The sequence below is a fragment of the Dromiciops gliroides genome, chromosome 1 (assembly GCF_019393635.1).
Source record: "Dromiciops gliroides isolate mDroGli1 chromosome 1, mDroGli1.pri, whole genome shotgun sequence".
Taxonomy (NCBI): Eukaryota; Metazoa; Chordata; class Mammalia; order Microbiotheria; family Microbiotheriidae; genus Dromiciops; species Dromiciops gliroides.
Window position 1 is genome coordinate 9,466,517 of NC_057861.1, and position 246,679 is coordinate 9,713,195.

At 45.8% G+C, this 246,679-nt stretch overlaps 2 protein-coding genes across 10 annotated transcripts in view; both read right to left on the reverse strand.

Annotated features, from left to right (window-relative positions):
* The window catches only part of HORMAD2 (HORMA domain containing 2), a 70,849-nt gene extending 69,225 nt beyond the window's left edge, over positions 1 to 1,624 (reverse strand). Inside the window, exon 1 of the mRNA XM_043978399.1 lies at positions 1,574 to 1,624. Coding sequence (XP_043834334.1) covers positions 1,574 to 1,624 — 51 coding nt within the window. The remainder of the gene's footprint in view (positions 1 to 1,573) is intronic.
* A 33,049-nt stretch (positions 1,625 to 34,673) lies between these two features.
* MTMR3 (myotubularin related protein 3) lies at positions 34,674 to 202,556 on the reverse strand. 9 transcript variants are annotated; one of them, XM_043979574.1, is made up of 21 exons: positions 202,419 to 202,556; positions 123,974 to 124,040; positions 107,750 to 107,832; positions 101,260 to 101,349; positions 99,836 to 99,952; positions 87,476 to 87,558; positions 81,232 to 81,398; positions 71,938 to 72,034; positions 65,314 to 65,427; positions 56,484 to 56,689; positions 55,734 to 55,865; positions 54,606 to 54,717; positions 51,345 to 51,540; positions 50,376 to 50,561; positions 48,859 to 49,029; positions 43,644 to 43,789; positions 41,719 to 43,054; positions 40,557 to 40,667; positions 40,070 to 40,158; positions 38,314 to 38,444; positions 34,674 to 36,597 (listed from the first exon to the last, which is right to left on the reverse strand). In XM_043979574.1, the coding sequence occupies exons 3-21, from the start codon at positions 107,750 to 107,752 to the stop codon at positions 36,272 to 36,274; spliced, it is 3,813 nt and encodes a 1,270-aa protein (XP_043835509.1). In that variant the 5' UTR covers positions 107,753 to 107,832; positions 123,974 to 124,040; positions 202,419 to 202,556; the 3' UTR covers positions 34,674 to 36,271. The 9 variants fall into 9 exon arrangements, with proteins under 9 accessions (XP_043835509.1, XP_043835518.1, XP_043835525.1 ...); XM_043979596.1 differs by lacking the exon at positions 38,314 to 38,444 and adding an exon at positions 38,553 to 38,579 and having other exon boundaries at positions 36,287 to 36,597; XM_043979623.1 differs by lacking the exon at positions 34,674 to 36,597 and adding an exon at positions 38,553 to 38,579 and having other exon boundaries at positions 38,429 to 38,444.
* Between the last annotated feature and the right edge of the window lie 44,123 nt (positions 202,557 to 246,679).

Below are 246,679 nucleotides of genomic sequence, written 5' to 3' on the forward strand. Positions count from 1 at the left end.
CCACCTTGAGGTAGTCAGAAAGAAAAGGGCAGATAAGAGAGGTAATGAGTTGTTAAACTAATTGTAATGCCAAATCCCTAGCCTAGGTCTCCTTCCCAGAGAGTAAACTGTTACTCTAAAGGAGAAGAGGATCTTGGGATTGGTTGTCTGCAAAGTGGCCACACTGGCTGGAGGCAGGGGTCACCCGTACAAACGTTACCTCCACTGACTCCAAGGCTGGCAGACTGTCATTTAAAACACTTGGACATGGAGGTGGGAGAGGGTGGGAGGGGCCTCTTGAGGCCTCAGTACCTGAGTTTTCTGCCCTTTTAGGTAGAGGGCAGAATTCTGTTGGTCAATCGATAAGCATTTATTAAACACTTACTGTAGTACAGTGGGCATACAAAGACAAAATGGAAACAGTCCCTGCTGTCAGGGGGCTTATATTCTAAAGGGGAGACAACAGGTCCATAAATAGGGATACACAAGATACATACTGAAGAGATAAAGGGTCTTCTTAGAAAGAAGGGCACCAGCACTCTACAACTTAGGCAATGATCTTTGTGGCCAAAGATAATAATTCCTCAGCCCACAGAGAGGCTGCTGGCTGGCTTCTTCAAACTTGGCAAGGACAGTCCTCAGATGACAGACACAATCTGTCCCTGGGTCCCTCTTAGCAGGCCCTGCCAGAGCTCAGGTTTCCCTTTTGGGTCAGCCCCTAGCAGATGAAAAAGCACCAGGGGACACATTTTTAAGATTCCTTATATGAGGAATATTATTAAAAGAGGCATAGAAGCACATGCTGACCTAGAAGGATTGGTGATCTAGGGAAAAAGGACACAGCCTATGCCAATTTGTATCAAGTCTAAGGGCAATAAGTTTTAGAGGAATTTAACATGTGATTAATAAAGAACAGCTTTGGGGGGGAATTTTTACACCAACTTCATTGCTCGGCTCTAACTCCATTGTTGTTTTTCTCCATCTGATCTGCTCCTTAAGGGCAGGGGCTCTTTTTCTGATTTGTATTCCCAGTTTGGGCAGCTAGGTGACACAGTGAATAGAGGACCAGGCCTGGAGTCAGGAAGACCTGAATTCAAATCCATCCTCAGACACTTACTAGCTGTGTGACCCTGGGCAAGTCACGTCACCCTATTTCCCTCCATTCCTCATCTGTCAAGTGAGCTGCGGACGGAAATGGCAAACTACTCCAGTGTCTCTGCCAAGAAAACCCCAGAAGGGGTCCCAAAGAGTCGGACATGACTGAACAACAAATCCCAAGTTTAGCAGTGCCTGGCACACAGTAGACGTTTAATAAATGCTTATTGTATTGTAAAGGCTTTGAGGAGGAGGGGCGATCACTTAAAAGGCGAACAGCAGTTTAGAGACCTAAAGCAGAGAAAGGCTCCCCATTGGACATGGGGATTAAAGATTTAAGAGGAATGCCCTTTGGGTGACCACCTCCACTAGAGGGGCATTAGGAGATGAGGCAGGAAAGCCAGGGTCACATTTAGCCTGAGACAGCTAACTTAAAAACCCGAGGCGAGTCGGCATTCTAAACTAACCCATATTTTCATCGTCCATCTGGGAAAAATACCTTGGTGGCTTTGTAGCTTTCAATGGAGTGGGAGAGCTGAGCAGTGGCCATGAGGTCTAGGCGACAATGTGCTGCCTCCTCCTTCTACTTCTGTCCTGTAAAGACAAACCAAGCTGATGACAGTACTTGACAAACAGAAGTCAAAGTAGTCTCCATCTTACTCTGCCTGGGAACTGGACTAAAAACGGAAATTGATGAGCGCTGGGATAGGGTCAAGCCTCTGGCTCTTGTCTGAAGGCAGATTGGCTCAGGTTGTGTCCCAGCCTCTCCCAAGAGCCTCGGACCCCTAGAAACAAAAAACCTCGGGGGGGGGGGGGGCTGTTCCTGACTCACCTCACATACACACACACACACATACACACACACACACACACACACACACACACACACACCAAACACCTCAGAACCAGAGTTCACACATGAGGCCTCCACAAGGTGGTGGTAGCGGCTAAAGATGGGCAGCCTCTCGTATTTCTCGAGTTGCTTGTGGAGCTAGGGGGCACTCTTCTACCGTGTTTGCCTGTTACCATGAAAACTGAATGAAGCATCTCTCTGGCCCTTACACAGCCCAGGCCAGGCTTTGTGACTCCTGAATATCACCTTGAACTCTGACTAAACACATGACCTCCCGTGCTTTGACACCGCCTGGAAACACAGTGAGTCCACCGAGAAGTTAAGATAATGTTAAGAAAATCTGAGGGCTTGAGAGGAATTAGAGACCATTTATTAAAAGTTCATACCCAGGGCCTAGTTCATTAGTCCTTCTAAAATACCCCCTACGGGGGTAGTTATTAGTCTTAGAAGATAAATAAGAGGAATGATTTTTAAATAGCTTCCTATATTAGAATTTTCTTCATTTACTTGTGACTATAAGACACGCTGATAACATTTCTGGAGATTTAAGGCCTGATGATGACATTAACCAATTAGAACACAATGAATTATTATGTCTATAGTCTTTGAAATCTATGCAGGTTCTATATTAAACTTGTATTATCTGGGAAACCCACCAGACATCAAGTCATTAGTGACCCTTAGGAAAGCTAATCACTCATTTTCAGAACTTATTCATTTGCCATTTATTAAGTTTCTAGAATCCTAACTCTCTACAATGCATGTCATTGTTTTTTAAATGAGTGAAAATGACATTCTAAAAGGGGGGAGGAGGGAAACCCAGATGTCCAGAAACACTATATAGATGGGAAAGGTGACCTGGCATGCTGGATAGGGAGCCAACCTTGGAATTAGAAACTCCCCAATTCATCTTGCCTTTCATATCCAGACACAGGCTCACAGGCACGAAGTACAAGAAATGAGAAAGGAAGGACCCTATTAAAGAAGTCTAATTGAAGGGGAATAGCACAGGATCCTAGTATCATAGCTTTAGGCATCTAATTTAGGTTAACCCAGCCCCCTCCTTTTACAAATGAGGAAACTGAGGCACAGAAAGGTTAAGTGACCTATCTAAAGTCATACAGGTAGTAAGTAGAAGAGCCAAGATTAGCACCCAGGTCCTCCAATAGCCTGACATGATTCCTATGCCCGTCGGCCAATAAATAAACATTTATTAAGCACCTACTAGATGGCATGCACCATGCTACATTCTCTTCTAACCTTAGCACAATTCTATAGGAACGAGAGGATGCCTGCAGATGCATCTTGCCTTTCATCCCATCCAAAGCTAACCTCATCCAGCTACCTAGCTCCCATTGGCTCCTCAGTTCCTATATGGTTGCTCCTGCCCTAAGCAGGATGGAGTCTATTCTGGAACACGAGGACCTGGATCATAAAGCACTTAGGTTCCATTCAACCTCTAACTACCCTGTTGCTGCCGTTGTGTGTCCCTTTTGAGCAGGTGTTCTGCAGAGGTCTTCTGTTCAAGTACAAACTGCTTTGTTTTGAAAGCTCTCAAGCTGACAGCCCCAGGAGGGATAGCACTACAGTTCAGAAGCTCCAAGAGAAGAGCTCTGATGTTCTTATCACCTTGTTCTCTGACTCATTATCTAAAAACATAGGAGGGATTTCATAATTGCAGAATCCATGAGCAGAATTCTAACTTTCAAACGTCTTTCACTTACATGTTGCATGCCTAACAGACACACACATTTGGAATTTCACAGGGGCATTCATTCGGATCTCGCCTGCCACACTTCTTTTTTTTTTAGGCTACAGGGGTTAAGTGACTTGCCCATGGTCACACAGCTAGTAAATGTCAAGTGTCTGAGGCCAGATTTGAACTCAGGTACTCCTGAATCCAGGGCTGGTGCTTTAACCACTGCGCCATCTAGCTGCCCCACCTGCCACACTTCTAAACCAAAAGCAATGCGTTGTTGAGCTCTCCCCCCAGGATGCTCAGATTCTCTCTGCCACTGACAATAATCCTGAAGCAAATCTTGTCACCATTCCGTGCCTTACATTCCCTATTTGTAATGGGGTTCAAAAGCCTGCAATTTTACCCTTTTGGGGAATGGCCAGAAATGCGATAGTGGCACGGTTTGCCAAGGTTTTTTCCAGCCCTGTATGTACAAACAGTGCTTTGTAATGTTATAGAAAAGTCATGCATTCAAGATTTGAAGGTTTTCAAAGAGCTTTATATTCATTATCTCATTAGATTCTTTCAACAATTCTTCAAGGCAACCACTACAGGTTTTAACCAGGGGGGAGCTAGGTGGTGCAGTGGATAAAGCACTAGCCCTGGATTCAGGAGGACCTGAGTTCAAATCCAGCCTCAGACACTTGACACTTACTAGCTGTGTGACCCTAGGCAAGTCACTTAACCCTCATTGCCCCACACACAAAAAAAAGACAAAAACAAAAAAACCGGAGAACGTAAATAAAAAACTCCTTGAGGGGAAGAGACCGTCTCACTTTAGTATTTGTATCACCCGTATCTAATACACTCCTAGCACAAGGTAGGTGCTTAATAAATGCTTATTGATTGGTTGACTTGACTGTCCATGCATGATCAAATGGTATCAAATTCCAGCCCAGGTCTTTTTGACTAAATTCAGCCCTCTATTTCCTATGAAAATAAGGTACCCAATAATTTACATGTCAATACCACTTTATGAATCACTTTCCTCAGAACAACTCTCAATGGTGTGGTAAGAACAAGTATGATTACACCCATCTTACAGGTGAGGAAACAAGAGGCCAACTAGTATTGAAGTCAGGAGACAGAGTCAGGTGTTGTGATTCTACACTACCCCTTTTATTGTATTTTTTTGTTTGTTTTTTGGGGGGGTGGTTTTTTGCAGGGCAATGAGGGTTTAAGTGACTTGCCCAGGGTCACACAGCTAATGTGTCAAGTGTCTGAGGCTGCATTTGAACTCAGGTCCTCCTGAATCGAGGGCCGGTGCTTTATCCACTGCACCACCTAACTAGCCCCTTTTATTCTATTTTTGAAAGACTCCCATATTAGGTCAAATTCCTGACTCTCCCTCGCCCCCCTCCTCTCCCTGAAATGAGCTGCTCTTTACAAGGCAATTTGTCTCCTGAACGGTCCACACTTGACTGGCTATGGTAGTGCTACCTGGGAAGCTGGATAACCTTCCTCACAGCAATAGGACACTTTGGGGGGAAAGTAGCCTTTATCTCCTGATGTTATTCATAGAACGATGGTGCTTTTTTATACCTCTAAAGAGCAAGTTTCATTGATGCATACAATTGCCAGACTGGATGGAAACTTAAAAGCAGAGAATCAGAATGCTGGGGGAGCCTTAAGTCAGGGGTCATTGAATTCGATCCCTTCTTCCAAGGGGAACAATGAATTCTCCTTTGACTGCATGCGTCCCGAGTGGCCAAACGACCTCTCTTTAAACACCCCCAGTCACGGCCAACTCTTTACATTTTGGGAAAGCGTTCATTGTTCGCCATCTCCTTATATTAAATTGAAACATTCTGCTCTCTGTGGCCGTGCGGGGGGGGGGGGGAGACTCCTTTGTTCGCGGGTGCTCTTCAGATATTTGGGGGCAGCCATCGTTCTTCCCCAAATCTCCTCCTCAGGTTTCTCGTTTTCCGTAGGAGGAACCTGGGGCTGAGAGGGCATGAGACTTGTCCACTGCCCCATCGCACCCGTAGGTTTGAAACCCGCCTGATGATTCCTGATTCTGACTGAGCCGGGGACTCCCCTCCCCCACACCTCCCCCCCCCCCCCGGGCCCGGGCCCTCATCTGTACAATAGAGGTCGGGTCAGGCCTCTAGGCTAGGGAACCTCTAGGCCCCTTCCAGCCCCCAGTCTACCACCCTTTGACCTCTCCGTGCCTCAGTTTCCTCTCCTGTCAATCTGGGGGATGAACGAGATGGTCCTTCTAAGGCCCCTCCCAGCTCTTGAGGGCGGAGCCTGTGACCTCCTGGAGCCTCAGTTTCCTCGCCTGTAAAATGAGGGGGATGATGCTTCTAAGCCCCTGGCCCGCGGTCCTTTGACCTCCCCCTACCTCAGTTTCCTCTTCTGTAAAGGGCCCGCCCCTCCCCCTTCAGGACCCTGGGGCCTCCCGTGGGTTAGGGATTGATTTATTTCGGTAAACACACGCCCACAGCCCAAACCCAAACCCAGAAAGCGAGGAGGAAAAAACACGCCCCCCACCCCGCGGCCGGACCGCCCCACCCCCACCCCCACCCCGAGACCGCGAGCGCGAGCGCAACCTTCCCCTCCGAGCCGGCAACAGCCGCTGCTCTTCCCGCCCAAGCCGCAGCCGGCCGGACCCGGCAGCTCATGAATAATGCATGAGGAGCCGTCCGCTCATTGGGCGCGGGCCTCCGCGCGGGAGCCCTCCCCGCCCTACTCCGGAAGAATTAAACGAGCCCCTGCTCGCCGGTTGGCCGCCACCTCATGAATATGTAAATAGGAAGCTCCCTCCCCACCCTCCCTCCAGACCCCCCTGGGGCTGGCCGTTATTAACGGCTCTCTGGTCTCGCGCACAGGCCGGTAAAGGCTTCTACGGCGCGTGCGCAGGCGGCTTTCCCGCCTTTAAAGGGGCCTCCCTCTTCCCCCAACCATCAGCCACGACCTGGGTTCAAATCCCCACCTTCGCCACTTACTTTTTTTTTTTTTTTTGGTGGGGCAATGAGGGTTAAGTGACTTACTCACGGTCAAGTGGCTTGCCCAGGGTCACACAGCTAGTAAGTGTCGACTGTCTAAGGTCGAATTTGAACTCAGGTCCTCCTGAATCCAGGGCCGGTGCTTTATCCACTGCGCCATCTAGCGGCCACCTCCGCCACTTACTTTCAGTGTGACTGAGCAAGTCCCGTTATCTCTCTGGACCGCGATGTCCTGTAAAATGAGGGGACGGCACTAGACGGCGTCTTCCGTGTGCCCAGCACTTAGCACACACAGTGCCTGGCACACAGTAGGCACTATATGTGTGTTAGCTGTCATTATTGCTGTTGGGTGTTCTCTCGCTCATTAGACTGTAAGCTCCGTGAGGGCAGGACCTGCCTCTTGCCTTTCTTTGTATCCCCAGCGCTGGGCACGGTGCCCAGCACACAGTAGGTGCTTAATAAGTGCTTGCTCACTTGGCCACCCGTGAGATGGGGGACAAAACATTTCATTTCCCCGGGGCCTCAGTTTCCCCCCTGGAAAAGAAGGGTGTTGTCACTTTAAGGGGCTCGGTCTGTGATGGGATCGTGCCCTCTTTTGCTCTCTCCATTAGCCCAGACACCCCTTTTGGGTCCTGGTGCCACTAAGTCAGGGGAGAGACTAAGGGGAGAGGGATTAGGGAGGGCAGGAGGGGGAAGGGCAGAGGTGAGGAGGGTGGGGCGGGTCAGAGGGTCACAAATTTAGACCTGGACCCTACGATCCCCCTTCCTTTCCTTAAAGGTCTGTGAGCCCAGCCTTTTCATTTTTCAGATAAGGAAACTGAGGCCCAGAGGTCATACAGCTAGAACCGTCTGACTCTGCGTCCTGGGCTCTCCCAACCCAGAAGAAAGAGAAGGGGGAGTGTGGGAGAGCCCGAGGGGAGGGACTGGGGTGGGACTCTGCTTTGCTGAGGGGCTCTCTGAAGAGGCAGCTGCCCACCCAGGTGGGTTATGTGTATAAGCAGAAGGTGGCAATCACCATGGTCGGAGGGAGTGTCCCCATGATGGACTGACCAAAAAGAAATCACAGGATGGACTGCAGGCTCCGTCTTTGAGGGGAATGGCTACATGAGTGAGATCAAGGACCCAGGGATATACTAATGGTGACGATAAAGAAAAGGGGGAGGGAACCTGCTGTATGCAGCCTTCAAGGCCTTCCTTTAATGCTTGGGCAAGTTATTGGAGGGCAGGCAAGTCAACAGATGTTTATTAAGCACCTACTATGTGTGCTAAGTTCTGGAAATACAAATCAAAGACAGCCCCTGCCCTCGACGTGCTTACAATCTGAGAGAGGGAGACAACTTGCAAAACGAAGCTGAAGTGGGGCAGCTAGGTGGTGCAGTGGATAAAGCACCAGCCCTGGATTCAGGAGGACCTGAGTTCAAATCCAGCCTCAGACACTTGACACTTACTAGCTATGACCCTGGGCAAGTCACTTAACCTTCACTGACTGGTAAAAAAAAAAAAAAGCTGGAAGTGGGGGAGAGGGAAGGGAGAGAAGGGAATATGATGGAGAAGAACAAAGAAGTTCCAAAGGAGCAGAGCTGGTGAGCAGTGAGAAGAAGCTGGTGTGGAGCCCACTCCTTAAACAGAGGCCCTGGATCCCACGACCCTGCCCACAGCCAGAGGAGCCAATCAGAGGAGCAGAGGGGACTGTGGAGAAGGGAGGACCAGGCAGTCAGTCTTGTAGAATAATGAGATTCCCCAGGGATGAGTTTCTTGGGGAAGAAAGGCAGGATTCCACTTAAATGCTCGCTCTCTCCAACTATCTTTCTCTCCATCTCTTCACCTATTTCTGTCCATCTCTCCATCTATCTACCTATCTTTCCATACATCCATCTCTTTCCATCTATCTGTCTATCCACCTGTCCATCTATCCATCCGTCTCTCTATCTATATATCCATCTTTCCATCTGTCTATCCATCTGTCCATTTATCCATCCATCCATCTATCCATTTTTATATCCATCGAATCTTTTATTTCCTTTATCTCTCTGCATCCATCCATCCATTCATCCGTCCATCTGTCCATCTCTAGCCTAGGGCTGCAGGCAGCTCTCTATGTTACCTGTCCATTGGTGGAGGGTGTTCCCCACATCTATTAGGATTGAGCATAAGGTGTAACAATTCTATACAATCACACTAGTACCACGTTATACATGTGCATACCCACATATGCCATTCCCCTTTACTGTGCAGACAGGCACCTCAGAGTTGCCAGGGGGTGGGAGAGATTATGTAACTTTCCAGGGTGATGCGGCTCCCATGTGACAGCTGTTGCTGTTGTTAAAATTTTGTGATTAATATTTATGGAATGGAGGTGTCCCTTCCCCTTCCCATCAGCCTAGTGTTGTGCCACTGACTCCGTGAAGAACAATTCAGTTAGCTCTGAACGTTGGTTGGATGCATCTTGACACCTTAAGCTCACTAATGAGATATTTAGTCTTCTTGCTACCAGCTTGATCCCTTAAGAAATACTGATTATCAAGTGGTTTATGAACAGGTTTGTTTATCATTGCCCTCTCTGAATTCAAGGCACAGTTGCTGAGGTTCTCATCTGTATCTCCCTCCACAAGGTCCAGGGAGGTGCATGGTTTTAAAAAGAAAGACCATGGGAGCAGCTAGGTGTACAGTGGATAAAGCACCAGCCCTGGATTCAGGAGGACCTAGTTCAAATCTGGCCTCAGACACTTGACACTTACTAGTTGTGTGACCCTGGGCAAGTCACTTAACCTTCATTGCCCCACAAGGAAAAAAAAAGGACCAATATGAAAGTGTGCAGGTATCTGAATGTCACCATCCCATACTAGATGGCTACTGAACCACTAAACTTCTTATGGTGCCCTTGGGAGGGACAACTGTCAATTGGATGGTGACACCCAAAGCAAGCTTTATCTGAGAGCTGGGGCCCAGATGGAAGACTGAAAGCAGTGATGAGAAATCAGTCTGATAGGTATGGGTCTTTTTTTCTTTTCTTTTCTTTTTTTTCTTTCTTTTTTTTTTTTGGTGTGTGTCTTTCTAATAAAGTTCCTTCTAGGTCAGGTTCACCTGGTTTGGTTCTGAAATAATGAAAGCCTTCACATCCTATAATCACTGGGCTGCCTGCCGCCCAGCCCAGGCCCTGCTGGCATAGAATCCATAAGTCTCAGGGCCCCATTTTTCCACTCAAAGGCGTTCCCAGAAGCATTATGCCACTATGCCTTTGATTAAATCCAGCCCATGGAATTAGAGTTTAATCAATTCCATTGTTCATTTCCATACTCAGAAGCTTCCTTCCCCCACAAGGGAGCACATCCCTTTATTGTCCTTTCCACAACCAGGACATGTAAGAAACCACCCCTGACCAAACAGGAAGTACTAAGGTACAGTGGAAAGGTCACTGCCTCTGGAGCTGAGGATCTGGGTTCAAATCCCATGTCTGATGCCTTCTACTGGGCCTCCATTTTGTCCTCTGTAAAGTGAGGGAATCAGACTAGATAAGCTCTGAGGTCCCTTCTAGCTCTAGAACTAGGATTGTCTGACCCTGAGAAAAACACCAGGTTGGATACTTAGACGCTTGAGTGTCTCCATGTGCGAAGTTGGCCCAATGGGTGCAGTTCACCACCCATTAGTATGTGATTCTTGTCCCAGTTCACCTATAGCACCCAGGCAGGTGGCTTATGATATCTCATCCCTGCTCCGTGGCTGTCTCACCTTTTCCAATCAATGGATCAACAATCAACAAACATTTATTAAGTACCTACTATGTGCTGGACACAGCACTGGAGAGAAAGCTTTTATGCAGCTTCTCATGAACAAGCCAACCCAATCTACATATTGTAGCTTTATGTCAACCATGGGCATCGATTGCCTTTTTTTTTTTTTTTTTTGGTGAGGCAATTGGGGTTAAGTGACTTGCCTAGGGTGATACAGCTAGTAATTGTTAAGTGTCTGAGGTCGGATTTGAACTCAGGTCCTCCTGAATCCTGGGCCGGTGCTCTATCCACTGCACCACCTAGCTGCCCCCTCGATTGCCTTTTGAGTCACCCATTTTTGCAATCCTTCTGAGGGATATAGCAGAGAGAGGTGGAATCAGGTTCAAATCCCATGTCTTCTGACACCATCAGCAGGAACCTGGACAAGTCATAGACTCTATAAAATGGAGACTATAGAATGGGGTTGGTAATCCCTACAAGGTGGTTGTGAGATTAAAATGAGACAATACATGCAAAGTGTTTTTGTAGACTTTAAAGCCCTTATGTCAGACTCTGTTATTGTTACTGTGTCTTGATACTGTGTCCATGATTTGTAGTTATATCAAAACCGGATCTTTTGGGGGTAGCTAGGTAGCGTAGTGGACAGAGCACTGGCCCTGGAGTCAGGAGGACCTGAGTTCAAATCTGGCCTCAGACCCTTGACACGTACTAGTTGTATGACCCTGGGCAAGTCACTTAACCCCAATTACCTCATCAAAAAACAAAACAAAACAAAACAAAGAAAAAAACGGATCTTAAAAAAAAAAAACCCAATCCCTTGTATCCTGAATTTCTTGGACACCATCCTTTACCCCACTCCATTAATCCTGATTTGTAATGTGCTGCAGCCAGATCTCGCCCACCCACCATGTGTCTCTCTCTGTGGCCCTCTGGGTAATGCTCACCTTCAAGTCTTTGGAGACTGTAGGGTTCCATGACTCACAGCTATGCAAAAGTGGAAGACTGTTGGCTGGAAAAAGCAAGGCCTTGGTTTCTAGAAGAAGCTTGGGGTCATTAGAAGAACTTTAAAGTTTCCCAGAGGTCAATCCGGCCTGTGGTTCTCTTCCTGCAAAGAATGGATTTTGTCAAAAGATGGGCAACAGGGAGCAATAACCATTGGACAGTCCGTGAGCACCACTGGTATCCATTCATGGATAGATAGGTCCAGTTCATCTCCATGAAATGTCGTCATGGTAGGGATTAGTTTTGCCTTTCTTAGTATCCCAAGCAGTTAAGACAATGTCTGGCACATAGCAAGCCTTTGATAAATGCTTTTTGATTGCTTGATACTGTGGCTGGCCCCAGAACTTGTCTTCTAGGGTTGCCCTATTTTCCAGAAACGAAGCCCCGCCCCCAAACCAGCAAAGCAGTGATCCTTCACAACCGAGCTTAGAGGGGATTGCCCTTTAATCTTCCATGAGACCTCCCCTTTTTGTTGGATCAATAAGTACTCAAGGCTGAGTCTTCTGGTCGGGCTCCTTGGTGTAAGGAGTGCCCACATACCGGTGCCTTTCTCTTGTAATAGATCAAGTTGCTACCCGTGTCTTGCAGAATCATGACTTTAGGTTAACAATGTCCAACCAGCCTACATGTAGCTTCCTTATCTACCCTTTTCTCTTCCTTCTTCCTGTCTCCCATCACTCTCCAGCCACCTACAATTTAACAAAGCTGACTGTCCCCACTCGGGTACCCTCCCCCACCACAACTTACTTCTTTCCAACAATACAGGGTTGCCTGATGCCCCTCCCCCAGGCTGAAGCCCTGTGGACAAGGATCACCAACCTGAACTCATTCAATGATTAACATACATTCCACCTGACACACACACCCCCTCCAGTTACTATTGTCCAAACCCGCTCACCATCCCCTACTGAGGGTAGTACAATTTGGCAAGGAGATAGTTCCTGAGTGGAAGGAATGTGTAATTAGTCCAGAAAAACAAGTTAGAAAAAGATCTTGACAGGCTTTCAGTGCCAAACACTGAAAGGCCTTGATCTTGGAGGGAATGGGGAGCCACAGAGAGTTCTTAACCAGGAGAGTGACATGGTCTATTGCGTGGATGCAGGGGGGAGGTTCTCTGATCAATTGCCCATTTTTACCCCAATTTTATAGATCAGAAAGCTATAGCTTATCCAGAGAGATGGGATCTGGAGAAGGTCCTTTCCCCTCTTTCCTGTCACATCCTACGCTTGCCCTGTTCTTCACCCACCCAGTAAGGACATCTGAGTGGAAAGGAAGGGAGTCTCCCACTCTAGCCTTGAACTTACAGACAGGAGAGAGGGGTTCAAATCCTGCTGCTGGCGATCAAATGTTCCTTGATTTCATGCTGGAAGAGAATTTAGAAGTAGTTGGATCATAGATCCAGGACCAGCAGGAGCCTAAAAGGCCATGGAGTCCAATCTCTTCGATCAGTGGGGTCACAAGGCTAGAACATGGCAGAGAGGAGTTTAGACATCTCTGGGCCTTGCTTTCTTCATCTGTGAATTGTGAGAATTGGAATGACACCCCCTGCTGGGAGGGACATTGTGAGCTCTGGCCTGAAAAGAAACCATGTGACTTTAGCATCCAGAAGTGACCTTTCTGGGTTTTCGAAGGTCGGATCAGTATCAGGAAGTGATGTTTGCCGCCTTGTGGGTCCTGTCAATCAGAGCTACGAACCAATTAGCTTGGAGCTCTGTGTGTGTATGTATGTGTGTGTGTGTGTGTGTGTATTGCCCTGTTTCCTGTTTCACAGGAGGCTTCTGGGAGGAGCGAGCACTTTTTGTGGCCAGACAGGGGCTTGGCAGCAGAGACAGGCAGGATAGGGAGAGCAGGTAAATCTCATACTTTATCCACATGTTTCTCTTTACTAACCCCTAATATACTTTAATAAATACTTAGAAGTCTAAACTCTTGCTAAAGCTTCTAATTTAAGGTGACCACTCATTAGATTTTAGACATCATAGCTAGGATTTTAGGCCCTTACAGAATTGGGACAACACCTACAATCCCTACTTTGCCGGGATCTTTAATCCAACACTTATTTCAGAGGGGAGGAAAACAGGACCCCCAGAGAGTCATCAACGTAGGCTTGTAAGGGACCCCAAATCACTCATTTGAGGAAACAGAAACCCAGACAGAAGCAATTAGTCTGGTGTCCCCCCAAGGAGTAAATGAATAGAAATAAGAGGCAAATGTGGGTCCATGGACTCCGGACTGTTCTCTGAGGCTCTCAGTCATGCCCCTGGATAGAAGCTGACTGTGCCACTCACTGGTTGGCTTTGGGGGTTTTGGTTTTTTATTTATTAAGTTTCTATCTGTGTCTTCGTGAGTTAGTTGTTTTTCAAAGAGAAAAGGGGCAAGGTCTCCAGCTCGACTTTTAGCCTATTGGACTGCCTGAGGAAGAAAAAGAGGAAATAAGATAGTTGGCTCAATACAAAACAATTGCAGGATTCCAGAAGCTGCTACCACCCTGGCCTGTCCCAAAACATGGGGGCCACCCACCCGAGAATGACAGTTTGGCTGACCGCCCGAGGGCCGGGCGTCTCTTCACCCACAGCCACTCCGAGTTCTCATTGCCTGCATCCTTTCATTCATCTTTCTGACAGGCAGGGGAAGCTTGGCAGGTGTGGGCGTAGGAGCCGCTGGGGAAAACCTGGGTTTAATGAACTGGGCCAGGGAATGACAGGGACTGTAATTGGCAAAGCTGGTTGATTGCCCTTGTCAGGGGCCGGTCTGGAGGAGGATGCTCTGCTCCGAACACAAATGGACTGGACTGGGGAGGTGAGGCAGGGAGACCCACCAGCAGCTATTGCAGTAGCACAGATGTGAGGGGATCAGGGTCTACACTATCCGGGTGACTGTGTGAGTGGGGAGGACAGATGAATGTGAACTGTGCCATGAAGGTAGAGACTAGATTTGGCAACATTGTGGCTTCTTCCTCCTAGCCCAGTAATATTCCATTCTGCTCTCACGTCACTGAAGACTGAGGCAGAGGAGAGGTGTGACCAGCCCCACACATGCATGCATGCATAAGGAAGATTACTCTGGCAGTGAATCTGATGGATGGGATGGGGCTGGGCCAGGAGAAGGGGTAATGAGCACCTGGGTGACTGAGGGAACAGAGAGGAGGGAGCAGATGCGAGCAATGCTGCCCAAGGGGACCTCAGCATCTCCTCCCAGACACGTCAGCAGAGTCCCTTGGCCCCTGCTTCTTCCTCCCAAACCAGATTCGTCCCAAAGGATCCCAGGGAGAGTTGGAAAGGACCCTAGATTTCTCATCCAGACACCTCCTTTCACAGGTGAGGAACCCAAGGCACACAAAGGTTATGTGACTTACCCAATACCCCGCAGGTGATAAGTGGCAACTCTGGAACTTGAAGCCAGATTTTATTCCAAATGCAGCCTCAGGCTTAGTTTTATCTGTTAGTGTAAGTGATGGAAACTAGTCTTAGGAACCCACGGTGGGTCGTCTTCAACTATATGGTGCTGCCAATGGCCTTGGGCTTCTCTATGGTTGGGGCGGGGGGGGGGGGGGGGAGGGGCGCTGCTCTGGATGTTTAAAAGGAGACATTAATGCTTGTCAGGCCACCTTTGCTTTTTAATCCATAAGAAAAGCTGGAGTCCTGGCGATCAGACACCACTCCCCTCCACCTCCCTCCCTTTCTCTTCCTCCCAGGAAGGGGTTAATGGGTTGTTCTCTGTCCCTAGAGGGACTCTCCTCCTTTCGGCCTCACTTTCCTTGTTTCTCATGCAGCTCACGTCTTCAGGCCCATCCTATAATACTGCCAGGCAAGAAGGGAAGAAAAATGAGCCAGGAGATAAGCCGAGTCTCAGGTTCAATCCCAGAGGACAAAAGAAGGGTCAGGCAGCCAGCATTTATCCTCCAGGCTCCCTAACACCTTTCCCGGCTTATTCCTCTGCCTGTAATCTTCCCCTCAATACCTCTCCCCTGCCCCTCCACATTTCTTAGGTGAGAGTCCTTTGTGAGGCCAGATGGTCCATTACTTTCCCTGCGGTGTCCTTTCAACCTGCATCTCTGGACACTAGAAGCTTGTATTCTGTGTAGCCAAGGCAGGATAAGGAAATGGTACAGAGACACTCCTTGAACTTGGGCTCCAGGGCCCACGTGAGGCTTCTATTGTCAGACAGCACAGATGCTATTGAAACTGGAAACGGGCCCTTCTTAGGCTGGCTCTGTTGTGATAAGAAAGACAAAGGAAGGAAGGAAGGAAAGAAGGAAGGAAGGAAGGAAGGAAGGAAGGAAGGAAGGAAGGAAGGAAGGAAGGAAGGAAGGAAGGAAGGAAGGAAGGAAGGAAGGAAGGAAGGAAGGAAGAAAAGAGTGGGAGGGAAAGGAACGGTAAGAGAGAGGGGGGAGGGAGAGGGAGAGAGGAAGGAAGGAAGGGAAAGAGAGAGAGAGGTGGGAAGAGAGAGGAAAGAAGGAAGGAAGGAAGGAAGGAAGAAAGAAAGAAAGAAAGAAAGAAAGAAAGAAAGAAAGAAAGAAAGAAAGAAAGAAAGAAAGAAAGAAAGAAAGAAAGAAAGAAAGAAAGAAAGAAAGAAAGAAAATCACAAAGTGTTATATTAACCCGAATTTTGGCCCCTTTGTGACATGTGAACACCTTTGGTAATTAAGCCTCACAGGAAAAGCAAAAATCAGCCATATCTCTGGAGCCTTTAAATATCTAAACCCTGGGAACTTAGTGAGTCTGAAGCTTTCTGGGGAGGGGACCCTTTCATGTAGCTTTGAAAAGGAGCTACTTGACCAGTAATAGACCCTACATCCATGGGGAGCAAAGACACACTCCAGATGGACAGGAGTATAGGAAAGGAAGAAAGAAATGACCACTTATTAGGTACCTACTATGTGCCGATCACAGTGTTAAGCACTTTACATATTTCCCATTTGATCCTCACAACTTTCAAAGGTAGGTACTATTATTATTCTTCCCATTTTATAGTTAAAGAAACTGAGGCAGACAAAGGTGAAGTGAATTGCCCAGGGTCACACAGTCACACAGTATCTGAGACTGGATTTGAACCATATTTCATATCATTATAACTTTGAACAGTGCAAACTCAAATTCATTTGACTACTTTGGGGGACTTGTTCACACTGAGACCTAGCTGCAATTATGTCCATGGGCAACCTGTTAAAGGAAGGCCCAAGGTAGCAGCTGCATTCTCAAGATTCAACTCACAGGGCACCTGCAAGTTGAAGGCGCCACTAGAGGGGGCATTATCCAAATGCAAAAGTGGGACATCAATACTCCTGACTTCAAGGTGGCCAGTGGTGTGGGGGTCTGTGTGTGTGTGTGTGTGTGTGTGTGTGAGAGAGAGAGAGAGAGAGAGAGAGAGAGAGAGAGAGAGAGTGAGAGAGAGAGAGAGAGAAATGGAGGGAGGGAGGGAAGGGGAGGGAAGAGGAGGGAGGGAGGAAGCATTAAGTTCCTACTGTGTGCTAGGTACTGCGCTAAGCCCTTTGCAGATAGTAACTCAGTATCTCATTTGATGGTGAGGTGAGGAGACAGTCTCCTTCCCCCGCCCCAGCAGAACAGTCCCCTCAGGGCCTCAGTCAGGGTGGTTCCCCGCCTGACAGGCCAGCTGTTGGAGTCTGCTTCTGGAATGCTCCATTCTGATCTGGCTGGCTCTGATCTCCATGGGCCCAGGGCTGTGTCTGATCCTTTCAGATAATTCTAATGCAACTGCTGTGTGGTGTCAGCTAATTTCATCCAATGAGTAAAGTGCTTCACTCCTCCCAAATTGATAAAGAACCTGTTCAAACCTAGTATACACTTTTGATTGATTGATTGAATAGAGATGCCCAATGATTCAGTCATTACATTAATGGGTTGGAGGAGTGCGTGTTCACAGCACCCCATACAACACATCAGAAAGGATCACCAGGGATCGCTGAGTCATCTCACACTTATGTTCATTCAATTCAGCAGCTAAGGGAGTGTCAGGAAGGAAGGAAGGAAGGAAGGAGGAAGGGAGGAGGGAAGGAGGAAAGAAGGAAGGAAGGAAGGAAGGAAGGAGGGAGGGAAGGAGGGAGGGAGGGAAGTATTGTTGTAAGTGCATGCAGCCATTTATTTTTTTTTGGTGGAGCAATGAGGGTTAAGTGACTTATCCAGGGTCACACAGCTAGCACGTATCAAATGTCTGAGACTGGATTTGAACTCAGGTTCTCCTGAATCCAGGTCCCATGCTTTATCCCCTGCACCACCTAGCTGCCCCTATGCAGCCACTTTTAAGTGGGGCCATGACAGAAGCCTTCATGGAGGAGGTGCTGGCCATCTGGGATAGGCCTTGAAGGATCAGAAAGCTCCAATGGCTGGAGCTGGAAGGAAGACTGGAGGGAAGGGAGGAGAGTGTTTCTTTGCCCAAATGAAAACAAAAGAGATAAAGAGATGGCCCAGCTTGAGAATGATCCAATTGGGCAGAAGGGGAGAAGGGGAGAAAGGGGTAAGGGAGAACAGTGTGAAATCAGGCCAGAAAAGTCATCTGGGAGCCAGCTGTGGGCAAGGGGCAGCACGAATGACAAGCAGCAATGACAAGCTGGATTCAGCGGGTTCTGAGCAGGGAAGAGCAGTGAGCAGTGCCACACAGTGATCTGGGCCAGGCCCAGGTTGGATGGGGGCCAAGAGAGCCCTGGCTGCCCAATAGTCTAGGAGAGAGGCCGGCCCCATTTAGACAGCTGACTATGAGGGTGGCAAGGAGGGCTCGGCAGAGCCACTGATCCTGAGCCCTGCTCCGAACCTCCCTCCTCACTAGAGCTGTGACTTCAGCTGGCTTGGAGAACAATGGATCAGGTGATAAGGGACTGGATTCATGTGTAGAAAAGCTTCCAGCCAGGAAATTCCCTCTACCAGGGCCAGTTGACACCTTCTCAACAAGCTCAGAAAAATGCTTAGGACAGGGAGAAGCTAATCAATCTGCTCAGGATCCCACAGCCAGAATGTGTCAGAGGCAGGACCTTAACTCAGGTCTTCTAGGCCAGCTGCCTGATGATGTTCAGAATAAAAGAAATGATCATCACAATTCTATAGCTCTTGATCATTTTCTTTTTAAAAAAATTTTCAGGGGTAGCTGGATGGTACAGTGGATAAAGCACCGGCCCTGGATGCAGGAGGACCTGAGTTCAAATCTGGCCTCAAACCCTTGACGCTTTCTAGCTGTGTGACCCTGGGCAAGTCACTTAACCCTCGTTGCCCCACCAAAAAATAAAAAAAATTTAAAATTTAAATTTTTTTAATTTTAAAAAATTTTCAATATTTAGAATTTTATTTTCCCAAATTACATGTAAAATACAAATTTTGACATCAATTTTTAAAAACTTTGTGTTCCGAATTCTCTTCCTCCCTCCCTCCCCATCCCCCCCTCCCCCAAGAACTCAAGCAATTCAATATAAGCTATACATGAGCAGTCACACAAAATATCTCCACATTAGCCAGGTTGTGAAAGAAAACAGACAAAAACAAAACTTTGGATAAAGGAACTAACAAAAAAGTTAAATTTGTATTCAGATACCATCAGTTTTCAGGGCAGCTAGGTGGCACAGAGGATAGAGCACTGGCCCTGGATTCAGGAGTACCTGAGTTCAAATCCGGCCTCAGACACTTGACACTTACTAGCTGTGTGATCCTGGGCAAGTCACTTAACCCCAATTGCCTCACTAAAAAAAAAAAAAAACAAAAAACCAGATACCATCAGTTCTCTCTCTCTGGAAATGGACTGCATTTTTCATGAGACCTTCAGAGTTGTTTTGAATCATTGCATTGCTGAAAATAACCAAGTCATTCACAGCAGATCATCTTACAATATTGCTGTTATTTTGTATACAGTACATTTCACTTTGCATCAGCTCATGTAGGTCTTTCCAGGTTTTTCTGATAGCATCCTACTCATCATTTTTTTAATAGTAAACTACATTTATATGGTACTTTATTGTTGTTGTTGTTGTTTTCAGGGCAACAGGGATTAAGTGACTTGCCCAGGGTCACACAGCTAGTAAGTGTCAAGTGTCTGAGGCCAGATTTGAACTCAGGCCCTCCTGAATCCAGGGCCGGTGCTTTATCCACTGTGCCACCTAGCTGCCCCATATGGTACTTTAAAGAGAGATTTCTTTACAATAAACTCATGATGTTGATTATTGCAACAATAGTAATAGATAAGATTTATATAGTACCTTATACCTGACAAAGAATTTTCTTCACAATAGCCCAGCAAAGTAAGTACCGTACATTTTGTCATCATCATCAATCAATCTTGATCATTTTCTTTCTTTCTTTCTTTCTTTCTTTCTTTCTTTCTTTCTTTCTTTCTTTCTTTCTTTCTTTCTTTCTTTCTTTCTTTCTTTCTTTCTTTCTTTCTTTCTTTCTTTCTTTCTTTTAGTGAGACAATTGGGGTTAAGTGACTTGCCCAGGGTCACACAGCCAGTAAGTGTTAAGTGTCTGAGGCATGATTTGAACTCAGGTCCTCCTGACTCCAAGGCCGGTACTCTATCCACTGCAGCGCCACCTAGCTTCCCCCCCCCATCTTGATCATTTTCAATGTGCAAAAGGAAGAGATTAAACGAGAGGGTCAAGGTCATGTAGAAGGACCTCTGGCTTGGCAGTCACTGGACCCGGATCTGGATTCTGGCTTTGTGACTTTCTTGTGTTCTTTGCCCTCTTTGGATCTCAGTTTCCTTATCAGTAAAACTAATCATCATGAGGATGAGGATGATGAAATCATAAAGGGATTAGACTAGATCAGGGGGTTTTACATCCATGTATATATATACATATTTAGACAGATTAGGTAGATATAGATGGATGGGTAAATAGATGGATAGATAGTAGGTAGGTAGATAACTTTGAACATAATTGGTTTCCTTTGTAATCCTAAACATTTTAAGCATTTAAAATCATGATTCTGAGAAGGGGTCCTTGGGACAGCTAGGTGGCGCCATAGTGCATAGAGTGCTGGGTCTGGAGTCAGGTGTCCGAGTTCAAATCTAGCCTCAGACTCTTACTAGATGTGTGATTCCAGGCAAGTCACTGAAGCCTGTTTGCCTCGGCTTCCTCTTCTGTAACATGAACTGGAGAAGGAAATGGCAAAACCCACTCCAGTATCTCTTCCAAGAAAACCCCAAATGGGGTCACAGAGAGTCAGACACAACTGAAATATGACTGAAGAACAGCAAAAACATGATTCTGAGGGGTTCATAAGCTTCACCAGACTGCTTGCTGCCCAAGGGTCCATGATACCAACGAGATTAAGAACCTCTGACCAGGGGCAGATAGGTGGCACAATGGATAAAGCACTGGCCCTGGATTCAGGAGGACCTGAGTTCAAATCTGGCCTCAGACACTTGACACTTAACTAGCTGTGTGACCCTGGGCAAGTCACTTAACCCTCGTTGCCCCGCAAAAAAAAGAAAGAAAGAAAAAGAAAAAAAGAACCCCTGGCCTAGAGGGTCTCTTGAATCTCTTTTCCGCTCTAAACTCAATAATCCTGAGAGCAATTGAATGCTAAGATCCTTTTCAACCCAGAAACCCAGTACTTTCATCCCCACATCCCCACATGATTGTAATTCTGTGAAGGAGTCAGTCACATAGTCCCCATCTAATAGATGAGAAAATTGGGACTCCAAGATAAAGACCTAGACAAAGCAGAGCTGAGACCCCAACCCAGGCCCCCTGACTTCTAGTGTGACATTTCCCCATCCAATCCAGTTTATTCCTCTTGAGCTGCCATGACAATCTCTTCTCAGGGCTCTCCCTGTCTCCAGGCCTGCTCCTCTCTAATCCATCATCCTTAAAGCACATCTGACCATATCATTCCTCTGCTCCTTAACTTTCATTGACTCCCTATTGCCTCCAGAATAAAACACAAACTCCCCTGTTAGGCTTTCAAAGCCCTGGACTGTCTGGCTTCAGGCTTGTTCTATGATTAAATACTCTACTTTCATTCTATGGGGGTGGGGATAGGGAACAATACTTGAAGAGAAAATTCAGTACAAGTTATGTACAAAGTAATCTCTAGTGGCAAGGGGCCTGCAACGGGGAGCTCTGGACAGGCTCTTTGGTAGGAATTGGGACTTAAAAGAAGGTAGGGATTCTGAGAGGTGGAAGTGAAAAGGAAAAGCATGCCAGGTTTGGGTGACATTGGCATGTCAAAATAGTCGACTTTTACATAGCATCTTCTTTTTTTTTTTTTTTTGTGGGGCAATGAGGGTTAAGTGACTTGCCCAGGGTCACACAGCTAGTAAGTGTCAAGTGTCTGAGGGGGGACTTGAACTCAGGTCTTTCTGAATTCAGGGCCAATGCTTAATCCACTGTGCCACCTAGCTGCCCCCTACATAGCATCTTAAGGTTTGCAAAGGGATTTATGTACACTCTCTCATTTAAGTTAGGATGCTCAGGGGGCAGCTAGGTGGTGCAGTGGGTAAAGAACCAGCCTTGGATTCAGGAGGACCTGAGTTCAAATCTGACATATGACAGGACACTCACTAACTGTATGACCCTGGGCAAGTCACTTAACCCTCATTGTCCTGCAAATAAGTAAATGAATGAATGAATAAATGAATAAGTTAAGATGCTCTGTTAAGGTAGGTGGCATTTTCTTTTTCTTTTTAGTGAGGCAATTGGGGTTAAGTGACTTGCCCAGGGTCACACAGCTAGTAAGTGTTAAGTGTCTGAGGCCGCATTTGAACTCAGGTACTCCTGACTCCAGGGCCAGTGCTCTATCCACTGTGCCACCTAGCTGCCCTGGTGGCATTTTTTAAAATCTTTTTTGTTTGTTTTTGTGGGACATGCTGAGTCATGAAGTCATAGAGCCAGAGCCAGAAGGGGTCTTGCAGGTCATCTGGTCCAGCCCCCTGATGTTCTGCGTGAGACGCCGAGGCCCAGAGACTTAGGGTGACTTGGCCACTCATGGAGTAAGAGGTCTCGCACATTCCCCATTTGGAGTTAGGAGGGCATGACACCTTCACGTGAGTAGCATATGGATGGCGGACTGGCCTTGAAGTCAAGGAAACCCGAGTTCCTTTTCTGCTCCTGACATACTCCAGCTGTGTGACCTTGACCAAGAGGGAAGAAAGCAAATGCCCCCTTTGATGATGACCGCCTGTGCAACTTTGGGCAAGACACTTGCCCTCTCTGGACCTCAGTTTCCCTATCTGTAAAGTGAGCTGGCTTCAAATGTGTCTCAGGGCTCTAGATCTAGGATCTTGTAGGTTGTAGACGAGCAGCCAATCTGTGTCGGTGCAAGGAGTTCCCACACTGGGACTCCTCTACATCAGTGAAGGCGCTGGTCTAGACAAATCCAGAATGCCTACCCAACCATTCCCAAATAGAATAATGCAAGGAAGGGGCCCTGTAGCCAAGAAGTGAGCCTCTCCACCCCCTCCCCTTCTGCTGCTGCTGAAGCTGCCTTGCTCTGTACCTGTAAATGTGGCTGTCAGTTATGCCTACGTGCCAAGCCATAAAGAAATAATTAGCCCAAGCTAATGGCCCATAATCCAGCCTATCTGAATTCTATTCCCAGGGGTTTCCTCCTAAGTTATTAGACAGGCAGGGACATAAAACTTGGGCCTTGGTGTGGTGATGTGTGCTTCCTGAAAGCAAAGGTTAGTTGGTGTAGGGGGAGGAGCACTGCATAGCCTATTTCCTGGGTGACCCTGAGCAAAGCCCTTCCCTTCCCTGGGCCTCAGTTTCCCCCTCTGCAAAATAAGGTGACTATACTAGATGTTCTCTAAGATCTCTTTCCACTTTAGTCAGTTAATAAGCATTTATTAAGCACCAACTATTCGCCAGGCTCTGGGCTAAGTGCTGGGGAGACAAAGAACCAACCAACCAAAAAAAACCATTCCCTGCCACAAAGAGCTCTCTGTCTAATGGGAGAGACTACTGGCAAAAAATTATGGTGTAGGGGCAGCTAGGTGGCATAGTGGACAGAGCATCAGCCCTGGATTCAGGAGGACCTGAGTTCAAATCCAACCTCAGACACTTGATACTTGCTAGCTGTGTGACCCTGGGCAAGTCACTTAACCCTCATTGCCCTGAAAAAAAATTATGGTATATGAGCCACAGAGGCAAGGCACTGTTGGCATTCTATTGCACTCCGTTCTATTAAGGGCCTACTAAGTGCCAGGTACAAAGCTGGGGGTTGGGGGGAGGGATCCAAAGACAAAAATATAAATTGTTCTTGTCCTCAAGGGCCCAATGCTCTGATTGGCGTGGAGATAGCAGGGAGAGACACAACTGTACACGGCAAGCAGACACCTATTATGTATAGAATCATTTTCTTTTGGACAGTGGATAAAGCACAGGCTCTGAATTCAGGACCTGAGTTCAAATTTAGCCTCAGACATTTGACACTAGCTGTGTGACCCTGTGCAAGTCACTTAACCCTTATTGCCCCGCCAAAAAAAAAAAGTCATATCACTGACCTGGAAGGAGGGATTTGGGGGTGGGGGTGGGGAGAACCCAGCTCTTCCACTAACTAGCCATAGAATTCTGGGGGAAAACTACGGTCTCTCCAAGCTCAGTTTTTTCATCTGTCAAAAGAAGAGGTGAGTGCGTGTAAGGCCCCTTCCAGGACGGAAAAGAGATACTTGATGTGTTCTGTGATGGAGAAGGGCGGTGGGAGAAGGGCGAGAGTAAACCGGCAATCGGCATCCGTGGGCCGATCTTTCTCCGCCGACCCCCGACCCCCCCCCCCCAGGAGGGAACTAGTCAGTCCCACGTCGATCATACACGGAGACCGCCATCACTTGGACCAGCCCCAGACTGGGCTGGCCGTGCCCCCTCCTTGGGTCACCGGTTCTTCCCACTGCCTCCTCCCTTCTCCGTGGCCTGGCAGGTGTAGACACGAGGCGGGTTCCTCTTGCTTACGGAGCTGGGCAGGTCTCTTGGCCTGGAGGAGACCAACTTGGCGAGCGCCCGAGACTCTCACCTCCTCCGATTGTTGGCTTCTGTGGCCAAGCTTTCTTTACACAGGAAAGCAGGTGAGATACCAGGGTGATGCTGACTCGGCCTCATCTCCTCTTAGCCACGCCCGAGAGTGTGGCGCCCATCCCTTTAAGCCCCGCCTTGGGGTGTGGCACCGCCCCCTCTAAGCCCCGCCCTGGGGCGTGGCCCTCATCTCCTCTCAGGCCAGAAGCAGCGTGACTTAACGGGGTAGGGCACTGGCCTTGAAGTGAAAACACCAGGGTTCCAGTCCTGATTTGACCACGGAGCTATGTAACTGGACTAAGTCACTTAGAGGGTGCACTTTATAAACATATGATGCATGCTGTATCAAGTATGGTGAGGGAGTTGCCAAGGGAACAAGCGTATGTTAAGCCCCTACTATGTGTCAGGCATTGTTCTAAGTGCTTTACAAATCTTATCTCATCTGATCCTTACAAGACCCTGGAAGGGAGGTGCTATTATTAAATCCATTTTAGAATTGAGGAAACTGAGGCAGACAGAGATTAAGTAACTTGCCCAAGATCACACAGCCAGTAAGCATCTGAGGTCAAATTTGAATTCAGATTTTGACTCCAGGCCCAGCACTCTATCCACTGCACCGCCCGGCTGCCTCACTACTCAAGGGTGACTATTTGCTCTTCAATGACCTTATGAGGCCAGCAGACCCCACGAAAGAGAAACATTCAGACACAGAAAGTTGGCGACTTGCCTACGGAACCTCAGCTCGAGGGAGCATCTCATCCGACGGGTGCTTGACCAGCACCCACATCCTTGACAAATGGAGATGGCCCCTCTACCGCTTCTGGAGAGGAGGGACAGGCCCCTCTGGATGGCCCATTGAGCCTGGTTCACAAGGCCCTGATGCCAGAGAACAGGCCTATCCTCCCCTCATCAGGGCCCCCTCCAGAGAGTCGCACACAGAGCTCCTTGTTCACCCCACCCCGACAGCACATTTATCTCATGCTTTCTTTTGCTACTTTTCAGCTCATCAATTTCCCATAAGTCATTAGAACCGAACCCAATCTCCCAAACACAGTCTGAGCCGGCCAGGCCCAAGGCCTGCGGTCACCACCTTTCCTAGATGCTCCCTAACCATCTCTTTAATAACCTCCCCAGAAGTCCGGCAAGGTCGCTGGCCTCAAGCTGGCAGACCCCACTTCCCCACCCCCTTCTTTGGCCCTTCTCCAGTCCTGGGAGGCCCTCCTTCAATTCTCTTTCAAATATCCTTGGCAGGGACTCAATGATCCCATCTGTTGGTACTTCCAGGATCCCGATGACGTGACTTCCTCGTGGCCACCAAGGGCTCCATTTTTGTCTCCTTACTTGCCTTGGGGATCCCACCTCCCAATCACCCATTTCTCTTTTCTTCTTCCCAGTCTGAAAGTGGCAGAGCAGGGCAGGGGTGAGGTTGGGGGGTGGTTTACGAAGCCTGCCTTCTCTCCCTTATTTGTTGGTTCTCATCCCATCCACCCCTTTCCCCAAAATAGCTTCAAACCAACATCCTTCCTCTTTCCCTGGAGTTCTTCACCAGCCTAGGCTCATTCTGAGCTTCCCTAACTTTGGTGCGGTGCCATGCCCTTGGATTGGTGCCCATGGTCACACAGCTAGGGAGTGCCTGAGGCCAGATTTGAACTCCAGTGTTCCTGATTCCAGACCTCTATCCACTGAGCCACCTAACTGCCTCCTCACACAGTAGGCACTTAATAAATGTCTATTGACTGACTATGATAACTAGCTTGGTGGAGGGCATACACAGGCAGTTTTCTTCTTCCTTTTTTTTTGGTTTAAAGTTCTTTGGATTGGGATACTCCATCCATGTACACATACACATAAATGTGTATATATACATATGTATACAAATACATGTATTATATATACTATATATGCATGTATAGATATATACCTACATTATATTGTTATGTATACTACATACACATATGTATTATCTCTACTATGCACACAGTAGACACAAGTATGCGCATATATAAACATATGTATACACAGAGTTGTTATATTATTATACACACATCACGTAACACATGGCCACAGGGGCTCTCTGTTGTCTCTTGCTGTTATAGCCACATTTCATTCTCACCAGCCTGCGTTTGATTTTAATCTGTGACCCCCCACCTCCACATCCCGTCTTCAGACACCAGCTGTTCAGTCCTGCCCGCCGCCTCTCCCTTCTGAATCCTCTGGCCTCCGAGGGCAGCGGCGACGCAAACACCACCTGTGCCCCTCCAGTCTTTGCTGTCTTTCCCCAGACTTCCTAATCTCGGGCAGATGTTTTCTGTGTTCCTTCGGGCATCAGTGCCTGAGCCCGCATGACTCAGCCAAAGCGAAGTCATTCAAAGTCTTTGCTTCGATGGTGCTTAGCACGGAGCCTGGCACAGAATGAAGGCTAAGTCAATGCTTGTTGACTCGCCTCAGTGAGTAAGGACTAGGCAGCCAGCCCCCGGACTCCCAGGACCCTAGAACTTAGGTCTCTTTTGAGTGACAGGCCATCAGTTCTAAGTCTGCCCAAGTCCATCGTGAACAGATTCGAAGGTGGATGGACATCAGCCCCCAAGACCCGGCTTCTTCAGCTGCCGGGCACTTTCAAGATCTGGAGAATCTTGGGAACTTCTTTCCCTCTACCACCCTTGGGAGGTGTAGGGGCTCCTGGGAATTATTGAGCTCTGCTGCTGACTCCCTGTATAATCCTGGCTAAGTCATCTGCCCATCCTGAACCTGCTTCTTCCCCCATAAAATGAGGGAGTTAGATTTGGAATCAAGAGGACCTGGGTTCAAATCCTGCTTCTGTGGCCTACTACTCATGTTATCTTGCTTCTCTCTCTGGGTGTCTTCAGGTGTTTGAGTAGGGGACCTTTAAGGACCCTTCCAATTTCAGTTTATGACCCTGTGACCTCGGGCCAGTCACTTCTCTCTGGACCTCAGTTTCCTGTATGTGCTAAATGGGAATAATGTGGTGTAATGGAAAGGGCTGGTCCTGGAGTCAGGAAGACCCACTTCAGTTTCAAAGTTCAAATCCCACTTTGAACATCTTACTAGCTGTGGGACCTTAGGCAAGTCGCTTAACTTCTCTGGGCATGTTTCATCCACTGTAAAATGAGGGCCCTGAACTCTGTGCCCTCAAAGGTCCCTTCCAGCTTGTGACCTACCTCGTGGCATCACTGGCAACCTTCAGAGCAGTACTGATGACCCCTAGGGTATCTTTCAGCTCTGATAGTCCAGGAATTCCTGGCTCTGATCCCCCATTTCCAACCCCCTGCCTGAAGACAAGGGAGATCAAAGCAGTGACCAGAGGTACCAGGATGCACCCAGAAGCATCTCATTGGCTCCCAGAAACCTGAAGCAACCAGAGGGCAGGATGGGATGGAGAAGTCTGGCCTTTCTCCAGCCAGACCCTCTTTTCACAGGCAATGGCTATTGTCTCTGAGGGCCTGGAATGCTTTGGTGGGTAAGGCTACATGGAGGACACAAACTTGGTGGGCATTCTTCGGGACACGCAAGTGACACACAGGTAAGGGCCCCAAGACTGAGGACACCAGGCATTAACTTCCGAGGGCACCAGCCGGCTGTGTTGTGCCAAAGGTCTTCTGTGTCCCCGACACCCTAATCTCTGGCTTGGTTTTGTACTAGAAATCCCATGACTTGGCCCTTGGGCTGCACTAAGAGGCAGAAGTTGGATTTCAGTACTAGTGGGTACCAGGACGAGTGGTCCCAGGAATCGGGACTTTGAATCAGTAGGCAGTAGAGGGGCCTAATGGGGGAAACTCAGACAGGAAACCACCTGACTGCTGCAAGGCCCTAAGGCCCGAGCAAAGGGGGAAATGTTGCTGTCCTTTCTTCAGGTGCTGACCATCTGGGAGGGAACCACCAACACGCTTGCCTTAGATACTGTACATGTCCTGAGTAAAATCCAAGGGCAGGTGATGCAGGCCTTCTCAGCATCTGTCCAGGTGAGATGCCACTGGGAGCTTGTCAATAGCATCCTGCTGCCCCCTCCTCCTATTGCCTTGGACCCTGGAAATGGGAAGGTCCAGAATTCTCTGGGAAAGGGGTTATATCCCTGAAGATGATGGGTAAGCCTTTTCTTGCTTCTGTTCAACTGATGTGTTCCTTAAAGAATTGTGTGGCCTGCCTATAAGTTGAAGTCTACAGAGCTGGGGCACAGCTTGCCCTGGGGAGGCTAGGGAGGGCATCTGGATTTGGAATGAGCCTCAGGTTTGATCTCAGCCCTGCCACTTCTTGGGATCAATTCCCTTCATGGGGTTTTCTTATTTTCCCACGTAAAAGGGAGACGCCATCATTTCCCTCCCAGATCAAATGAGGAATGAAAAGCACTTGGCTTCATGGAAGGGTGAGGGTTGGCCACCTTTATAAATCACAGGAGCCTCAGGTACCATAGGGCTCCTTCACAGGAAGGAGGAGATGGTGGTGAGATGCTCAGAGGCACCGCTCCCCTGCTTGCCCCATGAGCTAGCTGCCCGTGAAGTCCATTAACCAGGTTTGTGCTTTGCCTGTCCTTCCCCTCCGGGAGAAGGTGGTCTCCGCTTCCAGCCACTCGGAGCTGGCTCCTTCCATCCGGTGCCTGCAGGATGCCCTCAGGAGGCTGACCTGGCCTGCACGCTGGCCTGGATCCACATAGATAGTTCCCTCCTCTCCTCCATGTGTCCCCATTCCCGGTTGGGGAGGGCAGTGGCAGCATGGTATCCCAGGAAGAACACTGGCCTTGAAGGCAAAAGTCTGGGTTCAAATCCCACCCCTACTCTCATAACATCAGCCAGGTCACAACCCTGCTGAACCTGTTTCTTCCTTCACAAAACAAGGTCAAACTAAATGACCTTTACAGACTGTTTCAACTCCATGATCTTATGGCCTTGCTGAGCCTGGAGGATTTGTAAATGCCCTTCCAGTTACACACCCCACAACCCCATGGAACAGAACAGGATTGTAATGTAATAGTACCGGCTCTTTCCTTGGTCTCCCATTGAAGACCTGCTCTTTGTACAGGGGCACTGTAGAGAGAGCACGCAGCCGGGCCTGAGGCTGACATCTACGCTTCACAGAGGTAAAACTCTCCATCTCCCGGGCCCAGTTGAATTCCTTCCTTAGGAAAGTCCCAGCATATTCACCTCCCGGACTTCTATTATCAGATCAAAAGGCAGTGGAGTCGAATCCAGTGATACCGCTTTCTCCCTGAGCTTTCCCTGGGTCTCATCTTGGAAGTGCTGCACAGATTCTTTGAGACAAGCCGTTTCCCTGGCCTTTCAAAATAAATAGGCTGTCCCATACCTAATAAGCACGTTATCTTGAACGCTCAGAGGAAAACCCAGGTGGGTAAAATTTGGAAACTTCCCAGAATAAATCCTGAGGACGAGGTGAAAGATAGGCCCCAGAGAGTGTAACTATTCCAAGTAAGCTTGGAACAGGAAGAGTTTCCTGTTCTTTCACACCGTGCCACTTAATTTAGGAGTGACTTGGCACTGATCAGGTAGGCCCAAGGCCCAGAGGGAAATGGACTTCAAATAGGAGTTAGAAACAATGAGAGCTTTACCACCTTGGCCATCACCTGAGAGCAGCTACAGGCATAGGAGGTCCCCTCAACTGAGGTTTCTTCCTAGGTGGTGTGAACAAGACCTGTGCCCTTGGACACTACCCAGCGAGCTGGCTGCTATGGGGCTAATGCTGTCTGTAGAGACAAAGCTCTGGTGTAGGAGGCAGGCCCTCCTTTCAAAGGGAAGGCAGGCGTCCAGGCTTCCCTGCTAAGAGAAGACTGAACATGGTGGAGGCCCCCGAACAGAAGGGAAATGCAGCTAACCTGTCTCAAACATACCATATGCCCAAGGACCAGCATGTCTCATATATGCTCAATTTCTTTTTTGTTGTTGGTGATTTTTTTTTGCGGGGCAATGGGGGTTAAGTGACTTGCCCAGGGTCACACAGCTAGTGTCAAGTGTCTGAGGCCGGATTTGAACTCAGGAACTCCTGAAACCACTGTGCCACCTAGCCGCCCCATATGCTCAATTTCTAATGTTCAATAAAAGGGTGTGTATGTGTGTGTGTGTGTGTGTGTGTATGTGTACACACATGTATCTATACAAATAAAGACAGATCTGTTTAGTTGTTTCAATTGTGTCTGGCTCTTCATGATTCCATTTGAGGTTTTCTTAACAACGATACTGGGGGCGGCTAGGTGGCGCAGTGGATAGAGCACCGGCTCTGAAGTCAGGAGTACCTGAGTTCAAATCCGGCCTCAGACACTTAACCCCCACTGCCTCACCAAAACAAACAAACAAACAGAATCTGGAGTGGTTTTGCCATTTCCTTTTCCAGCTTATTTTACAGATGAGGAAACTGAGGAAAATAGGGTGAAGTGACTTGCCCAGGGGCACCCAGCTAGTAAATATCTGAGGCTGGATTTAAACTCAGGCCTTCCTGACTCCAGGCCCAACGTTCTCTGCACTGTACCATCTAGCTGCCCTGCCCCACCCCAACACACACAGACACACACACAGACACAGACACACACACACTCTCTCTCTCTCTCTCTCTCTCTCTCTCTCAAAATGTAGCAGGGGCAGCTAGGTGGCACAGTGGATAAAGCACCGGCCTTGGATTCAGGAAGACCTGAGTTCAAATCCAGCCTCAGACACTTGACACTAGCTGTGTGACCCTGGGCAAGTCAGTTAAGCCTCATTGCCCCTAAAATAAAAAAATGTAATCACATAAGAGTGGCACTTTTTTTTTTTTGGTGAGGCAATTGGGGTTAAGTGACTTGCCCAGGATCATACAGCTAGTAAGTGTCAAGTGTCTGAGGCTGGATTTGAACTCAGGTCCTCCTAAATCCAGGACTGGTGCTTTATCCACTGCGCCACCTAGCTGCCTGGCACTGACTTTTGATGACTCCTAAGGAGACTCAACAAAACTCTTATTAACTGAGCAAAAGGTGACGGTTGAGTGCTGTCCATCAGGGGAAGTTTCCATTTTCATGTTAAACTTGGCTCTGTGGATTGAGATTTGACTCTTCGGGGAAGGATGGGATGCTGAGGGTGGTGGGGCTGGCCTTATGTTAGTTCCAGAAATGGAGCACTGACTCATGTTGACCGTTGATACTGCTGTTTCCAACATTACCATAAACAAATGTTGAATGACCACAGGGCAGAAGGAACAGAGCCTTGACCAAGGAATTCCTAGCAGCTCCCTCTCCCCATCATAATGTACAGGGCTCAGCCTGGCTTTCTGTCTCTTTCTCCTTCCTGGGGGTCTCCGAGAGAGTCTGGATGACTGCTTGTCAATGAGGACACAGAAAAGGGGCTTCTTTCTTTAGGTATGAGTTGGATCAGAAGCTAATGGCTTCTGAGAGTCCTTCCGTCCCCATTCTTTGAGAGAGGAAGCTGGGGCACAGGATGTAGAGTTGGCCTTTGAGTCAATAAGACGTGTGCCCTTTACTGAATGGGGTAGTCTCCGTTCTTTATCCCCTTTCAGTGGTGGAGGGACTTCAAAGGCTGATCTCCAGCCCCAGATTTTAGAGAATAAAAAGCCCAAAGAAAGGTCACTCTATTTGTGTGTCCAACTGTGTAACTCTGCAAGGATTAAGTGACTCCCCATGGGAAAGTGACCCCACTATTTAAATGATTCCTTCACCACAGAGCCCGAATCCCACCATAGCTAAGCAGTGTCCAGAAAGTTCACACACTCAGGGAAAGAGGGGCCCTGCTCATATACAAAAATGACAAATTTATCAGGACTTAAATAGTCACCGAGGCCACAGCTGTTATAGGTGGCAAGCACCAGGGACTACCACTACCAACATCACCTTTGCTGAACACCATCTGAGCCTCACTGGGCTGCAAAGTTGTCTTGTTAAAACCAACCAACCAACCTTCGAAGTACACTTGAAGCCATTAAACTTAACCCATAACAGCAGCATCAAACTGTACTGCATCGAATATACAAGTCCCTCTGATGCCCCTGCCCTCACCCCCACGGGCACTCCCCCACGGGAGAACAGTGGCAGCCTTGTAGATGTCTCACCACGTCCCTTCTTCCTTCCCTCCCCAGGTGCCAAACACAACAGCTCCAGGCTTGACTGAAATGTGATCAGATACATTAATGAACTGCTGGGCTGGACCAAAGTTCTCTCTGGCCACTTGAAGCATTCCCAATTCTTTCCCCACCAATGCCTCTTTCCAGGTACTGTTCCCAGGAGATGTGGCTGGCAGCCAGTAGTGTTTAGAACAAGCTCCCCGGGATAGGTAAACATATTCCACTTAGGCTTCCCAATGCATCCCAAACTGAACCCCTCCCCCCTCAAAGTCTGTAAGGCCAGGACATGGGAGAGAAGCTCTAGGGCTGTCCTGTGGGCACCACTGACTTGCAGACACTGTGACTTGGACTTTGCACATCAAAAAAACCGTTAGGTACCTGACATTGTCCAGTTTTTATTCCTCTTCTTGCAAGGTCAATAAGGGCCAGGCTTAAAGTCACTGAATCTTATTTTGTAAAGGGCTAAGCATTCCATCTGCCCTGGGAAAAGCACAGTGCCCTAGCTCAGGTCGGAGCTCTCCCTCAACTTCTACTCAATTTTTTGGTTTTTTGTTTTTGCGGGGCAGTGGGGGTTAAGTGACTTGCCTAGGGTCACACAGCTAGCAAGTGTCAAGTGTCTGAGGCCGGATTTGAACTCAGGTACTCCTGAATCCAGGGCCGGTGCTTTATCCACTGTACCACCTCTACTCAATTTTTTAGTCACAAATGGAATGCTGTGCCATTAGGCCTGCTCAGTGTTCGTTAGCCACCTCGACATTTCTCACTGCCTGATAGAAATCTCTCTGGGAAGCCCTGAGCACTTAGCCAGCTCCTGCAAAGGAGGCAGCTTAGGGGTTACTCTTTTTTTTTTTTTGGCAGGGCAATGAGGGTTAAGTGACTTGCCCAGGGCCACAAAGCTAGTAAGTGTCAAGAACTTAGGTCCTCCCGAATCCAGGGCCGGTGCTCTATCCACTGTGTCAGCTAGCTGCCCCCTAAGGGTTACTCTTCTGTGGCTGGGGGACAAAGCCTAGAAACACTCAGAACACCTTAATTGAGGGAGACATGGGGAAGAAAAGTTCCAGAAAAGTGGCTGTCCCCAAGTCCTTAAGCAGAACCTAGGGGCGCTGCCAGGTTTGGGCAACACAACCAGGAGGCACAGGCTCAGACAAATCTCCTAGGCCTTGAGTAGAGGAGTCTCCTCTTCCGTCCTTCATGACCCCTCGGCCCCAAACATCCCATCCTGCCAGCAGTGACCCACGGCTTCATAGAACTCGGACAGACAGGTACAAAAGGGAGCAGGCACCAGCCAGTAGGTTACACGTTTGCCATTTGATGAGCTCACGATGGTTTCCTCTCTGGGAACTGTGAGCCTTGGCATTCATGGCTTCTTCCCTAACAGGCCCAGCTCTTGGCTCTCAAAGATCAAAGGCCATGACCCTGACTTTCAAGCCAAAAAGTGACGGCCCTAAGCAGGTTATATGCTCTGGGCACAGGTGAAGTCCAAGTGCCTTGAGTGATCACCAATGCATTGGTGAGAGTCTGCACGTATTAGTCAGGTCCTCCCCAGGGAGAATGACAGCCTTCCAGGGGACCCTGAACCCAGGCTGCTTTCGATCACTCCTACTTAGCACAAAGGGCATCGACTGATGCCCACAGCACTGAGATCCTACAGGATAAAGGGCAACCCAACACAGGGATATTCCCATGCTCGCAATAGTGGTCACCCTCTACCAGTAATTTGGGTGTGTGTGTGTGAGGAACCTCAGACAGCAAAGCAGAGAGCTTGGATCTTGCCATTGCCTTGTGGCTTAAGGAGGCCAGTGGTCTCCTTGTTCAGCCAGGGGCTCCTCTCTTTGGGAGGGAGCAGGAGCGGAGAGCACCCTCATGCAGGGCCATGCCAAAGGGCCAAAGGATGATGGCTTCCTCACTCTCCTCAGGAGTGTCCTTCCTCATCACTGCCTGCCCCAGGGAATGCTGCTGGGTGGGAAGGACGCCTGGGCTGCCTGAACTCAGCTGACCAACCCAGTGGTCTGGCTGTGAGCTCACAAGGCCCAGAGGGCCAGAGGGCCTTTGAATGATGTAACAGCCAGCTCTTGGGGACAAGGTAGAACCGGGCTAATCGTGGTCTGTGATCCAGCTGCTCCAGGTTCTGGATGTATGGCTGGATGGGAGAACACAAGGTGAAGCCTCACGTCAGAGCTCTCTTCTAAGCCCGACCTGCACCACACCCAAGGGGGTGGATTCAGCGGTGCCTATGGAAAACTCCTTTTTGGTGGGGAGGGGAAAGGAAACTTTAGAAGTGTCAGCAAAGGCTACCATGCGGAATTCTAAACTTTATTCACTTTTATTTATATATTTAACAATTCTAAAGTATTTACTTCTTGCTTTGACAAAAAAATGAAAAATAGAGGAGCACTGCCCCCTCTGTAGGAGAGAAGGGTGATATGTACAGCTACGGAGTTATGCTTCCTCCTTTACATACAAAGAAAAATAATATTAATAAAAAAGTGCTTCATTGATCAAAAACAAGGGGAGGGCCTACGAGCTGCAAGCATTTATTCACACTGTACATCAGACCCAAGAAACCCGTATCGTAACCTCTGGCTGACTCATCCTCACTTGTGGCCCCCGCCCGGAGGGGAGGGCCACCCCCGGTTCCCCTAATTCCAGCTCCAAGGCAGTCCTGCCACAGACATGCCCCCAAGGTGGCGGGGGCGGGGGGTCCGCTGGCGCTCCTGGGCATCGTCTGGGATGAGGGCCCTGGCAGACGCCGAGTGAGGAAGGAGCAGGCCCTCAGCCCAGGCCCTGGTCTCTGAGCTCCCCCAGACATTTCTACCCTGTTACCTGTTAACAGCTTTGAGTCCTTCCCCAGAGGGAGGGAGAGCCCATGGGTGCAAAACACAGACACCAAGACAAAGCACCCCACCTCGGCCTCTCCCCACCTCTCTGTTCTGGCTTCCTGTGTCCCTTCTCCCCCCAGACCTCCTGTCCACATCCTGGCCAGTTTCCCCAGTGATACAAGGGCAGCTCTTCCAAAGGGGTTCTGCTGCTGCTGTGAAGCCCCAGCCAGGGCCCCACATGGGGCCCCTCTTTCTGATGATGGCCGAGGTCGAGCCCACTCCATTCTCCAAGGAAAAGGGGGATGGGGAGTCTGGTTTCCCTCCTTGGAGTTCTGAACTTTCAGAGGCTGATTTCACCTTGGAAGGGAGATCATGATTGTTTTGTGGGGGCAGGGGAAAGGAAAGGAAGCCGGGGCCTTTTGGAACCCTGAGTCCAGATTTCCCTGGGTTGGCGATGACTGTGTGAGTGAGCAGCCCCAGGAAGGGAGGTGGGCATTGGGAAGCTGCAGACTTGGCCACTGCCCTTCAGCTGGCCTGTGCTGTGGCCACAAGGGCGGGAGCGGGCCAGTCACTGTCAGCGAGAAGGGGGGGTCCTACATTCTGGGTCAATGTACAAACAAGCCACATGGGCACAATGGAAAGATCTGCTCACCGGCTAGGCCTCCTCACTGTGTCTGCAGGCTCAGGAGTGGCACTGAGAAAGCCAGGCCCTCTCACCTCCCTTCCCTTTCCTCGGCCAGCGGCCCAAACAGCGAGCTGCCTGGGAACAGAGCTGGGCCTCGGGAGGCTAATTCAGCCCAGGCTAACAACAGAGAAGGGGGCACGGGCTCTCATGGGACCAAAGCTCCCTGTGTCTTTAGCAGCAAAGGTTTCCCCAAACAGCACTACCTAGTTTGGTGGCATGAGGAGTGATTGAAAGCATGGGCAAGGGTACTCTGTGTACTGCTTCTGGTCTTGGCTCCTGACTCACCCCCTTTGCAACCTCCAGTTCTCTAGCAAAATCAAAGCCCAAACACAAACCAGAGGATGGAGAGACAGAGAGGGGCAGGGGAAAAGGGCAGGGACCCGCCACCCCAGCAAGACGCCCTAGAGTTGTGTCCCTCGGAGCAGGTGCTTCCCTGCCCCCCACTCCAAAGTGCGCGGGCCACAGGACCTCCTCAGGGTACCCAGTGTGTGGGGGGCTCCCCAGGGGGGGAGCCGGCCTGGCCCCCGACCCACTCGTCCCCGACGGGCAGAAGCTTCAGTTTGAAGTGGCAGCGATGGGTTTATCCAGTTCGAGGTCGAGGCTGGAACTTGTGGGGTGCAGGCTGTTATAGCAAGACTTGCAGACTCGGCTGGGCTCAAAGAGCTGCTGGCTGGGAACCGGCACCTTCTGGTTGCAGCAGCTGGAGCAGAAAACATTCCCACAGTTCCTTGAGTTGGGAAGGGGGAGACACAAGAAATAGGTGACATCATTAATGATGGCTGGGCGTGGAAGAAAGCAAAACTCGAGGGCGGCACATTCGTCTGGGGCTCTAAGGCTCTGGGGGAACTGCCGAGCTGAGGAAACAGGAGCTGCTGGCTAGGCACCAACCGCTGCTCCCAACAGCCCGAAGGGGCACAACGGATAAGCAGGAGAGGACGCTGGCTGAGGGGGTTCTGGAGGACCCCTGGACTACACCTAGAGCCAGAGTCAGCAGGCCCTGGGCCGTGAAAAATGCTGAGGCCGTCACTGCCTCAACGGGGGGACGCACACGCGCACACACACACACACACGTGCTTGCACACACATGGTTTTTTGCCCCTCTGGTACTGAGATAGACCCAAGCTGGGTGGAAGAGCCTCAGTGCTGGGAAGGCCTCCAATCCGTGTAGACTGACGAGGGCAGTGATGGGTGGGGGTCTGAAATCATGCAAAGCCCCGAGATGAGCAGCCCGTGTAGCAAGCTCAGAGGGTGAGGGTGGGGATGCACAAGGACGAGGAATGGCTAGAGGGACGCCCCCCAACACCCCCCCCCCCCATCATTAGGTGTCAGTTGGCTGAGGCGCCCAGAGCTCATGCACCTCTGGTGAAATACAGGCGTGTGGCCAGGATTTCTTTCCTCCTCTTTCAGATGTGCCTCGGGCAGCAGCCCCAGGAAGGCTCGTGGGCCTTTCTGGTCATCGACACATTAAGTTCTGAGGCCGAATCCCTTTCTCTCCCTGCCCGTGATGAGCCCTGCAGTGGAGGCCCAAGGAATTCCTGATTCCCCACTCGCTGGCCAAGTTTCCCTGACATTGGGCCTCAATTCTCCCGCTATGAAACGAGGGGGCGAGTGGGGTTAGACTTGCTCTCTGGGTTCCTCTTTCAGACCCAGCCTGTCTGGCCCTATGGCCGAGGCCAGTGCCAACAAAGCCAGCTGAGAGGTGCCCTTGGGAGTCGGTCAGTGCCCCCAAAGAAGCCTGGAACTAGCCTGGGCTAGTTCCCAGGGCTCAAAAAGTAGCCAGGAGAGGGCTGACCTCTCCCTCCAAGGGAGGACTGGCTTGCCAACTTGGCTCGCTCCCTTTTACCCCTTTCGGTCACATACTTTGGTGGGTAAATTCTCTGCCTGACAAGCTGTTCTTCTTCCTAAAGACTAGGAAGATCAACAAAGGGAAGAAATGTGATTTGGGGATGAGGGAAGAGACACAAGGACAAAGAGCCAACGCAGAGGAGTGAAGGGGAAACGCCGCCCTCTGGGAGGGAGCTGCTCTGTGTTATAGCTGCTCCCCAGAAGTGGCTTAGCAGGAGCTGCCACTAGGCCTGGCCAGCAGTTCTGCAGAGAGAGAGCCTGACTCTACTGCTAAACAGTCTTCTGTATTTTCTGTACATCCGGGAGCCTGCATTACATCGGCTTGATCTCAGCTCAGAGACCTGATGTCTACTAAAGCAGCCCCGTTGGGGCCGGGGAGAGGGTGCTCTCCATCCAGCCTGGCCTGCTCCCAGGGCCCCCTCACCAGGCAGCTCCCGGGTCACAGTGACTGCGTTTGACTTGGCCATGTCAGCTGCCATGTCGAAGTCTGACAATGCTTGAGACCCGACGGCCTAGGGGGCTATCCTGAAGCCTGTGAAGGCCCTGACAAAGTGAGCCAGGAAGTGCTCTTCCCTGATCAGAGATGTCACGGACTGACCTGTAAAGTGAATTACACAGCAACAGCCCGACTGAATCCTAAAGGCCAGTCTCCTGAGAGAGGGACGTGCTCGGGTTTTCCTCCATTTCTGCACCTGCTGACCTAAGCTACCCCAATCCCCGGGCTCACGTCTTGGTGAGTGGAGAGAGAGAGAAAGAGGGAGAATCGAAAAAGAGTTAGTTTGGAGAAGTTATCAAAGAAACGCAAGACATCACAGACAGGCTGTTGTAAATGCTCACCACATTGGATCAACACGGTCAGTGTCCCTGCAAGGAGGGGAGAAACAGCTGAATGGGGATGCTGTGGAAAGCCCCAGAGAACGGGGTACTTGAGGGGCACAACTGCCAGAGGCCTTCAGACCTGGCTTTGCTCCTGCAGGGAAGCCAACCACGGCGGCTCATGGAATTTCCCAGTTCCTAAAGTGTCGGCCTTTTGGCCACAGCGGTCACCTTCTGGGGCTGAGCTGCTTCTCCCACGCTTTTTGGATTATTCCCCAGCCAACCCCCTCAAGCCAATCACAGACCAACTTGTTCATTAGGTCTTTAGAGGACGGCAATGCCAACAGAGGAAGCTTTAGCTCCTGAGGGTGTCTCCTCTCTCAGGCTCAGAGCTAGCTGGCCAAGCTAAGTGAGAAGGAGCAGGGGCAGGGGCAGGGGCAGGTTAAGAAATCCTGAGGGGCCCCGTGGGGCATGGTGGGAAGCCTGTACTGGTGGCAGGAGACCGAGGCTGGTGTCTTGACTGCCCCTAGATGGCCATGTGACTTCAGCCATGTCACTTTCCCTCTGGGGGCTCAGGTCCCCACTCCGGACGTCCACCCCTAATGCTCTAGGTTCCAACGTCCTGCTCACCTCTGACATTCCATGCTTTGCACAGTACTTTAAATAAAGCGGGCTCTCTCAAATAGTAATGTTCGTTCACTAAGGGATGCTTGCCCCCTAACAGTCCATGTTCTAAGCTCCTTCCAGTTTTTAGTTTAGTTTTTTTTTTTTTTAGTGAGGCAATTGGGGTTAAGTGACTTGCCCAGGGTCACACAGCTAGTAAGTGTGTGTTAAGTGTCTGAGGCCGGATTTGAACTCAGGTCCTCCTGACTCCAGGGCCGGTGTTCTATCCACTGCGCCACCAAGCTGCCCCTCCTTCCAGTTTTTAATGGGCTCTATTGATGTTCTAAGGGAGCACTGAGATTTTAATCACATGTGTCTGTAACAGGAGCTGGAATGGAATAAGGAGCAGGGAATTTAGCGCCCGCCCAGGCACACTGGGGGAGGGGGTGTGTCCTGAGGTCACAGACACACTACTTCTCTTTGAGCTGGTTTCATTATTTTACTGTGTTTGGGAAGAAAAACAAAAACAAAAACAAAAAAGCAACAGCAGCACAATCTAAAACAGAGAGGCAAAGGACAGGAGTCCACGACAACCCTCAGAAGCCCAGAAACTCAGGAAAGACACGATGTGGCCTAGAGGAAAGTGCCCAGAATGCAGCATGAGGAAGGAGGGGGGAAGGAGGGGAGAGGCCCCCGACATATTCCGCAAAGGGCCTCTCGCTCCATGGCTCTCTGGGAGCCTCTCCATCAGCACGCCCAGGAAGGGGAGACCTGGGGTCTCCTGGGCAGAGAAGGAAGGGATTTCATACTAGGACATGGGGGAGGGAGGATGATGGTGGCTCTCATTCTTTCCAATCCACAGGAAGCTGGCCTGACCAAGGTGGAGCACACCTCCAGTGTGGGACCCGCCAGGGCAGCCGGGTAGCAGTGGTTACCTGCAATGGTGCTTTCTGCTGGCGAGCCAGAAGGCACTGTCGCAGCCGTAGCAGTGAGCAGCCAGGTGGTCAGGGAGCCAGCGGGTCATCTGTAGGACAAAGACAGAGCCAGGTTAGCCAGAGGGGCCCCGGTGTCTGGCCTGAGAGGGCCGAGCCGAGGCAGAGGAGAGCAAGGGCCGACGCTGGCTCCTTCGGCTCGGAGTCATCACTAAAAGAAAGGCGTCCAAACCATCTCCACCAGATGCCCCTCAGAGAAAAGAAGCAGCCAAGAGCTCCCCGGTTCCCTACTGCAGCCTAGGGCCCAAGCGGGCCCGTGATAGAGAGTGCCTGGCCTGTGGCTGTTTCCTGCTGCTTCTCAGAGGTCGTGTGGAGCTAGAGAGCCGGCGGAGAAGGCGCCGGGCTGTGCCGGGGGTCCTGCCCTAGCGGAAGGGGGCTGGGGAGATCACAAACAGCTCGACGGTTAGCAGCACAGGGAGTGAGTCTGTACCTCGGTGTCCTGTTTATCCACCTGCTCCCAGCTGGCTTCAGAGAAAACCTCTGTGCTGCAGCAAGACAAGCAGCTCTGATCCACATTGTTTTCCGAGTCGGGAATTGAGGTCTGTTGGCAAACAAACACAGCTGAACAGAACGAACCGGTCCCTCCTCCCCGGGGAACAGCGAGGGGAGCTGGGGGCCGAGATGCACTTGCTTTGGGGGCTGCTGACCTCTAGAAGGACCAGTGAAATGGTGTGGGGGTCACAGTCCACTGGTGCCTTAAAAGAAGGAGCAGGGGGTCCAGGACAGCTAAGTGTTAAGTGGGCCTCGCCTCTGGGCCGCAGTAACCCTGAACGAGCGTGATCTCCCTTGGGATGGTGGGACTAAAGAGGGGTCTGGAGCTGGAGGGGAAGGGAGGTGGGAGCCGTGTTCACAGGGTGATGAGCCTCTGGCGGGGGGGGGGGGGGGGGGGGGGGGCGCGGCTATGGCTCTGGCCACAGTCAAAGCATCCAGGCCTCGCTCAAACCGAGCGCTTTGCACCTGACCTCCTTTCTCTGAGGGATCCTTGGGAAAATGAGAATCCAGCAACATGGAGACAAAGACTGAAAAGTCGCTCTCACTTGGAAATGGTTGGACAAGCCCGCCTTTAATGAATGCATGCTTACAATCCCAGAGCCAGGGCAGGGCGAGGCGCTCTGGCTCCTCCCTCATCGGTGGCAGTGTGACCACCTGGGCAGGGGACAGCGAGTCCATTCAATGAACGCTTTCTCCTTGGTGCTAACCCCACAAACTAAGCTTCTCTCCAGCTGTGCCAGTCCTTCTGAGTGAGTGCGGTTCTGCCTCGGGAGACATCTGCACACGCAATGGCTCTGGCTGTCCTCACGCTCCCCTCAAAGAACCCCCCCCCCCCCCCATGCAAGCAAGATGGAGCACGACAAGCCGATGGACGGATGCGACTGCGGCGGCCCCAGCACAGGCTGGCCGGGGGCTCTCTGGCCCTTGCTCTCTTGCCACCTTCCCCTCAAAACCTGCCTTGGGGAGAGCCCCTTCAGGAAACCAGCTGCTGAGGCGGCTCCTTACCAATCTCCCGACTCTGAGCAGGAGAGGCGCCGGGCCCTGGGGCCGGAGCCCAGTCTCTGTAGGCGGCGGCGCCTGATGAGGCCCAGCATACTCACCACTTCATCCCCAAAGTCCCCATTGAAGCGCAGGGAGCTGTTCAGGTACTGACTCTCCAGGCGGCTTCTCAGCTCCTGCACCTGCTTCTTCAAGGTCTCTACTTCCTGCTGGTGGCCCGTTTCTATCTGGCGCAAGCGCTGCTGGATGGCGTCCGCGTAGACGGGCATGCCGTCGTCGTCCAGGTGACTGCGAGTGGGCTGGTCCGGACTGCTGGCCACCAGCTGCCTGCCCGGCTGGCTCTGCAGCCACTTGGGGTGCCCGCTCCGCGAGGGGAGCTGGGCAGAGCCACCGCTAGCAGCAGACACCCGTCGGCTCCAGGGCCCTTTGATGCGAGCACGCTCTCCGTCCAGACAATGTCCGTTTGGGGCAGGGTATCTCTGGGGCACCGTTAGCCCCACGGGGCTCTCCACGGCCTTGTTCTCCATCTCCAGGTCGCCATTACAGACAATCTCCTCTTTACATTCAGCCACGGGCAAGGCACAGGAAGAAGGCATTGGGCTGGGGGAAGTCCTGGCTACTTTGGATCCCACCCTGGCCCTGTCCACCAGCTGCTCCCCATCAGCTCGAGAAAGATCGTCATCCCCACTGTCCAGGAGGCACGGTCTGTGACCGGGACCTTGGGGGAGTTGATCGGCTTTGGCCTCCCCTTCTGTTAATGTTTCCACAGAGCTTTCCACAGTGCATGTTCGTGCTCCCAGTGGGATTGCTGTGGGCAGGGAGCTGCCATAGGGGAGCTCAGGGTGCAGGGGGGCATCCACATCCTGGGGAGTGCCACTATTCCCAGGCCCCTCTCCAAGAACCTCCTGCAGGCCGTCCCTCTCAGGGGGCTCCTGGGCACGGCTTGGCAGAGCCCCAGGCTCTTCGGGGTGCCCAGGGAAACCCGCCAAGAGCTGATGCGTGCTGTTTCCCGGAGATGTCATCAGAGCCACCAGGGCCGACTCTGGTTTCTTGCAGAGCTCCGTGTCCTCGCGCTGGCCCTTCTTGTCCAGGGCAGCCTCCTCTTTGGTCTCCACCACCTGGGCACCACTCCTCAGGGGGGCTTCCTCCAGCCCCCCATCCTCTTTAGTGGCCTCCTGCAGAATGTTTTCCATCTGCCCCTCTGCCACACCAGCAGCCACTGAGAGCTCAGCTCCCACCAAAGCCTTGGCCTGTCTGCCCAAACTGTCCCCGTCACAGGGCTCCTCCCCCGGGCTGCCCAGGCTGCTCAGCTCCAGAGAGCGCCGATGTTCTTGCCACTTCTCATTGAGGCTAGGGTCGCTGCTGCGCCGGCCAGTCGGGGGCATGTTGCTGTCGCAGACTGTGGTCAGGTTGTCAAACGACCGAGTCTTTGGTAGCCTGGGAAGGGAGAGTGCAGGGGATTAGAACCTCGCCAAGAGGCATCACGACTAGCTGGTCACTGTTACGTCGCCGAGCTCACGGCAGCTCTTGACCCCCCCCCCAAGTGCTCTTGGGAAACATCCCCAATGCTCTAGTTGTGTGATGCTGATGGAACAGTGGGAAAGGAAAGCAGGAGTGTGGGCTCACAAAGAAGGCTGGATGGGAAGATTCAATGCTCTATAAGTGTGAGGAAGATGAATGAACCTGACACCATCCTTGGGTGCCCATGACAAACACCTGAGCCGCACACACTGCAACTGCCTTTCAAACCCAAATGGAATAAACTGAGCAAAGGGCAGGGCGCGCATGTGTGCGTGCGTGCATGCGTGCGCGTGTGCACATTACCCACATGTAGTGAGTCCCTCAGTAATCAGCTGGCCATAAACACTTCTGGGGGAGTGCGGCTTCACAATCAATCTGAAAACCTTCTGACCACTACAGATGCTTCATCCACAGATCACGCTGACCGCCTTCTCTCCACATCCTCATCTCCATCCCCATCCCCACACTGGCTCGACAACCCAGGCTGCCAGGGCCCACAGCTCACCTGCTCAGAGGCTGATCTTCAGGACTGGCACCAGGCACTGGGTACGGGGCACAGGTGTCATCGGCAGGCGTGGAAGGGGAGGGACATGGGAGGTACACGGCACTCCAGAGCATTAGGTTTCGCACATGGCACACTGGATAGAGCACCTGAAGGGGGAACAAGTGGAAGCATGTGCTCATGTCCCCGAGAGGCTGGAACATACTTGAAAAATCAATGAAATGGAAGCTTCTGCTGGAAGGCAGCTGATTGGAATGGAGAGAGCACGGGACTCATCTCAGTCCCTGGCAAAGCCACTGACCAGCACATAACACAGGGAAAACCTCTTCCCTCTAAAACTTTCGACTGGGGAAAAAACCTTTACAGTAATTTTCTCTAAGACCACCTTTTCAAGATACATAAGGAACAAAATCACTAAAAATTAGAGAAGTGCACATTAAAACAACACCGAGAATAAATAAATAAATTAAATTAAATTAACGTAGAGGGGCGGCTAGGTGGCGCAGTGGATGGAGCACTGGCCCTGGATTCAGGAGGACCCGAGTTCAAATCCGATCTCAGACACTTAACACTTACTAGCTGTGTGACCCCAGGCAAGTCACTTAACCCCAATTGCCTCACCAAATAAATAAATAAAAAAAATTTTAAGCCGGGACACTAATGCACTGTTGGTGGAGTTGTGAACTGACCCAACAATTCTGGGGAGCAATTTGGAACTATGCCCAAAGAGCTATCAAAGTGAGCATACCCTTTGATCCAGCAATACCACTGCTAGGTCTGCATCCCAAAGTGACTTTAAAAAAGGGAAAAAAACTTATTTGCACAAAAATATTGATAGTAACTTTTTGTGGTGGCAAAGAATTGGAAATTGCAGGGCATGTCCATTAATTGGGGAATAACTAGACAAGTTGTGGTATGACTGTGCTGGAATTTACTATGCTGTAAGAAAGCAGGATGCTCTCAGAAAAACCTGGGAAGACTTAAATGAACAGATGTAAAGTGAAATGAGCAGAACCAGGAGAAGGTTGTACATTCATAACTGTATTGTATGATGATCAACTGTGAACTACTAAGACACTCTAATTTTATAAAATAATGATCCAAGACAATTTAAAAAGACTCATGAAGAAAAATGCTTGCCACCTCCAGAGAAAAAACTGATGCACTCTGAAGCAGATTTTTCTTTCACTCTCTTTTTCTTGCTTTTTTTCTTTTCTCAACATGGTTAATATGGAAAAACATTTCTTGCCTTATGAATGGGAGGCGGAGGAAGAATTTGGAACTGAAAATAAAAAAATTTTTAAAAGATAAATGCATAAAATGAAGCAAAAAAAGATACTTAAGGTATAGATTATTCAAATTTACAAGAATTAAAAGCCATTTCCCAACAGGTAAATGATCAAATGATATGAATATGTTTTCAAACAAAGAAATCCAAACTACCAATAGCCCTATGAAAAAATTCTCCCAGTTGCTAATTAGAGAAATGCAAAATAAATCAACTTAGAGGTTCTATCCTACACTCAATAGCTTGGCAAAGATAAAAAAAAAAAAAAAGGGAAATCCTAATTACTGGAGAGGTGATGGGGAAACAGGAACATTAATGCACTCTTGGTGGAGTTGTCATTATGGAAAGTGATGTGGAGCTATGTCCCAAAAGGCACAACCCAGGAATAATATTACTAAGCCTACACCCCAACAGGGTGTGCTGGTGGGGAAAATAAGCATGTATTAAGCATGTATTAATGTGCTAAGCACTATGTTCAGTAATTGACAGTTGTTATCTCAGCTGATCCGCACAACTGTGCTAATAGGTCTGCGCTATTATTTGCCCTATTTTACATTTGAGGAAATTGAGGCAAATAGGTTAAGTGTCACATAGCAAGTAAATGCATGAGGCTGGATTTGAACTCAGGCCTTCAGGCCACTATAAATAACAAAAGAGACAGTTTCAGAGAAACCTTGGGAGACTTGTATGAACTGATCAGAATGAAGTGAGAACCAGGAGAACAATTTAGACACTAACAATAACACTGTAAAGACAAACGTTGAAAGACTCCAATCGACGCAGTGATCGACTACCATCCCAGAGGACCCATGAGACCAAGAGGTGATGGACTTAAGATATTTTTTTGGCATGGCCAATGTGGAATTTGTTTTGCTTGACTATGTATATTTGTTATGAGGGTTTTGCTTTTTGCTTTTGCTTTTCTAATGTGGAGAGGGATAGGAGAGAAAAATAAATGTTTAAGTGAAAAAATTTTTTTAAAAAGACTACCTTTGCTTTTCTGAGAAAGCAAGCGATCCCTTGCAGTTCTAAGTCCTACCCAATCTAGTCTGTATTGTTTCCTGACCATAAACATTTAGTTGAAATACCAGCTCCAGGCCTGCTGTCCTTTGGCCAGCTAAGTGTCCATAGCCTGGAGTGGAAGCTGTCTGGACGGCTACGTGCCACTGTGAAGTTTCACCAGGATAAGAAAACGTGATGCATTCAAATGGTCTGGTATTCTTTATTCCTTCACAAGTCATCTGGATTAGACAACATGTCTGTGGCACTAGCTTCACCTACAAATTTATGTTACATGGCCTCAACTGGGCCCTCACTGCTGCTCAGCAATCCCTGCCATGCCACCTCACTCTTCCCCTCTGCACAGGCTGTGTGTGTGTGTGTGTGTGTGTGTGTGTGTGTTTTGTTTTTCTTTTAGGGACACTTTATTGTTAAATATGTGTAAATATTGAGAGGGTTTGACTACTTGATTCTGAAACATTTTATGAATTGTGGTGCTATTTTAATGGGATTTTCCTCTTTATTATTGCTTATTGGATTTTATTATATAGATAAGCAATTAATTTTTCACATGTTTTTGTTAACCTGTAAATTTCCTGCAGCTATTGTCTAAATTTTTTTCTGCTGATCATCTGTGATTTTTTTTGTCTAGAATTTTATTTTCCAAATTACATGTAAAAACAAAATTTTGACATCAATTTTTTTTTAAACTGTGTATGTTCCAACTTCTCTTCCTCCCTCCCTTCCCACTCCCCACCCCTAAGAACTCAAGCAATTCAATATAAGTTATACATGAGTAGTCATGGAAAACATCTCCACATTAGCTAGGTTGTGAGAGAAAACAGATAAAAACAAAACTTCAGATTAAGGAACTGTAAAAAAAAAAATTATGCTTCAATCTGTTTTCAGATACCATCAGTTCTTTCTCCACAGTGGCTCTTACAGCCCTTTTTATCCCTCCTCAAATCCCCCATGACTCTGACTCCCCCTCTCCCTCCTCTCTCAGCTAAGAGCTTGAGAACCTCAGATTTTACAGAAAAAAATTGAGGCCAATTGCCACCCACTTCCTCTCTTCTTCCTCATCTCACTTCACCCAGATACAACCTGAGCTAGATGTTCAGCAGACATCTTAAACCCAACGTGTCCAACACAGAACAAAACAGATCTTTCTCCCTATACCCTCCCCATCCCTATAGAAGTCAACACTTCCAGTCTCTCAGGTTCACAACTTTGGGGTCATCCTTCATTCCTTCCCATCTCTGACCACTTTGACCCCCCCACCCCCCCATCCAAGCTGTTGTCAAGGCTTGTCCATTTCACCTCTGCAGCATCTCCTGAACACGCCCCCTCCTCTCCTCTGACATTGCCCCCACCCTGGTGCTTACCTTCATCGCCTCACACCAGGACCAAAGCCTGCAGGTGAGTCTGCTGACTGCAGCCTCTCCCCTCTGTAGTCCATCCTTCATTGAGCCACTCAAGTGGTTTTCCCAGAGGGCAGGTCCCAGGGTGTCCCTCCCCTACCCAATGACCTCCATGGGGCCCCAGCCCTCTCTCTCTCTCTGGTATTTGCCTCTCAGCTCTGGGCTTAGCCCCTGGCTGGCTCCCAGGCCCCCAGTGCTCCCCTCACCTCTAACTCCTGGCTTCCTGTACCAGCTAAGACGTCTGCTAAGGGAAGCCTTTCCAGGTCCCTCTTAATTCTAGTGTCTTCTCTCTCTTCAGTCAACTCCTGCTTCTCTAAACTCTAAAGAACTTGTTAGTCCATATTGTCCGTGTGCTGTCTTTCCCATCAGATGATCAGTTAGCTCCTCATTCTGTCTCCCTAGCACTTAAACACAGCAGGAGCTTAATCAATGTTTACTAACTGACGCCCGACTTGACTGCATGAGAAAGGAAGGTGCCTGTTCTCCTGTGACTGGCGTCTCCCTTGGTCCACAAGCTGGTCTTCCACATGACTTCACAAAATGCAGTTAAGTCTGTCTTACAGGATTCCCAAAATGAATCATGGTGAAAGGAGGCCCGAGGAAAGCAGGAAGGGGGTGGAAGTGGCAGGGACAGCTGGCTTCAATCTTTATGGTGATGGCTGGCATCTAGTGATATGCATATGAAGGAGCCAACCAAGCCAGTCAGTTCCTCTGACAAAGGGAATATTAGCATAGCTTAATATCCACATTACTGGACTCCCTACCTTGGCTAACTATCCCTTCAAGAAGGCTGTTACCTTTGGGGGGAAGGGGGAGAACAGTGCGGGAAAGCGCATGATCTTTTCTGCAAATGAGCCCAGAATCTCAACCTCTTTCTTTGTACAAACACACATGTACAGAGACACACTGCCCTAGACACACCAGACACAGACTCCACAAGACAAAGGCTTGGACACGCCCACCCCCACCCCTCAACACAGTCAGCTCTTAATTTCTGCTTTCCATTTCAAAGATACAAAGAGATGACTGCAGTAAGTATAATAACTGGAGGCCGGGTAGGTATCCAGGGCTGGAAGGATGTGTGAGCAAACGCTGTGATGGGCAAAGCTCCCTCTACAGGCCAAAGGCCAAATGGACGACACAGAGCAAGGGGTCAGAAGGAGACCACAGGAAAGATTCAGATGCACCTGACCCCAATGGCACAGCCTTGGGCTCGAAGCCCAGCTCTGTGATCTGGAGCAATGCACAAAGGGAGACCCACAACAGGCCTCCCTTTTCATATGAACATTCTAAGGATAAGAACCTTCACTGTGTCTGCTTCAGAGAACTGTGAGTCAGAGCATGACAAGAACATGCTTTCTAAGTGTCAGACTCTCTACAAACACTGCGTGGGGGTCAAACGTGAAGCGGACCCTGCTTGCAGCCCAGGTCTTTTCAGGAAGCAGGCTCTAGGTGGAGAGAACAAGTGGACAGAGGGGGAGTGGCCCCAGAAAGGCTGAGACAGACTTACAGTTTCTGACTGAGAAGAATAGAGCAGGTTCTTGAAGGCCTTGTTGGCTGCCCGAAGCAGAGACCAGACAGAGCAGGTCCGTTCCTGAGTGTGTTTTTCTCCTCTCTCCTTCGCATTGTTGCACAGGAATGTTCCAAAGAGGCAAGAGTAGGTGTGTTGTACCAACTTGACCTGTAGAGAACCAACACAGCAACGTCAAAAAACCAGGATGTGAGCTGGAAGAAGGCTGGCCATCAAGGTGGGCCGCTCTCCGCTGACCCAAAAAATATCCCCGTGGATCAGTTTATGCTCCACTCCTGGGAAATTGGGCACGGCTCCCTCCCAGCCTTCTGTGAGGAGCCCAGCAAGCCACTGCAGAAAGTGAATCCCCAAGACTATCCATGTACCCTTATCTTTGACACGGGACACTCTCAAAGCACAACCGAAGGCCCAGAGACACAACAAAGAAGTTAGAGAGCCATCCTAACCACATGGGAAGGTCCTCTTTGCTCAGAATCTCACAACAGGGAAAATGACTCTGCCTCCTCCGGCAGCAGCAGCACCAAAAAGTAGGAGCCTCTTGCTATGTAAACCTTCAGCAGCCTCAGTGTCATGAAACAGGAGGCCCAACTGGTGCCCCAGAGAAAACACCCCAAACCAGGATACCCTCAGGGTGTCCACTGGGCCTTTCCCTAAACTGTCCTAACTTCTCCTAAAAGTCACAGACACAAGAACTCAAAGGGCTCTCCAGGCCCCTGGTCCAAGGACTCCCTGACTCGCCCGCAGCTGGGCACGGCCCCTCCCAGTGAGAAGGCTGCCCGACGACGCCCCAACCCTGGCAAGCAGGTGGCCATTGGGCCTCCTCTGCTGCAGCTCAAACACAAAGCCAAGTCTCCTATGGTCTCAGGTAACCACACCCAACATAGCCCAGGCTGTTTTGTGACCAGACGGTGGCTCCATCTATGAGGAAAATGAATAACCCTAAATACGCACGACACCTGAAGCTTTGCAAGCTGCTTGGTGTGCACACGCCCCTCTTCTGTACCTGTGATGTCACTCATGTTGGGGACTAAGAAGGGAGGAAATCCTGGATAGAAGCTGAGCTGCTCTGTCCTGCGACTGATGGTCACAGAGAGCCCTGTGAGCACTGTTGGGGTTAGGGGCTCGCCCTCCAAGCAGCATCTGTCTGTGGCAGAGCTCAGACCAGCCAGGCCTTCTTGACTCTCTCTTCACTCCACCAAGGCACCTCATTCTACACACATTACATACATGTGCATTTAATGGTATATACACGGGGCAGCTAGGGGGCGCAGTGGATAAAGCACTGGCCCCTCTATTTGGGAGGACCTGAGTTCAAATCCAGCCTCAGACACTTGATACTTACTAGCAGTGTGACCCTGGGCAAGTCGCTTAACCCTCATTGCCCCGCCAAAATAAAAAAGAACTTTTCCACCCTCATCTGCCCATCCCGCCCCTTCCCCGCCACCAACCAATTCTCAAGCCCGCTGCCCCACCTAACCAAAGAGCCCCAGACTTACAAGGAATGCTTCATTGAACTCAAAAGAGCAAGGGAACTGCCTCTGGAGCTGGTGGACACAGTCCAGCCACTGCAGAAACACGGGACAACGCTCATTCAGGTCATCCGAGTTCTCCCCGTGGCCACAGCGATCGGCAAACTTATGGCCAAAATCGAGCCATTCCATTTCCACCAGTACCTGGAAGCCCTGAGGGGAAAGAGAAGCAGAGCCGGTCAGTGTGCTGCTCCTTGTGAGCCCGGCCGCCTCGGCGGTGCGAGCCCCACCTTTGCTCTGTTAGATCCTCAAAGTGGAACTTGAGAGTCCCTTGATGGGCTCCGCCAGCCCCAGGATTTCTCTGCCCTGCCAGCCCGACTCTTGTTAGCCCAAGTTTCTTAAATGTACCCTCTATCAGTGCTCAGTAATGCAAAAAATATTCCTGGAGTCACAGTGCCCTGTCCATATGGCATTTCGCTGGCGTGACCCTGCCCTTTCTCAGGGAAGCCAGATGTCCAGAGAAAACAGGCCCTAGACCCTCTGGTTGCTTGATTTGGGGGAGAGCCCAGGAGGTTCAAGGCCCCAGAGCAGCAGATACAAAGACAAGCTAGGCTGCTTGCAGGGGGGGAAGGCACGTACACAGATGACTCTAATACAAAGGAGAGAACAATGGGCTTCACAGTCAGAGGAAGGAGAGAGCACCTCTACCTGAGGAGCCCAGAGAAGGCCTTCCTGGCAGAAGTCTCACCAGACCTGGGTCCTAAAGGGTGAACAAGATGCCAGCAGAAAACGGCTTGAACAAAAGCACGGAGGTGAAGAAGGAGATACATGTGGAGGAGGGGGAGTGCTCTAGTTTAGCTGGAGGGGGTTGCTATGAGGTAATACTGAAAGCAAAGGGCAGTGGGGAACAGCGCCGGGAGCTGGAAGCCATGAGAGCAGCCTCTCCAAGAACCGACCCCCAGTATGACCAACAGAAACACCTCTCTCCGTACACACCTCTATGGTCCGATAGTAGGGATCGAGCAGGAGCTTAGACAGCGCCACGATCTGTGGGGTCCGATCCCAGCCGTCAGAGCAGTGCACCAACACCGGCCGCTGATCTCGGTCCACGGCATGGACGACCAGCAGGGCCGACTTCAGCAGCACTGACAGGTGCTGCAGCCACTTGGTACTTTCGAGAGCAGAAAGCCAGCTAGAGAGATAGAGACAGAGAGATCTGTGATGACAGGGGAGAACTCAAGCCTGTGGGCTTCCTGCAACGTGCTTGAGAACACACCCAATTGAAGAACAATTATCCATTATTTCTTCCCTTGAAATGCTGAACAACCTAACAAGAAATTGCAGTATCATCTAGGAGCATGCCCTCATTTTGAGATCCTGCCTACAGCCCCCTACTAGGAGGAGACCAGGAACATCACAAGTAATAATGCACAAGGGCCTGAAAAGTCACTCTTGTAGCCAGAGCCCTCTAGGAGACTCAGTGTGTGCAGGGGGCTGGGCCTGAGCGAGCGGCTCCTGGCCAGGGCAAATGCTGGGGCCATAAGCTGGAGCCCCCCCCCCCCAAGCCCAGCACAGCTTATGTCCTGGTCTACAAGCACTGCCAACACCCAGAGTTCTGCCACTGCTCTTCCGGGGAGCCTTGCCATCCCAAGTGCAGCCGGCCTAAGAACCCACTATCCCAGTTCCAACTTCTCTGCACATTCTCGCTTGCTCCTTGGCAGTCGTCGTGGTGTTGTCATTATCATCACCACCATCACCATGACGGCTATCCTCAAATAGCTGAAAGACTGTCCCAATGGGCAGCCTAGTACTGCGGAAGGAGCACTCAACAGGTGAGGAGCAAAGCAGCATTGGGAGCTCGAGTCTTCCCCTCACCCACAGGGAAGGCCTGGCTCCTCCCTGGTGACCCTGCACAGGACAAGGGCATTGGGAAGCCCAAAGAACTCTCAGCATGGGGACAGAAGGCGGGCCCAGGACAAACGATCCACTTGTGGCCTCCTCCTAGAAATGCCAGCCATCACTCTGTGCCAGTGTCTCACAAGGCTCTCTTACAACAGCGGCCAAAGAGCCTACAGGGTCCCAAGGATCGTTGGGATGAAAAGAACAGCTGTCAGCAGCAGGTGCAGGGCAGCAGCTCCAGCTCAGTGAGGGAAGGAAGTCCTAATTAGGGGCCTGCCTCTGAGTAAGGGGCCGAGAGGCCATCAGGGAGGCCGTAGACGATGATGTCAGGGAACACAGTGGGCGATCTGGGGACACCCCTCTGAATCTCAGTTTCCTTTCACCAGATGATTTCTGGCCTGTGTCTGTGATTACCAGGTGTCATAGAAATGTAGGCTGGCATTCATCAGCACAGACTCGTCCTTAGATCATCTTAGACCCCAATCTTTCTTCTCACAGATGCTCTCTCAGAAGTCAGAAATAAGTGGTCATCCGGCCTCTGCTGGGAGGGTAGCCCCCTTCCTCCTGAGACAGCCACGCCACTGTGTGACAACGCTCCATGGCGGGCCAGTCCTCCCCACATGCAGCTGGGTGGCATGGCCACTGGACAACTGCTTTTATTCCAGGGGTGACGGTTCTGCTGGATGTTTTTTCTTCCACGTGTCCAGAATTCACACATCTCCCTTCTCCAAGCTTCCCCATCTATGCTGATGGCCCCTCAATCTCTCCAATCCCTCACGTTCAAACCCCTGGAGTCTCTCTAGACGCTTCCTTTTCCATCCGTCCATCACCCTAGCCATCGACAGCCAAGTCTGATCGAATCTGTGCTCTTCTCTCTGGCTGCCCTGCCTCTTCAGAGCTTTCTAATCAGCTCCGCAGCCTTCCTTCTCTCCCTTTTCCAATCTGTCCTCTGCTCAGCTGCCAAAGCCAAAGTCCTAAAACACATCATGCTCATCATGCTGTGCACAAATTCCCGCTGGCTTCAGCATGGCTCTGCCTTGCCTTCCTGGTGTGCCCCCTTCAGGGATTCTCCATGCCAGGAAAACCAACCTACTGCCCATGCCCTGTCCAACAGCCCACGGCCCATCTCCATTCCCTGGCACAAGTAGGCTCCAATGGGAAACGTGCTCCTTACTCACTGAAGACATGCTGAATCCAAGCTTGCCTCTAAGCACAGTTCAGGTGCCAGTGCCAACACAAAATCTCCTGTGACAAGGAAGTTGCTGGTGTCTGGAGGCCCAAGGAGCACCAGGATGACAACGAAAACACGCCGGCTTGTCTCTGGACTCGGTGTGCCAGCAGTCCCCATGTGATGAGCATGTGGCCACACCCCATTATGCCTCTTCCCTTCAAACAACCAACTATGTTCAGACTGCTGTGGGCCTGACCTTTGGGGTGCTGACTCTGCTGGAGAGGTGGGGATCAGTCAGGCTCATCGGCTCCATGAGTAGGCCCACTCAAAGGACTCTGTCGGGGGCTACTCGAGGCTCCATTTCCTTGGGGTCAGTCGGGTTAGATCTGACTGCCGAACTGTTTGCTGTGCAAGTGCTCTCAGTTCAACACTGACCACGGCTGACCCCCTCAGGCCAAGAGCCTCCCCGGGGAGGGGGTGGAATGTCTGTAGTCCCTGGCACACACCCAGTAGCCCCTGTGTTTCCTTAGGCAGCACACGGAGATTCATGGGAAATGGAGCAGGGCAAGTGTGAGCATGAGCCTATCAGAGTTCTCTTGTAAAAAAGCTCCCCTTTCATCAGTGCCGTTCAAATGGCCACAGAAAACAAAGAAAGCTAGTCTGCCAAGGCATCATTGAACCTTCATTCTTGCGAGTTCACCAACTTCTTCCATCTCTAATAATCAAGAAATGTGAAGGGAAAGCCCCCGGCCTCCAAGGGGGAGGCTGGCACGCGTATTCACTTAGCAGCTGGAGGTCCCCACGGCCCCCACTGCAGAACTCACTGCTCCAGGCTGAGCTCTGAGAAGCTCCAGGCTAATGCAGGCTGGCCAGAACCGCTGAGGAAGCAACTCCTGGAAAGGCATGAACTCCCTGGAGGATGTCAGGAGGAGGGGAAGCAGTATTTGAATGATAGTGCCTGATGCTGTGGAGAAGGGTCTGGAGGAATCTGAGTGCTGGTGCTGCTGACAGTGGCTGCTGAGAGGCCCTGAGCATGTCACTTCCTTCTCTTAGCCTCAGTTTCCCTCATGGGTTAAAGCACAGGAATGCTGGCACCACCTGCTTCTCCCTGTGAGAGAGGCGGGTCCCTGACTGCAGGGTGTCTGGGTCAGAGGCAGGGGACACAGGACAAGGGGGCCAATGCTTACTTTCCCGGATCTGGCATCTGTGTACACAGCAACCGCAAGGACTGAAAGCTCTTCCGAATCGAATGAATGTTTGCCATGCCCATAAACACCACTTCGCAGTTGGGATAGTACTCTGGAGAAAACGACAATGAAGAGAACACAAGTGTGCTGAACTGGAAAGCCACACAACCAGGGCAAGGGAGTGAGCCACCCCTGCAGCTGCAGAGGGAGGCCAGGGTGAGGCCTGGGGCTCTAGCAACAAGCACAAGGCCTTCGTTAGGAGGCAGTGTCTGCCCAGCACCTTCAGTGGGCCCGGGTGATGTGTAGATGAGAAAAGGCCCTGCCTGTCCTGCCCTGTACCCCAAAGCAGCAGGGGTAAGACATGTGGGGGAGGGGGAGGAGGAGAGGGAGTGCCACACTGGCATCTCTGCACAGGATCCCCGAGCCCAGGGCCTCCAAAGTCCCTTTTTTGCCCTGGCTGGAATAACACTGTGAAGAAAGGCTGAGTGTTCTCATCTTCCAATCCTAGCTAATCCTCCTACAGAGGACACAGATGAAGGACAGACAAATTCTGCCCAGGCTCTCTCCCAGCCCAGACAAGGGGCTGTTATGGGCCTTCCATGAGGGGCCATGGCTGCTGGATCTGCTGCGCACCCCTGGAACCCCAAAGAGAAGCAGCCACCAGTCTGTGTGCAGCGAGAGGTCCCCAAGGCTCTGAGAAGGTCTTGTTCAATTACAACAAACTTCTCAACATGGACAACCCTAATAATGGAAGGGGATTCCTTCTCCTTCTCACCAGGAAGGCTGGCACATGGGAGGGAAAGGATGAGCGTGGTTTCATTCACCATTTATCTCCTCCCAAACGGCCACATGAGGAATTAAAAGACAGCAGGCCGGGGGCAGCTAGGTGGCGCAGTGGATAGAGCACCGGCCCTGGAGTCAGGAGTACCTGAGTTTAAATCCGGCCTCAGACACTTAATACTTACTAGCTGTGTGACTCTGGGCAAGTCACTTAACCCCAATTGCCTCACTTAAAAAAAAAAAAAAAAAAGACAGCAGGCCTAGGGTCCTGGCCTCTTGTCTCAGGATAACGATAGAGAAGGTGGCTGGATTCACCAGCACAAAGGGCTCGTGGGCCATGGCACTCACCTGGGCACTCACAGCCTCCCCCTTTGGCTCGGTTCGCCACAGCTGCCGCATAGGAACGTGCGTCCAAGATTAAAAGCTTCTGAGGCTGGACAGCTAAGCTCTCTGCTCCAGAAGCGTTGGACAGGGAAGAGTCTAAGGAGAATCAGGAGGAAAACAACTACTCACCTGTCACCAATTATTGCCAGGTATGATCTATGACAATTATGACACCTCAGTTCATGGGATTCTTTTCTCTCTTCTCTTACTCCCCCAGTGGTCTGCTTCAACTGTCCTAGATGATGAGAATCAGCATCCCAAAGCAGAAGACCCCTCAATGTCGGCCTTGGAGAGCCAAGACTTGGACAGGACCATTTGGTCCCTTCCCCAAATCCCACCCTACCCTTTTTCTTTTCTTTTAAACATGATGCATCTGAGGTCCAGAGAGGCAAAGACAGCTCGTAAGAAGGAAAACTACTTAATCAGTTCCTTCCTTATCTGGAATTTAGTGTCTTTTTCGTTACACTTCCAGAAAGATTTTTAACAGGAGGTAAAGTAAAACAGGGTCATCTGCTCAGTCAGCAAAAACCCCAACACTTCCTGTGCTTCCAATATCCCAGGACCTGATCTCGGGCCAGGATTCAGCGTTGCTTAATTGGGCCATGCAAACAAGGGATTATCTCCCTTCATGCTCTTGTACCAAACTCTGCAGAGTTGGGGGAGAGAATCCACAAGCAGTTAGGATCAAAAATGAAGAATGGCTAACAAACTTACCAAATTCCACATCTGAAAGGTCAGCTCCATTGGAATACTCTCTGGAGCAATTTCCATTCAGTATCTTGCCACTACTTGACCTGGAGTCAGAGGCACAGGCTTTGGCCACGGACTGCACGAGGTGCTCGTCATCTGCATTCCGCCAGCCCCACCAGCTGACCTCGGGCTGCCCACAGCGGGCAATGACAGCCCCATTACTTTGGTGCCTGATGGAAGAACAAGCCATGAAAAGAACCCCAGGGTGGACAAGGCAACTCCTTAATGAGTGTAAAATCTCCTAGTTGGCATTTTCTGCATATGTAAATAAACATACACAGGCCAGTGTCCAGTGTTTTGGGAATCAGGTGGGGCATACATAACCTGGACAAACAGGTAGAAGCAGGGAATGGTGTCACTGAAACCAGGTAGCCCCTCATTTGGCAGTCGAGGAAACTAAAAGTTAACAAGACAGGGACTGAGTCTAGTCGGGGTGTAACACAGATAGCGACCAGAATGCTCAGTATTCCACAGTTCATGCACAACAGATGTGAAGCACCGTGCCCTGTGAGGTTTGAGGGGAAAAGTCACCATCATCTTACCCAAGGTTACCAAGCTAACCAATGACAGAACAGCCTGATAGAAAGCTCACCAGGCTCCTGAAATCAAGAGAATCGAGTTTAAGGACCCAGCTTGCTATTTACACATGTCTGACTGTGAGGGAGGTAGAGCCAACATGGTGGAAGAGCAGGAAGGAGAACGGCTCCTCAGCAATCTGTGCAAACATCTAGAAAATCCCCCAGATTGAATTCTGATCAGTGAGTCGTTTTTTCAGTCCAGCTTGTCCGGCATAAGGAGACACACAGAGAGACTGGGGCCAAGGAGTGTCTCATATGGAGCATTCCAGTCTAGGGAGAGGCTCTTCATCAGAGCAGGAAGAGGTCCCAGAGAAAGCAGAGAAGGGCCTCGACTTGTGTAGGTGGAGGAAGAGGTGCCTTATGGGAGCTCAGTCACTGACTGCTCAGCTCTAGGTCAGAGGAGTGGGCCTGTACCCAGGGGTGGTACTCCAAGGTGCGGGGAAGGCACAGGTTGCAGGCTGTGTACCCATCAAGGCACAAGTCCAGAAGTGAGCAGCAGCAGAGTGGCTCAGACCTCAGAAGCGGAACAGTCTCAGTTCTAGCTTCTAGTCTAGTCTGAAGTGTAGAAGAATTACCGAGGCAGGAATCCCAGAACAAAGGGAAGTCTAACAGTTGTGTTGCTCTGAACCAACAGAGTCTTCCAGCTAGCTGATAAGGGTGGAGGTCAGCAGCAGTTTATTGAAAATCCCACTGGGCCAAGCTCACAGGCATTTTGCTCAAACCCAATCCCAGGTCAGCAACCTGTAGAGCTCAGAACAAGGGGACAGTGAGCAGACTTTGTCCCGGATCAGACCAATCTGGAACACTGAAAATCTACACGTCCCCACTCTAAGTGGCCTCGGAGAGAGTAATAATACATTCAAAATCCCCAAGAAAGCAGCTGTAGGATCAGTCCAACCTAGCCATTCCCTCCAGAAGTACATACAATATGACCCTAAAATAAGGTACAAAGTTAGGAATTAGGATGGAAGAATGAGAAAATAAAAAGGTACAAAGGCAGAAAAGGCATAAAACCTTGCCCAAGCAACAAACTCCCTGAAAATCAAAATGCCAATGATTCCATGAGACAACAAAAAATATTAAAAGAAAGTAAAAACACTGGAAAAAATAGAAGAACAGGTAAGCACCTCAAAGCAAAAAAGAACTAACCTAGAAAATACATAAGGAGAAAAAAATTAAGGATCATTAAAATATCTGAAAATCATTAATTTTTTTAAAAAACCCAACCTAGGTGTCATATTTTTAAAAATCAAGAAAGAAGACTTCCCAGACCTCTTAGAACCAGAAGTCAAAGTCAGTCACCTCCTGAAAGAAGTCCCACCAAAATGAAAACTCCCAGGAACACCTAGAACCAAGATTCAGAAAGAAACAACATACTCCAAGCCTCTAGAAACGAAGACTTCAAGTCCAGGGGAGACCCAATCAGAATAATAAACAATTTGGCAGCCAGCACTACAGCAAGGGGGGAACTTGGAATATGATATTCCAGAAGGCAAAAGAGAACAGTTTACAACCAAGAATAACTTATTCAATAAAACTGAGTATTATCTGGGGGAAGAATGAACTTTAATGAAATACAGGATTTCCAAGCATTCCTAATGAAAAGCCCAGAAGTGGGTAGAAATTTTGAAGTGTGAACACAGGAGGCAAGAGAAAAATAAAAACATAAACATGAATAAGCAATCATAAGGGACTAAACAAAGACGAATTACATTCTAATGTGGGGAGGTGATACATGTGTTCTCTCTGACCCCTATCATCATCTGGGGTCACAGATGAAGTCTTATTAAAAGGTTAAGGGGTAAAAAGGGAAGGAAGAGGAATGAGGTGAGGAAGAGGAAGGCTAAGGGAAATGATCTTATATAGCTGGTGGGTACAAGTAAAAGTCTATAAGAGGGCAGCTAGGTGGCACAGTGGATAAAGCACCGGCCTTGGATTCAGGAAGACCTGAGTTCAAATCCAGCCTCAGACACTTGACACTTAACTAGCTGTGTGACCCTGAGCAAGTCACTTAACCCTCATTGCCCTGCCCCCCCCCAAAAGTCTATAAGAACAAGGAGGAAGGGAAGAAAGCAAATGACACTTGAAAATTACTCTCATCTGAACTGATCAAAGGAGGGAATAATACACACATACACAAACACAGAGTTGGGCAGAGAAATATATTTCATTCAACAGGAAAACAGGAGGGAAAAGGGAAAGAGGGGAAAATAACAAGGATAATCTGGTGGGATTAGTTCAAAGCAAAACAGACTAAGGCGGCACAAAAATATTGACAGCAATTCTTTTTGTGGTGACAAACACTGGGAATCTGAGGGGCTGTTCATCAATGGGAGAATGGCTAAGATGATATTTAAATGTGATAGAATATTACCGTGCTGTAAGAAATGATGAAAGGGGTGGTTTTAGAGAAATATGAGGAGACCTGTACAAGTGATGTACAATGAAATGAGCAGAACCAAGGGCCAAGTGACACAATACCAACACTGTAAAGATAAACAGCTTTGAAAGACTTTGGAACTGACCAAAATAACGGCCAACCACATTCCAAAAGATTCACAATGAAATGTGCTGCACATCTCCTGAGAGGAAGGGGAAGGACTCAGAACACACAATGAGACAATTCTTTTTTCCCCGCACATGGTCAATGTGGAAATTTGTTTTGCTTGACTACACATGTTTATAACAAAGGTTTTGTTTTCTTTTGTTTCTCAACCGGGGCTGGGATGGGCCACAGAAGGAAAGGAACAGGAGGTAGATTCTGGCTAACTGAAAAACATTCACTAAAGCAAACAAAAAAGCAACAGTACAAGTGTATGACTGTGGATGAGTTACTTTCTTTTCATGAACCTGAAAATGAAGAGACTATTTGTCCTACCCTTACCTCAAACAAAGTGGCAGAGAAAGTGCTTATGTTAATGGTTAGGCACTAGAGAAATGAATTCTTAATAGTGGTAATTTTTATAAATTGAGGGGGCAGCTAGGTGGTGCAGTAGAGCACTGGCCCTGGATTCAGGAGGACCTGAGTTCAAATCCAGCCTCAGACACCTGACACTTACTAGCTGTGTGACCCTGGGCAAGTCACTTAACTCTCATTGCCCCACAAAACAAAACCAAAAGAAAAAAAAAAAAAAGAAATTGAGGCTCAGCCATGAACAGAACCTACCCAGAGTTACATAAAAGAAAAGCTAGGAAGTGAACCCAACTTTCCTGACTCTATATTCAAGGTTATCTCTAGTGTTATACATATATGTTTATGCACACAATGAAATAAATTCTTGTAATCTACCAGAACAATATCTCACAATATCCAAAATTATGAAGAGTAAACTTGGGGGGGAGGGGGCCCAATGAGGGTTAAGTGACTTCCCCAAGGTCACACAGCTAGTAAGCATCAAGTGTCTGAGGCCGGATGTGAACTCAGGTCCTCCTGAATCCAGGGTCAGTGCTTAATCCACTGTGCCACCTAGCTGCCCCCCAAGAGTAAACTTTCTTAAGTATGGGTCTTCTTTGAACAGTGATACCTAAAATACTTTAAAGCTCCAATTCCATTTTGAAAAAAATGGAATTGGGGTCAAAAATCCTCAAATATATACAGAGCTGAGCCAAATTTATAAAAATAAGAGCCATTTCCCAATTGATAAATGGTCAAAGGATCTGAACAGGAAGTTTTCAGAAGAAATCAAAGCTATCTGAAGTCATATGAAAAAATGCTTTAAATTACCATTGATTAGAGAAATGAAAATTAAAAACTCTGAGGATCTGCCTCAAACATATCAGATTAGTTAACATGACAGAAAAGGAAAATGACAAATGCTGGAGAGGATATGGAAAAGTAGAGACACTAATGCATGGTTGATAGAGTTGTGAACTGATCCAACCATTCCAGAGAACAATTTAGAACTATACCCCAAAGGCTATAAAATTGTGCATACCCTTTTAACCAGTTATACCACTACTAGGTATATACCCCAAAGAGATCAAATAAAAAGGAAAAGGACCTGTATGTACAAAAATATTTATAGCAGCTGTTTTTGTGGTGGCAAAGAACTGGAAATTGAGGGAATGCCCATCAATTGTGGAATGGGTAAACAACTTATAGTATATGATTGTGATGGACTGCTGTTGTGCTATAAGAATGACAAGTTGAGGGGCAGCTAGGTGTTACAGTGGATAAAGCACCAGCCCTGGATTCAGGAGGACCTGAGTTCAAATCCTGGCTGGAGGAAGAGAATTTAGAACTCAAAAAAAATTGGGGGGAGGGGGGTAGGGCAATGAGGGTTAAGTGACTTGCCCAGGGTCACACAGCTAGTAAGTGTCAAGTGTCTGAGGCCAGATTTGAACTCAGGTCCTCCTGAATGCAGGGCCGGTGCCATCTAGCTGCCCCTAGAACTCAAAATTTTGAAAAAGAAAAATATAGGACTAAAAATAATCTTCAGTCATATCCCCTAAAATGGTGCTAGGCAGAGTCTGAAGGTCTTTAAGGAATACCTGGCTGATACAAAACTCTAAAGGCTAGTAGCCCTGATGTCTACTCTATAGTCATCCTGGACGATCAATCTTAGCATCAAACAAAAGCCTTCAATGTTTAGAGGGCTACTTTACAAACTGGGTTTAAACTCCCCCAGACAGTAGATGCATCTCTTGCAGGAGACAAAGAGAAGAATTTTCTAATCTCCTCTTGTTTGGGGGTTGGGAGGGGGAGACAGGGGACAGATGCTTTTTAGAAGAGTCTGAGAAATTTTCTATAGTTAAGTAGATAAGAGGTGGCTAGGTGGCTAGGTGGCACAGTGGATAAAGCACCAGCCCTGGATTCAGGAGGACCTGAGTTCAAATCCAGCCTCAGACACTTGACACTTACTAGCTGTGTGACCCTGGGCAAGTCACTTAACCTTCATTGCCAGGCAAAATTACATTAAATTAAAATAAAATAGTTAAGTGGATAAACAAGGCAGGGCTATAGGTATGTCCCACTGCATCCTTTCTTATGGGTCCAAAGGATCATTCTACAGATGAGGAATAAAGAACTAGAGATCATGGGGACTGCTCTCCTTTTAAAACCAAACATTTCCTTTCTGAGCTGCTTTGAAACTAACCATAAACATTAACAGCAGCTGGCAGTTTTAAAAAACTTCTCTAAAACTTCCCATATGGAACCAAAATCGGGGGGCACAGGCTGCCCCACTTCCCAAGGAGGCCTTGCTCCATGCTGGGCCCATGCATCCCTGCACAGCCTGTTAGGGCAAAGAGGCCTAGCACCACCCCTCTCCAGCAGCAGGTGGCGCTGCGCTGCTGCAGCCAGGGCTCCAGCCGCCCATAAGGGGATTCTGTCTGGCTCTGGCCAAGCTGGGCTCCAGGCCACCACTGCAAAGTTCTCTTTTGCCCTCACTGGGCCTGGGAGAAAACCACGGTCCTGGTCCCCTCACAGGTCCTCCCTGCACTGCCCCCACAGCCTTCTCTGAGGGCTGATTCCGTGCAGCCCTGCTCCACGCAGGAAAGGTCACTTCCGGGCCGCCGGCTCTCTTCCTTTCTTTTCAGTCCTTGTCCCCAGCTACCGACGACAGCGTTTTGGTTACAATGCACTTGATAAAGATAATTTGGGGGAGCAACTAGGTGGTGCAGTGGATAAAGTACCGGCCCTGGATTCAGGAAGACCCGAGTTCAAATTCGGCCTCAGACACTTGACATGTACTAGCTGTGTTACTCTGGGCAAGTCACTTAATCCTCATTGCCCCACCAAAGAGAGAGAGAGAGAGAGAGAGAGAGGGGAGAAAGATAATTTTGTTGGTGCCCTAAGTCAGTAAGTGAGCTAGGAAGTACCAGGATCACTGACCCCAGAACCTCAGGCTAAGCTGCCCAGCCCCACTTGGACAAAGACAGCCCACTCAGCACTGCCGCCACCCTCCGGGTCACCCAGGTTTACAAGCACCAGGTCTCTGGCTCATTCCCTTCCTTCTCCTGTACACCACCCCCCACCTGGCACCAGGGCTTTATCTAGGTACCAACGAAATCCACTAGCAGGAGCCTGCTTTAGGAGCTCTGACTGGGTGATCCACTCCTAGGGGAGACCTATTCCTTAGGCCTAGCACAGGTCTGTCCATGGAGTGGGCACTCAGCCAATACTTTTTGAGAGGCAGCACAGGACAGGAAAAAGAGACGTGGGTTCGGGTCCCTGAGCTGCAAACTGGAGTCATTTCCCTCCTCTGGAGCTGGCTTCTTCCTCTACAAAATGAGGGGCACATGGAATTCAGAAAGAACACTGAGGAAACAAGGTGGCAACAGCCCGTCTGCGAGCTCCATGGGAGCCAGTCTGGGGCTGCCTGCACAGAAGGCTGGTGTCTCCTGCCTGTGCTCAGCTCCAGTTTTCAATAACAAAGGGAGAGTGACTGCAGCAAGCTCTGAGGAGGCCGAGCAGCACCGCCAGGGCACTCCAGCCTCATCAAGGGAGGATGGGCAGGAGCTAGACAGGTCTGGCTAGAGAAAAGAAGCAGCTCCTAGGAAGTAAAGTCGGTGCCATGTAAGAGAAGACTCCCAATCCAGTCGGACCGTTGATATGGGGAAAAATTTTCTTGGGAATCTGATCACTGTAAGTCTTCAGGTGGTCCTTTGCTGATGAAAAGGGGGGCCCCTAGGCTCCAGACTCCCTCCTCTGGCTGGTTCTCAGAGGGTCTTGGGGGGCTCAGTGGGAAAGAAGGCTAGGGATCCAGATGGCTCCATCAGGTCCCCAGGGCGGCTCCTCACGGCTGCTGGCAGTGACGTGGTCAGTCTCGTAGCCACAGCTTTGTCCTGGCCTCCGGTAAGGACGGAGGTGGGGGGAGCACATCCCTCATGGCCTGAAGGGCTCCTTTTACTGTTCAAAGGCAGAGATATAATATGGAATGGCCAGAGGGTGAAGGAAAGCAGTGGAGGGAGGTGAGGGCAGAAATGACAAGTCTACTGGAGCCTTGCTGCTGTACCCTCTCTATCACACCACCATTTCTCCAGCATTTTAAAGAGAACCACCCCTTTCCTCCAGTATGTCTTCAAAGAAGGGAAGGCGAGTGTCTCTCCGCCTCACCCTGAGGCCAAGTGACTGGGCACAACCTCAGAAGAAACTCTAGCTGTCTCCTTCAATCCCTCCATTTTGCAGTCACATGACTCACAGCTGCAGGGCTGGGGAGGTGCAAGCAGCAAACCTGGAAGCCAGATCCTCATTCTGAAGTCCACTGCTCTGTCCTTTACCTGTGTTTCTGCTAAGCCCTGTGTCCATGAAGGGGGTGCCCACTGCTAGCAATATGGCACACTTGGCTGCCACACCAACTGCTCTTCCTTTCAGGGCTTGCCCTGTCCTCGATCAGACAACGTGGCTCTGCCACTGGACTTGCTTGTCCACACCACCCCCTGATCTTTGAAAGAGCCTTCTCCATACTTAGATTACACCTTCTTCAGACCCCAGAGCTGGAAGGGGCCATAGACTATGGAGTCTTTAACAAATGAAGGGAAACTGAGGCTCAGGTTGGAGAACTCGCCCAAGGTTGCACAGTGACTGAGCAGAACTGTCCCATAGGAGTCTAGCCCCACTCTCTCTCGCTGCTGCTCCTCTGGCCCAAAGAACCCTTGGGATGGGCACTTTCTGTGTTTTCTGGCTAAACTCAATGACATGTATAACCAAGTCACTCACTACACTGTTCTCCTTAGCCAGAATCAGGCATACGGGCTTTGCTGCCTTTGTGGCCATGGGCCAATCATCTCTCCGAGTCTCAATTTCCTCATCTGTAACTGGAAGATAACAGATGCACCGCCTGCCTCACGAGGAGGGTGTGAGTGAAGAACACCAACGCTCGGATGATCAACAAGAACCACACAAATGGCTGCTGCTCCCCTAGGATCATTGCCCTGTGCCTGGTGGGAGGTCACAAGCCAGGGCCCTCTTCACCTTCCCACCTGACCATAAGCTCTTAGCAGACAAGGGCAGTGTCATTTTCTCACAAGTCTTTAGGAGGCTGGATAATTGCCGGGCCAGAGATACTCACTGAGGGACCCTGGCTTCCCATCCCAAGCCTCAACCCACAGTAACGGCAGTGTCCTTGGCATGGCAGGGGTGCCCAAGGCTCTGTTGGACGCTATGGCTTTCATCACATCTTTAGCCTAATTCATCCTGCCTGCCAATTGTTTTCAGGTCAGAAGTGAGCCCCAATTACCTTCGGGTGACCCCCAGTACCTCTGCTGCGGCTCACCTGTAGACTACGGCAGGGATGCGTTTCCAGGACCTGAAGCTTGCTACACTTTCTAGCTCCTTGTCGGTAATCCAGGCTGGCACAATGAGCTCCTGTGGGTAGCTGCCACACAGCCTACAAATTGAAGACAGAAAGAAAACCTTAGAGGTACTGACAATGGGCATCTGCTGAGGCCTCAGCTTGGCTCTAGACAAAAGAGAAAGGTAAAAATGAGTGAATAAGTAAATGAATGACAGTCATATATTGCCCACTATATACCAGGTGCCAGTCTAAACTTTATAATTTTTTGTTTGTTTGGTTGGGTTTTTTGGGTAAACTTTATAATTTTTATTTCATTTGATCCTCATAACAACTCATGGAGGTAGGTACCAGTATTATCTCCATTTCTCAGATGAGGAAACTGAGGCAAACCGAGATGAAGCGACTCGCCTGGAGATGTCTGAGGCCAGAATTGAATTTAGGCCTTCTTGACTCCAGGCCGAGGGCTCTATCCCCTGTACCACCCAGATGCATCAGCACCAAGAGCACCCATCTTTATGGAGCTTTCCAGTTGGCCCAGCATTTTCCTCATAATAGTTCTGTAAGACAGGCAGTAGAATGATTGTCTCCAAATTATAGACAAGGAAACTCAGGCTGGGAGAGGAGACACGAAGATATGATCATCTGCCTTGGTGTGGCAGAACCCTGAATACAAAGCAAGGTCTTCTGTCTTCATGGGATCCCAGTCCCCTCCACACCCCTTCTCTTAGCACTAGGCAGCTCCACTTCTCTACTGCCTTTTAGGAGTCCTTGGCTCTGTGCCCCTAATTCTGGAGAGGCCCAGCACAGAAGCAGTGACAGTCTCATTGTCCTTGTCCCGGCCTGCCCATGGCCGGTGGCTCAGCTCTGAGCAGCCCACGTCAGAGGCTGGCAAAGCCAAGAAGCAGAGGACAGCCAAGTGGATGGGGAGAGGATGAGAACTGGTCCGTGAGGATTAGCTGGAGAAGCACTTGGGAATGGAGTCTATCAGGAAAAAACAAAAGGCACTAAAATGAAAAAGAAAGCAGAACACCACAGCTGTGTATAAATGTGTGCAGGGCTGTTCAATGGAAGAAAGAGTAGACTTGGCCAATGTGCCTCTGAGAGCAGTTGGGCTGGGGGTTGGTGGGGGGAGATGGGGAGATGGAGAGGCAGGTTTTGTAAGAAAACAATTCCTCACAGTAAGAACTGTCTGCAGGCAGGATGGGAAGCCCTGAGTGGGGAGGGGCAGGATGAATTCTGGATCAGCGGAAATCATCAAGTGATGTCACTTAAGCACAGAGACCTCTGAGGTGCCCCACCCCCAACCCTGAGAGTCTAGAAATATGCCACAAAAGTGGGTGGGCCAAAAAGAATGACTTCCTGAAGTCTAAAAGCAATTACGCAGCAGAGAGCAATTCTTTGGCCTTCATTCTGAGGAAAACTGCTGCAGAGCTCTTGGCCCAAGATATCAGAGTCATACTTTCAAATGCTGTCACAAGCCTGGAAGAATGTGCCAATGTACTTGAGGTGGAGGTGTCCCAATGATGGGGACAAGTCCCAATGATGGGGACAAGCCACAGCCTGGAGTCCCAAACTGGGCCGAATGTGTGCATGGTCACAGCAGTCACTCTCCTATCTGGGCCAACCAGGCGAATACGGCAATAAATCCAGAAATTACTTCAGGCTGCTACAGGAAGCAGACTGAGAAGCCCATCACATCTGAGAAAAGCTCTTTCCTCATTATCCGCGGCTTCCCAACGAGTCTGGAAGATGTCTTTGGTAGCAGCTGGAGAGCACTGTGAATTCAGAAGGCTCTCCCAAGGTGCCCCAATCTTCTTGGCTGGCTGCGTGGATGATCCTTTGCTTCTACTCGACAGCACAGGAAGAGGACAGCAAGGCCCAATGCTGGGATCTGACCTTAATGTCTCCTGTTTCTCTCTAAGGCAGGTGCTACTTTTTGTGTCCTATTCCCAATTTCTAGAAGACCAAAAGCCACCTCCAGGAAATCTGTGAGAGTATGGAACAAGCACTGCATGTAGTATCTAAAGATTTGGATTTCAGTCTGAGTTCTGGCATTTTCAAGCTGTGAGACCATGGACAAGTCACATAACTTCTCTGAAACTCAGTTCTCCCATCCAAAGAATGGGGAGAATAACATTCACTACTTAATTCATAGGGTAACAAGGAAAGTATTTTGCTCCAGAAAGTTGATTTATAATCCATAGGTGACCAAGAATGAGGGGCGGCTAGGTGGCGCAGTGGATAGAGTACCAGCCCTGAAGTCAGGAGTACATGAGTTCAAATCTGGCCTCAGACACTTAACACTTCCTAGCTGTGTGACCTTGGGCAAGTCACTTAACCCCAATCGCCTCACTAAAAAAACAACAACAACAAAAACAAAACAAAACAAGAATGACTGTAATTCAATGCCTTAAAACTGACATACAGGGAAAATTCTAGATAATGTTTAAGGAAACCAATGGCCATTTATATAGAAAACACCTTAAACCAAGGGCCCCCTAACAATCATGACCAACTACAGCCTAACCAAACACAAAGGAAGAGACAGAATGGAGATGGACGAATCAGTCCTAGCTTCCCAGGGGCATCTGCACCTGGGACAAAGTTGGACATCCGCTGCTTTGAGTCACAGTTTCTTCTCCTTAAACTCTACTTCCACCATTCATCTGTCAAATGAGCTGGAGAAGGAAATGGCAAACCCTCCAGTATCTCTGCCAAGAAGACCCCCCCATGGGCACACAAAGAGTCGGACACGACTGAAACGACTGAATGACAACCATACAAGCAGAGACAGACCAAACTTTCCTTTTCCTGTACATCTGTCTAGTCTGGAGTCAGTCTCCTTGATGGTTTGGTGAAAGCTATCAGAGTACTTCCTACTTAACCAAAAAGACAAATCAGCCAGGATTAAGCGATTAGCCATAAACGGTTCAGAGGATCGCTGAGATTGGCCCAAGTGTAGTTTCTCTTCGGAAATGGAATCAAACCATCAGTCTTACTTTAATTTCTGCAAATATTCCCTTTTAAAGTTGCCTGTGAGCTTAAAAAACGGGGAAGGTGATTTAAGAAATACTTTGACTTGGGAAAGTCGGTCATTCAAAAGGTGATTGCCATAAGCCTTACTTTAAAAAAAAAAACAACTCAGTGAAAGTTTTAAGAAATGAATTTCATTGTTTTTAAAACTCACTGTGGAGTCATCAAAGGTAGGCAGGGTCTTAACAGTTATCTTTGTTTTGTTTGAAGTCACTGTTTTCCAATTTAAGATGGCTTTAATTGGTCTTGGATTTTAAGACTTGAACCTGAAGTGTTGTTTGTTTTTTGCTAATTAAACAGATCCATTTGCAAATAGGCTCCTCATTTCTCCCTTAATGCATTTCTGACTGGAGGAAACGTTTCCTGAGAAGTTGAGAGGCATCTATAAATGATAACTTTTAGAATATATCCTGATAACAAAAGGCCAATATTATAGATGCTATTTTATATTTAATTTGTTTTTGTTTTTTGCAGGGCAATGAGTTAAGTGACTTGCCCAAGGTCATACAGCTAGTGAGTGTCTGAGGCAGGATCTGAACCCACAAAGACCAGGCTTCTTGACTAGGCTCTGTGCACTACGGTGCCCCCTGGCTGCCCCAGAACATCTAGCTTGTGTGGAATAGGGAATAAATGATGAGAAAAGGCTGTATCAACTCTGACTTCAATGGGAAGCTATGACTGAATCACAGGGTCTCTGAGTGGACAAGGACCTCAGGGCACATTCAGGCCAAGCAGAATTAGCCACAAAATTCCCTTCCAGCTTCCACTTGAAGACTTCTCACAAGGAGGAGCCAACAGGCAGGCGGGCAGGCCCTGAGGCAGCCTGGTCTGCTTCTGAATGTGAGGAAGGTTTCTTTATAGCCACCAAACACCAGGGACGTTTCAAGAAAGAAGCCCCAAAAGTCTAAGTTTTAAGGCAGTAAGAAAAATTGTTCAAGTTGTAATCAATATTTATTATGTATAACTGGCATATTAGTTTTAAACCAACTACACAATGCAAACAAGCTATATCTTTATGCATGGTGTTCATTCATTCACTTGGCAGTTATTTCTAGTCTTCTCTGACCTTGAGCCCTGCCTCACAGAAGTGAGGGGTAACCCCAGGACCTCAGAGGCTCTGCCGGCAAAGCATAAGGCCTGGCCATCCTCACCAATCCAGGAAGGCTCCAAGCAAAGTTCCTGATCAGCTTGGTCAAATTCAGCAAGACTCCTCACCAGAGACGTGGGGGAAGGGGGAGTGGGAATAGGAAGTGTGTGTGTGCGTGTCAGTTTTGATACCTGTAGTACACCACAAAGACCCTTAACCAGAAGGTATGGAAAGGTGATCGATCCCCTGACTATGGGTGGGTCTGTCTTCCCCTCTGCTCCCTCTCCCTTTCCTATACCACCTTTACTTTTTGAGTTCCAAATTGTATTCCTCCTTTCCTTCCTCCCTGAGGCGGTAAGCAATCTGCACCATCTTGATGCAGATGACTCCCAGATCCATCTATCCCCCCAAGTCTCTCCTGAGCCCTGGCTGGAGCTCATCTCCTACAGCCTAATGGATACTTCCCCCCTTGTTTCATAGGCGCCAGACTTGACCCTGTTCTCAATAGCCCTGTGTCTGTCAAGGACCCCACCATCCCTCTAGTAACCCAGCTTCACAACCTCAGAGTTATCCTTAGCTCTTCACTCTCACCCCCATGACCACAAGCATCAACCAAGTCTGTCTTCTTCCAGCTCCAGGGCCACGAGCTTCATCCCGGCCCCCATTATCTCTCTTCTGGACTGTGGCAACAGCCTCCTAACTGGTTTCTCCATGGAGTGGCCAAAGTGATCTTCCTAAAGCACAGCTCTCACTATGAAACTTCCCTGCCCAAAACTCCAGGGATTCCTTATTTCAAGAACAACTATGAATGTTCTTTGGCATTTAAACCCACTCAACTCTTATTAAACATAACAACCCTTTCCACACTGGACAGCCCAGCCACAGTGGCTGCTCCACACGTCCAACAGGCCACCCCCCCCGTATGTGCTTTTGAACATACATGCACATAAATGGTGCTGGCTGCCCATGTCTGAAGGCACTCCCTTCTCACTTCCAGCTCAGAAAACCCCTAGTTTCCTTCAAAATGCACCTGAAGCAATAGCTTCTTTCTACACTGAGACTTTCTTTGTCCTCCCATCTGTTAGGCTCTCCCCTTCCCCAACTCACCACTTCTTTACTGGTAAAATGTTTCCATGAGGGCACCTAGGGTGGCACAGTGGATAAAGCACTAGCCTTGGATTCAGGAGGACTTGAGTTCAAATCCAGCCTCTGACACTTGACACTTAACTAGCTGTGTGACCCTGGGCAAGTCACTTAACCCTCACTGCCCTACCAAAAAAAAAAAAAAAAAAAGGCAAAAACAAAAAAACAGGTTATTTGGGGTAGCTAGGTGGCACAGTGGATAGCACACTGGCCCTGGATTCAGGAGGACCCGAGTTCAAATCTGACCTCAGACACTTAACACTTACTAGCTGTGTGACCCTGGGCAAGTCAACCCCAATTGCCTCACCCAAAAAAAGAAAAAAAGTTCCCACGCCCCTGCTGCCTTTCTCCTATGCAGGGACGCCTCTATTTTTGTCCTTATCCCCCAATGCTTAGCACAGTACCTGGCACACACAGCAAGGCCTGGATTTTAATCTCAGTGGATGGGAGAAGCAGTCACTGAGGAAATCAGAGATCTTTGAGAAACTCAAGTGAATGTCTTTTTTTTTTTTTTTTTGGTGAGGCAATTGGGGTTAAGTGACTTGCCCAGGGTCACACAGCCAGTAAGTGTTAAGGGTCTGAGGCATGATTTGAACTCAGGTCCTCCTGACTCCGGGGCCGGCGCTCTATCCACTGCGCCATCTCGCTGCTCCTAAGTGAATGTCTTTTCTAACACAACACAGACACTTGTATAATCGATGTACAAGGTACCTTTCATGTCCACTGGATAGGATTTGGGACATAAGTATACTCTTTTTTCTGATTAAAGATGCTTAGAGTTGGGGATTTGTTTTTAAGTTTAATCATAATGTTAGTTAATCAGATTATTTATTAGATGCTGAGTCCTTGGTCAGGGATAAATGAACGGCTCCATCATAACAGTGCTACTAAAGAGAAAATAAGACCCACTTTATAACCACCTGTTTTATGGTTTGCAAACACATAGCAAAAGGGGGGAGGGGGAACTTACCTGTTTTCTCTCTTCTTCCTTCTTCCCTCCCACACACACACATTTATATAAACTGAGAGGATCCAGAACCTCTAAGGTTGGAAGGGACCCTCAGGGCCTCTATCTGGAAAGAAAACCCCCAATACAACATTCCTGACATGTGGCTGTCTAGTCTTCACTTAGAGACTTTTATTTTCTTCTCCAGTGGTGGCACAGGAGCAGAGAGTTTAGAAAGTACTAATGAACACTTTCAAGATCACAGATTCAGATTTGATAAATAAATTAAGTTGAAAGAAGCCCAAGCTCAAATGATTTGCCACACAAAGGCTGGTGTTTTTAGCACAAGCACTTGGCCATGAACCAGCAATCTGTAGGGACCCAGACAACTTACTTGTACTTCTCATTGATGTTGGAGATCCTCCAGGCATTGTTCATATCAAAACCCATCCGCTCAACTTCATTTTTAAATCTTGCTGTGACGTGCTCCCCTGGGGACCAAGAGCAGATGAGAAAGAAGTGAGGCATGGATCCCATGCTGCCAAGCAGGTAGGACGAAAGAACAGCTCATCTGCTTGTTCATTACGCAGCAAGGACGGCTCTAACAAGAGCAACAAAAATGCGGCTTCCTACTTTTCAGAGAAAATTCATTGCTAACAGGGAACACTATGGCAAGATATCCCAGCAGAACTTGTCCCAAAACATAATGACTAGGCCTTCTCTGAAGAGCATCAGTGATCAGGCCCAGGGGAGGCTCAGCAAATACCAAACTGCAGGGTAAAGAGCTGACCATAGGTATGGCCATTAACAAAACAAGGGGAATGGGGCTGCATTAGCATTAATGCCTTTGGTTTTTGTTGGGTTTTTGTCAAGAACAGAGAAATAAAGAGGTAGAGCAATGGAGCAGAACATTCCCCACTCCTCTAGCAGTGAAACACCCTCATGCTCAGACTGTGTTTACGTTATAATGACAGTCATTAGACAGCATCCCAGATATCCAGGAGTGGAGGAGAAAAGAGAAACAAACACGAGACAAAATGAGCCACCAGAGAAATCATTACAACAACATAAGCAGGGCTCCGAATCTAAGGAAAGACAAAGTGGTTTATACCAGAGAACCTTCGACTTTAGGAAAGGAAATAGGGTGATTTCTCTCTTGAATGCGAGACAAAATCCCCAATTTAGATTGCTTCTTTATAGTCCAAGCTAAAAGAGAAAAAGTAAACTACCCAAAAAATCAGCTTCAGGGAAGCGAGAAGGCAATAATCTGCTAAATCTAACCCATTTTTAGAAAGGATTTAGAAACGAAGTAGTTGGCTTCAAGATAGGGGAAAAGTACCTGAACAAGACTGCTATGTTCAATTTGAGAAATTCCAAGACCCATGAACCTCCTTGCATCAGGATCATTAAGGTGGGAAGGCTTCATTTAACCTGCCCCATCACTCAGAGCCTTGAGAAGTTATCCAAAGTCTTGGCTTTGTTCAAAGATGAACAAAAATGTACATATTTGAAGAAAGTAGAAGTTGTGAGCTCCCAGCAGCAACCTGAGGTAATGGTGAATTATGTTAACCTAGTTTTGTCCATTTTTTAAAAAATTGTAGGTGGTGTCCTGAGTAATGACTTAAAGTTGTAGTCAGTTTTAATTACTCATTTTATTATAACTCACCTGAGAACATCCAGCTAAGACCATGAATACTAAGGATAAATGGAAGAAAAATAATCAGCAACTCGGCTCCCTCTTGGTTTCCATGTCTAGCCCCATTTGGTCACACTGGACAAGATTCCCACTGATCTTAGCTGATGACTAGAGCTATGGAACATGGGGTCATCTGGCCCTACCCCTAGCTAGCAGTGACCCAAGTCAAAGTTGGCTCCACAATGTCCCCCCACATCACACCACCTTGGAAGGACTGAAAACTTCCAAACCTCCAGAACCAGCTCTGAAAACAGCAGTGTGATAAAGTCCGAAGCTTGAGACATTGCCCTTCCACCTCCACCCATGCCTGGATAAGACTCTCAACATTAACATAAAGTTCCACATCAAGAACTGGGGTGGAAAAATGAGCAAACAACAACAACAAAAAGCTGACCACAAAAAGCTACTATGGTGACAGTGAAGATCAAGAATCAAACTCAGAAGACAATGAAGGCAGAATAGGTACAAAGTCTCAAAGAAAAATGCGAACTGGCCATAAGCTACAGAATTCCTAGAAGTGCTAAAAATTGATTTTCAAACTCAAGTAAAAATGACAGAGGAAAAATTAGGTAAATAAAAGAAAGCAGAGGAATAAGATTATGAAAAGACAAAGTGTGACCCTAGGCAAGTCACTTAACCCTGTTTGCCTCAGTTTCTCTTCTGCAAACTGAGCTGGAGAAGAACATGGAAAACCACTCCAGTATTTTTGCCAAGAAAACCCCAAATAGGATGGTTGAAAGTCAGACATGACTGAAATGACACAAAAACAACATCTATCTAAAATCAAGAACAAGCACTATCTGTAACAGGAATAACCTTGAAGCCTTCCCAATAAGATCAGGAACGATGCAAGGATCCATTATCATGATTATTAATGAATAATAGACTGGAAATGCTGGCATTAGCAATAAGAAAAGAAAAAGAAATTGAAGGAATAAAAATAGGCAATGAGGAAACAAAATGTTTTGTCTCTTTGCAGATGACATGAAGGTATACTTAGAAAACCCTAGAAAATCAACTAAAAAAATCAACTAGTTGAAATAATTAACAACTTTAGCAAAGCTGCCAAGATATAAACCCACATAAACGATCAGCATTTCTATATAATACCACCAAAACCCTGCAGGAAGAGATGGAAAGAGAAATTCCATTTAAAATAAGTGTAGACAATATAACATACGTGGGAGTCTACCTACCAAGACAAATACAGGGAGTATATGAACACAATTAAAAAACCTTTTTCACACAAAAACAAAACAACTCTGACGTACCATCTCATACTATCATATTGGCTAACATACAGAAAAGGAAAATGAAAAATGTGGGAAGGGATATGGAAAAACCGGGACAGTAATGTACTATTGGGTGGAGCTTTTGACTAGTCTAACTATTCTGGAGAACAATCTGGTACTCTCCCCAAAGGGCTACAAAATTGTGCATACTCTTTGACCCAGCAATACCACTCCTAAATATCCCAAAGAGGTGAAAGAAAAGGGAAAAAGACTTATTGGTACACAAAAAAATTTACAGTAGCTCTTTTTGTGATGGCAAAGAATTAGAAATCAAGGGGATTCCTGTCATTTGAGCAATGACTGAAAATCTTATGGTATATAATTGTAATAGAATACTATTGTGCTTTAAGAAATGGTGAGAGGGACAGTTTCAGAAAAACCTGGAAAAACTTTTATGATTCATAAAGAGTGAAGTGAGCAGAACCAAGAAAACACTGTACAAAACATCGTAACAATGATCAACTATGAAAGAGTTTTTTGTTATCATTGCACAGTTATGACCAACTCTTCATGATCCTGTGGACCATACTGTTTGTGGGGTTTTCTTGGCAAAGATGCTGGAGTGGTTTGACATTTCCTTCTCCAATGGATTAAAATAAACAGAGGCTAAGTGACTTGTCTAGGGTCACAAAGCTAGTAAATATATGAGGCCAAACTTGACCTCAGGTCTTCCGGACTCCAGGCCCAGCACTCTTTCCACTGAGCCATGTAGCTGCCACATGAAAGAATTAGCTACTGTGATCAAGACAAAGATCCAAGATAATTCTAAAGGACCCATGATGAAAAATGATATTCGCCTCCAGAGAGAGAACTGGTGAACTCTGAATGTAGACTGAAGCCAACTTTTAAAAATTTCTCTTTTATCATTTTATTTTGTGTTTTCTTCTACAACATGGCTAAAGCAAAAATGTGCTTTGTATGATCTCACATGTATAATCGAAATCAAGCTGCTTGCCTTCTCAAGGAGGGGAGAAGGGTAGTAGGGAGGAAGAGAATTTGAAACTCAGGGGGCAGCTAGGTGGTGCAGTGGATAAAGCACCGGCCCTGGAGTCAGGAGGGCCCAAGTTCAAATCCGACCTCAGACACTTGACACTTACTAGCTGTGTGACCCTGGGCAAGTCACTTAACCCTCACTGCCCCACCAAAAAGAGAGAGAGAGAGAGAGAGAGAAGAAATAAAATGAAAAAATAGCATGCTTCAAGCTGTTCAATCAGGAAAACTTTTCAAAATGCTTGTTAAAAATTTTTTACATGTAATTGAAAAATATTTAACAAAATAAACAAAAATAATGTTTAGAAAATAAAGAAAAAGGTGGTTCTGCCTCTAATGCAACCATATGAGATCTACTTGGGCTATTTAACCACATGGACATTTGTGATATGATAATTACACGGAAAGGAAGTAGAGAAAAGAAATAGAGGCAGGAAGAAGAATAGAAAAAAACTGGATTGTACATTAAGGCTTGAGAGTTCATCCTAGTACTGACACCAACTCACTGTGTAATGAGAGATTCTTTCCCCTCCCAAAAGAGGGGAAATGCAAAAAGTTCTCTAGGTTCACTCTGCAAGGAAAGAAAAGAGAGGCCAAGTATATGGATACAGTAAGAATGGCCCTTGGCTGGAGTCAGGAGATACGTGTCTGTAACAATAGCTAAGACCCTCATGCTCTCTAGGCCTCTGCAAGACGAGGGGTTTGGCCTCAATCCTCTCTCGGATCCCTTCCGCTTGAAAAGGATGATCCTCTGATTGTAAAGAATAAAAGGGGAAAAAAGCAGCACACGCCCACCCTGGCTTTACAACTGGACTTCAGACAGCATCGCTAGAACTCAGAGAGCTGCATCAGGACTTCTTCCAAAGCAGAAGGCTTGAGAGCTAAATGAAGGCCATGATAAACCAGTGTAACACAGGGGGATTCACAGCGGCAGAAAAACCTTCATGGGACTCTCAAGCACTAAGGACCTTTTATCACCTTCTGCCTCTCCAGCCCATTGGCCACGGCTTAACTTACTGCATACTCTAGTGTCACACCACGAAAGGCCACAGTTTTGCTGATTACTTACTCCAAGACTACACAAACTCTCCCAAGTTGGGCTTGTGATCGTATGGACTCAGCAGGGTCACCTTGATGCCAGGAGTCACTTTGAAAATATGTCGGGATGACTTATGAGAACCATCTTTTCATCTTTGGGCCACCACTTACATTCACCAATGCTGGGTGGAGGTGGTATAACCAACCCCTCTCATGCCAACAGCTATAAAGTAGGTCAGCTGCCTCTAAGCAGCCGTCATTACCAAAGTCTGTGCAGAGCACCCTGCTCTATGTAAAAAGGAATGCAAATAAGGTAAAACCAAAAAACCTAACAAAGCACAGCAGTACAATTCTATTTCAGCTAGTAGCTGATAAGTTGTTTGCTGTGCAGGCAAACACAAGGTAATAAATGCACCTAAGGAAAAACAGTATTAACTATTCCCAAAAGATTCCCAAAAGAAAGATGCTCTGGGCACAACAGGAGAATCACAGACACATCAGGAAGGGAGCAAAAAGGTAAGGCTGACTAATCAATCGCTCCTCAAATTGTGAATGTCATCTACTTCCCAGACAAGTCATCAGCCTGCCCCTGGTCAACACCTCCAGTGACAAGGGACTCACACACTCTGTCTTTGTACTGTGCTAATTGCGATCAAAATCTTCCTAATACAGAGCTGAAATGCAACTCCCTGTTGAGCAAAGTAAGAAGCCTAACAACAATTCCATGGGTCAGCCATTCAAATATTATAAGACAGTGACCCTGATAGCCCATTCTTTTTATTTTTCCAGGCAAAATACCTGATTCTTCCCATCTTCAAAAATCTTTAAAAGGAGCAAGGCTAAAGAGATATGGTCAAAGTGAATAAAACCATGAAGGCTGGAGGTTGGGGAAGGACAGAAGGAAGAGGAGGTATAAAGAAAGGGTAACACAACCTCATTTACAAAGTCCTGCACAAAAGAACCCAGAAGAACCTCTTGCAGCTTAAGAGAGACCCAATAAGAATGACATGAGGAAAAAAAAAAGACCAATATGATACTTCAGAGAGGAGCTTGTGAACTCAAGTTCTGCATAGGAAATAAGTCCAGGAGGGATGAGGAGAAATCCAGACAAACTCTGAAGACATGCATGGAAATGATTCAAATGAGATGGGAGAAGGGGAAGTATCTACCTAGAGATTGAAATGGAGGCACAGGGAATTCACAACCAACCTGGATTTTTCTTTTTTTTCTTTCTTTTTTTTTTTTTTTAGTGAGGCAATTGGGGTTAAGTGACTTGCCCAGGGTCACACAGCTAATAAGTGTTAAGTGTCTGAGGCCGGATTTGAACTCAGGTCCTCCTGACTCCAGGGCCGGTGCTCTATCCACTGTGCCACCTAGCTGCCCCGACCAACCTGGATTTTAACAAGACTGCACAGAAGGTGGAAGAAGATCATGGCAGATGACAATAGCTCCAAATAAACAAGGAAGCCAAGAACATGAAGGAGGCTTTACAATGCCAATCAGGCATGAGGCAGACAGCCTTAGCTGCAGTCCTTCTCAGGACTCCTTCACAAGTCAGAGTCCCTGCCAAAGAGCTTTGGTCTGTGGGGGTTCTGTCTACCACTGTTTACCATGTTAGGAATGAAAACATCTTAGTATTCTTGCTATGACTATAGTCTTGACCCCGCAGACTACGTGGATGGTCTGAAGGACCCCGTTGGGTCCCCTGCCCACCCCATTTCAGAACAGATTGATCTCCCTCCAGTGGAGATGACGCCACCTCCACAACCCAAGCCCAAAGGAACCTCCAGATGGAGAGGAGAGAGATCATGTGACTGGGCTCAGAGGCAGGCCTTTGTGGCACCTCTTCCATGTCCAGACCAGGCCTCCATAAACGCCCTCTGCACTTTACGTGCGAGAATCATTAGAATGTTAGAACTATTAGAAAATAAACTCTCTGAAGACAAGGACTGTTTTTGCTTGCTTTTCTTTTTATCCTGAGTGCTTACCAAAGTGCTTGGCACATCGTGAATGCTTAATAAATGCTTCATCATTCATTTGTTCATTCTTCTACAAATATAAAAAGATACAAAATATATTCCAAATCCTTTCTGGGGAGAGGAAGGAAGGGCTCAGAAAAAGCCTCATGTAGGAGGTGGTACTTGAGCTAAGCCTTGAAGGATTCAGAAAGAGATGAGGAGGGAAAACCATTGGGGGGGGGGGGAGAAAGAAACACAGCAAGTAGAGCAGCCAGCCTGCAGGAAGTGTAAATAACGCACGTGAAGTCTGCAAAGGAAAGTGGGAGCCAGACATCGTATTCGGTCCTAGAGACAATTATGTGCCATTGGAGTTTCTTACTCAGGGAAGTGATTTGAACAGAAATGTTTGAAGAAAATCACTTGGAGCTGTATAGAGAATGGGCTTGAGGGGAGAAATGTCTACAATCAGACCAGCTAGGTGGCTACTATAAAGATGAGAGATGAAAGTGCTCCCAGCTGAAAACTGTCCATTATGAGGAGAAGATGCAGCTCTAAAGTTTCAGTGTGTAGCACAGTGCCCGGCACATAGCAGGCAAGTGATAAATGGTTCTGAGGGACTGATTTAGCAAAGAGTAAACAGGGCTGGATCTATAGATGTGGGTATCAGTGAGATAGAGATGATTAGTAAATCCATTAGAGCTCAGAAGAACATCTAGTGGGCATAGGGAGAATCAGCCTAAGCCTTTAGGTAGACCCAACAAATGGAAAACTATTTCCCGTGAACTAGAAATGGTCCAGCGGCTCCCCAAGGGCCGGCGGCCACTGCCACCTACACCCCCAGAGCTCCAAGGCCTTCTGTCAGAAGATGCAGCCTCCCAAGTCCATGGCAAGTGGCTACAAAGCGCTCATCTATAGAGCACCAGGAACCTTTGTCTTTCTTTTCCCACTTTCCAGACTTGGCCACTATCCCCAGCCCACCCACCTTCCTCAATTGGAAAGTAAGCTCCTTAAGAACAAAGAGCGTTATTCTTCTTGTTTGTATTGGTGTCACCAGCTCTAAGCACACTTGCAGGCACACAGTAGGTGTTTAATAAATATATACACATTAGTGGGGCTGGACAGTCTCTTTTTTGTACTTGTATCTCCAGGTGCTTAGGACAAGGCCTCAGACATAGTAAGCAGTGAATAAATGTCATTGTATCTGTACAATAGTCCTTCTGTTTCCAATTTTATTTTTAATTTTTATATTTCTATGTTTTATGTAGGTGTTGTCATTATCTCTTGACTTCCTGGGATTTTTTAAGGAACATGTGCAATTCATCGATCTCTTTTGTTAATACTGTGTTCAGACATAAATTGTCTCAGTGTTCTGTTAATAAAATTATTTTTTTTTTCTATGATTTGTTCTTTGACCTAGTCATTAATTCGGGTAACTCTTTTTCATTTGAGTTTGTCTTCTGTTCCTGTTTCCCTGAATAATTACAATTTCTATTACTGTACGGACTATAAAGTAGTATTTACCTTTTGGCATTTATTTCTGAGTTTTCCACAAATTAGGATGTGATCCCAACAAATATGTGTGCTAAACTGAAACAAATAAGTATAATACTTGAAATTCTTATTCAATAAACGTGAAAGGTCTTTAATATCTAGTTTTCTGACTATTCTTTTCAGAGTCTTCATTTCTTTTTGAGCAAAGATAGAAATACCAAGTTAAAAGAAATAATCAAAATGAGAATATATATATAATGTCTAATTAAAACAGTTCCAATCTGACACATTTAAAACAAGCTACTGACACTGGTAAATGGAAATGGGTAAAGGAAAAGATACTGACACAGATTACCATTATATTCTAAGGAAATTTAGCCTTTATAAATCAACTGCCAAAGAGTGAGACCAGAAGGTTCTAAAGATTGCTTTGGCCAACAAACAGTGATTGTGTAACTGTAGGCACGTTACATTCTCTGAATCTATTTTCTTACTTATAAAATAGGGATGGATAATAATGCCTGAAATACCTATGTCACTGGGTTGGTATGAAATTCTTGAAAATATTACTATAAAATTCTTCATAATTCAAAAAGCACAATACAGAGTACTAAATTAAAAGCTGAACAAACAACAGGGATATTGAGTGCACAGGAGGTCAGAGTAGAGAAAATGAAAAAGTAATTGGCAACTCTGATCCAAAGGAAAATAAAAGAAGCTAAAATCTGATCTATTAGACATACTTAGCAGAAATTCTGGAGTCAAATTGTATGGACAAAAATGATGTCTTTTAAAAGGCTTAACAAATGCGACGTTGCAGTAATATCTGGCATGCTGTGAATCTTTGGTGGGGAGGAGCCACACAGCAGAAATACGTCTAATTCTCCTTTCTGCTTCATCCTTGTGCCCTGAATCGTGAAGTGGTTTAGCACATGAAGACCTGAAGTGTTCAGGAAAACATATATTGGAACAGCTATAAAAGAAGAGGTGTTTATTATCCTGTTTCTAACCACGGGGAAGATGATCTGGGTCTGAGTCCCAGCAGACTTTATTAACAAGTTCTGGTGCTACCAGCTTCCATGTATGTAAAAGGAAACAGTCAGGCTAAAAGACCTTGAATCACCCTTTCCCATTTTAAAGAATCAAGGAACCCATAGATTCCCAAGTCACACACAGCTGGATGTGAAGGGGCTGGAAGCCCTGAAGGCATGACGGATGCCTACCTGGCCGGCACAGGTCTCCATGCTGCTCCTTCTCACTGGCATAGACCTCCATGCACCAAGCGTGATATGCAAATGAGAAGAGATCCTCTATCTTCGAAGGAGGCCGGATTGCATTGTTCAGTCTCTTAAGCCACTCTTGACACTGCTCAAAGGTTGAGAACTGACACCTTTTTAAGGACAAAAAAACAGAACAAAACCAAACCAGATCAATCCAAAAGCAGTTATTTATGGCCTCTTAGGTGCCAGGCATGATTCTGGGTGATGGGGAAATGAAGGAAAAAAATGAAGCCCCAAGGAAAGCTTAAATCCTAACAGTTGAGACAATGGGCGTGTGCCAATTAGGATCTTGTTTGTAACGGCCTTCCATTCAGACCCCATCAAGTGCTCTATCTTACACTACTGAATGCTCTTATGTAACTAACAGAGTCTATCAGCATTAGAGGTATCTGAGATTTGTCCCCCTGTCAAACCGGAAGCCTCCTGAGGAGCCAATTCTCTCCTGATGCTGCTAAGGCATGGGTTCCACACTGGGGGAGGAAGGGCATCTTAGCGGGGAAGAGAAAGGAAGGTTCTTGGAGTCACTGACGATGTGGATCTAAAGCCTGCCTCTGGTACACACTGGAGATGCTGGGCAAGTCAGCTGATTTACTTCCTTCCTGTTTCTGGCTTCTGGTCTCTCTCTCAAACTCTAAATTACAAATGAGATGCTGGGTTCCATCAGTGGAAAAGTGTAAAAACTGAGTAATGCCTTACATCAATGAAATCACAGGTCTGAATACAAAAAAATGGATGCCCGGGGAGACAAAGATGAGAACCAAAACTTGGCATCTTCCTAGACTCCAGCAGTGTTAGGTACAGAGTAACTGCTCACAATTTTGTTGAAATGAATTGCTGAAATACCAATTATTCAAAAGGGAAAGGGAAGGTAACAAGCATTTATTGTTGTTGTTGAGTCAGTTCAGCTATGTCTGACTCTCTGTGATCCCATTTGGGGTTTTCTTGGCGAAGATGGTCTGCCATTTCCTTCGCTAGCTCATTTTACAGATGGGAGAATTGAGACCAACAGGGTGAAGTGACTTGCCCAGGGTCACACAGCCAGTAAATGTCTAAGGTTGGATTTCAGCTCAAGCCTTTCTGACTCCAGGCCCTGTGCCATTCCTACTGCGCCACCTAATTGCCTCTAAGAAAAGGAAGCAAATAAACATGAGTCACTTCAAAACTACCTAGACAAAGTCAAAGAAAGCTAGATATACCAAGTCCTGATTCTCCATTGAATGAGGTATGCAATCTTAGGCAAGTCACTTCACCTTGATGGGCTTCTTCACTGGTCAAATGTGAATGATCATAACTTCAAAGAATGGTGGTGTCAAGGAAGGCAAATGAGTTCATGAATGTCAAATGCTTTATAGCTGTAAAATCTGGCATGACCAGAAGTTACTTCTATTATTATTATTGTTGTTGTTGTTGTTGTTCAATTACATTAAGGTCATTATCCCTTTCTTCTCACAACTTCTGAATCTGCCTCAATACTAAAAAGTAGAGAGACAGTTCTTTGAAAACATGTTCTTCAAACCATTTCCATTTCTGAATCTAAAACCAGAAATCAGCCTTCAATCTACTACTTTGCCTCTATTTTTGGGAGGGTCATGTGAGGAGACGCCAGGATTTGGCTACCACTGCACACAGACACTTAAAATAAGTTTGACTTTTTTTTTTTTAAAGGCTAATAATGAAATTTGTCATTCAGCTCACTGAGAGCAAGAAGCATCAGATGGTATTCCATACACTACAGGCAAAAATGTACTGGTGTCAATCCTTTAAAAAATACACAAATCCTGTGAGTCTCTCTCCATCTTTTATTTAAATCATAAAATTAAATGTCAGTAGCATTTTCTCTAACAGAATGTGGCCTGAACGCTCTTGTGGGTTATATGTAACTTTAAAGTAGATGAGGGAAAAAAAAAAATCACAGGACCCTCATTCCCTAAATCCTAGCTTTTCTTCCCAATTGTCTGATCAGATGACCTTCTTTGTATAACTGTTTCACATGAAATGGAGTCATTCCTCTCCATGTCCAGAGATAATAACACTTGAACTACCTGCCCTATAGTGGTTCTTTTATGTGTGTGGTTTCTTTTTCTTTTTTTTTTAAATAGTATTTTCTTTTATTTTTTCCAACTACCTGTAAAGAGTTTTCAACATTCATTTCTGGAAGATTTTTGAGTTCCAAGTTTTCTTTCCTCCCTTCCTCCTTTCCCTCTCCTCAAGACATCAAACAAGCTGATATAAATTATATAGTACAATCATGTTGGACATTTTCCACATTAGCCATGTTGTGAGAGAAGAATCAGAAGAAAAACCACAAAAAAGAAGAAACAAACAAAAAACAATAAAAAGAATGAAAACAGTATGCTTTGATCTGAATTCAAACTCCATAGTTCTTTTTCTGGATGTGGAGAGCATTTTCTGTCATGAGTCCTTTGGAATTGTTTTGGATCATTGTATTGCTGAGAAGAGCTAGGTCAATCACAGTTCTTCACACAATGTTGTTGACATTGTATACAGTGTTCTCTTGGTTTTGCTCACTTCACTCAGCATCAGTTCATGTAAGTCTTTCCAGATTTTTCTGAAATCTGCCTGCAAATCATTTCTTACAGCACCATAGTATTCCATTACATTTGTATACCAAAACTTGTTCAGTCATTTCCCAAAGAGAGCTGCTATAAATATTTTTGTGCTTGTAGGTCCTTTTCCCTTTTTTATGATCTCTTTGGGATATAGACCTAGTAGTGGTACTGCTGGGTCAATGGGTATGCACAGTTTTAAAGCCTTTTAGCAAAAAACAAAACAAAACAAAAACAAAAACAAAAAAACTCAAATCAAAAGCCTTTTAGCTATAGTTCCAAATTTCTCTCCAGAATGTTGAATCAATTTTCCCACACCTTCTTCTACATTTATTGTTTTCTTTTTTTCTTATATTAGCCAATCTGATAGGTGTCAGGTGGTACCTCAGAGTTGTTTTCATTTGCATTTCTTTAATCAATAGTAATTGAGAACCGTTTTTCCTATGACTATGGATAGCTTTAATTTCTTCATCTGAAAACTGCCTATTCCTATCCTTTGACTATTTCGCAATTGGGGAATGACTTATACTCCTGTAAATTTGATTCAGTTCTCTATATAGTTGAGAAATGAGGCTTTTATCAGAAACACTGGCTATAAAAATTGTTTTCCAACTTTCTGCTTTCCTTTTAATCTTGGCTGCATTGGTTTTGTTTGTGCAAAACCTTTTTAATATAATCAAAATGATCCATTTTGCATTTTAAAATGTTCTCCATCTCATCTTTGGTCATAAATTCTTCCCTTCCCCATAGATCTGACAGGTAAACTATTCCTTCCTCTTCTAATTTGCCTATGGTATCACCCTTCCTATCTAAATCATGTATCCATTTTGACCTTATTTTGGTATACGTTGTAACATGTTGGTCTATGCCTAGTTTTTGCCAAATGATTTTCCAACTTTCCCAGCAGTTTTTGTCAAATATTAAGTTCTTATCCCAGAAGCTGGAGTCCGTGGGTTTATCAAATACTGGATTCCTATAGTCATTTACTACTGTGTCTTATGTGCCTAACCTATCCCACTTACCCACCACCTGTTTCTTAACCAGTACCAAATAGTTTTAATGGTTGCTGTTTTATAATGATAGTTTTAGTTTATAATAATAGTTTTCTCCATTAATTCCCTTGATATTCTTTTTTCTTTTCTTTTTGCGGGACAATGAGGGTTAAGTGACTTGCCCAGGGTCACACAGCTAGTAAATGTCAAGTGTCTGAGGTCGGATTTGAACTCAGGTCCTCCTGAATCCAGGGCCAGCGCTTTATCCACTGTGCCACCTAGCTGCCCCAATTCCCTTGATATTCTTGACCTTTTGTTCTTCCAGATAATTTTGTTAATATTTTTTCTAGCTCTATAAAATAATTTTTGGTAGTTTTTTTGGTATCCTGCCCTGTAGTAATCGTGCAAGGAAGTCCTTGGTGAATTGTAAAATGATATATGTGTATGTATGTGTGTGTGCATCAGACACAGAGGGCTATTATTATGATAAATAATAAGTTGTTTTTAGGTTTTTTTTAACATTTTCACATGCTTGTTCTGGGATGCACTAAATAACAATTACATTTAAAATATTCGGGGTAACTTTAAAATATGTCAATTTAACACAACTCCCTTCAAACAGATGATCTCCAGGGTCATTCTATCACCCTACAAATTCCTTGTAAGTACAGAAGGCAGACTTCTGAAAAACAGTTCAGTGCCTCCCCACATGGAGTTTATGATCCACTAAACCAGTCTAAGATATCTACATAGATACAAGTAAAGGGTTAAAAGGGACTGTCAGCCAAAGGGAATAAAGATTTCCTGGAGAAGCCAGGCCTTGAGCTAAGCCATGGATTCTTGAACCACGGCACCAAATGCATCCCTGTATATAAAATGGTCATCTCAGGTAGGGGTGATAATGTTTTTTATTCATCTGAGAATCCACCAGGAGCACCTAACATAAACCCCTGCATGAAGCAGGCACCAATACCTGGGCTGAACTGAATGGGAACGGAAACGAGAATTTCCCTAGCACAGCACAATCAGGGCATTCTGGGGTCACAGGCAAATCCACAACTTCCTGGTGTTGACATGAATATGTGGATCACTTGGATCTGATGGAGGTGCCTTCTTATCCAAAAATATTTTTTTTATGAAACCCTGGATTATTAGGATTAATAGGAACAAAATGAGGGCAGCTAGGTGGAGCAGTAGATACAGCACCGGCCCTGGAGTCAGGAGGACCTGAGTTCAAATCTGGCCTCAGACACTTGACACTTACTAGCTGTGTGACCCTGGGCAAGTCACTTAACCCTCACTGCTCTACAGGAAGAAAAAAAAAAAAGAATAGGAACAAAATGAGGGCAGCTAGGTGGAGCAGTAGATAAAGCACCGGCCCTGGATTCAGGAGGACCTGAGTTCAAATCTGGCCTCAGACACTTGACACTTACTAGCTGGGTGACCCTGGGCAAGTCACTTAACCCTCATTGCTCTACAGGAAGAAAAGAAAAAAAAGAATAGGAACAAAATGTCCTTCAACAGAACTCCAAACTGAACCCAGATAGCCAGCAGATAAAAGACCCTACCTAGTGACTCCTTTTCCCTCAGGATAGTAAGTCCCTAGCTTATGGTGACATCTGGGTGTCGTCATCCTTGCCAAACCCTTTTTTGGAATCCTGTGATCTTATCCTGATGCCACTGTTACCTGTGAGCAAAGAAACCTTAAAAACTCTTAGAAAGAAGGGATCTCTGAGCCCCCTTCTGAGGAGGGATTGTGCTATATTTCTTCTTGGGACAAAAAATTAAATTGGTATTATGTTTTTTTCTGTCTGTCTCTGATCTGGTTCTTTGATCTGGTTTTGGTAGGAGACTTATGTTTTCTCTGATCTGGGCTTTTGTAGGAGGACAGGGATGGAAATAAATTGTAGGAGATATTATAAGATACTATAATTTCTCTGATCTGTTTATTTTTAGTAGGAGAGATTAAAGATTATTTTTTCTGATCTGTTTGTAGGAGACAGGCAAATAAACTATATATTTTAATTTTCTACATTGGTCATCTGAATGAGGTGACAAGAAAACAAATGGGAATGTACTGGTTTTTTCAGGAGAACGTTGCAAACCTTAAGCTAATTTTTCTAATATGACCGAGTCTCAAAAATCAGAAAAACTAACAGGTCACTATTCAGTGGACCTACCAGCCCCTCTTGCTGCATAACTGTGGGATTATACCACTAAAAGGGCAAGACTATTCATATGAAGAAGTTATACAAAGGGAAGCTACAAAACACAGTAACAAGGGTTAAAAGGAAGTTAAATAATTTTTCTCCCCACACTTAATGCTTGTCTAATTGAATGAAAGCTCCTTCTAGCTCTGGAGCAGCTTCTTTTCAGGAGTCAGGAGTGTCCTGAGTTCACAGGTGCTGGATGACCCATAGTGCCTAGCAAAGATAGGGTGAAGGTTGGGAAAGCAAGAAATGGTTGGTTTGGGAGTGGGGAGAAAATGAGATACTATGAGGCCACCGAAACCAAAGGGGCATATTCCCCTCAGAAGGGGACAAGAAACCACTATTCAGGGAACCCTGCACCCAGGACACATTTGCTCTCAGCATTTTCTACACTAAAAGGTAGCAGGTGTGCACGTACCTGATAACTTTGCAGTCTTTGCAAGTCAAATGAAGTTGAAATATATCTCGGCATTCAACACTCTCTATGAGCTGTAATGGAACCTGAAATTAAAAAGATTAAATCCCTTTATTCCAGAAAGCGCTGACACTGTGTTTTCTCCATCTGTCCCACCAGGCTGATCAGCAGGCTCTGAGGGTGAGACAAGCACGAGTGCAAACACATCTGGACCAAAGTGTTTTCCAGTGCTTTCCCTGTTTAATGAATTAGGCCTCTGACTCTTTCTCTGTCCCTAAAGCAAAGGCCACAAGGTATGTCACATCACAAAGGTAGAGCAACAACAAAATCCCAAGTGTGTCCCCCAAAGAACCACTTGGCTATAAATAATTTTTCAGCATGTCTTTAAAAGGCATGGAAACTAGACATAATTCTTCTTTTGAAGCTTCTAGAGGCTCCAAGCCTTCACAGAAGATGCAAAAATGGAGTGTGTTTTAAAAATAATTTGCTATTGCTACCAGTTTTGAGTAAGCATATTGTTAGTTTATTAATATTATGCCAATAAAAGATGGACCACATAACTCCCCAACTTCTCATGGTCTCAGGTCACGTGGTAAAGAAAGCGAGGAGCCTCAGCATGCCAGTTAGCAAGCAGTAGAAAAGCCTCAAAAAGACCCATGCTGTCTCCCAGAGACACCATGTAGCCTCCAGGAGCCAAGAGAAGCCTAGAAGCCTAGAATACCTAGAATACCCAGACATAGTGGCAGCTTCCAAGGACTTTTTTACCCTCTTTTGTTGTTGTTTTTTGGTGAGGAAATTGGGGTTAAGTGACTTGCCCAGGGTCACACAGCCAATAAGTGTTAAATGTTTGAGGCAGGATTTGAACTCAGGTCCTCCTGAATCCAGGGCCGGTGCTCTATCCACTGCACCACCTAGTTGCCCCTATCCTCTTTTGATACATTGATCAAAGGTAATTCCACTGGCTGACATGACTTGAAGGTGGTCTACATTAAAATGAACTCTAGAGCCGACATCAGGGAAAAGAATGCAAAAGACCCTCACTCAAGTTACCTAAGGCAAAGTCCATAATATAGGTATGGTTGAATCCTATCAGGGATGTTGACAAAAGAATATATCTATTTCCACTCCTTTTGTTCCCTTGGGTTTGTCCTACATGAAATTTGATGAAGTTTCTCAAGGAGAACTGAACTTTTTGGGGGGAGGGTGGGGAGGGGGCCGGGAGAGAAGGACTGAGAAAGTGATCTCTGGGTCCCCAAGAAATCATTATTAATAATTTTCTCACAGGAGAATGAAAAGACCAAGGGTCAGGGACTCCTAGAACTCAGCCACTAATGAACTGTTGGCTTTAGGTGAGTCACTGGGCCCTCTCTTGACCTCAATTTCCTTCTCTGTAAAACCAAAGAGGTTAGATTAAGCAGTCTAATCTCTCTAAAATTCCCAAGGATCAGTAACTTTTGACACTACTGATCACTCTGTCCTCCAGGTTTTTGGGAAACCACTTCCTGCTTCTCCTACCTCTCTGACATGTCCCCTTTGCTGAAGACTTTTCCAGATCACCACTTCTAAAGACAAGGTTCTGCCCTGGGCCTTCTTTTTTTTCTACTCCAACTATATTTCACTTGTTGATCTCATCAATTCCCATGAATTCAATCATCATCTCTATGTTGATGACTCCTAGATCAACTTGTCCAGTCCTAACCTCTCTAACTGACCTCTCCTCCTACATATCCAATGGCTTGTTGGACTTTTCCAACTGGATGTCCTATAAATGTCTTCGATTCAACATGTCCAAAATCAAACTCATTATCTCTCCCTCCAAGCCCTTCCCTCTTCTAAATTTCCCTCTTCCTGTCAAGGGCACCACCATGCTCTCAGTGCCCCAGATGCACAATCTAGGTGCCGTCCTTGATTTTCCCCTCTTTCTCATACCTCCACAGCAAGCATTTCCTCCAATAAGACCCTCCATTTCCCAGCTCTGGGTATTTCCACTTGGTGCCATCCCATGCCTGGAACGCTCTCCATTCTTGACCTCTGCCCCCTGGTTTTTTTAAAGTTCTAACTAAAAATCACACCTTCTACAGAGAGCCTTTCCTGGCTCTCCTTAATGCTATTGCCTTCACTCTATTATTTCCTATTAGTCCTGCCTCTAGCTTCTTTATATGGATTTGTTTGTTGTCTCCAACATTAGACTTTGAATTGAGAACACGGAATGTTTTTTGCTTTTCTTTGTATCCCAAGCCCTCAGTACAGTAGGTGCTTTCTAAATGTTTCGGATTTTTTTTCATTCCTTTAAAAATTTTTAAATTCATTTAAAACTTAAATACAAAATGACAAAAGGAAAAAAAGACCATTTCCATGTACACAGCAGGTCATAAGAGAGGATTCAAAATAAAATAATACATTTCCATTTCACAAAAACCTATGCAATAAATCCTATACATTATTTTCAAAGCTTTTCTGTGCTTCTTTCTAGTTTTTCTTCTGTTCTCTGCTGTGTATTTTTCCCCTCCCCCCCACCCATCCTAGAGAAGTCTAAGATTAACAGTGAATATACATTGTTTATGGATACATATCCATAAACACACACACACACACACACACACACACACACACACACACACACACACAAAACCATACTCGGCAGGCTTCTATTTGTCAGTTCTTTCTCTGGAGGTCTGGTACTGCCAAATCCCCTTCCTTTACATTTTCCCCCCCTTGGTTTCTTTGAAAATGTTGACCTTTTGTTCTTCCAGATGAATTTTAATATTTTCTTCTAACTCAGTAAAATATTTTTTAGTAATTTAATTGGGATGGCATTAAATAAATAGATTAGTTAGGTAAAATTGTCAATTTTTTATCATATTGCCTTTATCTATCCATGAACAATGAATATTTCTCCAATTAGTTAAATCTGATTTTATTTGTATAATGAGTGTTTTATATTTATGTCCATGTAGTTCTTGTGTCTATTTTGGCAGGTATACCCTCAGGTATTTTATATTGTCTGGTTATTTATTTATCTCCCCCCCCTTTACTTTTTTTTGGGGTAGCAGGGCAATGAGGGTTAAGTGACTTGCCCAAGGTCACACAGCTGGTAAGTATCAAGTGTCTGAGGCTAGATTTTAACTCAGATCCTCCTGAATCCAGGGCTGGTGCTTTATCCACTGTGCCACCTAGCTGCCCCTAAAGTACATTTAATTATAAGAGAAAAATAGGGAACTACACTATGTGTCACCAATATTATTCAATATTGTTTTAGACCATTTAAAATAACCAGACAAGGGTAAATTTATCTCATTTACATTTTAAGTTATAATTACTTGTTGTGCATTTCCCTCAATCCTATTTTTCCTCCCATTCTTGTCCTATTTACTCTATCCCTCCTCACTCAGTCTAATTTATTTCTACCTGCCACCTTGCCCCCTACTCCTTTATCTACCCGCCCCACCCAGAGTCTCTCCCTTATCCCCTTCCTCTCCTAATTCTTAATCTACACAAACTTCTAATTCTGACTGTAGTTCCATGATATTTAAATTGATTTTTTTGTCCCTCCTTATCCAATTCCTTGCCCTCCTTTCTTTCTCTTTAGAAGACTTTTATGTCTTCCTAGATGTATATGTTGTTCCCTCTCTCACCTATTTCCAATGAGTGTAAGGTTCTAGCACTACCAGCCCTCCCCCAACTTCATTCTTCTATATCAATTCTTCCTTTCATGCCTCATTTGTATATTATTACTCCTTTTTTATCTCTTCCTATCCAATTTTTTAAAAATCACCCCTTCATACACAGCTCAGCCCAAGTCTATCTTTTCAAACTACCCAAATAATGATAACAGTCTTAAGAGCACTGATAACATTTTCACATATAAGTAGTAACATTAACCTTATATTTCTCCTGGATCTTATATGCTGAATTTTCTATTCTGCTCTTTTTTGTCACAGAAAACTGAAAGTCTTTCAATTCATCAAATGCCCCCCCCTCCCCAATTCAGGAACAGACTTAACTCTGCTGGGCAAATTACCCTTGGTTATAACCTCAGTTCTTTATAGTTTTCCTATGGTCCTTCAACATAACTAGTACACCTGTGCTAGGAGCACACTTGTTACCTGTGCCCATACTCCTACTAGAGCCAGAGCACTAACAAAGAGTGATGATAACCAAATGGTTACCACCTAAACAAATGTCAAGGGCACCCCTGTGCTCCTGCTACAGCAGACCCATGAGGTTTCTTGAGCTCTATACGCTCTGGCTGACCCACCTGCCCAGGTATGAGGGTTCTTGGACCGCACAGAGAACAAGAGCAATGTAAACATGTAAAGCAAACAGGTCTTGTGTAATTCTGACTGTAGCTCCATGATATTTAAATTGATTTTTTCTTGTTGCTTGCAATATTTTCTCCTTAACCTGGGAGCTTTGAAATTTTGCTCTATTTCTGTAAGTTTTATTCATGGGATCTCTTTCAGGTAGTGATTGGTGGATTTTTTTCTATGTTTGCTTTACCTTCTTGTTCTAAAACTTCAGGGAAACTTTCCTTAATAATTTCTTGTAAAATTGTATTAAGATTCTTTTTTTGATTATAACTTTCAGGTAGTCTGACTATTCTTATGTTGTCTCTCCTGGATCTGTTCTCTAGATCAGTTTTTCTAATGAGATGTTTTACTTTCTCTTCTATTTTTTCATTCTTTTGATTTTGTTTTATTATTTCATGGTGTCTTATAACATCATTAGATTCCTCTTGCCCAATTCTAGTTCTCAAGGAATTATTTTCTTAAGTTTTTGATTCTGTTTCCAGTTGGTTGACTTGTTTTTCATCATTTTCCTGGATTGCTCTTATTTAAAATTATTTTTTTCCCTAGATCTCTCTTATTTGATTTCTAAAGTTCGTTTAAAGTTTCTCCAAGAACTCTTTGGGCTTGTGACCATTTGCTGTTTCTCACTGAAAAAGTAATGCCTTTTTTAGCTCCACTATCTTCCTCGGAATATGAAGTCAGATCTTCTCTATCCCCACAGTAGCTATCTATGGTTGGGTTCTTTCTCCTTATTCATTTTTATTTTTGTTTTGTTTTTAGCAGCTGATTATTCTAGTTCTAGTCTGAAGTTGTGGGGAGTGATGTCCCAAGCCTCAGGTCCTTCTGAGCTCTGTCCTGGGGCCCAACCTTGGGTAGCCCCCAACCACGCTCTTTCTCTCTGTGTCCCTCTGGTGACTGCAAACTTCAACTGTCCTCTCTGCCCTGGAACTGAAACCAGGTACTTTGCTCTATTACATGTGCCCACAGTCAGCAGGGTCCTCAGACCTCTGCTAATGCACTCCCCAGGCAGCTTCTAAGTAGGGTTAAGTGACTTGCCCAGGGTCACATAGCTAGTGTCAAGTGTCTGAGGGCGGATTTTAACTCAGGTCCTTCTGACTCCAGGGCTGGTGTTTTATCCACTGTGCCACCTAGCTGCCTCCTCAGTTCCTTTATCAACTGAGAAAGAACAGCTTCCCTGTTTAACTTATGGGGCTTCTCTGAAGGTCAAATGAGACCCTAATTATGGGAGTCTTTTATAAACTGTAAAACAACAAAATTAAAAGTTCTCTGTTCATCCCTTTTGTCTGACAGAAGAGGGGAGTGAGCTGCCTGGTCATGCCAGATGCTAGAGGCAGAGCTGGGCCCACCCTTTGGCCTGTGTTCCACCTGCCAGTCACAGGAGCACAGCTGTTACCTGTGCCCATACTCCTACTAGAGTCAGAGCACTAACAAAGAGTGATGATAACCAAATGGTTACCACCTAAACAAATGACAAGGGCACCTCTGTGCTCCTGCTACAGCAGACCCATGAGGTTTCTTGAGCTCTATACGCTCCGGCTGACCCACCTGCCCAGGTATGTGGGTTCTTGGACCACACAGAGAACAAGAGCAATGTAAACATGTAAAGCAAACACCAGCCAACTTTGCATCCCCAGGCTCAGGGAATGACTGCCCCCTATTGAGGCCAGAGACCTAAGCACAGCTCTCACTAATGCTATGGGAACTGGTACAAGGATGGGGGGGGGGGGGGGCACCTCTTCTTGGTGCCCATCAGACCACACTCTCCTAGCTTCTCCACCTGTAAAAGCCACTCTGTCCTGTGGGAAGGCAGGGAGGGGAGTCACATGTTCATTGAGAAACTTCCCTTTATTGACCTCACCACCAGGATCCCTCAGCAGAAGTTTAACCTTGTTATGAACCTGGTTATTCTGGCAAGTCTAATGGCAATCTGTTTCCTTGGGGATCTTTAAGAAGATGGAGGGAGACAGAAAAAGGCCTCCCAAAACAGGGCTTCCTGGTTAGATGTCTTAGATCCTAACCTTCCCCTCATACAGCTAGAGGTCTGGAGGAGCACAGGACATCAGAAATCATCCAGACCAACCTCCTCATTTTGTAGGTAAGGAAATAGCAGCCCAAAGGCAAATACTTGCCTACAGTTACATAGGCAGTAAGGGGTACCGCCTGGATCCATCCAATCCTCTTTAGAGTCACTGGAGCACACAGAAACCCATCACAAAAGGCTCATCTGCCAGAGCCCCAACGAGGCCTGGCAAAACTGTAGATGAGAACCTTGCTCTCCAGCCAAAGATCCATTCTGGGCAGCCTGGATTTCGGTGGCATTTTGGGCTCCGAGGCTTTGCTAGCACACAGCTTTGTGGTTTTGTCTACCAAATCCATGCCCAGAACCATCTCTGATCTGAGCTTCTCAATCCTACTGTCCCCACACTGTGGACACAGGAATAGTGTGTGAAAAGTCACAAAACATGTCCTACTAACAACCCAGCCAGGTAAGGAAGGGCACAGTGGAGGCCACTGAAGAGAGTCATTCTCCGAGGTTCTTTCTGACTGCGTTTGGACCCTGATGCCATTCTGGACCCCAAATCACACACAGCTCCTTTCCAAGTGAATTCCAAAAGCATACAATAACCACTTGTCCTAGGGAAACAAACAAAAATGAAGGTTTTCTGCTCCCCACCCCCTCAGATGAACTAGTGTTAAGTGAAGGGGGTCCTGCCTGCCCTCTCTGTCACCATCCCCACCTTGCCTCTAAGCCTGGCCAAATGGCAGATGCATGAACTTGGTTCTGGTTTTCCCTTCCTGGGGATGTGGAGATCGGGGAAGGGCCCCAAACCTGCCCTTTAACCAACCCAGTGCTGATTTTCTCCCTAGCCTACCCTGGGCCCCACCAATAATCTCCCAATCCCCATAAACTCATGCCAGAAAACAATAACCCCAGCCTCAATTTCCCGCATGCTCAGCAAAGTGACCTTTGTTCTTTTCCTTTGACACTCAAAGCCCAGCCAGCATTCCAAAGTGGGTTTAGACCCTCACATCCAGTCAGGGGAAAGCTGCTGTGTAGGACATTACTGAAGAGGAGAAGGAATCCCTGCATTTCTGGAGCCAGAGGACCTGGGAGCGAGTCCTAACTCCTGGACCATCTCCTGAGGGAAGCCCACCTGACAGAACTGTTGGCATGTCTTTACTTAGCTGAAATGATTCCTCCAGGACAATCTGCTCCCTGAGGGCAGAAACGTTTTTATTTTTGTCTCTGTATGGGCAGCTCTTTGCCCAGTCCCTTGCATTGAACAGATACTTAATAAATGCGTGATGAACTGGAAGTGCTTCCTTTTTCTGAGTCAGTTTCCATATTTAAGAATGGAGATGATAGGGCAGCATTACCTATTTCACAGGGTATCTGTGAAAGAAACAGAATCCAGAGGATGGAATATGCCACCCACCTGTGCCAGAGATGATGGACAAGCATTTCTGGAAGTAGCCAAACTAAGAATCTGATTTGATGGGTTATGTAGGTATTCTGTGAAGAGTTTCTCTTAACTGTTTGTTTTTCCAATGGGGTGGGAGTGAAGCAGTGAGGAGAGAAAACTTTTTAAAAAGAGAATGGCGGAGCAGCTAGGTGGTGCAGTGAGTAAAGCACCGGCCTTGGATTCAGGAGTACCTGAGTTCAAATCCGGCCTCAGACACTTGACACTTACTAGCTGTGTGACCCTGGGCAAGTCACTTAACCCCCACTGCCCCGCCAAAAAAAAAAAAAAAGAGAGAGAGAGAGAGAATGAAAGGTTAAAAAATCCTGATGGAATACAATGGCTGAAGTTATCATGGCATTAATTTAAATGTCAATAGTTACTGAGCTTGTACTTAATGTTTGATATTAAATTTTAATGAAATATTTAATAATAAATAGAAAAATATGAAAGTATTTTGTAACAATAAAGTAGTGTGGCTCACATTTTTTAAGCGTATTACTTCTTCCAAGGACTTTCTTCACAACCCAGTGAGTCGATGTGGTAAGGTACAAGCTTCAAAGGGCTGGGATGGTAACATTTAGTCTCTGCATCCCTAGTGCTGTGTTGTGTACACAGCAGACAGAGGCGAGAACCCAGGCCCAGTCACATCAGCTCTGGGCCCTAATGCTGGATTTGGACTTTTACTCCAGTCCTGCCACTCCAGCTGAGCAAAGTGATTTGCTCAGGGTACCGCCTACAACAGAACTGCACTTCCCACTTAGGTCCTGCCTCCATCTCCACATCGCCACTTCTGTCCTTGGCTCTTGCCCACTTCCCGGCCCCTAATCTCCTGCTCTGTGGCCATCACCTGGGTAAATGGCAGCGCTCCTCCATGGCACAGCTACCCATGACTGGAAAAGGGGGGGGGGGAGCCAAGCTCCCTCCTGGCTGCCTCTGGCGATCTGCCCCGTGCAGAGCTGCCAGCCTTGCAGGGCTGGGCCTGGAGCTGCAGTTGTGACGTGACTCCAAAAGCCGATGCTGAATTCAGAAAGGATCTCTTGGACAACAGCTGGTCTCCCCTTTTTGGACGGGCATGACTGTGTGCCCTTTATGGTCCACCAAGCCTTTTGTTTTACCACTCAGACACAGTGTTCTTATGACAAAGGCCTACAATTCCTCCATCAAAGCCAGTCCCTGCAAAACCATGAGGGAAGCCTCCTGAACACTCAAAACAAGTCTGCTACAAGCCCAGCTGTGACAACATCCCGGCACTATCAGGGCTACTTCCTGGGATTGCACAAGGAGCAGATTGAGAGGCAGTCGAGAGACCAAATGACACGAAGGAAAGGTTGGAATGTTTTGTGGAACTCCCCATTAATCCCTGTCGCCATTACCTAAGCCTAGCAGAGATCTCATGGATAAGAAATCGGGAATCACAGAGTTGGGACAATGCAGGCTGGCTTCCCCCTTAATGGCCACCAACTTTAATTCTGTGCCCCATGGCCTTTTCCCTGTGTGCCACAATCTGATGTTGAGTGAATCTGTGTGTTTCGTGGTTGTATGTCATTTACAGTACTTGGCTCCTGCCAATATGTCTCACCCAATGTACTGTGAGATTAAAAGAGAATATATGATGTTAAGAAGGCACTAAAAGCTACCAGGGACCTCTTTACTAAGTCGTTTTCAAAACAGCTTTAATACTGATAGAAGCACACTAAAAAATGATGACAATTCAGAGGCAGCCCATGAAATCTACAGCCAGCTAACTTGGGCTTTGAGACATAATTCACCTTTTTCCCCAGTTAAATATATGGATGGCTTTAAAAGAGGTCACCTTGGGCAGTTAGGTGGTGCAGTGGATAAAGCACCAGCCCTGGATTCAGGAAGACCTGAGTTCAAATCCGACCTCAGACACTTGACACTTACTAGCTGTGTGACCCTGGGCAAGTCACTTAACCCTCATTGCCCTTCAAAAAAGAAAGAAAAGAGGTCACCTTGTTCTTCTCTGTCTTAGGCAACAGCTCATCTCCTAGGCTTAACAGAAATGCACTGGATGAGTCCCTGTACCGAGTATATGCTCCTTTCCACAATGCCTGCAGTCTGCACGGCACTGAGCATGAAGTTTAAGGGTGCAAACATTCATTTATTTGCAGGTAGCAGGTCAAGTCAGATGTGTTTCTTAATTGGAAATATCTAACATTCATGCAGTCATTAGAAAGAGTTACAGGATACCAATCATGTTTCTGTCCCAAGCCACTGTTTTAGGCGTTTCTTTTGACTGAAGCAAAACCTAGAACATTGACTGAAAAGGGCCAGAAATGCCAGTGCCTCTTTGAATGATATACGTCCCTGGGGGAAGAACAGGAAGCTAACTCACTTCAGTGCCAGTGTCCCCATTCCTGTTGTGTCAGCGGCACCAAGGAGCAGCCCAGCACTAGAATGAAAGACTCAATGATAGATGCACAGCTTAGAAATGAAGCCGCAATCCCATTAGGGACACTTCCCACATCCACACACTTCTACATTTCAGGAGCACAGACAATCAAGGTGCTGTTTTTGTTTTGTTTTGGGGGGGGGCCAGGGGGTCGAGGATAGCCCCTATTTTAAGGGAGTAGCAGGATGTTATAAATCTCTATCTTCTCCCTCCATATAAAGCCTATTTATGATTCCAAATGAGTTCCAGCCCATTAGTGAGCTGAAAGGCACAAAATGAAATGAATTGTTCTATCAGCTTCTACTTGACACTGTGAAGATAATTCAGTATCTGAGAACTAGGTAGGGCGCTTCTTTGGAGCGAAGTTCAAGCTCTAAACTTCTAGCTGGTCTCACGAAGGCACGGAGTCCAGCAGCCCAGCAGCCCAGCAGCCGGCCTCCTTCACTGAGGAACCTGCCAGGTATTTTTAGCTGACAGCCTGAGGATAAATCTGGCGTCTGGGCTGGCATATTGAGTATAATGAATGGTGTGATCACATCCCAGCCCTCTGCACTAAAGTGAATTTACAAGACTGTGGTTCTGAGGAGACTGTAATTAGCACTATGGCCAAAGGTGTTTCAAAATGTATATAATGTGTGAAGGACAAACATATATTTCTCATATTTCACAACTGAAAGTATGCTACTGGGGTGCGATTTTCTTGATTTTCAGATTAAATGAACTGGAATGTAAGTGATAAATGTTTATGTAACACCAAAGTATGTTTATCCCATTGTACAAAGGAAAAAAAGAGACCAGCACAAAAATATATAATTATGAATCCTTTGTGAAAACACAGCAAAGAACTCTGACTATGGACCAACAGGAAGGAAGGGAGCATACTATAGGAATACCAGATTCATAAATGAACTCCCACATCCTTCCCAGCTCTGACTACTTCTGATATTCTACATCAGAACTGTGACAACTGGAGTGACGCCCCCTGCTGGAGAGATACTGTAGGAAAGCTCCTCCATGAGGAGAAGGCGTCTGAGGGCAAGCCGTGTGGCTTGGAAGGTCAGTTCCTTGGCATCAGGAAGTGAGGTTTGATGTTTCCGGTTCAGACAAGACGCTTCTGGGAGGAGGAAGGAAGCGTTGGGTCCTTTTTGTTCCTGACCTCGCTATGGCAGGTCGGATGATGGGGTCTCTTAGAAATAGTTAGCTTTTTACCCTTCTCTCTGATCATTAGATTCGTATGCTCCTTAATAAATGCTTAAAAGTCTAAACTCTTGCTAAAGCTTCTAATTTATTGGCGACCACTCAGTAGATTTTTAGACAGTATAGCTAGAGAGCAACTTTACAGAATCATGACACCACAGATGGGAGTCAGATGGGAGCTTAGATCGCCGTTTCCAAATCTCTCAGTTTACAACATGAGGAAACGTGAATCCTAGAGAGATGAAGTGACTTGGCCAGGGTCACACAGTGAGGAAGGGTTTGAGGTAGAATTTGAACCCAGGTCTTCCTGATTCCAGGTCTCATGCTCTGACTACTACACTCCATTGCTGCTAAGGTTCCTTCCAGCTCTAAAACCCCATGATGCTGAGACCTTCTCTCTCTCTCCAAACTGCTACCACTAGTAGTAGCCTATTCTGGGTCACTTACTGGAAGAATGGAAGAAGTATGGAGTCATGGATGGCATCTCAACAGAGCCCTCTTCTAAGAGGAGGACAATGCAAGGGACCAACTAGTTCCCTCAATGCACCTTCATGGACCCAGAGAAAACATGCACCTCTGAAGATTCACAAAACTGCTTCCTCTTCACGAGAAAACAAAGAAGGGTGAACACCGCCCCCTCCCCGCCCCCACCTGAAGAGTACCTTGGGCACATTTTCCTAGTTAAGAGCAGGATAAAAAGAAGCTTCATCTGTCCCTCAGTCTGATGCCACATCACGCGTGTGTGTGCGAACGCGCATGCACGCAAGCACGCACGCCCACATATACCATCTACAGCCACGGTGACAAAGCACCTCAGCGAACAAGGCCCTAGCAGCCAAGCCTACGCTCTTGTCTGTTGGTGGGTCACCGAGTAACTGAATACTCTGAACCACTCCAGGAAGGAGCAGAAGGCACTTTTATCCCCAAGCCCACAAGCTGCTGTCCAAGATCATCCCTGAAATCTCCCCTGATCACTTACATTAACGAGTGACTCCGTGCACTTGATGTGCAGCCTGTAATTGGACAATGCAATGACGGCATCCTCAGCCCGGCCCACGAACTCTGTGCTCTCACCATGAAGTTCCAGGAAAGGAACCTTCAAAATAGAAGAAGAAATCTTTCAAAGTTCAGAAGCAACCATGCCAGTTCTTCAAAGCTGATACCTACAGTGTAACCCATTTGTTCAAATAGCCATCACTGTAAAATATATTTTACTTGGTTTTAAGTTTAAAGTTGAGGTCTGACACATAGGTTCAAACATTGATTAAAAGCCTGCAGAAGCTGGGGTAAGGCCCCATCTCTTTTTTAATCACCTGAACTATATATTTATGACCTCTGAGATCCCTTCAAATTCTGAAATTCTTTGATGGGATAAAAAAAAAAATAGAGCTATCAGATGCAGGTGGGTCACTCCACTCTGAATTCTTGGGATGTCACCATGCCAAAAAGGGGAAGTGCTACTAAGCCTTAGAAGCTGGAGAAAAAACCAGAGAGGGCACTCACTCGAGGACAATGACGACACAGCCATTGCCACACTGCTGAAGTTTTGGGAAGCACTTTCTGCTTCCTCTGAAGCAAGTGGTCTAAGTATCATTTCCCCCCCTTTTAATAGATGGGGTAATTAATATGCATTAAGGCTCAGGGAGGTTAATGGACGTCCCCATGGTCCCAAAGCAAGCGGATGCCAAAGCCTGGACTGAATTTGGGCCCAGCCCACTTCTTATGACACTAGGCTGCCTTTAAGTAAACATTTACCAAGTGCCATCAGGGTGACAAGAGACACAGAGATGAATGAGACACAATTGCTGCCCTCAGGGAACTTGACAGGCCCATGTCTTAAGAGATGTCTCAAGGGCTGTGGGTATTCCCAGGAGGGCAAGATCAGGGAAGGTTTCCTGGAGAAGGGGATACCTGAACAAGGCCACGAAGAACTCCCACAGAGAGTGATCTGGGGGTGGGGGGGTCTGAGGGATACCACCTTTCAGGAAGAAGGACCTTATGATCCAAAGCAATGGAAATGACCCGTTTTGGTCGAGTGTAGGACGTGTGATGGGGAAGTAATGCAAAACAAGCCTTGGAAAGTAGGCTGGGAGCACACGACAGAAAGTCCTGACTGCCAGTCCAGAGTTTGGACTTTATGTGGCAGGCTGTGGAAAGGAAGGAAAGGGTAGACAGGTAACATAACTGGAGCTCAGACTGTGGCGTACAGGACAAACAGAAAGGGAGAGACTACCGAGGCAGGGAGGCTAATTAGGAGGTAGGGGAGCCTTCAACTAGAGGAGTGGGGATCGAATGGAGAAGGCAGGTATGAGTGAGTCCCATCCAAAAGCTTGGCGACCTAGTTAGCAACCACACAACTACGAATGGGTCAAAAAGGACAAAAGTGACCTAGTCATTCATTACCTGAAGATTCTCATCCTCTCGAATCAATTGCTTCCTGGGAAAGATTTGATTGGCCTGGATGCATTCAAGGCTGTGCTGTGTCTCTTCATCCTGGAAAACCCCAAATCTCTGAATAATGTTGATGCTGCTCTTATTCACCCACAACAGGGACAATCACAGATTCCAGGGACCCGTGAAAAGGGTCACTGGGCACTGGAGACCATCTGAATTAAGAGACCTCCTAAAAGTGTCCCAATCTACATGGGTCACAATCAGAGACAGCAAATGCTTCAACACCAAATGTATGGCAAAAAAAGGATATTAGGAATGGTTCAACCAAACCACATTTTAATGAAGTTGCTGGTGTAGACTTTTGGGGAAATCATTTATTTTAATTTGTATAAAGGAGGCATCTTTCACTCTTGGTCATCATTCTAGCCAAAAGGACATTTAGTTTATTAGAAAACTAATCCAGAAATCAAGATACCAGCTGCTTACCAAGTAACTTTCAAAAGCCAGAGAAAGTCACACAAACACAAAAAATACAACTGTTGGATATTGGGAAACATGTAAGTTACATTATGTTTCGGCAGTTAAGCATACCTCCTCAAAGAAAAAGGTTTTGGGTTGGGGTTTTTTTTGTTGTTGTTGTTTTTTTTTAGTGAGGCAATTGGGATTAAGTGACTTGCCCAGGGTCACACAGCTAGTAAGTGTTAAGCGTCTGAGGCCGGATTTCAACTCAGGTACTCCTGACTCCAGGGCCGGTGCTCTATCCACTCCACCCCCTAGCTGCCCCGAGAAAGGTTTTTAACCAATCAAAATAGACAGTCATGTATAGTTTGGAAGATTAACCCTAATACCAACTTTGACCATAAAATTCCAATGATATAAGTCACCACTGTAATCAGACCCCAAATAGAAATTAAAGCCAATGTGCCATCTATGTTAATGTCGAATTAGGTTATGAAGTGATCTAGTGAATATCCACTAGGGTTACAATCAATCTAATATATATAGTTTGGAGGATCCCAAAGAAAGCTAGAAAGGCAAATCACCAAATCGTACATTTCTTCCCTCCCTGCCCCCTCCAACGAGGAACCAGAGCTAAGACCAGCCTTGTATTCCTGTGTCCAGTCTCACTGACTTCTCCCACTGTTGACCAGAGAAGGGAAAAGACGAGCCAGTGAGCTTCAGATGGAGAGAGTGCAGAAGAAGCTGTGCATCTGGCATCACAAGACTGAAAGTCAAGTTGCAAATCTGATCCCTTTTGCTTGTGCAACAATACCAAGAGTTACTTCCCTTCCCTGAGCCTCAGTTTCCCCATCTGAAAAATATCTCACAGGTGAGTCCCCTGTAAGCTGCCATGGATCTACATGGACCTGTGGGCTCATCCATTTGGTGGGGTGTTGTCCATGTCCTCTCCCAAGAACACCGTAGATAGCATACCTCACAGCCTTCGCGTTTCTCCTGACTTCATAAGGTACCAGTGGGGACCCCTGGCCTCACCACAGAACTAGCCAATCTTCTCTTCCTGGCCTACATTTCCCCGATGACAGCCATCTTTGATTCTTATTCTTCCTTAGAGTTAACACATGGTTCTATGGTACAGCCTCCTCCCACCCAGTCTGCACCTCTCCCTCTTTCTCTGGGAGAGGCTTTTCACTTCTTCAGAGACTGTCAGATCCCAAGCCTTGACACCATTCAGCAGCATCAGGAAAATGTTGATCTCTCGGTTTTCAGGAGATGCTAAATAAACTGGTCATAGTGCTTGCTGCTGAATTTAAAAGCCCACGTATAAAGCTGAAGAATGGCATGCTTCCCACTTAAATCGCTGTCCCTCTTTAAAAACAAAGATCAAAAGGTGATTTTTGTTATTCTTTTCAAAGCTCTCCAAAAGGAAATTCCTAAGGACATAGCTGAACAGTGCAGAATTATGAGACTTTTCCAAGACTGTGAAGTGACAGAAAGAGAGCTGGTGCTCACCCATTCCTCCAAAAGGGCATCAAAAGGGGGAAGCCCACACCTTCTCAGTGTGACCCTGCCTCACAGCACCTCAAGGCTAGGAGAGACATTCAAGAAGATCTCGTTGAACCCTGTTCATTTTGGAGGGAGGAATGAGACTGACTCAAAGTCATGTGATGGCTTGGCAGCAGCCCTGGGGCTCTCTGTACCACTTCAAGCTGCCTCCTCCCACTTTTAGAGAGAAGTGCTACAGAGCTTCCTCCCTAGGGATGCCCTGACCTGACTGTCCCCGAGGCACATGGCCAGGAATGCTGACCTTTAAATGGCTGAGAGCAGAAACGAGGCAGGAGGTTACAAATGAAAGAGGCCATTTATCCACACACCCTAACTGGTGCTATCATTCACCTGGGCGATGACCAAGTGCAATGGATGTAACCCAAGTTACAGTGACTGTGAGTGGGGCGATGCCCTAACATAAAAGAAAGGACAGAGCCCGGAGGGAAAAGAATAGTGCCAGCAGCCACTGACGATAAGCAACTGCGGAGGGGCCTCTGCTCCCCTGAGAAAGTGGGTCCCTCTGAGATCAATTACTGAGGCAATTGTTTTTTAATTTGATAAAGGGACCGTAGACTGTGAACTCCCTGAGGGCAGGGACTGTCTGTGCCTTTTTGGGGATCCTCAGGGCTTAGCATAGTGCCTGGCACACAGCAGGTGCTTAATAAATGTTTATTATATACGGACTTATTGCTCCTTGAACACAGGAACAGGATGAGGGAAGGGGTAAGGAATCACTCGTGGAACAGTGATGTTTCTAAGCAGGGAAGGATTAGCTGACAGCCAATGTGATGACCGGACCTTGGGTGGACCCTCACATGCAGCTTCACTGCCCCAGCCTGGAGGGCTCAAAAGCAGAATGCTGCAGGCCTTGGGGGCCTGGAAGAGAAGAGGTAGCTGGAGATTTCCCCCAGGGTGCTGATTGGTGACATCTGGACGACCAGGCCAGGTCGCAGAGCAGGGCTCTCCTGTTCTCCCTCTCTTCTCTGAGCTCAGGGAGTCTCCCGCTAGGCCCTGCCACCTTGTGCATCAGGTAACTGGCAGGTGTGCAACGCCTTTGGCTCAGATGAAAAGCAGAAGCCTTGGGAGCTGCCTTTTCTTTGGGAGAGCTGGGGAGCTTAGAGGGGGAAGGGCTGGGTCCTAGCTCTACCAGTCCCCACAGTCGCTGTAGCATCTGGGACAAGTGGTCTCTGCTCCCCCTGCTTCAGGAGAAGATCCCTCTAGAGCTGCCCTGCACCTAGGAATGTGTGAGCTTTCACTGTGGGCTGTGCAGACACCATCTCGAACACAGAAGGAGCTTAATCAATGCTTAGGGTGATTTTATGTTAGAAAAACCCTTGCAGCTTCAACCTTTGAGAGATTCACGTCACATTTTAGCTCCTCTAAAGCCAATCGCAGTAATCACCATCTTCATCCTACCTCTAAAGAAATAACTTGTTTCCAAAGACCAGGTAAAACAGTAGAAGAACAATCGCATGTATTACAAATGCAATGAAAGCATTTGTCCAGCACATTGGAAAACAGAGAGAAAAGGGAGGATGGGACACCAGGGACATCAACACCACCACCACCACCCATTCAAAGAACAGATTAAGGCCCGTCTGGCTGATTTCATCATGTGGATGCCACTGCAAACCTTGGAGGGAAGAAAAGGGCAGGGATTTTCCCAGGTAAATCCCTACCACGTTATCCAAACTGCAGTAATAGCTGGGATCTTGGGACTGCTTTCCCCAAAATATGTTTTGCACGGTTGCACATGTAGAACTATCTCAAACTGCTTGTCAGCTCGGGGTGGGGGTGGGGGGAGAATTTGGAACTCAGAATTTTAAAAAACTAATGTGAAACATTGTTTTTCCATGTAACTGGAGGTGGGAGGGATGCTTCCATCCTTTCACTCGCTCGAACCTCCAATGACTCTGCGAGGTGCTGAGGGCCTTCTTCATCCCATTTTACATTTCTGGACACTGGAGGGGATCAGTGTCCGAGGACATGCTGGAAATGTCAAGGGGACCCAGGGCTCTCCACCTCCAAGTTCCTCACTCTTACCCTGACACCCTGAACAAGTGGGACTGAAGGTGCACATTGGACCTGCGCCCCTCTACCAGCAAGCCAGCAAGAAGAGTGAAGAGCCAGCCTTGACTGAACTTACACAGAGATGTGCATTTATTATCAATCTCCCCACCTCACTGCTATCAGAGAACCACAGCATGTGAGAGCTAAAGGGGACTCTTAGAGGTCAGTTGGTCCAACCTATTCATTTACAGATGAAAACACAGAGTTCAAGAGGAAGGGAAATGACTTTCCCTAGGTCTCATAACTAGTTAGTGGTAGAGCTGGGCCTGGGGAGGTGGTGACTTCTTGGGGCTCTATCATTGATGGCATACTCTTCAGACTATCTGGTAAGATGGAAGATGAGCTGGTAAATACAAGACAGCCTCAGTGTTGGGGTTCAGATTCTAGCTCTGTTACTTATTAGCTATGTAATCACAGACCCTCTGAAAACCTCAGTTTTCTCATCTGTGAAATGGGAACAGCAATAGGAATAGTATTCCTATCAAGAGCAACTGTGAATAATGAAGCACTACAAAAGCAGGAGGTACGATTAGGACGTGGCAGGCGCTTCTATCTGAAAGTGCTGGACAGAACAGCAGGCATGCAAGAGAGTCAGGAGGAGGCCACATGGGCATATGGGACCGAGCACTAGTCCCACTTTGACTCAGACTAGCTGGGTGACTGGGAGCAAAGAGCTTCGAAGTTCTAGTGGACAGGGTCTGCCTAAGGACACCCATGCCATTGTTAGAGCACTTCCAGGTTTGCAAACGTGATCTCACGGGATCCTCACAACCTCCCTGGGAGAGAGGAGCTGTGCTAGCCTCCCCACTTTACAGCTGAGAAAACAGAGGCACTTGGAGGTGAAGTGAGCGTCTGTGAGGCCCGATCTGGGCCCACGTCCTCCTGACTCCAGGCCTCATGCTCTGTGCACTGTGGAGGCCCTGCCTCCAAAAACAGTACTCAAGTGACTTCGAAGGGGCCTCTGCTCTGCTCCTCCCAGTGGCCAGCTCCCCAAAAAACCAGTCAAGTTCAGACTGAGGGGACAGAACACAGAGCCCTAAATGCCACAGGCCCTCCCTGGAAGGAGTGCTCATGCCCTGGCATCACCTCTAGAGCCTCCACAAGGCAGTCTCTCCCTTCCGGGAATCCCGCACCCCCTCAAAGCTGTTGTATCAGCTCATCACGCATACTGGAGATGAGCCTATGCCCAGAGCAGTTGTCAAGAACCTTCCCTCCTCCCCTACTCCACTGAAGTAACAATCTAAAAACACATTTGTCCTCGTGTCCCTAACGAAGCTTGAAATGAACCTGGCTCCTCCAGCTCCTTCTTCATGCACCAGAATGAAGCTGCCCAGCTCCGATAATAACGTGGGGCCCTGGGAGCTGGGAGCGGGGCCATCCCTGGAGAGCACCTGGTCTCCAGCCTTCTACCACTCTGCCTCTAGTAGGCCTTGAGCTCTCAGCATTACCCCAGAAGGGCGTCTCTACACTTCTCCGGTAAAGACTGGAGAAGATTTTCAGAGTTGGGAGAAGGGGAAAAGAGAGAACAAATGAATGGACAATCCCATGTGAAGTGTTCTGTGTGCCGAGCACTGTACCCCAGACTGGGGACATGGGTACAAAGGCAAAGAAAGGCCTCGCCCGGAAGGGCATGTATCATGCCAGAGAGGAGACTAGAGAGAGACAATGGCCCGGGCAGGGGTACTTCAATCGTGGGGAAAGGGGAGAAAGGAGGAGTGGAGTGGGCAGCACCAGACTTCGAGTGTGCTGGCGAGGCTTGGCTGGAGAGAAGAGGAGAATGCCCGTGTGTATGAAAGGGGAAGATGAAGGGTCATTTCCTTCAAGAAAGGAAGGGATCCACATAGGAATCATGAATTCTTCCTACACACCTACGGACAAAGAAAAAACAAAGCTCACCCTTCACTCCCATAGAGCTTTCCTCACCACGAAGCCTCAAGGTCGCCCCTAGGCTCTAGTCTAAGCAACTAGTTTGATCATTTACCATGATAAACAGAGCTAGCATTTCCATATCATCTGAAGGGCTACTAAATGCTTCACAAATCTTATCTCACTTGACCCCCACAACAACCCTGGGAGGGAAGTGCTAATTATTATCTCCACTGTACAGAGGAGGATACTGAGGCTGAAAGGGGTTCAGTGCTGGTAAAGGAGCCCAGTAAACCTGGGTGACGCCCCCAGACCAGCAGCTCTGAAGGCTCTGGGCATCCACTGGACCACAGACTCTGACCAGAAAGCCAATGACTCTTTCCAGAGAAGGAAGCTTACTTCTTTCTGCCTCTAAACCCTATACTCCTGAGAAGAGGCCAGAGAGAATTAAGTGATTTTCTTGACAAGACAGCTTCATTTCGACGCTAGGGTTCAGCTGAATGATGAGACTACATCTGAGTCCAACATTTTTTCCTTGGTGACTCCTTCTACTTACCATGACAGGAAGCCCAGGTTGGGAGGAGGATCCTCGTCCTAGCTCAGCAGATGGCAAGGTTCTTCTTCCTGTTACGGTGAAATCTAGAGGAAAAAATGGGGAAAAAATGTCACTGTTTTTTTAAATTGATATCCCACTTCAAGTGTATGGATTTAGTGAGCTAACCAAAACCAGCCAGAAAAGTATCAGCTATCTACAGTGGGCTAATTCTCACCCTATTCATATTGTTATGGGCCTGGGTACCTCAGAGGTTTTCTGGGGTAAATCAAAGAACCTTCTCCTTGAGAAACTAAACCAAAGGACAGACACACCTAAAGAGATAAGTGGCACTGGACTGAGACTGAGTTGGCTCCAGGACCACCACCCCTTCATTCCAGTCTCCCCGACTCCTGGGAAGATAAAATTAGGTGTGGCTGCTGCCTTTGTGGTATGAGGGGGAGAGAGATGGCTTGTAAGATCCTGAGCTGCCCCATACCCAACTTCCCCCAGTCACCACCAGTGGGGGATGGTCCTCTCCTAATAAGGGAACTTTCCACAGTCAGATGATCACCATATTGGACCACCACCATCACTCCTCTATAAAAGTATCTGCCTGTCTCCTGCTCAAGGAGAAAGGTATCTCAGAGTCGAGTTCTGTCCCATGCCTTTCTCCCCATGAGAAAAAGTCCAAGGACTTCTCTCTTGGTTTCCTTTCCCTAGCACCTAAATAAACTATTATTTTATTCTAACTGGATTTGTGTGCAAGAGGGTGTAACTCTTTAAAGAGGAATTCCTAAGAACCCCTATCCCAAACCCCCTCCATTTCCCCATAACAATATGTAAACCCAGTCATTTCCTTTTTAAAATCCCATTGGTCTTAACCTATTTCTGAGCAAACAGTTTTAAGAGTCTTGGCCTCCATTGAGGAGTTCAAATCAGTCTGATTAGGGTGAAACTAGATTCTCTTCTGGACAGAAAAGATTGTTTCATGGTTCACTTCATAAACCAAGAGATAGCCATAAAAACAGGAACTGGCAAAGCAAAAGCCTTGGACATAAAATGAGCAGGTTTTATTCATACTCAAAAAGATTCCCTACAGCTCATGAATGATTAGCTGACACTGGAAAATATTAGGCATTCCTCATTTAAAGGCAGAGGATAATGTATCTGGAGAAATGTCCTCAATTTAAAAAGTGCATCATGATCGACCCTCAAGCCTACACATTTTTCTTACATATTAAGAGACATAAGCTATTATGCATCTCACCAAATCAAACCAATATAGTTTTCTGGACCAACCCTGTGTCAGGAACTGTGGAAAATACAGAGAATTTGAGGAGAATTCCATTCAGCTAACTCCCAGCTATTCACTGAGAGTTCATTCCAAGCCTCATCCTCACGTCCTTTTAGGCACAGACAGATACAAAGATGACACCACTGAGGAGTACACGCTAAGCATACTGAGGTATGGACAACGAATGGACAGCAGTTAGAGAGACAATGGTCATCATTGGCTAGGGGAGTCAGAAGACCTCCCAGAGGACAGCTGAGAAGGACAAAACAGCACCTCTGGGCATTCAAGGCCAGAGCAAGGGGATGAGCAAAGCACAGACAAAGAATGGGGTAGGGAAGCTGAGGGGAACAAGGAGTTCAGTCTGCCTAGAATGAAGGTGAGATAATAAGGATAAGGCTGGAAAAATAGACTGGGATCAGAGAGTGGAAGCTTGGAATACCGGGCTACAAAGGTGGAATTCCCAGGCATGGTCTAGGCCCGAGCTTCTTAAATTGTGGGTCTCCACCCCATACAGGCTCATGTAATTGAATGTGGAGGTCGCAAAAAATCTGACAACAGTAAAAGGTTATAAGAATAATTTAAAAAAAAACAGTAAAAGGTTATATGTAACTGTTTCATATACCTATATACCTGGGGTCAAGTAAAAATTTCTTGGGCAAAAAGCGGTCACAAGTAGAAAAAGTTTAAGACACCCTGGTGGTGGATAGAGTGTTAAGCCTAGAATCAGGAAGACCCGACTTCAAATCTGACCTCAGACACTTCCTAGCTCTGAGATCCTGAGAAAGTCACTTCACCACTGTTTGCCTTAATCCACTGGAGAAGAAAATGGCAAACCATTCTACTATCTCTGCCAAGAAAAACCCATGGACAGATATGGTCCACAGGGCCATAAAGAGTCACACACTACTGAACCTTACTCTGAGTAGAGTTCCTAAGTTTTCAAAGCTGTTTATCTTAATATTTTCGTTAACGTATATGTCTCCTGGTTCTATTTACTTCATTCTTTATCAGTTCATATAAATCTTCACAGGTTTCTCTAAAACCATCGCCATCATCATTTCTTTTCTTTTCCTTTTTTTTTTTTTGCAGGGCAGTGGGGGTTAAGTGACTTGCCCAGGGTCACGCAGCTAGTAAGTGTCAAGTGTCTGAGGGCAGATTTGAACTCAGGTCCTCCTGAATCCAGGGCCAGTGCTCTATCCACTACGCCACCCAGCTGCCCCCTCCTTCATCATTTCTTAAGGCACAGCAGTATTCCAGCACGTTCACAGACCACGACTTGTTTAGCCACTGACCAACTGATGAGTGCCCCCTCACAATTTCTAATTCGTTGCCACCACAAAAAGACCTACTATAAACACATACACACATACACACATATACAAAGACATAGACTTTCTACAGGGGTCCATTTCCTCTTTTCCCGGTCTCTCTGAGGTATAGGCCTGGTAGTGTTATCTTACTAAATATTCATTACTGTCTGGACCAAGTGAACACTGCCTTCAAGTGGAAGGTTGAGATTTGATGAGATTGAGTCAATGAAGCATTCAGCAAAAACTAAAAAATTCTTTTAAAAGACAACAATGTAGGGGCGGCTAGGTGGCACAGTGGATAGAGCACCGGCCCTGGAGTCAGGAGTACCTGAGTTCAAATCCGGCCTCAGACACTTAACACTTACTAGCTGTGTGACCCTGGGCAAGTCACTTAACCCCAATTGCCTCACAAACAAAACAAAAAAAAAGTAATAAAGATCACTTAAAAAAAAAAAAAAAAAAAAAAAAAAAAAAAAAAAAGACAACAATGTAGAATGAATTCATGAAAGCAGCTCTCCAACCCCCACCCCCACCCCCACCCCCGTTCCCTAGAATCACCTCACAGGCTTGTCTTCCTACCAACCCTCATGGAGGCACAGGCTAGCAGACGACAAGATTCAAGGGCAGCATTCTCTGGCCTACCATGAGGAAGAAGCAATCACCTCCATTCTGCAAGTAAACGCCTACTCTAGTTATACAACCCTGTGAGGTATGTAACAGAATTATCATTATCGCCATTTTACAGATGACAATGCCAAGGCTCTGAAAAGTCAGTGACTCTCCAATGTGTGAAGCAAGATTCAAACTCCAAACTCAAGTTCAGAATTCTTTCTACTACACCGCACTGCCACTCAACTGGAAGAAGTACAAATAGACAATTTCACAATGAATATGAGTGCATGCGATGTGTGTGTGTGTGTGTGTGTGTGTGTGTAATTAAGTAATTCTGGACAACAATTTTTCAGCACATATTTCGGTGATCTCATTTCAGGGATACACTTTATATTCCCGATATGTGCAAGACACGACCTGACCATGCTCCCCTGGGCCTCTTGGCTCCATATTGCCTCCAGGATGCGACCTAAAACCCTCTGTTGGACTGGCCTCCTCCTCCTCCTTTTCCAGTCTTCTTACACCTTACTCTAAACATTTACAGCACATGAATGGAATGGAATATGACTGAGCTGTAAGAAATGATATGTGGGATGAATACAAAGAAGTAGAGAAAAGTCTTTATCAACTTTTACAGAACAAAGTCTCTGAGCCAAGGAAACAATCTACACAGTGACTACAACAATGTAAATGAGAAGAACCACGAGCAAGAATCAGCAGTGAAAGTAGCAAAATTATAAAGCTGACGAATGAATTGAATAAAGAGACAGAAGAGGACACCGCAGCCATCACCTTGTGGAGGTGGGAGGCTCACAGATGTTGCACACTGAACATGTTTTCAGACTTTCTCAACACACTGATCGGCTGTGTTGAGTTTTTACTCTTCTTTCTCTTTTCTGGTCTTTGATGATGAATTCTGGGAGGGGGAGGGACCCTGCAGTAAACTCTGAGGCTACAAAAAACAAAAGACGTTAATAAAAACTTATTTTAACAAAAGGAAAAGGTGCAGGAAATGGAATTCTCCAAACAAATAAGAGTTGCTGGGGTTGAAAAATACATCAGCCAGAGGCTAAGAGGATGGATGACAAGCTTTGGGCAGGAGTTGGTGAAGATGCTCCTATTATTGCCTAGATCCTTCAAAGACCCTTGAACGTGTGGCTGGTGCAGCCATCGTCAGACAGGACCCTGATGGCCTCTGGCAGCTCATCCTCAGCAGCTCCTGCGGCCAACATCCTTACAATAATATTCCTCTTATCGCAGTAATTCCCTCCTGGGTTGACTTCTCTAACCATGTCTTTCTTCCCAGCTAAAGAAATGCTTGTCTGAGTACAACAACTGGGACATACAGGCTTCCGGCAGACAGACGCCGGATGAGGCAGTAGCCCCTTGGGCATCTCATCTGATAATACATTTATTTCAGGTGCGCCCTGCAGAAAGCCTCTGTTCTGCAAGAACAATGGAGAGGCCTTTTGCTTTCTGAGCCTCCTTGTCACTGTGAACTGGGTGCCTGTCTTGCCAGATATGCTGTTCTTCCCCCAAAGCCTCCTCTCTCCTGGCGCTTCCTCAGAGCATGGCCCCATGGCTGCCCCCTCCAGGCCCAGGGGAGCCCCGCCACTGGCACAGCTTACAAGGTGTCTGGGAGGCTCAGAGATCCCTGTGATAGGCTGGGTTTTCTGTTCCTTTTCCCCTTTCCCTTGCCCTCCCCTCCACCCTCCAATGAGAAGACAGGTTCCTGTGGCATAGTGTCCTCATTTCTACAGTTGCAATTCAAAGGGCCCCTAGGAGCCACCCCTCCCCAAAGGCAGGACAGAAGGAAGGAAAATCTGAGGCTGCCCATGTTTCTCTCCCCTATCCCTGGTTCCCCCCATGCTGACTCACTGTGAGTGACTTTGGGCAAGTTACCAAACCTCTTTGTGCCTTAGTTTCCCCATCTGGAAAAAATGGGGCCTACTCTTGCCAGCAAGTTAGCAGGGACTACATGCTTTGTGGGCTGGGGAAGGGGCCGCTGGCCCCAACCCTAGCCGGAGTCTCACTCTCCGGGCCCTTTGTTAGCCTGGTTAGTTGTTTTGGGGGAGAGCTCTGTGTCTGTTCCATGTCCTGTGTCTTCTTGTGTGTGAGCCCTCCCAGCCCACGCAGACATCTCAATGATGTGTCGAGCACTTAACCCCTCAGCAGCAGGCAGCCCGCTCTGCCTCAGAAAGGCTGCAGTGGAGAGGGGAGTTCCAGGCTGGCCACATGGGTGCAGACCCTGCCCAGCAGTGGGAAGGGGGTGCCAGGGGAGGAGTCTTGTGTTTTTATATTTATTTTTAATGAAATAAAGCTCTGAAAGGAGTAGAATCCCAGGGGTCAGGGAGGGGGAGGAACTGGGGGGCGGTGTCTGTCCCGCCTCTGTCCCCCCCACCCCCCCACCCCGGTGGCATCTCCCTCACCTCCCTTCCTAGGAAAGTTCTGTTTCTTGGTGATTGGGGGTTTTATTCCCTCCTTTTCAAAGCAATATTCTGTGGACTCTGCAAAGTTGTATCATACTCAAGCTTCCTGTCCATGGTCAGTCGGCAGATGATGATCCCAGGTTTATATGACAGTAGAAGAGTGAGGACAGGGCCTAAAGGTGGCCCTGTGGGCCCTGGCCTGGGCAGGGCTGCGGACTGGGCACCGCCGGGACCTGGGACCTGGGCCCAGCCCCAGGGTCAGGGCCCCACATCTGGCTCTGAGCTGCTTGTTCCAGCGTTAGTGAAATGACATGCTGAAGAGAAGGCCGATTGTAAAGAAACAATAAAATGTAAAATTCACAAAAAAATTTGTATAAAGACCTATTTTTGTACTACATCAGAACTATTTCTGCACGTCTGCAATAAAATTTCCTAATGTAGAACCAAAAAAAAAAAAAAAAGAATGATGGAGAGGGTGGATAAAGCACGGGCCCTGGATTCAGGAGGACCTGAGTTCAAATCTGGCCTCAGACACTTGACACTTACTAGCTGTGTGACCCTGGGCAAGTCACTTAACCCCAATTGCCTCGGGGGGGGGGGGGAAGAATGATGGAGAGGCCTGAGTCTGCACCCAGGAAAGTAACTCAATAAACATCTGATCAAGCTGTAAGGGAGAAGAGGCTCTGGGCTGGGCATGGCAGCCCTCTGCCCAGCATCTCATCAGCCAGGAAGAGCTCAAGGGAGCCCCTTAAGCACTCAGAGGACACTAATCCCACCATGGCTCAACTCCCAAGGCAATCATGAGGATATAAAGCATTTCGTAAATTATAAAGCGATTAACAAATGGCAACTATAAGCATAACAAACATAGGGGAAATAGGAAATCTGGTCTGTGGACAAAACAACAAAGTTAGAGGCCCCAAATCTTATGGAAGCAGCAGGTTTCAAGTGACCTTAGGGGAATTTTTAGAAGTACCCAAGTCTCAAGAAGGCCTGAATGCACCCCCCCCTCTCATTATACTCTTTAACAATCACTAAACTGACCTCTGGCTTCCTCTCCCCTGGCCTCTAGTACATCTTGCTAGCTGGGTAACTAACTGGCACTACAATTGTAAGTCTTTTTATTATTATTATTATTATTATTATTATTATTATTAGCAGAGATGAAGAACAATTGGCCACCAATTATCTTTCCAATTCATTCATTCAGGCCCATCCTTGCTGAACATTAAAGCACGGCTACAAATCCAACAAACACCAGAACAAACAATTCCCATTCTCCAAACAACTGGATAGGTTCACCGTGTTTTATGTCTTCTGCAATTAATTGGGTCACACAAACTTCTTGTTCAGTAGTCTGAGTTGTGTCTGACTCTTTGTGACCCCATTTGGAATTTTCTTGGCAAAGATACTAGAATGGTTTGACATTTCCTTCTCAGCTCATTTTACAGATGAGAAAACTGAGACAAACAGGGTTAAGTGACTTGCTCAAGGTTACACGGCTAGTAAGTGTCTCAGGAAGTCTCAGGTCTATCTAACTCTTAAGCCCCTACTCTCTCCACTGTACCACCCAGCTGCCCCTCAAAGAAACTAAATATGGGCACATTTTAGGTTAAAAACAAAATCTTAAAGGTTTCTGTCAATAAAAGATATTAATCACAAAAGACCCTTGATATCCATGGGTAACAACAACATTTGGCAAACTGAAAAGGTTACCGCTTCCCACTGGCAGAGATAAAGCCAATACCCAGAACTTGCTGCCAAAGTGGCTGCCTGAACAAAGGCTGGCAGTCAGTCCTGATTCACTAAGCACTTACTTGTGCTAAAGGTCTGGGAATACAAAGAAAGGCAAAAGACAGCCCCTGCCTTCAAAAAGCTCACAATCTAACAGGTGAGAAAACATTCAAACAACTCTGCACAAACAAGGGAGAGACTGGATAAATTAGAAATAACCAAGAGAGGGAGAAAGCCCTAGCATCAAGGAGGATGGGAAAGGCATCCTGGGTAAGGGGAGGGGTTTAATTGGGATTTGAGGAAAGCCAGTAGGTGGAGATAAGGAGAGAAGGGGGTATATCCAAAGAAAATGTCCCAAGTTAGAGGGAGAGTCTTATGCATGGAATGACAAGGAGGTAAGCACCAGTGGCCTGCAGCTATTCCTGCAAGAACCTAAAGTGTGCACCAGACTAAACAATGAACAAAAAGGCCCACGAGAAACCAAAGTGTGTGAATTCTCTCCTTCAAGAAATGCAGGAAAAGTCCATCATAAATTCACAGGCAATCGGAAAGGCAGGGGCCAATGGAAGCCAATAAGCCAACAGACACAGACTGCTAAGAGGTACAGATGAAACAGCAGGTCTCCAAAATGGCCCCACGAGGTCATACATCCAAGGAGGCACCTTGGAACTAAGGAATGCAGAGCAGCAGCTCAGACCCCCAGCGGCTCTGAGGGAAATTCTGAATTTTAAAAAGAAATTTATATTGTGTATCCTGCAGGCAATCAATGTTGAGACCACTAGATAGTCAACCAATAGAGAGAGAGATACTCCCAGCCCCATACCTTTTCTTACTCTAACAATTTCAAATGAAATACAGTAGTTGCTAAACTTCTTCATGATCTTTGGCCCAGGGATCACAGTGTGGAAAATATTTTCCAAGAAAGTAAAAAACATGAAAGGTTTCCTATATATCAAAGTATTTTTAGTGGTATTTTTCTATAGTTGTGAAAGCTGCAAACAAAGTGGGTGCCTATTGACTAGGAGATAGTTAGACAAGCAGCGGTATAGGAATGTAATAGAACAGCATTACAGGATTATGGGATCACAGACCAAATTGAAAGAGACCTTAGAGGTCATCTAGGCTAACCCTTCATTTTACAAATGAGGAACTAAAGGCCAAGAGAAGGTCATAACTAATGACAGTCTGAAGTGTGATGTGAACAGTTTTCCTGGCTCAAAATCCAATGATTTATTCATTATGCTAAGCTTGACTGCACTGTAAAAAGAGGAAAGAGGGAGGAAGAAGGGGAGAGATGACTCGTACTGCTGCTGTTGCTACTGCTATTGCGATTACAATTACAATTACTATTATAATTACTATTACTATCACAATCACGATGGATGTCCCTATCCCTTTCACCATCACTCTTCCTCCAAAACCATTTGGGACTGGCTAAGAAAAAGAGATAAATCAGTAGAACTAATAGGTGCACAATATAGAGAAGCAAATAAACCTACCAACCTAGTGTGTGATAATTTTTTTGGTTTTTTGGTTTTTGGTGGGGCAATGGGGGTTAAGTGACTTGCCCAGGGTCACACAGCTAGTAAGTGTCAAGTGTCTGAGGCTGGATTTGAACTCAGGTCCTCCTGAATCCAGGGCCGGTGCTCTATCCAGAGCACCACCTAGCTGCCCGTGATAATTTTTTTTTAAAGTACAGAGTAGTTTTTGTTACTATTCCATAGAAACTAATGCAGCTTAAAGGGGGAAAAAACCTATGCTAGCAAGTTTCTCTGATAAAGATCTCAAAACCAAGATACACAAGAAACACATTCAACTTTATATGGATATATGCTATTTCCCAATATACACATGGTCAAAGAGTATGAGTGGTTTTCAAACAAAGAAATACAAGGTAAATTTTTTTGAAATGCCACAAGTCACTAATAATTAGAAGACTACAAATTAAAACAATTTTGTCTAAGTTCCCACTACATCTATCAGATTGGCAAAACTGTGAAAAGGCTGAATGGAGGATGAACTGGAGTGGGAAGAGACTTGAGGCAGCAGACCTAGTCGAAGGCTACTGCAATGGTCCAGGTGGGAAGGCCTGCACCAGTGTGTGGGCAGTGGCAGCAAAGAGAAGGAGGTACATTCAAGAAATCTGAAATTGCAGGTGTGGAAGAGAGAGGAAGATGGGAAAATGAGATCTGAGAGTCATCCGCACAGAAAAGCTTATGAGATCATCCAGTAAAACAGTATGGAAGAATAAGAGTGTCCAGGACAGACGCTGGGGACAGCCAAGATCAGCAGCATGACTGGAAGATCCAACAAGGGAGACAGAGAAGGGGTAGTCAGACAAGAGGGAGGACAACCAGGAGAGAACAGTGTCCCCAAAACTCTGGGGAGAACGGTTTCAGCTGAATGAAAAGACTGGGAACCAGACTGCAAAGATTTAGGAAGAGAGTTTGAGAGCAAAGGGAAGACACCAAATGTGAATGACCGTCTTAAGGAGTTTAGCCATAAACAAGTAAGAGAGATATAGGAGAGCCAGAGAGAATGGAGGGGTGACCTAAATCGGGATTTTCTGAGGATAGGAGAGACATGGGAATGTCTGTAGCCAGTAGAGAAGAAGCTAGGAGACAGAGAGAAGTTGAGGACTAGTGGATTAGGGATGACAGAGGGAGCAGTCTGCTGGAGGAGACAGGCTGAACCGGATCATTTGTGCCTTGGCAAGGAGAAGGGTCACCTCTTCCTGTGAGACAGGGTGAAGGTGGAGGCAGTAACAGAGGCACATGAGTGATGTGACATGAGAGGCTGGGGAGAAGAAGGGGCTCTTGGTCAATGGTCTCCATTTCTTCAGTGAAAAAAGAGGCCAAGGACTCATCAGAGAAGCAGGAGGGAGAACTACGAGAGGCCTGAGTTTCGATGAAGAGGTCTGGAAGAGTGCCTGTGGCCAGTGGAAGGCATAAGAGGATTCTCTTCTAGTGGTGAGAGCCCAGCTGAGACATGCAATGTCAATGTGTAGTGGACCCTGTCAACATGGTTTTGTGATTCTTCTCCAGCTTCATCTGGCAGCCCATGTATTGGAGTGAACGCTGTAGAAAGTGAGTGTGATCCAAGTCTGGGGTTTAGCACAATGCCTGGCACACATTACGCACTTAATAAATGCTTGCTGATTGATAGACAGGTAAGATATTAGACAACACAGTGAGGATTGTAAACAACCAGCATGGAATCCCCAAGTATAGGTTGTACCAGACTCACCTTGTTTCCTTTTTGGACAGATGTGCTAGGTGAGAGATTCAGAGAATGCTATTTTAGCCAAGTATCTGATTATGCCTCTCTTATGTTTTGGTGGGAAGCTGGAGATAATCATGTTCTTCGTCTTTGTGTGTCCTAAATCCCTCTGGCTGCAATCTGCTGAAGCCCATGGACCCCCTTCTCAGAACATGTGTTGTCTACATTCATGACTAAAGAATGCTAAATTTCACTTAGAGGTCAATAAAAATAAAATGTCGTTTCCCCCTCCAAGCTCATGTACTTCTTGCAATCTACCCACAGACCAAAATGCTCACGGCACCACTTTTCTGGAGTAGCAAAGGAGAAACTATGTAGATGCCCATTAACTAGGGAATAGTTAAAGACATGGCAAGACACGAGTACAATATAATATCATTACTATATTACATTATATACACATGCATAATATTATCTATTCTATTGCATGTAATATACACAATATTATTACAATATCATTCTAAGGAATGATGGCTCTGAAGAAGACAGAAAGGAATGGGAAGACTTAGGGAAGTGGAGCTATGACAACACGAAAGAGGACAACACGAGCAGCCCCCACATGAGCACGTGAAACTGAATGCTATCCAAGTATAAACTTGACCCCAAAGCAGAGACAGCAGAATGGGTCACCTCTCCCTCTGGAAGAAGTAGGGGACAAGGGGTGTAGAATATTGTGGATAATGTCAGACCTGGCTGAGACACGAGTTAATTTTCCTGATTTGTATTTTACCTCTTTCTTTTAAAAAGAATGGTTCTTAAAAAAAAAAAGAAAGAAAGAAAGAATGACTCTTTGAAAAGGGGGAAATAGAAACATTCTTAGAAATGAAGATAATGTTAAGAGAAAAGATATCAATAAGCATTAAAAAAGAAAAGAAAAAATATCTCTTCCATTGTTTAAAGAAAGGAACTCCAACCTGAATTGTAATATTTATTCATTATAAAAACCATTTCTTTTAAGTATTCCAGAACCATGGGCAAGGTTCAGTGAATCAATGAAACCTGTAAAATCAATTCTTCTTCCACAAAATCAGCAGGATATTATCTCAAAACTGCAACAGATGACAAAAATTGAATTTAGGCCTTTTTAGGCCCCAAAATATTGATCTATGAGACTAGGGGGTGGCTGACTGAGGAAAGGAGAAATTCAAGTGCTAAAGACAGAACAAGGATTAATTAACCTCCACAACATGGAAAAAGTACTGACATAATCATCAGACTTCAGTTTCTTGTTCTATTGTGAAAAGATAACTATTGAATAGCTAAGAATGACACAAATACAAATGCTACTGTCATGTGTATGTGGCACTCTGATCAAAGTCAATATGGAAAACATTACTTTTCAAACAAAAACCATTGGGAGCAAATTACTTATGTTTACAAAAGAATTATCTGTTTTACATATGATTTCATCATAAGATTGTAATTAAAATAGGATCCAAACTCCACATTTTTTGAAAGAATTTATTAAGGGCCCTCTATGTGCAAGGTTTTATGGGGAATGCAAAGGAAGGATAACACCATCATCCCTGTCACAGAACTTAAACTGTGTTAGAGACAGCATGGCCCAATAGAGGGCTACACAAATCTTCAGGAGACCAGAGATTGAGTCTCACCTTACATATTTACTAATGGTGTAAGCACATGTATGTCAATGAAACTTTCAGAACCCCAGTTTTCCCCCCTCTCTAGGTCACTTTGAGGAAAACCTTAAAATGCTATCTAAATGTGAGTTATTATTGCATTGTGTAAGGGAATCTGAAGAGGAGGACACTGATTAAGCTCACTAGAACCATCAAAAATCACACGTGTCCAGAAAATGGAGGCAAATAAATAATGGAAGATGATGAACAAGCTATGAGCCAAAGGCAGTAAAGAAAACAAACAGTAACCAAATTGGTTTGGGGGGAGGGGAAGGGTCAGTGAAGGCACAACCCTTTTGCATGGAGTGGATGGACTGCTGCACCCTCCTTATTCTGCTTCTGTCTTCTCATTCAAGAAAAAGAAAAAAGAAAAAAAAATGGACCCAGAAAGGACCAAAATGTCTGGAAAGAATGGGGGAGCCCTGAGCCACCACAATCAGTTCAAGTCACATGACCCAGATGAAGTGATTGTTTGGTCATCGTCAGTGATCTATGAAAGACCAGGGAGAACAGGGGAAGGGACTGAGATGCTGAAAAAGGGAGAAGAGAAAGGAGTCGTCACCCTGAGAGCCAGGGATAATGACTGACACAGGCAAAGTTACAGAAAGGTGGTTCTTCACCACGCAGCCTGGCAAAACCTCTCCAGGCCTCCTCCTCAGAATGTCTGCTGCCCACATCCAGAACTGAAGGAAATGCCCAATTTCAGTTCAAAGCGAGTGGAAATGAAGATGCCCCTGTTTTCCCTCCCAAGTTCCCAAGTTCTCAGACCCCAGGTTAGGGAGCCATGTTCTGGAATGTATTTTTGAAGGAATGAATAGAAGAGTTAACGTCTGAAAAAGGGAGCAGAAATCAGTTATACGGAGCAAATACAGTTCTGTCAAGAACAGGCCATGGCAGGTAGAAGTAAATTGGAGGAGATGCAGGAAGCACTGCCGTGAGCTCCCCACCAAAATTCCTCTAAAAAAGGCCCAGGAAATGCACCAAACTGAATCCTGATGGGGAAACCCAAGAAAAAGCCAAGCCAGGTTGGCAAGCATAAAGAGAAAGGCCACACTGGGAACATGGTCTGGCTGGGAATGGTCATGTCTTACGGTCAAGAGGAGTCCTAGACCCATACACATCAGGGAGGGAAAAGGTGCCACCTGGCAGCTTTGTCAGCCACTCCCCACTTCCAGGACACTTACATCCAGGGCAGAAGGAGGAGGGGACCTGTGCCTAGGGGAGGCACACCAAGCATCAGCCACAGATCATACAGAGAGAAGAGCACATTCAGACCCCCATGTGCAGAGCAAGGTTCCAGTGCTAGCTTCTAGCCCCGTCTGGAGTCGGGATCCCAGACCAGAGGGAAGCCCGTAGTGCCATAATTCCAAACCAGGAGAACTCTATTGTTGCTCAGACCCAAAATCAAGTCAAGAAGTTGTGGGCCTGGGAGAGAGGTGGGAGAAGGGTGGGAGATGAGGGGTGGCAGCCCCAAGTAGAGACAGCGATCACACTGTGCCCTATGTCAGACTACTTGGGGAACTCTGAGAGTTTACAAATATCCCAAGCTGAGCTGTCACTGAGATCCTGGAATAACATGATACTCAGTACCCCAAGAAAAAAAGCAATAAAATGAGCCCAGAATTTCCCTCCAAATGTACACAGAGCCCAGACCTAACATCTGAAGTCAGGAAATAGACTGGAAGAATAAGTAAAAGAAAAAAAAAGAATCCCACCATAAAAGGCTATTATGGTAACAGGAATGCTCTAAATGCAAACTCAGAAGAGAATGACTCTAAAACTTCTTCAAGCAAAGCTTTAAAGAAAAGCACAGCCTAAACACAAGTTCTGCTAGAATTCCAGGAAGAGACAAAACAAAGGTTTTTTGAAAAGTTTTTAAATGTTTTTCTTGCGTTGTCAATGCCGCCCCCCCCACCTTGGGTGGTATTTTTGTTCAATTTTTAAAAACCCACAAATCATGACAATAGTCATTTACCAACAGCAAAGTGATAAAAGGAGATGCAGAGGCAATTTTAGAAAGAAGAAATACTAATTAGCAACTATGTGAAAGAATGATCCAAATCCAAAAAGAAAATAGTTTTAAAAAATCATGCCCATCATGTTGGCAAAGATGACAAGAAACAGAAATAATCAACATTAAGAGAGGCTGACAGAGGACAGACTTACTAATGGACTGCTGGTAAGACACTGAATTAATGCAATAATTCTAGTAAGCCCCTTAGAATAATGCTGGAAAAGCGACTAAGCTGCATATATCTATTGACCCAGAAATAATATTTTGATTAGACATATGCTCTAACAAGGTTATAAGCAGAGGGAAAGATCCTATAGAGACAAAAATGTTCAAAGCAGCACAGAACTGGGTACCCATCAATTAAGAATGGCTGAACAAATTAAGACATATGAAGGTTAACAGAATATTATATTCTCTGAAATATGAATAATTCAGAAACACTGGGAAGACTTAGATGAATAGATGCAAAATGAAACATGCAAGACGTATGTAATCACCATCATAATGTAAAAGAAAACAAGAGGGGGCGGCTAGGTGGCGCAGTGGATAAAGCACCAGCCCTGGATTCAGGAGTACCTGAGTTCAAATCTGGCCTTAGACACTTGACACTTACTAGCTGTGTGACCCTGGGCAAGTCATTTAACCCCCATTGCCCCGCAAAAAAAAAGAAAAAAAAGAAAACAAGAGTGAGGGACATCGGGCCTTTTTTTGCCTTTCTCAGCATCTCGGCACAGTGCCTGTCACACTGTCGGCATTTAACAGATGCTAGCTAACTGGCCAAGGATACAAAGAAAAGGTGAGGAGGTAGTGAACGGTCCCTCACCAGAGAGCTTCCTCAAAGGCTGGAAGCCTTGTTGGGAATGAGGTGGGAAGGATTCCTGTTCAGGTACGGGCTGGACTCATGACCACACTGAGAGTCTGCGATCATCCTTCAAAGTATTATCGTCATAGGCACATGAAGAAAAGCCTGAGCCAGGACAGGCTTGGAGTCAGGCCTGCAGGATCACAGGATCCTGGATCTAGAAAACATCTCATCCAACTTCATATGACACAGGTTAAAGAATGGGGGATTGCCCAAGGTCACACAGGCAGTAAATACACATGTGAGCAGCCTTTGAACCCTGGTCTCAGGACTCCAAACCCAGTGTTCTTTCCACTTGCCTCCCTCTGCCAGGTCAAGCTGCCTAACCATTCAGCGCCCCAGGCAATTGTCCAGATGCCTGTCTGTATCCACGAAGGGCACTTCTACCTTGGGGACTGACTTTCCTACAGGTCCGAAACAAAAACTGAAAGTGAGCAAAATTATGCAACAAAATTCTAAAGGTCAAGTAGGACTCAAATGAAGAGAGATGAGAAGATACCCCCAACTCATCTCTTCGAAGAGGGGAGAGAGCCACAGGTGTGACACATCACAAGTTTTCAGGCTTTTCATTATATTGATCAATTGTGCCGATTTTTTCCCCTCCTCTTTTTCTTTTCTTTTTTTTTTGGGGGGGGGGGGGAGTCGTGAAAAACACTGTTTGTAATATGGTATATAACATATATACAGATATATATAGCTATATGCTGCTATGTACAAATATATATGGGATTCTAGAGAAAACTTATGATGTAAAAATCAAAAGACATCAATAAAAACTTTTAAAAGTATATATGTAGGGGCAGCTAGGTGGCGCAGTAGATAAAGCACCAGCCCTGGAGTCAGGAGTACCTGAGTTCAAATCTGACCTCAGACACTTAACACTTACTAGCTGTGTGACCCTGGGCAAGTCACTTAACCCCAATTGCCTCATTAAAAAAAAAAGTATATATGTAAATAACAAAAAGTGTACATTCCCCTAATTAACGAGTTTACTAATTATTCTTCCCTGCTTTTGACATGGTTGTTTAATCAACACAACAGAGGAAAGTAGAAAATGGAATGCAGACTTACCAAATGTAGATTCTTTGTCAATAATTTTTCAAAGAATTTTTTCCGCTAATACAGTTCACATTGAAACCTACAAAAGAAAATACATATTTGTAAAATATAAACATCTTAAAAGTCAAGACTAAACCATTTTGAATGCCTCTAACAGTATGTTGTCTACTATAGACTGAGAAATTAGCCTAATAATGCTAATTTTTAAGTATTCATAACATGCCAGCATATCATAATGATGATGATGACGACGATGACAATGGTAATAATAATAAAAATAATAAGTCAGCTAGTGGTTTCAAGAATGTTTCTTTGTCCTGGAATAAACATTGCTAAGCATCAATACAATCTTCAGAAACTGGAACTATAGGTTCACAGAATATTAAAATTAGGAGAGACCTTAGAGGTTATTTAGTACAACCACATTCATTCAACTAAAGTAGAAACTGAAGCCCAGAGAGAGGAAGGGGAAGGCCTACGGTATTAACAGCTTTCTAAGAACCCCAAAACAAAGCCTGTTAAAGTACCTGTCTCAATAGAGAACAGCATAGAAAGTCACATTTTCTGTCCTTTCATGTGTACATGAATATTTACTTTTTAAAAATTTTAATAAACATTTTTATTTAAAGTTTTCAATTCCAAATTCTATCTGCCCTTCCCTCCCTCCACCTTCCTCTCCTTGAGGAGGTAAGCAATCAGATATAGGTTATATATGTGTTATAATTATGTAAAACATTACCAGATTAGTCATTTTGCATAAGAAAACCGGAAAAAAAAATGAAAGGAAGAAAGTGAAAATAGCCTGCTTCAGTCTGTTTTCAATCAATATCAGTTCTTTCTTTGGAGGTGGATAGTATGCTTCATCACTAGTCCTTTGGGATTGTCTTAGATCACTGTGTTGATGAGAATAGTTAAACCATTCACAATTCTTCATCAAACAATATTGCTATCACTGCACAATGTTCTCCCGATTCTGCTCACTTACACTATACATCAGTTCATATAAATCTTCCCAGGTTTTTCTGAAATCATCCTGCTCATGATTTCTTATAGCACAGTAATATACCATTATAATCATATACCACAGCTTGTTCAGCCATTCTCCAATTGACGGGCATTCCTTTGATTTCCAATTCCTAGCCACCCCAAAAAAGAGATGCGATAAATATTTTTATATAAATACATCTTTTTCTCTTTTGGGGGATGTCTTTGGGATATAAACCTAGGATCATAGCTGACAATCTTGGCCTGCTCAGTTTAAGGAGTTATATGTACACAGTTTGATTTTACTAAGGGACCTAGCCTTTTATATTTAAAAGATTCAGGAATTCTTTTTTTTTGGGGGGTGGGGGGGAGAAGAGAAGATGAGGGTTAAGTGACTTGCCCAGGGTCACACAGCTAGTGTCAAGTGTCTGAGGCTGGATTTGAACTCAGGTCCTCCTAAATCCAGGGCCAGTGCTTTATCCACTGAGCCAGGAATTCTTGCATCAAGTATGCTCACATTTGACTTTTCCAGGGTCAAAAGAACTTATCAGCTTCCTTCTTTTGGGATGATTTCTCTTCCAATTCAGAGATAGACAGTTCCTTCCACTGGGCCAGACAACAAGAAAGAGCATGTTGAAATATCTTTAGTCCCATGAAACAAGCAGGTATAAAGGGTATATTAAAACCTTAAAATTAAAGAGGCAGCCAAACCGACAGGACATTTATTCCCATAATTAGGGAATTAATTCTTTTGTAGCTAAATGTAACAAATGGAAACGTGTCCCCTCCCTCCTTTCTAACTCCCTTCTTAGGTTTAAGAAAAAAGACACTGATACACAATTAGTGCAGTTGTCATCAGGGCAACCGTTTTTTAAATCACTTTGGAATTACAATGGAATTACAATATCCTCTGACCCAGAAACTCCATTTTGAGGCATCCTAAGGAAGTACAAGACAGAAAATTCCTAGAGATACAACAATAATTATCGCAGTATTCGTTGTGGTAGCCAAGAACTGGAAACAAAGCTGATATTCGTCAAAAGAAGAATGGCTAAACAAATCATGGTACACAAATGTAATAGAATGTTGCCATATGCTAACAAATGTCTTAATTTAATGAAATATTACTGCAGCCAAAGAATTCAACAAAGCATGGGAAAATTTATAGGAACTGTGAGAAAATAATAGGGTTTGGGGAACGCCCAAAGGCCCCGACTCCAGGGGATTGACTGGATTAAAATTGATTGGATTTACTGACTTCCACTGATTAACTCACTTTAATTCAATTAAAACAACTGCCTGGCCCTCAAGAGGGTGTGATCTCTGACCTTAACATGGACCACCCTCAAGTGCTGTGAACCAATAGATTTAGTTGATGCTAGCCAATGAGCTTGAAGCAGTATGTAAAGACTGCCTCTCCTCCAGACCCATAAAAAACTTCTAAACTTAGTTACTCCGGAGTTAAGCTCTCTGAGGTGTTTGGGGTGGCAGAGAACTTGGAGGAAGAAGCAGGCCAGACTGAACTCCAGGCTAGATAGGCCTTTTCTTAACTTTCTGAGCCAGGTGTTCTCTTTTTACTAATACTTGGTATGCTGTAATAAATGCTTAATGTCCCAAAACTGATGCTAAAGCTTCTTTTTTTTTAAGCTTCTAATTAATAAATAGCAAATGTATTAGAAACCCCAGTTATTTTTCTCTAAACTTGGGACAGAAATAAGGCAACCACACATTTAATTTTAAATGTCACAGAACTGATGAAGAGCAAAAAAGGCAGAACCAGGAAAACAATACAATGATTACAAGAAATAGAACATTCTGTGATGTTCATGACCTGACCTGGCCCCCACAGAAAAGAGGAGAAAACACACCTGCCTCCCTTTCTCGCAGAGGTCAAGGAATAAGCATGTGAGATGCTGCAAAGACCATGAGAGTTGGCAGTGTTGGTTACTTTTTGCAGACCCGCTTTTCCCCCTTCTTTCTTTTTTAATTTTTGTTGCTACTAAAGACAGCTCCCTGAGTAAGGGGAAGGATGGATGGAGGGTCAGACTGGGAAATGAAGTTGATTGTAAAAAAAATTTGTCTCATCCTTAAAGGTTCAGCTTGGGAGCCAATTCTTTCATGAAGCTTCCCCAATCCTCCCATCTTCAAGTGTTCTCTCTTCATTCAAACTTTCCAAGCACTGTTGGTTTGGTTCTTTTTTTTTCATCCACGTCACAATATAGCCACAAAGGGATATTCATAAGATATAAGCTCCTTTTGAGACCAGCAATGGTTGTTCTTCATCCTAATGGCTCTGATGGTCATCACAGGGCCCATATTAGATATTTTGTAAATGTTCTGGCCTGTAATGCTCTCCCTTCCTCCCCTCTGCTTCCTGACTCCCTGCAAGACTCAGTTCCAATTTAGTATCTGTAGGAATTATTTCCTGGGGTCTTCAACCCTTTTTAACCATGTTACAAGTAACCATTTCTCCTTGAATTTTTATTTCATGGAATCTTTAGCACAGTGGAAGAAACTGTGTTTCCACTGGGCCTAGAAGAATGGGCAAAATGGGGAAGGGGGGGAGGGTGAGAGAGAGGGAGGGAGGGAAAGAGCGAGAGAGAGCGAGCAAGAGAGAGAGCACGAGTGCGCGTGCGTGAGCGCGAATGAGAACAAGACTGCAGGTAGAAGGAACAGCAGAATCAAAGGGCAAAGTGATGGCAAATCATGAGAGTCAGGGCCAGGGGTAGTGCAGGCAAACAGCCAACCATCTGATCTAGGAGCATGTGTGATAGGAGGAAGTGGATCAAAGTGGATACTTAGACCACATCAAAATGCAGGGCAAAAGGATCTGGCCTAACCCACAAGTAATGAGGAATCATTTAAGGTTTCTGAGGCAGGCCGACTTGCCCGTGTCCCGTTCTGATTCAGGAATCTTCACTAGTGGGACTGTTTATAAACAAACTAGAAGGGGGAGCTGAACAGCACAGCTGGCTTTGCCAGCATCGAGTGATGCTACAGTTCTTATCAAGTTAAATGTCAGTCACATTTATTGGGTACCGTTCTTTCAACTACAACTATCTTTTGAAAAGACATGCGCCAAATAGTCCTCTCACCACACTCCATCTCCCAAGGAACTCGATGAAACACTTCACTTCTATAAGATCTCCAGGAAAGGTAAAAGAAAACAAACCATTGTCCCCCACCCCTACCCCCATCTCATGCCCTTTTTTTGAAATACTGAACTCAGCTTGGGAAGTTTTCCAACTATTGGAAACTCAACTGAGATAAATTCATTAGCATTCCTCCACTCAGCTGTGGGGCACAGATAAGCAGCAAACATTTTTATCATTTCCTACATTCTGCCAGGCCAACTAGCTCCCTAAAGAAACCTCAATGAGCTAGCCAAAGATCAACAGAACTGAGTTCTAATCAGGATTCTTGGGAAATTGTCATAAACATTTTGTGGAGAGAACCACTTCAATGGAAAAAGAAGGTGGCAGTACAAGCATTCATTCTAACAATAAAGGCTCTATTTAAACTGACAGTGACCCAAAACTCAAAGTGTAATTTTATCTCTCCTGTTCCACTGGTGCAGTTCATTATTTGTTTACAAGTGTTGTGGAAAAAATGAGGTTGGCCTAAGTTTCCTTTCTCAACATTTGCCCCAAAGGAGGCCTGTACAATAGCAGGGTCTGTGAAAGAGCTGACTTTTCAATGAATGAATGAATGAATGAATGAATGTTAAGAGGATCACTTGATTTGGGTTCCTGAACAAAATTTTAATAAAAGCTTTCCCAAATCTGTGCCAATACTAACAGAAGTTGTAAAAACATGAAGTGAGTTTTGCCCTAAAGTTTTAGACCAGTTTTTTGGTTGTACATCAAATACACTTTATCTATTGTTATCTTCCAATATGGGCAACTGGAACCGGGCAAGAACGACAGTTTCAATTCCCAAAGGAGTAGAAAAGACCATAGCCAGCCAAAGCAGGCAGATAACAACACCTCCCACAAACACCGTGTGGCTAATGCTACTTTCAGTCCTTTTGCAAAATCACAGACTGTTGGAGTTGGAAGGACTTCAACCCACAGAATACAGAATGACTGAGAGGGAAAGGAACTTGAAAATCTGTTCATCTGAAAATTAGGGCCAAAAGGGTCATTAGATTCTCCAAATTTTAGAGGCAAAAGGAAGTTCATCCAGCCCTGACAGATGAGGAGACTGGAGGAAGCATAGGAAGGTAACTGAGTGGCTGAAGTTCTGTTCATCCATAGAACAGAACTAGGATTAGAAAAGGTGCCCAGGCCAGAGCCCTCCCACCACATCGCAATTTGATTAAGTGAACAATCCTGTCATTGTTAATATGCTTCCTTATAAGCTCCCTCACGCTTCTGGTGGGCCAAGAGAAAATATACAAAATCTATAGCTTAATTACCTTAAAAAAATTCTTTTTAAAAAGGTTTAATCTAGACTGCCAAGAACTGTAAGAATTAAATAATCTAATTTTTAAAAATAAAGCAGGATGTTGTAAACAGAAAGCTTCAAGCAAGAATGATCCTTTTTTTTTACCCTTTGGTTATCTAGAGCAGGGCTTCTTCAACTTTTTCCACTCACAACCCCCTTCCAGCTGAGAAATGTTGATGTGGCCCTGGTATATGGGTATATAAAATAGGGCTTACATAAGCTTTCATTGTTGCCAAATTTTTTGTGCCCCCACACACACACACACTTAGTTCTGTGACCTCATCCAAGGCCCGTTTAAGAAGCTGGGCTTTATGGGCCACATCTACTTCTCACACCTGAAAGCCCAGCACTTGGACGGCAGCCTTGGCTTTTCCAATTGCTGGGCTCCAGTCCATCCTAACAGTCTAATACTTACTTCGGTTTCCAAGCCTCAGTTCTCATCTGTATGATGAAAGCTGGACTTAATGGCTAAGTCAGGATTCAAAAAGATCTCACAATGTAGCAATGATGGGCCTCCTATCACAGGTCTATAAGTGAGAGGGGAGTGGGAAGGGAGGAACAGAAATCTGTGTATGATAGAAGACAAACGTCAGGAGGCCCTGAGTTCAAATCCGACCTCAGACACTTGACACTTACTAGCTGTGTGACCCTGGGCGAGTCACTTAACCCTCACTGCCTCACCAAAACCCCCAGCCTTCTAATCCATCCCCATTCCAACCTAGCTTCCGCTGAGGTGCCAAAGTGATTCCTGATGACACTCTTTTGCTCTGCAAACTCTGGGGTCTCCTTTATCAATTGCTCTCATTGGCATTTAAAACTCCCCGCTGGTCTCTTATACTGTGTAAGATTCCTCTATTCAGCCCTGCTGCTGAGGCTTGCTATCTCCAACACCAGGCAACACCATTTCCCCTTGGGCACTGACCCCACCATCCCCCTGCCGTGAGTGGTCTTTCTCTTCAGCCTACCTCTTAAAATCCCTGGCTTCCTTCAAGCCTAGTTTAAATCCTACCTTCTGCAGGTATGATGAGATCAAAATATCCCATTTTTATATATTCAACAGGATAAAAACCTCCTAAGATGAAAAGGAAGGGGGTTGGACAGAGGTGAAATGACTTGCCCAGGGTCACCCAGCTAGTAAGTGTTTGGGGCCAAATTTGAACTCAGGTCTTCCTGACACCAGGCCCAGGGCTCTAACCACTACGCCACCACAAGCTGCCTCTCCTGAAGATAAGTATACAGGAAGATGTACAGAGCAACAAAGTGAAATGTAAAAAACAAACAAAAAACAAGATTTAAGCCGGAATCAAGTTAAAATCCTGTTCCTGGCAATTCTGAGGAGGCCAGCTAGGTGGCACAGGGCACTAGGCTTGAAATCAGAAGTCATCTTCTTTGAGTTCAAATCCAGCCTCAGACATGTATTAGCTGTGTGACCCTAGGCAAGTCACTTCACCCTGTTTGTCTCAGTTTCCTCAACTGTCTAATGAGCTGAAGAATGGGGAACCACTCATGTATCTCTGTCAAGAAAGCCCCAAAATGGGGTCACAGAAAGTTGGTCATTACTGAAAACAAATGAACCACTACAATTTAATTTCTACACCACCTAAATAGCACATAGCAAGGCCTCTTCATTTTGTCTCTGATCACTGCTCTTCCGGAAAATAGTAATCCCCTCACTTTGTTGTACCACATCAGATGGACTTCACTTTCTTCTTTTCTAGAAAGCGGCGGGATCCGAGTGTTCTTGTCTCCAGCAGTGACACCACACACCCACCTAAACTGGGGTCTTGAGTAGTCCTCACCTTGCCAAGCATTTACTAAACACCCATTATGCTCCAGGCACTGAAGAGGAGAAATAAGAGGACACAGTACCCAGGAGAAGAAGCTGATCGATCACCAGCAGACGGGATGAAAAAGCTAAGTACTGCAAAAAGAACTTCAGGCTTGGCAATGTTCCTTTTTTTTTTTTTTTTGTGAGGCAATTGGGGTTAAGTGACTTGCCCAGGGTCACACAGCTAGTAAGTGTTAAGTGTCTGAGGCCAGATTTGAACTCAGGTACTCCTGACTCCAGGGCCGGTGCTCTGTCCACTGCGCCACCTAGCCGCCCGCAATGTTCCTTCTAAAGGTGAATACAATGACTTCCTGGGCATTCAAAACAACAGAACGTGAAGAAGAGAATCCATTCTTGAATAGCATTATTTGTCATTTTGATTGAATTATAACACTAAGTCATCAAAAGATCTTAACTGATCTTTATGAATAACATAAAGCACTTTCGTGTATATAAAATGTTTTACACACACTTTCTCCCCTTTTTTAGTAAATATGCCTCAACTTGTGTGACTGCAGGGGCAAGTCATTTCAACTCTAGGGCCTCCAGTTCCTCATTTGTAAAATGAGATGGAGGAGGAAGAGGAAAGAGAGGAAGGAGAAGGGAGAAGAGCTAGGGAAGAGGGTCCTAGAAGAAAGAGGAGGAGGAAGAGGAAGGAGAAATGGAAAGGGAGGAGAAGAAAGAGGAAGAGGGAGAAGGAGGTGATAGCAATAATATTTTTATTCAGTTACCAAAAGTTATTTTACCATCTGGGCAAGTCCATAGACCATTAAATATAAGAACAATAATAAATAGCTAACATTTGTATAGCAGTTTAAGAGTCACAGAGTTTAAGATTCACATATTACTTCATGTAATACAACGGATTTTATAGATGAGTAAACTGAGGCTGAGAAAGCTTTATTGGGGGGACAGCTAGGTGACCCAGTGGATAGAGCATCAGCCCTGGAGTCAGGAGGACCTGAGTTCAAATCCGCCCTCAGACACTTGACACTAGCTGTGTGACCCTGAGCAAGTCACTTAACCTTCATTGCCCCCCCCCAAAAAAAAAAAGAAAAAGAAAAGCAAGCTTTAGTGGTATGCCCAGGGCCACACAAGCAAGTAACAGTCTAACACAGGATTTGAATTATTACAAAATAACAGCCAGAGAGCAACTTGTCCCCAAACTGTTTCTAACTAAACGCCAGACAAGAAGAGAAGAAGATCATGATAAATGATAGCTGTTCCCATTGCTATACTCCTCTACTGTGAGATAAATAATGCAGGTACTGTTAGGCTTATTTTATGGATAAGAAACATCTTCACATAAGCAATTTGTACACAGTCACATGACCAATAAATAGCAGAGCCAGTAATTGAAAGCCATGGCTTCTGACCAAAAATGTTCTTTCTACTACATCCCATTGACTTCACAAAGTGTCTACTCCTTGTCCCACACACTCAAAGACAAGCAACAACCTTCACACTTCTCAAAATCATCTAGAGATTGACAACTGCGTAAAGAGATTAGGCCAAGGAGCCTTCGTGTGCAGAAGAATCACAGAAATCAGCCAGAAGGCTGGCTAAAAAGACATGTATCTGTCACACTACCTTGAAAAAGAGATCTGAATTTCATAAACCAGGGCTATCCAAATGTCAGATTTTCCTATTCCACACAGCCATGACATGTACAGAGAGATGATCAAGTTCAAAAGGCCCAATCTGTATAAAGTTAAAAGAATTCCATTTTCCACGGGACTAAATTTTATATTCCAAAAATTACCCAAATGGGCCTTCCATTGGAGAAGAGTATGTACTCAAATTTTCCAAACAAGTCAACAAAAACCTAACAGCCTCTAATAGAGTCTTCCACAAGCCCCTAACACACTAACCACAAAGTTGGCTCTACTGCAGGAATTCACTGAAATACATACTGTTTAGATGTAGCATCCCTTGACCATCAGATGGCTAACAGAGATGAAATGGTCTCGACCAGGAACGTTAACCATCTTCTCAAAAGATATTTGTAACGGCACTAATTCTACACAGCCCCAAAAGGAACCACCCCTCCAACCTGTAATGTTTATCTCATGCAAACAGACCAAGTCACCCACAAATAGGCAGAGGGAAAAGGCTAAGCTGAAACTAACCTAAAACCAAGCAGGGTAACTCGTGTGGAAGCCGTGTCTGCTCCGGATGGGAAGGCAGTGCTATCATCCATTTCCAAGATACTGTAACGGAAAGGAACTCCTAATTAAAGGGCTTTAACTTTAATTAACACTCTTTCAGCAAAGACTGTGGAGAAGAGACCATAGGTCTAAGTTAATAATAACTGATACTCATCTAATGCTTTAAGATTTGCAAAGAGCTTTCTAGGCAGGAAACAGGGGTTGGTGGGAGGGGATTTACTGCAAGTTTCTCTGATAAAGATCTCATCTCTCAAATATAGGGAATGGAGTCAAATTTATAAAAATAAGAGCCATTCCCTAATTGATAAATGGGTAAAGAATATGAACAGGCAGTTTTCAAATAAAGAAATCAAAGCTATCTATGGTCACATTAAAAAATGTTCTAAATCACTATTGATTAGAAAAATACAAATTAAAACAACTCTGAGGTACCACCTCACACCTATCAGATGGGCTAACATGACAAAAAAGGAAAATTACAAATGCTGCAGGGGATGTGGGGAAAAAAATGGGACAGTAATGCACAACTGGTGGAGTTGTAAACTGGTCCAACCACTCGAGAGAACAATTTGGACTATAAAACTGTGCATACCCTTTGACCCCGCAATACCACTATTATGCCTGTATCCCTAATAGATCAAAACGATCCATATAGGGGCAGCTAGATGGCGCAGTGGATAGAGCACCGGCCCTGGAGTCAGGAGTACCTGAGTTCAGATCCGGCCTCAGACACTTAACACTTACTAGCTGTGTGACCCTGGGCAAGTCACTTAACCCCAATTGCCTCACTAAAAACAAACCAAAAAAACCCAAACAAACAAAAAAGGATCCATATATACTAAAATATTTCGAGCAGGTCTTTTTGTGGTGGCGAAGGGCAGCATCAGAGGAGAAGAGAGGCTGCAAAAGTGAAATGGACAAGCCTTGGATTTGATCTGGGGGTTGAGACAATAACTGGGAGGTTCCTGGTATCATCGATGGTAATAGAGAACTTAGAGAAGAGAAGAGGGCTGGGGGAGAGGGGGAAGGTGATGCCTATGGGACATCCTGCTCAATATCAGCTCAGTGGGCAACGATTAGGAAGCATTTGGAGATGAGATGGGAGGCTGAAGCAGGCCTGGGCAGTGTCGGAAGGTCTGAGTCACCTGCAGAAAGTCGGTACATATTCCACCCAGTCTCCACAAGTCCACTGCCCTTCTACATCTACAGAGAAGAACATCCCCACTGAGGTGCAGCCCCAGAGCATCAATCAGCGAAGAAAGATTTGGTTTGCCAGAAACTCCTCAACCTCAGGTTACTGTATGTATTATTTCATTCGAAGAAATGGACTCTTTTCACCTGCATATGACACTTTCTGATCTGGTGTTCAAAGTTTGGGGCATTTTTTTTTGTTTTAATGGAAGCCTCTGGTAATATCTACACCGATAGATCCCATTAGCACAGGCCCCATGATTGTGTAACGACTGGAATGACACCACCTGCTGGAGACTTGCTGTGGGAAAGCTCCGCCACGAGGAAAATGCCTCAGAGGCATTGTGGCTTTTCCTTGGCGTCAGGAAATGACGTTTTTCTCATGGGGGCTGTCTATCAAGGCTACCAGCCAATCAACTTGAGGAGCCTCCTATTTTCTGGGAGGAGACAGGAAGGAGGAAAGGGAGCCTGCGCTTTTTGGTTCCTGACTTGATGGTGGTGGTGGTGGCAGAGGACTTCACAGGAAATTTGAGGAAAGACAGGAATGCCAGGCTGTTGGAATTCTGTTCTCAATCTTTTTCCTTCTATTTTTCAATAAACCCTTAAAAACCTAAACTCGTTTTATCAGTGATTTTAGTCAGTTTCCCCCAAAACTGGGGGAACAGATTAGAATCCACATTCAGAATCTTAAATTACACAGTTGTGATACCAAGACTTACTGTGTTAGGTCAGAGGATAAATCATCTTGGAGTTCTTTTGGGGAGACAGATGATTGTCATTCAAACAAAGATCAAGTTTGTGATGACTAGAAACCTATTCAACAAAGAGAGTTCCTTTTGACTTCAAATGTCTGTGGGACATGTGGGACATGTGAAGCAGAGCAATTGGAATATTCAGCCTTGGTATTTTGCATTTGTATGTTTCTGACTCCTAATTCCATTCTTTCATTGTAAAAATGTCAACTATTAGCCAGGTTTATATTTTTATCTGTTTAAACACATTTTAATGGAACTCATCAGTTACAATTCATGCTCTTTAAATTGAACTTACTGCTGAAATAGCTCTTCTATTTGGATTCTATTAATGCCATAATTCAAAGCAAACACAGAAGGTATAGCTATTTGTAAAAATGAGTTGATTAAATATTGTTTTAGAAAATGTTTATTGTTAGCTTTCTTTAATACCTGCAAAATATAATTATTTTTGTTCTTTGGTTTGGGAAGTTATCGTGATTTAGACTTGTGGATTATTTGAAAATTCTTCTGTTTAAGAAAATGTTAATAAGAAGAAAAAATAGATGGCATACTGCCAATCTTTATTTGATTGTTCATTAATGTATTTTCATTTCCAAGGAGAAATCTATGACTCTTAATAGTCAGCAAAGCTTTGTAACAAATTTGCCCTTTGAGTTAATATTTTCTTCTGTGACAAAGGCCTGACTGATGGAAAAGAGGTAATAAGTATAATGTGCCTTAACTTTAGAAGGACTTGGGGCAGCTAGGTGGCACAGTGCATAAAGCACCAGCTCTGGATTCAGGAGGACCTGAGTTCAAATCCAGCCTCAGACACTTGCTAGCTGTGTGACCCTGGGCAAGTCACTTAACCCCAAATGCCTCACCAAAAAAATAAAAAACTTTAGAAAGACTTGGAATTGTGGTACACATGACATATACATCAACAAGCTGGAAACAAGGCTAGGATCTGGATAGAGAGGTGACATTCAGAATTACTATGAGTTCATTGTCAACCTGGGCATACATAACAAATCATTTTGTGTTACCACTGGTCTTAAGTTCTTTACTTCTTAATTGTTAGATCACTTGTCAAACACTTAGAGGGTAGGATTCGAATTCAAATTTATCTTGATGTGAGAAAAGAGGCTGGAAATAAGCTATAAGTATACAGATTTGAATGCATTTAAGGAAAATGGACTGCAGAAGTGTAAAAAAATTTTAACATAATGGAGGAATTTTAGGTGCTGAACTAGATTAAATTCCTGAACTGGACCAAACATGACTGAGGGCCTGTTCCTGCACTTCACTGTTGTATGGCAGTAACCATGGGGACCCAAAGGCCTGGCCAGTGGGCCAATGAAGTCTGGTCTGGTAATGCATTGTGTATATATCATCTCAGGATCAACTTAGCTAATTCAGAAAGGCTTATTACCAGAACTTTGGCCACCACTTTTAAGTAGAGCAACCGCTGAAGAGCATTTGTGAAGACCTGCAGAAGTAGTGATTTGTGTTGCTGAAGGGGTCTAGCAATACAAGTGCAAGTACACAGGTTTCTGAAGTATAACAGATCCGAGCCTGAACACATTAGCATTTACTTTTAAAAAAGCAAAAAGTAGAGATGTGGAGATGTGTAAATGGGATTACAGAATATAAAGAATTATTTTAAGATAGCAACTTGAACAATGCATTCTAACTTTTTCACTGCTGTACCAAAAAAGATGAAGAATGATGATAAATACTGAACAACTACAAGATCACCAATTTTGGTATTCTGTTGAGAGGTGATGGTTCCAAATGAAATTGCAGCAGGGTATATAAGTTGTCAATCAGTGACTATTGATCATCTGACAGTTTGTCTAGCGCTATGCTCCATACTGTGGAAGATATAAATGATGTATAAGATATCACTGCCTTCAAAGAAGCTGTGACTTATGAGGGAAGGCAGAACTAGCACATATGGACTCCCTAAAACAAAGGTATCACCAAACACTGTGGAGAGAAGAGAAGGAAGGGGCTGGAGTGAGCTGCCAAAATGGGTGAGGGAGGTGGGCCTGGACAAGTGATGGGAGGAGGCAAATGATATTCTATGTGCATGGAGGAAGCAATAAGCCTAACAGCACTTGCAGAGATCCTCATGGGTGGCACAGAGGGTGGCTATTGGTGAACAGTAGGAAAAGATGTTGGCTAGGTTGGGTAGGGCCCCAGAAAACTGGTAGAAGAGATGATTTAATAGCTAATAGTCTCTCAGGGCAGTTAAGTGGCACAGTGGAGAGAACACCAGGCCTGGAGTCAAGAAGAACTCAATTCAAATGTTATCAGCTGGTGCTGGTCTGACACCTCTACTCTAGAGTCCTGGGGGGTGGGGGTGGGAGTGGGGAAGGCAAAGTCACGCTTGATGTGCTGGGTAATGTCTAACAATGAAAACTATCTGAGTGGAACGGGCTGCTGTGGCAGGCAGCTGGTTTTCCTCATCTCAAGATATCTCAGCACGAACAGGGCTGTTCTTTGTGGGGTTTTAAATAGGGGTTGGATTAGAGAGCCTCCAAGCCCTCCCAACTCTGAGATTATGGGGAAATCCTTACAGTGGTGCTCATGATGAGCACATCAGGAAGAGATGACCATTAAATAATTTTTGGGTGCAAAACAAAATCAACTCCATTCACTCCTTTATTTTGACAGTTAGGTGACCTGTGAATTGTCTTTTCCCTTTGGCTGCACCTTTCTTACATCCTCTCTGGACACTGGACAAAGGTCTCACATTCAGAGTATTCATATTGGAAAGAGGACCAAAAAATGATATCACTACATTGGGGTCAAGCACAGTGTGTCGAACTGTGGCTGTTCAGACCAATACAAGCTCAGAATGTTCTACCACAGGTCAGGCACAAATAGTTCATACGAACATTTGGAGTGAAGATGGCTTGAAATTTGGCCATCTCACGTTCCTTTTGAGCTGCTGTGATTCTGCTTTGCTCACAGAGCACAATACCTTCCTTAATGAGGGCAGGCCATCATGCTGGAGAGTCCTAGGCCAATGTCTCCCACATCATACAATGGATTCCAAAGTTCTTGAGAGTGCCTTGAGTTACTTCTTCTGACCAACATGTGATCTCCTGCCTCGTGGAAATTCTCTGTAAAATCCTCTTTTCGGTAAGCATGCATTAGGCATTTGAATAACATGGCCAGCCCACCGGAGTTGTGCTCTCTGAGTGAAATAGACTGCCATGGCAGACAGGCGGTTTCCCTCATCTTGAGCTATTTGAGCAAGGATGGGGCTGTACTTTGTTGGGGGACAACCTCCTCTTGCTATATAACCCAGAAGATTTCAGTACCAAATCTTTTTTTTTTTTGGGGGGGGTGAGGCAATTCGGGTTAAGTGACTTGCCCAGGGTCACACAGCTAGTAAGTATCAAGTGTCTGAGGCCGGATTTGAACTCAGGTCCTCCTGAATTCAGGCCCAGTGCTTTATCCTCTGCACCACCTAGCTGCCCCTTTTTTTCCCCCAGTTTCCCAAGTTTTATTGCAATACTGTGAGTGACCACAGGGAGAGAACTAGAATAGTGGAAAGGTATCTCTCCAGATTTCAATCAATTTTTGTATGATCAGTGGATCTTCTGCCTTGTAAATCTCAGCTGGAATAGAATTCTCATGTGGCGCTTTGCCACATGAGAGGAGCCTAATGGCATTCAAAACCTCTTCTTTAGTTGGAAGGTCAGCTAGAGAAAGACTGACTTCTGTAAGAAAAGAATTATTAACAATGGATTTCTTTGGGGACCCAGAGATCAGTCCTTTCTCCCCCTACCCCCCAAGCCAGAAAGTCCAGTTCTCTTTGCCTGAGAGAAACCCAGGGGAACAAAAGAAATGGAGATCGATTTTGGGGGGTATGGGAAGAACTTACATTCCTTTGGGGGGGGCAGGGCAATGAGGGTTAAGTGACTTGCCCAGGGTCACACAGCTAGTAAGTGCCAAGTGTCTGAGGATGGATATGAACTCAGGTCCTCCTGAATCCAGGGCCAGTACTTTATCCACTGTGCCACCTAGCTGCCCCCCCAATAGCAACTAATTTTAAAAGGTTTAGTTAATTTTAGAAAACACACTTCAACATGAGGTATACCGCCAATGGTTTCAGCACTGGTTGATGACAGTGTGTTGAGAACACTATGGAAGTGTTCAGTCCATCTCTCCAGGATCACGTCCTTATCACTAATCAATGTGGCTCCATCAGCACTGAGTACCTAAGATGTCCCAAGGATCATCAGGGCATCATGCAAGTGCTTTGGATTGTTACTATCAGCTTAAAACTGAATTCATCTGCCATCTTACTAAGCCAAGAGTCTTGCATCTCTCTAAGCTTCACTTACACTTTACTTCTGATGAAGTTAAACACTGCCTTCTTAGAGTAGATAATGCCACGCCCTGGAGTCAGGAAGATCCATCTTCCTGAGTTCAAATCTGGCCTCAGATACTTACTAGGTGTGTGACCCTGGGCAAGTCACTTCACCCTGTTTGCCTCAGTTTACTCATCTGTAAAATGAGCTAAGAAGGAAATGGCAAACCACTCCAGTATCTCTGCCAAGAAAACCCCACATGGGGCTGTGACAAGTTGACAAGTTGAACACAACTGAAATGACTAAACAACAACAGCTGGGTTCAAGCCCAGCCTCTGCCACATACCGACTCACCATCAGGGGGAGCTAAGACACAAACAAGAATCCTGTATCATACTGCAGCCAACTGGCAAAGGAGAGACCTAGGCAAAGAACTCAGGGAAAAGCTGAGGAAACCAACCTGTTTCCAAAAAAGCAGGCCCTGACACAGATCTATCATCTGAGGTCTGCCAAGATTAAAAAGGAATCCTGTCAGCTACTTAAAGAATTTTCTTGCCCATGATCACAAGAACAACCAAAAATGTAAATGAAAACAGTCTGGGAAAACTTCAGTTTCTTGTTGACATCTCTACTTACTCCAATGACATGTAAGGAGCAGGTTAGCAGGGGGCACAGGGTGACCTTGATCCAAGGAGGGGAAAGGCCCCTGCTTCCTGGAGACTCATTTCCTGATGTCACACTGGCATGGACTGCAAGGCAAACACTGGTCTGTCCACATATACTCTGCCTCTCCAGCCAATTCAACCTGCTCGACCTCCCCAAGAAGGGCTCACTGGCCTTAGGAAAAGGTAAAGAGGTTTTCTTAATCAGCACTAAAGCTTCTGCCTACCTCCCAGCCATCTCTATGGTATCCTTCTTTCCCCACACATCCCAATCCACTTCACACTTTTAACACATGCCACACAAAACTGGACAGCGTCTGCCAGGCAAGCAGTGGCCCTGGAAATTGATCATAAATCCACACCCTGAAGACCACTTTCCCCCTTATATTATCCCATTCCTGTGCCTGAGACCACATGCTGCCCCACTAGGCCCCATATCCAGGGCACATCCAAGGAACCACAGAATTATGAAATATAAAGGTGAAGAACTTCACGGGTCATCAGGTTCACCCCCCAAAGGACTGAATCTCACCACAAGAACTTAAGTAGACACCAAAATAAAATTTAACTTTCAGAATAGAGGGGGCTGTTCCTTCCCCTCCCCATGTATTGAGTCCTGTCCTGTCCTGTCCAGGTTTGGACTCAAGCCCTTGTCCAACTGAGGAGCCAAAGACACAAAGCTGACCAGCCTAGCACATTCTGCTCATTAGAAAACCAAAGAAGTCACAAGTTCCTCATTTTAAGAGAAAATAACCTAGCTGAAAGTTAGTCTATGATCAATCTGCAAATACCTATTAAGCACCTGTTCCATGCCAGATAGCATGCTAGGTGCTGGGGTTACAAGGATAAAGGATGAAGATGATCCCTATTTGCAAGAAGTTCGCATTCTTCTTTTTTTTTTAATCAAATTAACCAATATTTTATCTATTTTATTGGTTTTTTCACAAAACCAGCTCTTAGTTTTATTGATTAATTCTATAGTTTTTTTGCTTTCAATCTTATTAATTTCTCCTTTGATTTTCAGGATCTCTAATTTAGTATCTAATTGGGGATTTAGAAGTTTGCATTCTAATAAGGGACACAAGTACACACACACACACACACACAGAGCAATACAAACATCTACAACACAATTAAGTGCATGGGAACTTGGGAGGGAGGGCACTAGCAGTCACAAGGATCAAGAAAGGCTTCAGGCAGAAGGTGATGCTTGAGTAGCTTCTTTAAGAAGGTGGCAGGGGCAGCTAGGTACTGCAGTGGATAGAGCACCAGCCCTGGAGTCAGGAGGACCTGAGTTCAAATCCAGTCTCAGATACTTAATACTTATTGGCTGTGTGATCCTGAGCAAGTCACTTAACCCCAATTGCCTCACCAAAAACAAAACAAAAAAAGGAAGGTGGCAGAAGCAAGGAGGGGATACATCCTATGCCTATGGGAAAGGGAACTGGAATGGAAATGGAAAAGTCTATTGCAAAGGCACAGAGATAGGAGATGATGGCACAGAGAAGGCCTGGCTGGCTGGAGTTCAGAACTGGGAGGGGGGGGACATACAGGGAGGCTGGAAAGCTACGTTGGGGCCAGCTCTGCAGAGCTTTAAAAGCTGAATGGAGGCATTATCTTTGATTCCGAGGACAAAGGAAGTAACTGGAGCTGACTGAGAAGGGGAGTCAGGTAAAATCTGGACAGACTGAGGTGGTGAAGAAGAACCTGAGGAAGAGAGAGCAATAGGGCACTTTGGAAGAGGGAGGAGAGATAAGGAGCTCCCTTGGACATGATGAATTTGAAATGTTTCTCGGACGTCTGTCTGAATTATGCCGTGGGCAGCCCGCGGTGTGGGGCTGAGGGTCAGAGGACCATATCAATGAGATAATCACTGGGCCCAGCCAGGTAAAATCGGCTAGAATCTGGGGTGGAGAGGTATCAATTGACAGATAGGAAAAGGGAAGAAAAAGATGAAGGGATGACCCTGAACTAGGGGCCTGATTACAGTTTGGGAAGGTCAGAGAAGCAGGGACAAGCCTTTAGGAAGTATTTACTGCGCACCAGGAACTGTGCTAAGCGCTTTATAAATATTATTTCATCTGATCCTCACAACGACTTGTGGGTGAGGTAGGTGCTATTATGATTTCAACTCACATTTGAGGAAACTGGGAAAGACAGAAATTAAGTGACTTCTCCATGATCAGAGTCAGTAACTGTTTGAAGCTAGATTTGAACTCAGGCCTTCCTAATTTCAAAGCCAGCACTCTATCCACTGAGTTACCAGCTGCCTCAGCTACAAGAATGTGGAAGACAGCATGAAGACCTATTTAGGGGGGAGGGGGCAGTTTGCAGCACTGCACACAGAAATCAAAAGGAAGGTTCAGGAAAGAGGCCAGGGTGGCAAGGCTAAAGTCTGCCCACTTCCCAACCTTGGGCAAAAAAAAGGCCTGCCGGAGCCAGAAGAACACTGGTAGGAAAATGGCTTTCTGCATGGTTTCAGGCTGAATCTTCAGATTGCCGCGCCGACCTGAAAAGCTGTTCTCCCTGCCCATAAATCGGCCCAGTCTCCAGAATGCCCCAGTATCTTCCCTAGGCACCCTTGCCTTGCTCATCTAGAAGCTGCAGGTGAGTGAGGAGGAAAGAACTGAGCTCAACCCGAAGCTCTAAAGCCTCTCTCTAGGCTTGTTTCATCTAAACCAAAACAAGGGGAAAGAGTCCGGAAAGGAATCAGCCAGAAGAAATTCATTCATCTTTCCAACAAGGAGGGATGGTTTTTAATGAAGAAGAAAAAACAAAGACAAATGCAAAGGTAAAAACAAACATAGTCCTTCTCTTTCTCAATTAATTTCTATTAGTTAGGCCTGGATAAAGGAGCACAGGCTAACAAGCGAGTTCTGGTCCTTTAGCTATCCAAGCAGCACCTCTTGTCAAGTACATCCAAACCTCCCTGACACTAAGGGCCTGTGGCACCAACACCCTAGATTAATTCAAAATTAAGTAGGGAAAGGAGGCACAACCTTAAGTGAAAAGAGAAAAAAAATTAAACCAGATTTCAAATTAAAGTTCAAGAAGAAAAAGTATCCCCCTCCTCAATGATTAAACATATTAGATGAAGTAGGACAAAGAGGATCGATGTGCAGGCAGGAACCCAAGCTCTCCTACCCAATCACCCACACACGGACTTCATGCTAAGGCCAATACCTCCAAATACCAAAAAGCAAAGAAAATATTGGCTACTTTTTTGTTTAACCAAAGCTTATTAAAAGGTTTTGGTTTTAAAAAAATATTGTGGCCAAGCTGAGGCTGGCACTGCCAAGAGCTGGGGCTGGTCAGTGGGCAACGGAGGCAGGGTGGCTTTGTTCTTTTTTCCTCATGGGGGGTGGGGAGATTGTTGTTTATTGAAAAACATTTTTCCTTTCATTTAAAGAGAAAAAAAAGGGTTCTTGATTCTTCCTCCCCCTTACCATCACCCCTAGCTTCCAGTCTGCCACCACCATAACTCTTGCTTCTCTCTCCACTCAGGCACCCAGCCTGCGGCCATCACCCAATCCCAAAAGGTCCCCTCTCATCCAGTCTATCCCCAACTCCAATCCATCTTCCACAGAGTTTTCAAAATCATCTTCCTTAGGGGCAGCTAGGTGGCGCAGTGGATAGAGCACCGGCCCTGGATTCAGGAGGACCTGAGTTCAAATCCGGCCTCAGACACTTAACACTTACTAGCTGTGTGACCTTAGGCAAGTCACTTAACCCCAATTGCCTCACTAAAAAAAAAAAAAATCATCTTCCTCAGGCCAGGTCTGACTATATTTCACTCTTCTGCTCAAAAACTCCATGAAGAATTATTCTAAATTAACTCAAATATTGCTTCTAAGATAAAGGACAAAACTCCTCTGTCTGGCATTTAAGGTCATTCCCAAGGTCTCATTTCACACTGTTCCCCCTCCCACACTTTCCATTCCAACCAAACTGGACTATGTGGGGTTGGGGTTCTCTGCACCCAGGCTCCCAGCCCCCCTCTACCTGTTGGAATGGAATCCTTCTCTTCCCAAGGCTCAGCTCACATATCACCTCACTACAGAACCTTCCATTCTCAAGAACTCCCAGCAACCTTTTCACTAAGCTGCCATCTCTACCTACACTGCAGCAAACTTACCTACCTACCTACACACACACACACACACACACACACACACACACACACACACACACACACACACATCTATCTGCTCATTTGATAAGAGATTCTCCCCAGCCTGGGATGACTTCTTCGGTCTTTACATCCTGAGCACCTGGTAGAGGACACTGCACACAATAAGGGCAAGGCCTGTCCCCTTCCCCTTGGTCTCTCCCAACCCCTTGAACAGTCAACAAGGATTTATGAAGTACCATCACTACAAAGACTGGCCAAAGGCAGACCTGGTCCTTGAGGAACTAGCTCAGTCTACAACAACTCTGTCCAGACAAGAGGTGGCAAAGTGTATATTCAAGGGAGGGCAAGCAGGTACTTAATGTATAAGGTAAACTGAGTTCACTGAATCTAGTCAAGGGATTCAGTAAATGTTTGATGAATGATCACAGACACTTCTTACTCAGGACTTGTCTAAGGCCCGCCATGCAGGTTCCTTGCTATTCACTTGCCCGTCCCAAAGATCCAGACATGTGAACCACACTGAAGGGACTGGGCTATGGCTCAAGTGTGTTAAACTGCCCTATCTTGCCCACAAAAACCAGTCCTCGTTAGAGGCAAAAAAGGCCTAACTGGGGAAACTGGCACATGACTTACTAACAATTTTTGGTGGAAACTAGAGGTAACAAGCCTAATTGATTATGGCTTGAAAAAAACTTACAGGATTTTACCTCAGAAATGATACAAACCTGTGATTTAAAATCACAACTCAAGACACTAAAATTATCCTCACCTGCAAAGGACTCCTTTCTTTAGAATATTTCAAAATATTTGGCATAAAATAGAAGCAGATTATTACCCACGAATCAAGAGAGACCCCCTTTCTTCATCATTCATTCTCCTTTAAGCTCACAGTGCTGCCTTTTAAAAATTTAAACCTGCAAATGAAGAATATGAACTGTAGTACTCCTTAACCACAGCTTAATTTAGTCTGATGTTCTAAAAGGAATTCAGACTGCTATAAAGTATTTCAAATTCTTATTTGTGCACATTTTTCCGGGGGGAGAGGAGGGGAGGGGAAGAGGGGGGAAAGAGTGAGGAACACACTGAAATATGCAATTATAAACCAAAATTAGAAAAAGCACCAAAACAGTGGTTTTCAAAATGATCTGTGGGAGAATCTGACACATTAACAAGGATTCTTTCAGACTCTGGAAGAAAAAAATATGGAAATTAAAATAAAAATAAACAAACTACTGACCAAGAAAAATTCATCTTTGGCCTCCTAAATAAATAAAAAACCTTGTCTTTTCACAACTTCTAAAAGTGACATGGAGATTTCAGGAGGGTGTGTGCAGCATCCACATTGTATGGAAAGAGCACAACCTCTGAAAATCAAGACCCTGGTTCAAGCCCTAACAGCCACTTTAGCATGAGACTTTAACAATAATCCACTTACAAGATACGTATGGATGTTCCTTCCACCAATGCAAATTGCAACCTATCTCCTGTTCCTTGTTCTTGGAACTATGAAGGAAGGCTAGGTGGTACGGTGGATGGAGTGCTGACCCTGGAGTCAGAAAGACCAGAGTTCAAATCTAGCCTCAGACACTTACTAGCTGTGTGACCCTGGACGAGTCACTTCACCCCGTTTACCTCAGTTCCTCATCTGTAAAATGAGCTGGGGAAGGAAATGGCAAACCACACTAGTATCTCTGCCAAGAAAACACTAAATGGGGTCACAATGAGTCAGACAGAACTGGAAAAACAACTGAACAACAAAGTTCTTAGAACTACATTCAAAGGAAAAACTCCATGTTAAAGGTGGCACAAGTTGAGTTTTGAAGGAAGTAAGGCATTCTACTGAAGACGGGAGAAGGGAGGGCATTCCAGGTATGGAGGTTGGTCAATACAAAGGCATGGAGACTAGAGGACATGGAGTACTGTATGTGAGGAGTAGCAACAAGGCCAGTTCGACTGGACTAGGGGGTACACGAAGGGGAAATTCAATATATAATCAAGGTGGCGCAGTGGATAAAGCACCAGCCCTGGAGTCAGGAGGACCCGAGTTCAAATGTGACATCAGACACTTAACACTTACTAGCTGTGTGACCCTGGGCAAGTCACTTAACCCCCACTGCCCCACCAAAATATATAATCAAGGCTAGGAAGCCAAACAGAGGAGCTTACATTGATCCTGGGGGCACCGAAATTTCTTGAGTCCTTTTGGCAGCTACACAGAGAACGGCTTAGCGCATACGGGGACAGACACAAGTGAGGAAGACTAATTAAGAGGGCACTGCCAACAAGAAGTGATGGAGGCCCATACTGGGGTGGGTGAGCAGTCAAAGAGAACCCAGAGGCCAGAGTCACAGGCAAGAGGGCAATGGGAGAACACACAGAGCTCCCTCGTCGGTAATTTGAAGAGATCGGGCCGTACGGTCTCTGGGCTCCTCGCCAGCTCAGAACCCGGCGGTTCTGTTCACGAGGTAGTCAGAGGAAATGTGTTTTTGTTTTTCTTTTTTTCCACTGAGGCAATGGGGGTTAAGTGACTTGCCCAGGGTCACACCGCTAGTAAGTGTCAAGTGTCTGAGGCCGGATTTGAACTCAGGTCCTCCTGACTCCGGGGCTGGTGCTCTATCCACTGCAGCGCCACCTAGCTGCCCCCGAAATGTGTTTTGTAAAAAAGAAAAGGCCCAGATCAACATCAATTATTACTACTACTCAGTTATGCCCCAGAAAACAATCCCACTTTCAGAAATGTACTGGCTGGGGAGTTATTTACTCATCCAGTGGCTTTTCCTCCCCTTCTACCAGAGTCTATGAAAAGCATTTTCTTCCTCAAATTTTACTTTACAAAATAGTACTTCAAAAAAAAGTGAAAAAGAGCAAGAGGAGAGAAGAATGGCCAACTGTAGCTCATAACAACTTAAGAATAAGCTAAGCTAAGAAGACCGGTGTTCTTACAGAGCACTAAGGAAACAGGACCACAGAACCCTGAAAGATCGCCCACACTAATCCAGCCCCTTCATTTGTAGAGATAAGGAAACTGAGGCCCAGAGAGGTTAAGTGCCCTACGCAGAAGAGATGAAGAATCAGGATTCAAAGTCGGCTCCAATGAAGGCCAATCCAACACCGTTCTGCTGCCCCTGATCCACGTGCACTGTCTTATTGATTAGATCCTCCCCAAACCTGTGAAACGAGGACTGTTGGCCCATGACACAGATGAGGAAGAAGCTGATGCTAAGAGGAGCTTTACAGACCATGGAGTCCCACCTCCCTCATTTTACTGACAAGGAACTGAGCCCTAGAGAGGTAACGGTCCCCCAAGCAGGGCCAGAGAAGGGCTGGAGCTCGGCACAATCACGCGCTGAACTAAGCGACTTGCCCATGTGGCTCTGGGACTCCAAGGCCAGAGATCCTTCCAATATACTGAGCCCTGAGCATGAAAACAATGCCCAAACAGGCTCAAGGCGGCAGACTAACTCCCAAAGAGTGTGCTGGGCATGGCAGAAGATCCTGATTCTGGCACTGCCAAGTCAGAACCCCATGACCTCAGTTATGACCCTACAAAGCCTCTCACTGGGTTGCCCAGAGCAAGTCACTTCACCTTTTAGTTTGGAACAGGCCTGAGACACTGCCCCTTCCTAGTCACAGAGGATTTTTTTGTTCATTTCATTTCATTTTTTTCAATGAACAAAAATGTGTTTTCTCTCTCCTACCCCATCCCTGAGGGAAAAAAGTAAAAATAAAAAAGCCTTTGTAACAAACATGCAGAGTCAAGCAAAACAAACTGTCACATCGGCCACATCTCAAAATAGATGCCTCGTTCTGTCCCCAAGGCCATCACACCCCATCAGGAGGGGAGCAGCACACAGCATCATCAGTCCTCGGGCAGAGAGGAGGTTGAGCAGCCCAAGTGCTAGAGTGAACATTAAAACCATACCTTCAACATTCATGACCTGCAAGTCACCTAACCTTTCTCAGCCTCAGCTTCGTCACCTGTAAAATGGGGACAATAATCAATCCCTCAAAGTGTTGTTATAAGGATCAAGTGAGATGACATAAGTGAAGCACTTTACAAACCTAAAAGCGCTATGTAAAATGTTAGTTATTATTATCTTATCCTCTGGAATGGTGCTCATCACACTGAAGAAAGCTAAATCTTATGGGGGCAGCTAGGTGGCGCAGTAGATAAACACTGGCTGGGGATTCAGGAGGACCTGAGTTCAAATCCGGCCTCAGACACTTGATACTTACTAGCTATGTGACCCTGGGCAAGTCACTTAACCCTCATTGCCCCGCAAAAAAAAAAAAAAAAGCTAAGTCTTTCAAAGTTGTGTCTTTACAATGTCATTAAATGAATTGTTCTCCTGGTTCTGTCCATTTCACTCTTCATCAATTCAAATATACAAGTCTTCCCAGGTTTCTCTGAAACCATCTCTTTGGTCATTTCTAATGCACAATAGTATTCTATCACATTGATAGAACAGAACTGGTTCAGCCATTTCCCAATTGATGGGCATCTCTCCTCCCTTTAGTTTCCAGTTCTTTGACACTACAAAAAGAGCTGCTATAAATATTTTTGTGCATACAGGACCTTTTCATCTTTCTTTGAGCTCTCTGGGGTGTAGGCCTAGTACTGGATCACAGGGTATTTTCAAAGAGTATATCAGAGGCAAGGGATAAACAGTACATCCTAATTAGCTAATAGGTACATATAGTCCTTCCCAACATGGCTCCAACCTACTTTTTCAGATTTATTATTCCTTTTTACTTGGCCTCTGTTTTTGACGTTCCGTTTTTCTTTCCTCATCCTTTACAAAGGGCCAGGAAGGCGCTCTCGGCTTAGCTCAAGCATCACCTCCTCTGTAAGGCCTTTCCTGATCGCAATCCCCTGATTGTGATCATTCCCATAAGAAGCTCATATATACTTAGAAGTACATGAATTCTTTCCGCTGATAAAATACAAGCAGAGGCTAAGTCGTTTTTGCCTATATATCCCTAGTGTATGGATCTTGTTATGCAGCCCTTCCCCAGAACATTTTACAGATGAGCAAACTAAGGTAAACAGGGTTAAGGGAGCTGCCCAGGGTCACACAGCGATTAAGTGTCTGAGGCCACACTTAAACTCAGGTCTTCCTGACTCCAGGCCCTGTTCTCTATCCACTTCACGACCTAGATGTCCTAGGGTGATGTAGAAAATCACACATAGCCTCTGATCTTGTCTATCTCAAACAGACCCTGGCCTGCCTGTGTTCCAAGCTACAGCTGCTTTCCTACCTTGTCTGTCTCAGACAGGCTCTGGCCTTGAGGTACCCCAGCTACAACAACAAGCCTCCCCTAACCACTAGGCGCCACTATGCACCCTTTGTTCGGTGAATAACTGGCCTCATCTTCGTTTGATAAGCTTGTCATCGCTATACCATGCCTACTCTTTTTGTATATAACCAGGTGGGCTACAAGACTCACTGACTGATGGAGGATTGAAACCCCCTTTGGGCCCGAGTGTAATAAACACACACACACACACATACACACATATACACACACTTTCTTTCTCTCTCTCTCTCTCTCTCTCTCTCTCTCTCTCTCTCTCTCTCTCCCTCCCTCCCTCCAGTACCTGGCTGAGTATTTTCTGTGTCAATTGTGCTGTAACAATGGAACTTAGTAGGTATTTAACAAATGTATGTTGAATTAATTATTGGTGTTTTCAGAGAAGTTTAATCTCAGAAACAACTAAAGTATATCTCAATAAGTAATAGGTACTTCCTGGCTAGAAACTACTTTTGCAAAGTACTTTGACTGAGGTTCTGTAAGAATTAATCAATGTGGGGGAATCAGAGAAAGAAAGAACGAGGTCTACTGTCACCTATGGGCCCCTGCAGGTATCAACAAAGTTCAATGGGGCTCACAGCATGAAGAAATGACTGATGACCAGCACCACCACCCAGTCTGGAGAATCACAAGCTGAGGGGGAAAGCAAAGTCATACTAAATACTTAGATGATCAAGTGTTCAGACTGTTCAGCATCCTCCAGAAGCCCAACTATGGACAGGAGTCCTAACACTCAGTGTCAGTTGCTTTATCTGTAAAATAAGAATAATACTTGTCGAATCTATTTCACAAGGTTATCATGAAGAGCCAATGAGAAAATGTAGGTAAAGTGCAAATCACCATATAAATCTTGGGCTACTATTTTTCTACATATGTGTTTGCTACATCCTAATTTAAAGTGTCTGAATTCGGAGCAACGAGACAGCCCTACTTGCAAACTGCCAAAAGTCTGGCAGGATAAATGAGAGAAATACTGACTTTGTATCAAAAAGAATACTGAGGGGCAGCTAGATGGCGCAGTGGATAAAGCACTGGCCCTGGATTCAGGAGTACCTGAGTTCAAATCTGACTTCAGACACTTGACACTTACTAGCTGTGTGACCCTGGGCAAGTCACTTAACCGCCATTGCCCTGCCAAAAAATAAAAATTAAAAAAAGAATACTGAATGAAAACCTCCCAGGAGGCTGAGATTGTAGTCCCCACTCTGACACTAATTAGGCATATGATGGGGACACTGAGTCATGTGATTGCTGCAGTCTCCCATTTTGGCATCAATGAAATGAAGATATTGGCCAAGTCCATCTCTTCCACTCTCTTCCAGTTTGGCTTTGTTGAGTCCAAATCCCATATCCTGTTTTTAATGTGGTTCTGTGTAACCAAGTGCTAAACTACATGGGACAGGTATTTGCAGCCCAAGAGTTCTCTAATAAAGTCAAGGAATGTAATCAGATCCCAAATGAGGCCCCGTATATATTGTCTCCAGTCAAAAAAAAAAAAAAAAAAAAGGTGCTTTGCAGGAAAATGATGGAAAATAATAGCATGCTACTCTAAACGCAGAGAAATACAAATGAGATTCCCTTCTCTAGGATAAATTACCTGGAACAGGAACTTTGAAAGGCAATAAACAGCTTTAAAAATGAGAGGGAAGAATGGAGGCAGGTGCCATTTTTTTACACCCTGAAAATTTTCATTCAATCCCACTAAGGTAAAATAATTCACTGAGAAGGTCCCATTTACTATGAAAATAGGTTCCTCCATATTACAACTGCAGAAAAACAAACCAGACTACATACCAGACAAGGAGGTGCATGGGTAATGGACTGTACTTAATCAGCAGACCTCACTGAATTCTCTTGCACTGTAAGCTACCGTTCAGCTCTCGGCATTGTCTATAAGTTCAGTACACAAAATAAAACATATACAACTGCACATGCATTAGTTCAAATGCTGAATATGTACTGCACATCAATAAGGGCCACTGGTATGTGCCTGACTTCTAAGGACTGTACACTGGCACCAGGATAATGAGATCTGGGGCCAGAAGTCCCAAAGGGTGAAAGCTCTCCCACCCAGCAAACTCCACAGCTCTCCAACAAAAACTGATCACTTTTCGTATAGGGAAAGATCTAGGGCAGGGAGGAACTATACTTGCCCTGAATTTCTGTTCAGTAAGATGGTGTTGTTATGGGTACCAGCACAATAGAAGCAAATACCAGGGCAAAGAAACACCAAGCTAACCGGAAGGGCCAATTCAGGAGATGCATGAGCTCAGAGGAAGCCCAGATAAACATATTCACTGCCCTCTTCAAAACTAGTTTCAGATTCAAATGAATGCTATGATAAAATGATATGTACAAAGGAAACCTCACACACTATTATCATATAGGTTCTGACGCTTCCTTTTAAGTCAGTCTTAAACCAAATGATTATGCCAGGCTACAGAAGAACCGTGAGACAGAGAAGCACAGACCCAGATCCAGCTTAAGAAATGAAGATCTGAGTCTCTCAGTCTTTTTCATTAATCTGGGTTGGGGGGATGGAGTTAAACCTAAGGTTAAAATCTGACTGACCTGCTTGCTCGAGTGTAACCAACAGAAGTACTATCTTTTCTACCCCTTTGTCCCTGCCCTGCATGGGGTATCACTATCATGGGGATACATACTCATACATACTGCCTTCTCTTTGGCAACATCTTGTGGGTGGCCAGGCGTGCCCCTTCCCCTGCCCCTGCCCACCACCAGAGCTGTTGGCAGCAGCTTGGCTGAAAGGCATGAGATCTGCTCTCTCTCTCCCTCCTTGCCAAATGTGCCTTCACAAGTCAGAAGTCCAGTGACTGTCCCTCTGAATCAAGACTCCTTTTGATGGCAGCAGGCAGCAATGTCTAATGGGAAAGGTATGAAGTTGGGGAGCCTGGTTCCTATAACCAGCCTGGCCCTTCAGTTCCTCCCCTGTCAAGTAGGGATAATACCCCTTTCAGGTAAGGATAGAAATAGCAAATAGTATATACACTGAAATCCTCCATGGTATAAGGCTTGTTAGTACCAGAACTACCTAGGAACCTCTAGATATGGAACCAAAGAAGGGGCTGTGAGGACAGAACTTAACCTTTACAGTTACTATTCTCTCCAGAACAGAATCATGCATAATGTAACAGACATAACACAGTAGTCCAGAGACTGGGGCTGAAATGATCACTTTTTGCCTATGGAGTCTTTGGCAGTTGCCAATCTGTGGCCACTAGATGGCAGAGTGGAGCTGGAGTCAGAAAGGCCTGAATTCAAATCCAACCTTCATGTGTGATCCCAGGCAGACTGCTTTGCCTCTTCTGCCTTATTTTCCTCCACTGTATGAATGGGGATCGTAACAGCACCCAGCTCAGAAGGATGCCGTGAGGCCCATGTCAGCTACTCTTTGTAAAGTGGAACTTAATAAATGCTTGCTCCCTTCCCTGTGCATGAGGATTAACCCTTCCGTTGCTGGATCACCTTTAAGGTCACCTATCAACATTCCTGGCTAAGGAGCATACCAAATCCCCTCAGGGGGGCAGCCAGCAGAAAGTGCCCTTGTGGGGAAGCTCAGTAGGGCAGCAGCAGCTCCCAATAGAAGGCACAACCCACCCCACTGCCCACCCTGTTCCACAATAAATAGGGCGGATTCACACCTTGGCAGACCTTAAAGGGCAAGAGGCCTGCCAGTTTTTATTATGAAACCATGTCTCTAGTAAAGGGATCTTGGTAAGACAAACAAATGTTCATAAAAAATGGGTTGAGGGGCAGCTAGGTGATGCAGTGGATAGAGCACTGGCCCTGGAGTCAGGAGGACCTGAGTTCAAATCTAGCCTCAGACACTTGACACTTACTAGCTGTGTGACCCTGGACAAGTCACTTAACCCAACTGCCCCCGCCAAAAAAAAAAAAAAAAAAAAGGTTGAGAAACATCCAGCACTGTTGTCCAAGGTGCCTCTCCCATTAGATTCCTTAGAAGAACAAAGCACAAGTGGGGAAGTGGACACTAACCTGCATGGCATAGCCAATAAGAACAAAGTCACAAGACCTGAGTTTGAATCTCACCGCTTGATGGTGCCAGGAGAACAAATCCTTTTGCCCTCTCCGGGTCTCAATATCCTGACTGGTAAAATAAAGTGATTACATGAGACTAGATAATCTCGAAGAGCTCTTCCAACTCTAGGGCCTCTGGTACCCCTCTGTGCTTTTAAAAGTGAAATATACTATAATAACATGCAATATTATTACTGCTATAGATCCCACAGCCTCTACAACTTGACAGGCTTTAAGAGCTGCTGCAGCCAAAAGCTGCTTGGTTCGTCCTGGAGCCAAGCTGGTAATGAGCCCCTCTGAATTTCAGGAGGCTGATGCTTAGGCCCATATTCAAAATGGAATATTTTTAAAGTCCATGAATTAACTAGAAAAATCTGAAGTTCAGTTAAAATGTCATCACAGTTTGAAGAGCATTGTTTTTGATGGTTCACTGATTTTTAATGTGCTGACTTCCCCCTGCCCCCAAAAAGGAGACATCTAAGTGGAAACTTTTTAGAGAAATAATAGTTATACAAACATAAACTCATTGGGGTAATTAAAATACCACATAAGAACCTCCAAAATTCCTTCTTCCACTATGGTTTACAAACTATTACTGGTAAGCAGAAAAAGACCTATACTAGGAGCAAGACTTAGTTGGGGTCTAAAATGCAAGTTATGAATGGGTAGAACAGGCTATTTAACACTTTGCAAAAAAATCAGAAACATCATCATGAAAGACAGGGCCTTATTAGATATCTGGTTAGCAACTCCATGGCTGGGTAAATCATTATCTTTCTTGTTTTGGTTTGTTTCTCTCTCCCTCTCTTTTTCTTGATATATATTTTTTAATCATAAAAGCATTTTATTATTTTCTAGTTACATGTAGAGATAGTTTTCAACATTTGTTTTTATAAGATTTCTAGTTCCAAATTTTTCTCTTTCCCTCCCCTCTCTACCCCCTCCCCAAGACAGCAAGCATTCTGATATGGGTTATATATGAAGAATCACATTAAACATATTTCTGCATTAGTCATGCTGTGAAAGAATCAGAACAAAAGAGGAAAACCTCAAAAAAGAAAAAAAAAAGTAGTATGGTTCAATTCTGCATCTAGATTCCACAGTTCTTTTTTCTGGATTTGGAGAGCATTTTTCATCATGAGTCCTTTGGCACTATCTTAGACTATTCTATTGCTGAGAAGAGTCAAGTCTATCAGAGTTGATCAAAACACAATGTTGTGTGTACAATGTTCTCCTGGTTCTGCTCCTCTCACTCAGCATCAGTTCATAAAAGTCCTTCCAGGTTTCTCTGAAATTCACCTGCTCATCATTTCTTACAGCACAATAGAATTTCCAATTCCTTGCCACCACAAAAAGAGCAGCTATAAATATTTTTGTACATGTGGGTCCTTTTCCCTCTTTTATGATCTCTTTGGGAAAAAGACCCAATAGTGGTATTACTGGGTCAAAGGGTATGCACAGCTTTATAGTCCTTTGGTTTGTTTCTCTTTAAAAGAAGGTGATTTGGGCACATGGAATATACTACCTGCCAGATACACTGATAAGGAAAAAGTTTATAACCAAACAAGAGATAGAATCACAGGAGGTAAAAGAGATAATGATTGCATGAAATTTAAAAGGGTTTGCACAAACACAACCAATGTAGCCAAAATTAGAAAGAACAAAAGAAATTAGGAAAAAATTTTATAGCAAGTTTCTCTAAGAAGACATCATTTCTCAAATATGTAGGGAACTGCATGACTGTGACTGTTTCAGTATTTCCACTGAAGAGAAAGAGGAATGAGAAGAGAAGAGAGGGAAAGAGGAAGAAAGAGGGAAGGAGGGAGGGAGAGAGAGGGGGGAGAGAAAGAGAGATTGAGATTGAGATTCTTCAATTAATATAAAAAGACCATCTGGGAAAGTTACTACTGTTTCCATAACCATAATAAAATGGGCAGCACCTGTATCTTCATCAAAGGTCATTAATATATTTAGGCAAGACCAAGGGTGAATTGGTTTTGCTTAACTAAATTGATAGATTACAAGGGAGGGACAAGGAGGGGGGAGTCATTAAGGAGAGGAAAGCTAGAGATTTTTTTTAAAAAGATCAACTAACAATGATACATTTTAAGAAGAGGACAGAAGAAAGTTCAGAAGGGGACATAGACAAGGACAGGGTTGGTAGGACCAGGTTAAATTTAATATATGATGGGGCAGCTAGGGGGTGCAGTGGATAGAGCACCGGCCCTGGATCCAGGAGGACCAGAGTTCAAATATGGCCTCAGACACATAACACTTACTAGCCATGTGACCCTAGGCAAGTAAATTAACCCTCATTGCCCTGCCCCCCCAAAATTAATATATGATGAAGTGATATATAGTGAAATGAGCAGAACCAGGAGAACGTTATGAACAGTGACACAGCAATACTGTACAATGATCAATTGTGAATGACTTAGCTTCTCTCTCTCTCTCTCTCTCTCTCTCTCTCTCTCTCTCTCTCTCTCTCTCTCTCTCTCTCTCAGGCAATGAGGGTTACGTGACTTGCCCAGGGTCACACAGCTAGTAAGTGTCAAGTGTCTGAGGCCACATTTGAACTCAGATCCTCCTGACTCCAGAGTTGGTGCTTTATCCACTGTGCCACCTAGCTGCCCCATCTCCCCCCTTTTTTTTACTTAGCTAGTCTCAACAATAAAATAATCCAAGACAATTCCAAAGGAGTTATGATGAAAAATGTTCTCCACCTCCAGAGAAAGAACTGATAGAGTCTGAATGCAGATCAAAGTTGGGTTCTTTTTTAAACTTTTTTTCCTTGGGGTGTTTTTTCTTTAATCTATATTTTCTTTCACAACAATAGCTAGTGTGTAAATATATTTTTGCATGACTGCACATGAATAATCTATATCAAATTGCCTGCCTTCTCAAGGAAAGGAGAAAGGATGGAGGGAGAGAATTTGGAACTCAATTTTTAAAAAATATTAAAATTTGTTTTTACGTGTAATTGAAAAAATCAGAATAAAAAAATTATTTAAAAAAAGAATTGCTTGGAATAGACTATTTTCTTCCTGTTGCATCCCCAACAATTTAAATAAATATATACATATCAAAGAATGTATATACACATATATGTATGTGCATATAGACACACATACATGCATACACATATCAAAGACAAAGCTTTATCCCTTGTGGGGTGCACAAGACAATATCTGCCTGCCCTGTGCAATTCAAATTTGTTTCATTCATTTCATCTTTCATATGTTCCTCATCAAAACCAGGAACAGCATAAGATAAATCAATCAAAATACGTATCCTCAACCCGTAATAGTTTTTTAGGTGCCAATCCTGAGATCCACGGACAGACTAAAGACATAGATTTCAGCCACTCATTTATTATTTTGTTTTGTTTTGTTTTGGGGGGGGTTGTAGGCAATGAGGGTTAAGTGACTTGCCCAGGGTCACACAGCTAGTAAGTGTCAAGTGTCTGAGGTCGGATTTGAACTCAGGTCCTCCTGACTCCAGGGCCAGTGCTTTAACCACTTCGCCATCTAGCTGCCCCCACTCATTTATTATTAACTTCTCAATAGCAAGCCATGAGCTGAGCACCTTAACTTCCTAGGAACTAAAGGCTTAAATCTTTACCAGGAGGTTCCTGATGGGCTTAACTTCACATATTAAAATGACAAGATTTTTTCCTGGTTTATTACATATTGTTTAATTAGTAGAAATGAGTCATTTAATTAGCATACATAAATAGTATATGAATTGAGAATTTTTATAATAAAAAGGAATAATTTATGAGTTTATCTGATGTTTAATTTTGTAAAAAGCAACTGCTGAAATAGAAAAGGACAATTACAACAACTTGCCTAGGCCTCAGTTGCCTACTCTGTAAGAAGAAGTTGAAATGCAGAAATCTGTTTAATGTGATTGTACATATATAACCTATATCAGACTACTTTCTGTCTTGGGGAGGGGGAAGGGGAGGGAGAGAAATTTGGAACTAGAAATCTAATAAAAACAAATGTTGAAAACGATCTATACATGCAACTAGAATAATAAAATCCTTTTATGATTTAAAAAAAGAAGAAGAGGAAGTTGGACTGGATGGTTCCCCAAAGACCTCTTGAAGCTTTGAAATTCTCTGATCCTAAATAACTAAATAACCCAACCCACGAGCTCGTTAGCAGCCTACTAAAATCACGTAAAGAACGCACGGCATCTACAGATACTGGGACAAAACCTAAGGCAGAAGCTCATTCCTCCCAAATGAAAAAAGAGAACTGTAGAGGTGGCAGCTCTATAAAGGAGAATGGAAGCCCCAGAATCCAAAGTTTCTCCCCCCCTAGTCTAACCATCTCCAATTCTCAATAGCAAAAGCAAACTTCAATTCTTTCCCCAAAGTGTTACGGCAAACTCCAGGACCAGAAAGAACCTGACCTGAGGATACCAACAAAATGTGGCAAGTAGCCAAGAAGAAGCCAGCCTGCTTAAGCCTCAGCTTAAGACTGGACTTAAAGAAGGCACGTTTTTCTTCCTCTGAATAAAGCAGAGGTTCTGCAAAACGTGAGGATTTGCACTCCCACGTCCTTTCCAGCTCTGCTGCCTGTGATCTGGTGATGTTTAACCTACAAAGCAGGAGTTGGTTTGTATGGGTTTTTTCTCTTTTTTACAAAAATCTCCTTCAATGAGTTCAAGGAGCCTTGGTTTCTTTGCTGTAAAGCATCCTTTCACTAAAGCATACATACTGTAACCACTTTGCAACTTAACCAAGAGTTTAATGAGTTGCAATGGCCAAAAATTAACTGTCTCTGGTGGCCAACCCTCTAGTGATTACTGCCTCTCTCTCAATTTAACTGTGAAGATGCTCAGGAGACAGGCTTATAGAGCCTCAGCCTCAAATCCAAAGCCTTTACACATTATGATAAAAATGTCTTCTGAATACTTTAGAAATCATTGGAAATCGTGGACAAATGGTAAAGTTAGGGAAACTGGCAAATTTAAACTAAGCTGATCTCTGTCATCCTCACACCGTCACAAATAAAATAAGAATAATAGTAATGTACATCAGAAGCACTCTTAAAATAGCTTATTGTAGATTCGCCTCATCCTTCTGAAGGGCCAAGTGAACACAGACTCTCAAAGTTAGACGGGATCTCAGAGGTTTGAAAGCCTTTACATCCCCCAAGTGGTCCACCACCTTCTCTGCTTGAACACCTTGAGTAATGGAGAACACAGATAAGCACTAAAGGCACAGTCCCTCAGGAGGCTTCCTTTCTACAAGATGACTCCAATGCTTCCAAAGTTTGTCCATATGTTGAGGCAAGTGTCTCCTGATAATCTAGACCCGCTGATCTTAATTCTACCAGCAGTCGGAAGCTATGCAGAATTCTAATCCTTTCTCTACATAATAATCCTTGAGAAATCTGATGAGCTGGCAAAGGTATCCAAAGGCATCTTCAGGGTAAAAACCCCTCCTCTCTATTAGGCAGAACAATAGCCCGAGTGTTAAAGGTCTACAGAAACACCGAGTACAGGATCTTCTTATCTGAAGGACTCATCAAGTGGTGGCTTTTCAAGCCCCAGATCACTCTGACCAGGCAAACACCCAAGTATTGAACAAAAAAAAAAGTTTCACCAATGCCTTTTGACATCATAAATATCTGCCACCCCAAAAGTGTATCCGCCCACTGTCTGTCTCTGTATTCGCTCACACATGCACGCGTGCACGCACAGGAGAGCCCACTCTCCCTGTAGCTGTATGGCATGTTCAGGGAGCTGCATTTTCTTCATCTGTGCTCCAGGATCCCAATGGTCCTTCCAATTACTCTGACGGTTCTTTTCATTCCTATAACTAACATCTCCCAGGTGTGTTAACCTCATTTTGCAGCAGGTCATGTAGATTTCTCCTTGTCTCTCTCCAGTCTTCACATGTTTCTTACAACACAGATATATTCCATCACAAATAGTTATGTTCTACAGTGTATCTGGCCATTCAACAATCGATAGTCAACCACATTTCAGATTCCAGCTTTTCATTAACACTCCCCCCCCCCCCCCCGTCCCCCCGTCCCCTGCCAAAGTGCAATTACTAACATTGTGTTACATATATAGTCTTTTTTCTTCTTTTGACCTCCTTGGGTCACATGCCTAATGGTTTCTGGGTCAAATGGTACAAATTACTTCCTTTTATAGCCCCAGTGCTCAGCACAGCCCAGTACACATAACACAGAGACAGACAGACAGACAGACACACACACACACACACACACACACAATTGCTTAGGAAGTTTTCTAACTGATTACTGACTTTTCTTAAATAATTCCAAATTCCTTTGGAGTCTGGCTAGACCAAGCTGAACAGCACCAGCAATGTATCCATATGCCTGTCTTGCCACAGTCCCTCCAACATTGACTCTTTCATTGTTATCTCTGCCAATCTGCTAGGGGACTTGGAATAATCTTTTATGTGGCTGTGGAGAGTTTCCAGTTTTTTGTTTATCCTGCCTCTGACATACACTAGCTGTGTAACCTTAGGCAAGACATTGAACTCTCACTGCCCCCCTAGACATTGCTCTAAGATTTGAAGTTTTAGGACAGCTGCCAATCTCTCACTGGGAAATCTCAGCTCCAGAAAAAGTTCTGTCTTGTTTTGTTTTGTCCGCCTTTGACCACCCACTTGGTCATTCCTGTGTGAAAGGGTGCACTAAACTACTCAGTGTTGAGCGGCCTCTTCCAGAAAGCTCCGCAATGTCCTGAGGCTCAATGAAATCAGCGGTGTCATGCACAAAGCAAAGGGTCTGGAGGGCCTCCACATTCTTCAAACTGGAGTCTGAGCTCACTCACCTCCCTTTCAGGGGTGAGTGCCTTCCTGAGCTGAGCTTCACCTCATCATTCCTCTCAGAGGGTCACCTAGTAGGAGCATTCCTGTTGTTATACCTTCCAAGGATATCCTCAATAAAAGGCATGTATATAACTGAGGACTCTCCAGAGATCACCCCCATGCCTGGGCTGACTTCTCACCCTAGAACATGCCTGTGGCCCCCTTCTCCCACTGGTGAAATTCTCCACTTTGGGGAAAGGGGGTCCAGACTGGCCATCCAACACTCACCCCACTCCCACTCTGATTAAGACTCTCCAGCCCGCGCCACCAGGGCACTAAGCAGGCACCTTCTCTCTGCTTTTCACCTCCCTTTTACGTGTTGGGAAGTTGACTGACTGCTATTAAAAGAGACTTCCAAACCAAACTATGTACAAACAAGACAGATACAGAGAATCAACAGACTCAAGAGAGTCTGAGGAAGGCTTCTTGTAAAAGGTAAGATTTCAGCTAATTCTTGAAGGAAGCCAGGAGGCAGAGATGAGAAAGGAGAATTCCATGCACACAGGACAGCCAGTTAAAAAACACAGACTCAGGAAATGGAGTGTCTTGTATGTAGAAGAGCAAGGAGACCAGTGTCACTGAACTAGAGAATACATGGAGGGAAATAAGATATAAGAAGTCTGCAAAGACAGGAAGAATCTGGGTTATAAAGGGCTTTAAAGAAGGAAGAGAATTTAAGAATATTTCAAGGGGGGGGCAGCTAGGTGGCGCAGTGAATAGAGCACTGGCCCTGGAGTCAGGAGTACCTGAGTTCAAATCCGGCCTCAGACACTTAACACTTACTAGCTGTGTGACCCTGGGCAAGTCACTTGGCCCCAACTGCCTCACTAAAAAAAAAAAAGAATATTTCAAAGGACCTAGCTGTGTCAATTGATATGGTGCATTTTTTAGCCATAAGGCAAAGAAGATAGATGGTATGAAAATCATAGGGTCAGCTAGGTGGCACAGTGGATAAAGCACCAGCCCTGGATTCAGGGGTACCTGAGTTCAAATTTGACCTCAGACACTTGATACTTACTAGCTGTGTGATCCTGGGCAAGTCACTTAACCCCCATAGCCCAGACAAAAATAAAAAATAATTTTAAAAAAAGTAAAATCATAATAAAAACTTTGCACTGACACATCTGGTCCTTCTAGTCTAGTGTTAAAAAGTGACAACCTCTGAGCCTCAACTTTCTCAGCTGTCAAATGGGAATAAAGGGTTGTTGCAATAATAACACAAGATCATTAACATATGAAGGGACCTTGAAGCCCATGAAGTACCAAATCAATATGAGCTGTTATTATTTTATTACATGGCAGGACACACATTCACTGTTCTGGGTGAAGCCTCCCCAGGCTTCTGTGATGTTGAATTGGGCTGCACTGTTGGCCCTGTGCTGGTGAACATTCATTTAAAATCAATGACTTGGATAAAGTCATTCACATCACAATCTTCCAAACCTCTGTCGGCCAGGACATTGGGTTTAATCTAGTTAGAAGAAATGTAATGGAGATGAAAACATCACATTCAAAAACCCAGCTTCACAAGCACAAAAAGGAAGAGAAAACAAACAGAAGGGTGTCTGTCCTCCTGCCTCCAAGTACAAAAGGACCGAGAGGTGCCTTGCCCAGCACTGGGCACTACTTGCTGCCCAGGTCAGCCCCCATTTGGGGGACTTACCCTCTGCAGTTTCAGGATACCACATTTTAGAGAAGACATTGATAGGCTAGGAAGCACCTAGAGAGGGGGAAGCAGGATAATGAAGGGCCTTGACAGCACGCCATTGGAGGTGATTTAGCTTGGAGAGAAGGAAAGACTTAGGGAGACACAGAAATGTGAAGCACTCTCCATTAGTAGAGGGAATATACTTGTTCTGCTTCAGCCCAAAAGGCTGGAGGCTACAGAGAAGCTGATTCAGGGCTTTCCTGCCTGGCGTGTGCTTATAAATGGCACCCTTGTCCAGGTAAAGGTCAGACAGCAGTGGACGGCTGGCCTTTGAGGCCTCTACCTCTCAGTGATTCTGGGTCAATTTTACTAGGTAAATTCACATACTATAGATAACAATGACAGAGCTTAGTTATCTCCTTAAAGAAGGCTATGAGATGGGCTTCTGTGCACTCTCTCCATGCAAATGCTCTCAAGTAACCTGGGAGGAAGGGTGGGCTGCTCAAAGCCCTTCAAGGGCCTTGAATGTGAGTTATCAGGTCAGGATTTACTGATTATTTACAAATACTTGTGGCTGATATTAGTAAGAAAACTAAACTATGTAGTCCCACATTTTATATCATAAACAACGAGTGGACCTGCAGGAAAAAAAAATACCTCTGCCAAGCCTGTTCTATTAGAAGAAAAATATCATCTCCTCCTATCAGGAGGAAAACCTCCTCTGGCCGATAGTTTATGAAGCCCTTACTCCTCACCCAAATGAATGCTTCCAAAAGCTAACAAATGCAGGCAGATGCCAGCAAAGGGTTAATTCCAAAGTCTTTAATATACAATGGAATAATCCATAAACAAATAACACCATTACATATCTCAATACAAATCTCCACCTACTGCATTGTACCCTTGAGAATTATTCTATGCTTGAGAGAATAGTAACCATATTAAATGAAATCTCCCGACCCAGGATTACTGTCCACCTACTGAGAGTAAATAAAGTCATGAATGCTGTTTCTAATACTTCGGGGAAGGATAATCATTTCTTTCCTCAGACAGACCTCTATGTGTTAATGCCAGGTCTTAGGCCATGATGGTTTTAGCTGAGCCTGCCACAACTGGGCAGGAGCCTCCGCCCTCAATCATAGATCTTATTTGGAAGCACTCATTGTGCTTACTTCTGTGTAGAGTATCTTAAAACCCAAGGCCTCTTTCAGTCTGCTCCAAGGAGTGGAGAAGCTGCTCAGTCTGTAGTCGGAGGAAGTCCATCCAAATAGCGTTCCTGCACCCACACCGCTTGTGTGACCCTGAACAAGGCTTCTCTTCTGTAAAACGAAGAGCCTAGGCTGGAGCTGGGCTTCTCGGGCATTCCCAACTCAGACCCTCCCAGCTTGGACCCTCCAAGGCTCTGCTGCTGAGCTCCCTCAAGAATAGGCCTCACAGAGCAGATGCAATCAAAGTGACACAGACGTTCCCCAAGTGCCTCCAATTCACAAACGCTATGTGGCTGCCCAACACCAAACAGGCCCCAAGCTCCCACTGGAGCAACCCCAACACCAGAGAGCAACGTGAAATCAAGCCTCTCCTCTCTGCTCTTTCTGCCCTCTCTCTTCTCTTCCCTCACAAAGACTTGTCTAAAAAAACCTGAGGCCACCTTCATCTATCTCCTTGACAGTCAGTCAATTAATCATTTATACAGCTCCAGGGCCTACTCTTGGTGAGGCCCTGATACAAAAAGAGGCAAAAGACAGTCCCTGCCCTCAAGAAACTCACACTCTAAGAGGAGAGACATAAACATCTACAAACAAGCTATATAGGAAAGAAATAAGAAATAATTGAGAGAGAAAGCATTAGACTTCAGAGGGATATGGAAAAGTTAAAATGGGACTTAAAGGGAAGCTGGGGAAATCAGTGGGAAGGGATGAGACGGGAGAGCATTCCAGGCCTTGGAGCAGCCGGAGAAAACAGAGCTGAGAAATGGAAAGGAGGCCAGTGTCACTGAACCCAAGGGTCCAGATCAGGGAAGAAAGCATAAGAAGGGGAGAAGGGATCTAGGTCAGGACAGGCTTTGATTCGGTATCTGACCGGGAAGGAAACAGGGAGCCACTGCAGTGTACTGAGCAAGGGGTGACCCAGTGAGATGGGATGTTTAGGAAGACCAACAGAACAGCTGTGAGGAGAGACTCAGGGTAGGCAGAGCCCCGGGCATCCATGGCAGTCATCCAGAGAGGAGTCGAGGAGGTGCAGAGGGCCTGCCCCAGTGATGACAGTGTCAGAGGAGAGAAGGAGAGGGTGCAAAGGTGAAAGTGACAGGCCCCGGCAACAGACTGTATTTGGGGGGGTGGAGAGAAAGAGGCTTCAAGGCTGAAGGACTGAGAGGATGGTGTAATAGGGGAGGGAAGGGGGAGGGGGGGAGGCTTGGGATAAAGAGAATGAGTTCATTTTTGAACATGCTGAATGTCAGATGTCTACTGACCATCCAATCTGAGACATCAGAAAGACAAGACTGGGGGCGGCTGGTGGTGCAGTGGGTAGAGCACCGGCCCTGGAGTCAGGAGGACCTGAGTTCAAATCCGGCCTCAGACACTTGACACTTACTAGCTGTGTGACCCTGGGCAAGTCACTTAACCCCCATTGCCTCACCAGGAAAAAAAAGAAAGAAAGACAAGACTGGAGATGAGAGACTGAAGGTCAGCTAAGAGGCTGGGGCAGGACAGGCCGGTTTGAGAATCATCAGCATAGAGATGGTCATTCAGGAGTGTGAAGCAGTACCAGTGAGGAGAGGAGCCAGAAGAGAGCCCAGGGACACCTTTACCTATGGTGAGGGGACGTGATCTGCAGCAGGATCCAGGGAAGAGGACAGAGAAGGAGCCATCAGAAGGACAGACAGGAAGAGGACAGAGAAAGGTGTCCTGAAAACTTAGCGAGAAGAGGATCAACGAGAGTAGACTGAGAAAAAGCCACCAGATTTGGCCCCATGTCCCTCATTCTTCTCAGCCGCTCTCTGTCCTTTGACACTGTTGGTCACCTTCTTTCAGCTACTCTTTTCTCTCTATGTTTTCTGGACTGGCTAAAGTCAGTGCTTAATAAATGCCTGTTCCTTTGACTTATTTCAACTAATCACCTGCTTCTGCCAAACACTCTGTCCTCCCTGAGTCTGTATCACACTGGTCTCTCACTGTCTCCTTTGCTACATCATCAAACATGTCCCACCTCCTAAGGAGGTGAACCCCAAAGCTGTCCTGGGCTCTCCTCTCTGCTCTCTCCATCCCATCTGCTCCCAAAGGTTCACCTATAACCTGTAGCTGCTGACCCCTGACCTCTAAATCCACATCACCTACTGGACAGACACTGTGGTATCATGGGACAGGCCTTGGCATAGGAGTCAGAAGAGCCCATTTCTAGGGCAGCTAGATGGCACAATGGTAAAGTGCCAGCCCTGGATTCAGGAGTACCTGGGTTCAAATCTGGCCTCACACACTTGACACTTACTAGCTGTGTGACCCTGGGCAAGTCACTTAACCCTCATTGCCCTGCAAAAAAAAAAAAAGAAGAGCCCATTTCAAACCCTGGTTCTGCTACCTGACCACTGTATGATGCTGTGCACATCCCTTAACCTCTCGGCATCAGTGAGGTTTGTTCAGCTGTAAAAGGAGGGCATTATACAGACACAAAAAATTTGTAGTAGCATTTTTTGTTATAGAAAAAAATGAAAACAAAAGAGAATGGCTAAACAAAGTACTGTATATGAACAGAAGGCGGTATTACTGCACCTTACTTCATGCCCTCGTCCCCTTTCATCTTGCCTTCCACAGCCGACTCCTAAATGGTCTCCCTGACACCAGAGAGCCAGCAGCCAAGGCCAGATCTGATCACATCACTCCCCTATTCAATCAACTCTAGTGGCTCCCTATTGCCTCTAGAATCAAATAGAAAGCTTCACCAACTAGGCCCAAGCTACTTTTCCAGCCTCCCCAGTCCAGTCCAACTGGCCACACCTCTGATCCTGACACAGGGCACTCTATCTCCCCTCCATCTCTCCCCCTCTCCCAGTATCTGCCCTGGCTGCCTGATTCCTAACTCTTCACCTCTGACTCAAAGAAGCCCCCACCACCTTCTGCGGAAAGCTTCTCTTGACTCCTTCTGCCATCACTACTCGGGATTAATAATACACACACTGACATACACAGGTACTGTCTGTCCGAAGAGAACCTAAACTCCTTGACAGGCTATTAGGAAAGATGGACAGACACGTCCTGTCTTATGTCTACAAGCTGGCAGATGCCTGGCCTACTTGAAAATGGAAGACAAAGTAAGAGAGGGCCCCTGAAAGGGTGAAGGCCATCTCTGCAGGAGGTTGTTCCCAGTCTCCCAACTGCCAGGGCCTTCCCCTCCATGGCCTCTCATCCACTCTACATGGATCCTATCGATATATTTACAGGCTATCTCCCCATTAGCTGATGAGCACCTTGAGAACAAGGACTGTTGCTGCTTTTCTTTGTATTCCCAGCCTTAATCACAATGATGGTCCCACAGAGAGCACCAATAAATGCTCGTGGGCCCCCCCTCTGATCCCAGAGCAGGGATTGTATAACTGCTGATCGCACTCGGACAGTACGAGGCACACAGCTTCGACTGGCTAATGCTAGTTAACTGAACCTCCAGACCTCCCTCCCTTCACACAGATGCCCAAGTGAGAGTGCCACAACACAGAGCAGAGCACATCACTCTGGTGCTCAACAAGCTGCTAGATTCTCCTGGCCTACCTGGCAAAGCCCTTCCTGGTCAGCGACGGCCCACCCTGCCAGCCTCACTGCCCAGTCCTCCTCGCCCTTTCCCACACCTAAGATTCCACAGCCTCTCTCACATAAACAGAAAGTTTAATATCAAACATCCAGGAGGTCACTTCTGGTTGGGAAGAGCTCCCAGCAATCAGAGGACACGGACCAGGAGAGATCTCCCAGAGGTGCCTCAAGCTGACCCTAGAAGGAAACAAGGGTTTGTCTCATTTGGCAGAACTGAAGGCATCTAAGCATGAGGAACAATGTAGGCAAAGGCAAAGAAAGGAGAGCAAACACTGAGCACAAAACCAGCGATACTGAATCAGAGGCAGGATGTGCAACGTGAAAGGGAAGCTGGAGTCAGCCCACAGGGGCTTCCAGAGCTCATGCTTCATGTCAGAGGCAGCAGGGACGCAGAAGAGCAACATGATTAGAGCTGGTCTTTAGGATGATTGATCTGGAAGCTATACCAAGGATGGATTAGAGACGGAAAGGCTGGAAGCAGGGAAACCGACTAGAAGCTACAGCAACAGACCAAGTGAGAGGTGATGGGGCCGAGTGAGGAGGGGACAAGAACAGGAAGCTGCACCAGATTTGTTAAGGGAGAATCAACAATACTGGGTGACTGACTGGATACAAGTCAGGGTAAAGGGGTCACGGGGACCTCCCCGGCTGCAAACCTGGTGGACTAGACAGGCCCCTCCACAGAAATAGCAGAGTTGGGAGATGGGGCAGGATGGCAGAGGGGAAGGAAAGAGAGGGACAAACGGATTCTCTTCTGGCCATACTGAGTGAGAGTTGTCTGTGGAACATACAGGTGAAAAGGTACAACAGGCCACTGGTGAGGCAGGAGTGTTGTAGAGGAAAGAGTCCTGCCCTGGGTAAGCAGATTCAGGAGGAATATATCTGCCAACTGTCCTTCCCTGATGTTAACGTTCTATTCTAACAACGCCTCTGAACCTCAGTTTCTTCATCTGCAAAATGAAGGAGTGAGACTTAACCTCCAAGGCCCCTCCTGGTTATAAATCTATAACAATATGATCAGAAACCATCCGATTTTTTTCCTTTTTATATATACTCAACTCTACCTCTCATTTATTAAGAAAAACAGGGAGCAGCTAGGTGGTGTAGTGGATAAAGCACCGGCCCTGGATTCTAGAGGATCTGAGTTCAAATCTGGCCACGGACAATTGACACTTACTAGCTGTGTGACCCTGAGCAAGTCACTTAACCTGCATTGCCCCACAAAAAAACAAAACAAAACAAAAACAAAGAAAAGTTCCTTTCCCTAATAATTCTGCCTCTCTTTTTTTCACTGTAACTGTACTTCCATGCCCCACACCTAACAGCTATAGACATCTGCACCCTGCTGGGGGCTGACCTTTTTCCTTCAACAGCAGGAGGGATGTTCTGGGAGTAGAGCTGAGTGCTTTGGGTAAGACAACTGAAGTGGGGAGGGAGGGAACACAGCCTGACGTTACTCTGACTTTCCTGCCTTGGGAATACCTTATTCTACCACTGAGGGAAGTTTACAAAGAGACTGGCTTAAACCTGGGGACACAGGAGAAGGAAATTACCCAATGCAAGTCAATGCGAGAAGCTTAGAGAAAAGCCACACCCAGATTGATACCACTGCCTCCTTTGGCAGTCCAAGGGCCAGGAACACCAAGTTGTATCCCCAACATTGAGGTGTGAAAACACATTAGTGTTTTTTCATCGTTTCTCAGGAGAACAAAGTTGTCAAAAAAAAAAAAGTTATCCAACAAGCTTTCAACTCCTGTTGTTTCAATCAACCAGAAAGAACACTACAGCTTTTCTGGTGAGTTATTCTCCAGAACTTTTAAAAAACGAGACACGTCCTCTTCGGGGTGGCTAGGTCAGGGCCTGCATAAGGGCAGGGAAAAGAGTTCAATTCTAAATTCTAGACCATTATTATAGAACATGCCATAAGCTATAATAAACATGAAATAAAAGCAGAGTTTACATTTGGTGAGCCAGAAGGTTTCCTCTTAAACAATTGAATGAAAGAAAAGGCACGTGTGCCCAGGCCACCTGAGGGGTATTTAGTCAGAGACGGCCGAGAGTCCTCTCTATCCATGGAGTCTCACAGGGCCTCTGCTTTGGTGACTGACTGCCTGACAGATATGGGCCCTCCCTAACGCCCTTGGGACACTGTGATAACGAGGTCCCTTTGGATGGAATTCCAGACAGCCTTGCTTTATACTACGTGTAGTTCTTTAGTGAAACATTCCGACAAAGAGAGACAACATGGTGTATTGGAAAGAATGCTGGGCTGGATGGCAGCAGGGCCACAAGTCCTTGTGCAAGTGAGTGATTTCGGCCAAGTCACTTCCTCTGTGGCAACTTCCCCATGTAGTTTTGTTTTTGTTTTTTGGGGGGGGGGCGCGGGGTTTGGTGAAGCAATTAGGGCTAAGTGACTTGCCCAGGGGGTCACACAGCTAGTAAGTTTTAAGTGTCTGAGGCCGGATTTGAACTCAGGTCCTCCTGAATCCAGAGCTGATGCTCTATCCACTGTACCACTTAGCTGCCCCACCCCATGTAGTGTTTGATTAAGCTCCTCTCCTTAGTAAGATGAGGTGGGACTCGACTGGGTGACCTCCCCTCCAAAGGCCCCCCACCCCCAAGTCCCAGATCCTAGAAGGTTTTAGGATGACCCAGCCAAATAAGGGTATTTCAGGCAAAACTGGATATAACATGGAATTCTCAAATATTTGGCATTCCAGGCTAGGTAAATGGCTGAGTTTATTTTAGGAATAGAAAATTTTAAATGATTAATTTAGTGCTTCTTGGAGACTTTTTTTTTTAAACACTACCAGAGGGGGGCAGCTAGGTGGCGCAGTGGATAGAGTACCAGCCCTGGAGTCAGGAGGACCTGAGTTCAAATCCGGCCTCAGACACTTCCCACTTACTAGCTGTGTGACCCTGGGCAAGTCACTTAACCCCAACTGCCTCACCATTAAAAAAAAGTCTTAAGAATATCTACAGTAAAGATATTTCTGTGTAGGGAAAAGTTATAATCAATTATATAGCTGTTATTATTTGGGGGGGGGGGGGCAAGGCAATTGGGGTTAAGTGACTTGCCCAGGGTCACATAGCTAGTGTTAAGTGTCTGAGGTCGGATTTGAACTCAGGTACTCCTGAATCCAGGGGCAGTGCTCTATCCACTGCGCCACCTAGCTGCCCCTGTTATTATTATTAATGTCAATCAGAACAGCTCCCACTGCTATAGCACTTTAAGGTTTGCAAAGCCCTTTAAGTATCTTCACAATGGCCCTGGGAGGTTGAGCTGTGCTATCTCTATCCCCATTTTACCAATGAGGCAAGCAGCCTCTTGCCATACTGGTACTGAGGTCTTCCTGCCTCCAGGCCCCACCTAGCTGCCTTTGAATATTAGGACAATACAGGCCTACCTCCAAGATCAACCTAAAGATTATGTATTTTTAGGTTCCTAAAAACTTCACCTGACACAAAATCAAGCTGCCCCTAAGTGGTGATTCCTAGGAAGTAAAGTGTGGGTTCTCCTTGCAAAGTGATACAAAAATCATTTAGATTCACAACTGTTTACACAAAATAAAAATCACCCATAACTTAATATGTTACAAATAGATGATGAATCAAGGAACTGAAATGAAGGAAAAAATGACTCTAAAGCAGGGATTCTTAACCTAGGATCTGTGAACTTTCAAAAAAATTTTAATTGTTGCTCTTTTTGTAATTCTCCATTTTATTTTATAAATTTTAAAATGCTATTCTCAGAAGGGGTCCAACCAGCTTCACCAGAATGCTAAAGAGATCTTAACAAAAAGGCTAACATCAGAAGAGTGTCCTTTGGTCTTCCTAGTAAAAAAGGAGGAGGGAGAGGCATCTGAATGGAAAGAATCTGAAATTCCTTAGGATATCTGAGTCTTAAAATTCTATTTTGTTTCAGTGCTAAATATTTTAAAACAATTGAATGCTACAAGTTGAGAACTCTGTCAAGTACAAATTCTTTACTGATCTATCACTGCTTAAGCGATGCATTCTGCCACCAAACACAATATGTATCTTTCTTGTACTTCCAGTCCCATGCAAACTGTTTTGTTCTCCATGAATACACGAGATTGAGATGTACTCTCCAAATTGAATTCAAATAATGACCTACTTTTATCATATCCAGGCATCTCTGAGACTCAAAAAAAGGCCCCCTTTTCACTCCCCGCTAATGACCCTAAGCAAACTTAAGAAAACAGGCCACGCATTCTGTTCTTTACAGAAACTCCTAGCACCACTGGAAGTAGTCAGTAAAGAAAAGTTACAGTAAATGGTAAAATGTACGTTTTTAATCATTATTTTTAGATTCTTTCTCCAATGGTCTTGAAAAGATGTGAAGATTTGCAGGGTCAAACAGCTTCTTAAAAATCTAAGAGCTGTAATCCCTAGATGGGAAAAAATAAAGTGAAGATTTCTTCCTATCAAGTAATATACTTTCTGTATATAATTCTGAAAAAAAAAATGTGCAAGGTACCTGACCTGCTGGGTTTGGAAAAAATGAAAAATGAAAGGTCCCGAGTCACATCTCAGGCCTGACTCCACATTACTCCAAACGTGTGGCCTGGGCAAGTGCTGTCCCTATCTCATCCTCCCTTTCTCACTTTCAATAAGTCTGTATTAATGCCTGAAGGCCACTTACTCCAAGGGCTGCTGGGGATGAAAGTCTGCCCACCTGCCCAGTGCTGTGATATGTATTACTGGTTATTCCTAATGTGAAAAGGTCCAAGAGCACTTTCGAGGGGTGAAAATCAAAGCCGAACGCCCCCTAGAACATGGCAATGTGGGAAAGGCTCTGACGGTTTTTGCTTTAACAGCAGAGACTCAATAAGAAACCAAAACCAACCCTCCCCCCCTTTTTTAAAAAGCGCAGCTTTTAACCTCAGAACCCTACAGCCCCCAGCTGGGTAACAATGCTCTGGCCAGAGGGAAAATTAAGTCTCAGATAAAAAATTTCATATTCCAGTAATACAAAATATAACTTCCATAAGAAAAGCATTTTGAACCTTACAGAGATGAGCACCAGAGAATACCCATTATTAAGTGTGGCTGTTTCAAGACTCACTCTGCAGATTCCTAAATATTACAATGAAATGACAGTGAGCCAACAAATGATGACTGAAATGATGAAAGCAATTCCCCCACCCCACCCTAAGGAACCTGACAGCAGCTCCCGGTCCCACTTCAGTGCCCAACACACCCTGAGTGGTGGCACGTTCCCAAGCAGAGCTCAAAGCCAGGGTTCACCTGGGCTTTTTTACGCCTTGTCTCCTGGATAACCTTAAACAAAAATCCGGAAGCCCAATGGGGAGAGTCAAGTTGTCTATTTCCATGCCAGGACAAAATGTTCTGTGAGCCTAACACCTGAAAGCCGACCTGGGCAAACTCAAAACTCCTAAGCAGGTTCACAAGCAGGCCTCCACTTGGCTCTCATCTACCCGAGGCCCATCAGCATCAGCTCCTGCTTGACACTACTGTGGCTGGGCAAAGCCCACCTTCCTGAGACGTGCAATACTTGGAGGCTGTGGGCCCGTTCTGCCGAGCTGAAAGGATCATTCTGTGCTTCTCAGATGGCTCTGGTTCCTCCTGGTCTGTTCAAGTATGAAACAGTAGCTACACTGTCTGACACAAACACGATCCGTCTGCTCACTACTGAGCGAAGTGTATTCCCCTAGCACTTGAAAACCGATACTGTATTGGGTTAACCCTTAGTCACACGACTACCCTTCTCCAGGAGAGGAGTGAGATGAGGAGCTAGAAGGCAACAATCAAGAATGTCACCACCACGCCACCTCACTAGACCCTAGGCTTCCTTTTCCCCTCCCTATAGGGCCCCTGGGTTAGGCAGAAATGCCTTCAGTGCCTTTCCCCATACTAGAGGTCTACCTAAGGCACCATTATTCCCAAGAGGTGCAGGCGAGATCTCCTTCTTGATTTCTTGGCTGCCTTTCACTGATGTAATCATGGCAAGAAGCTTTGAAATCTGATCCTGGGATAGGCCATTCCCTTCCAAGTGTCTATCACTACTCCCTGGTGAGTCAGCTTCTGGCCTGCTTCCAACCTGCTTTTTGTTAAGTTTACCATGAAATCATGCTTCTGGCGTTGAAATGGTGACCCAAACTCTCCATTTGAGAATGTTCTCTCGTAGTATCTTGTGATCAAGGCCAGGGCATCCATGCATGGCTAGCATACTGAAGCAAGCAAGATGAATAGCACAGTGAGATTTGCCTTGTACTAGACTCACCAACAGACTCTTTTCCTCTGTGTTTCTCAGGAATCCTCTACGGAGCCTACTAATCATTATGCTTGGGCTGACTTTGTGTGCACAAGGCAGTTCAAAGGTTCTGGGTGTTTTGGGAGACTTTGATGAGTGTTACAGTGGGTGGAGGAGCTGAAGGGCGTGGAGTCCAAGGAGACTGGCATTCCCATGGTCTCTTTTGAGACTATAAGCATCTCTAAAAAGGAAACTTATTCTGTCGTTCCATTGCCCCCCTTTAAAGGAAAGAGCTAACGATCATTTCAGTGAGGAGGAAGAGAAAAGAGAGCAGTCAGACTAGATCAGAAGCTGGATGAGTTCCATGACCAGCCTTCCTGCATAAAGGCCAAGAGTAATATTTTCAAAATCTGGTGCAAAAATAGAGTGAGAGGGGCAGCTAGGTGGCACAGTGGATAGAGCACCGGCCCTGGAGTCAGGAGTACCTGAGTTCAAATCCGGCCTCAGACACTTAACACTTACTAGCTGTGTGACCCTAGGCAAGTCACTTAACCCCAATTGCCTCACTAAAAAAAAAAGAAAAAAAAAGAAAAAAAAATTGAGTGAGAGCTGACCCAAAGATTCCAGGAGACCTAGGTTCAGATGCCACCTCTTGATAGATCTTAGCTAAGTGACCCTACTTATATCACTTCTCAACTTAGTGCCCCAGGCACCTGTGTGAGAGCATTAGTGGCAGGGCAGGTGTGATCCACAGGGCAGAGAATTCCTCACTGGGAGCTCCCTGGATTGAGGAAATAAAAAATACACGGGATAAATATCCATAAGATTTGTCAGTAAGCACCATTCAAAGGCACCAGCTCTTTCCTAAGAACTGACAGTAAAGCAATGGTCACCTTTGGAGCTGACGTTTCCAATGACCCAATTTTGTTCACATGGTTCACTTTTGTGAGGATTTCTGATGACTTCTCCAAAGACAGCTGACATACAGATTACTGCAACATCCAGAACATTTTACAAATCTCACTGTAACTGAAAATATGCAATAAGGCATCCAAAATATAAAACCTACATTAAGTTGTTTTAATACTTAAAATACAGGGGCAGCTAGGTGGTGCAGTGGATAGAGCACTGGCCCTGGAGTCAGTAGTACCTGAGTTCAAATCTGGCCTCAGACACTTAATACTTACTAGCTGTGTGACACTGGGCAAGTCACTTAACCCCAATTGCCTCACTTAAAAAAAAAAAAGAATGAAAATATAATACTTAAAATACAAAAATTTGCCAGTGGTCATAAAAACAATGTTTGAAAACTGGAGATCCTTGCTCTTAGAGGATAGAAAATTTATTTCAGAAAGATTACTGTGGAGTAACTCCCAAGCAGAAGGTAAAATACGTTTGCAACCTAGTTATTCTAACAACAATAGAAAATGAGTAAAGAGTAACCAGCTTAACCTCAATGAACACGTCTAAAGGTATACTTAGTATAGTAACAGCTCAAATTTAGTAGGCCCTTAGAACTACCAAGTGATTTTTACTCATGGTCTCATGCAACCCCCCACAACTGAGGAAGATTTTGATAAGCAAAGTATCACTGAACTCATTTCACAGATGAGACAAAGGCTCAGAGAAGCTCACTGGTCTCAGGCCCCACAGAGAAGAGGTCTCAGTAGAATGAATACCAGCCCATTAGAGACTCCATCACCCACACAATGCTCCCCTTCCTCAATCACATGGCAGTCTCTGGCCCTAAAGAAATTCACCACACAAATCCGGCCTCAGACACTTACTAGCTGTGTGACTGTGGGCAAGTCACTTAACCCCAATTGCCTCACTAAAAACAAACAAACAAACAAAACACATCTGAAGAGAAAAAAAAATAGATGTTCACCAGAATTTCAGAGTCAGACCGTCCAGGTCAACCTCCCCTTAAACATGCTGATGTCCCTGAGATGTAGCTAAACCAAGGAGAGTGTGTCCAGCAAGGCCTGCCAAGGCCTCGGCCTTCTTAATGGAGGTGAAAGATACACAAAACGCCAACTTTTAGACTTTGTGCACATCTGCTCTTAGAAAGAATGTTAGACTGCTGAGGGGCACTTGGTAGCTCTGGGGACACTAAGCAAACATCTCCCAATCATCTGATACTCACATTTGAGTCCGAAGGGATTAGCCGAAATTCCAGACCAGAACAAAAAACAACAGACTACTGTACTCTGTGATGCAGAGCAACCTATGGGCCATCTCTAATCCAGAAATCCAGCCCTACAGGAATGTCAGCAGTGGGCAGGGCAGAGCTGACCTCCAAATGATTACCTTGCAAAAAAGACAGCCTGGCTCTTTCTCAGCGGTGAAGAGAACATCTCAGTATTTCTCAGTGGCCGGACATTCAGGGTGCAGGGAGAAAGAGGACAATTTAACTCCAACACCCACTCAACCAGCATTTCAGGCCAGCTTCCCATCAAAGTCTAGTTACAGGTCAGAGTAAGGAACATGATCTCTCAGGCCTGGAACATGAGGGGTCGTAGGCGAGTATTCTCCCCTCCCTGCAACGTGATAGGACGGAGCTCACCAGCCAAGCTCTGCCATGCTATATGGTTAGGATTCCAACAACAGCAACTGAGAAAACCAGGCAGCTTCAACTTTCCCCAAATAAACAATGTTTGTTTAGACTTTCATAAGCACTTGGACCACATTCCACTATCTGAATGGAGAAGAAAAGGCGGCTAAGAACGGAGGTGTCAAGGATCTACTAAAAAGTCTGAGGGAGACCTTCATGTGCTAAAAGCTGGGCTAGGCAAACTAAGGCTTCAATTGTTAAACGTTTGCTTTGAGAGTTGATGCTACAAAATCGTCTTTGCAGAGCAGATCATTCTATCCTACTTCCAAGAGACTTTTTTTAATGAACTGTTAAGTAATTTAACGAAAAATACCAAGGAAGTTACATACAGCTAGAGATGGCAGACTGCTATTACATCACGAAAATCACTGAAGTCGCACAGGCTTTGTAGGCTAAATCTGACCTGCCCTGAGACACACAGAGAGAAAGGTAGCATTTGAACCCAGGGCCTCTAACTCCAGAATCAATGCCCTTTCACCTGCACCAGGCTGCTTCTGGCTTTGCTCCAGACTCACCCTACATCTGATCTGACCCCATCCCTTGGCTCCTCCTGAGCTTGTCCCCTCAATCATCCCCTCACTTTCCCCTCCATCATCTCATATGGTCCCAGAATCCACAACTCCATGACACCCCCCTCCTTTCTCACACTGACCCCACAGATCCCATCAGTTGCCATATCTTGTCATTTCGACCTCCAGGACATCTCTTGTATACACCTCCTCTCCAGGCAGATAGCCACTCCTCTAGATGGGGCCCTCTAATAAGTACCATCCCTCTGGCCAAAAGGCCCCTTGCTATTTTTCTAGCCTTCTCACACTGCTCTCCCTCACAGAGACACCAGCCCACCTTCTGCTCCTCACACAGCACACTCCCACCTCTGGTCCACCACCCAGGCCTGGAACGCTCTTCTTCCCCTCGCCACGGCCTCTTAGACATCCTGGCTTCCTTCAAGAAGCCTTCTCAATGCCCCCAAGCTGCCAGGGCCTGGCACGATCTTGTATCTATTTTGTATGTGTTCTGCACACACCTATCTATGTTCATCCACTATACCCCCTCCTAGTAGAATGCAGGCTCCTTAAAGGCAGGGTATCTCCCCTACTCATTAGTGCAATGCCTGGTACATAGTAAGCACTTAATAAATGCTTATTGATAGAGGGATTCCAGATGCTATGATCAGACGAATCTTCACTGAGCAACTACTCTGAACAGGTCACTCCCCAAACCAAAATACTCCAATGGCTCAGAGATAAAATAAAGTTCAAACTCCTTGGCTGGCTCCAAGATACCTTTTCCAGCTTTATTTCCCCCATTCTAAATTCACAATCCCTTAGTTGTAGCCAGACGGTCCCTCAAACATGCCTCTTCAGGAGGAGTTCAGAGAAACCTGGAAGGACTTGCATAAACTGATGCCGAGTGAGATGAGCAGAACCACAGTATCAACATTGTGTGTTGATCCACTGTGATAGACTTGATTCTTCTCACCAATACAACGGTACAAGAAAGTTCCAAAAGGCTTTTTAAATCCAGGGAAAAAAAGAACTGTGGAATATGAATGCAGATTGAACCATACTACTTCTTTTGTTTTGGGTCCTTTTGCTCCGATTCTTCTCTTATAACATGACTAATGCAGAAATAGGTTTAATGTGATCATACATATATAACCTATATCGGATTACCTGCTGTCTTGGGGAGGGAGGGAGAAAAATTTGAAACTAGAAATCTTATAAAAACAAATGTTGAAAACAAACATGCCTCTTTATCCCCTCTCCTTACGTAGCTTCTCCCTACTTGGCAAGTTAACTCCCACTGCCCCCTCCCCCTTTGCCTCTCTAAATTCTAGCCAACCTCCAAGATTCCAATGCCACTTCAGAAGTACTACACCCCACTCCTGAATCTTTCCCCTCTGCTCCAGACCCCGATCGCATTCCTCTGGAACCTCCTCTAGCAGGCCCAGCTCGTCCTCCTGCAGCTCCCACCAGCCATGGAATCCAGACACCAGAAGTAGCCTTCACCCTGTGACTACTTTCTCTAACTGGAGGTCCAAATCTTGCATTGAAGTAGGGTAACCAGGCCAACTAGGTCTCGTTTCTCCCTGAAATGCTCCATAGACTTCCTCTAGCAAGCCCCAGCCTTGGAACCCACACACTGGGAGACTCCTGATTCCTATAGGCCTCTCCCCCCACATATAGAGCAAGACTAGACCTAGGCTGTCCACTTCGTGATAACTTCTTTGGTCTTCTAACACAAGTAACAAAGAAAAACAGAAAATGGTTCTAAGCTTTTCTAGGGTTCCTTCCATTTCTGAAGTGACAGACAAGGAATCACAGATTTTAGACTATCTAGAGACAATAACTTAGCTCTCAGAAGGTACCATAAATCGGAGATCCTCATCCAATGAGCAATAGAACTTGGACACACTGCACCAAGTAGAGAAACAGAATAATGTCAACCTTATCGTTGTCATTATATATGAAATGGAAGATAAAAGCATGTTGCAGCTTCATGACAACAGTAACATTTCAAATGTACATGGGGGCGGCTAGGTGGCACAGTGGATAAAGCACCGGCCCTGGAGTCAGGAGGACCTGAGTTCAAATGCGGCCTCAGACACTTAACACTTGCTAGCTGTGTGACCCTGGGCAAGTCACTTAACCCCCATTGCCCCACCAAAAAACAAACAAGCATTTCAAATGTACAGAGCACTTTTAAGGTCTTCCAAAGTGCTTTCTTCGCCACGTCTCTGCCAGGTAGGTAGCACAGATACTAATGTTCCCATTTTATAGCAAAGGAAGCTCAGGCCTCTAACAGGGTGACTGGCCAGTGGACACAGTGAGCAAACAGGCTTGCTGAAGGTGGGGGATTTGCACCCAAGATTTGCTCCTGCCTCAAAGCCTTTCCATGGAAGGATGTCTCATGGGTGTCCTCTTGGGTACAACTGGGTTTACTGTACATCTAAAGGAAATAAGAATCAACATCTCATGACAAATTTGGTCACAGCACTGCAGTGCTCGTGATAAACACCGATGGCTGGATTGTTCCTATTTGTTGCAGAGTCCGTGGAGGTTAAGAAATTCTATGAAGAACTGATGAGAAGCTACAAGATAAGTAGCTGGTTTCAAAGATTTAGAGCTCGGAGCAGTCTCAGATCTAGTCTAATAACAGTAGCAGTAGCAAAGTGCTTTATGGAGATTGTCTCGTGACATACCTAGCATGTAAGGCAGGTGCTTTCATCCCCTCTTTCCAGATGAGGACACTAAGGCTGTCCAACCCTATTAGCTTGATATTTTTCATTTAGACTTTCATACTTGCCAACTTCAATGCAAAGATAGGAGAGGATGGTGGAGGAAATGGTTCAGGTATAAGAAACAGGAGAGTCCAAGACTACAGATCATACAATCAGGAGGTTCTGCACACAGCAGCAAGGCAGTATAACAGATGAAGCTGATATGTATTTAACAAACAGAAAACAACTGGTTATTGACATGCAAGCCCTTTGTGTATAGTCAGACCAATCTATTAGAGCAAAGAGCAAAATCCAGACCAAATTAGTAAAAAAGGGTGCCCCTAGCCTTATCCTGTCTTAAAAAGCAGTTGCCACTGATAAACAGAAGTTGTATTAAAGGACAGATTTCAACACCAACCCAACACCATTTCCTAGAGAAGTGTGACCAGCATAAATCATTCACAATAACAAGGAGACCAAGAGACCAGAAACCAGCTCAGTCAGTAAACCTTCCTTAACAAGACCACTGAAAGACAGCTCTTGAGCGAGCAATGGGGTTCAAACAGAAACAGTAAACGTGACATCAGGATCCCTGCGGCCACATGCTGCCTTAGAAAACCACGCACTAGTATGATCTGTTTTATCATATTTTAACTTGTTTTGTTTAACATTTTCCAATGACATTTTAATCGGGCTGAGGTTACACTCCAAACTGCCACAGGCCATGGGCTAGACACGTCTGGTCTAGAATACTCCTTTGTTCATACACTCTTCTGTAGGAGGATGATAAAAGATGATGAATGAACAGAATCTCCTCACAACAGTATATGGAAAAACGCATTTAAGCAAAATTATTCCAAGGTCATTTGACAATGAGCTGAAAGGAAAATAAACTAAAGCTAGGAAGATTCCAACAAGAAACTTTTTTCTCCATCAATGACAATGTAATCACCACATTTGGACTCCAAAGGCAGTCCTTGATGACTTATATAAGGAAATAGAAATGGAGTGAAGAAAATACAGATACACAGGGAGGTCTGTGGTAGAGGCAACACAACTGAGAGAAGGTACTGAGGGGTCAATTCTTAAGCTTATCTGAAGGGGGAAAGAAACTAAAAGCTTGGGAAAAAACTTGCCTTTTTTACTCTAAATTTATTGCCCCAAAAGACAAGTGAGAAACTATCAGTAAATACAACCCATATGCCTACTTTCCCATCTCTGTAAAAGCATGGCAATCACCATCTCTGTGTGGAAGGTATGTCCAATGAGCACATAAGAGGGAAGCAGGCAAGCTTTCACAAACCATCTGCCACAAGAGAGCAGAGATTTGCACAAAGGCTGAGAGGTGTAAGAATACAGAGTCCACTGCACTTGTTTTCTCAGGAGAGTAAAAATGTCACTTTTTAAAACGGCCTTGCAAGGCCTATGTCAAAAGCCCACATTTCAAGAAAGGTGTCTGCTACCATCACAAACGGTCTCCAGCACAAAGCCCAAAGGCAAGAGAGGTTCCCTACAGGTGAGGGGTTTTTAAGTGGCTTTGTCTTAATCCTCTCGTCCCTCCACCTTTGGCAGGTGGGTGAAGCCTTAAGGACACCGTCTCAGAATCATGTTCAAAAATGTATAAAATGGGGGCAGCTAGGTGGCGCAGTGGGTAGAGCACCAGCCCTAGAGTCAGGAATACCTGAGTTCAAATTCAGCCTCAGACACTTAACACTTACTAGTTGTGTGACCCTGGGCAAGTCATTTAACCCCAATAGCCTCACTTTAAAAAAAATGTATTAAATGAAATACATAAGATTCCAAAGGAAACATACTGAAATACAGTTATCAAAATTAAAAAAAAAAAGTTTAAGGACCCTAGGTCCTAGTAGAATAAGAACCCCTGCTATAGATGGTAAAGATGCTCCTATTTGTGGGTGACACTCTGTGGATTGCCACTATACCCAGGCCTCTGAAAGACCTCTGAAACAGAATCCATAACCACTCAAAATCATTTGGTCTCATTCTCAAACCAGAAAAAAAAAACAACCAATGAAGAATCCTCATTGTCTAGACTATGCTGTGCAGTTGAATGAACAATCCATCAGTCTATCTCTCTTAGACAGACAATAGACAATGAGCTAGGCCCAGAACTGAAGAGGAGAGAAGGCTGGACTGTTCTCAAGTGCTTTTAATGACCTCAAGCTTCTCCCTAAAACAAAGGCCCAATTTCTTAATAACAACATTCTACTGACTGGTGATGCTGTGTGGCTGAGTCACAGAATATGCCAAGATCTCCAAAGAATTTGAGGTGAGGGTCACCCAAAGGGCAAAGGAAAGGTACATGCAAGACCCAAGAAAACTGCAGCCCATCACCTGGGAAGAACTATGCAAGAGACAAAGTCACTGAGAACTGTGTCACCAGAAAAGAAGGGGCTGGTTATGAGTTAGAAGCAATGGATACTTCATGGAGCACCCAAGGGCTTCACTGCTATCCCTGAAACAGCAAGAAAGGGAGAGGAAGGCCACTAGCCCCAGGGTGGGTTCCCTGGGGGAGAGTTAGGGAGGACCCCAGACCAAAGTTCCAGAGTGTGAAGGCCCCACTGAGCTTCAATTTGTGCCAGAAGAGGGAACACCTGCATTGATAAGATCAAAGACCATCAAATAAGTAGCAAAGAATCCCTGGCACCTAACATACAGCAGTCACTTAATACACTTTTTAAATGAACTGAATTAGGGAAGTCAGATGAGAAAGAAAACAGTATACAATTCAGGAATGCAGGGGAAAGCAGCCATTTGAGCTTGGGCTGAAAGACTGGGTGAAGATGTAAACAGGCAGTGATTTGGGGCAGGGAAACATCCTGTGGATTGTCCAAGCACAGGGAGCCAATGAAAGTGAAACTTGGAGGAGGAAATGAAGGAGCCAGGTTGGGACAGGCCCACCAAGCAGACTGCCCCAAACCCTGCGTGAGGGATAGCCTGGGGGTTCTCCCACCATAAGGCATCAATATATGAGGATTCACCACCTTAGGAAGTAACACTTTTTCATCCTATAGGCCACAAGAAGTTCCCTTGGACACGAATACTAATAAAGACCAACACAAAACACTATAGCTTACAAAGAAGAACTCCTGTTCTGTTCAAGAAGAAAAAAACAACTGAGCATTACAAGAAAGTACACGGCTACAAAGCCACAGCATTGGCCAGGGAGGGGAAACGTTACCTAAGAAAGTGGATTTCTGGCTCTGAAATTTAACATTTGGCATCTAATGCTGCAATTCGCTCAGCCCCATCTGCATTTCCTTCAGTCAGGCAGTAGGTCCACAAGCATTTAAGCCCTGCCCATGTGCTAGGCACCGTGCTGCGTAGGGGGGAAACACAAAAAGGCAAAAACAATCATCAGAGCTCACCTAATGGAGGACACGCTATGGAAAGCAGAAAGTATGGAGAAAATATACACAAGAGACAGGAGGCCACTTCCAAGAGGCAGGCACAACTGGCTGGCGGGCAGAGGGCCCTTCTAGAAGGAGGCCCATCCAAACACCTATTGCTGTCTTCAATTTCTGCCTCCATTAATGGAAGCAGGAAGCAGGGCCAACCATTTGCAAGCTTCTAAAGATAGCATACTAGCTTCAGCCCCTTTTTCTAGTGTCTTGCCAATCATTCTCCCACAAACATTTTCAGCTTTCTGTACCAATGGGGTGCAAACTATTAGCAAAAAAATGAAGTTCCAATTACAACCACTTAAAGACAAGGAAACTATATTACATACTCACTCCTAAAATAACCAAAATGAGCAGTGATATAGGATGGATTTGCCTAAGGACCTGATATTAACATCAGAGCCTCCATGCTGGGCAGTCACTACAATCCCAATTGTGGTGTTTTGTATACCGTTTGCCATGAATACCCGCTGGATACACAAATGAAATCTAATGAAACAAGGCATAAAACGCTCACATGGCAAAACCGTGACAGAGGAGTTTTAGAGGCTTCAAGTTGAGCCCTTCTTATTTTTCATCCAAATAATTCATCAGAGAGGGAACTCTGTCCTGCTGTGCATCAGTACAAGTCCCTCTTTCGTCACAGTGGAGCCAGTTTCCTCCTATGGTAGTGTATGTGGTCAGTAACACAGGCTGATGACAGCTTTTCTGACAATTATGATTTGTGGGAGTTTTAAATATGAGATCAAAATAACAGAAGTTCCATTAGAGCTTCTGAGGAGCATTTGAAAAGGGCATTCCAGGGGAGTTTTAAGAGGGTTTTCATTCCTTTCCATACTTTCTGAGTGGGTGAGTGAAAATCATTCAGTTCAGAAAACTTAATACCTAAGTGTTTACTCTGTGGAAGACCCTGTGCTGGGCTCTGAGACATGAAAATAAAGGATACAGTCCCGGCACTCAGATTTCAATTCTATTGGGGGGAGGGGCTGATGCCAGAGGAATACAAATAAGAAAAACATGAGGCAGAACATGGCCGATGTAAATAAGGCCACAGGAACATCTGAGAAAGGAATCCCTCCATTTAGGGCCTTTGCAGCTGGGAGGGTGAGTCTAGACTTCAAAGAGAAGGTGATTGGGGCAGCTAGGTGGCACAGTGGATAGAGCACCAGCCCTGGAGTCAGGAGTACCTGAGTTCAAATCCGGCCTCAGACACTTAACACTTACTAGCTGTGTGACCCTGGACAAGTCACTTAACCCCAATTGCCTCACTAAAAAAAAAAGAGAGAGAGAGAGAGAGAGAGAGAGAGAGAGAGAGAGAAAGAGAGAGAGAGAGAAGGTGATTGATTGCTCAGCTCAGCCTTGAAGGACAAAAAGAGAAGAGTGCATTCCAGCAGGGATAGCCTGCAAATGCCCAGTGGTGGGAGACACCATGTGCAATAAGGGAACCACTAGGAGCACAACCAAAGTGAAGTGCAGTATGTGAAGAAGGGTAATGGGAAGGAAGGCTAGCCAAAGAATTAAGGAGGGCCTTACCTTACATGCTAGACCAAGGAGCCTAGATTTTAGCCCAGAGACAAAAGGGAGCCACTGAGAGGGGTGAAACATGGAGGACTTATGGAAAAATCCTAGGATCTAGTGGGGGCGGCTACCTGGGCAGCAGTGGGTGACCACGTCCCTTTCCTCAATCTGTGGGACTGTGGCACTGCACCCCTCCCAGAAGGCTAGAGTCCAGGCAGCCTGAAAAATGAAACCTCTAGTCCCCTGGGGCAGCTAGGTGGTGCAGTGGATAAAGCACCAGCCCTGGATTCAGGAGGACCTGAGTTCAAATCTGACCTCAGACACTTGACACTTACTAGCTGTGTGACCCTGGACAAGTAACTTAACCCTCATTGTCTCACAAGAAGGAAGGAAGGAAGGAAGGAAGGAAGGAAGGAAGGAAGGAAGGAAGGAAGGAAGGAAGGAAGGAAGGAAGGAAGGAAGGAAGGAAGGAAGGAAGGAAGGAAGGAAGGGAGGGAGGAAGGAAGGGAAGGAGGGAGGGAAGGAGGAGGGGAGTTAAAGGGAGGGAGGAAAAGGGAGGGAGGAAAAGGGAGGGAGGGAGGGAGGAAGGAAGGAGAAGGGAGGGAGGGAGGGAGGAGGGGAGGAAAAGGGAGGGAAGAAACTGTAGTCACACTGAGGGCCCGGCCCAGAGGATGGCCCAGAATAAAGCTCTTCACACTACGGTGCTTTGGCAGCAACAGGAGATTCTTCAAGTTGCAGAGACAACAGCCGTCCACAATGGCAAAGGGAGTTCCTTACAGGGGGCTCCCTAGACCAAGGAAATCCCAGGCCTGGCCCTGTCCTTTCAGTCTGAGGAGCCGTGCACATGGGGGCTGAACTCTTCTGTCCTAGCACCGCTACCTTGGATCCCACGGAGAAGGCATTAAATAGCCACATACAGACCAGATAGCAACCTCAACCCTTGGTGGAGAGTGTAACCCGAGGAGAATGAAGCCTCCTCTCAAAGAACAGATGCCGGTTCCTATCCATGGCAACCCCTAAGCCCTTGTGTGAACAAAGAATGTCCCAAGCTGATGAGGGGTCGGTGAGCGCCAGAGTGTGTGCACAGCTCAATTCTGCTCCTTCATCTTTCTGGAGCATTTCCTTAAGTCAGCACCACCCCCTCCCCAATCTCAAATCTTATTAGCTCCATTACCATCCCTTGGCAGATCTACAGAACTAGTCCTAGACTCCCTCGTGAGTCAGTCTTGCCTCACTAACTGCCTACTTCTTTCACAACTGGGTGGCCTGGAGGCATTTCAAGCTCCAGTTCATAACCCACCAGCCCCCAACCCCATTTCTTCTAACTTGCCTTCCTCTGTCGCTTTGTCAGCTTCCATCCTTCACTCCATCATCCTCCACATCCAATGAGGTGCCAAGTCTTCTTTGTTTCACCTCCACAACACCTCACAGTCGCCCCTTTCTCTCCACTCACAGGCTCAGGCATTCAGCACTATTTTGACAGACTAAATGTGCAACAACTCCAAATCTCCAGGTCACCCTTAATCTATAACACATCAGCTGTATCCTGCCAGCCCAGCGAGCTATCATCCTCTCTCTTCCCTCCCTTTCAGCTACATGTAGGGCCTCTACTTCCCCTCCGTTCTGCAATCTGACTTCCAACCTCATCAATGAACTGAAAATACTCTCTCCAAAGTTACTAATGATCTCTTCACTGTCAAATCTCAATCTCCATCCTTCCTTTCTTGATCTCTGTGCAGCACCTGCCCTGGTTACCAACCTCTCTTCTCTGGGTTTTTATGCTATTTCTCGTTGCTGCTTTTCTCTTCCTACCCAGAGGGATCTTCATCCACTTCGGGCCCACTATGAGTGTCCATCCCCCAAGGCTACCCTGGGACCTCTTCTCTTTCCTCTCCACATTCTCTCATAAGGGGTTCAATTATCACCTCGACAGAGATGACTCACCCTCTCCATATGCCAGCTTTATCTCCTGAGCTCTAGTCCCAGCCCCACATCATGGCCGGCGGTCCACCGAACATTCCTGACCGGACGCCCTGTGGCCAACTCAAACCCAACATATCTGAAACAGAACTCAGTGTCCCCCCAGACCTTCCCTACTTTCTAACTATCCAATTTCTATCAAAGGCCTCACTTTCCTTCCATTCACCCAATTTCATTCTCAGCTCTTCGCTTTCCCTCACCCTCTTTGGCCAAACAGGTGCCAAGTCTTCTGATTTCTATCTCCACGACATCTCATATATTCTTTTCCCTCTACTCAGTCATCTCATTATTTCTTGTCTGGCCAATGGCAATCGCTTCCAGATTGGTCTCTCAGCCTCAAGAATCAGCCCCTTTCTTCAGGGAGACTTTCTGGGGAAGAATCGGATCACCTCCTACCTGACCTACTGCAGCACCTGCCTCAAGGACCTTTCTCCTCCACTCTCTCCTCCACTCAGGTGATCAGAGTGATCTCCCTGAAGCTCTGGTCTGACAATATCATCCCCCACGCCCCCCCCCCCAATTCCACTGGTTCCCTAGGGAGGATCAAATGAAATATCCTGAGTTTGGCTGGAAATGACCTCACAGTGACCTTGCCTATGTTTATTTTGTTTTGTCTCTATGCTTTGGTGCTTCTTTGCTCCCCTCAGCTCCTCCAGGGCAGGGATGACTCCATTGCTTTGTAACCTTAAAGCACTATACATATATGTGTGTGTGTGTGTGTGTATATATATATATATGTATGTATATATATACATACATACATATATAAATGCTATATCCACTTTGAAATGGAACTTAATTAGTGGACAATTACAAACAAAATATCCTAATAAGTTACAAAATACAAGTAAATTTTCATAGCTATAAAACATGCTATGTAGTAAATTACACATGGAATTTAAAAAAATATTCAAGTTAAATCTTTTTGAATCTCTAATGTGAATTTTCATGGGCAAAGAATCACACAAAATAGATGGACTGAAGACACATACAGTCTCCTCTTCACCTACTCTAATACAACATTCAATCTCCTGTCTCCACTCCTTTGCATAGGTTATCCTTCATACTTAGGCACTCCTTCCTCACCTGCACTTCACATAACCCCCAGCTTCCTTTAAAGCTCAGGTCAAACACTCTGCATCTCCTCCACATCCCACTGTCACTCAGAAATGACCCTGCATATCTCTGGCCTTGTATCTTCAGTACCCAACACCATGGTGTCGGGAGACACCTACTAAATGTTTCCTGATGGAATCTCATTGTAGAGAGGATGCGGTGCAACATTGAGAAAAGCCTTGGGGTTTTTCACTTCCTGGCCACGTGACCTTCAATTCTGAGCCTGTGTTTCTTTATAAAATGAGGATGACAGTGATATTACCAACCTTATGAGTTTGTGGTAAGAAAAGCCTTTTATAAACCATGAAGTGCTTGCAAGTGCACACACACACACACACACACACACACACACACACACACTCTCTCTCTCTCTCTCTCTCTCTCCTCTTATGCTGAGGAGGAAGATGGTGGTGGCATTCAAGTAATTATAATTATAAAATACAATAAGTAATTATACAACATAGCTTGTGTATGCTATATTGCACTAGGCTGGGGGTACCAACCCTAGCCTCTCTGAGCTCCTACACAAAGCAGGGCAGGCCCAACATGAGCCTATGTGTTCCCATCATCCAAGAACCAGCCAAGCCAAGTCGAAAGAAGCTTTTGACCAGGTTGACCATAAGATTATTAATGTGGGGGCAAGGGGAAACAGCAGTTCCCAGGAACCATGGTAGGTCACAACCCATAACTGCGGGGGAATTACAAACCTTTTTAGCACCAAAGGGTCCACGATAGACAGTAAGAGCATTATGTGCTGAGAAAGACGCAAAGATAGATCCGATTCAATCTCTGCTATCTAACAGGAATGGCCAGGCTCATGAACCAACAAACATACTCATTTTTCAAATGCAATAAAAAACCCTCGCTTGCTTTCATAACAAAAAAATGAGGGGAGAAAAGAACAAAAATAATTTTAACTCAAACTTAGGAAAAAAGTATCTTTGGGCTAAAGTTCACCATGGCAAGCTTCCACCTGAGAGGCATAAAAAAAATCTCTTGCAGGCTTTTCTAAAGAGCTTGAACTGGCCAGCTCATCATGGCACTTTCTAGTAAAAGAAAAGTAGTAATAATTATTTATCCCTTCATACAAATCAGGATACACTGTACATAATGAAAACTTTCAACCAAAACCAAAACCAAAACCCCAGCTTCCTGGTAAAGGTGACAAGTCCTATTTCCTCAAGGCCAAGAAAAATCAAGTCGGCCAATTCCTCAGGGCAGTTTCCTAGGACAGGATGTCCTTTTCAAATTCAGTCTGTCCATCCAAATTGCTACAGCTTCACAAGGATGAGGCTTTTCCCCGACAATCAGCACACTGACATTAAAGTGTTCATCCCACTAAACAGAACTATCTGCAGAAGAGAGTAGCCTCAGTCCCCTGCTACGCCACATGCCACCTAGCTAACTCTCTCCTGGTTGTCCTCCTTCCCTATCTCCTTTGCTGGGCCTTCACGTCACACCTGGGAGATGCCCCAGGTTCTGTTCTCGGCAGTGGGGTGGCACAGCGGATAGAAAGCTGAACCTCAAGTCAAGGAGACCTGGCTGACCCTGGGCAAGTAAGATGGGCATAAGAATAGCATCTCCTCCCAAGGGTCATTGGGAAGAGCAAATGAGATAAAATTTTTGTAAAGTGCTTTGCTGAAGCAGAGTTCTTTTCACACTATTATTCTTGGGTTTCTCTCTCCATGGACGACTTCACATGTAGAATCGGTAACAAATTTCTTGTCTTCTCAATAGAGCCAGAGTGAGGGAGATTTTGAATTTTCAAAATTTTTAAATGAATGTTAAAAAATTCTTAAAAATGTAAAAATTTGGGCCACAATCCATTATGTCAATATTGTGAATTTCTAAAGAATAAATATTCAAAGTGGCTTGGGGGGGGGGGTAAAAGTTTTTAAAAGTCACTTAGCACAGTGCCTGGCACATAGTAGGTGTTCACTAAGTGCTTGTTCCAACCTCCCCTCCCCCTTTTCTTCTCTACCTCTATACTGACACTAGGTGAATTATGGCTTCTATCTGTAAATGACTCAGAGCTACCTGGCCAGGCCTAATTTCTCTCCCCACCTCCAGTCTCGTATCTCCAACTACCTATTAGACATCTCTACCAGGATGTCTCATAGACACTTTAAAATTTAGCACACCCCCCCCAACCCTGCCCTCCTCCCACCTCCCCTCTTACTGCAAAGAGTACCATCATCCATTCTCCCAGTCACCCAGGCTCAACCAGGTGGCACTCTACTCCTCACTCTCTCTCACACCCATGGTCCAACCACCTGTCCAATCCTACTGTTTCTCCCTTCAGAAGATCACTCCAATATGACCCCTTCTCTCCTCAGACACTGCCCCGAGCCTGTTGCAGGCCCTCATAACCTCTCACCTAGACTATCACAAGTCACTGCTGCCTCAGCTGTCTCCCCACCCTGGCCCATCCTCCCCTCAGATCAAAGTCAGCTTCCTAATGCACAGGCTAACAATGTCATCCCTCTATTCAATAAATTCCAGTAGCTGTTTATTACCTCCAGGATCAAACACAAAATGTTCTGTTTGGCTTGTAAAGTCCTCCATAAAGCAGCCCCATGACCATGTTCCCAGGCTTCTTGTACCTTACAGCCCACAAGTGACTCTGAGTGCCAGTGTTCCAGCCCTGGTGACCGAGCAGTTGCCCTGCAACCCCTCTCTGAGCCTCCCAGACCCCCGGCCATGCCTGGAACCCTCTGTCTCCTTCAAGGCTTAGCTAAAGGCCCACCTGCTACCTCCTTAACCTCACTATTCCTCTGAGAGCCCATCTACAGCCAGCCTGTCCTTGGCTGTTCCAAAGCTGCCTCCACCCACCGCCTCTAGACTGAGAGCTCCAGCAGAGTAGGGGCTGCTTTTTTCTTTTATCTCTTTTGGTATTCCCAGGGCTTGGCACAGTGTCTGGCACATAGCACATGCTCATTAATAAAGGCTGGCTGACTGACTGACCTTGGCGTCAGGAGGCTTCTAGCTGACCCTCATCCTGCTCTACCATTCATTAGCCATGTGAGCCCACAAAAGTTATGCTAAGTCTCAGTTCCCTCATCTGCAAAATCAGGGTAATAAGATTCATACCCAAGAATGTGAGCTCTCTGAAAACAGAGGCTGCTTCATTTGTCTGTATAGCCAGCAAATAGCCGACTGTCTGCACATAGTAGGTGCTTAGTAAATGCCTACTGATTAGACTGCCTACCTCATTCATGGGAAAGTTTAGAAAGCTTTTTAAAAATAGCTAATGGGGGGCAGCTAGGTGGCGCAGTGGCTAGAGCACCAGCCCTGGAGTCAGGAGGACCTGAGTTCAAATCCAGCCTCAGACACAACACTTACTATAGGGAATGGCTGAGCAAGTTGTGCTATATGAATGTAATGGAATACTATTGTGCTATAAGAAATGATAAGCAGGGGCAGCTAGGTGGCGCAATGGCTAGAGCACCAGCCCTGGAGTCAGGAGGACCTGAATTCAAATCCAACCTCAGACACTTGACATTTACTAGCAGTGTGACCCCAATTGCCTCACCAAAAAAGAAAAAGAAAAGAAAAGAAATGATAAGCAGATGGATTTCACAAAAACCCAGAAAGACTTACACAAATTGATGCTGAGTGAAATGAGAAGAACCAAGAGAATATTGTACACAGTATCAACAACATTGTGTGATGATAAACTGTGATAAGACTTAACTCTTCTCAGCAATGCAATGATCCAAGATAATGCCAAAAGACTTATGGTTGGAAAATGCTCTCCACATTCAGAAAAAGAACTATGGAGTCAGAATGCAAACTAAAGTAGACTATTTTCCCTTTTGTTGTTGCTTTTTTGTTATTGTCCTTGTTTATTCTTTCTTGCATTTTTTCTTTTGATTCTGTTTAATGTGGAAATATGTTTAACATGATACAGTAATGTACAACCTATATCAAATTGCTTGCTGGCCTCGGGAGAGGGGAGAGAAAGGAGGGTGGGAGAAAAATTTGGAACTCATCTTTATATGAAATTGAGAAAAATTTTAAATGTTTTAAAAAAATTTTTTAAGTGAGCTATAATTATCGTTCGTCTGCCAGATCACAGAAGACTAATGCCAAAACAAGACACCTGACAGAGAGCCAAGAACCAAGAAGGAGCCTTCCCTGCCTGCACTTAGTCCTTCTGTCTTCATAAGCCACATGGGATCTAAAGTCAGAAAGGTCTCGTGTATCAGCTGCCAACCCCCTCACTTTGCAGATGAGGACACAGGGGCCTAGAGAAGGGAATGAATTTGTCCAAGGAACAGAGGCCCTGGGCCTACAAACACAATGTTCTTGCCACTTGTTCCTGCTGGCTGCTTCCAGCTTTATTAGTTCATTTCACGTCTCTTTCCATCTTCCCAGGTCACTAAAATAGAGACATTCCAAAGGAGCCAAGTGAAGATCTACTTACCCTTCAGGATCTGAACTGCAACATTACTTAAATTGATGGTGATGATGGCAGTAAATATACTGTCCTTTATGATTAACAAAGGGCTGCTTTGCTTAGGTTCCCAAGACCTATTCCTCTATTCACCTCAATTCTATACAGACACAGATGGACACACTCTTGATCCTGCAACCATCCAGAATCATTCTACTTCCTTGTTCCTGAACGCCAAAATGCCTTTACTCTTAATCTTTGATCGTTTCAACCTGCCCTCTACCTTGGCATCCTTGTTCTTCCTCCTCACACCCTCTATTGCTCCCAACCCAGGCCATGACTTCTGCTTTGGCTACACTCTCTCCCTTCCCTATGCCCGCCCCTTTAGTGAGTCAGTTCCACTCTCCACTACCCTCAAAGCCCTTTCCAAACCCCAACTTTGCACCGTGCCCACCATCTGCCTCCTTTATTCCTAGTCACTTGCTGCTGAATGGAGCTGGAGGAAATCAGGAAACCATGTTGACTGAATTCACTTCAAATCTGTTATGATCTCATATCAGTTGGGACCTCAGTGCAGCCAGAAAACCCCTCTATTCCTATGATTCAGTAGCCCGCTCCTCACAGTGGTGATGCTACACATTGTCTCTCCTCGGACCTCCCATAGCAGTCCTCGCCCAAACTCTCTGAACTGAGGAGCTTGTCTCAGATTTCATCCAAAAAAAATGAGACCATACACTAAGACACTAAGAGCTCCCCCTTCTCATCATTATTTCCACACATCTTTCCCCTGGCCTCTTCCTTCACTCTGCTGAAGAGCTGGCCCATCTTTTTAAAAATAGCTAATGGGGGGCAGCTAGGTGGTGCAGTGGCTAGAGCACCAGCCCTGGAGTCAGGAGGACCTGAGTTCAAATCCGGCCTCAGACACACCACTTACTAGCTGTGTGACCCTGGGCAAGTCACTTTAACCCTCATTGCCCTGCCCCCCCCAAAAAAAGTTTAAAAATAGCTAATAACAATTAATAGCCAGCATTGCTCCAGAGCCTTAAGGTTTGCAGAACGCATTACAAATATAATCTCACTTGATGCCCACAACAGCCCAAGGAAGCAGATCCTATTATCATCCCCTTTTTACAGATGAAGAAACTAAGAGAAGTTAAGTAACTTGCCTGGGATCACACACACAGTAAGTGTATGAAGCAGCAGGACTTGACCTCAGGTCTTCTTGATTCCCAGGTAAGTTCCTCTAAGGCAATCCTTGATCTCACCCCCTCCTAACTTCTCCACACTCTCTGGTCTCTTCATTTTGTCACTATCTAGAGGTTCCTTCTCTGCTGCCAAGCATGCTCCAATATCCTTCATCCTTAAAAACCAAACCAAACCAAACCATCTGATCCTTCCATTCCCACTCACCATCTTCTTCTATCTCTCCTCCCCTTCACAGTTAAACTCCTTAATAAAGCAACCTTCCCTACATTGCTCTCCTTGCCTCCTTTCATTCTCTTCTAAACCCTCTGCAATGCCACTTCTTCATTATTCAAATGGATCTGATTTCTCCATGGTTACCAACCATCTCTCAATTGCCAAATCCAATGGCCTTTTCTAACTCTTCAACCTTCTTGACCGCTCTTCTGCATTTAACATTATTGATCATCCTCCTCTGGGTGCTTCTCTCCCCTCTGGGTTTTCGTGTCATTTCTCTCTCCAGGTTCTCCTCCTATTTGTCTGATCACTCTTCACTCTCCTCTTTGCTCTTCATCCGGATCACATGCAGCAACCGTGGGCATCCCCAAAGGTTCTCGGTTATCATCTCAATCCAGATGATTCCCAGATCTAGAGACCCAGGCTTAAATTCTCTCCTGAGCTATACTCAAACATCAATGGCCTCTAAGACATCTCAAACTGGATATCCCATAGGCATCTCAAACTCAACATATCCAAAACAGAACTCATCTTTCCTTCAAAATAGTTCCCTCTTCTGAACTGCCCCATTACTATCGAGGGAAACACCACCCCTCCAGGGACCCAGGCTTGCCACCTTGTTTTTATCCTTCCTCACTCATTTTCATCCTAAGTATCTAACGTGTGGCCAAATACTGTCATTTCTGCTTTATCTCTTTCTCCATTTACACAGCCACAGCCCTAGTTCAGGCCTTCACTGCCTCTCACCTCAACCATCCTAACAGTCTTCTCTCTCTTTTTAACTTGTCCTTCCCACCTCCCTCCTTCAAAGAATGATAAACCAAACCCAGGTAACAAATATGAAGGCAAGCAAAACAAATCCCCACACTACTAGGCGTGTCCAACAAATCTATGTCTTAGCCGGCACCCTGAGTTTATCACCTGTCTAGAGTAACATGCATGTTTCATGCGTCCTTGGGAATTATAGCCAATTGTTAAACTGATCAGGGTTCTGAAGTCTTTCCCAGTTTTTTGTCTTTACATTATTATGCTCGTTACATAAATTGTTTTCCTAGTTCTACTCACTTCACTCTGAATCAGTTTATACACATGTTCCCAGGTTTCTCTGAGATCCTCCCCTGCACCTTTTCTATTTCATTCAGGCAGCCATTCCCCAACTGATGAGCAAGCCCTTCGTTTCCAGGTCTATACGCCCACAAAAGGGCTCCTATGTTTTTGGATATATTGGTCCTTTTCCTCTTCCTCTGACCTCAGTGGTATACAGACCTAGTAGCAGTATTGCTGGGCCCAAAGGTACACACAGTTTAATAACTTTTGGGAGAAGTTCCAAATTGCTCTTCAGAATGGCTGGACCGGGGCAGCTAGGTGGCGCAGTGGATAGAGCACCGGCCTTGGAGTCAGGAGGACCTGAGTTCAAATATGGCCTCAGACACTTAACTTAGCTGTGTGACCCTGGGCAAGTCACTTAACCCCAATTGCCTCACTTAATTAATTTTAAAAAAAAAACAAAAACCAGAATGGCTGGACCAAGTTCACAGCACACCCAACCATGCAATGTAATTAGTCTTCTACCTTCTAACTCAAGCTTCTCCCCACTCCACTCTAACCTCCATTCATCTGCCAAAGTGGGATGAAGAATCAACACTTCTGACACTACCTTCCTCACCCTCCTTCCCCTAGGGTGGGGTTAGGGAAAAGATGGAAGATAAAGCTAAATGACTGATAAGTTTTTTAAATGAAGCATACATCTGACCATTTCACCAAGCCTGTGAGCTCAAGTAGCTCCCTATTACCCGAAAGAGCAAATCTAAAATTCTCCTTTTGGCACAGAAATTCCTCCTAACCTGGCCCCTTTCTGCCTTTCCACAACCCTCCCCTCCACTCTTAGCTCTGCAGCATTCTCAGGCCTGCAATGCTGAGCTCCCTCACCTTCACCTCTTGGTTTCTTCAAATCTCAGCTCAAGTCCCATTTTAGGCAGGAGGCCTTTCCTGACCCATCCCCTCAGAGCTGCCCAAATTCAACTTAATAAATATCAAGGACCGGGGGGGGGGGGGGCAGCTCGGTGGCACAGTGGATAAAGCACCAGCCCTGGATTCAGGAGGACCTGAGTTCAAATTAGGCCTCAGACACTTGACACTTACTAGCTGTGTGACCCTGGGCAAGTCACTTAACCCTCATTGCCCTGCCCCAAAACAAAAACCAAACAAATAAATATCAAGGACCTACTAAGAGCCAGGCTCTGGGGATAGAGGCAAAAGACAGGCCCTGCCCTCAGGGAGTTCACAATCCCCTGGGGTAGACAACATGCAAACAAAGCAAGCTGTATACAGGATAAAGATAATTAGCTGAGGGAAGACACTAGAATTAAGAGGGTTTAGGGAAGGTTTCTGGTGGGAGATGGGATTTTAGTTGGGACTTAAAGAGAAATTACTAGTCAGGGCAGAGAAGGGAGTGTTCCAGGTATGGGGGACAGCCAGAAAAAACTCCTGGATCCAAGAGATGGAGTGTCTCATTCATCGAACAGCCAAGAAGCCAGGGTCCCTGGATCAGAGTATATGTCAGGGAGTAAGGTGTAAAAAGACTGGAAAGGTAGGAGGGGGCTAAATTATGAAGGGCTTTAAATGTCAAACAGCATTTTGTATTTACACCTGGAAGTAATAGGGAGCCACTGGAGTTGGGGGGAAGGGCATTTTAAGAAAAATCATTTTAGTGCCTGAATGGAGGATAGATTGGAGTAGGAAGAGACTGGAAGCAGGCAGGCCCACCAGTAGCTATTGTAATAGTCCAGGCATGAGTTGATGAGGGCCTGCAACAGGGTAAAGGGCAGTGTTAAAGGAAATTACCTTTTATCTATTCTATCTATACCTATATCTTGTATGTGTCTAGCTATTTATTAATAAATTGTTTATTCCAGTATAATGTGGTCTTCTTGTGGACAGGAACTGTTTTGTCTTTTGTTTTTGTTTTTGTTTTTGTTTTTTGCAGGGCAATGAGGGTTAAGTGACTTGCCCAGGGTCACACAGCTAGTAAGTGTCAAGTGTCTGAGGCCGGATTTGCACTCAGGTATTCCTGAATCCAGGGCCGGTGCTTTACCACTGCGCTATCTAGCTGCCCCCCTTGTCTTTTTTTTTTTCATGTGCAAAACTTAATACAGAGCCTAGCATGTTGTTTAGTCCTTAATAAAGATCTACTTAATCTCATTTAACCCTCACATGCATCCCATGAAGTAAGTGCTGTTGTTACATTCATTTTCCACGAGGAAACTAACTCAGAGAGTTTAAAGTGACTTGCCCAAGGTCACAAAGCTAGTAAATGTCATGGACAAGTCAAGTCTCCCAGACTCCAAACCTAGGGTATCCACTATATCACTTGGCTGCCTCATTAACTTAAATCTCAGATAAACATTATGGAGACCCTAACTGCTCTCTCTCACAGTGTTTTCCTTGTGGATTTTCTGTTAAAACACTAATACAGGGGGCAGCTAGGTGGCTCAGCAGATAAAGCACTGGCCCTGGATTCAGGAGGACTTGAGTTCAAATCCAGCTTCAGACACTTGACACTTAACTAGCTATGTGACCCTGGGCAAGTCACTTAACCCTCACTACCCCCACACACACCCCACCCCACCCCCCAAAAAACACACAAAAAAAACAGTAATACATACAGAAATGTTATGGTGTGAATGCTGACAGAAAGACAAATTTCAAATTATTTTAGATGTCATATTTTATATGCTCAAGTTGTGTACCAGCTATTCTCTCTAGTGTTCACTGTTTTCATGAAAACAAATGTGGAGAGATCTCTTAAATCTGAGATTAAAATATAATTGGGAAATGTTTACCAAAATAAATAACAATACGATACAACAGAGAGAGCATTAGATCAGCGTCATAAGCCTCAACAATATTTCATTTAGCCCAAATGAAAATGTACCCAAAGTTTATGGTAATTTCCTAGGTGCTTGTACTTAGCTTGTTCTTTTCTTTTGAACATATTAAATAAATAATAAAGTTGCTTATTTCTCCTTTCAGACGTTCATCTCTGACCACGGTGCCCCACTGCTCCTAATGGTGAACAGGCCACTAAAGTGACAGACAGACACAGAGGGAGACGGGACCCTTCCAGGAACAACACCATAAACTGAAACCACTCTCGGAGGTGGAGTGACAAAAGCAATGGAAGTGGAGTCAGAGCACCTGAGTTCAAATTCCAGCGCTCTCATTTAACACCCGTGTGACCTTGGACAAGTCACGTCATCTCCATGAGCCTTCTCTGTAAAATGGGGGAGCCAGACTGGAGGAGAGCCAAGGTTCCTTCCAGCCCTAAACCCATAATCTGACTGTGATCCTAGAGAGCAAAGACAACTCTAGTTGTCCCTTTCGATGACAACCCCAACAATGGCAACCATCTTTGCACTCTCCATACCAGATCACATTACCATTAAATAATCTTCCAAAGGTTTCCTGCATTTATCCATCCCCTTTCAAAGAAATTGATTATTTTCCCCTTTTTTGACCTTTTAACTTTATTAGTGATAGATTTTGTTTTAACACAGAGACTTCAGAAACACCCTTTTCAAACCCTCCTCCAAATCACACTACCTGAAAACGGTTCTATTATCAATTGTTAGTAGAAAGAAGGAATATGTCCCCTATTACTAGTCACTAACACTGACTGCATAGTGTTGGCTGACTAGTTTTCTAGAGGCAAACAAGAAAAAGTATATATATGTGTGTATTTGACATAAAATTCACTGCATTTTTCTAGCTTTATTAATCCACCATTTCGAAGGCTTCTCAGGTAATTGAGGGCCCAAGACTAGAAGACAGAATGGATCACACATTCATCTATGTAAAGTTACAGAATTCAGTTGTTTTTAGTAAACAAGTGACTACATTTATTGTGCAAATCCTCTGACCCACTGAGTTTGGTGAGGACCAGCTATCAAGTTCCCTTTGTGAAACTACATTTATTTCAACACTGAATGAATTACAACAGTGAAGACAGGTTGTTTCTACATCATACTTGCAACGTACAGTCCATTTCCAGAGCAATCTGGGACAATATTGACCAAAAATCCACAGGCAAATATACAGTCAAGCTGTGGCATCAGGATTAGAGAATAAATAAATATTTCTCTCCTGTACCTAAGATAAATGTGAACTGAAACAATACCTTTCAGTATCATAGAATTTTCAAGCTGGTAGAGACCTCAGAGACCATCTAGCCAACTCTTATTTTACAGAAACAGAGGACTACTGCTCTCCTAAGTGGCATGGCCTCTCCTCATGCTCTTAACCACAGTGCAACTCCCCACCCTCATCTCCTCCTCTCCAAACCCTGGCTGGCTTTCTAGTGGAAGCTAATAGCCTTCAGGGTAGGGCTTGGTTCCTCTTTTTTTATGCTGGTGCCTTCCCTCTGGGATTCTCTCCAGAAGTACTTCTGTATTCTGGACAATCACCATCTCCTTCCACAGCCTGTGACCCTTCACAAATAGACATAGGGCATCCCAAGTCAAGGCAACCCACACGCAATACAGAAGCCCTCAACTTTAAGCAGTCAGTGTGTTCTTGGAAAGAAATCTCTGCGTAACTTGACTTGATGTGAATCAAATCATTCTCCCATTGGCACTAATTTAAGAGATAAATTCCTCTTAATTTATAACTGACTTTCAGGAAGGCTGTGGCTCCTAAAACATCAGCTTTAAATTTCTATGATGTCTTGCCACTTCCTTTCTTCCACACCCCACAATACCCCATCTCTGCCATGGCTGGTCAAATAGGAAATCATCAGTAAACTCTATTATGCTTGGCAAAGGGAACCTTTCATCAAAGGAAGAATTCTGGGGCAGCTAATTGGCTCAGTGGATAAAGCACTGGCCCTGGATTCAGGAAGACCAGAGTTCAAATTAAGCCTTAGGCACTTGACACTCACTAGCTGTGTGACCCTGGGCAAGCCACTTAATTCTCAGCCCTGCAAAAAAAAAAAAAGAATTCTGAGTAATAAAGAATTACCCTCCAACTGATCTGCTTGGAAAGTTGAGAATTCACTTATCTCACCAAGTTTATTCAAAAAAGGAGGAAACTTGACAAGTGCACTATCACACCAAGGTACAGAGAACACTGTTTCATAAACCAATCACCAATATGCTTCCCAATTTCCCATACAAAACACAAATGAAGTTTTGCCTCCTGCAGAATGACAGAGCCATACGCTGCACCTACAGTAATTTGCAATGAGAAGGATATGCAACAAAAAGGTGCCCTTGCTATTCTATCCACTGGAACCCTAGAGTATCACAATGCACAACTAAGTTGAATGTGAATGAGAAGGGAAGGCTTTAAATACTTCTTTTTAGTAAAGCCTCAAGAATGAGGCTGATTTGGTAAAATGACATCCCCATATCAAGCACTGGACTCTTCCATCCTGGAGAACTTATTCAAGAGTTAGTGGCACAAGCAGAGAGGGAGAGCAGAGCTCGGCTCTGTTGGAGAAGGTTTCCAGCGCACAAAGTTCAGAAAAACACAGTCCTTGTAGCTCCTTTTCCAAAATGTGATACATAAAATGTCCCAATTTCTATCTTTATGAATACATTGTAATCCTTTACTGAGCAGCTCACACATTGTTCCCCAGGGTCCCTGGAGTTACTGATCCTGGGACCATTCCACCATTTTCATTCTCTCCAAAATAACTTTCCCACCCACTTACTACCAGGTCATCGCAGTAAGGCCACAAAAGCAGCCACTCCTCCTACCACACAAACACTGTGAGCCACCTACAAGCTTATACCAAGATTCCCACTAAACACCACACCCTCTCCCAGCAAAATCAGGAGAGCTCCAAGGTTGGACAAAACACCATCCTCTGACCAGATAGCCAGGGAAGTGAAGACAACCACAACTCATTCACCCTTGCCCTTCCCGTTAATATCGTCTTTCTTCTCCAGGACAAACCCTTATTTCAAAGGTCTCTCCCCTAAGGCTCCTACCTTCATAGTTATAGACTAGTAAAAGCTAAAAGGGGCTTAAGAGGTCATCTTGTACACCCCACCCCACCCTGTTTTACAGAGGCTCAGAGAGAGGAATGGACTAGTGCAACATCTAACAACTACTCAATGAGAGGGCTAGAATTCAAATCCAGCACTTCCGTTCTGAGACAATTTCAATTAAACAGAAATTTATTCATCTGAATTCAAGAACTCAAGGCAATATGTAGCCTTATCTGTGCTCTCCCTCCCCCTAACCAACAGATGGGTGGTTTTCCCAGGAAACCTTCAATCTCTTTACCACACTCAAGGAGGAGGACAGATTCCCCAACACTGACAGGCCACAGCTGAGAAAGCTAGGCCCTGGCTCTGCACCTGATCTGTGTTCTCAGCCAGTGACCTGCCCCCTCTAGGCTTTCATTTCCTCCCCTTTCAAAGGAGGGTATTGGAATCAATGACCCCTGAGGCTCCCCCCACCCTAATAACATCCGGCATTTGTCATTTTTGTGTCCCTAATACACACAGTGGGCACTTTCAGCTCCCTGATGATCTGAATGAAGCCCTAAGGAGGTCTGCTTATGAATGTGTACACATGATCTCGGGGGTCCTTCCCTCCCAGCTCTAACAACATGCTAGCCGGCTATAAGGTGGGAGATGGGGGGGGGGCATAGATGAGCAGCAAAGAGATTCTCAGTCTCCTCCACCATTCCCCGAACATGTTTTAAGAGGGTGAGGGATTCCCTAAGGACAACACCCTCAGGGAGGTATAATGGGAAAGCTCAGGCATGATCAGGGTTTGAATCATGCCTTTGCCACTTTGGAGTGGTTAATAAATCTCTCATGAATCTCTTAATAAACCTCTACTGAACTGGGCAAGTCCCTTCCCCTGTCTACGCCTTACTTCCTCATCTGTACAATGAGGGGCTCACACCTGATGACCTGTAAGGTCCCAGCCAGCTCTAACATTCTATGAGTCTATGAGGTATCTAGGGTGGGGGAAGGGAGCTAGCATTTTTCAGGGGCCTGCACCAACATCAAAGGGCAATAAAGAGAGGGAGGAACTCCCCACGGCCAACACCCAAGGGAGAGCAGGGTGGAGCTGCAGAAGGGTTGAGAACCTGAAGACCTGGGTTCCAATCCTGGCCCTGCCACCACCTGTGGTGTCATTTTCCTGCTCAATTCCAACAAGCATTTATTATTCAATTCCACAATTATAAAAATATTCTAACTTAAAATTAATTTTTAAAAAGAACAGCCAAAGCAGTCTATTTCACAGCATTCTAAGAACCCCTCCAGCCTGACATTTTGTCTACCGAGACCCTGAATTTGGAGTGGGAGGGGCCAGAGGGCATCTTTTTCAGACTCTAGACCAGTTTCCTCCTCTGTAAAGGGAGGGGGATCGTTAGATAGCTGATCTCTATGGTTCTTTGCAACTCTGAGTCTACAATCTTGCCACAAAACCTTGACTTGACCCTTGGCCCAGCACCCACTCCCATCTCTACAACAGGGCTAGAATAGACCACTGAGACACTCCCAGCTCAGACAGAATCCACCAAGTCTTGCCCTGTTTCTCACATTCCACAGTCCCAACCCTACACACCTTTGTGGCCAATCCCCTTCACCAGGCCTCGATTTCCTTCCTCCTCAGTAAAATAAAGGGGTTGGACTTGACAGAACCCTGGACTAATCCTGAGAGTCTCTCTACTAAGTCCACGAAGACCCTAACGTGCCCTTCTTCAAATGCCTCATGCTGGTTCTTGGGGGGTGGAGGAGATAAGCCCCTTCTCCCTGGGAATCAGTGTCCACAAGTGGGCAGGTGGGACAAGATACTGTCGAGAGCCCCTCCCATCTCTGACAGCTGGCCAGGACTGGCCCCTTCCCCTCCCGACCCCCCCCCCCTGGGGCCGAGACCTTAATCTGCAGTGTCAGTTTCCCTGTCTATAAAAGAGGGGATTGGACTAGCTCAGGAGGGTCCTTCCCCCTTCCAGCTGAGACAACCCACCGCCAGCCCCGCCCCTCCCCACGGGCCCCAGGTGGAAGCCCAAACCCAGGGTCGGGCGAGCGGCTCCTTGGGGTGGTCCCCAGCTCAGATATATGATAATCTAGTGAGTCCTTGAAGACCCCGTGCCATTCACTGCCCCCCACCCCCTCCCCTTCTCTGGGTCTCAGTTTCCCCTCTCTATAAAGGGTCAGGACGAGGCTGCTCCCGAGGGTCTCAGCCCGCGGGGGCATTCTAGGAGTTCGTACGGGGTGGGGGGCTCCCCAGGGGCACCAGCCTGGCCCCACCCCCCCACCGGCCCCGAGCCTCGGTGTCCCCTCCATGCCCGTAGGCCATCGCCCCCTCCCCCCGCAGGCCTCAGTTTCCCCCGGCCGGGCCGGGCCCTCACTCACCAGGCCCCGAGGGCGGCAGCCAACACTCGGACGGCGGCGGCGGCGGCAGCAGGGGCAGGGGCGGGGGCGGGGGCAGTAGGACATGGCGAAGCCCCCCGTGGGTCGCGGCCTCGGTTCCTCCGCCCCCAGCCAGGGCCCCCTCCCCCTTCCTCCTCCTCCTTTTCCCTCCTCCCTCTTCCTCCTCCTCCTCCTCCTCCTCCGCCCTCGACGCGACGCTCGGGCCGCCGGGCCGCGGGGAGGGGGGCGGCCTGCGCGGGCGCCCCGGGGCCGGGCCGGCGCGTGCGTGTCTCGGCCGCGGGCTGCTCCGGCTGCGTCTGTGGCTGCGGCTGCGGCTGCGGGTGCGGCTGCGGCTCCGGCTCCGGCTCCGGCTCTGGCTCCGGCTCCGGGTCCTCAGCCGCCGCCGCTCCGCCTCACCACCACAACAACATGGCGGCGGCGGCCACACAGAGCGCGCCCACGAGACGCCGGGCGGGGGCGCGCGCCGGCGCCAGCGCGAGCCCAGCCGAGCCGAGCCGAGCTGGGACGGGGGGGGGGGGTGGCCTGGGGCGGGGCCAAGGGCGCCACGGACACGCCCCCTCCGCCTCCCAGCCCGCCCAGAGCCTCCCACCACACAGAGAGGGAGGGAGGGAGAGAGAGAGAGAGAGAGAAAGAGAGAGCGCGCCCCCGGAAAGGGCGGGGCCTGGGAGCCACGGACACGCCCCCACCCCGGCCTGCGTCAGGGAGAGCCCGAGGGACCCTGAGACTGAAAGGAGCCCCTTGGAGGGGGCGGGGCCGGAGAGCTCCGGGCTGGCGACACCGAGCGACAGAAGAGAGACGCCAAGACGGAATCCGACGAGGGGGAGGAGCGAGGCCGGAGCTCTCAGGACACGCCCCCACCTCAGCTCCTGTCCCAGAGAACCCGAAAGACAGGACCCTATGAACACAAGCCACGCCCACCTCCCGGGCTAGCCACGCTGACAGGACTAGCCCCCAAGGAAATGAGCTTGAGCTCCGAGGCCACGCCCCCGCCGGGGCCAAAGAACATTTAGAAAGGACGCTCCTCTCCTCCGAGGACGTGTGGGCCAGCTTATTCGGAGGCGGGGCCTTTCTTCGCAGAACACGCCCTCGACACCCTCCAGTGCTAGGGGCTGGAGAACCACCTAGAACAAACCGGGAAGGGCGTGGCTTCAGCTCTTAGGTCACGCCCCATCAGAGGCCTAGAGAATACTGAACGACACCCCCACGGGATAGAGCCCCAAAAGAACTCCCCCATCCTAGACAAGGGAACGAGGAAGCGGGATCTGAGCTCTAAAGCCACGCCCCCGCTAGGATCAAGGAATGCCTGAGGCGCCCCGCCTCCAGTCAGTCAGTCATTCAACAAGCATTTATTTATTAAGCTCCTGCTCTGTACCACGCACTGTGCTAAACACTGAGAATACCAAAAAAGGGGGGAAAAACCCAACGACACTAACCTCTCTTACTGGAAGCCTTCCCCAACCCCACAATTCTAGTGCCTTCCCTCTTTTCATTATGTCCTGTTTATGCCGCCTGTAACTTGTTTGTACATATTGGTATACAAGTTTGTCTCCCCATTAGACTGGAAGTTCTTTGAAGGCAAGGACTGTTTTTTGTCTTTTTTTATCTCTAGGGTTTAGCAGTGCCTGGCACAGAGCTGGTGCTTAATAAATGTTTATTGCTTAATTTCTCTTCTCGAGGAGCTGACCGTCTAATGAGGTAGAGACCCTACAACCAAATTCCAGCAGGATTAATTGGAAATAATCAACAGAGGGAAGGGATTAGCATGCCTCTGAGTGGTACCATCAATCCAATCCCGGGGAGCATCAGGGAAGAGCGGATGCTGAGGGGGCGGGACCCAATCCTCTCAAACCACGCCCTCAAAGGGCCTAAGGGTCAAAAAGCTTCTGAAGTGGGAGAGGCCTGAGGCGCTCCAGCGGCGCTCCCAAGGGGGTTTGAAGAAGACAGAGGGAATCCCCAGCTGGGAAGAGGTGTGGTCTATGGAGATTAAGCCACACCTCTCCAAGGGGCTCTCTGAAGGAAAACCCGCCCACCCCCTCACCCTGCCCAACTGAATGGGGCGGGGCCTAAGGCTGGAAGCCAGGCTCCCAGAGACAATTAGGGAGACCCAGGAGGGGGAGGAGCCCACCTCCCAGGGGGAGGGGCCTATACAACACTAAGACCACCCCCCAAAAAAAAGACAGGAGGAGGAGGGTTCTCTTCAGGGGCGGGCCCTAATTCTCCCTCGACTGCCCACTTAAGGTTTAGTACAATTGCTGCATCCCTAGCATCCAATAGATGGGGAAGGATGGATGGGCAGGGCGCACCGCTGATGGGAGCGGCCTAAGAGCCTAGCCTTGCTCGAAGGGGAGTCTTCCCAAGAGGAGCCAGAAGAGTACAGGGAGGAGGGGGAGGAGAGAAAAGCAGATGGGGAGAGAGGCAAAGCCCACCCAGCTCACTCCTTTGAATACCAAATGGGGGCAGCTAGTGGTGCAGTGGATAAAGCACCAGCCCTGGATTCAGGAGGACCTGAATTCAAATCCGACCTCAGACACTTGACACATACTAGCTGTGTGACCCTGGGCAAGTCACTTAACTCCCTGCCCTGCCAAAATGAATGGATGGATGGATTGATAGATAGATAGACAAACAGACAGACAGACAGACAGATAGATAGATAGATAGATAGATAGATAGATAGATAGATAGATAGATAGATAGATAGATAGATAGATGATATAGATAGATAAATAAAAAAGTCCATCCAAGAACCACTGAGAAAAAAAAACCATGGCAGTGAATTAGAAAATCAAGGTGAGGGGACAGTCACCAAGGTGATCTGTTCCCCAGCCATATATTCCTCTCCTAATAAATCTCTTTTTATTAAAAAAAAAAAAAGAAAATCAAGGAGAGCAAACCAAATCCAAGTTGAAGGGGAAAAGCCAGAATGGGAAAGGAGTGGTGGAAATATGAATGTGACCTCCTCCAGGGAGCCCTCCTCATTTCTCTCCTACCCCCAACACTATCCCTATGACTAGAACTAGTAGATCTGCAGGACTTCTTAAACTTTTCCCACTCAAAACCCCTTTTCACGCAAGAAATTTTTTACTCGACCCCACCTATATATATATATACAGTAGATACATATAACCTTTTACTGCTGCCAAATTTTCTTGACCCCCACATTCAGTTACATGACCCCCATATGGGTCCTGACCCACAGTTTAAGAAATGCAGTCTTAAAGCCCAAAGATTTTAGAAGTGGAAAAGACTCCCTTATCTTACAGAAGGGTAAACTGAGGCCCAGGAAGGAGAGTTGTTTTCCTCAAGATCATAGGATATATGGACCGTCTCATCATCTGACACTCTCATGGGGCCCAGGGAATTTATGTGAATCTAAGGTCACACAGGAGCAGAGCAGAGATTCTCTGAAATCTAATTCCAGGATTTTTCCCAGCCTACGCGGTGCTACCTCCTAACAACCGGAGATGTCCAGCTATGGAAAAGCCTACCTCTGTGGGGATTTGGTAATGGAATGTTCCCAAGGAGAGGCTTGAAGAGACAGCACTGGACATGGAGTCAAAAAGACCAGAATTCAAATCTTACTTCAGATACTCTAGTAGGTGGTTATTTACTAGTTGAGTAAATCACTTCTCCTTTGCCTGCCTCAGTTTACTCACTTGTGAAATAGGGACAATGACAATACCTACTTCCTGAGGTCACTATGAGCATGAAATGAGATGATGTTTCTAAAGTGCTTTGGAGACCTGAAAGCACTATGTGAATGCTAGCTGTTATTATTGTACTATTATGATAAAGCGCCTTCCCACTAAAAAAAAAAAAAGACTTAAAGACTTAAAGGGGGCAGCTAGGTGGCACAGTGGATAGAGCACCGGCCCTGGAGTCAGGAGTACCTGAGTTCAAATCCAACCTCAGACACTTAACACTTACTAGCTTTGTGACTCTGGGCAAGTCACTTAACTCTCACTGCCCCACCAAAAAGAGAGAGAGAGAGAGACAAAGGCTGGGGAGATAGAGACAACATGGTGCCCCAGTTCAAATCCAGGTTCTAAGACTTACTACCTATTTGACTTTTGGCAACCTCTCAGGGCCTCATTTTTTTCCTAAGTTCAAACCCTGCCTCAAATACTGATGTGATTCTGAGCAAGTTACTTAACCTCTCTGTGCCTCAGTTTCCTTCCCTGGAAAGTGGGTTTAAAAATAGCACTTCTGAGTTAACATATATAAAGGTCTTTGCAAACCTTGAAGGGCTATATAAATGCTAGCTATCATCACTGTATTTGTTAGCCTCAAGTATTTAAGGTCGTATAGAAGAAGAATTAACTTTATTCTTCTTGGTCAAAGAGGAAGGAAGCAAGGGTAAAAAAAGAAGCAGATTTATCATCCACATAAGGGAAAACTACCTTGTGACCTTGGGCAAGTCATTTCTCTTCCTCCTCCTGTTGTTGTTGTTTTCAGTTGTGTTTGACTCTTTGTGAACCCATTTGGGGTTATTTATTTATTTTTTTTTTTGGTGAGGCAGTTGGGGCTAAGTGACTTGCCCAGGATCATACAGCTAGTAAGTGTCAAGTGTCTACGGTCAGATTTGAACTCAGGTCTTCCTGACTCCAGGGCCATTCCTCTATCCACTGTGTCACCTAGCTGCCCCAATTTGGGGTTATTTTGACAAGGATACTAGAGCAGTTTGCCATTTCCTTCTCCAGCTCATTTTACAGATAAGGAAACTGAGGCAAACAGGGTTAAGTGACTTCCCCAGGATCACAAAACTAATGAGACTCTGAGGCTAGATTTGAATTTGGGTCTTTGTGACTCCAGGTCTAACACTCTAACCACTGTACCACATAGCTGCCTTCATTTCCCCTCTTTAGGTCTTTTTCTTCATCTGATAAGGAGTTTGGACTAGAGAATACATTAGTCCCCTTTCAGCTCTAAACCCTCTAATCCTAAATCATTCTATCTCATTCAAGCTGAAATCTACACTCCTGCCCTCGACTTCCCATTTGCTTCTCCCACTGAGAGCCTCCCAGACTCACTGACTCCATCTTCCCCCTCAACATCCCTCAGACAAGTGAAGATAATGGATGGATAGACTACAAAAAAGAAGGAGACTTAGGAGTCATCTATACCTAACCCCTTCATAGGGTTCTTAAAGATCACCCTCCTTTTTACAGATGAGAAAACTGAGGCCCAGGGAGGAGAGATTCTTTCCTCAAAGTCATAGTCTTGTAGGTCTATACCTGAAAGGAACTTCAAAAGCCATTTAAGTCCAACCCACTAGCTTAACAAAGGAGGAAACTGAGCCACCAGGGAGGGTGAGTCACTTGCCCAAGGTAACTAGGGTATTAAGTAGCAATGGTGAAATTTGAACCCAGGTTCTCCAATCTACTGCTTTCCACTGTACTTTGCAGATAACAACCACCTTCCTTGTCCTCAGGTGAAGATTCCATAGTTTCTTTCTTTCTTTTACTTTTTTTTTTGGAGGCAATTGGGCTTAAGTGACTTGCCTAGGGTCACACAGCTAGTAAGTGTTAAGTGTCTGATGCTGGATTTGAACTCGGATCCTCCTGACTTGAGGGCCGGTGCTCTATCCACAGCACCACCTAGCTGCCCTATTCCCTAGTTTCTTAAAATGATTGCAAAGGCCATGATTTTACTCATTTTGTTTCAAACTATCTCCCTCACCCCAGCAGGGATGGGAACGCAGCAGGTGCTCAGCACAGTTCTGCTGAATTGGAAGGGCCTCTGTATGGTCTAGGCCACAGAAGAGGGAAAGGAAGTCTGGAGTCTGGTCTCACAGCAGGTAGAAGGCTGGGTTTGGGAATCAGGAAGACCTGGATTCAAATTTCATCCCTGATCTGCCCTCACTGTGTAACCCAAGACAAGTCACTTAACTAATCCTTTCACACCTGAGTTTCCTAATCTATAAAATACCTATATCCCCTCCCTACCAGAGTTACTGGGGAGATCAAGTAGGGAAATGGATTTAAAACAGCAGACTTCAGTGCACCATCCAGGTATCAAGGAAGAGAGGCAGAATGATGCAGTAGACTGACAGCTGAGTGCCCAAAGCTCATCCTGGGAAGAGTTTAAATAGAATTAATATAATAGATTTTGTGTCATATGTAATATTATATTGATATTATGATATAATATATTAATAGAATCAATATTCATGATGGTTTAAAATGTCTATTTCTATACTTGTATCTTTGGTCCAAATGTATGACTTCAGTTTAGACTCTATCGGTCCCTCTATGAAAACAAGTTAATAGCTATAATCTAACAACACAGAATCTTAGGAGGTTATCTGGGGCACTGAGAGGTCAGGCCACTTGTACAGGACCACATAGCCAAAAGTGTGTCAGAGGCTCATGAGATCATCAATTAATGGGAACCTCAGAGTCCATGAGCCCAGCTCTCTTTTGCAGATGGGGAAACTGGGTCACTGAAAGGTTAAGTGACTAGTCCAAGGTCACCTCTCTAGAAAGTACCAGGTCTTCCTGACCTGGAGGCCAGCTCTCTATTAATCCCATACAGTGCTTCTCAGCCACAGGCCACTGTGTTAGAAATTGCCTCCTTTACATCAATGTGAGATGGTACCAGAATACACTGTGTCAGGAGCCTTTTGATGGTGTGAATTTCCTGCTGCTGGGGTAACATCACACCAACATAAGTACCTGATACACTCTGGCTGGGGCCCGAGCCTGAGCAGCTATGAAAGGCTTGGTGATAACAATGATGGTCCTAAGTCAAAAGGAGCTAAATCGGGGCAGCTAGTTGGCACAGTGGATAGAGCACCAGCCCTGGATTCAGGAGGACCTGAGTTCAAATCCGGCCTCAGCCACTTGACACTTACTAGCTGTGTGACCCTGGGCAAGTCACTTAACCCCAATTGCTTCACAAAAAAAAAAAAAAAGGAGCTAAATCTGGGACATAGAATTGTCATCATTATGAGGACAGCAAATGACTCAGTGGATAAACGACTGGGCCTCGAGTCAGGAAGACCTGAGTTCAAATTTAGCCTCAGATACTTATTTGCTATGTGATACCCTGGGCAAGTCACTTTACCTCTGGTTGCCTCAGTCTCCTCAATATGAGGCTAATGATAGCACCCACTTCACAGGGTTGTTGTGGGGATCAATTAAGGTAATATTTGTAAAAAGAGCTTAGCACAGTCCCAGGCACATAGTAGACACTATATAAATGCTTATTCCCTAATTATAACTCCTATTTCTATAGTAACATACTTTATAAAGTGGTTTCCTTATGTCCTATGAAGGAAGGACTGTCATACCCAATGTACTGATGAGGAAACTGAGGCAGAGAGCAGGGAAGCTGGAGATGTAGCCTGGCTAGTACACTGAACCTAAAGGTCAGGAAGACCTAAGTTCACACCCTTCCTTTGACCCTCATTGGCTATGTGAGCACAGGCCTATCACTTCACTCTATATGCCTCAGTTTTTCAATCTGTAAAATGGAGAGTCACCTGTAACATGGACTTCACAGATGTGCACAGGAATTTTATCTCTAGTAAAAGGGTCAGGGAGCAGCTAGGTGGCGCAGTGGATAAAGCACCGGCCCTGGATTCGGGAGTACCTGAGTTCAAATCCGACCTCAGACACTTAACACTTACTAGCTGTGTGACCCTGGGCCAGTCACTTAACCCCCATTGCCCCATAAAAAAAAAGAGGGTCAGAGGTGGAACTCCATTCATTGCCTTCACCTCCAGATCACACTATCCCCCCCTCCTCTACCAGCCCCAAATACACACCTACCATACTTTTCTCCAGCCACGAACCATTACCCTTCCTGGACCACCCTGCCCAGATCCAAACCCACTGCAGAGACCAAAGCGCCATTTACCAAGTACTTGCTGTATATACGGTCTCGTGGGAGATGCTGGGAGAAACCCAGATAAAGCTAAGACTGAATCCCTGGCCCAGTGGAGATGGGGGAGGGGGGAGGCATAAAGATAAGATACACAAAGAATGATCAGAGAGCACAAGTGCTGTGTGAGCTCCAAAGGGGGAAAGGTCATTGCCAACTGGGAAGATCCGGAAAGGTCCCTTCCAGCCCTGGCACTCCCTATTCTGAGGCCTCTCCCAGCTCTGCCATCCCCTGTTCTAAGGCCCCTCCCAGCTCTGCCATCCCCTGTTCTAAGGCCCCTCCCAGCTCTGCCATCCCCTGTTCTAAGACCCCTCTCAGCTCTGACATTCTATGTTCTAAGGCTTCTCACAGCCCTGACATCTCCTTGTTCTAAGTTCCCTCCCAGCTCTGCCATCCCCTGTTCTAAGACCCCTCCAAGCTCTGCCATCCCCTGTTCTAAGACCCCTCTCAGCTCTGACATTCTATGTTCTAAGGCTTCTCACAGCCCTGACATCTCCTTGTTCTAAGTTCCCTCCCAGCTCTGCCATCCCCTGTTCTAAGACCCCTCTCAGCTCTAACATTCTATGTTCTAAGGCTTCTCACAGCCCTGACATCTCCTTGTTCTAAACTCCCTCCCAGCTCTGCCATCCCCTGTTCTAAGGCCCCTCCCAGCTTTGACATCCCCTGTTCTAAGGCCCCTCTCAGCTTTGATATTCCCTTGTTTTAAGGCCCCTCCCAGCTCTGACATTCTATGTTCTAAGGCTTCTCACAGCCCTGACATCTTGTTCTAAGCTCCCTCCCAGCTCTGCCATCCCCTGTTCTAAGGCCCCTCTCAGCTTTGATATTCCCTTGTTTTAAGGCCCCTCCCAGCTCTGACCTCCTCTGTTCTAATGACTCCTGTTTTGTTCTATGTAGTAAGATTCTGTTCTTTTCTAATGTTCTGTGTTCTATGTTCTATGACCTATTCCAGTTCAATGCCATCCAACAAACATTTATTATGCACCTACTGGATGCTGGCAGTGTGCTAGGCTTTGCAGATACAGAGCCAAAAACCAAACAGTCCCTTGTATTCGGGGTCCTTCCACCTGACTGGGAGGATTGGAAGCCTTCCTGAAGAAGTAAATATAAATTAATCTGAGGGGTAATTTGAAGCAGGCCTGACCCACTGGGTACTTAGGCCAGGCCAAGGTAGGAGGCAATCCTGAGCTCAGTGAACCCGCCAGCATCGCCAAGATCCCATGATTCCCAGTCCCTGCCCGGCCACTGTTGTGTCCACCTCCATGTCTCAGAGGCTGGATAGAACAGCTGCTCAGTCTGTAAATCTGGTGGAGACATGGTGGCAGAGGCCCTGCTCGACTTGACCTCCCCTCCCCACTCCAAGCCTGCTGCCTGTTCATACTCCCCACTACCTCCCCAGCCTCAGGGCCCCTGTGGCTGCTCATCCATCTTTTACAGTGTTCTTATGCATATGGAATAGGCTGTGAGAGCTTGGTAGGGGTTCCCTGCATACAGCAAGGATGCTGGGAAGCTGGGCATCTCCAGGAAGGAGGAGGCAACAGGCCAGCTAAGAGGACCCCATCCCTACCCCGACTATGCTGAATGACATTCCCCCAGCTCCCCACCAGGGCCTCAGCCCAGCTTGGACCTCGGCCAGCAAAGCTGAGTCAGCGTCACCTTCCTCTGCGTGATAAGGGCTCCCACCCCAGGGTCAAAAGTATAGCTCTAGTGGGTGACCTGGGCCAAGTCTCTTCATTCATATCAGTAAAAGGATTACTTGGGATTATTACGGTATCATAAATTTAGAGCTGGACAGAACCTCTTGGAGACCAAGTCTGTTTCCTTCATTTTATAGGTAAGGAAGCCTAGGCTCCGGGAGATGAAAGATTTGCTCAAGGTCATAGGATCATCAATTTTAAGTTGGAAGAGACCTCTGAAACCTTCTGACCTAAGCCCCTCATTTTACTAAGAGAGGTGATACAAGCCACCCAGGTACTGCACCTCAAAGGCAGGATTTGAACCCAGAACCTCTGACTTCAGAGCCAAGACCCTTTCCACGACATCCCACCACTTCCCAGAGAAGGCCTTGAAAGTCATTGCCAGTTGGGCAACTAGGTGGCGCAGTGGATAAAGCACCGGCCCTGAATTCAGGAGGACCTGAGTTCAAATCTGATCTCAGACACTTGACACTAGCTGTGTGACCCTGGGCAAGTCACTTGACCCTCATTGCCCTGAGAAAGAAAGAAAGAAAGAAAGAAAGAAAGAAAGAAAGAAAGAAAGAAAGAAAGAAAGAAAGAAAGAAAGAAAGAAAGAAAGAAAGAAAGAAGGAAGGAAAAAAGAAAGTCATTGACAGCCCTAAATCTGTGATCTTACATTCCTACCCTGGGATCCCATCTTCCCTGGAACATAATTATTGGAAGGAAGAAAAAGATGAACAGTGTTCAGAGCAAACAGAAGCTGTACCCGGCAGCTAGTAGGTCTAGTGATGGGGGAAATGGTTCAACCATCTGAGATCTGACTGTGTGCTATGACATGGAACCTATATGAAGAATACAGAAAAGAACTTAGAAGTAATCCCTGTACTGGGGGAGGGGAGGCTCTGGGAAGGACATGGCTATGCTGGAGAGGGTCTAGAGGAGGCAGCCAAATGTAGAGCCTGCAATCTGTAATATGTGTAAGAACAGGTTGAAGGACCAGACATGGCTAGCCTGGAGAACATGAGCCCTCTCTTCAAGTGTCTGAAAGCCTGAGGCAAGGAAGAAGCTGAATTCTGCTTGGCCTCAGGCAATAGGACTAACTGCCAGTGGGAGTTCCAAAGAGGCCAGTTGAAACTGGAGGTCAGAAAGAATTTCTACTTAGGGTGGACTGGATTACCACTTCTTTGTTGTTGTTTTTTTAATAGAGTATTTTATTTTTTTCCTGTTACATGTACAGATAGTTCTCAACTTTTGTTTATACAAGCTTTACAATTTCAGATTTTTCTCCCTCCCTTCCCTCCCTCCCCCCTCCCCGAGACAGCAGGTAATCTGATATAGGTTATATCTACATATACATAATAACATTAAACATATTTCTACATTAGTCATATTATAAAAGAAAAATCAGAGCAATGATGAAAAACCTCAAAATAGAAAAAAACAACAGCACCAAAAACAAAAGAAATAGTATGGTTCATTCAGCATCTATACTCCGCAGTTCTTTCTTTTTTTTTTTCCTGGATTTGGAGATCCTCTTCTATCATGAGTTCCCTGGAATTCTTCTGTATCGTTGCACTGGTGAGAAGAATATAGTCCATCACAGTAGATCAACACACAATGTTGATGATACTGTGTACAATGTTCTTCTGGTTCTGCTCATCTCACTCATCATCAGCTCACGCAAGACCCTCCAGGTTTCTCTGAACTCCTCCTGCTCATTGTTTCTTACAGCACAATAGTATTCCATTACATTCATATACCACAACTTGTCCAGCCATTCCCCAATGGATGGGCATCCCCTCAAAACTTCCAATTCCTTGCCACAATGTGGATTACCACTTATTACCACATATGTTTTGCTTTTTTTTTTTCTTTTTTTGCAGGCAATGGGGGTTAAGTGACTTGCCCAGGGTCACACAGCTATTAAGTGTCAAGTGTCTGAGGCCGGATTTGAACTCAGGTACTCCTGAATCCAGGGCCAGTGCTTTAACCACTGCGCCATCTAGCTGCCCCTACTACATATGTTTTAATGGGGGTTACTGTAACACATGAGATAGACTTGATAGGCCCTGAGATCCCATCCAGCTCTGAAATGTGAGCTACATAAATGTAAACTGTTACTCTTTGAAGTTTAGAGATCAACCAGCACAGATGTCACATTCTGTGATCTTATAGAATAGGAGATAGAGGCAGAGAGAGACAGAGACAGAGAAAGACAGAGACAAAGAGAAACAGAGAGACAGAAAGAAAGAGACAAAGAGAAACAGAAAGACAGAGAGACAGAGACAGAAAGAGAGAAATACTAGCTCTACTGTTTACTACCTGTGTCAGCTTGGGCAAGGCACTTAGTATAAAAGATAGGAACCTGGACTTGGAATCAAGAAGACCTGAGTTCAAATCCTGCCCCAGACACTTACTAGCTGTGTGACCCTAGGCAAGTCACTTAACCTCTGTTTGCGTTGGTTTCCTTATCTGTAAAATGGGGGTAATAATAGCACCTACCTCACAGGGTTGTTGTGAGGATTAAATGAGATAATAATTATGAAGTGCTTAGCACAGGGTTTGGAATATAGTAAATGTTAGCCATTGTTGTTATTATTATCATCATCATCATTATAGTGCTTAGCACAGAACTCGGCACATAGTAAGTGCTATATAAATGTTAGCTATTGTTATCGTTATTATTATTATCATCATTAAATGCCTATTATTTAAGAGGTACCAGCTAGGCCCTGGGGGCTCTTGGGTTTGAACTTGTGATTTCATTAGTACCAGGAAGTGATGAATGGTCCCTTTGCTGATGGACAGTCAGACATAATTAATGGTCTTGGAAAGTCATTTAGGACATGAAGACATTTCTCACCCTCCCAAGGCCAATACAGATCAGAGGCAGGACTTAAACATAGGTGTTCCTGACTCTAAGTCAGAAGTGTCATCCACTGAAGTCACTGGTGTAAGGGGCTAAAATTCACTAGCTAGAATTTTAGCCCAAGAAATGTCCCCTACCCTGTCCCTTCATGGTCGCCATCTGTAAAGGGCTAAAATACTAGCTAGAATTTTAGCCCCTTACACTGGGAATACAAAGAGAAAAGTGAAAAACAACCCCTACCCTGAAAAAGCATGTAGTCTACTAAGGGTTACAACCTATAGAGAAGTAAATGTTTCCTGGGTGGTTTGGGGGGGTGGGGAGTACTCCCATCTGGGGCCCACAAGTTAAACTAGCATGCTTCATGAAGAGAGTAAGCTTGGGACTCACAAGACTTGAGTTCATATCTTGACTCAGCCCCTACCCATGTGACTTTGGGCAAGTCAATTAACCTCTCTTGGCCTCACCTTCCTCTTTTGTAAACTGGAGTTGTACTTGAAGACACATAAGGTCCCCTGCAGTTGTAGTTTTGTGATACTGTGAAATGAGGCTAAAAATTCTAAGATGCCAAGGTGAGGAAGGCGGACATTTGAGGCAGCGGAGGGGGGCAGCATGTGCAAGGATCCAGCAGGGAAAGATGGAAGGCCGAATTTGTGGGGATCTAAGAAGTTGGCCAGTTTGGCTGGAAAGTCATCCAACTAATTGTTGGCAGAGATTCTGTGATGAGAGTCAATAAGAGAGCCCCAGGGGGTTCTTCTCTGATCAGAGAAAGTGCTATATTGGCAGCTTGCCCTGAGCCAGGAACATGGTTTTTCTCATTAAATTGTGTCACATTCCCAAGGGTCATCAGCAAAAAGATAGCTCTGGCCAGAGATCATCAGTGTTGTCAACATGGTTCACCTGTTGGCTCTGGCTAGTAGAATGGAAGTTCCTTGGGGATAGGGACTGTTTACCAAAAAAACCCCAAAACTTTGTATGGCTGGTGCTGCTATATGGTACTTTGGACATAGTAGGTGCTTAACACTCACAAATGACATTTTGATGGTGTTGTAAGCACAAAGCACACATCATCTCATCTGATGTTGTTGTTGTTAGGTCATTTCAGTCATGTCTAATTCATTTGGCCCAGATACTGGAGTGGTTTGCCATTTCCTTCTCCAGCTCATTTTACAGATGAAGAAACCAAGACAAACAGGGTGAAGTGACTTGTCCAGAGTCACACAGCTAGGAAGTGTCTGAGGCTGAATCTGAACTCATGAAGATGAGTCTTCCTGACTCTAGGCCCAGCGCTCTGTGCACTCTAGTGCCACCTAGAAACCGCGTGGAGGCATCTTAGAAGTGCACTAGTTATCATTAGCATTATTAATAGTTGTAATTGTATAGCTAGCATTTATAGAGCATTAACTATTTCCAGAGTGCTTTACAAATATTTCATTTTATTCTCTAAGAGGTAGGTGCTATTATTACCTATATTTCACAGATGAGGAAACTGAGGCAGAAGTGAAGTGACTTGCCAGGGGTCACCAAGTTAGTAAACAGCTACAGTCAAATTTGAACTCAGATCTTCCTGGTACCACACCCAGCAGTCTCTCCATCGCTGTGCCCAACTGTCCCTGCTCAATCTTCTCCTTTTGCAAATAAGGAAACCAAAGCCCAGACAACTGAAGTTACTTGCCCACAGCTAGGTGGTGCAGTGGATAAAGCACCGGCCCTGGATGCAGGAGGACCTGAGTTCAAAACTGGCCTCAGACACTTGACACTTACTAGCTGTGTGACCCTGGGTAAGTCACTTAACCCTCATTGCCCCGCCAAAAAAAAAAAAAAGAGAGAGAAAGAAGTTACTTGCCCACAGTTACGCAGGTAGTCAGTGATAGAGTTAAAATTCAAACTCAGTCCAAGTCTCTGCGGTGACAAGAAAAATGGTCTGTCCTTAAAAACCTACCGCACGGAGAGACCCTTGCACATAGTGAGCACTTAATAAATGCACGCCAACTGAACAAATGATTCAAGGGATGATTTTTTTCTTCCTCCTTTCATTCTGGTCCAGTGGTGCCCAGAGACAAATACAAATAGGCTCCCAGCCGCCCTGAGGTCACCTTCCCTCCTTCCTTCTCCCCACAGCTTTGATGTCACCAGGAATTGGGGACCAGAGCTAACAGCCCCGAAATAAATCATCGACAGCCAAGACTTGCTCATCTGTTGAATTTAAAGTAGCCCATGACCCAGCCAAGGAGGTAAATTGGCAGAAGTTCCCCCGATAATTTAATAGCGCTGTCTAAAGGCGCACATTTCTCCCCCCTAGGGAGCTAAGTATATTAGCCTCTTTTCCCAGGGCCCTAGTTAGCCAATAAGATTTCTCATGGAGCAGCTTTAAGTACTCACGGTGCCGAGGAAAGGATGGGGACTGCAGAGACGGCAGAGCTAGTATTTCTCCTGAAAAATACATGATCGTCCAAAGGAGCCAAATTGCCTCGTTGCTGACTACAGTCACGCGGAAAGAAATGGGCAAAGAAGGAAGGAAAAGGAGGCCAGAGACGGAGAAAGTTGAGGTTGCAGGCCGGGATGGAGACGGAGCAGAGGGTTTTCCTTGCTGGTTGATCATCTGTTTTTTGGCTCTGTCTTGATAAAGACCCTACAGGGGTTTGGGGTAAGATTAGATCTCATTTTCTGCTTCCATTGGTGGCTGTTTTAATGATGATGGGACTAGCAGAGGGGTAGATGGGACAGGAATCAGGGCAGGGCCAGAAGACTTTGCTTAGGGACAGCCGGATGGAGGGCACTTCTTCACCCAAGCAGCTCTCTGGCCTGGGATGTGGGGGATTTGGGATTCCAGGTGCAAGGCAAGTCAGCCTGGAGAAAAAGGCCCAGTGAGGACAGAAGCTCATCTTCTGAAGCAGGTGGAATCCTAGACAGAGGCAGCCCAGCTCCCAGCCAGCTCCCCAAGAGAGTTGTGGGCCAGGGGCAGAGCCCTTCAGAGCAGGAGAGTGCATTTCTCTAGACTTTGCTCCACCCGGGGGGAGGGGCAACAGACTAGGCAGCCTGGGCTGGGGTAGGGCTTGTAAACAGTGCCCCCCAGTCTAGACCGGCCTAGAGAGATTCAGGGGGAGGCAGAGAGGAGTTGGGGGGCAGTTCTGGGATAGAAAGTGCTATCCCTCATGAAGAGAGGAGATACTTCAGGGTCTCCTTAGCATTTTCTCCCTAGGGAGGGGGACATACTTCAGGGCCCTGGACCCTTTGATGGACAGCAACTGGATTGATCCAATTTGGGGGAAGTGCTTCCAGGAAAGGGGCAAAGCCACCATAAGGTAGTGCCCAGGATAGTGACCGTCATCCCCTATCCCTACAGCTGCATTTTTCCCAAGCCCAGAATTCCCGGTTGTGGCAATATCCATAAGACAATAAGGTCATAGAGCTGGGAGGTCCCTTAGAGGCTGTGTTTCCCAACCCTTTCCTTTTTACTGGCTTGTAAACTGAGGCTCAGGAGAGCTCACACAGGATCTGTAAAGTTAGGATTCGAACTCAGGTCACAGGATCAGAGGATTAGAGCTGGAAGGACCTCCGGAGGCCATCCTATAAATCTTCTACAACCGCAACAATTGGAGCAGCTCTGCCTCATAATCCTGTCCAAGCCTAGCTCAGTTGCCACATCCACCGTGAAGTCTCCTCATGAAGTCTCCTCATCGACATCGGAGTCTGAGGACCCGAGTGCAAATCCCACCTTTGTCCTTTGCTACTCAACTCACTTCCACTTCGGAGAGCTAGGTTCCCTCCCACCTTAAATGAGGGAGTTTAATTAGTCTTTGAGGTTCCTTCTAGCCCTAAATCTGGGACATCCCCAGGAAGAATCAATCAGCAAACATTTATTTAGCACCTACTACATACTGCAACATATGACATGCCTACTAAAACTCCACTGGGGTTACAAAGACAAAAACAAAACAGTCTCTGCCTTCTGGAAGCTTCCATTCTACTTCACTGGCTGGCTCTCTGTGGGCCTTTTCTTCCCTAGTGGGACAGAGCCTGGGACTTAGAGAGGGAAAATCTGCCTGGGAGTCCCCACCCTTTCACTTACCCATGGGCAAATCATTTCACCTACAGGTCCTCAGTTTCCCTGTCTGTTAACACTGAATAAGAACCTTGGTACTGCCAAGGGAGGTCTTTGAAAGTAGGAAAGCTAGGGCAGCTAGGTGGCACAGTAGATAAAACACTGGCCTTGGATTCAGGAGGACCTGAGTTCAAATCCAGCCTTAGACACTTGACATGTACTAGCTGTGTGACCCTGGGCAAGTCACTTAACCCCAATTGCCTCACAAAAAGAAAGAAAGAAAGAAAGAAAGAAAGGAAAGTTGTTTCTAGGATTGTGGGACCCTAGGGGGATCTGGTTAACTGGGGGAGTCTCCAAACCAGGAGGTGAAAGTATCAATACCTTGTCTCCCATACTAGATCCTGAGGTCTTTGGGGTGGGGGGAGCAGCCTCAAAAAGGTCACAGGGTCAATGAGACCTGACCCCAGAGGGTACCCAGTTCCAACCACCCTCAAAAGAAATCCTCACCTCGACTTCCTAGTCAAGCCTCTGCGTTAGGATGCCCCGCAGAACTTCACACCCCTCATGGTTAGGAAGTTTTTCCTGATAGCGATCCAAAATGCACATGTTCTATGACTTTTGGGAGCCAAACAGAACTCTGGCCACAGGGGAGGCCACAGGACAGTGGACAGAGCTCAGAGGAATGCTTTGGTATGAATCGATCTTTTCACGTCCAACATTCAGAACAGAGGCTGCTGTTGTTCAGTCATTTTTTCAGTCACATCCAACTCTCCGTGACCCCTTTTGGGGTTTTCTTGGCAGAGGTACCAGAGCGGCTTGCCATTTCCTTCTCCAGCTCATTTGACAGATGAGGAAACTGAGGCAAACAGGGTGAAGTGACTTGCCCAGGGTCACACAGCTGGGAAGCATCTGAGGCTGGATTTGAAAGCACGAAGATAAGTCTTCCTGACTTCAGACCTGGCTCTCTATCCACTGCACCACCCAGCTGTGCCAGAACAGAGGGCACCTGCCTCAAGTAGTCTTGGAGGGTCAAACTTGAGGGTTTTTTTGACTGTTCCCTAACAATGGTACATTTTAGTTTTGACATTACATTGTAGGTTTAGTTAAAACCAGAAGGGACCTCAGGAGCTGCTTTGTCGGACTCCCTCATTTTATATATGGGGAATGTCTGAGGTAGGAATTGTGAACCTCGTCTTCCTGACTGAAAGTCTAGCACTCTATCCATTAGGCCATACTGCCTCTTGCTCATTGCTTTGCTTGAATCAGCTAAGCTCTCAGTCTCAATTTGGGGTTTTTTTGTGGGGTTTTTTGTGGGGTGATGAGGGTTAAGTGACTTGCCCAGGGTCACACGGCTAGTAAGTGTCAAGTATCTGAGGCTTTGAACTCAGGTCCTCCTGAATCCAGGACTGGTGCTCTATCCACTGCACCACCTAGCTGTCCCGGGTGGGTTTTTTTGTTTTGTTTTTTGGGAGGTTTTTCTCAGTCTCAATTTGTTCTCTGTCAAAGGAGAGTGAATATCATCTTTCAAGGGTAGGTAGGTAGGTAGCTGGCACAGTGGATAGAATGCTAGGCCTGGAACTCACGAAGACCTGAGTTTAAATTCTACCTCAGACACTCAGCTGGGTGAACTTGGGCAAGTCACTTTGTTTGCCTCAGTTTCTTCAACTGTAATATGGAGATAATATCAGTACCTACCTCCCCGGGCTGTTGTGAGGATCAAATGAGATAATCGCTATAAACTGTTTACACAGTATTTGGCACACAGTTGGCATGATAGAAATATTAGCTGTTATTATTTCTTTTCAGTGGCATTGATGGAAGGGGAGATTTTACTACTTGCAGAATATGTTGGAGGCTCGGTGTGGTGATCAGAGAGAGAAACTCAGCCAGGAAGGCCTGGATTTGGGTCCTGCCCCGGTCACATTCTGGCAGAAGGACCCCACCCCCACCCCCAGCATGGGTAGAAGGTGTTCCCACCTTCCCCACTGGGACCTCTCAGCCTCAAAGTAATCACAGATCTGGTCCAAACCCAAACTGGGAAGGCACCAAGTGTTTGTGCTAATAATTAGACCAAGCAGACCTCCCTGCTGTTCTTGGCCAGGCTACCTGGCCCCTTCCCCTGATGAAGGCCGCCCCAGAAACCCAGCAACAGACGCCTCAGCTCAGTGACTAAGGCCCGGCCCTGCCCTTTTATGCCTGTCTTTCATCGGCCAGCCAAGGGTGCTCTAGCCCAAGATGCTCACTCGAGGCCAACGCCCCAGGGAAGGAGGCCCTTATTGGGAAACAAGAGACAAATGGGTCACTGAGATGAAAGGGGAAGCTGGAGCTGACTGCAGGCATGGGCAGCCCCTAGCGAAGGAGACTGGGAACATCCCAGGCCCTCAAAGTACCATCTGAAAGGGGGGGGGTCTTTATGGGCTAGTTTCCAGGAGTCACACATGGAACATCAGAACTGGAAGGGACCTTAGGACAGAGAACATGGGCTGTCAGAGCAGGGGCGAGGGGAGGTGGGGGAACCTTAGAACATTGATTGACAAGGAAGGGTCTTAGAACAGGGGGGTGGCAGGGCTGGGAGGGGCCTTAAAGCATTGAAGATCTGAGCTGGGAGAGGCCTTAGGACACATAGGGCTGATAAGGCCCTTAGAACAAGGGATGTCAGAGCTGGGAAGGACCTTAAAGCATCGAGTTGTCTCAACTGAGAGGGTCCTTAGAACATACAGAGCTGACGGGGCCCTTAGAACAGGGGATGTCAGGACCGGAAGGGCCTTAGAACACACAGAACATCAAAGCTGGGAGGGGCTCTGAGGTTGTCAAGTCCCAAACTGTTCATTACAGTGGCATAAAGAAGCACAGGAGGCTACCTTTGGAGGCCAGTTTCGAATCCAGGGCCCTGCCAGAGCCCCTCAGGGTTAGCCTTGGGGAGTCCCTTCTCTCTGGTCCTCTGTCCTTAAATGAAAATGCCAAGAGGTTAGACTCAGTGGTTTCTAAAGCTCCTGGTTGCAGACTCTATTCCTCTTCATTTTATCAATGAGAAAACTGAGGCCCAGAGATAAGAAGGAATTTGCCTGGGGTCACACAGCAAGTTACTAACAAATTGTAGAAGAAAGACCCCGATTGGGCTCAAGTCTTTCCCCTCTTCCAGGCTGTGATTGTCTGTCTGTGGCCTGTGAGAACACGAACACACACACACACACATACACAATATACACAAATATACACACTATACACAAATACACACACCATACATAAATACACAAAGGCATATACACATACACAAATACACACAATATATACAAATATACACACCATACACAAATATACGCACACAATATACACAAATACACACAGGCATACACACATATACAAATATATACACTATACACAAATACATGCACACAATACACACAAATATTCACAGGCATATATACATACACAAATACACACAATATACACATACACAAAAACATACACTATACACAAATACACACATACACACACAATATACACAAATACACAACATACACAAATATACATAAATATACACACAATATATGCAAATATACACACTATACACAAATACACACGTACACACACAATATACACAAATACACACAATATACACAAATATACACACTATACACAAATACACACGTACACACACAATATACACAAATCCACACAGGCATATACACATACACAGATCCACACAGTTATACACAAATACTCAGAAATACAAACACAAACACAAAGGCACACACTCCTCTACCCTGAGTCCACTGCTCACACTGAGAAAAGCCCAGTCAGAGCTGGAGCCGCCAGCCGGCTCCTTGTTCTGCCTTACAGACAGAAGGGTAGCAGGGCGGATCCCGGGGGGCAGCCAGCCTTGTTTGCATGCCCAGAGCAGGCCAGGGGAAAACGCACAGTCGGTTTATCTGTTCCCCATCCAGAGCCCAAGTAAATGAAGCATTCACCAGAAACAGCGTCAGTGACGGTCAGTGGGGATCTGGAGTCCCACTGAAGAAACCTTGGCCCTGTCCCTTCTGCCCAGAAACAGAGCCTGGCTTTGTGCATTGTGGCCAGCCTGGAGGGGGTAACAAGAGGCTTCCTGGGGCTGCCAGTCCTGGAGTGGGTCCAAAAGAACCGAGTGGCCCTTCTAGGCCTGGGCGACAGCCAACTTGGGCAGGCACCGGGAGCCTCGGTGAAGTTGGGCATGGATACTGGACTCTGAGGGTGCCTCGATATAAAGTCTCGATGCTTATGGCCAGCCCCAACAGCTTCCATGGGATCATGCTGGGTGTACCATAGGGCAGACAGGCAGGCCCATGGCCCCTCCCAGTTCTAACAATGCCCTCTTTTGTCCTAGAGAGAAGGCCCCTGCATTCAGAGATGGGGGAGTCAGGGTTCACACCGTGGTTGTAGACCACATACAAACTTTCCACCCCACAGCATCTTACATGGAAGGAACCGTGTCTGTCTTCTAGCCTAACCTTCCCATTTTATACATCAGGAGACTGAGGCCCAAGGAGTCTGGCCCAAGATCACAAGAGCTAGGATTCCAGGTCTTTTGATTACAAATCCACTTTACCTACCTTGACCCCAGTTTTCTCACCTATAAAACGGGATAACATGGATATTCATTAGCTGCTTCCAAGGGATGTGGTAATGATGAGTTAATGGAGGGAAGGGAAGGACAAGCATTTATTAAAGCTCTCTGTTAAGCATTTTACAAATATTATCTCATCTGATTCTCACAACAACCCTGGAGTATAAGTGCAATTCTTATAACCATTTTACAGATGAAGAAACTGAGGCAGAAAGAGCTAAAGTGGCATGCCCAGTGTCACACAGCTAGGAAATGTTTGAGGCTGGATTTGAACTCAGGATTTGCTGACTATAGGCCTGGCTCTCCAACCACTGTACCAACAGCTGCCTTCTACTTACTGATGAGTTTTACTAACTATGAATGACTAGTTACTCATGGCAGGGATCCATCGGATCCAGGGTTGCTTTGGAGGCCCCTTATTTTTCCAAGGGAGAGAACAAAGGCAAAGAGGTTAAGCGAAGACTGTCACCCAAGTAGCCAAGTCCTAGGGATGGGAGGGGAAGAGAGAAGAGGACAAAAGTGGAATGAAGTGGGAGCCACAAGTTCTGGGTTCAGATCTTGGCCCTCCCACCTTCTTCGAGAAGCCTTTCCAGGCCTCTCCCAATTCTAGTGCCTTTCCTTCAATGTCTCCTGTATGTATGTTGTTGGTCCATACTTATTTGCATATTGTCTCCCCCATTAGACTGGGAGCCACTTGAGGGCAGGCACTATCTTCTGCCTTTCTTTGTATTTCCAGTACTTAGCACAGTGCCTGGCACACAGTAGGTACCTAATAAATGCTTATTCCCTTCCTTTACAATCCCGCATAGTCAGAGTAACTGCCTCTGCTACATAACTGGTTGTGGGACCTTGGGTGAGTCTGCTCTATGTCTCAGGCTCCGCTTTCATACTATGGGGGGACTGGACTCTGTGGCTTCGGAGGTACATTTGAAGCTCTAGACCTAAGATCCTATGGCACCACCACCACCACCAATGGATTGTTGAGTTGACTGCCCATTTTGCAGATGAGGAAAATGAGACTTAAGCTTGGGAAATGCCCAGTTAGTTTGTGGCAAAGCTGGGACGTGATCCCAGGTCTCCTTGGCCCCCAATTCAGCCAGCTTCTGGGCTCTTCTCTCTTCCCAATTTTGCTTCGGTTTGGAATTAATGATCAAGCCACCCCACTCCTCACCCCCAGGAACCAGGAAACAAAGTCAGGCCAAGACAGACCAAGTGGGGTGCCAGGCCTGGAGCCAGAGAAGCCGAAGGCAGCCAGCCTCCGCGAAGGGCCCCCCTGGAGCCTCTGGGTCGGCATCAGTTTCCATGAAACACCTTCCAGGAGGAGTCCCTTGCAGACCCCAGCAGGGAGGCCTGCTGGGCAGATGCTCACATGGCCAACACCAACTCAACTGGCCTCCCTGGGTTCCTCTGCAGGCCCTGACCTCATTTTTACCTGCCAGCCTGGCATTGGCTGGGTAACATTAGAAATTAATAATTCATCGGCTCCTATGAATAATTAATCCTGGAGGGAAGGGGCGGGGGTTGGGGGGACAAAAGAGAAGCAGGAGACACGGTTGGTTTCTAAGACAGATGGCGTCCAATGAGAAAGCCGTAAGAACTTGGTCAGGACCTAGTCATGCCTAGAAACTCTGTGACCCCAACAAGAGCACTGATTAAAAAGGAGGGAGGAGGGGCAGCTAGATGGCGCAGTGGTTAAAGCTCTGGCCCTGGATTCAGGAGTACCTGAGTTCAAATCTGGCCTCAGACACTTGACACTTACTAGCTGTGTGACCCTGGGCAAGTCACTTAACCCCCATTGCCCCGCCCCCCCAAAAACAAAAAAAAAAAGGGAGGGAGGAAATATGGGTTCAAAAACCAACTCTACCCTCTCCTTGCCTCAGTTTCCCCATTGCCATAGTGTCAGAGCTGAAAGGGAACACAATGAAGCGAACAGAAGCAGGGAAACATTGTACAGAGTAATAGCAATATTATGCAATGATCATCAGTGAAGGACTTGGCTTTTCTCAGCAATGCAATGACCCAAGACTGGTCCTGGGGACCCAACATGAAGAATACTTTCCATACCCCCAGAGAAAGAGCCGATGAACTCTGACAGCAGATTAAACACACCTTTTTTTTTTTTTCCACTTTATTTTTCTTGCTTTTTCCTGTTGTTGCTGCAACCTGGCTAATATGGAAATATGCTTTGCATGACTGTGCATGTAGCATGGGGATCCTATTTCTTGCCTTCTCAGTGGGTAGGGGAGGGGGAGAATATGGAATTCAAAAATTGTTTAAAGGAATGTTAGAATAAAGCATAGTAAATAAAAACAATTTAAAAATCATTGGGGGCAGCTAGGTGGCGCAGTGGATAAAGCACTGGCCCTGGAGTACCTGAGTTCAAATCTGGCCTCAGACACTTGACACTTACTAGCTGTGTGATCTTGGGCAAGTCACTTAATCCCCATTGCCCCGCAAAAAACAAACAAACAAAAAATCATTGAAAGAGATTTTAGCTAATCCAGTCCCCTCATTTTACAGCTGAGGAAACTGAGGCGCAGAGAGATTAATCAATTGCCCAGTGTCACACAGGGAGCCTCATGGGATCGAATGATCAAGGATCTACAAGGGAGAAGGAACCTCAGAAGCCAGATGGTCCAACCCCCTCCTTCCAAGATAGAGTCTAAGGACTAGAGGTTGAGGCTCCGCCCACTGTACTACACTCTGGAAAATAAAAGGAGCGGGTTGGATCGGGTTCTCTTCTAGCTTTAAAATCCTTTGATGTATTGCAGCTGAGGATATAGGTTGTGCGGTGGATAGAGCACTGGGCCTAGAGTCAAAAAGACCTGAGTTCAAATCCTGTCTCAGATACTTCTTAGCTGTGTAGCCCAGGTCAAGTCATTTAACCTCTGCCTGTCTCAGTTTCTTCAACTGTAAAGTGGAGACAATAACGGCACTTCCCAGGATTGGAAGATCAAATGAAATTATATTTTAAAGCACTGTTTAAGTGTTAGCCATTGGTATTCCAGACCTTTCTCTGTGGGGCCATCCAAAAAGATATGATACTCGGGAATAAAAATAACCTGTTGGAAATGGTGTGAGGCTTCATTGCTTCCCCACTCCAGTTTCAGCTAGCCCAGGAACCCTGGGGGTGGCAGCAATCCCCCCCAACATCCCCCAAGCCCACAACCACAATCGTGCTTCCAGCCCAAACTTCAGAGGCATCATGGGGGAAGTAACTCCTGGGGAGAAGGCGCCAGCCTTCTTCACCACCTGCTGACCAACTGTCACTCACAGGACAGGCGAGCCAGCCTAGTTGAAGTGGCAAGGTCCCCTCAGGGGGAGCCAGGAGGCAGCAGCATGTGCCAAGAGAGCCACACTAGCTCCTCTCAGACCCTAAAGCAGACAGCCCCGGACCCTGAACCCTTGGGAAGAGTCAGGCTTCCAGCCCAGCACTCCTAGCCAGCATCCTGGGAAATGGCCCTGGGGAGATGTGGCCTGGACCTGCTCCCGAAGCCACAGTGGCTGAAGAGCCAGCGCAGAAGGCTCTTGCCACAAAGCCCCTGGTGCTGTCACATGGGCCAATATCAGATGAGATTTGATCAGTGGGGATGACATCAAGGAAGTGGTTCACCATCTGCTTTGATGCTGGGCCCTAAAGACCATGGGACCATTCCCTCTGACTTGAGGGCAGGGACTGTCTGACTTACCTATTTGTATCATAGCGCTTAGCACAGTCCTTTTGTATACAGTAAATACTTAATAAATGCTTCACTCATTCATGTCCCAGCCCAGGGTAAATTGCTTCCATCTCTTGCTCTTGCCCATATAGATTATTATGAAGAAAACTGCTGCCACCTTTCTCTACCTCTGTCCACCCCCAACCCCCAGCTGCCATGAAGCCTGGGCAGAGGTTGCCTTGTCATCTCCAGATGTGGGGCGTAAGATGATAGAATGTCACAGCTGAAATGGATCTTAAAAATAGACAATTGTATATCACATCTGGGAGGCACCTTTCTCCTCTAAATTCTGTGATTCTGTGAATATGAAGAATTCTGGGAAGCTTGAGACACTAGATAACGAGCCTCACTCATCACCCCAGAGAATCGGCCCCATGGCATGCCTAGCTGGTGGCAATCTGCCCCGTGCTTGAAGCTGGCCACAGAGTGGGAGTCCACCCTGTCCCGTGGCAGCTGACATCTGGCCCAAGTTCTCCTGGCTTCTCTGAACTGTTCCTGACTCTGCTCTGAGAACAAAGCCAAACCTTTCACTGGGCCACTCTTTAGATCCACAAGAAGGCAGCTGTCTTCCGGACATCAACCGATGTCTTTCCTAAACTGTGAGTGATAATGCCCAGACCTGAACAATACTCCAGATGTGCTCTGAGCGCCTTTAAAAAAACAAAACCAGGAGCAGCCAGGTGGTGCAGTGGATAAAACACCGGCCCTGGATTCAGAAGGACCTGAGTTCAAATCTGATCTCAGCCACTTGACAATAGCTGTGTGACCCTGGGCAAGTCACTTAATCCTCATTGCCCTGCAAAAAATAAAAAAACAAAAACAAAAAACAACTCATTATGAACTTGATCTTTGTCATCATCAACAAAGAAGCATATTTCAATATTCAAGTAACCCTGAGAAGATCCTATATGAATCTGTGAGCTTCAGTCAGGGAGTTTGTTTTTAAGTGTATATTAAATTAACATGCAAGGTGGCTCAATGGATAGAGCACTTGGCCTAGAGTCAAGAAGACCTGAGTTCAACTCTGGCCTTAGATGCTTACTAGCTAGTTGTGTGACCCTGGGCAAGTCACTTAACCCCAAGTGCCTTACACACACACACACACACACACACACACACACACACACACACACAAAGGAAAGAAGGAAAGGGGTTGGACTAGAAAGCATCTGAGGGTCCTTCCAGATCTAGAGATATGATAATAATAATGATAAAAATAATAATGAAAATTGTCCTGTTTATGCCCCCTTTGTAATTATTTTGTTTCCTTTTGTACATTTTTCATGTTTTACTAAGGTTCTTTTCTCTTCTTGCATCTTTATAACTACCTACTAAACTCATCTCCTACCCTTCTACCCAAATCTATCCCCTCCCTATTCCTAGAAACTATGCCTCTCTTCATGTGGCTTTAAATGACTCAAATCACACTTGTGAAACTGATGTTTTGAGCCCAAGAATATGACTTTACATTTATGCCTACTGCATTTCGTCTCATCAGATTCAGCTCAGTGCTTTAACCTATAAAGATGCTTTTGCATCCTTACTCTGTCATTGAGAGTCTGTATTGGATAACCCTATTAGCTTTGTGTCATCTACAAACTTAATGGGTATATCATCTATGTTTTTTCTACAAGTCAGTCAATAAGCATTTATTAAGGGGCAGTTAGGTGGCGCAGTGGATAAAGAACTGGCCCTGAATTCAGGAGGACCTGAGCTCAAGTCAGACCTCAGACACTTGACACTTACTAGCTATGTGACCCTGGGCAAGTCACTTAACCCTCATTGTCCCCACAAAAAAAAAAAAGGCATTTATGAGCCCACTATGTGCTGGACACTTTGCTTAAGCATTATAAAGGCAAAAGATGGCCCCGACCCATCTCACAATCTAATATCATTGATGAAAACGTTAAACAGCAATGGGCTAAGCAGAGATGCTTAGGGCACCCCATTGGAGACCTCCTGCCACACTGACAGTAAGCCATAAATGACTACTTTTAAATTTTCTTTTTTTATTGTTAACATAACAAACATTGACGAACAGGTACATTTCAATATAAAAGAACAGAAAAAAGGATTGGGCATGAAACTATAAACTGTTCTACAGACTTTTTTTAAAAAGTATATTAAATTTAACACTATAGTAACAAAATTTCGCTGCTGATTCATGTCCCCTCCTGTTTCCCCTCTGGTTCCTTCTGTGAATGTTTTGATGCTTCACAAATGCATTTTTCTTTACCTCTTTATTATTGGGTTTTTCCCCCTTATCACTGCCATTGATTCCTGACCCCAAGGAGAAACCCTCCCTAGTACCATTTAGGTATAGAATAACATCTTTTTGAAGTCAATCATCCAATCAGCCTCAAATTCGACTGACTACAGTGTTGCCTAGCCTATACCTCTCCCTCTTTTCCATGTGAATAAATAGCAGGAGAAAGTGTCTGCTGCCTTCCTAAAATCTAGCTAAACTCCCCCTAACTGCAATACTCACTTCACCCATTTCTTTATGACCTAATAATGAACTCTGTTGTGTCTGAAATTTCCAGCCAGAGGTTCTGTCATAGCCTTCCAGTACAGTCAATCCCAAGCCACCTTTTCTCAGCTATACCCCAAAGACTAGTGACACCCATTTTGTTTCCAGATAAATCGGGGTGTTAGAACTCAGTAGGTATGACTCTTTTCTTTGTGCACTTGACTTCTTTGGGGTGAGGGACTTGGAATTTTAAAAAGCTCCCTACTCCAATGCTTCCTCCCTCCCACCCCCACCCCCCCAGAACTAAGCTCATATACACAAGACTCTTGGGAGGTAAGACAACTATTACTTACAAATTAGAACGAGCCTACTCATTATATGGGTCAAGTCAGATGCCTTCCAATTATGCCTTCCCTCCTTCTAGAAGCCAGTCCCAGTTCCTGGTTGCCTGTCATTATCTCCCCAGCACTGTGTTTACTCACTAAAAAACACAGGGTAGGCATAACCATATGCAGATGTGATTTTATTAGGGCCCCCAGGGGTGTAGTTCAAACTTTCACCAAAGTACTCCTTCTCTAACTTTATCTGGAGTCAGCAAAAGTTTTGATGAAAGGATTCGGAAGACTCAGGACAAGGTTTAGTGGCCCCGGTGACCAGGTTCATTCCTTCAGCAAACTGTGGATTGAATCCCCAACCTGCTGGGCAAGAAAAGGAGATGCTAAGATGAATGGAAGTGGCTGCCCTCAGAAGGCTTCCAATCTAGTCAGAGAAATGAGACAAGTAAGTGGGATGTTGGAGGAATTTTGGATGAGAAGAGACCCCTTCTCAATGCAATGGAATGAGATCAAAGCCTGTCTGTTACTTAGTACGTGATTCTGTGATCTCCTCAGGAAGTTAAGTGAAAGAAGTCACTTAGCCAGGGTCACATAGTTACTAAGTGTCAAAGGCAGCTTTTGAACCCAAGTCTTCTTGACTCCAGCTCAGCACTCTATGCACAACAAATCTATAAGCTCACATCAGGCGGTGTACAAGGGTGAGAGCTCAGGCTTTTGAGACAGGATGTCTCTAAAGGTGGGTTCAAATCCCCCTTTTCCCCCCTTTCTTAACCTCAGTTTCCTTATCTGAAAGATGGGGGCATTGGAGCGGATGACCTCTAAGGTCTCTCCCAGTTCTAGAGCTGTGAGCCTTGGTGAAAATATCATAAAATAGGGTCCCCAGAAAAGTTCAGAGGCAGAAGTCTTGAAATGGGAGCAGCAGCAGCAGCACATCCTGCCTTAAACCATGGAGAAGAGTTGGACCTACAGAGATGGCAGAGAAAAGCATTCTGGGAAGAAGACAAGATGAGGCAGAGAAAGAAAAGGGTGTGGATGAGTTCATGGGAGAGCGAGACATTCGTCTGGGCTGGAACATTGGGTGTATGCGTAATGGGAAATAGTGAAAAGGTAGGTTGAGGATAGGAGAAGGGAGCCTACAGGAAAAACAAAATGTAATTTGATTGTTAAAATGTTCAGAGAGGCACTGCTTTGTTTGGTGACATTACTAAGACCTCAGTGAGAGGCAGCATGGAGCAGTGGCTTTGGATTCAGAGCTTGTTCCGAAGAAGCAGAGTGCTTTAATAAAATTTAATATAATTTTATGGGCTGTGTGACCCAAAGTTTCAGAGAAGGTTAGTGTTTTCTCTCCAGAAGTTTCCTAGACTGATGACATCACGGGTCTGGATCTGTGGGTGAACTCCCTCCCCTCCTGTGGCTCTTAGCCCCGCTATGTTTGGGTAGATGATTAGACGGTATAAAAAAAGATGCTCCCCAGTCCCCACCCCCAGACAACCAGGGGATAGGCTTATATAACTAAATTAACCAGGCTGGCTGATTGCAGCTGAAATGCATCCCGCCTGACCTCAGCAGAGAAAGAAAAATATACTTCATTATCTACAAGAATCTAATTCCTAGAAGCATCAAAAATACCAGGACAACTCATCTGTGAGCTCAAAAAGCCTTGAAAGGCAGTGCAATGTAGGGGATAGAGCACTGGATTTGATCTGGGTTCAAATCTTACCTTAGACATTTACTAACTGTGTGACCCTAGACAAGTCACCCCCTTTTTTGTGCTTTGGTTTCCTTATCTATAAAGTGAGGGAATTGGGGTACAATGACCTCTGGGCTATTTCTGCCTCTCGATCTATGACACTATCTGGTGTTCTTAACTGGGGGGGTGGTCTGCGAACTATTTTTTTAACATCTTGATAACTATTTCAAGATAATTGGTTTCCTTTGTAATGCATGTGGTTTTTAAAATTTGCTTTAACAATGTTATTCTGAGAAGTGACCCAGAAACTTCATCAGACTGTCCAAGGGATCATGAATCCCTGTCCCATCAGGCCTTTCCCTCCCATAACAAGATGACCCCACCCAAGGAGCTGATGTCAGTCAACAAGAGTATGTGCTGGAACTGGACTAAGCACTGAGAAATACAAAAAAGAAAAAAACAATCCATAACTACTCTCAAGTAGCCTTGCATCTGTTTTCTTGCCTCTGATAAAGGAAGGTTTTCAGGTTGTTGCTTGTAGATTTCTTTGGGACGCTCAAAGCATTACATGAACTAGCAAGTTTCAGAGGGGTCATGCTTGAAGAATCAGGCCCAGGGTGGGTTGGGAGCTTTCCACATGATTTTACCCAGAGGCCCCTGGGGTTTAATCAATTTAATTAATACTCTGTAGAAGAAGCTTTAGAATCCTGACTTCTTTCAAGGCTCCCTTCCCCTGACTCCTCTAGGAAACTTGGTATCCAGCTTCTTTCCCCATGCCCACCCCAGAATGCACACTCTCTGAGGGCAGGCACAATTTATCAGTCCTCCCTCTCCTCCCCCTTTTGTATCCCTGGTGGCTCAGGCAGTGTCCTCTCCTCTTCCTCAAATAATCTTTTGTTCACGTATCTGGTTACCTATTCTTTCCTCCCCATAGAATGTAAGCCCCTTGAAGGCAGGTATTTTTATGTTTTCTCTTTATACCCTCAGCCCTATACAAAATGTATTAGAATTCCCTTATTTTCCAGAGGAACTGAAAACTTGGTGTAATACAACATAGGTCCTTTGTGGTGACTGTTATCTACCAAACTGGATATGCAAATAGTCAGAATTTCCTGAGGACAAACCAAGCAGGCTTCTCCTAAGACATGTGGGAATTTGTGGTCCTTCCAGAGACATCATTATCTGCTAGAGACTCTCTGTCTTTCCTCCCAATGTTCCTGAGTCACTTGGGGTTTCATGGACTTTCTAAGAGATATTATTATCTGCAAAGATCTCCAAGGACTTCCTGATTCCTATCTTATGTCTCTTTGCTTGGGCTCAAGGAGGGAGCTATCAGGCTGATTTGCATTATGAAGAGCATCCAGTTGCAAACCAGGAAGCAGGGAATTAATCAATCCTCACCTGACTGACTTGTCAATGAAGACATAAAACTTAATTGCCAAGGGACTGCCCAACCCCTGTTTTCAACTGCTTAAATGTTCTCTTTCCCCAAGTCTGGGGCAAACCTCTTGAGAGGTTTCCCATGCCATGCAATGCATGTAATCAGTTGCTGATCAGAATAAAAATAGGTGCTGGTTGTTGTCTTCACTGTTTCCATTTTTGTGAGGGACGGTCTTCTGTTTTTCACATTCCCTACCCCAGAGACTTGTACAGTGCTTTATAATCAATTGTTGGATTCCATTGGATAGGAAAGATCAGGAGCAGGAGTGTCAAGTGTGTGGCCATAATACTTCCTAGTGCAGCCTGAACCAGATTAAAATGTAATTGGGTGGGGGGCAGCTAGGTGGTGCAGTGGATAGAGCACTGGCCCTGGAATCAGGAGGACCTGAGTTCAAATCCGGCCTCAGACATTTGATACTTACTGACTATGTGACCCTGGGCAAGTCATTTAACCCCAATTGCCCCACCAAAAAAAGAAAGAAAGAAAGAAATCATTTAACAAAAAAAATGTAATTGGGAAACACTTAACAAAATAAATAAAAATACTGTAAGCCGTAAGCAATGGTACAGTATGCTTTTCTAGGTTAATATGCCACTGCTAGGTGGCTCAGTGGATAGAACACCATGCCTGGAGTCAGGAAGACCTGAGTTCAAATCCAGTCTCAAACACTTACTACCTGTGTGACCCTGGGCAAGTCACTTCACCCTGTTTACCTCAGTTTCCTCATCTGTAAACTGATCTGGAGAAGGAAATGGCAAACCACTCCAATATCTTTGCCAAGAAAACTCCAAATAATACTAATCCACTGTTGGAGGAGTTGTGAACTGATCCAACCATTCTGGAGAGCAATTTGGAACTCTGCCCAAAGGGCTATGGGACTGTGCAGACCCTTTGATCTGGCAATGCCACTGCTAGGTTTATATCTCAAGGATATGGACATTCCCCCAAAGAGAAAAAGATGTATTTATACAAAAATATTTCTAGCAGCTCTTTTTGTGGTGGCTAAGAATTGGAAATCAGGGGGCAGCTAGGTGGCGCAGTGGATAGAGCACCGGCCCTAGATTCAGGAGGACCTGAGTTCAAATCTGGCCTCAGACACTTGACACTTGTTAGCTATGTGACCCTGGGCAAGTCACTTAACCCCCACTGCTCCACAAAAACAAAACAACAAAACAAAGTGAGAATTGGAAATCAAAGGAATGAATGCCCATCAATTGGGGAATGGCTAAACAAGTTCAGCTATATGATGGAGATGGAATCTTAATTATGCTCTAAGAAATGACAAGGAGGATGACTTCAGAAAGGCTTAGAAAGACATGTATGACATGATGTATGGTGAAGGGAGCAGAACCAAGAGAACATTGTGCACAAAGACAGCAATATTGTTTGATGAAGAACTGTGAATGACTTGACTATTCTCAACGATACAACAATCCAAGACAATCCCAAAGGACTATTGATAAAGCATACTATCCACCTCCAAAGAAAGAAGTGCTATTGTCAGAACAGACTGAAGCAGGCTATTTTTCATTTCTTTTAAAAAAAATTTTAGTCCATTTTCTTATACAAAATGACAAATATGGTAATACTTTGCTTAATCATACATATCTGATTGCTTGCATGCCTCAGGGAAGGGGGAGGGGAGAGAGGGATGGAGGAATACAAATTGGAACCCAAAACTATAAATAAAAGTGTTTATTACATTAACAAGACAGGCTTTGGAAAAGCTAAGGCTGAAATTCACCTTGATATTAAAGACTCTCTCTAAGAAAAAAAATACTCCTATCTCATTAAAACAAACAAACAAACAAAAACCCCACCAAATGGGATAATCACAAAGAATCAGACATGACTGAAAACCCCAGAGAAACATGCTGATTTTCCAAGTGTCATCCCCTTGCTCTCACTCCATGGCTGCCTGCCCCCTTTCCCCATCAAAGTTATCCTCGATGCCCTCTCTTTTAGGCCACTTCTCACACACACATTGCTATTGGCAATAGGCAGTAGTTCCCACCTTTATCATAATGGCTGACGTTTCTATAGTGCTTCAAGGTTTACAGATGAGCTTACGGATATTATTTTATTTAGTCCCACAATGACTCTGTGAGGTAAGTACCATTGTCTTCCCCATTTTACAGATTTGGAAAAAAGACATCCAGAGAGGTTAAGTAACCTGGCTAGGATCACACAGCTAATAATGATCTCAGGCAGGATTCGCTCTCAGGTCTTCTGCCCCCAAGTCCCACTGCTGGCTTTTTTCCCCACTGCTGCTTCCATTACTACTAACTTCAATAACTACTCCTATTTCTAGAGCACTTTAAGATTGACAAACTGTGTTCTCCACCACATCCTGGGGGCAGGTTGTACAATTATTCCCGCCATTTTACAGATGAAGAGATTGAGGTTCCAAGAGGGGAAATGGATTCCTGGGGTCCCACAGCTAGTAAGCGTCAGAGGCAGAATTGGAACCCATGTCTTGAGACTCCAAGTCTGGACTGTTTATCCCCTCTGCTAGATGGTAAGCTTCTTGAAGACAGGGGCCTTGTCACATTGAAGAGTTATTTGTTGAAGGGATAGTCATCCTTGAAAAGGAATTTTGCCATCCAATTGGTTTTTTTCTTAAAAAACAACAACAACAACAACAACAACTTCTTTTTGTTTGTTTGTTTTTTGGTGGGGCAATGAGGGTTAAGTGACTTACCCAAGGTCACACAGCTAGTGTCAAGTGTCTGAGGCCAGATTTGAACTCAGGTCCTCCTGAATCCAGGGCTGGTGCTTATTCCACTGCACCACCTAGCTGCCCCCAAACATTTTTATTTATAGTTTTAAGTTCCAAATTTTATCCCTCCTTCCTTCCCTGCAACCCTCGAGGTGGTAAGCAATCAGCTATGGATTATACATGTGCAATTATGTAAAACATGACCATATTAGTCATTTTATATAAGAAAACAAAGAGGGGCAGCTAGGTGGTGCAGTGGATAAAGCACCGGTCCTAGATTCAGGAGTACCTGAGTTCAAATCCAGTCTCAGACACTTGACACTTACTAGCTGTGTGACCTTGGGCAAGTCACTTAACCCCAATTGCCTTACCGGAAAACAAAACAAAACAAAAGAAAACAAAGAAAAGGAAAAAAAATGAACAAAAGTGAAAAATAGCCTACTTCAGTCTGTGTTCCATTGATATCAGTTCTTTCTTTAGAGGGGGATAGTATGTTTCATCAATAGTCCTTTGGGATTATCTTGGATCATTGTATTTCTTTTTCTTTCTCTTTTTTTTCTTTTTCTTTTTTTGGATGACTGTATTTCAATTGGTTTTTGATCAACAGGGTGCCAGGTTCCTCAGGTCCCATGCTCCACAGGCTTAACCTGTTTCTTTGTTTCAACTGAACATGTGCTGAATCCCAGAAGGAGACACAGTCACTTCAATCTCTCCACATGGAACATTCCAAATAAGACAAAAGACACAAGAGTTTCCACCACTGGATGAAGCCCCCTTCTAGTCCCTGGTGCTTGGTTTCTCAATCAAATGGTCAATCAGCACACATTGATTAAGCACCTACTGTATGCCAGAGACACAAATGAACAGTCCTTGCCCTCAAGAAACAGGGATAGCAACATTGGCTCATGTAAGGATATAAAGTATCAGAAATGTACAAAATAAACACAATGTAATTCAGGAGGGAGGCACCAGCCCCTGGGTGGGGGGGGGGAGGGAGGGGAGGGTCAAGAAAGGTCTCATTTAGGAGATGGCATCTGCCTGGGGCTTTGAAGGAAGGTAGGGATTCGATGAGAAGGATGTGAGGAGGAAGGGTATTCCAGGCATGGGGAAAGACACAGAGATCGGAGGTGGAATGTCGCATGCAAAAAGCATTAAGTGGGCCAATTTTAATTTGTGAACAGGAGTCACATGGAGTAAGGCTGGAAAGGTAGGCTGCTACCAGGCTGTGAAGAACTTTGCATGCCAAATAGAAGCAATCATCCTGGATCGTAGAAAGAACAGGGAGCCACTGAAGTTTTTTGAGCAGGGGAGTAACATCATAAGAACTGTGCTTTAGGAGTATCTCTGACAGATGTGTGGAAAATGGGTTATACGAGGGATATAACTTTATTCCAACACTTCAAGGATCTTTTCCTTACATATGTGGGCAAAGTTATCATCTGAACCCCTCCCCCCCCAATTAGTTGACTCATGCCTTCCTGGGTTAGTGCAATTGGAATTCCCTCTATGATTTTGTTTTACAGAAGTGTCAGACCATGTCTAAAAAGCAAAGCCAAATCATCCCATCCAGGATGAAGATGGCAGTCCTGTTCTCCACCTGGCTCAGTCCACATTTACATTCACTTCTGGATGTCACATTTTGGGAAGGACGTTAATAAGACCGACCTCCTGCTTCCATGAATAAGACCCTCCATCTCTCAGCTCCAGGCATTCTCTGGGTTGTCTCCCTGCCTGGAATGTTCTCCCTCCTCTGCTCTGACTACTGACCTCCTGCGCTTCCTTTAAGTCCCAGTGAAAATCCTATATTCTGAGGTGTGATGCTTAAAATCTAAATTGTGGTCACCTTAAATCAGAAGCTTCAGCTCCAGTTTAAGTCCTCCTCCATGAGCCTGCTTTAATCAGGAACCCCCTCGCAAGCTGTTTGTGGAAGCTTTTTTATACATCTGGAACAGAGGCGGTCCTTACACACTGCTTCAAGGTGATTGGTTGGCGTTATCCAAATCCATTGTCTTTGAAGGTGTTCTCAAATTGAGTTCACAGTCTAGTTTCTGAGAACAATACCTTCTTAAGGGATAGCCAGGTGTGATTACAATCCAATTAACTTGAAGTAGGCTTAATTAGCAGTCAATCACTCTCACTTGATTCAATCAGTATAGATTAATCTCCAGGTGGGTCTTTGAGTATCTGCTAAATCCCATTATTTCATCACAGAGGGCAGCTAGGTGGCGCAGTGGATAAAGCACTGGCCCTGGATTCAGGAGGACTTGAGTTCAAATCCAGCCTCAGGCACTTGATACTTACTAGCTGTGTGATCCTGGGCAAGTCATTTAACCCTCATTGTCCTGCCCCCCCCCCCAAATCCTACCTTCTATAGGAAGCCTTCCCCAACCTACGTTAATGCCTGTGCCTTCCCTGTTATTTAGCCTGTATAAGAGCTTGCTTTGTATATGTTTTCATGTTGTTTCTTCCATCAGATTGTAAGCTCCTTGAGGAACTGTTCTTTGCCTCTTTTTGTATCCTCAGCATTTAGCGTAGTACCTGGTACACAATAGGCACTTAGTTAATGTTTGTTTGGTTTATTGATTGCCTGGAAATTATCCAGAGCAGAACAATCAGGATAGTGAAGGGCCTCAAGTCCATCCCATTTAAGGATCAACTAAACGAAATGGGGATGTTTCATTTGGAGAAGAGAAGAGCTGTGACTTTAAATATGTAAAGGGCAGCCATGTAGAAGAGTATAAAGGGGCACTGACCATTGAGAGCTCAGCCCTAAAGAGCGTGCACACAGTGCTTGTCTGATGTGATCCTCCAAGAGGACGTTGGGGCATACTTAGGTATTCTATGACTGTTTTTGGTCTGATTACTGCCTACCTTTTTGACTGGCTGCTGAGCCAAATCTGGGTGTGCATACAAAAGACTTTTCCTCCCTGGCTGTGTTGGAGTGAGGAGGCAGTAACTGCTGTAAGCTTCCAGGTAGGTACCAGCTGCCTCCTTCCTGTCCCTCACTCTGCCACTAGTGCATCTAAGGCGACATACACAGTGCCCCACTGTTACTTCTATTCCTGGTGTATCTAATCTTTCTAGACTCAGGTGAAGGGATTGGAGATGGAATCGACAAAGCTGTGACCCTGTGAGCTTTGCCAAGTTGGGTTTCATGAACTCTAGAGTCCATGGCAGAGTCTGCATGCAGATGGACCTTCAACCAACTTGGCTCAGCCCAGCAGATGCTGGCATCTCCTCCATCAGGCCAGGCTGCATTTAGATCTGAACTTAGTGGGGTGATGGCTTTGTAGAAGCCACCTAAAGTCTGAGGCAGTATAGAAGATGGGGGCCTGAACTACAAGAGTATTTCTTTGAGTCAAGAGAAGGGGCCAAATGAGCAAGATGCTATGAAGAGAAAAATAGCAAGATTATATATATGAGAGTGAGTACACATATTATCAAGGGATACACATAGGAGATGTTGATCTGGAGGTCCAGAGGGGATGGTGAGGAGTAACGGGGCTGAGAGGAGGTCTTACCTACTAGTAAGGGCCTGAAAGAGGAGATAGGCATAGGGGGTGTGTGCAGAGGACATGTTCACAGATCAAAGAATTCACACAGATTCACAGGGTACCAATTGAAGCCAACCTTCCTCCCCTTTCACTCTGGCTTGACTCAAGTCTGCCCTAAGAGGTTTTAGCTTCTCTAGTCTAGAAGATGCTACTGATGCCTTCATATTCCAAGAGTCTGTGCCACTGTGCCTTACATCCAGTAGGAATTTAATAAATGTGTGTTGACTAATTGTTCTGCAACTAACTTGTCCTGTGACTTTAGGCAAATCTTGTGATTGACTCCACTTTTCTAAGTGAACCAAGAAGGAAAATTCATTGCTTGGAAATGGCCCGTGGGTCTTTGAGAGCCAAGCCAAGGGGCAGCTAGGTGGCACAGTGGATAGAGCACCAGCCCTGGATTCAGGAGGACCTGAGTTCAAATCTGACCTCAGACACTTGAAACTTACTAGCTGTATGACCCTGGGCAAGTCACTTAACCCCAATTGCCTCACCAAGAAAATAAAAAAAAGAATTGAAACAGAGAGAGCCAAGCCAAGTTTCTTCCTTGCAAGGAGACCTCACATTCTGAAAGGCAGCATGTTGTAGTGATAGAGGGCTGGACCTGGAGTTAGAAAGATGTGGTTTCAAATTCTTCCTTGGATGTTTCTTAGTTGTGTGACCCTGGATTAGTCTTTACCTCTCAAGGGCCTCATTCTCCACATCTGTAAAATGGAAATAATTAAAGAACCTTCTTCTCATGTGTTTTGCAAGGCTCTCATATGGTGAATGTAAAGCACTTTTCAAACCTTAATGTACTAGTTATTGTTGTTGTCATCATTATTATCACCAGAATCCCTAGAGCTTTCTCTCAGAATTGCAGCTAAAATCATCCATATGTGCTGTTTCCCCCAATAGAACACACGCTTCCTGAAAGAAGGGACTGTCCGACTCTTCTGTTTCATTCCCAGAGCTTAGTCTGTGGCTCAGCAAACAGTAAGTGCTTTTTTCAATTCCTCTGCTCCTGTTGGGAGGGTAGCTGGCCAGACGTGGAGGGGAGCCCCAGTCCTGCTCCTGACTCTCTGGAAGATTTGGGGTGTGTCACTTACCCTCTCATCTCTCAAGTGACGGGGTGAGAGGAGGAACAACTCCTTATTCCCTTGGTGGGGATGGTGTCTCTAATTTATATTTGAGGCATTTTGTTACAACTAATGATAGGGCTTTGGGCATGATCTCCACCTCCCTTGGGATTACCTGAGAGGTGAGTCATGAAGGAGAACCAGAAAAAGGGGAGGGTGCCCAAGCTGTGGCCCTGGCAGGAGCTGGTTGGGGGAGGAGGCAGGGAGACAATGTTTCCATCCATAGTCACCCATTACATTTCTATGGAGCTTTATGGTTTATGAGGTGTTTACATCATAGCCCTACGAGGCAGGTAAATGTATCATTATCCACCCTTCTAGAAGAGGAAAATGAGGCTTAAAAAGCTGATATCATAGGGGCATCTGGGTGGTACAGTGGGGAGAGCACCAGCCCTGGAGTTAGGAGGAGCTGAATTCAAATACAGCCTCAGATACTTACTAGCTGTGTGACCCTGGGCAAGTCACTTAACCCAGATTGCCTCAAAAAATATCCCCCCCAAACTGAAGTTACGAGTGTGATGAAATGGAAAGGGACCTGGTTCCAAAGCTGGTCAGAGGTGGGTTCTAATACTGCCTCTGTCACCTTCTACTTGTATTACCTTGGGCAAGTAATTTCATGTCTCTAGGCCTCAGTTTCCTTATCTGTAAAATGAGAGGATTGGAGTAGATCCCTTGTAGGGTTCCTTCCAGCCACAGATCTGGGACCCTATGATTGTTAGTTTCTTTCTATTGTAAAAAGGCCTCAAAGCTCCCTTGCCTCTCTGGATCTATGATGCTCTATTCTCCTGACTGTTCCCAGCTAGGAGGGAGAGACTAAGCATTTATTAAGCACCTAATGCATGTCAGACATTGCTAAGTGCTTTGCAAACATTATCTTGAATATGACATTAGCTTTGTTTTTGCTGTTGTCCAGTCTGTCCAACTCTGTGACCCCATTTTGGGTTTTCTTGGTTAAAAAAAAAAGTCTGTCCATCCTTTGCCTCTTTCATCCATGTCTGCTTGTGTGTTTGCCACAGGGGACCCATCCAACATGACAGGGGGGTGGGGGTTGTTTAACTTCTCTTGATGTTTCAAAGCTGCCGATGAAGCCCATGCTGGTCCCTCAGTTATTTCTTGCTCTTACCATAGGACCAGCACATCCTCCTTTTTCCACATTCATTTCTTTGAGGACATCCTTTATTACTGTTCTTTGCAATTCCTTGTTTCTACTGGGTTGCATCATTTTGCACCCATCACGCACCTCTCCCCATCATTTGTTACAGTTCTAGCAAAGATCCTGGGGTGGTTTGCCATTTCCTTCTCCAGCTCACTCTATAGTTGAGGAAACCAAGGCAAACAAGGTTAGGTGACATGCCCAGGGTCACACAGCTAGTAAGCTTTTAACTCAGGAAGATGAGTCCTTCTGACTTTCTGACTCCAGGTCAGGCACTCTATCCACTGCACCAGCTGCCCATGGTACAAATATTTGCACCATCCAGAGTTTCTCCCTGCTGTGCCCACCAACATTTGGTCCACCTGAAAACTTTGCTTATTACACTTAGTGAAAGGTATTCTCCAGGAATCATATGATGGAAGAAGGAAGTGGGTCAGTCACACATCGAGAGTGTGGGATAAAGGTTGGTTTGTCAGCCTGTTACACTGGCACCCAGGGAATGTTAACAAGCTAAGAGGAACGTCTCTAGCCTACTAGAAGGACCCCTGAGAGGAATTTCATGGGAGAAAGCAGACAAGCATGGATGGGTTGTGAGCCAAGTCATGGGAAGGTGTGAGAAGGCAAATCCATTGCAGTCCACTGTATTTCTGATGCTGATTTAGTCATCTAACGAGATGGGCCTCTTGCAATTGCTCCAGGCCCTCCTCCTCCTCTTCTTCTTCTTTGCAGTCTCCAGGTTGGGAACTATAAGGTTAGAGGTCTTTTTTTTTTTTTTTTTTTTTGGTGAGGCAATGGGGGTTAAGTGACTTGCCCAGGGTCACACAGCTAGTAAGTGTCAAGTGTCTGAGGCTGGATTTGAACTCAGGTCCTCCTGACTCCAGGGCCAGTGTTCTATCTACTGCACCACCTAGCTGCCCCGAGGTCTGTCTTAAATAACCATGTCAGTGAAGGTGCAATTCATTCTAAAAACTGTTCATCTCCAGGACTGAATTCCCCACAGGGGAACTTCCTACTAAAACTGATGTGTTCTGTTGTTCATTCTGTGAGAAATAATTATCTTAGGGTGAGGGGGTCCCCAGTATTCTCCCCTTCTTTCTTCCTACTTTCTTCCCCACTCCAAGGTCCTGTTCTCCTTGAAAGTAAGATTCATCTTGATCAGACTCATGAATCATACCCAGGTGAAAACTATTGTGCTCTGATCAGCTTGGGTGGGGTCTACATTCTTTCTCTGATGTCATTTTTGCCAAAATTGAGTGAGCTAAGTCACGTATCCCCAGACTTCATTTTAATATAACACACCTGCAAATCATGTCAACCAATTAGATTTGATTGTGATGGACGACCTACAGTGAGAAGGGTATATAAACTGAGACTACCCCCCCCCAACCACCACCATCATAGGGCTCTTTGGTCTGAGACATCAAATGACCATCCTTTTATTAATAACCTGCCAGCCTATTAATAAAATGATTACATTACCCAGAAATTATGTCTCTCATATATATCTATATCTATATCTATATCTATCTATATATTTTTTTTTGGTGAGGCAATTGGGATTAAATGACTTGCCCAGGGTCACACAGCTAGTAAGTGTCAAGTGTCTGAGGCCACATTTGAACTCAGGTCCTCCTGAATCCAGGGCTGGTGCTTTATCCACTAAGCCACCTAGCTGCCCCTCTCATATTTTTTAATCTCAATTCCATCCCAACCCAATCCAATCCAATCCAATCCAATCTAATCAACATTTATTGAGCACTGTGTGTGGGGCACTGTGTTAAGCACTGAGAATACAATTAATAAAAAGATGATCCTGCCATCAAGGAGCTTACAATCTAATGGGGGAGAAAGGGGGACAACTCACTAAAGGGGCAGGAAAGGGTGGAGAGGAATGGGGCCCCAGGGGCTTTCTTGTTCTATGGAGATGAAACCCTCGAGAGTAAAAGATGCTCAGGAGGCTCACTCCCATAAAGATGCCAGTTGGCTTCTCTACCTCCCTGGTCCTCCTTCCTTGGTCTCTTGTTTAGCACCTCAGCCGCAGCATCCTGGTCACAGTTCCAGCCTGTGAATCCAGATCTGGGCCGATCCCACTGGGTGTGCCTTATTTGGTATCATAGACTCTAGTGCTAGAAGGGACCTTCAGGGCCAACCTCCTCCTTTTACAGATGAAGAAACTGAGGTTCAGAGATGTTAAGTGACTTGTCTAAGGTGACACAAGAAGTGAGACTAAGGTGGGATCTGACCATCTTCAAGGGATCAGAGTCAGAGCCAGAAGGGATGTTAGAGGTATAGCCCTTTAACCTTCCCAGAACACTTCCCATACACTGTCTCATTTCCTCCTTACAACAACTCTGATAGGGATGTGCCACTACTATCTCCGTTTTACAGATGAAGAAACTGAGCTGCAGGGGTCTTTCCACTAGACTGAACTATTGTTCTTTCCTAACCCTTCTTTTTCCTGCAATACAACCCTCCTTTTCACCAGCCTACTCAGTCTTACAACTAGCTAGCCCTCTGCTTCATAGAATTCATCCTGGAGAAGCAGGAATGCACCCTAAGAGATTGTCACATTCTGAGGAAGTGGTGGGGCGTGCAAGGGGTGAAGGCCATAGTTCCTGTTGGCTTTCATTAAACCAGAAGACATTTAATCAAATTTTACATCTTTTCACCTGAGCTGGTCCTTGCCCAACCCAGCCTCCTTTGCTCTCTCTAGCCCGTCAGATGATCTCATTCCTCAGCCATTGTAAACTTATGGCAAAGTTAAAGTCGATGGAAATGTAAAAGATGAAGAGGCCCAAAGTGGAAGTCCTCTTCTGGATCTGATTCTGACGAGAACTTGTCACTAGAGTGGAAATGATATGATTGGGAACATAGGTGTGAAAGGGATGGGTTCATCTGAGAATTTGTGCTAGAGAAAGAAAGTGAAGTCCAGCAGAGTCTGACATGCATCCTTGATTTGGGGAGAGAGGATTTCAAGGGCTCAGAAAGACAGGTGAGATGCCAAGGACATAAATTCAGTAGGAGAAACCATCCCAGGAGGGATGTCCTGGTGCAACTAGTGTCATGGGGATCACTCAGGACCTGAAGGTTCAAAGAATCAGTCCTTATTCAAATCCATGTTCACAATGAATGAATGGGGGGCAGCTAGGTGGAGCAGTGGATAAAGCACCGGCCCTGAATTCAGGAGTACCTGAGTTCAAATCTGGCCTCAGACACTTGACACTTACTAGCTGTGTGACCCTGGGCAAGTCACTTAAACCTCATTGCCCTGCAAAAAAACAAAACAAAAAACACAATGAATGAATGAAGCATTTATTAATAATTACTTATTATATACAAAACACTGTGCTAAGCCCTGCAGATACAAATGGAAAAGACAGTCCCAGCTCTCATTCCATTCTTTTTTTTTGGCGGGGCAATGGGGGTTAAGTGACTTGCCCAGGGTCACACAGCTAGTAAATATATATATGTACAAATGATATTTACGGGATAAATTGGAGATAATCAACAGAAGGCAGGCATCAGAGTTAAGGATGATTGGGAGGGAAGGCTTCAATAGCTGTGACTGCAGCTCAGCAGTTAAAAGCCACCAAGAAGGAGGTTAAAATCTGTGAGCAAGGAACCTGCCTGGGGGTCTCAAGAGATCACTGTCAGAGCTTTAGAGGAGACCTCATAGCCTCCTTGCCCAAAGGGCCCATAGCTGAGTTCCAGGTCAACCCACCTGGGAGTAAAGTTCACTCCAACTGCGGCAGGTCTGCTCTATAACTTCTTCCCTCCTTGGACTGGTGTTAGAGGAGGGTGTAGGCTTAATTTAAGCACCGCCCCTCCTCCACCAATATTATATTATATATTAATATATGAGCTAAGGCTCATAATTGATGAAAAGTTCTCAAGAGAGTATTTTCACTCTGATGATGTAAAAGTAGGAGTTACCCAAGGAGACCAATGTGATGTCCCAAGACACATATCCTAGGATCCTGAACCTGGGGCTGGAGGAAAGCTAAGGACAACAAAGTATTTTCTTTTTTTTGGCAGGGCAGGGAGGGTTAAGTGACTTGCTCTGGGTCACACAGCTAGTGTGTCTGTGTGTAAGGGTGACACAGCTAGTGTCCAGTGCCTGAGGCTGGATTTGAACTCAGGTCTTCCTGAATCCAGGGCCAGTGCTTTATCCACTGCACCACCTAGCTGCCCCAACAAAGTATTTTCTAAAAAAAAACCTATATTTGGGAAAAGAGGAGGCTCCAAGAAGAGAGAAAACCAGTGCTGGGAGGTGGGCAGAGCAGCACTAACTGATCCTGAGAAAGGCATGGATGCCCAACTCTTAATTCTTTGGTCTTTTCTGCCCAGGAGAATAATCTCTGGACTGGAATGGACTGAGCCCAAGTAGCTAATAGAGAGTTGATACCCAAGGAAGATAATGAGAGAGAAGGGAAGCCAAATGCTAAAACAGATGGATTGGGGTTTTTTTGTTTTTTTTTTTTTTTAAAGAATCAATGTAATTCATCATTTATTTGTTTTTGTTTTTGTAGGGCAATGAGGGTTAAGTGACTTGCCCAAGGTCACACAGCTAGTTAAGTGTCAAGTGTCTGAGGCTGGATTTGAACTCAGGTCCTCCTGAATCCAGGGCTGGTGCTCTATCCACTGTACCACCTAGCCGCCCCCCCCCCCCAATTCTCTCATTTTACAGATGAGGAAACTGAGGCCCAGAGAGGTTGTGACTTCCTCAGGTCACACAGATATTAAGGGAGAACCTGGGTCTTCCTGATTACAAAGTCCAGGGCTCTATCCATTGTCACATAGGATAGCTAACATAATTGCCTGAAAGAGCTCGGATTCAAAAAGACTTTGACAGTATAGAACAGTTGGGCAGACTGTAAACTGAAATAAAATGGAGTCAATGTAAAGTCTGAGATGGGTTCAAAAAGTCAATTCTGCTAGTACAGGTTGAAAAGCTGTAGTCAGACAACACAGTTTGG

Excerpts from the sequence above, each read along its gene's own strand:
- MTMR3 (XM_043979574.1), bottom strand. Across the intron at positions 65,428-71,937 it reads AACATCAATGAGAAGTACAA|GCTGTGTGGCAGCTACCCAC; the intron begins GTAAGTTGTCTG and ends TTCAATTTGTAG. Across the intron at positions 43,790-48,858 it reads ATTCTTCTCAGTCAGAAACT|GTGCTCTATCCAGTGTGCCA; the intron begins GTAAGTCTGTCT and ends TTCCCCCTTCAG.